At 39.5% G+C, this 288,358-nt stretch overlaps 1 protein-coding gene and 2 pseudogenes across 1 annotated transcript; 1 reads left to right on the top strand and 2 right to left on the bottom strand.

The window, feature by feature from the left end:
- Positions 1-139,058: 139,058 nt before the first annotated feature.
- Positions 139,059-139,729, bottom strand: LOC110565700 (non-histone chromosomal protein HMG-17-like; annotated as a pseudogene).
- Positions 139,730-140,709: 980 nt separating this feature from the next.
- On the top strand, positions 140,710-259,513 carry Tmc1 (transmembrane channel like 1). Its single transcript, XM_060391752.1, has 20 exons — positions 140,710-140,836; positions 147,685-147,687; positions 149,156-149,312; positions 154,793-154,921; positions 185,342-185,432; positions 186,820-186,901; positions 196,459-196,565; positions 199,351-199,449; positions 217,808-217,950; positions 222,618-222,762; positions 223,742-223,936; positions 226,138-226,317; positions 226,466-226,627; positions 230,271-230,399; positions 239,777-239,844; positions 245,446-245,685; positions 249,216-249,341; positions 252,895-252,973; positions 253,140-253,191; positions 257,840-259,513. The coding sequence occupies exons 1-20, from the start codon at positions 140,710-140,712 to the stop codon at positions 257,857-257,859; spliced, it is 2,334 nt and encodes a 777-aa protein (XP_060247735.1). The 3' UTR covers positions 257,860-259,513.
- A 7,235-nt stretch (positions 259,514-266,748) lies between these two features.
- Positions 266,749-268,943, bottom strand: LOC110565701 (N-acetyltransferase ESCO2-like; annotated as a pseudogene).
- Positions 268,944-288,358: the final 19,415 nt, after the last annotated feature.

Here is a 288,358-nt window from a genome sequence, read left to right as displayed (position 1 = left end):
TCCCTTTATCACCTGTAAGACCTTTATGCCACTTTGCAATTTTGTTTGTTTATGCACGTGGCGTCCCTCTTGTCTACTAGAGAGCAGCCAGCATTCTCACAAAGGAATGAATTAAACTTCAGCCGTTTTGAATATCTCAATTTTTCAGTGCTCAGTGAAGTGCCTGCCACATAGTGTGTAGATAAGAAATATCTGTGGAATAAACTAATGAAGCAAGGTTTTCAGATGAGTCTGAAAGAACACTAAATCTCTAGAGATCAGCAGTTCAAGCCGGCAATTTTATTCCCAACTCTGGTTTTATTACCATGAGTGCTTGCAAGGCTAGTTAGTTAAACTCCCATCAAAGGTGGTCATCAGCAATTATATTTCATGAAATAATTTCTGTTTTCTCTCCCTTAATATGTCTAGCCATCTTGCATTTTAGAGGAGACTGAGTGCACTTAGATAGTATGGTCACAGGCAAATATTGTATTTAATTTCTAAAATACAGTTATTTTCTTTTATATGAATGTTTTGCCTGAATCTGTATGTGTGTACCATGTGCATGACAGGGTGCCTTCAGAAGTAGAAGGTATCAGAGTGCCTGGACCTAGAGTTATAGATGAGTGTGAGCCACCATTTGGGCTATGTGAACCCAATCCTTGTCCTCTGAAAGAGTGTTCTTAACTGCTAAGCCAGTCTCCAGCTCTGTTTGTATTGGGTATTATAAATAAAGATGATTAAAAGCATGTACTAAGACATGCTCAGTTCATACTCACACTCTTTGTCATTTTATACAAAGAACTTGAACAGCTGCAGATTTTCTCATTCACAGGAGCTCCTGGAACCACAGTTGTACAGCTCATCTGACATCTCGATTTCAGACTCGTAGAATCCAGAACTCTAGGTAAAATAATCTCTGTTGCTTTAAGATACCTATTCTGGGGGCTGGAGAGATGGCTCAGTGGTTAAGAGCACTGTCTGCTCTTCCTAAAGACCTGGGTTCAATCCCCAGCACCCACATGGCAGTCCACAACTGTCTGTAACTCCAGTTCCAAGGGATTTGACAACTTCATGCTAATGCACATAAAATAAAAATAAATAAATAAAAATTAAAAACATACTGTAAAATAAATAATACCTGTTCTGTAGTAATCTATTATCAATGAAAGAAACCGAATACCCAGGTGTTAGAGTAAATAAAAAAAAATGAGTGTTGGGTTATATAATGCTATTTATTTTTAGCCTTATAATTATTGCAGCAGTATTATTTAACCTGCTCTCACAGAAGACACAGACACCTGTTAGGTTTTATAATTGACTTATTTACCTTGAGCAGGGCAGATCTCTCTACCTATGCTATCTCAATAACCTCACCATCCATTTCCCAGCCCCCAGCCTTAATCTCTGCCTTAATAATTCTCATCGGGTCTCTCACCCATATCCCAATATAGTTATATTTTTCATCTTGGTATTTTTTCCATCCACACCATCCTTCGAGTCCTTTCTCCCAGCCCACGTGGCTCCTTCTCCATGCTAACCCACCATGTCTCCTCTCTTCCTGTCTGTCTCCTGTGATCCTCTTGAACCCAAAGCCCGAGAACCTTAGCCATGCCTACCTTACTTTGCCTTGCCCAGGTAGAGGCCGTTTAACCAACCAGTCAGGTATAACGTCTTAGGCAGGTTTACACAACAAGGATGTGTGTACCTGGTACTAATCAGATCTTAAGGGCCAGCATCAGAACAACTCCCCAAATTCAGGTCTGATCTATCTAATAGCCCAATAACCTTGGGTTACCTTTCTAGAGTTCTGAACACATGGATAAACAGAAGCCCTTGTTTATCATTAGCTATACCTACCTCAGAAATGAAAAAAAAAAAAAAATTACACTTTCCCTCTGCCTCCCCGGTCTAGGGATTACATGAGCACAAGCAGCATGCCTGGCTTTGATGTGGGCACTAAGGTTTGAACTCAGATTCTCAAGATTGTGTCCTCGTACTTTTCCAACTGAGCTGATCTTCCCAGTCCCTCAAACCTCTGAACTTCTTGATGCTGCATGAATGAGGGTCGGGTGGGACACAGCACCTTGCCCGGGATTGGAGCTCCGGCAGGTCACTGCAGTTGTTCACACCCTGCCAGCTCACACACAGGGGACCTGTACGAGTGGTGTTTGCATTCATCGGATGGCGATTAGTTAACGTCTTAATTAAAGAACCGGAGACTACATCGCAAATTAAGGAGTGTTAGTTGTGTCAGATACCTTGCCATTTGTAAGGCAAACTCACCCCTGTGCAATTTGTCCCATTATGTGATAATAGCTCAATGTTAGTACAGTAGGATGGTTTCTTGTCTGATTTAGATGACTTGTGTAATTATCATTAAAAAAAAAAAGTCACACAGAAACACTCAGGGGTCTTTATTTTCTTTCTACCTATATTGAACATTTATTTCCTAATGCCAATATTAAATACATATGAACAATTCTCAGCACTCCATTGAATGTGCTGTCAATTATATGTATTTTAAACTGTAAGTTGAAAGTGCAAAGATACAAAGAATACTCACATATGAGTTGTCATGTTTTTGTTTCTGTTTGTTTTTGCTGTCATAGTTTTAACCATTCGGGATTATGAAAACTGAACATGAATATACATATCTCACGCCAGGTGATTTCAAGTGTATTTAAAAACATTTGTTTGCTTAGTAACGTATTTGTAGCTTCTTAGTTCTTCTCTATCGTGAAAAGTTTAGAAGGGCAACATAAGAATAAACCAAGCACGGAAGGAAGAGAAAGCTGAGTTTTGCTGTAGTGGTATGATTGTATTTCATATCTGAGCTTGCCTGTATTTCTGTTTGATGTCTTTTTCTCCCAGCTTGAACATTTTATCTCTCCTGTATTAAAAAGGAGAAGTGGCCAAGTCAGCTGATAGAAACTATTAGCACCACCATCATCTAGTATTTTGTCTCAAAAGTAATTGGATTTCTGCGGTCTTTGGCATACTAAGATTAGAAATCATGCTGGTTCTCTATGGAATTGTCTTGCTCTATCCTTTTCTAGTTTATCCCTTCAATACATTTGTACTGAACATGTCTAGGAACCGTAGTACTCCTATGGCCATCTGACAACCCATTTTTTAAGCCAAATAAATAGAGTGGGCAAAGACACGAGGCGTGCTGAGGTGGGTCCAGTCTCGCTCTAGTGGGCTCATTCTCGCAAGAGTGACAAATTCTTACGGAATGAGTAGAGTCTGGGTTTTGTTGTTTGTTTGTTTGTTTGTTTTGTTTTGTTTTGTTTTTGTTTTTACTTTTGTCTTTACTTGTTTGTTGCAAGAACAGGTTGTTATAAACTTGGTCTGGCTCCTGGGACATTTTCCTTTCATAAACCTACCTTTTTTCCTTCTTTATAACATAAATCAAAGGAGCACAAGACATTCACAAGATGCCATGTTCTTGATTTCCCAGCTGTCAAGACTGAACCACAGTAAACTTTAGTTTCTTTATACAATACTTTTGGTATTTGGTTACAGCTTCTGAAAGTGGGCTGAGGCAGGGGGCTGGCTGACTTGGTTGGATTTGATGTATATTTTGAAGGTAGACTTGACTGGATGCATTGGTGGGTAGCCAAAGAGTCTGCAAGGACAAATTAGGAAGATTCCTGGTTTTGGGGTGGGAAAAACTGAGTTATTGTTAGTGGTATTTAGTGAGATGGGTATGAAATGAAAGATGAATTTGTTTGGGACACAGTGGGTATATAAGGACTAGGTTTTGTTAGACATTGCGGTAACTGGGGAGGCTGTGAAAGCTTTGGAAAGTGGAGTCTTGGCAGAGGAAGGAAGTTGCAGGGGTGTACCTTGAGGTTTTATAGTTCAGGCCCACTTTCTTTTTTTCCCTTTGCTTCTGTATTGTTGATACAGTGTGACTTTGCCTGCTTCATCGTCCTATTGACACGCTTTTTCTGTCACTATGGATGTTATTATATCCTTCTGGAACTAGAAGCCAAAATAAATCCCTTACCTTGCTTTTGTATTTTATTGCAACAAAATAAGACAGAAATAAGGGGTGGTGGCTATATTTGGTAACAATTTCCTAAAAATTGAAACCTCCCCTCAAAAAAAAAAAAAAAAGAAAAAAAAGAGTCCTTCAGACAAGAGGTAAACGAAATTTTTACTTCATAAGACTGTTTTAGTCTTAGGAAGTAAGCACACTGATAAGTTTCAGGTAGCTCCTGAAAATTTCAAGATTCATATATCTTCTTCCCATGTTATACAAGCAGTGACAAGATTGGAAAGAAGAAATTCTTCCGTGTACTCAGCTGCCGGCTAGTCATCAAGGGAGCTCCAGTATACAACTTTAATTTCATCACCTGTGCTAGGGTAGAGTTTTAATGATACAGCTATTTTTTGAGTCATTTATGATCCTGTGGGTAACCCCAATATACTCACTAGATCACAAAGCTAGACTCGGATAGGGTTGTATCTTTGGTCTGTCATCAGTAACCTATCTATTGTGAAGAGACATTTGTTCATGTCTTCCTAGGAAAACACACGTGGCATCAAGAATCTTAGTCTCTTGCAAAAGTATTTTGTAGGATTTTCATGTATTCGTTCATTGAGAATATTTGAAGGGCAACTGTGTAGTGTCTGTGTATTATTGTGGAGATAGGAATGTAACAGTGAAGACATATTTGGAAGAAGGATAATAAAAAGCAAATTTATAAGCACCATTATTTAAATCCATATAATAATAAATATTACACATACCATGAAACTGGAGAGTAGGAGCCACAGTGACTTAGGTATAAATGAAAGTAGCTACAGGTATAGGATGGATCCTTCCTTAAAGAACTGACTAAAAGCTTGGCATGGTGGTGCACACCTTAAATCCCAGCACTTGGGAGGCAGAGGCAGGAAGATCTCTATGAGTTTGAGGCCATCTTGGTCTAAAAAGTGATTTCAGGACAGCAAGGGCTATCACACAGAGAATCCCTGTCTTAAAAACGGCAGCAGCAGCAACAACAACAAAGAACTGACTAAAGCTGAAACCCAAGTAATAATAAAACAAATAGAGAGGAATGTATTGGGATGAACAATGCACGCAGGTGCTAAACCCTTCAGGCATTTGAGACCCGCCCTGAGGCTGATGTTATTAAGCAGAATGGTGGGGAACTTTCAGCATACATGTCCTTAGAAGCCACAGCTAAGAATAAGTGTTTTAAAGGCAGTAGAAAACCACGGGGGATTTCAGCAGAGAAGTGGCATGTTCTTAATCTACACATTGAAAGAGATAGCTCATGGGTCTAATGTCCTGAGTTCAATCCACAGAACCCTAGGGGAAAAAAAGTCAGCTAAAGTGGCATGAATCTATAATCCCAGCACTTCTACCTCCAGAAGGGAGGCAGAGAAAAGAGGATCGTCTGGAAACTTGTAGGAGAGTTGCTGTGCCTGGGCTATGATCTTTGGCAGCAGGAGAGTCCATGCATCAGCCAGGTGGAAGGTAAGAACCAGCTCCAGAAAGTGCTACCCTGATGTCCATGGAGCTGCTGTGGTACATGAGCTCCCCTCCATGAAACTTAGCTATCCAATGTCTATGTGTTGTGTTCCTGAGTTATGTACATTTGCATACAGAAGCTCCCAGACTCAAGAAGAAGCTGTTCCATGTCCTGGAGCTGGAGGTACAAGCAGTTGTGAGCTGCCATGTGGGTGTCGGAAATTAAATCTTCATCTTTTGCAAGAGCAGTAAATTTTTTTAACAGCAGAGCCATCTCTCCAGCACCTCATAAAACCTGAACAGATAGGAGCTCTGTTTATCTTGGCCATTCTGATGGGTGTAAGGTGAAATCTCAGGGTCGTTTTGATTTGCATTTCCCTAATGGCTAATGATGTTGAGCATTTCTTTAAGTGTTTCTCTGCTATTCAATATTCCTCTACAGAGAACTCTCTGTTTAGCTCTGTTCCCCATTTTTAAATTGGATTACTTAGTTTGCTGCTTTTCAGCTTCTTTAGTTCTTTATATGTACTGGATATTAGCCCTCTGTCACATAAAGAGTTGGTGAAGATTCTTTCCCAATCTGATGAAAAACTCAAGTGACAACACATGTTGGAGAGGTCGTGGAGAAAGGAGAGCCCTCCTCCACTGCTGGTGGGAATGTAAACTTGTACAACCACTCTGGAAAGCAATTTGGTGCTTTCTCAGAGAACTAGGAATAGCGCTTCTTCAAGATCCAGCCATACCACTCCTAGGCATATATCCAAAGAGGCTCAAGTACACAATAAGGACATTAGCTCAACCGTGTTTTTAACAGCCTTATTTGTAATAGCCAGAAGCTGGAAACAGCCCAGATGCCCCTCAACTGAAGAATGGATGCACAAATTGTGGTACATCTACACAATGGAATATTACTCTGCAATGAAAAATAAGGAAATCATGAAATTTGCAGGTAAATGGTGGGACCTGGAAAGGATCATCCTGAGTGAGCTGTCCCAGATTCACATGGTATATACTCACTCATATTGACATATAACATAGGATAAACCTACTAAAATCTGTACATCTAAAGAAACTAATCAAGAGCCCTGACTAAAATGCTCAATCCCCATCCTGAAAGGCAAAGAGGATGGACATCAGAAGAAGAAGAAAACAGGAAACAACCTAGGAACCTGCCACAGAGGGCCTCTGAAAGGCTCTGCCCTGCAGACTATCAAAGCAGATGCTTAGCCTGATGGTCAACTGTTGGGCAGAGTGCATGGAATCTTATGTAAGAAGTGGGAAATAGTAAGATCTGGATTGGACAGGAACTCCACAAGGAGAGCAACAGAACAAGAAAATTTGAACATAGGGGTCTTCCCAGAGACTCATACTCCAACCAAGTACCAGGCATGGAGATAACCTAGAACCCCTGCACAGATGTAGTCCATGGCAATTTAATGTCTAAGTGGGTCACATAGTAATGGGAAGAGGGACTGCCTCTGACATAATCTGATTGGCCTGCTCTTTGATCACCTCCCCCTGAGGGGGGAGCAGCCTTACCAGGCCACAGAAGATGACAATGCAGCCATTCCTGATGAGATCTGATAGACTAAGATCAGAAGAAAGGAGAGGAGGACCTCCCTTATCAGTGGACTTGGGGAGGGGCATTCGTGAAGAAGGGAGAGGAAGGGTGGGAGGGGCTTATTGGGGAGATACAAAGTGAATGAAATGTAATAAAAATAAAAATAAAAATAAAGAGCTCTGTTTATAGGTTATAGAGTTTAACAGACCAAGGGGACCATTCCTTGGAGACTGCATTTTGAGTCCTGATGGAGGACTGAGGGTGAGTTTGAACAGAAACAAGGCTTCCGGGGCAAACCCCAAGGGGAAATTTACAGTAGATATCCTGTAAATACAGGGCCATCCTTCAGCCCTGGGCTTAAGTATATTTGATCAACAATGATCCAAAAATATTAGGTGAAAAATTCCAGGAATAACTCATTAGTTTGAAATAACTATTACCATAGTATGTTGCAACAGTTCTTCTACTTTATTATTACTGTTGTTGATTTCTTATTGATTATGGTATTATTAAGGTATATAAATAAATGTAGGAGGAACAAGATATATCTATATATTTTCAGTTTAAAGCTTCCATTGTGAGCCTTGGAAAATATTCAATATAAATAAGGGTTCCTATATTTGGACTAATAGATAGAAACAAAAAAGTGAAGGAAAATATCTCCTAAACTCCGTATTGTTGGCCAGTGTGAACAGAAAACTAGAGAGGAGTGGAGGAAAAGAGTATCAAAAACACATTCTTGTAGTGTAAGAACTTTGAGAAATGCCTGGAGTTCACCTGAGCAGAACTGCAGAGTGGGAGAGCCTGATTTCCTTTTACAAAAGTGAAATGTGTCATGACTGGGGTAGCTGGTCATGATTGACTGAGGACAACTCTACTAGTCACAGTGTTGGCTTGGGATTCAAGAGTTAGAGACAGATAGTTATGACACCGATCTACGTATCTAACTATTAAGTATGGCTCATACACAGAGAGAAGTAGAAAGATCAGTAGAGCATAAAGTAGGCAGATATGGCCACCCACTAGCTAGTCCAGCAGCGTTTTGGTTCTCTCTAAGAAAGGTTCTAAACATTTCCCAGGTATGAATCTATAATCAACACCCCAACTTGCTAAAGCATGCTATTCAAAACTGCTCTGTTTAGTACCAGATACAATATCGATATTGATGTCTGTAGACACTCTTGGTTGTCAAGCTATGGGTGTCTGGTAAAGTACTACTGGTATCCGGTTGGTGGAGGCCAGGGTTGGTGTCAAGCACTTTACAGTGTTCAGAACAACCGTATTAATAGAAAAACAGTCCCTTATATCAGTTATGTTGAGGGTGAGACGCCCTGCCAGGAAAGAAATAGGGCAAGTATTAAGACTGTTGCTTCTAGTGACTGTCTCCTTCCTATTTAAATCTGTTTTCTAAATGTTTACCATGGAGCACTCATTTTCCAACCATTAAATAAACAGACACACCTTTCAGAACTGAAGAGACACATGACCAATACGAAGCAAAAGCCTTCCTGGTTCAAAGTCGTGCTACTCCAGACAGCATGCCTTGGGCCTCTCCTGTTGAGTCACAGTCCTCAAGTTCAGCCTGATGGATATGGGCACCTCCGAAGACCTTAGCAAACAGTCAGGATTTCCACGGAGTCAGTTCCTCATGCATTTGCACTGCTGAGAGCTTGAAGAGGATGACAGGCTGCTTGTTTGTCCTTGAGATGAGCTGTCCTTGAGCAACCCCTGGCTGTGGCTGGTGCCTTTTGTTCTGTGGGCCTTTGTGGCAGGGCCAGCATGGAGGGTTTAGAAAACCATAGGAAGAGTGCCTGAGAGCCAATGATATTAGTCACCCCTTATCCTCAGAGGATACCATTCAAGACCCCCACAGAGTGCAAATGCTCTCTGCCGTGTGTTTTCCCTATACGTACATCCAGAGTTATCATGTAGTTTTTAGTTACACAGTTTATTTTAAGCAGTTCAAACACTGGGACGCAAAGCCACAAGTACAAGTTGTGACATACATATGCATAAGAAGAAGCTTCTTTAAAATGTAAGATAACCAGGAGTGAAACACAAGTGTTTTCACTGAGAATTCAGATTGATGACATAGGAAAATTACTGAATTGCTTGTGAGGTTTCTCTCTCTCTCAAATATGAATAACCCCAAAGCAATTAAACTAAAAGGCAGCAACTCTTACAGCCCAGCAAAAGGCCACTCACTCTCATTACTTTATCTGAATCCAACCACGCACAAGTCACCTCTGTCCCCATTCTCACACAGTTTTGGCACCTCAGGGGTTAGGTTCAGCCACTAAGCCTAACATTAAAAGTTCACTAAATAATCCAGGAGATGCTCTTTTTTGAGATTCCAGGGTCACAGGAAATGGTGACCTGAATTATCTGGATGAACTGTCACAACTGTGCACCGCTTTGTTCACGTCTGGCAAGGGCTGAAAGACACTCATCCAACCAGTGGTTTGTGGAGTCTGAGCTACACAGCAAAATCGAATTTCGGGCTGGGTGATTTCTCATCTGTTACCTCTTGCCATTTTCCATTGGATGTGGGCAGATAGCTTTCGCCTATCTTGTTTCTAATTCATCTTTTGAAAAATTGGTATGATGGTGGTTATCTGGCTGTGTACTTGTCAGGATGAGTTATTTTGAGGTACTTTACAAATAAATAAAAAGTTGTACAGTGAACTCCAGAGTCATCCAGATATGACACCACCTGTCTTGGGGGGGGCACTGTCAAAATCCTGAGGTAGGTGGGAGCCTTCAAATTCCAAGCTTTTGGGGCCTAGTCTTGAACATTCAAAAGCTAGTCTTGAACATTCATTTACAATTAAATTTTTTATTTTAAAATGTTACATAATATTTTTCAACAATTGGACTGTAAAAATTATGCAATTAAAAATGCATATTTTTTAAAATTTTTCTCAATAGAAGTCCCCACTTTACAATCACAGAGATTCTCATTTGAAAAGCTGACATAAAGTCACATTGTTTTTCATTTGACACCTTACTGAACTCAAAGGAAGGTACCCTGATGTTTGAAGAGAGTCTAACCGGGTTTCTCTTCCACGTGGACTTCCTTTAGATTGAAGCATGTCATTAGTTACTCTATTTATCTTATGTGACAAAATGCCTGAGAAGAAGCAGTTTAAGGAAGGAAGGGTTAATTCCGGCCTATAGTTTAAGGGGTGCACTCTATCTTGGCAGGAAAATCATGGCTGTAGGAGTAGCAGGTTGGTGGATCACAACGTATCTATAGCTGGAAGCAAAAAGAGATTAAAGCTATTCTCAGTTTCCTTTCTCCTTTTTATTTAGTCCAGGACCCAGTCCAGGGAATGGTGTCAGCTTCATTTAAGAGTTGTCTTCCTCCCTAAATTAGTATAATCTAGAAATCATCATAATGTGCTCAGAAACTTGTTTCCGTACAGTTTCTAAATTCTACCCAGTTGACAATCAAGGTATCAGCAGAGAGCTAAGCACAGCCTGGACTTTGGTCTTATTAAGCATCCCTTGTCTCAATGTTTTGTAAACATTGTACTCCATCACCTTTTGATTGGTTGAATAAAGAGCTGAATGGCCAATAGCTGAGGCAAGAGAGGGGGCAGGACTTCTGGAGAGACAGGAACCCTGGGAAGGAAGCTTAAGCACAAGATACACCTAAGAGACACAAAGGAAGTATTAAACTGAGGAGAGGTAAAAAACTGTGTGGCAGAACATAGATTAAACAAACAGGTTACAAGAGCTATTTGGGAACAACAGTACGTTAAGGCTTAAAGTTATGATAAATAAATATAAATTTCCGTGTCATTTAGAGCTGGTGCAAACAGTTTCATAAGAGAAAACAAACTTTATCCTGAACACGTGTTCTTTTGCCTTTCTCATCTGGTGTTGCCTGACTTTTAGTTTTCCACTTTGAATAGTAGATTCTGTCAAGTGTTTAAAAAAGCTGTTCTCCTTTTATGGGAGGAAATATTTTTTTTCCTCCCTTTTGTTGATAGTTGAGAAGTGAAGATTTAACTGATGGGAAAAATACACACACTACAAACCTCAGAATGTTCCCACTGCATTTAATATTTGATGTTCCTGACAGATTATCCTTACAAAACAGGATAATGGGATAGGTGGTCCCGGAAAAAAGCTTTCCCATCCAACACAAAACCACATGGTCATTAAAAGGAATTCTCACTTGCCTAAACATTTAGGGGAACATGTCTGAGGGGCATGACTTCTATAGTGAAAGGCCTCCTTTCCCTTAAACTCACTCCAGGATCACTGCAGAAGGTGGGACAGAAGTGCATGGAGGAGGGCTCAGGAAGCTGGCAGTAGCTTCAGATCCTACTACTTTGTGGGACTGGGCAAGATTTCCCTCTTTGTGCCTCAGCACCTTCATTTGCGGAAATGAGTTCATGAATCGGATACTTCTGGTTTTAACCAGCAGTAAACACGAAATGTTTAAAAATAATACCAGTCAGCCTCTTTTACATGTGTCTTTATGTTCAGTGTTAATTGGGTTAAAAAACAAAACAAAACAAAACAAAACAAAACAAAAGACAGCTAAAACCCACTCCCGAGAAAACTTAACAATCAAGAAATGTACTGAGTATCAAAAACCAGTGAAGATGTTGGAGTCAAGACTTTACTTTGAAAGATTTCTGTCATTTGACTAGAAGAACACAAAGTATGGGTACATCTCTACAATAAAACACTGTCTATACATTCTTACCCAGGCAGAAGGAGAGAAAAAGCAACGTTAAGAATGAAACCAAGTCTTTAGGACCTGATTTCTTAGCACTCAGACTAAATAGTCATTATCTTGAAAGGGTTCATGAAGAGGTTATAGCCCAGAATCAAGCCTGTTCTTATCCTGTGACAATTGAAGAAGCATCATTTGGAAGATCAGGGAAAAGGAATACAATACCAACTCTACTGAGCAAGGAGGTTGCTTATAAATTATAAGTCAGGAAAATGTTCATTTCTTTTCTTGTTTTTACAGACTGGACATCTTTGAGAACTAACTGACTAAGTCACTAACTAGTGTTAGTTCTTTGCAGGTACATGCATATATGCAATTATTTCAATAACGAATGAAATGCCATCAGTAGAATGAATCAGAAGGGACTTTGGCTTATAACTAGAAGTGCCCCTATCAATACTAAAGCCCTGGATAGTTGAATATCTAAAGGTCAGGGAAGAGTAAAGCATTGAGAACAATGGAAAGAGAAGGAGGAGACCAAATCCTGAGGTGGGGCTGGAGATGGCAAACGGATGACAAACGTTCAAAGAACAAAGCCTTTGTGGAAAGGGGAACCAAACCAACAATGATGGCATAAAAGACCAGGAGGAACTAGAGAGGGAGAAGCCCACAGGAGAACGCTGTGACAGCTGGCCTTGCCAATTTTTCAACTTGTGTCTCCTAAAATCATAGTTCATGCACAGCTTAGCCCTCCCCCACTTTTTGTTGTTGTTGTTGGAAATCTGAAGCAACAGGTGCAGTTTTAAAATCGCCTCCTGCCTCGTCTCTGTCTCATTGCTTTTTAGTCCAAGGCACCTTTCCCTCTCCTGCAGTTGTTCCCTAGGGCTCTTTCCCAATTGCCCTGTACTAGGTGCCTGGTTATTTTCATGTATTGATGAAAACTCCCTGTAGAACAGGTGGGGAGATCTTTCAAACATACAAACCTGACATTGTTCTACCCCCTTTTAAATCTCTGTTATTGTCCCTAGAGTGAGAATCAAGCTGTTTGGTTTTTGGCAAAAGTCCTACTGTGGTTTCTGTTCACATCTCTTGCCATAGCCTCACTATACTCACACAGGTGGTGTCCTACCAAGCCTTTGCTGCCCTTTCCTATTCTATTGTCCCCATGTCGACTCCTCTCTAATCTTTACCCTGCGGGAAAACATCTACTTGTCTTTTGGAGTTCAGAGATATTTTCCGTACTCCCCATTTGAAAGTGTTTGCTCATCTATAGACTCCCATTGCACATAGTGCTCTGTCCACAGCAGAGCATAGCACCCTGAACCGGCCTAGCATCTGCGTTCTTTCTTCCTCAAGTAGAGAAACACGGTAACATCTTTTCCCAGGACAGGTTAGATATTTGGTATTCAATACAAATGACTCCTTCATCCCCGTCTGAGGAAAGGGACATGCGCACTGTGTTCGTCAGCTTCCCATCACTGTGACACACTGCGGCAATCAGGTGGGGAGGAGGAAAGGCTAATTTTGTTTCAATCCTTCCTTGGTCACTTTTCAGTCCTTGTTTTGGGTCACAGTTGGTAGTGGTGCTGGTCACAGTTGGGGACATGCTGCAGAGGAAACTGATTACTGCTTGGTGGTTAGGAAGTAAAGGCAAAATGAAGGGACAGACTCATGATAGTCTCTTCAAGGCACAACACAGAGAATGAATGCAGCCTTGGGTTCTTACAGCAAGCATTATACCTCTGGAGTCACTTGATTCCAGTTAAAAGGCCAAGAAATAATATTCTTCAATTTAGGTCTTACCCTGTGCCCCCAGAAAATGTTTACAATCTTACAGTAGCACCTGGTCCCAGATTGTTTCACAGACTCTGTTCATGCTTAGACCAAATCTTTGTGTTTGAGACAGGTGAGTATTAAAAATGGTGTGGAAAACCCGTAAGTAGGTACTAGTGTAGGAAGGGAAGAGTGCAAATGGCTTCTATTGAGTGTGTGTGTATAAATTTCTGGTGGAAAAGACAGACGTCCAGGAACTTCCAGATAAAAATGAGTTGCATTTTGTGCTCAGCTACTTTTTCCTAATCTACTGCTTCCTATTTCAACTCTTCTTTTAGAAAAAAAATTAATAATTAACTAATTATATACATTTGCATGTATGTATGTGCAGCACATGTGTACCTGGTACTCATGGAGCTGAGAAGAGTCAAATCCCCTGGATTGGGGATAGGAATGGCTCTGAGTCACTAACCATATGGATGCTGGGAGCCAAACTGGGTTTCTCTAGAAGAGCAGCCAGTGTTCTTCAGAAGTATCCTATATCTTCTTAAACCTTTAAACTAAGATTATCCTGCCAAACAGTTCTAAATTACTTTCCAATGGAGAAAATGTCCCCCAACAAAAGTGGCGGTAGGAGCTTCACTCTTACATGATTTTGTCCTTTCAGCTTTATCTAAACTCTACTTTCTGACTGAAATGGAAACTGAACTGGAATCTTGTGTTTTCTGTGTATCGATCAAAACAAAACACAGAGGATTAAAAATATAAGTAAACAAATAAACAGGAAGATTCCTTTAGGCACTTCTGTCAGCATTTACTCTATTTAAAAAATATGTACTGAGACCTGTGTTAGTCACTTTTTAATCCCAAAGCAGGACAGGATATATGACTTCTTTGAGAAGCTCTCACAGGTATGTAATAATTGATGACGAACTTTAGTATTTTAGGTGTATGCTTATATATTTTAGGTCTCAAAAAATCTGTTCATGTGCTTACCTTTCATTTTTATGTAATACCAGTCCTCTCAGGGGAAATGGCTGCCAACTTTCTGATCCAGTATGGAGGACCGTGAATTTGTATAGTTGCTATCAGGACTTTCACTCTGCAGATAGCCACATCTGTAGACCCTAAAGCCCCTCAGATTAAATGGTGTGACATGTACACACAACCTGCATATGGTATCCTACTGCGTGGTTTTAATAATCTCTTGATTATTGTAATATAATGAAAATGCTGTAAAACTTCCCTACACTGTATTGTTTAGGTTTGACAATGACAGAAAATATAAACATGCTTAGTCAATGTATTTTTTTCCCCAAAATATTTTTATCCTTGTTCATTGAATTTAGGGATATGGCACCCATAAAGCTTACTCATTTTGCTTCCCCCTACCTCCTTAAAATACAGATATAGGCACACAAAATTAAATAAGCCTGTAAAGGAAAAGAAAAGATGGGGACACCATCAACCAGTTAGATAAAAACTACTTTAGTAGAGGGTGTAGAAGTACAAGATACAGCAAAACAGTCCAGGAGAAACAATTGACCACCTGCCAGAAAATAAATGCTTGAGATGCTGAGAAATACGTATGCCAACTAAAAAAATAAATAATAATTAAAACCAACAGCTTGTCTTTACTATAACAAGAAAGAACTGGGAAGTCCTTGAACCAATATAAAGAACACAGTGGAAGGAAGAAAAGTGGATTCATGTGTGTGTGTGTGAGCATGTGTGTTTGTGTATGTGACTCTGTGTGTGTTGGGGTAATGAAAAACCAGGAAAGTCCTCACAGAACAAATACTAGATTGAGCTTAACGGTCAAGTAAATGTACTATTCTTGAAGCAAGCAACAAAAGCAACAGAAAACACAGAACAAAGCACAGGAAACTACAGATAGCTGCAGAGAGTGTATAGCGCTGAACTTCCTGGAGGAAGGGAACTCAATCCCACGTCCTGGACAGGAGTATGTCAGAGGGCTCCACCACTTTGTCCACTTTGTCACAATGATAAGAAACACTCGCACATTCTTTGAATGTGATTATCCGGAGGAGGCGTTAACATGTGTGACCAAAGGTGCTTCAGGTTAACTGTTATAAGAATTGCTTGCTAGTTGAAGTCCAAGGGTAACGTCCTGAGGTGGAATGGAGAGACAAATTTATAATTAGGGGGTTGTGTTAAGAGGAAGGTGAGGGTAAAAGGTGACCCGATGACTTGGTTGGACTTGGCCAGCCTTGCGATGATATTCTTTTTGACAAAATGCAGGATGTGAGCAGATTGTAAACAGTGTTCCCTGCCCCTAGCTCGTTAGCTCTTTGAACTTTATAGAAGCAGCAGCCTGTGTTGCATAATTGTGAAACAGACTTGGTCAGTTATTATCCTCTAAGAACATGAAAGTAGCTTTCTCCCCTTGCCCTTGATGACACCAAGGGGTGGGACTCATGTTCTTGACTTTTTCAGTAAGAACTAAGGAAATTTCTTTACAACTTTTCTTTTACCCCCATCAGCTGTTTTAATATCTAGGTGTGTCGTTTTTATCACAAAAAAAGATCTGCAGTCTCAGCAAAAGGCCCAAGCATCATAAAGTTGCAGAAAAAAATCCTGTGTAAAAACAAAACAAAACAAAACAAAACAAAAACAGTTGCAGAAGGCAGAGCTCTGAAACCCTAAAATACTCTCAAGGATTTGACATACAACCTTTTATTGTACACTTTATTATGTAGTCACTCACTGAATTTATGTAACTTTTAAAATGTTTTGTATTTTAATTCATTTCTATTATTTTAAATTTGGAATTCTTCAAAAACACAGAAATATAAGAAAAAAATGAACACTCACCGTTTGGATTTAAGAGAAATGCATTCTTTTCCAACCCTCCTTTTTTCTGTAATAAACTCTTAGGTCCATCAAGTGACCTGCTCACTCTGTCACTTTTTCTTCTTTCTTCTTTTCAAACAAACATCCTTCTCTTTTTGCTTCTCTAAAGCTTGTTCTACTCAGCTCCCCCCAAACTGCTGGGAAGCTGAACATTATTCTCTTGTCTCTCAACGTATTGGTGACATCCCCAGTCCCGCTCTGCAATTCACTTTCTTTTAAAAGCAGTGCTACATTGTAGAGATTTGTCCTATTTGTCCACATAGGTTGAATCTACCCTGTAACACACAATCTTTCTCTCTGGTTTACTTGGTTATTAGTCACAGTGCCGCAGAGTCTTCAAAGGTCTCTCCTGTAAGTGGGCTGTGAGTGGCTTTCGTAGCCACAGGAAGCATGGGACTGAGGAAGGTGTCCAGCCTCGAGGACACCCATGACCACCTTCTGAGAAGACATCCCTGTACCTTGATGGTTCCTTTCAGGATCGGCAGCACTTAATCTTCTTTGAAGACTGTTGTTAAGCTGGTTGGTTATGGAATGTTATCTCATTGTTGTTTAAAGAGGCTGTTCCCTCTTGGCTAGTGAGGATGGACCTACCCTTCTCCCACATACATACGGGGTTTTCTCTCATGTAGTTCTGTTCATGTACTTCGACTCCTTAGAGTTGTCTAATCATAGCCCATCCAACTATTCTATGTCTCAGATGTTACAATTCAGGGACAATTCTCCATGTTTAGCCTCAAACAGCAACTGTTGAATATTTTGTCAGTTTTAATATACATTTAAGGGGAATGAAGGTTGATTTAAAATAAGGAAGGGTGATATAGGCAGATGGGCAGTATGTTTCATAAATAGAGACTTTAGGCTGGAGCAAACAGACTGAATTACCCCTAGAAAGCTATTCTGACAGATGCAGCAGCAGGAAACAAATCCCATTTCCATAGAGCAAGAACTATGGGTGAAAGCATTCTCGAACCACCCACTAATAGTTTCCCAGGTCCACAATGACACTAGCAGGCTGTGCCAGCATTTCTATCTACCACAGTGACCCAGCATGAAGACAAAAGGAACAGCATTGCTGAGAAAGCCCTGTGCTTGAACCTTGGAATAGAACGTACCTCACTTGAAGCCATTAAGGAAACAGGCAGTAGCTTCCTGTACAAGGTGGCTTAGCCAGAACCAGTTTATAGATGTCTGGATGAGTTGTAAACTACTCTCAGGGGAAACAAACAAACAAACAAACAAACCCCAAAACTAATAATAATAATAATAATCACATTGTCCTTTAATTGGGATTTCTGTTTCTGCAACATTTTAATGGTATTTATGTCAACTTATTTCTTTTTATACTTCTCATTTCCTGTCTCTTTTCCCTACCAGACTGATTGCCAGATTGTGGCCAAGGTCTGCATTTCATGTTAGTATTCCTTAGAAACAGTGCTTTAGGACTGGTTAAATTGACACTGGTGAGAGTGATCAGGAGGCCTTGTAGGCAGGGTCTCCTCAAGTGAAGGTAGGGAAGGAACACAGGGTGGGGAGGTGCTGAGCATTGTTCCTCTCCTAATGTGGCTACATTCCACACATGGTGTCATCCCAAGTGCTGCCTGCTCAGGAACTGACAAGTTGTGTCATAGACTCAAAGTGAGCCCCGTGGCCTAGCCTGCATCCATGGTGGAGGCTGGGCTCCTCTGATCTCCAGTAGACAACTGGGTTCAATCCCTCTTATAATCAACACAATAGGCGATAAATAGTAGTGCATCTGTACGCTCAGTTCATACATACTATTTTAATTTTTATTCCACAAAGAATAGATAAGGTTTAAAGACTAAATACTTTGTCCTTAAACTTTATAACTTCTCTGGAACAAGCAACTTGGGAACAATGACAACATTTTGAGCCTTCCAGAAGGTCATGAGTGTGGGGATTTTCATGGGCCTCTGAGAGAAGCACATGCACAGATGGCCTGTCTTTATTGGTCCCCTCTTGCTCAGAATGCCATATTAAATGAAATAAAGGGCCCTCATGGATGTGTCATGGCAGCCTTTGGGTGACCCTGGGCCCTTGCTCTGGTCTTTCTCTGCTTAGATCTGTTACAGCTCGTCTCATTACATCACAGCCCAGGGTTTACGACACTTGTATTTCTACTGGAAATGACAGTGATATCGCTTCTGATTAGTGCCTTGAGTCAGCAAAGAGGACGATGATCACTGAGCCTGGCCTCTTGCTCATCTTCCCATCAGCTCTAGCAGTGCTCGGAAATACAAGGAGACTTTGTTGAGGCAAGGTACTGATGAGAATGTTTTCAGTGGTGCTGTCTATGAAGTGAGACAGGTTTGCTTTCTGCAGAAAGATAGGGCCAGCTGGGGCAGAGTCTCTGTTAAGGTGCCAAAGCAGGGGCTGAGGTGTATAGTTCAGATGTAGAGTGCTTACCTACAGTGGGTAGAGCGTCACACCATCCCTCCTTCACCTCGTAGCATGTCAAAGGAAGCTGTGTGGAATTACCCCTAGAAACCAATTCTGATGGATGCAGCAGCAGGAAACAAATCCCATTTCCATGGAGCAAGAACTATGAGTGAAAGCATTCTTGAACTTTGAAAGGTCCCCTAAGAGATCTGATGGTCTCAAATGTGCACCAAATATGTCATCTCTCGTGCCCCCCCCCCAATATCTCCTATTTCCTTTTCTTTCTCCTGTGTTGCTTTTCTGTCTTCCCTTCTCTTTCTCTTTTCTTCTTTCTTTCCTGCTCTTTTCTGTCTTCTCGGACTTCCGCCTTCCTGCCCCATGTTCTTCTCTATTAAGGGCCGCTTTGATCGATAAGTAGAGACTCTTAATCATACAAGTCACTGTGCTAAGAGCCACATGTCAAGGAAAATCAGTTGTACTGCCCACCCAACACCAGAATGGCCTGATGGAGTCTGCATGGCCTCTTCTGGCCCCCACCTCTGCCCTTGCACTATCCTTTGCTCACCAGGCTTGGCCATACTATTATCTGATATGGACAATTGTTTGTTTGTTTTTTCCTCAATCTTACTGAAATTATCCTCCAAAAGCTTTACGTTGCTGTATTCATCTTAAGGGTGTAATCTAAGGATAAACAATTACTGTGCATTTGTTTGTTAAGTCACACCACGAGGTTCCTGCCTCTATCAGCTCCTTTTCCAACAAAATCTCTGTCCTTTGCCTCTCCTATGGAAACTTCTGAGGCTACCAGTCTTCCAGCCCTTTGGCTGCTCACAGTGTAGTCACGATGTGGTTAATTACTTTCTAAGTCTCCAACCACTCCCTATGGGAATCCATAGGGAAAGGTGGCCTGCCTACTGGGGAGTCACAGCTCTGTAGCCCACTGGGATGAAGTGAGAACTCAGGATGCTTGTGTTCACATGAGAGAGACTCATCAGTGAACACAGGTACGGTCAAAGTGTGAAATACTGCCACTTCTAGTTGATTAGAAAGAGCTCATTCTGTGAAGACCCAGGTTTCTGGGGCAGCGTGATTGAGATCAGCTAACGTGAGGGAGTGTGACTTCCGGGGCTAAGCTTCGAGCCAAATATTTCCAGCTTTATGGGAGAGACTAGGTTAACTCTTGCCAAACTGGTTCACCAGGAGCAATGACTAAGCAGTTTCATTTTATTTTTGTAGGCAGCATTTGTGTCTGAGCTCAGATGATGTCAGTTAAAAACACATTTACAACCTGGAGTTTCAAGGTAGAGGAGTATTGACTTGGAATGGAAAACAAGTGAACTGAGTTATGGCCGCTCAGGCATCCAGCATCGCAGTGTAGTGTTTCGTCTGGTGTTCTATTCTGTCTTTACCCCTGTCCACTCATTTTTTTCCTGTGGGATTTGGGGCATGCCGTTTTTTCTTTAGCATTAGTAACTTCTCTCCACTTTATTCCACATCCATTCTGTGTGTGCTTCTGCATGTGTGGGCATGTATGGATATGTGCATTTCCTGGTCTCTTCACAGCAAGGTATAAAATCCCAAACAGGCATACACATGACCTTGACATCCATCTGTCTACTGATCTCACCAGTGACTAAAAACAATTGACAAAGAGGCAGTGTCCTTAGCTCTTCTTTCCATATTGAACATAAAAGCCGAGTGAACTTTCTTTCAGTCAGGAAGCATGTTGGAGTCTGAACATCTCTGGGTTCGAAGAGCTGCTTTCAGTAGTAGATACAGGCAGCAGGTCAGGCCTGGAGTAGCCATGACCTAGCTTGCAACCAGGCTGAGTTTCCTTTGCTGAGTTTGGAGGGAAGCTCCAAGAGCATTTACGGAAATGGGGATTTCCAGTAGAGACACTTCAGAAAGTGCTAAACATGTTACGGTTCCCTGGGCCTAGTCAGGAAGTATAATCTATGTCACCGCTGAGCCTGTGTTATTCTGAGCCTTTCTCTTGTCTGGAATCCTGAGAAACACAGCTTCAGTGGTGCTGGAGGTCTACTGAAAGAGGTTGGGGGGTGGGCCTCTCAGGAGAGGATAGAAACCGCCCTCCTACATAGTTCCTGTCCAAACTGGCTGGTTCATGTTCTTTGGGCTTCTATCACTGTGATTGGGCTGGGAAAAAGCAGTTTGAATTGGGGACTTTTTGAGGATGTGTGGCTTCTGGAATTTCCCTAGTTCTTTTATACTTCTTTATTCCTATTCTCCTGGAAAAAAAAAAAGCCATCACTAACCAACCATTTGATTACAAGATGAACTGTTTCTACAAAGTGAGGGGCTATGAACACACACATACACACACAGACGTACACACACATACATACATACTCATATATGTGTATAGATATTATGTACAGATATATATTTATTTTAATATATTTACATATATAGGCAATATAAACACTATTCACTTTGGACTCCCCTGTCCTTTTGACAAGCTTTTATCTCAGGTCTCCAGTCTTTCTAGTTCTCTCCTTCACCCTTTTGGTCCCTACTTTGTAGGACTCTAACTGGAAAATCTCAGGCTCATACCGCCAAGTCAGTGGGGCTTCAGTCTCCACATCAGAATCACATGGCTCTGAGCATGTCCCACAAATGCCACTTAAACCTTTTACACAAGGATGGGGCCAGGAAACTCATTTATAAAACTGGGTCCCCAGATAATGGCTGTCCACACAGGGTTGAGAACCTCTGGTGTACCATGGGACTCATGGCTTTCCCCTGGGCCATGATTCCAAGGGGCCTACCTCTGCCCTCGGAACAGATGGGGACAGAAGTACATGCCGTGTTCTACTGTTCTAAGTACCATAAGCATATTAATTCATTTACCCTCCAGGACAGTTCTATCATCTTACCTCAAGGATGAGGCTAACAAGATTCAGGGAGCCCAGGTCACTCTCCAAAGGGGCACAAGTAAGAAACAGCACAACAGGAATGTTGCCTGAGAAGGCGTAGTCCATGTACCAGTAGACTCACTGTGCTTATCTTAGCAGAGAAGCAAATTCTTGGAACATCACAGTCGTACCAAGTCAATTTCTTTAGGAGAGGACTCCAGAAATATGTCAATTATCTAGCTTTGTAAGTGCTCAGAGTTATCCCAAATTGCACAGAGGTCAAGAAGCAAGAACACAGCAAGTCATGAATTTCCTACTATATTGTCTTGCATATTTTTTGTTCACTCAGGAGAATCGCCTTATTTCTTTCCCAGAACCCCTGCCATCCTCACTGTGTGACCTTATGCAGATCCTTCTCACCCAATAGTTTTATTAGTCAGATCTCTGTCATTTTCTCACAACACCTGACTGAGTGTGGGAATCCAGCCTGGCTCTGGTTTTGCCCTCTCCTCCTTGTGTCTTTTAACTCCTTCCTTCTTGCACTTACAACACTGCAGACAGCAACACCGAGCTCTTCTAATCCTGGGGAGTGGCTCTGGCTGTGTGCCCAATTCCTGCCCACAGTTCTGCTTTAAATTTGGATCCCCACCCCCTCCAAAATGTGAGCACATATTACTCTTGGGAAGTTCCCTAGCATTACATGCTGTCTCTTCAAGGTGAGAGGGTCTCCTGATAAAATGGTACCGCCTCAAAACTACAATCTCATTCAGGGTTGGAGCATGTCCAAGTCAAACCAGAGATACTCCCATGATGCTCTGCCTTCACTCAGGCTTTCAGGGTGGCATCATTTTCTGCTGACTATTCTTTGTCTGTTCCCATATATACAGAACATCCAGATTGTTCAGTCTTATTACCCCACAAAACATCTTGAGCCTTCTTCAAATATTATCTTATACTATTTACAATACATTGAGAAAACTGGGTTCCTTCCAATGTCTTCATCAATAATGCACAATGACCAGTAAAATATAACCATATTAGAACTCAGGATGCACAAAGCAATCTTGGATGGCTGCTATTTCTCTGTCAAATAGAATGAAGGGCCAGAGAAGGGTGACACACACAAAAAAATCTTAGTTTAGGGGTCTTTATTTCTCTTCTGTTTTTGTCCAGCTTCTCAAATTGCTTTTCCAATGCCACCACTCACAAGAATATTTCATGAATAAATATTATATTGTTCTCAGCCGTCCACAGTTCTCATGTTGTTCTGCTCAATGGCCGGCTCCTAGATTGTGTCCTAACTGGAACTGCAGTTGGCATATTGAGATGCATGAAATCTATTTCTATCTTTTACTCTTTTTTAAAGGGATCCTCACTGGTGGAGTACTGCTGGCTGTGGATACTCTTTGGTCAGCTTTGTAACTGATAGCATTCTAGCCCTGTCACACCATGACCTTGAAGACGCTAGGGTGCAGCTTCCAATCTGCTCAACGTTCAGATGTATTCTTGGTGTATTTTGCTTCACAATTTATTGCCTTCTCATCTCCTCAGTAGCAACAGAGAACTCTATAAATAAACTCAGTAATGAGGAATGACTCAAAAGTCTGGTTATTTTTATTAGTCAACTATTCTAGTGGAGCTCACTCCATAATTCTACGTTCTCATGCTTTATAGCACTGAAAATAAGTCACCCTCCCCCCTTTCGTGTTGTAGAGAATATTTTGAAATGTTCAGCAGAAAATAGAATAAGCAAATAGTGCAATCAATTTTCATGTTGAATAACTTTAGGAGGAATGGTGGCATTATATATTTAATAAGCACACAAGAATCTGTACATGTTGGCAAACTGCAAGAAACAAAACGCATTTAGAAAGTTTTCGTGTCCTGGCTGTACAGCTGATTTACTTTTTTTCTCCCTAAATGTTTAAAAGGAGATTTAAATCGCAGTTAATCTTGGTGTAGATGGGCGGTGTGGGCATTTACTGAGGAGTTAGTGACTGCATAAGAGCAGTCGAAGGCCATACCATCCTGGATGTGCCTGATCTTGTCTGACAGGGGTCTGGCCTGGTTAGTGTTTTTGTGGGAGATACCTGAGAAGAGCATGGGGGTGTGGTCTAGTTAATATGAAAGAGCAGACTCACTCTTCCTAGTGACACCAACTTGACTCCCCTGGGAGGGTGCAGAGGCTGATGAGCCCATTCTGTTCCCAATTCCTCTTCTTCCTCCTCTTATCCACCTCTGCCTTCTCTATCCTAACTTGTCATATAGACATGCTTCTGGAATGTCTACCTCAATGTGTGTGTGCACATGTATGTGTGTGCATGCACTGTGAGTGTGTGTGTGTGAAACTGGCAAAATTCTTGTTCTAAAAAAATATGTTTTTATTTTAGTCCTTTAGGGAAATTATTTTACTCTGTTTCTGGTTTAATGATGAAACTGAAGTTGTTCATTGCCTTTTTCAATATCCCATTCATTAAACCAATGAGAGACTTCAGAAATAGTCAATTAGGTGGATATACAATCTTCAAACTCACGTTTCTAAAAGAGAGAAAACATAAATGCTTCTATTTTCAGTAAAACCAAACCAATGGTAACAAGAAACTGCTTTTCCCACTTGCTTCTTGGATGTAATCTTAAGTGTTTCATGAACTGTATGTGTTAGGGACACTGCCATCCTTGTTATTTAAGGAGAGATTAAGGGACTGTGTCACTTAACTTTCTTCACTTCTTTTTTTCTTTCACATGACTGTTCAGTAGCATCTCAAGCATGAGCATACCATACACTCAAATTCTACCCTAGACAATTGTCTACCTAACTTTTCCCGTGAGAAATTATGTGTAACAGCATTTGTTTTGGAATTAAATGCCAAGAAAGTTTTGCTTCCTGTAAGCAATGGCATGTTTTCTCCTTCTGGACAGTAAGAATCTTGTAATTAAACATACTTTCCTTTGTGTTTTGGCTGCTGGGAGGTTCAGAGTCAAACTTGTAACTCAAATGTTATGAGTATGTAAAATCCTATACTGTATGTATCTGGATACTTCATTTCTCTTTGGTATTAACACTCCATCCAGACTTTATAAAATAGACAATTATTTAAAAGTTGTGAAGGTATTCACAGGTTGCTTGAAGTTATTACAGAAGATGGTGGGGTACAATGAACAAGTAAGTCAGGTGTCTGGATGCCTGGTGGGTGGTGTTTATGTCCTCAGCTTTTTTCATTAGGTTACACACCCAGTGGACATTTACCATGTGTCAAACAAAGGTGTTCCCAGCAGGTGGCTAGAAGTCAGAGTTCAGTCTCTTGAGAGGCTATGAAGCAGTATGAGGAGAGAGGAACAGTGGAGGAACAAGATGGAGTCACTGCTGAGAAGCTATGCATACCAGTGGGTGCAGTGGGACAGAGAAACACCCACTCACCATTTTGGGCCTTGAAAGAAACAAACAAACAAAAAATGAGGGAGGGTCATTCTAAACCAAAGAAGCCACAGAAGGAAAACCTGATGCCTCCACACTGATAAATGCTATAATCCTCAGAACATCACCAACAAGCAATTGAATGTCATCAGGCATGAGCCCGAAGAGAGGGCCATGTGTGACGTGGAACAGTGGCAGGGAAGGTCTGGATTCTTCTGAGGGAATTCCACAGAGACTGGGGCAGTGAAAAGCACAAGGGAGTCTAAAAGACAGTTTCTCAGGAGTGCAACTGGCCAACTTGAAGGAAAAGTGAGATACATCTGAGAAAGATATCCAGCAGGGGAAGTAAGGGAGGTAGTTTCACTGTTTGCATGGGACCAAATAGCTGGGAGGGATCACAGTTTCATGCAGGAAGCTATCAAACATTGTGATGGGTAGCATGCAGGGGTGGGTGTGCCATGGCAGAAGAGTAATTAAACGCCCAAGCCATGGCCCATGGTGACATTGTACTCCTGCTAACTGTGCCATGTCCTGAATTCTAGAACAGCAGGAAGAGGTGCTAACGCAGAATCCAATCTGAGGAGACTCCCACAGCAGCTTTGGGGGTTCCTGCTGTTGTGAGCCTTGGGGAGCACTTCACACAGGGCTCCTATCAATATACACTGATATAAGCATTGTGGATGGTCTCTTATGCAGGGTCCTAACACCCTATTCAATGGACTGTCCTGAATGACCTAACTTCTTCCCACCAACATCGTAAGGGGTTCACCACCTTCCTATGGTAGCCATGGGCTGGGGAATGGCCCTTAAAAATACGGGCCCTGGGGGACATTTAAGATCCAAATGATGGCATTCTTCTTCTTGCTGTATGTCCAGTGTAGGTGCAGCACATCCCTGCTCACCATTAGAGAAAATGGGAGGTTCTAATCTAGGGAGGTTAGAACTTGCACTTCCTCATGATCCTCTTCAGTGAGGCAGAGGAAGTGGGATTCGGTGGATCACATACTTTAAAGTTCCATCCCAGAATGAACATATACATTCTGATCACGTTTCATTTGCCACAGTGCATCAGGGAGGGAGGGGATGCTTTCGACCTGTGCTCAGACAAGGATTAGAATGGGAACTCACACAGTGACCTCACGACTGTTGAGCTGATGGCCATGCTAATTTTGGGGCTATCATAAAAATTTAAAGGGGGCTTTTCTCCCTCTTATTGTCATTGGGAGGGGTCTGTCTTATACTTAGGGGCTGAAGATGACAGCAATCGCTTTGGTCATGGTGTTGAGATTTGTATAGCACTGGCCAGAAACTCATCTCTCTACCATGTGGCCTGGGCTGAGGCAGCTCACCTCCAGTGACTCAGAGTCAGCAACCAGGACCACTCACTCATGTTTGGTCATGCATGCCGGTTGTGGGCTGGCGCCTCTGCTGTGGCTGTCAGCTTGACCACCTCCTGGCAGCCACTGGGTGTGGTACTTTGGCTTCCTCCCAGAATGGTAGCTGTTCCCAGGGAGAAAGTAAATGCTGTCAGTTAGCCTGCGTATGGGCAAGTACTGGATCTCTTTTACCTCAGGCTCCCTATGGAGATGTTATAGATGCTATTGGTGAGGGGAGAGAACAGAGGACTCATGTTTCAAAGGTGAGTAAGGGAAAAAAGTGAAAAAGCAAGAAAGAAAAAAAGAAAGGAAAGGACATGGCTCCTTCTAGGTATGGTAGAGGAGAAAATTTATTATAAATATGTGCTCACAGACCCTGAACTCTGGGGAAGAGTGGGGGTGACCAGGTGCAGCAGCCAAAAGGCCAGATGTACAAAACGGGTGGGTAACCAAAATGCCTGAATTAATAGGGAAGAGCCTCTGGGGGAAGAGCTGCCCAGCCCCTGGGTTGGAAAATTTAGGGCAGAGAGTGGGATATGCCAGTCTGAAACTGTGACCCATAGGGAGTAAGGGATGCTGGGAGAACCTGGAGGCCAGGTCCACCTTAATATGTTATTTAGGCACCTCAGCCGTTTGTCCCAGGCTTGAAACTTAACAAAGGGTAACAGGGTCTTTCCTTCAAAGTACTTCTCAGGCAGGGGAAAGCTTTCTTTAGTGAGAATTGGGCGAAGCAGCTTTCCAGACAAAGTGAACAGCGTGAGACAAGACACGGAGCCCTCAGAGTGGAATTCAGCTCAGTTCCAGCAGGTTCGATCACAAAACTTCTCGCTCTAGTAGTGCTCCTATAAATGTTGTAAAATATTTTGGTTCAATAGAAGAGGGTTATGATCTATAATGACGGTGCGGGCAGGGTGGCGCCATGGTGGGCCCAGGTCAAGGTGTACCGCCCTGAGGGATTATACCACACAACAGGTCTGGAGGTATAAAGAGGTTTATGTGGGAAAGGAGAAAGGAGTTCAGGCCTGGAGGAGGCTTAGAGGCTGATTGGACATGTAGACAGGCAGGCAGATGCGGGTAGAGCCTTGAGGGCAGAGAAAGCCAGACAGAAAAAGGACAGAGAAAGAACAGAGAGACCAAGAGAGCTGGATTGGTAGGACAGTCCTCTTATCTGCCAGCACCTGCCGGCACCCGGGTGACTCTGCTAGGCCCCTGGGGGTGCGCCAGCAGAATTGCCTGCAGGACCAGGTGTACGTTGTATACAATGTTTTGTGAATGTGAACGTCAATCTGATTTAATTATCTAAAATTAAAAAAAACCGAATAATTCTAATAGAAACAAATTAACTTATTAAAACAATTTAAAATGCCACTGCAAACTTTTTTCTCCGTGAAAGAGGTTTCATAATAATAACTTAGTTTACTACCATTTAAAATCAGTAAGATAAGCGAGTCTGGTGGTGTAGGCCTGAAATGTCAGCTACTCAGAACGCTGAGCCGGGAAAATCTTTTTAATTGGCTTGTCCATTTTCATGTGTGTGCCGCTGCATGCTGTGAGTTTCTGTGAGTTCCTGGGATCAAACTCGGGTCAGCAGGCTTACTGAACCGTCTCATTGGAGCAGAAAGATCATCAGTTCATGGCTTGCCTGGGCTACAGACTGAGTTCAAGGCCAGCCTTGGTAACTTAGTGAGACTCTGACTTGAAATAAAAAGTAAACACAGGCAGAGCTGAGGACATGACTCTGTGGTAGAGCATTGGTTCAATCTGTCGGGAAAGAAAGTAAGACAAACACACACACACACATACACACACACACACACACACACACGGGGGGGGTGGGAGAGAGAGAAAGAGGGAGGAGGCTGGGGAAAAACAATGGCATGATTCATTCAACTTTGACTTCATTTCACTTTGAACTTTGTGGTTCAGTTTGGACTTCAAAGCGGGCTGGATGGGACCTGAAAGACTTTATCAAGAATCAGAATCAGCCCAGGCTGGGCGCTAGAATAAGGGAGCTCTGCCTTTCCTGACTTGGAGAGGGGGACTGCTCACTGTCCCTGTGTGTTTCTGTCTTCTGAGCAGCAGTAAAGGCCCTTTACAGGAAAAGTAAAGGAGAATAAAGCCTCTGGCATGGGTGGAGATCCCCCACTCCCCAGCTGGATGGGGTCAAAGACAAGGCCTAAGGGACTGTTCCCGGGAGGCAAGTCCTCAAGCCAAGCTACAAAAGGAAGAAGAAGAATAATTTTTCATTTAATAAAATCCTGCATGTCTCCTTTCCCTTCCCGGAATTCCTGATCCCTCATGAAGCAGCCATGTTGTTTGCCTGGGTCTGTCCAACTTTCTCAGTCCTGACTCAGAAAGGTGCAGTTCTTCTTTTTTCTTTCTTTCCTGTCCTTTTCTTTTGGATCCTGACCAGAACCCAAATATGCTTTTTCTTATACTTTGGACACCCTTGCTCATTTTCTGTAGCCCCCTTCCAGTCACGTGGTGAGACTTGGCATCTGCTACTCAAATGGCATCTACTTTTTTTTTTTTTTTTGTCTTTTTGTTTGCTTGTTTTCCTTTTGCCTCCTCTGGGCAGCTCCTGGGATTGATAGTTCTCTTGCCCTGGGAGTTTTCTTATAAACGCTCTTAAAATTTCCTCAGGTTTCCATCAGAGTTTTTCTTAAACCCATTTTATTAATGAAACCAAGAAAGCTAAGGGGTGATGCTGAATCCCCCTGTATCGAATCTTAATCACATTCTGTGCATGAGCGAATCTGTATTTTGAGGGTGAGTGTCTTCGGTGGTTCTTGTAAGTTCCCCTTGTCCACTTGGCAGATGGGTAAACAGAAGTGGTGGGGCCTCATTACTGATGCTTCAATTAGGAAGAAGGCCTGCCTGCCTAAACTCAAGGGGTGCTGCTGGGCTGTGGGAACCCCCTATCTTTCTGGGGGTGGGCTAAGGGAAATCTCTTAGCTTCTGCGCAGGAGCTTCTCACGTGACCCCTGCACTGGCCCCCAGCCCATCTCTCCTCTTTGTCCCCAGGCAGGAAACACTCATCTGCCCCCAGATTATTCACGACAGCTGCCTTCCCCCTCACTCTTTGTTCTCCCTTTTTCATCCAAGGGAGAGAGGCTTGGGTCCAAATGATAGCATTTGAATTCAGCTCATGAAAAATTCTATCACAACTGTGTTTGACTGTTTGATCTCTGCCTTCTCCCACACATTTGCCCTTTGTATTCACAGCACCAGGAGCTTCATTTCCTCCAAGCAGATTGCCGTTTCAATAGGAGAGAAGCATCTGTAGCTTTCCAACTGAGTTTGGTTCTACTTAGGACAGAGTGAAGCTCCACCCAGGGCTGCTGTGGAATACCCAATTGACTCGGCTACGAAAGAGCCTTCTCTGTGCTTTGTGACCATGTGGCTGGAAAATGCCGAGTCTGGATTCAGACCCAACCATATCATCTATATTTCCTGTGTTATCTTGGTGAGACGTTTACACCTCTTCAGACTCTGTTTCCCTTTACAAAAACAGGCGCAATAATTAGTGCCCCTCTCCAGAAAAGACAAAGGCTCTGCAGTCACTCCACAGTTGTCTGCTGGGCTCCGCTTTCTGTGCAGTTTGCAGACCACCGAATCAGAGGCACAAAGGACGATCAATTTGCAAGGACCACAAGTCACAAGAAGGGATTTGAGCAGGTGCTGATAACATCTGAGCAGGTGAAAGGGTTAAATAAGCGGTTGTCCCAAACAAGACATTATTTGAAGTGAAATGGGTCCTTAACTGTGAGGGGGTAATAGTACAGTGGTACTTCCTAGGCAAACAGGAGCCAGGGTTGCTTCAACCCACCTTTACTGAGAGACGGAAGGTGGGGCAAAGAAGGTGGTTCTGATGTCTAGCCCATCAGGGATGACTACTAGGTGAAAAGGGGACCAGGGACCCAGAGAAGAAGCATGTGAGGAACCCTCTGAGGAAGACAGAAGCAGAGTGCCCTGTGACTAGATCGCTGGAGACGGCACGGTGGCTTTCGGTGTGCAGACTTGTTCAAACGTTTATTTTTCAGGCCTAAAGAAATGTGGGTGTTGTCAGGCTGGCTTGAAAAGGGGGATTTGCGGGAGGAGATTTGCATTTAAAAGAACCAGTCCCCCTGCTTAGTGTACTGGACTTCACTGAGAAGTATGCAGCAGCCTTGGACTTCCAAGGATGTGTTTTGAAGAACACCAGGAGCCCCTTAGCCCAGGACTCCCGATTGCTTGTTTGAGGGTGGGTTGGAACCAGCGCACCATCAAGGCTGAGGTGCGCCTCAGAGGAAGCCTCTTGTGGTGAAGAATACTCACAAAACCGTGACGTAGCTCACACACAAACTGGTAAAACAGGGGTCTTAGTCTGTGCTTTCTAAACTGGAACAGATTTTGGATTGCCTGGGGGCTTTTTAAAAAGGGGGATTCTGGACATCTAACTCTGTAGGCCCTGGGTGGGAAATACTAATCTGCAAGTCTATGTCTCCTAGGGGTGCTGCTGTGGTGGGGTGAGGACCATATTCAGAGATTTATGGATCTAGAGAATTTGGTGGTAGACCATCTAGAGCTGAGGGGGAAGGATGACTCAAGGCCTCTTACAGTTTTCTGAATTTTGTAAGGGAATACACAGATGGCTCCACGCATTGACATTTAGTAGACAGCTCACGGGTTAGACCAGACAGAGATCATGAATTCAGTTCTGTACATGTAGGGGAGATGATCACAGGCAAGCCAGGGACATACTAATGGGATCGCCCAATTCCCTTCTTTGACTCTCCCTGTCATTTCCAAAGCTCCCTTCCTCTTCTCAGTCCATCAGACTGTACCAACACTTCTGCTCTTGGTTTATCTTTCCTCCTGTCTTCTCTAACTTATATGTTCCTCTACTCCTTTGGGTTATACCACCCCTCAGGCCTGATCATGTGAAGCCTGAGCAAGCAGATGTCTCTCTCTGCTCCAAAAGCACAAGTCAGAGTTTAGGCTGACTGTTTGAGTGGCTGTTGGCTTCCCAACCCTTTTTTTTTTCTTTTTTCTTTTTCTGTATTGATGGTCTTGTAGCGACCAGCATACTTCTTTAGGTATCTAGCGCTTATCTCAAAGTATAACACTTCAATACATTTGCCAGCCTTCATTTTCCAGGGGATGCTTTAAAAATATATAAATGCTAGAGTTCCTTAGAGACGGTTGTCGGGTGCCTGGCGGGTCAGGTAGGATGATGGTATTTGTTAAAACAGTGGTGAAAGCCCAGGAAATGGGACAAAGAGTTGTTGACATTGCAGAGGTTCCCAAGTGTTTGCCAGCGCTAGCTAGGGCGCCATCTGGTGGAAAGAAGTGATTAAAAAAACTCGTGCAAGCTTCTTGTTATTGTTGTTCTTGTCATTGTTGTTAACTTAAAATAAAAATATAACTTTATTTTTTATAGAAAAGATAGATCCTTTTTGGGGAGAACTGGAAATTACATGTATTGAAAAGAAAGGTCAGTGTTTGAACGGAGAAACGTTCAAGTAGGTTTTATGGACAGGACAGATGTCGGCAGTAAGGAAGCTGCGATCTCCACCCATCCTGAGCCTCATAGAAAAACAGTAACAGGTGCGTGGCTGGGCCTCTAGGACACTGTTAGGAGCTGACTGGCTGGGGTGGCTATTGTTCACCTCAAGTTGTATGTTTTACTACCCCACCCCTCCAGGATAGGGAATTTTCAGCTTCTGTTCCTCTGTATCAGTCAGCCCTTCCTGCTACCCCTGCCTCTACCAAGGTGGTGACAGCCTTGCAGAGGCTTCAAGTGAAGGAGGGATGAGCATGAGTGTCCTCCATTTCGGTCTTAGATGTCTGTTGTTGGTGGGAGGAGCTGTGGGGGGAGGGGCGGCAAGCTCTCTTCTGTCACTTTGGGCTGTAGTCCTCGCTGATTTTGACATGACCATCACAGGCAGGAGCAATGTAACTTAGGAGAATATGCCCTCCCCTTCATGCTGAGGATGGAGAGGGAAGATCTGAAGAAATGGTCAAAGAGAAAGCTTTTTGACCTTTTAAACAAAAACAATGAATTTAGGAGGACATGATGATGCACAGCATGGTGGGCACAGCAGATGCCTGGTGAAAGAGATGGTGGACGAGGCTTGGCTTAGTGAGTTTCCTTCTGCAGATCTTCTGTTGTGTCGGTGTTTCCTGGAACTCAGGGGTGTTTTCTCAGAAGGATACAGTCAAAGCAACTTCCTCAATGACTTTCTGTTGGCTTGCTATTGTGGGAAGGGCAGGGCCTATAGCCCTTTCCCATTTTGCTGCTTGTCAAGTGTCTTCGACAAGAAATAATCAATATGGGCAGGCATGGCCTTTACTCTTCATTATCAAGTCAGGGGTAGAAAATATTCTCCTGGAAGGTTGGGCATTTCAGAATGCTTAAGATTCTTCCTTCAATGCGAGAAGGGGAGAACCAGATTCTAAGTTCTCTCCTTTCCCCTTCCCAGTGTCTGTGGCCCTCCCCATGTAGGACAGCTGGACTGGCCACTCAACTAGAGACAGCACACTGGGCAGAGAAAACAAAGGCTGTGCAAGGTTTCTAGGAATGTTCCAGGTTCAAAGGGCCCATTTCTTTCTTTTTGGTGAGATTGCCCCATACAAGGAAGTGTACAGCCCTGCCACTGGGGTTTAGAAGAAACCACGACTCCAAACAAAACAGTCTCAAGAAGGCTTGTGAAGCAGCATGGCTGGCTCACTGATCTTTTCCCATCATCCTGTCTCTTGGTCCCATCTCTCCTCCCCCTGCAAGGCCATCCCTAGGACCACAGATCCTAGGACTTTGTTTCTTCAAAGTAAGGCACGAAACTAAAATTACTGCTCCAGTCTTCCCCACCTCCCTGTCTTGGAGTAAGCTGGCCATAAGCAGATCCCCGCCCCACACTTGGAAGGGGAAAATGCTGTTCAGAGGGATCAAGAAGAATCTGTACAGACAGGCCTTCCTGCCTTTCCCCACTTGTTCTATCACCATCGTATTCTCTTCCCATCCAGTCATACTTCAATACGACACTCAAGCATGAAAACGGACAGTTTGTTCTGGGTCAATGCGCCATTAATCCTAAGGTTCCCGTGTCACCTGAGACTACGATCGAGTCAGTTTGTCATGCTCTTCTCTTGGTAACCGGCCTTTTAGCGTAGGGGTTGTTATTCACAGCTGCTCTTAACAGGCAGGAATGAGTTTTTTTTCTTTTTCCCCACCCACCCTGTGCTCAGAAAAGAGAAGTGGGAAATATTTCATGAACAGGGCTAAAGAGTTCCACAGGATGTGCCCTTTAACAGCGGCTGTTGGTAGAAGAAAATGGACAAAGCACAGAGCATAAATCTCCACCCAAGCGCGTCCACTAGGGATGGACACACTGTTCTTTCTGGAGTGCAAGGTGTGTTCAGCATAGCTGCCCTGAACGTTTTAAAGTAGCTAAGAGCTGTGTGTCAGTGAACTTCCTTTATGGAATGTAAGAGGTTTTAATTCTGCTTTGGAAAAAAACAAAAACAAAACTCCTTTTACTTTACCAAGGAAAGCACAACTTTTCTGAAAATATGTGTGAGCCGCTTAAGTGGAAAATGTCCAGTGGGTGTGCATCATGGATTCCCACCTTTCTTCACTTGTGGTAATGCAGAACGCACCTTGGCCACCAACAATGCCGGTAAACATTCATGGATTTGAATTAAACAAACAAACAAACAAACAAACAAAACCCAAAAAGGCTGCAGAAGGCTCTGATGCTAACAGTGGAGAGCTGGGAAACAGTTGTACATCCCCTGGGAGCCAAGCTTCCTGGAAGAGGGGGATATAGGACTCAGAGTAGCCCAGTTTTTCGCCCTGAAATTTCTAGAGAGGTGTGTCTTCCATGGACAAACATCTAAAGCTCCATCCAACGGAGATTTTTCCCTTTACAGAGAGGAAGGAACAGTGTGCTGTTCATACCGGGCAGGAAGAATGCCGTCGCCAGTCAGGTCCTCTGGACACGGAGAGTATGTTTCTCATGCTAGCATGCACTGGCTTTGGTCCACTAGTTGTGTGCAGTCATTCTGCTCAGCGACAGATGGAAGTTTCTGGAAAAGGATTGGCCACCTCCAGGCACCTGCTGCCCGCCCTCTCTTGGATCAAGGCTGAAAATGGTAGTAGTTGTTTGTAGCAGTTGGTGTAAGGTGGTCCTGGCTCCCCTCATGTTGGCCCCAGGAATCAGCAGTGTCTTCCAGGCTTCCGAAAATAAACAGAAGTTGGTGCTTTTATTCTCAGGGGACTATGAAAAGAGTAATGCTGCCTCCCCAAGTGCCTGGTCCGGATGTGAGGGGAGCATCCTGCTTTTGATGTTGTTGGAAGCTATGGTATGTGTTTCTGTTTGGTTCCCCAGTGGCAAATAATAACAATAGCATCATTAATAATAAAGTTTGGATGTCAGCGCGGACCCTCTGTTTTTTTCTGCTTTGAGATTACTTTCTTGGGGATTTAGTTTTTGTTCAGATTAGGCTGTTAGCTCCTGACACGACTTGAGGTGGCAGGGGCAGGGCGGGGGCAGGGCAGGGGCAGGGCGGGGGCAGGGCGGGAGCAGGGCGGGGGCAGGGTGGGGGCAGGGCACTACCCTAGCTTTCCATGTCCTGTCTGTACCTAACACCATACTCATCCTCTTTCCTTCATGTTGTAAAAAAAAAAAAAAAGTCTCTTTGAGCATTTATATGTCAACAATTTTCACTGTATGTTCGAGAACACAGGTGTGGGTTTATGTCTTAACAGACTAAGCATCTTCATTGGAAAGGCCAAAGGGGGCAAGGCTGGGGGACAGAAAAGGGGTTGGGGAAAAGGAAACAGCCCTCATTCTCCGGAACATTGATTTAGCATTTCCTTCTGGCTCCCTCCATTAGTTCAGCAGCCTTACAGTGTCAGCCACAAACCCTGTCCTAAGTCCTTGCTTTGAGGTCTCCTCTCATCTCCTGAAGGCCAACTGATATGCTCTGTTCAGTGTTATAAGTCCTAGCCGCATGTTCTGTGACTGAAAGAGGCCTGTGGACTTATTCGCCTTGAGACATGTGTTACCTTCTTGGTCTTCAAAGACAAAGTTGTTACAATATATTTAAAAATGCCTCATACAACAGATCTGGAATGAAGACATTTATTTGGGGGAAGGAAGGGGTGAGGAGTTAGGGCCAGAGTGGGCCATGAGGGTAGAGAGAGAGAGACACAGATAGACAGAAACAGTGGAAGAGTGTAAAAGAGAAAGATGGGGATGATGCCCTTCCCCACCTCTAACCCCCCAAGAGAAAGTCAGATAGGAGGGGAGAGCATAAAGTGATGTGTCCGTTCATTATATCTGTGCACAGCTAAAACGTGTCTGCCAGGTGCATGTCTGCCAGGCACATGTATTTGCCTGGCATCAGCATGTGATGACATCATAGGTTGCTAGAGGTAGGCTGCCTAGATGCAAACAAAAGTAAATAGTGGTCATTCTTATTAAAGAAACAAAATATCTCCACTATTAGAATAATAGTGTTGCAAGGCATCGTGGAAAACAGCTTCTTTTTCATCTGACAATGTTACCTGTTACTTCTGTTATTTCCAGCCTACCCTTTCCAAAGTGAAAGACCTAATTTTAGGCCAGGAGAATCCTGATCCATGACTTCTTGCCAGAAAGACCAAATGAATTTACAATCTTGTATCGCCCTTTTGTGTGTGTGTGTCAGCACTATAGTCATGTAACCCTAGGCTTCACACAGGCTGGCCCAGCTCCTCCTTTCACCATCTTTATCAGTAAGCCTTATTAAAGCCTGTTGAAAGGAAGATGGGCTTTGGGAGAATTCATCCCGTGGAAATTCCTTCCTGTGCTTTTTCTCATGTGGACATAGACTTTAGACTGACTCTGTCCAGGACACTTGTTGGTTCCAGACTGCCTAATCCCTCATAACCCTTTGATTACCTGATGGCAACAATCTCTTGTCTTGAAGTTGTTGACTATTGGAAGAGGTGAATGTTTGTGTCATAAGTGGAAGATGCTGCACTCCCCAAGACCTTATTAGCAAAGAGATCTGGCTAACATTTTTTTTTTTACGTAGATAATGAAAAGAGTGATGAGGATGAATTTTTTCTTGTAGATTTCTCAAGTGAGGACTGCACAGTGGGTGAGTAGACCTCAGTTACAAAATACCTGTGGGTTGAATCTTCTAAGGAAAGGGTGGTAGAAGGTGTGAAAGAAGGTGAAGATGAATTCAGCGCCCTGTCAGACGCTATGCAGAGGAAGGTCCCTTCTGGATTCTCAACTCAACCAGCAGCAAAGATATGACACCTGAACGCCTGCTCACCATGGAGACCAAGGGTCTGCTGTGCCGGGTGGAAGGCGAGCTGCAGCAGACAACCACAAAGGCCATGTCAGGTTTGCTGTGCTTTCTCTAGTTCTTCAGTGCCACTCCATCATTGAAGACTGGGTATAGGTAAGTACTGGAGGACTGAGGGGGAGAAAGAGCTTGTCTTTAGGGACAATACTAGGAACAGTTCCTGCTCCTTCAGTAGCTGGAGTCAGCTGTGTGGGATTACTCAACATAGCACTTACTACACAGTGGGAATCCGCAAAAGCTACAAGCCAGGACCCCTTAATTGTTAATTGCCTCCAGGGCTGGCTTTAACGGAACACCACACCAAGCAGTGGATTGTGGGAAATGGTAAGAGCCTGAGGATATATGTTATCTGAAGTGTTCCAATAACCAAAGGGGCTTGAGACAGGAGACCAAACATTATGAAATTCCGCTCCTTATAAAAGGGGGGGGGGGGCGCGGAGGGCACTGTGTAAGAAAAGCTGTCAGTTTTGGGAAAACAAAACCCCATTCTGGACTTCAAGCAATGACCTGATGCCCACTGTGTGGTTGGGTTGTGTCCCCTCAAAAGACAGATGGATGTTCTGACTATGTAAGAACATGACCTTATTTGGGAGTACAATCTTACAGAAGTGATAATGTGAAAATGAAGTCATTTGGCTAGTATCCAACATGACTAGGGTTCTTACAGGAGAAGAAACTTGGGTGTAGAGACAGAGAGACAAACATGAAGAATAAAAATAAGGTAGCATAAAGGCATGCAGCAAGAAAATATGATGTAATGGGATGCCAAAGCTTCCCAGCCACCACCAGAGATGAGAAAGAACAAGAAAAGATTTTTTCCCCTATAGATATAAGAGAGAGTTCTGACAATGTTTGCAAAGCGTGACATCTAGCACCATGAGATAAACACATTCCTATTATTTAAATTTTGTATGATACTTGTTATAGCATCGTATGAAACTAATACGGCTTTAGAAGTATAATTATGATAGTTTTATTTACCAGTCATTCATAACGTGCATGGTATGTGCCCGATGCCTAATTTATGTTTTCAGAATTGGTCCTCATAGAAAGCTTTTCAAGAAAAGATTTCAAGAAAAGATGGGCCTCGCACATTCCAGAGTTAGCATGGGTGACCTGCTTGAAGGTTTCTCCAGGTAGACCTTAAAGTGCTGGTTTCTTGTGGAAGACAGTTAGGCCATTTTATTGTACCCATCAGTTAGTTGCTCAATTCACTTCAAAACTGGAAATGTAACTTTTGGCCTGAGAAGCCTTACTTACTGAGTAACCAAACTAGATAAACTAACAGTGTGCTGTTGATTCAAGGTGTTTAACTATCATACACGGAGTACTTCGAGGAGGGAACTGGCTTAGAGTGGCAGCTAGCTGTTCCAGCCACCCCAGGATAAATACTTCTAGCTAAATCCTTCAGAAAGAATAAAACGTCAGGGATACAAAAGAGCCTCTCTGAGAAGGGAAAGCATTTTAAATTGCCACTCGGCAGGCTTGTTAAATGGTAGCTGGCTGGTTAGGGGAGGCTGATGGAGACTGGAACACTGTGAATAAGCCAACAATTATCATATTTGAAGACAGAGAGCTGGAGATTCACAGGTCAACAAAAACAGAGACACCTACTTTAAAGTTGGTAGCACGCTGTCTTTGGCCTTGTAACTCTTGTCTTGTCTCTAGGCTGCAAAGTCCAGAAGAAGAGCTCAAGATTAAATTTGAAAGATTCAGCCCAATGTCAATTATCCTAAATAAAATGATAGTGTCCCTCAGATGATTACAATAGTTGGAGGGTTCTAACACTCAGATATAGTGTGTCTCCGATCATGAGGATGCTACTAATATTCTCAAAGCTGCAGAGCTTTACTCTCTACAATCTAAGGTTTTGGTCCTTCTTTGGCTGTAATGAAGGTGATTTCTATGTTTCCTGGGCCAACCTCCTATTGCTCATGCATTGCTTTTATTTCCAATCTAAGTAAAGGCTCAAGTACTTCCTATATGCCAGGCTTTATGCCAACTTCCGGGAACATAAGAATGAAAATGCAGGTCTTTCTGTCAGTAAAGGTTACCAAAAGTCTGGTTGAGAGGCTGGTGTTTAAATAGCTATTGTAATCCGATGTATGAAGTGCTCCAAGAAATACGACAGAATCTTTCCGGAGGTTGGAGAACAAGAGGCCAGCTTCCTAGTGACAGGACCTGTGATGTAGGAAAGCTACAAAAAGCAGATGTAATTGCAGGTTTGAGGTTGGCATGTGCCAAATAACAACGGTTCTCCCGAACCAGGCTTCAGGGAGCCAATTACATCTTTTCCATTAGGAGGCGAAGCTGATTACATTTGTACTTTAGAAAAGCTCTCTGGCAGCCATGTGGAGGATGAAGTCACAAACAGCACTGTGGTTCACCTTGCTCTGAATGACAGTTTTGCAATTACACATGTTCCCATTGCTATATCAAGCAACAAAAAGCACATATAGATATTTCTAGTTCTGTCTGAGTTTAGCAACAACAAAAACAAAAACAAGTTCCAGGGCCCAATCCAGCAGGTCTCATTTAATTGGTTCAGGATTTGGGGTGGGGTGGGCGGAGTGTGTGTGTGTGTGTGTGTGTGTGTGTGTGTGTGTGTGTGTGTGTTTTTCTCAGGTCCTGCTCCAGGCTGCTGCTCTGACACCACACACTAAGCACCTCTTCTCCAACATCCCAAGAAGTGGCTTTTGTACGGCAGTTTTTACTTTCTGTTATGAGCGCCTTCTCCAAATTAGTTCACTGAATTGTCCTGTCAGTCAGAGGATACTGGTACTATTCAAACGAAGAAAACGAGTTTTGAGGAAATAAGGCAGAATTCTCAAAGTTACTCATCCAACAAGTTGTGGGCACATATTGACATTATGTGCAAATGTGTTGCCATGGTTTTCCTGTGGGCAAATTTCTATTCAAAAATCCAGATGTGGACTTTGGACCTGTGAGAACATTTTTGGTAGTGTGTTTAGTGACTAATTCACCTTGTTCTGAGATAAATGTTGGGCTTTGGCAGGCAGTCCTATTTTGGGATTGTTTACTACATCTCCAACAAATATTTCTGACTATGTAGAAATTGCCAAACCTGCTGACTCATCACAGAACTAAAGTGCATCCAACCTTTTATAGTTCATGACTTTTATTTTACAGAGGTGGTGGGAGAAAGGGCAGGTTACCACCCACGGTAGAGCATCTTATTTTTATTTTTATTTTTCCAGTGTCATTTACAGTACAGGCTATGAAGATGTTTTTGAGAACTCTGAGGAAGTTACTTTTTCAGTAGTCCAGATGGCTCTGATAAATAAGTAAGGCATCTCAAGAAGCCAGAGTATGATCCTGACTCAGGGGATATTGGCCAAGTAAATCTCTTTGTTTCAAGTGCTGTGGCCTCTGAGCATCGAAAATGGCCACATACTTTATTGGCTTATTAACTCATTACTGGAGTTACTGAAGCCCACTCGCAACTTCAGGGTTGATCACACTGCAAGGCTTTTTTATTGCTTATTTGTCTGGCTCTCTGCCTGTTCACATCCCTATAGTCATAACTGTGTATGTGTAACTAATGAAATGTAAAGTTCAACAAAGAACTCCTCTTTTTGTGGAAACACACACACACACACACACACGAAAGAGAGAGATTTTTCCTGAATATATTCATGAATATATTAGGCAAGAAAGATTTCTATGGTCAAACACTAAATGTAAAATATCCCCTCTAGGGACAAGATAGGGAATAGGGGTTGGAAATAACAAAAGTACATTATATACCTGTGTGGAAATTTCTTAATGGAGCTCATTAGTTTGAACAATTAGTATACACTAATGAAAATATTCTTTGAAAAGTGCTCTCTAACTACGGTCATGCCACATTTAGTTTTAAGGCTATAAGTGCCTCTTCACATAATAGAGCTATCATTACGTGATGCTAAAGTTTTCTGTAGTTAAATCCCATTTTTTGAAGAGAAAACATTGATAGGTAATGTACTTTTGCCTTCAATGATAACTATGACATTTGGAATATATATGACTTTTGCCAATAAGCTTTCATAATAATCATGAACAGAAATGCAAAAGGAAACTCCACATGAAGACAAACCATAGCTGTGAAGCCAGCTTACAATTGAGCAGAACTGAAAGAAAGTTTCACCCTCCACATCCCTGAAACAGGGTTCTGAAGATTAAAATTACAGGTTTAAATGTGTAATCCTGTTTTAAAAGAATTATTATTTATTATTCATCTTTCTTTTATGTTTTTGGATATCTTGCCTACATGTATGTCTGTGCCCTACTCGTGTGCATGGCCCAATGAAGCCAGAGGAAGGAGGGTAACGTTCCCTCGAACTGGAGTTACTGAAAATTGTAAGCCGCCATGTTGGTCCTGGGAACTAAATTTAGGTTCTCTGGAAGAACAATACATGCTCTTAATTGCTGGGCCATTTCTCTAGCCCCTAAATATGTAATTCTTTTTATGAGGCATTGTCTTTTTTAGCACAGTACATTCGTATTTCCACCATCCAAGAGAGTTGGTCACAAGCAGGAGTGCCCCATGCCCCATGTTGCAGCTTTTCGGTATTTATTGACCTCAGCGTGTCATAAACCTTAGGCAGAAGTCACACTTATTGCTATTTCTTTTTACAGGTCTGTGAAGAGGTGTTTCTTTGTTTCATTTACTGGCACATGGTTGCTGTTTACAACAGTGCTTGACACATGGTAGGCATCATATAACACTTGCCGAAGGAATGGACAATGATGAATCAATGAGCATACAAAAATATGCCGGGTTTCATCACAACCAGAATTTAAAGAACTAAGTGAAGCGTGATGTATAGCAGTGAGTTGGGGCTGATTTCATTCTTCTATACTTCCAACGCTTTCTATTTAGTGAAGAAATAGAACAAGGAGGCACACAGCTTTGTCAGTGGTATATAAAATAGGCAATATATTAAAGGGAAGTATTTGTAAAATTTTAGATTATTTTAAAGATCTCATTCATTTAATCTATTGTTTATATATTTTCTTCCTTTTAAAATGAAATGATGTGGATAGAAAAAAATACAAGTGAATTTCCCAAGTAAATCCTTTCTGGGCAATTAGGACAACAAAAAATATCTCTAACATATGTCAAGAGCAGTGTGGCTTGTGCATATGACAAAGAATCCAAGCAGCTGTGAATTGTTGCATAGAAAATGACCTCATTAGCAGCTTCAGACAGCAGTTTTGTGTACCTCGTGGTTGGTGTGGGTCAGGGAGCCAGGACTAGGTTAACTGCATGGCTCTGGATTAGGTTGCTTGTTCCGATATACTGCAGCTGCCATCAATAATACCACAGACCAGGCAGCTTAAAGAAAAGACATTTGCCCTCCCAGCGCACTGAAAGCCAGGATCCCATGGTAGTGCTTTTCTCTGTGGCCTCTGTCCTCCTGATCTACACAGACACGCCTTCTTGCTATGCTCATGCGCCTTGGTGTCTCTTTTGAGTGTTTATTTCCTCCTGTCATAAGGCTATGGACCTGCTTAACTGTAACCCCACCCTGAAGACCTCATTTTAACTTAATCAACTCCTTGAAGGCCTTCTCTTAAAATATGGTTACATAAATCAGGGCCTGTCCCACTTTATCCTTTTCGAGAGCCTTATTCTAAAGTAGGTGGTTAAAACTTCAACATATGTTTTTGGGGAATGGGGACAGCACTCAGAGGTTAAGAGTGTTCTGTAAGGTTGGGCTTTCTACAGCCTTTCCAAATTACCTCACAAGAGCGCTCCTGGCTACCTCTAGATAAGGCAACATGAGGTTGGTGACTATGGTGAAAAGAGGAAGACAGACAAAAACAAAAAACAAAACAAAACAAAAACCTCAAAAACCAAAAACCAAAACAAAACCCAAATAAAAAAAAAAACCTCTCAAGATAGAATTCAAAGATCTTGTGTAAGCTAGCTCTGAATTGCCATGCCTTTGTTATTACCATATCCCAGTGACCACACAGACCAATCTAGAAAATTTTGCGGCAGAAGACTGTACCAAAAAATGAGAACCAAGAGATAAAATCATTGGCGGTCAACTTTATGTTGGCCATGATAATTGGATTAAAATAGACTTTTAGACTGCAAAAATTTACATATTTATATAACTCAAAATACTTTGATTAAACAGTCAGACATGACTAAAATATTTTTAGCTCCTGGAATAATTAAGAGGGGGGTTGGGGGAGAGAAATGATGTTTTCTGGAATTGAATCAGATTTACTGAAGAAGAATTTTGAAATATTTTGTCAAACAAACGAATACATGCTGCAAGTTTTATTACCCAAGGGCCGATTCCTCTAAATAAAACGCGCCAGGAGTCAGTACCACAGTTGACTCTGGATTGGAATATGCATCTTAACATTTAGATACCCTGACAACTTCAGCAATTTATTCAGTCCCTACTCCCTGGCATTCTCATGCATCTGCTTCATATGGCTGCTGTGCAGTATGAACTAATACATAGAGAATGCTCAGAACAGGGCCCAGCACAAGCCAAAAACCTAGTGATGCTTTCTTCTTATTACCTCTGACCAGACTTCATTATAGGCACTTACAAATGGCTCTGATGACAGAAATACGTTGTCCTTATGGAGTTACAGCGGAGTAGGCCGTAAGAAGATGGCATGAGCTGGTAGAATTGCTAACTGATGCTCATTTGGATTTAAAAGGAACTACGTGTTAAGTTCTTTGTTGCAAAGGTGAAGGCACTTGTGCTAAAAACCTGTGTCTAAGACACAAGTGATGGTACATGCTCATAACATTCAAGTGGCTGAGGCAGGAGGATTGCTGCAAGTTTGAGGCCAGGCTGGTCTGTCTACACAGCAAGTTCCAGGTCAGCCAATATTGTCTAGTAAGCAGCCCTGTCTCAAGAAACAAAAGCAAAACCATCATCAATGCTTAAGTCTACAAATTGTATCATTGTATCATGATCATTAATTTCCCCCAAAGTAAAGTCAGTTCTTTTTTTTTTTTTTTTTTTTTCTCTCCACAAAAGAGTCTGTCAGACCGTGATGTATGAGAGAGGGAGGCAGAGCAGGAAGTATGGAGCTTGGCTTGGTGCCAGATAATAGAGTAACTTTGATATCAGGCTACATGGCTTGAATTTCTGTGGCTAACGGAATTTTCAGGCAGTAAAGTGGTGCCTCAGGACGATTAATCTACAACAATGGCGAGAAGCAAACCCAAAGGGAGGGCCCCGGCTTGGTTTGGTACAGGTTTTAAATAGTACCTCTTGTGGTTTCTTGTGAAGCACAGAGAAAAACAAACAAACAAACAAACAACAACAACAACAACAAAAAAAAAAAACAATGGCCTTTTCAAAGAAAAACAATAGAAAAGTTTAATTTCCGAACATCTTGGCTTTCACAATGGTGAGCCCAATCACGGTCTACCAATCACCTGCCATGGTCAGGGAAACGAGTCGCTGCTTGGACTGGTGTTTGATGCAGTTCACCATCAGACAGATTCTATCCTGCCACTGCAAGACTTTGAACGGTTTCAAGTTCGGGGTTCCAGGGAGAGAATAAAGTTACTCCTTTGGAGGAAAGACATTTATTAGGGGAGTTATTAATGTCACTGACAGACAAACAGCAGCATGGTGGGGGCTCTAAAGAGAGGTCAGGCACACACGACGGAGCAGAGGCTGCTGCTTCTACGTTTCCGAGGGAAAAAAAGAGGTGTATGACGTGGTTAAAGGGCAGAGTGAGTCCTTGCAGTCGGGATGTTCCTGAATCACCAGGGAGAGTGAGGAAGCAAGGATCTAGAAGAACAACTTGCTTTAATTCTCGAAACCAAACGATGGTAGCTTTGAGAAATGTCAAATTTCAACCCTCATGAAGGAGCTTTACAACATACATGTCTCTGGCTAATAGACTTCCTGTCTTGACTGGAGCGAGAGAACCACATTCCCACTGGAGAAGTTTTTATGAAGTAGTGATGCACACAGCTTTAGCTCCTGAATTACCATGCTTTAAATGAAAACCGAAACAGCTCAGATATAAGCCAGAAGTGTAACTTAGTGGCAAAGCATTCACTTAGCATGCTAGATGCTCTGGGTTTGATCTCCGGTACCATGAAGAAGGAAAGAGAAATGAAAAGCGAGTATTTCTCTCCCTTTACGAGAAGGACATCCTTATTTAAATGGATTTTTAGCAAAGCACCTATTCTTCCCAGCAGTGTTAACCTAACATTAAAACAAGACCACTATCAACAGAAAATCCCGGACATCATTGCCTCCCACTCTCACAGAACAACAACAACACGTTTCATTTATTAGAAAGTAATGGGTGAGGATAGAGACTAAGGATAGCCAGGGCCCAGTTTTTGTTAAGAAAGCAAAGCAAAAATCAAACACACACAAAAAAGGGAGGCCCGTACCAGTAGTAATTTCATACATTCTTTTAAAACTAGTGATTAACACTTGAACGTCTGACTACTTTTACTTTGCAGTTACTGCTCCCTTTGTACGTATTTCGTCAGTTTCCTGAAATACTTCTATGTCAGGAAAAAATTCTTGCTTAGCCAGTGACCCTGTATTTTTCAAGCCTTGTTCCTCAGGAAGCCTCTAATAGCGGCCACCACCCCCACCTTAGTCCACTCTGGTCTACGGCTTTGCTTTGTAATTAAATTCTAACTTTTTTTTTTTTTCTACATGTCTGCTGACACTCATACTAGTTAAAGCTAGAAACTAATTTTGTAAATCTAGCACATAGTAGAAACTCCAAATACTCTTACTGATAAGTCAGTGAGTGAATAAAATAAAATTTCCACTTTGCTTGTCACTTGGGCATTCCTAGTGCTACAGCTGTTGAAAATGTTAAGCGTGCATTTGAAAAGGTTGGTGTGGAGTTTGAGAGAAGACTATATTAGTTAATGTTCTTGAGAAAAACAGAACCAACCAGTATAACACATGCATTTATCATAAAGCAAGCTTAAGAAGCTGGTTATGTGGTTGCTGAATTTAAGAAGCTCCCCCATCTGCACAGCCAGGTTGAAGGCCAGGTTGGCTGATGGTGTGGTTCCTGTTTAAGAGGCAGTGTCCATGCTGTAGTTCAATTCTGAAGGCAAGGAAAATCCAAAGTCCCACCTTAAATACTACCAGGAAGAAGGCATTTTCCCTTACTCAAGCCTTTTTGTTCTGTTCAGGCTTTCAACAGATTGCACGAGGCCACCCACATTAGCTAGAACAGTCTGCTTCCTTTGTCTACTGACTCAAATGTTAAACTCTTCCAAACACCCTCGTCGACACACCCGAAATAATGCCTGAGCAAAAGTCTGGGCACCTCGTCGTGACCATCTGTGATGGTTTGTCAGATGTCAACCTAATGAGCTCTAGAATCCCCTGGGAGATGAGTCTCTGGACATGTCTGTGGCGAATGATCTTGATTAGGTTCCTTGAGGTCGCTACCCACTGTGGGTAGCACCATTTTCCTAGGCTGGGATTCTAGACCTTGTGAAAAGAAGGACTCAAACTGTGCGTAAGCATTCCTCATATCTGTGCCCTATCTGTGGTGGATGAAGTCTGACCAACTGCTGCGATTTTCTCTCCATGATGGACTGTCACCTCAGACTTCGAGCCCACATAAACCTTTCTTTCTTTTAGTTGCTTTTTTACAGTACTTATCAATCAATGTGAATGGTAACTAAGATACCATTCTATCCATCCCCTTTGTTCAGGGACTGGCCTCTGGATAGACATACAATCCAGTTTGGGCTGAACACATCCACTTGTAGCTTCTAGAAAATATTTTTCTCACTGAAAAATGAGAGGCAAGAAGAAAACCTGTCCTCCCTTGCCCTTTCTTCCCCTATCTTGTTTTGGGAGGATGAGGTCTTTAGAATAGCTGTGGCCACATCGTGAACTGAATGAGCCTGTGCAGACTTGTCCCAACTGGCAAAGAAAAGGAGTCAACAACAATAGCCAGAGAGACAGTGCTGCAAACACATCTGAAGTTATGAAGTCAGACAGTAGCTGGTTATTGTTGCCCAACTCATTATCCATGTAGCTATGACATTATATGCCACTCCCAATAGACTGTATCTCAGTGAAACGCATTCAGTTTCTTATTTAAAGAAGCCAAGAAGGTTAAAGGAAAAAAAAAAAAAAAGTCTAGATACCCTTAACATAAATAAGGCCCAGGGATCAATTTCCAGTATAAGGTTACCCCCTCACCCCCCCGCCTCAACCATAGCAAACAAAGTATGATAATATTTATAAGGCCAAGAGGGAAAGGCTAGTAGAGGAAGAGGCTGGATGTTTTCTTAGAATCCCTATATGAAGACTATGGATATAAAGACCAATGTTCTCTTCTACAGAGCACTGGCCATTGAAATGGGTAATGTTGACGATTCCTTCCAGTCTAAAGTGTCTATTTTAGCTTCACTTTGGGTTTATGGGACTAAGTATTTGGGAACATAACGAGACTGGATTGTGTAAAAAGGCTTTAGAACAGTTGTTCTCAACCTTCCTACTGCCATGACACTTTACAGTTCCTCATGTTGTGGTGACCCCCAACCAAAATATTATTTCTTTGCTACTTCATAACTGTAATTTTTCCACTGTTATAAATCATAATGTAAATAAATATCTTATATGCAGGATATCTAATATGTGACACCACAAAGGAGTTTTGACCCACAAGCTGAAAACCACTGCTTTAGAGGGAAGTTATAGCATGTTTCTATGTTACACAGAAACTAATTATTTATAATATTTATAAATCTATGAATTTCCTTCAAGGGTTGCTATTGCGAATCACAACATACAAGATACAGCTTTAATTATGTTTCTGGAGTCATCATTTATTATTATTCTCCTCTGGAGAATGTTTTTTGTTTTTTTTTTTTTCTTTTAGTGAGAAGAGTTATTAAAGGGTAAAATAAAGCAACGCCATTCAGGATACAAAGGAGAGCCGGTCAGTCAAGTCAAAGGTCAGCAAATCATTTGAGAACACACGGTATTGTGAGAGTGAGCAGTAAACTGAAATGGAAGGAATGGCAGGAACCTTGGCACAGGAAGGTGAAGGGTGGCGAGGTCTGAGGAATGACCATCACATTTTATGCATGTTCAGAGGTGTTCCGAGCACTTCCGCCAGGGCTGGAGGTCGTGGACGCTGAGCAGAAGTACAGCCCCTGCTGTATGCTATTATGATTTTGGGGGCATTCAGCAGTCAGACTATCTTAATAGCTCTTCCTCCTATCTCTACCTTTCTCTCTCTCTCTCTCTCTCTCTCTCTCTCTCTCTCTCTCTCTCTCTCTCTGTTGTGTGTGTGTGTGTGCCCACAATCCATCCTAGGCCCGTGGGAATGCTAGGCAGCTATCTTACCTCTAAGCTTCATCCTCAGCCTATATGACTACCGGTGCTTTGTGGCTTGAAGACATGGACACAAAGGCAGAAGCTAAGGAGGGATGGAGGCCTGTCTGACGACTTAGAATTGAATGCTTGCATTGTGGGAATGGATTCAAGATTGGCATTTACTAGAAAGAAAGAACTGAAGTATCTGATCATAAGATTTCTTTCAGGAAGATGAAGTTAGGAGATTAGAGGAGGACTTAGCAGGACTTTCAAACTGCGTTCCCTGGAGTCCCAGGTCAGCGGGTCAGGGGAAAGCTGACTCATGGAGACCTAACACCTTCTCCATTAAACACCATAGGAGCCGTTCCCTTATTGGTGTTGCACCTGCAGAGTTCAAGAGGGATATCCTTCTCTTTGACTTTGTGTTCTCTCTCTTCCCCAGAGCTCTGTGCTCTGGTGGCCTGACCTGTGTGGCCAGCTTCTCAGGGGTATTTTTGCCCTTTTGTTTCTGCTTGGGTTTGGCAAGTTACAGGCACCAACATGGATTGGAGCAGGATGCTGAGTGGCCAGGTATCCTTTCTCTATCTCCTTTTACACGGCAATCTTGCCTCTCTGTCCTTCAGACCTTCACAAACCAACAAGGCACAATGTTTTGGCTCTGCCATTTTGCTGTACCCTGCCTTGACTTTGAAACCACTCTCATAACTATTCAGCACACACTTTACTTCCTCAAATTACCCGAGTTGAATGTTTTGTCTGGCAGTTTTATGTAAAAATTCATTATAAAAAGTTATCATCACTGAGAAAAATATTTGAAACCAGTAAACTTGGTAGAGATTGGCAAAAATTTTGATAACAGCCAGATGGTAGACATTTTGGTTTTGTGGATTAGACAATTGCTATTACCCTTATCCAACTCTGCTTTATTAGTGAAAAAGCAGCCACACACTGTAAGTAAATGAGTGTGGCTATTCCCAATAAAACTTCATTTGCACAGTAGAGTTTTTCTTTCAAAGTCCAGGGGTTATAGTTTATTGACCCCTGAAGTAAGGCAAGAAGTATTTCCTGGCACCCGTGAGAATGGCTCAAAGCTTGGAATGGTTTTTCCCCTTGGCAGACATTGTCTGGAGACACACTTCATTGTCACCCTGGAAGAGGGACCGATTGCATCTAGTGGGTAGAGCTGAGGTAATTTCTAAATATCCTAGAATGCACAGAACAGTCTCCAACTACAACGAGTTATTTTTCCAGACTCTCAGTAGTGACAGAGGTTAGGGAGGTTGATCTGGAATCTAGTATGAAGGATATTAGCTCCTTCCTTCCTTCCTTCCTTCCTTCCTTCCTTCCTTCCTTCCTTCCTCTCTCTCTCTCTCTCTCTCTCTCTCTCTCTCTTTCTTTCTTTCTTTCTTTCTTGTTGTTTTCTACACAGGGTTTCTCTGTGTAGCCTTGGCTGTCCTGGTCTTTCTTTGTAGACCAGGCTGGCCCTGAACTCACAGAGATCTGCCTGCCTCTGCCCCTCTGAGTGCTAGGATTACAGTGTGTGTGCTACCAAGCCTGGCTAAGGATATCAGTTTCTTTATCTATTATTGTGGCTTGGAGAAAAGACCCACAAGATTAATTTCACAATTAAGTACTGTTAAGGGCTGTGATTTTCCTTTCTACTTTTAAATTATTTTAGGCTAACTCTCTCAAAAGTGAAATTATTTAAAAATGTCCTGTCTTCCCCAGTAATTTCTTCTTTAAGTCTTCAAGTCGTGAGTTTGATCAGTCCACCTTACTGTGTTCTTTTTGCCTCCTAGGCATGTTTTAGGTAGTTGATGATGAGTCTCTCTCTCTCTCTCCCTCTTTGTCTCTCTCATTTTTGTAAAGTTGTATATGGCTAGCTTGCTAAGGCCTCATCATCTTGGGTTTCCTCGGCTTTCAGTTAAGATGAATTAATATCTGGTGAGAGAACTGGATGTGGCTCTATGAGGTGACTGGTATATGTGTGAAAAGGGTGCTGAAGGAGGGGGCTGAGGAGCTGAGCTTGAAAAACGAAAGGGCTCGAAAGAATGTTATTGTGTAGAGGAATATCAAATGGCAGAGAAACACTTAAAGAAATGCTCAACCTCATTAGCCATCAGGGAAATGCAAATTAAAACAACCCTAAGATTTCACCTTACAACCAGCAGAATGGCTAAGATCAAAAACTCAAGAGACAACACATGCTGGAGAGGTTGTGGAGAAAGGGGAACCCTCGAACCCTCCCCCCCCCGCCACTGCTGGTGGGAATGTTAACTTGTACAACCACTCTGGAAAGCAATCTGGTGCTTTCTCAGACAACTAGGAATAGCGCTTCCTTAAGATCCAGCTATAGCTCTTCTAGGCATATACCCAAAAGAGTCTCAAGTACACAATAAGGACATTTGCTCAACCATGTTTGTAGCAGCCTTATTGGTAATAGCCAGAAGCTGGAAACAGCCTAGATACCCCTCAGTGGAGGAATGGATGCACAAATTGTGGTACATCTACACAATGGAATATTACTCAGCAATAAAAAAAAAGGAAATCATAAAATTTGCAGGTAAATGGTGGGATCTGGAAAAGATCATCTTGAGTGAGCTATCCTAGAAACAGAAAGATGCCCACAGTATATACTCACTCATATAGACATATAATATAGGATAAACCTACTACAATCTGTACACCTGAAAAAACTAATCAGGAGGGAGGACTCTTGCTAAATTGCTCAATTCCTATCCAGAAAGGCAAAGAGGATGGACATCAGAAGAAGGAGAAAAGAGAGAACAAGTCAGGAGCCTGACACAGAGGATCTCTGAAAGGCTCTGCCCTGCAGACTATCAATGCAGATGCTGAGACTTATGGGCAAACTTTGGGCAGAGTGCAGGGAATCTTATGAAAGAAGTGGGAAACAGTAAGATCTGGAGAGGACAGGAACTCCACAAGGAGAGCAAAAAATCTTAGCACAGGAGTCTTTCCTGAGACTGATACTCCAACCAAGGACTATGCATGGAGATAACCTAAGACCCCTGCACAGATGTAGCCCATAGCAGGTCAGTATCCAAGTGGAAAAGGGACTGTCTCTGACATGAACTGATTGGCCTGCTCTTTAATTACCTCCCCCTGAGGGGGAAGCAGCATTACCAGGCCACAGAAGAAGACAATGCAGGCACTCCTGATGAGACCTAATTGACTAGGATCAGAAGGAAGGAAAAGAAGACCTCCCCTATCAATAGACTTGGGTAGGGGCATGCATGCAGAGGGTGGAGAAAGGGAGGGATTGGGACGGGAGGATGGAGGGAACCACAGGGGGGGATACAAAGTGAATAAAGTGTAATTAATAAAAAATTAAGAAAAAGAATGTTATTGTGGAGGGACCCAAGCTAGTGTGGATAAAGTCAATTAATAAAAAAAACACCTCAGAAATTGGCAGAAAGAAAGAGTGAAGAAGAATGACAGCTAGAGCCATGCATCATACCACACAATGTTTAGGGTTCAGGAATATCTACGCTCTGACCACTCAGACACCAGGCTTGGATTAGATGGAAGGTTATTGAACGCTGAACAAAAACTGACCAGTCAGGGCCATAATCTGGACTTGGGAGCCATGCTGTGACACTGGTCTGTTTTTAAGGCAGGTTTTTGTTTTGTTTTGTTTTAAATAGGAAAAACAGTAACCAGGTGACAACTGAGTAACTAGGTGTAGGAAGTGGGGTGTGTGTGTGTGAAGGGCTGGGGCACATTACATCATTTTGACTAGCTAAACATAATCGATTTTGTTCCAAGTGCATTGTGTGGTATCTAGATAGTTAGACAAAGCACTTCAAGCTGATTGGCTGCAATTTGGGGGCTTTCCAGCTTTCTGGGAGTAAGGAACATAGCAGGATGTTACAATCTTGAACTACAGCAGAACACGCATTTATCATCTATTGTTTTATTTTAAGCAGCAAGTATTAAACTATTGAATTGTATCCTGGTCTCAGGCCCGTAGGCCTGAGAACTTGAACTTAATTTCACCTGATGATCAAAATGAAGACTTGGAGGCAAAATGGCTTCTGATATGCTAAAGACTACAGCAGGTGTTAACAGAGGAGCCACAGTTACGCCAAGTACTAAGGTAGGTCTCAACAGAGGAGCTATAGAGTTTAAACAGGTTACAACAATAGTATAATTCCAGTATATAGGAGGCTGAGGGAGAGGTATAGTAAATTCAAAACCAGGTGAACCCTCCTGCCTCGAAAACAAAATGATAGTTAACATTGCATGGTTTTCCTGGGGGTATGTGAATAATCATCTATTCAGTTCAGATACAATACCAACGACAGACCAAGTGATGAGCTCTCTCAAGTCTAGCTTGGTGAATCAATGAATTTAGCTGAGGTTGAAAAAGCATGAATGAAGGGTTGGATCAGGAACTTGGAATGGTTGATATAGAGATTTGGTTATTTTTTTTCCAAGTAGGGCTAAACGTTGAGCTATTGTGCTTGTTAATACACATTTATTATCAACACTTTAGGTTACAAGTCTTTGCAGTAACATACTCTTGCTACAAAGAGCAGCTTTGTTTTAATACTTTATGGGCAAAAACATAAATGTTTGGAAGGTAGTTTGATAGGCAAATCATATCCATGTAACAGTAGAAATGGTTTCCCCAGTAGAGCTTGCAATCTCTATGGTCACAGATTTTTGTCTTACAGTACCAAAAAAAAAAAAAAAAAAAAAAAGGCTTCTTCTGTGGAACAGGCCTCAAGTCTAATTGGAATGAAGTTGATCCTCATAACAGCTGTGCCACTATTACAGCAGTCATAACACTACTGTACATTTTGCCTGTCATATATATGTTCTGTCATATATGATCCATAGTGTTTCAAGACTATTTGTGACAGTTCTCCCCCATTAGCTTATATGGTAACTGTCATCTCTGAAAATTAGGCATCCGTAACAGAGTTTCCAGCTCAGTCTCAGCCGGATTTCTCTGTGTCTGATAGACAAAATGTAAGGTGCATTTGGCAATAAGTTCTTACTATTCTTTCTTTCTTTCTTTCTTTCTTTCTTTCTTTCTTTCTTTCTTTCTTTCTTTCTTTCTTTCTCTTTTAAATTTCAAGACAGGGTTTCTCTGTGTAGCCTTGGTTGTCCTGGACTTGCTTTGTAGACTAAACTGTGCTCAAACTCACAGAGATCGGTCTGTCTCTGCCTTCCTGAGGGCTGGGATTTCTGGTATGTGTAACCACGCCTGGCTTCTTACTATATTTTTATGGTACACAAACAACAGTAGTAGCATTTTGAGGGATTCAGGCAAAACCCTGGTCAAAAACTCCTGGGGAAGTATCTTACTTTTGGGATCAGGATTTTCTTTTAAAAAAATCCTTGATTTTTGAGTATGCGTTTCCTACCACACAGAGTACCATTGTTAAAACTCTAACCATTGTTTTAGCATTTATAGGTATAATCTGAGATAATCTATATCTATCTATCTATCTATCTATCTATCTATCTATCTATCTATCTATCTATCTTTCTTATTGGGTATCACCTATGATTTGCCTGGGCTTTGCACCTTATATGAGGTAATTTTCCATCATTTCTATTCAGGTGTGTCTACAAATCTTCCAGAATATTTTTCTAAATCTCAAAGGCAGCCAGAGGTCAACATTATATAATGGAATCTTTCACAAAGCATGGGCAGGATGTCTGAAAGCCTGTGGCTCACCAGTGAAGCAAATGCCAACTTGTCTTTGTACTCAGAACTAAACAAACATGTATTACCAAGGCCCAGTCCAACATGAAAGGTCACGTTACTTGCAGCAATTGTTTCCTCAGAACAAGTGTTGAGTATAGCCGTGTATGATTGGGAGACATTGTCTTACTGGTTATTTTTTTTTTTTTGGGGGGGGGGGAGAGGGATGGTTAGGGTTGTCATGGGGATACATGTGCTCTGAGGTGGATTTGAACTTGCTAAGCAGCAAAGTAAAACTTTGAAGCATTGATCGTCTTGCCTCTGCTTCCCAGAGGCTGGAGTTGCAGATGTACCCAACCACACAAGGATGGGAGACACTTCTGTATTTAGTTCCCTGGGCCTGCAGCCCCTCCTCACTAGCTGTCCCACCTCTATGCGGAGGTCCTCGGTGCAATGCTACCTCCTACTCCGGGGTCTCGGTGAGGCTGGCTTAGGCTATTCTTACCAGCAAGGCTGTTCTCTCACCTGTTCCTTTGATTCAGGTTTCTTGAGTCTGACAGGCTCTGGCCTCACTCTGTGGGTGTCCACTGGCCACATCTGCCTGCTGAAAGGACACTGGGCTGGGCAAAGCTTGACAGCCAGAGGACAAATGTATATAACATACTCTTGGAGAATAACCACTAGTGCTCTTGGGGTGTATTTATCACGCTCACCTCTCCTGCTGTGCCATTTACCTCTTCCTTCATTCCTTTGCCAAACTGCTGTTTGTGTTTCGGTCTTCTACACGCTCACAAACGGTGAATTTGGCTGTCTGACTTTTTTTCTTCTCTAGGAACTTTGGCTCCACAAACATTGTGTCATATTCGCTTTCAAATGACCTGAATAGTCTCTTTTGTCTGCTTTTACCTTTTCTCACTTTCTCCTGATTACCTAAGCACTTTGCAAGCCCAATTTACATAGCAGTATAAATCACTGTGATTTGCCAAGGCCTTGCCAGCATAAAGATTTTGTCTCACCATGGCACTCAGTGAAGCCACTCAAACTCCAAAGACCCTGCTGAATTAAATTCTTTCTCAACTGTCCTGTAAATACAACCTTAACTGGACATGATAAATTGCACATCCGGTTTCCTCAGTAATGTATGGCCTTCCTTTAACGTCTTCTAGCTCCTAATACTTATTGGAACTTTAGCTAGTGACAACCAATTGTTCCTAGTGGCTCCGATGAACCATTCCACAAGAAAGTGATTTACTCTGTATTGCCTCGGAGTGGGTAGCCATTGTCTCAAGGAGAGACAAGCTTTTACATTTTTCAGTTTCAGTTCACTTCCATAATGCTCAGACTGATCCAATCAACTTCATGTTCCCACATCCTCATAAGCAAGACTGTAGGATTTTTTGTTTAAATATCTTTCCTGATTCAAGCAGTTCAGAGGCAAACACTCCCTGACTATCATTGTTTCCTGTATCAGGAATTATTAAAGTCCCTGTCTTTATGTTGAATTAAAGATTCTTCTTTCCTCTGTGTTAAAGATAGGCCTGAAGATATCTTCTATCAATTCCATCTCTCTCTCCCTCTCCCCTCATTGTCTAATTCTTCAAACGAGATAGTTTCAAACCTAGAATGGATTGTTTTACACAGATATAATTTGTATCCTTTTTCCTTTACACAGTACACACTTAAAAGAGTAAGTCAGCATCTCCAGCTCATTCTCCCATTCTCACTTTTCCTGAAAACTCAGGAACAGTGAAAAGGATAGCATCTGCATGTCTTATTCTTGTTGGAATTCTTTTCTCATAGGGGTAAGTTGTATCTGGGAAAGTAGCTGAGCCTCACTTGTGTGTCTTACAAATCACAGAAAAGGCCACACGACTAATGCCACACCTGGCTTATGACCCCATCCCATATTGCTATTTTCATGAATTGTGAGGTATTCGGTAACCTGTCAGATCTTTTGTGTCAGATGTTATCCATCAAGGAAGCATGTTACTTTATACACACGTAGTAAGATTGCCACTTTGGGATTCCCCCTTTCCCTCATAAATTCTCTACCTTCAAAAGAAGCATAGCCTTGTGTCTTATAATCAATAGCAGGAGCAATGCAGTTAATAACACAAGAAGAAATGCAGTTCTATACAACATGGGGAATGATGGCCATATCAAGAATGCTTCCAGGTATGTTCTATCTTCAGCTATCTTGGTTGTACGTCTTATCATTCACAGCAGGCACAATGCAACTGTTCTTCCAAAACCTTGGGTTGTGTCAGGTCCCTGCTTACATGCCAAGTGTGGCATGACTTCTCCTGGGAAAACATGAACAGCTGCTGCTTCATGACAGGATCCAATGACAGGCCAATAAAGCAATATCATGGAGGGAGTCAACTTGGTGAACATGTTAGTTAATTTGAGCTGCTCACAAAAACATGGGCAGCTTATAGCTGCAACATCACTAAAGACATGTCTCAACAACTGGGAAGGAGTTTCCTGTCCCCAACACTGTTAACCACTTCCACATCTTCAGAGAAGGAAGGAGCCTTGTGCCCTCTATGTGCCACGTCAGGTGCTCTTTCTCCAAGAGCATGTGAGTGGGCATGATCTTGTGAGGCTCTTAGGATAACTACAGCTGCTCTTGTTTCTACACAGCAGTGGCTATGTCATGCCTGGGGGGATAGAGATCTACAAGAGATTGGAAATGAGTGAAATGAGTCCTCAGAAAGAATAGGCTAGGAAATGTGCCCCTGAGCTAGTCCCAAATATATTATTCTAGAGCTCTTATTTTGGAAGAGGAAAGGAGAAAAGACATGGTTACTCCAAGGTGGGTTATGAGTTTTAATAGACCTATATATTATTTTAAAACTACCACATCAGAGCAAAGTTAGAACATTGATATTCCTTAAACTTAACTGATATTTCCTTTAACAAATGTTCTTCTTTAATGACTAGGCCCTAGAGCTCCCATTTTCTTATCATTCCACACCTTGTTAATCAGCAGATGAATTGAAGTACAAGGACACAGGAGGTCTGCATCTAGATAACAACATAATTTTGATTAACAGAACAGCCAGCAGTGGCTGTCTAGAGATCTTTACTTTCGTGAATCACTTCTTTATTGCAATCAAAGCTACTAACCTTAAATATTCATAACTAAAACAAACAGCCATAAACAGCCTTTTGACATTTATACACAGTGTTAAATGTATCACGTTGCTGCTGTCAGATAGATGACAGCAAAGGAAAGTCCATAAAATGGCAAAAATCAAGTCACCACCTGACCAACAAAAGCATGTGGGAATCTTTGTATAAAACAGCATCGTAAAGTATTTGTATCTTACTTTGTATGTATTTAATCACAATTAAAGAATTAGAAAGAGATGAATATGTTTCCTCTGTAAACAACTCATATTTCTATTTCTTTGGGATGTGAAAGTGTTTATGGATCAGCTCTGAAGCCTTCTTTTCAATGTTAGAGATTTTCTCCAGCCTTACCATTTCAAATGTATTTGCTGAGATGATGCCAAACAGAGACAGGCCAATAAATAATGTTGAAAATTTATTTTAAAGCTATTTTTCTATGTTTCTAGCCTATGAATTGGAATTCTTGCCACTTTTCTTCATATTTGCTTATGTTTATCCTGGCATATGGACACACAGTGTCTTAGTTACTGTTCTGTTGCTGTGAAAAGGCACCATGACCAAGACAACTCTTACAAAAAAGAAAGCATTTAACTGGAAGATTGCTTAGAGTTTCAGAGGTTAGGCTTTTATTATCATGGCAGGAAGTATGGCGCTGGAGCAGGAGTTGACATCTGCCTATCAATAGGCCATGAGGCACCTGAATAGGCTCCACTCCAAGTGACATTTCCTCCAAGAAGATTATGCCTCCTGATAATTAAATCCTTTCAAATGGTGCCACTCCCCATTTTGTAATGCAAAAATGCATTCAGTCCAACTTCAGAATTCCCCACAGTCTATCGAAGTCTCAATATTGTTTAAATGTCCAAGGTTAAAAGTCTCTTGTGTGACTCAAGAAGAATCTTTGAACAGCAATTTCCTAATAAAAACAGCAGAACATATGCTTCCAATATACAATGGCACTAAATATATACTATTATTACAAAGGGGAGGAAAGGGAGCGCAGTGTGGAAATACTGGAACAAAGAAAGACCAAAAACCAGCTGGGCAAACTCCAAACACTACATCTCCAGGTCTGATGTCAAAGTTCTTTTCTGATCTACAACTTCTTCTATCTTTACTACAACACACTTCTCTTTCGTGGTCTGGCTCCATATCCAGTCTTCAGATTTCCTGTGTAGGTATCCCACGACTCCGACATCTCCAACATCTTGGGGTTCTCCAAATAAAATTCAGGTTTCACCTTCACAGCTTTACATAATGGGCCTCCATGTAATGACACCCCCGAAACATGCCTCGCTTCAGTAGCTTTCTGTAACTGTAGAGGGAGATTCCACAACCCCTTTCTTGTATCTTTGACTCTAAATCCAGAACCGCATGGCCCAAACTGCCAAGTTCTGCTGCCTGATGAGCCAGGAACATGGTCCCTGCATCAGCTGCCTGACTGATGGTTTCCTTCACTATTTACGCTTTTCTTTAATTCCTTTTCACAACTTGGAAGCTTAGCTGTGTAGGGTCTTGGCCTGAGGTTACCTCTCCCTTTATTCTATTTAGCATTAGGCTTCTTTTTAATCTGTTTATCTCTTTATCTCCTTGACCACTGGACTTAGTTCCATTACACTTCCAGGTTCTCCTTTAATCCTCAAACTGTACATTTTTGTAATTCTCTTTGTTCAGCTTGTTTCTTATCATTATAGATCTGTATTAGAGTGTTTATTAATAACTACATGACATAGTCAATACTAGGCCATTTTGAAATCTCCCCTGCCAACACCATTAATCCAAACCCTCAGTTTAGTCTCACATAGATTTTAGGACAAAGGCAAAAAGCAGTCACTTTTCTTTTTTGAAAAAATATTATAAAAATGGTTCCAGGCCACTTATTAATGCTTTTTTTCCTCTGAAAACTCTTGAACTAGGATGTTGTAAATTATATCACTGTCAGCACTGCTATCTTCCATGCTCCTACTAAAATGGCCCATTAAACCCCACTTAAAGCATTCAACTGTTTTTCTAGTCCAAAGTCTCAAAGACTTTCATATTTCTCCAAACAAAAACACGGTCAGAACTGTCACTGCAATACCTAACTCCCTGGTACCAGCTTCTGTCTTAATCATTGTTCAATTGCTGTGAAGAGACACCATGACCAAGACAATGCTTATAAAAATTTTGATTGGGAGCTTGCTTATAGTTTTTGAGGTTATTTCATTATCATCACGGTGGGGAGCATGGTGGCATGCATGGCACTGGGGCAGTAGCTGCGAGCTATAACCTGGTCTGTAGGGTGAAAAGAGAAGCACTGGGCTTGGCATGGACTTTTGAAACCTCAAAGAACACCCGAGAGAACACTTCCTCCAACCAGACCACACCTCCTAACCTTTATAATTCGTCCAAATAGTTACCACTCCCTGGTGACTAAGCATTTGAATATATGAACCTATAGGGCCATTTTATTCAAACCAATACACACAGCTATTAGGATAATGTAAAAGCAGAAAGCAGGATAGAGTTAGGAAGTACCTTATTCCTACACTAAAACAGAAATATTAACAAAACCTCATGTTTCCTATATTAAAATTATTTTCTAGCTCAGGTTCCTAGAAAGAGCAAGAAATATTTGCCAAGCTCACATTGATAGCAATAAGCATCACCCATGCCCATTTTCCACAGAAGGAATGAGTGCTCCGTAGAGAAGTGAGTTTTAAAGTGATAAGACCCAACACACACAACATGTGATGAGAACATTCATCACACTGGAAAGCTGAGGAATCTCTGAAGGACTATAATGCTCTTATCAGGGGCCACCATAGCAAGGTTCCCAATGTCTAGAGTCATAATAATTTGAGGACTAATTAGAATGAAATTTCTTAGTTCTTATAAAACTATTGACCTGGTTCAACTTTGTCTTTTTCTAGAGTCACCAAAAAAGTGAAATCATTAGTTCAATGCTGATTTTATTAAACAGAGAAGGAAGGCTAAGTACAGAAAACATGCAGATATGTTAAAGATTTGTATTAGTTTGAAATTAATGTGGACCTGTATACCAGACCCAGCAGTTTCCTCCCAACCCTGAAGGAAAATAGCTGCATATGACACAGGTGACTTTGTCACAAGAGACTAAAGATTGACCTCCTAGGACCTGAGGAATTTTCAGTGTAGAATATAGTGATTGCATACCATCTCCAGAGGCCTTTCATTCTAAATCAGCATCATAGCTATGAAATGACATTAGGAACCAGGGAAATCCATCATTTTAGAGAGATCGGTCTTGGTGGCAGATGCTTCAAAATGTCTTATTTAGTTGCCAGGGAGACTGACCTCAATCAAATGTAATGCCGCCAATGAAAAGTGATTTGGTAAAGGGCAGAGTGAATATGGGAGCTCATTTTCAGGTGGCTCCATGCATAAAGCGTGAGTATTCGCCAAGTTATTAAAATATACCGAATATACCTAGCCCAGCAGAGAACAGGAAAAGACACTTCAGTAAGGAAATTCCACTGGGCTTGGATCACAGAATTTCCTGTGCTAAAAAAGAGGTAGTTTAGAAAGTGCTTACCTTAAAAAGGTAAGAAATGAGGTAGAATAAGATCCATGCAGTTAAAGTGTAAATAGGTAGGAAGTGCTCCATTGTTTTTATTTTGGGGTAAGATGAAGGATTCTTTAGCTGAAGAACTTAAAAGTCACATGGAGATGGAGAGGAAAGGAGAAAAACACACAGGCAAACCACACTCCATGATTTAGCTCAGAACCCAGCTGAGAAAACTTCATTTTCTTTGGTTAATCTGGTTTTCATCTTAGTACTATTTCAATTTTAATTGACTTTTGAAGTTTACACAAACACCATAGCCATCTGCCTGCTGATAGTAGACTTAATGTAGCCTAGGCAATTCTCTTCACAGTTGTATTATTTTTTTTTAATTTAATCTTTGATTACATCACACTTTGTCCATTCATTTCTGTTGTTCTTGCTTTGAAGTGAAGTTTGGACTTCAGCTCACCTGAAACCCACTTGGTAGCCTACATGCCTTCTAACTCATGGGCATCCTCCTGCCTCACTGCTGGGATTTCAGATGTGAGCTGCCATGCCCAGTTTCACTCCCATGTCTCTCATGTCTCTCTATTACTTTTTATTATTTTCTGCTTCATTAATTCGTGATGCTTTCTTGTCCTAGGAAAGCATTTTTTGTATCCTAAAAGCTCTTGATACTTAAGAAGCTTCTACAAGGAGCTGGGGAGATGGTGCAGTGTCTAAAAGCACTGGCTGGTCTTCCAGAGGACACAGGTTCAGTTCCCAGCGTCCACATGGGAGCTGAGAGCTGTCTGTCACTCATTTTCCATGGGATCTAACACCCTCACACAGACAAACATGCAGACAAAACACCAACACACATAAAATAAAAATAAATCATTTTTTTTAAAGCTTCTACAAGCTAAGGAAAGTAGGTATAGTAGGTATAGTCATAATGGTACATACAGTTGCATGTAATGCTGCAAGCTCTTACTCCATGACTTCTCAAACTGGAGAAACAAATAGCTTAGGAGAATACACACATTTTAGGTGCTCAAATGGCAGTACAAATTAAGTGCAGTAAGAACAGAAGCAAGTACAAAATGATTCGATAGTTGATTCCCTTCCAGTGTGCTCATTGCATTGAGGTTTTCTTGCAGTAAAAAGAGTGAAATAAAACAAATAGTTCTTGTCAAGAAGTGGGGAGGAAATGTTACTGAGTCTGAAGCTAAGAGTCATCAGAGAATAACATTATTGTTAGGCAGCTTTTTCTAGGATACAAGAAGTGTTTTTTTTTACATCCATAATGAAAATAGCTTAACAACATGAAAAGTCAGACAATAGTTTCTTAACAGTTTCCTAGCAATGCTCTCAGAACACAAAGGTAGTGTTTATTGACTCTCTGTGTGTGCCTTACATATATTATTATGGGTCTGCATGACCACCTTACAATTTAGTACTTAGGCAGTAGAACCTTCACATAATGAAGAGACACAGTGGGTATTTCCTGGGTCCTCAACTCTTTAAGTGTAACTGTATCAGGTAGCTTCCCAAGCTTTATTTCTGCCAAGTCCTGAATGTTTCCTGCAGATAACCTCATGGTATGTTGTGTAATTTCCCTACAGTTGGAACTAACTTTATCTCCGCTTTCATGGCCATTCTAATAAGCAAATAGGGAAACTCAAAAAATGCTTCGCATGAAGCCTGCACTGTAAATGAGGTGAGAACAAGAGTTAGCTGAGCTGGGTGATGAGCTGAGATCACTCATGGCTGAGGAATTTTCTGGTGTTTCCATTCCTCAGAACTCCCCATTGTTCTTACGTTATGAACATTTGCAAACTGATGAGATGGGTATGAATTGGCACAGTGTCGTAGAGAATTAGTTTTGTTACATGTCCAAACATTTAAAACCTTTAAGTCTTTTGACTTGGCAGTTTCATCTGTTGAAATCTATTCTGTGGAAGATAGCTGTAATGGTACCCACAAGGAATTATATGGACATCGATCATAGTTTTGGTTACATCATTGAAAACATGCAAGGAGCCAGTTAAAAAGTTGAATTGTCTCTGAGCTGTAAATTCACATCTTTTCGTTCTGCTTAGAATCATGAGAGTTGGGCTCTGTCAGTATCCCTGTGTGCCAGCTGGCAAGATGTCTAGTGTTAATCCAGTAAAACCTGAGCTTTCAAGGAGAGAGCACAAATGTGTGGTGAAGAACCGGGCCATCTAAGAAATATTTGTCAGGTACCTGTCTCTTTATCCTTGGTTTGTGCATTTTAGCTATAGGGTGAAACCATACATCAGCTATCAAATTTTCATGTACAAAACGTCACTAGGACAATTCCCAGATCCCCAGAAGTCTTAGATCTACAGGGCCTTTTTTCAAAGCTGTAGACTTTACATGGGTATTGCTATTCCGTGATTCCAGTCATTTCTGAAACATGGAAAAACTGGTAGGACTAGGAACTCTCCTAACAATGCGGGGACTGCTACATTTTCTTTGCTGTGCGATGGCGTTTTCATCTCCTCCTCTTGAATACGGATAGCCTCTGTGACACCCTGGATAAAACAATGTAGAAGTGGTGCTTTATGGTCCTCAACACAGCTTAAAAAAAGACCATGTTTGTTTCTCTGAAGACATTGTTATGGAAGTTACATCCATAACATAAGTGCCCTTCAGCTAAACCTACAAGGGACATGTCTGCAGTGAAGCAGGCCTGGCTTTCTACTCATTGTGATACCAGTGCACATAATATGGCAGATGCTTTGCTTCCTTATTAAAAAGACATCAGAAAGGACCTACTATAACATTTGGGCTCTGGTTAGATAATTTGGCAGAAGATTTAAGGGCTAGGTTTGATCTAGATCAGTGCTGTTCAAAGATGAGAATATTTATATGATTTGGTGTTTTGTGGGTGTGGTGGTTTGAATAAGAATGATCCCCATAGGTTCACTACAGTTGAATGGTTAGTGACTAGCCAGTGACACTATTTGAGAAGATTAGAAGGATTAGGAAGTGCTGTCTTGTTGTTGAAAGCGTGTCACTGAGAGTGGGCTCTGAGGTTTCAAAAGCCCATGCCAGGCCCAGTGTCTTTCTCTGTCTACAGATCAGGATGAAGAACTCTCAGCTACTTCTCCAACGCCATGCCTGCCTGCATGTCACCATGCTCCCTTCCATTACAATGGACTAACCTCTGAAACTGTAACCAAAGCCCACGGAGTTGCCTTGGTCATGGTGTCTCTTCACAGATATTATAATACCTTATTTTTAAATCTGTGTTTATATCTGTGTTTAAATCTGTGCTTTCCGATGGCCTTGTCTGAGGTTTGTATTCTATACAATTGTTTATGTCTAGTAAAAGAATAATATAGCTTTAGCTGCAGAGTCTGGACATAAGGAATTGCTTTTGTCTTTTTCATACCTTTCTTTTTGTATGTTATAAATCTAGCTATTCTGATATATGGGGTGACCTCATAAATGTGGAGAAAAATGTTGTCAAGTTCAAGCCCTCAACAATTAAAGTAGTCTCAACCCATCTAACAGACCTTTGAATAAAGACGACTTTGATAGAATCACAACTCCAGCCAGTTTGACCACAACTTTGTGAAACAGAATTGCTTTGCTGAGCCTAGTGAACACAGTGATTATTGTTTCTTTAAGTGACCCTTCTCAAGTGGTTTGTTACACAGCGCTAACTTACATGGATGTGTGGAGAGCAGCATAAACATCTGGCCTGGGCACTTAGGTCAGAAACAAGGAAAAGGCACTTGAAGTGACTTGAGAGGAACAACAGTAACAACCAAACTTGAAATAGTGCCCTTAGTAAAGAGGCTGAGAGGATTAGAAAAGAAGGATTCATTTGCAGAGAGCCTGAATTGAATGATGCACAGAGGATGATGTTCAGGAAGCCTGCAATGAGAACATTGCAGAGAGAAAGAGATGCTATCCAGAGTTAAAGCTGTGGAAGAAGGTCACTAGGACAATCCAGAGAAGTCCTTTGGATTTAGCAGCAATGAATTTTCACTGTTGAGAAATATTGTAGAGGCAGTGTTGGGAGCAGAAGCCCAGCTGAAGAAGGGCAATTGGGAAAGAGAAAATGGGAAGGGGGTCCATCAGACTCCATGCTGTTTTACCATACATCATGGTGCTGTTCCCCAGACTATTTGGGCCTATATAATCTTTTTCTACCATTTAATAGCATCTGAACCAATCACATTGTGCCATGAACCCCACAATTCCACAACAGCATGCATAGGTCGTCTCCTGGGACAAATTTAATGTTGGACTTTCCAATCATAAATGTATTACTGTATCGTTGAGTGTTCTGGTCTGTCATTATAATCACTTTATATCTCTCATGTTTATTTCTCTGGCAATTAAAGTAGGCCATTATTTAAAATAATACCCAGTGTTCAGTGTTCACTGGTGCCTTGTAATTAATTATTTCAGAAAAATAGTCTCAGTTTAGAAGTTATAAACGCTGCAGAAATGGCTTACTTTTGCCAGAGAAGTGTGTGGTTGATCATTCTAGTTATACCCTGTTGACTCATTGGTCTGCTTGTCAGGGCTTCCAGTCCAGTGTGCCCTCCTAGGAAGCTATTCTGATCAAAATGGGGGTCAAGGCCTTCTTGGCAACAGTGAATGACTTCCTGGGGAATTATGGACAGAAATTCCTCTTATTTGAACCCATAAGTAGCTCTTAAAGCATTGTCTGCCTCCATTAATTCTCTTTACTTTTTCCCTTTAGGGTCTCACCCATTCCCTCATTACTCATTTGTGCTTTTTTTATTTTTTATTTTTTTGCAGTAGCTGCATAGAGAAAACCACTGAGGCAAGGGTGGGGATGGGTACGGCTAAAGCCTTTAAATGAAGTGTTCATATTTTAAGGGACTTTTATTTATGTTTAAAATGCCATTTCTAAATGAGACTACACAGGCAAAAATGTGATTGGGAGATCTAGAAGACAGTAAGCAGGACACATTTTAAACTGTGGCCACATGCCTAGGCTGTACAGAAGCTGTCTAGGATCTAGACTATTACCACCAGAGTACATTCCTTTGAAAATATCCTTTTGCATGTATGTAAAGCTTTAAAAAGAACATGTTTTGGGGCCAAAACTGTTTGGAAATTTTTTCCTATTTGAGGTTATCAGCAATGCCTAGTATGGAAAATTTCTCCACATTCCTTAGACTCTGAGGAACCTTGCTTTGAGCAACAACTCTGACCCTGTCGGGAAGGAAGCACAGTTGTGGAAAGTGACTAGATGTGTTAACAAAGTTCCTCACAGAAATCACTTACTGGGTGTGTTTCAGTGCTTAGTGTTACACTGAGACCTTCACAGACTACATTTAGTCATCTACGGAATTAGCCCCAAGACTGTAGAATCCTTGAGGAGATAATCTGAGCTGTCATCTGAAGGGAAAACTGTAGTATGTGGGGTCAAAAAGCCAGCCTGAGGTGGGGCTTGGGGGTAGGATCTTGGCAATGCGCGAAAAAGTTGCCCAAATCGTTATGCTTTCTACTTCTGTTACAATGCTGTGTGTTGCCAAGCATGTACCTAGAGCCTCAGGGGGTGTAACCTATGAACAGGGGAGGAAGAGAAGTGTGGAGCCTGGTTTACTGATGGTTCTGCATGTTACACAGGTACCATCCAGAGTGGATAGCTGCAGAATCAGAAAGCCTTCCCAGGACAACCCTAAAAGACACCGTAGAAAGGAAATCTTCACAGTGGGCAGAACTTTGGGCAGTATGCATGGTCATACATTTTGTCTGGAAGGAAAGATGGTCAGATGTGTGATTGTTCACTGATTCATGTGCTGTAGCTATAGGTTGTCTGGATGTCAGGGACTTGGAAAAGTGTTGAGAAAGACAGCTGGGGGAAAAGTATGTGACTAGTCTGTCCAAATGGACGAAGGATGAGAAGATACTTGTGTCCCATGTAAAGGCTCGTCAAAAGGTGACTTCAGCAGAGGGGAGTTCAGTAATCTGAGAGATAGGATGACCCATTTTGTGGACAGTCAGCCTCTTTCACCAGCCATCCCTGACATTGCTCAGTGGGCACAAGAACAAAAATGGCAGAGATGGGAGTTACGCATGGGCTTGACAACATGGACTTCCATTCACCAGAGATGACCTGGCGCTATTATAGCTGCTACTGAGTACCAGATCTGCCAAAAGCAGAAACCAATACTAAACCCCAGATATGGCACGTTCCCCAGGGTGACCAGCCAGGACCTGGTGGCAGGTAGACTACATTGGACTACTTCCTCTGTGGAAAAAAACAATGCTTTGTCTTTATTGGAGTAGATATGTATTCTAGGTATCAATTTGCTTTTCCTGTATGTAATGTTTTTGCTAACATCACTATGCATGAACTTACACAATGCCTGATTTACTGTTATAATATTCCACGCAGTATTGCTTCGCATTAGTCTTACCAAGTTCTTTACCATCCTGAAGCATCTGGCCTGAAAGATGGAATGGCCTGTTGAAGACACAGTTAGAATGACAATTAGGTAGCAGCAGCCTGAATGGCTAGAGAAGGAGGTCTCCTAAATACAGCGGATGCTTTGAATCGGTGTACAATATATGGTACAGTTTCTCCCATAGCCAGGATCGACAAGTCTAGAATCAAAGGATATAAAAGAAAATAATTTCACTCACTATCACCCCTAGTCATCCACTAGGGAAATTTTTGCTTTCTGTTTCCAAGACCTTAAATTTTACTATTTTACTGACCTAGAAGTTTTGGTTCCAGGGGCGTTGGAGGTATTCCTGCCAGGAGCTACAACAAACACTCTTATTTTTTAACTGGAAGCTCAGACTTCCCTCTAGCCACACTGAGCTTCTGATGCCCTTTAAGCTATGAGAGGAATAACAGTGTTAGGAAAGGTGACTGATTCCAGATTATGAAAGGGGAATTGGACTGCTTCTCCACAATGGAGATAAGAAAGATTATGTCTGGAGTATAGGAGATTCTTTAGGGCAGTGATTCTCAACCTGTGGATTGTGACACCTTTGGCAAACCTATAGCTCCCAAAATATTTGCACTATAATTCATAACACTAGCAAAATTATAGTTATGAAATAGCAATAAAATATTTTTGATTAGGTGGGGGTTGCCACACACTATAAACTGTATTAAAGGGTCAAAGCATTAAGACTGTTGAGAACCATGGCTCTAGGGTGTTTTTTGGTGCTTCCATATCTTTTGATTAAAGTCAATGAGAAATTACAACAGTCTAATCAAGGCAGGAAGACAAAGGACACAGACCCTTCAGGAATGAAGGTATGGGTCAGTCCTCCAGGCAAAGAGCCAGAACTATTGAGGTCCTTGCTGAGGATGGAAGAAATATGGAACAAGTAGTAGAGAAAGGTAGTTATAAATATCAATTAAAGTCATGTGGCCTATTGCAGAAATGAGGATTATAAATGACGTGAGTATTTCTGCTGTGTTTTGTTAGGAATATATCTGTACAGATATTAGGGTTTTCTTTTCTAGAGTTCTTTATCATGTAATGTTATATCAGGTAAGAGACTAACAGTGGTCATCATATTTAAGTTTGAGATACTGAAAGAATCTCACTTAAGGGACATCGGCACCCATTCTAAAATGTGTGTTTTCTCTTACGCAAGGAACAGTTATATCATGTTAGGCATGATTATGACCTGGCTATCTCTTTTGTTTGGAAATTAAGCATAACTTAAGGAGATATGATTGTGTGTTGAGTTGACCAAGGCTGGGCTGGTGATGGCTATTCTTGGTTGTCTACTTGACTACATCTGCAGTTAACTAAGATCCAAATGGCTAGGTGTATCTTTGAGGGATTCTTTTTCTTCATTAAACTATTTGAAGTGGGAAAATCTACTTTTGATCCAGATCTTTTGAGGTGGGAAGATAGACCTTTAATCTGGACCATACAATCTACTGGCAGACTATATAGAGGATATGGAAGAAGGAAGTTTTCTCTCTTTTTCTGCCTCCTTTCATTCTCACTGGTAAGTCTATTCCTTCACTGGCATTAGAGCCTACTTCTTTCGTATTCTAGTATATACTGAAGACCAGTATATATGTCAGCCTCATAGTCTGAACAACTACTGGGTTTTTGGACCTTTCATTGGTAGACAGCCATTGCTCAACCAGGTGAGTCGTGTGTGTATATGTATGTATGTATACACATATGTATATGTGTGTGTAGATATGATACGTATGTTTGTATTAATTCTACAAGTTCTGTTCCTCTAGAGCAGAGGTTCTCAATCAGTTGCAACTCCTTTGGAGGTTGAATGATCCTTTCACAGTGGCCATATATCAGATATTTACATTATGATTCATAACAGTAGCAAAAGTACACTTATGAACCTGTACTGTAGAGAACGTTGACAAATGCAGAAGACAGTCACATTTATTATTTTTTAAAGAAATGTCCATGTTCAAAGGAACAGTTTTTAAATTTTTACTTCCCTCCAATTCATGTAGTCAATGTTGCAAAACTCAGAAATAAGTTTGTGGTGTACTTGTGTTTGCAGAATCAATAGGCTGGTGGGAAATTCTATTACGAATATTGACAATGAGAGGCTGGGGTTGTTGCTCAATTGATAGAAAGCTTGTTTAGCATACATAACACTCTGGGTTTATTCCCCAGAATCACATAACTAGATGTGGTGCCCAGAATTCTGGAGGTAGAGGCAGAGATATTGTAATTTGAAGCTCGTCATTGCCCACACAATGAGTTAAAGGCAAGCAAGTACACAAGACTATGTCTCAAAAAAAGAATATTAATTATGAGCTGGGCATGGTAGCACAGACAGAAGTACTTGAGAATTCTACAGCAATAGGATAACATGTCCTGGAACTGCCTAGACTATAGACAGAGTGAGTTGAAGATATCCTGGGCAAAATTGTGTGTGTGTGTGTGTGTGTGTGTGTGTGTGTGGTGTGGTGTGTTTTGGGCCAGGTTGAGGACAGCGAAGACAGTATTCAGCATGTACAAAGTCAAGGGGTTGAGAGATTGTTACATGGAGAGTCACAGATTATTCAATTGAACTCTGTGTGGCAGAGTATAAGAATAAAGTCTTTGAGAATGGTGAGGTTGGAGCTTGGCTTTGGAATCTTTGCAGCCTTGTAAAGTTTTCTTGATAAGACAGGAACTTTCCTTCCCACTTGAGGTTATAGGTCTCTTAAAGACATACTTTAATAATCACAATATTTTCCTTAAGAAGAGATGCAATTAACTTGGAAATTTATGGTTGAAAAAAAAATCTTACTGGTAGCGAAGTTAGGAAACAATTACCATCCTAGCTTAAGAATAAAACTAATGAAGATATTCCATATTACTAAGAACAAGATGATGAGGACGGTATTTTGCTAAATGGTCCATAAACTGGTTTGACATTTTTGTGTGGCTGTATACAATACATAATAAGATGTTTTAAATGTTTATGCCCCTTAAGTCAATAGAATGAGTTTTAGAATTCTAAAATAAGAAAGCTATAATAAATGTTTATGGCAGGGATTTTTAATAGTGAATCATCAGAATTAGCCTTAATAGCTGTGGTATATTACTTTGATGCAATTTAATGCATCATTAACGAATTTGTTTACAAGTAACCTTTAAGATACATTTAATAGCTGAGCATGGTGGTGAATCTGTAATTCAAGTACTTGGAGTTGGAGAGAGGGAAGATCCCAGAGTTTGAGGCCAGCCTGGTCTACACAGAAAGTTCTAAGACAGCTGGGGCTACATAGTGAAAACTTGTTAAAGAGAGAGAGAGAGAGAGAGATCCATTTAATATAATACAGATTAAAAATAGGATGCATTTAATATAAAACAGATAAATTTGTGTGTGTGTGTGTGTGTGTGTGTGTGTGTGCGTGTGTGCGTGTGTGTAGATGTGAGTGTGTGACATGTTGTTCATGAACAAACAGCATGCACTATGGTGTTCAACTTTATTGTATGTTTTCTCATGCTTGCTATACTCTTACCAATCCGTTACGAGGGCACGATTTCTTTTTATAATTCCCACTATTAGCAAGATACCTCTTGAAATGCCTCTTTTGAACTGGGTGAAGTCTCCCCACCCTTTTACTCAACCACTTGCCTTTGGCTTTCTAAAAAGATAGAAAATTTGCTAATTTATGGTCAACACTGAATAAATTATTAGAGTAATTATAATCCACGAAGTACCACAGAATCTGTTATACGGGGTGTGTGACTTTCTTCAGCAGTTGTTTTCTCAGACAGGCTGTTTCCTTAAAGACAGGGTGTCAGGGGGGAAAGGGCTGCATTTTTGTGCCAGTCCTCCAGAGAGTTGTCTGCGTGAAGACACCGAATCTGAACCTGTGTCTCATTGTCCAGAGGTGAACAATTACAAAGAGGCATCAATGAAACACGTAAAACTAACAAAAGCAAGAAGACCCAAAACAGGACCCAGAAGCTGCTAAGAGAAAGCAAGGCAAGATGCAAAGCCTTTAGCTTCCAGCAGAAGACAGAAGTGGGCATAAGAAGGGCAGCGAAGAGCACAAGGACGTGGAGTGATATGGAAACAAAAATACACCTTTGTTGAGAAAGTATAGAAGATTCCACAGTGCCAGGAGTTTCCCAAGGCTCGGAATGAATGGGAAGTCAATGGACATATGGAGCAGAAATGAGTTAAAAGATCACTTAAAATGCTGTGTCTCTACTAGGGTCACCTCGATAGGCTCCCAGGAGCCTCCCTTGACCCAGCAATGCCTCCCTACTGTCTAATGTTTCCTCTCCTGGTCTTCTTCCCATCCCTCATCCCTGTTCCCCCCACATCTGATTCCTACCCGTTACCCTCCCCACCCCTTCTTCTACCTTCTTGCCTACCTCTGTCTCTTTCACCTTCTGAGAGATTCAAGCATCAACCATTGGGCCCTCCTTGGCTTCCTTGGGTCTGTGGATGTAATGTGGTTATCCAGTACTTTATAGCTAATATCCACCTATAAGTGAGTACATAGCATGTGTGTCTTTCTGGGTCTGGGCTACCTCATTCAGCATGATATTTCTAGTTCAATCTGTTTGCCTGCAAATTACATGATGTTTGTTTTTAATAGCTAAGTAGTATTCCATTGTGTAAATGTACCACATTTTCTTTATTCAGTTTTCTGTTGTGGGACATCTAGGTTGTTTCCAGTTTGTAGCTGTTACTAGTGAGGCTGCTATGAACATAGTTTGAGCAAGTTTCCTTGTGGTATGGTGAAGCATCTTTTGGGTGTATGCTTAGGAGTAGTATAGCTGGGTCTTGGGGTAGATCTATTCTTAATTTTCTGAGAAAACTCCAGACTGACTTTCACTGCTGTTGTACAAGTTTGCACTCCCACATGCAATGGAAGAGTGTTCCCCTTGCTCCACATCCAGCATGTGCTGTCACTTGTGTTTGTTTTGATTATTAATATTTATTACTGATTTATCTTCTAGTTAAACAGTGGTTATTCCTAAACCAGCCGTATACCAATATCACCACACAGAGACTAGGATTTATTTAATTAACCTAGAGCACAATGCTGGGCAATAGTTACTCCATCCTAAATCTCCAAGCCCACATAGTTTCCTCCTATTCAGATTTCCCACATTATACTTGCTTTCTGTCATATCTTAGGTCTGGTTCATCTCTCTCCTGGTTCCAAGTCCTCTCCTGAGTATCTCTCCACCTAGACTCCTCCCACTTGCTTCCTTTCTCCTCCCCTCCAGACTAGGATGTCCCACCCTGTTCTCTCCATTGCTCAGCATTGACTGGTTGTTTTATTGACAATACAGAGAACAAATGTTGGCATGTTAACACAAACTTAAGACAGGTGATGCTTAGGAAAAAACCATCACAATGCAATATCCAGATTGAAACCAGATAGTGGGGTAGAGAAATCAACATTTGAATGAACAAAGGTAAATTGTATACATTCCACAAGAACATTTTACCATTCTGACAGGTGTAAGATGGAATCTCGGAGTTGTTTTGATTTGCCTTTCCCTGATGAGAAGGACATTGAACATGTCTTTAAGTGCTTTTCTACCGTTCAAGATTCCTCTGTTGAAAATTCTGTTTTGCTCTGTACCCCATTTGGAAATCGGGTTTTTTGTTTTATTTGTGTTTAATTTTTTGAGTTCTTTATGTATTTTTTATATTAGCCCTCTGTCAGATGTAGGGTTGGTGAAGATCATTTCTTATTCTGTAGGCTGTAGTTTTGTCCTATTGATAGTGACCTTTGCCTTGCAGAAGCTTTTCAGTTTCGTGAGGTCCCATTTATTAATAGTGCCTAAGCTGTTGGTATTATGTTCATGACTCTAGCTGAGACTCTTAGTGGTGGAGGATATAAAGCCTGAAGTAGCTACCTACAGTAGAGGGAAGGAGACACCAACCACCAATAAACCTTCAACCCAAATGGGTCTTGCCTACAAGAAGTATAGGGATAATGAAGAAGCAAAGATTGAGGGAATGGCAAACCAATGATTGGCTCAACCTGAGACCCGCCTCACGGGAGAGAGCCAACCCTGACACTATTAATGATACTCTGCTATGCTTCCAGGAGCCATGCACAACTGTCTTCTGAGAGACTTCATCCAACGGGTCATGGAAATAGATTCAGAGACCCAAAGCCAAACAATAGGCAGAGCTCTGGGAGTTTTGTGGAAGAGTGGGAAGAAGCCTGACAGGTCAAGGACACCACAAGAAGACCTACAGAGTGCACTAATCTGGGCCCATGGGGGCTCACTGAGTCTAAACCACCAGCCAAAAAACATACATGGGCTGGACCTAGCCCCCCTGTGTTGCGACCTGCATAATCGTCTCGCCAGCAAGAACGCACATGGACAACAGGATCCTTCTGCAGCAGGCTTTATTATAGTCAAGCGATGAAAGGAGGAAGACCCCAAGCCCCAAGCCCCAAAGTGGTGCTGCTTAAATAAGCCCTGATCGCACCTAAGTGACGTGAAGTGACGTGTCATACCCTGATTGGCTGCTTACTCATTACCCCGTCTGATGGCCCGGACTCGGGCAGTGGCTTGGCGCGCTTTCGCAACTCGCACATGCGCTCTAGAGGTTCTTTACCAGTTCTGAGGGCGGATGTCAGTGCCATCTTGTAATTGCATCTGAACTTCAGCTCTCCACACCCCTGTACATATGTAGCAGATGTGAAGTTTGGTCATCATGTGGATCCCCTAACAACAGCAATAGGGGCTGTCTTTGACTCTGTTGTCTGCCTTTAGATCCTTTTCTCCTAATAGGGCTGCCTTATCTGGCCTCACTGAGAGAGGATGTGCTTAGTCCTACTGTGACTTGAGGTGTTAAAGTGAGTTGGTTCCAGTGGGAGCCTTTCCTTCTCTGAGGAAAAGGAGAGTGGGGAATGGGAGAGGATTTATGAGGGTGGGGCTGGCAGGAGAGGAGGGAGGGGGCTAGAATCAGGCTGTAAAGTAATTTAAAACAAAAACAAAACAAAACAAAAGTTGTATGTGGCTAAACCTAGTGGTGCACGTCTTTAACCCTAGTACTCTAGAGGCAAAACCAGGTGGACTTCTGTGAGTTCCTGGCCAGCCAAGGGTACACACTGAGAAATCCGTCTCAAACAAACAAAACAACATACTCTGTGTGCTCATGAGGAACTAGGAAATACAACTGCAGACAGTACGAAATGGAAATAAAAAAAAAAAAAACTACTTAAGACAGGCATGTTGTACAGATTGGAAAAGATCACAGACAACAAAGGAGCACAAAGAACAAAGACATTAAAGTGACAGCCTTAAAAATGTATTGGTTAGGGCTGGAGAGGTGGCTCAGTGGTTAAGAGCACTGTCTGCTCTTCGAGAGGTCCTGAGTTCAATTCCCGGCAATCACATGGTGGCTCACAACCATCTTATACTGGGATGTGATACCCTCTGCTGGCATGCAGGCGTACATATACATAATAAATAACCTTTAGGTGTACATATACATAATAAATAAACCTTTAGAAAAAAGAATGTATTAATTAGAGACTGGAGAGATGGCTCAGTGATTGACATCAATGACTGTTCTTTCAGAAGACTTAGATTTGATTCCCAGCACCACAAGGTAGCTCACAGCTGTCTGTAGCTTCAGTTGTAGAGGGATTTGACACTGTCTTCTGGCCTCTGGGCATGCAAGTGGTACACCGACCTATGTACAAACAAAACATCCATATGCATAAAAGAAAACATTAAATTCACTACTTATATATAATTTAGGTTTTAAATATGAGCACTTAGGCAGAAGAAAATAATTATCTGATGAAGAGAAAACATTTTAAATCAACTTTAACTTTTCTTATGTAACACTGAATTTCTGAAGAATTTAGAAACATAAGGACAATTTTGTAGGTGACTAGATTAGGATGTATGTGTTTAAAATTAAAAAAAAAACAACACACCCTGAATTGATAAGACAATGGAAACATAAAATTTCAAAATAGAAGCTCTCTATAGATCCATTTATATTTTTCTACAAGAAGTAATATAATTGTGATAAATAAAATGGCCTTTAATGTGCATTTTAGATACTGAGAGATGAGTCAAAAAAAGAATTTTAAAAATCAGAGGTTCATATTTAAGAGGACTAGTAGTTTTCCACAGTCTGTTCAATAGTAACTGATTCAGCATACTGAGATAGCACTTGATGTTTAACAGGAACGTTTGCCCACCTGTCTTCCCCCCCTTCTTGGTCTATATAAGGGAAAAATATGTGTGTGTGTGTGTGTGTGTATATATATATATATATATTCTTTTTTTAAGTGACACATAGTATTTGTATATATTTATGGAGTACGGCATGAACATTGGTATATGTATACAAATGTGTGATGACAATGTCAAGATAAAATCTAGTTTTTTTTTGCTGGCCAATTCATGCTTTTCCATATGAGGCAGGCTGTTTTGACGTGTGGGATTGCTGTTCAGCTGCAAAGGTCAAACACAAGTTGATGCCATGTTCCCAGGAGAATTTTCAATGACATGGCCCTGTTCTCAGCTAATATTTAGGGGATCTCATCCTTTGTTGTGGTCAGAGAGAGACAAAGTGGAGCCGTAGCAGGCAACAGACTCAGATGGACTCCGTTTATATTTAAATATTGGGTTAGCTGTTTTACCTCTGACTTCATTTTCTTCCTTCACACACTGAGCTTAGTGATAGTTTTTATTCAATTAATTTGAGATCCAGGAATTCATGAGTAACATATCTAACACCTTTTGTCTGGTACATGTAGTACAACCTTGTTACATGTTCTAAAAATGAAACAAAATATAATTAAGAAACAAAACCCCTAAATATTTCCCACATCAACTACAGGGCAGAAACGATTTTCTTCCATTATTACTATCAACTTTTCATGATCAGGAGTTCCCTAAACCTATCCAGTTCAGTTTGTCAGACAGCTAAAGTGTTATGTAATTCAGTTCAGTTCTGACAATACCCCAAACAGCCACAAATCCCATCTATTAAAGCTCAATTCCCTGAAACTTTTCCTTTTAGATGGAAAAGGAGGATCCACATTGTTACCCTCGTGGCTATAAATCAGTTCTCCTGACCTCTTCCTTCTCATATTCGATTATTGCTAGAATGACCTTCAGAAGTCAGTCTATTTATTATATTACTGGTTTATAATAAAAGGAATTTCCATACCAAGGACAGATAGAAGAGAGGGACGGGACGGTGTGTGAGAAGGGAAACGAGCTCCTGGCTTCTTGGCTTGAAGTCCCCTCACAGAACTTCCACAGTTTCACCAGCACAGAAACTTTCTCAACTTATTCCTTTGGGGCTTCCTGGAGGATTCATCATATGGGCATGGCAATTGTCCTTTGGCAATTGTCAGCTCCAACCTTTCTTCTCCTGATTCTCCAATGACATAGCTTGGTTTCCTGGCAACCAGCACCCCCCATCCTAAAGATCTCCTAAAGGTTGCCTTATAAACTTAAAGGGAGAGGATACAATCAGGCTGTAAAATGATTAAATAAATACATACATAAGTGGAAAAAAAATAAACTAAACTCAAGTGAAATTGAGAGGGCTTGTTATGAACAAGAAAGGTTCCTTTTTGTTAGGTCCAGAATGGGCACCCCAACATCAGTGCTACTGACAATGTGTGAAAGGACAGCCTGGGCTCAGCTCAGTCTGGACTCCAACCAGGTAAATGAAGGATTGCTGGAAAATAAAAGTAAATTCAGCATTCCTCAGAAATCTTATGAAGCAGGTTTCTGCTTGTCCCAAAAATCCATTGCTTCTTTTATCCACTCCCCTAGTAGCAATCAGGGACCCTTCCACCAAGGCTCCAGGGACCAATAGCTGGAAGATGGCACATTCAATTTCCAAATTGTCATAGAATGTGTCGACTTTTGCTACCACACAAGAAAATCATCTGAAAATCTATTATTTCTAAGTCTGTTTGTCACTCTCTCCTTATTTCTATACCTTCTTTAATATCTGTTCTCATCCCTCCTTCTGATCATGGGCTACAGTTTAACAGAGATTCAGATGTTATTTGGGTATGGATAATATTAGAAAACTGTGCCACATTGTTTTGCTGTACTGAAAATCTGGCTCTGTATATGGGATTTGGCCTCCCTACTTTAGACCCATGCATGTTTGTATTCAAATCCTCTCTTCAGGTAAAGCTGGCCACCTGACTCTGTGATGGTTGAGTGGAAAACAAAACGGGAAAAGACACTTTGTGCTTGAGAACAACTAAAAAGTAAACTGTTTCTAAAAGAGGTTACTAAGAATAAAAACGGATAATAATGGCTATGAATAATAATCACAGATCTTTACCTTGCTGAATATTCCCCACTGCCTTGTTTTCCGATTTGTTTACTAAAATGTTTCCCCATTTAAGGTCATGGATATCTTTAAGATGTAAACTTTCTTTATGTCAGAATAAAACTGTTTGGGTAGGCTTTTAAAAAAAAAACGAAAACTGTAAAATTCCAAGCAGAAATAGTCACCTTATTTATTTATTTATTTATTTATTTGTTTATTTATTTATTTATTTTAACAAAAAAGGTTGATAGTGGCCAGGCAAAGATGTCATGCCTTTAATAGCACTCAGGAGGCAAACCCAAAAAAGAAAAGCAAAAACTATGCATAGTTAGTTTTAATGTCCTGTCTTTCTTTTCTTCCCTCCTTTCTTTCTTTCTTTTCTTCTTTCGTTGTTTTGTTTTGTTTCAAGACAGGGTTTCTCTGGGTAGTCTTGCCTGACCTGAAACTTGCTCTGTAGACTAGGCTGGCCTTGAACTCAGAGATCTGCCCTGCTTCTACCTCCTCCCAACTGCCCGGGAGATTAACGGCTTGAGCCAGCAAACTGCCCGGCTAGGCTTAATTTTCTACAACAGTCCATATACGTAGCTGGGATTCTACTCTTACTTAGGAAAGGAGATGCTATTAGGGTAAGGAGACAAGAGGGCTTCCAGGTGGTTTGTTTTATCTTATTTTCCCTAGACTAGTTAGGTAACTCCACAACTGTAGGTATTTTGGGTAAGGATGGACTTTTTAATGGTGATTTTTGTCCTAAGAGTAAAAAAGTAACACACAGGGACAAAATTCTCAACAAAGTTTATGAAAAATAAAACTTACTAATAACATATGTTTGATGATTAAGGTTTATAAATTCAGGGTAACAGATATATTGTCTGTATTAAAGATGTATTGTCTAATCACTTATGTCTTAGCTAACTTTGTTAAACTTCAGCTATTTGAAAAACCTGAGTCATATAAGTAAACATTTTGTAAAAATACATCATGAAAGGGTCGGGGAAAAGAAGGTTCCCAGTCTCTGTGTGGACTGTTTTTATAACTTAAAGTTTATTTCTATACTAAAGGCTCTTCCATTGAAAAATTATACATTTTAAGTCTCTAACTTAAAAATGATAAAATTATAAAATCCTAATCTTTCAAAAGGTGCCAACTTACTGTAAACTGTTAAGATAATTAAGGCATGTAAGTTAATGACCAGTCACTTTATAAATGATCAAGTTCTTTAATGTCCTCAGAACCATGTTTACCGTCATGCTGTAAATATAATTCATGTACAGAGACAAGCTTGAAGGAAGAGGCCATTTATATCTCTTACTGTGTAGTCTTTTGTGTATGTTGTCAGATTAAGTCTGAAGCCTGAAAACAAGTCCAATGGAAACTTAAAGTTTGTTTGATAATATTCAAAATTAAAAAAAAAAATTAAGAGGCTAGACTATGGCCCTCAAATCCCTCAGAAAGATTTGCAGAATATGGCATTTAAAGGTGTTGAATGCAAAGGAGAATCAGGAAAAGATGGAAAGGGTTTTCCACCGCAGGCAGAAATACCAGCTTCTGGCAGTAGCCCCGAGGCCACCTCCAAAGAAGAAGGGACACCAACTGACATCACTTGGAGCTTGCTTCAAGTATGGGAACATGGGTCATAGGTGAAAACCTGCCCTACACTTCTCCTGCCACCAGGACCCTGCCCAGACTCTAGATGGGCAGAACACCTGAGGGTTGGTTGTCCCTCTTGGCCTTTTCGAATCCTCCAAGTTCTTCCTCCACAAAAAACTCCTGAATCTTCTGAGCCTGATAGCCAAAAATCGGCACTGCCAATAACATCAGGATGACTATGGAGAAGCCCAGGCTAAGTGGCCAGCTAAGTGTCTGTGGTTATTAGTCAATACTAAGGTTACTTAGTCCTCACCTCCTGCTCTAGGAAAACTTATCCTTCTCAGATCCCCGTGACAGGCATCGACGGTGAGTTCTACCTTGTTCCAGGCCATGTTGTCATCAGATAATTTATCAGTCAGTCCTACCACTTTCTGCTACAGCAGCAAGCCAACTTCAAATATCCCCTCCCCAGGGGCTCCCTGGACAGTTCTGGGTTTACCTTAACATTGGGTGCTTAGGATAGACATGCTGCTTGCTGATGATACAAACCTGAGAGTTTAAAAATGCAAGTTTAAATGACCCGAGTGTCTTAAAGCAAAAAGAAAAAAAAAAAAGATTCAAAACTGAGGCTCAATTACTTTCCAGCCTAAATTAGTGTAGTTTCAAAAGCTAACAGGCTTCCTACTGAAATAGGCAAACTCACAAATGAGTTTCAATACAATCTACAACTACGCACTGTTGTTACAGATTTTTTTTAATCCTTTTACTATTCTCTTGTGCACCAATGACGATTTTTAAACGATTTGCGTTTTCAATGACTACTCTCAGTAACCAAGCAACTATGTCTCATGGTAAATAATTGGTTATTTCTAAATAGAAAGGAGAAGTAAAGTTTATGTAAGTTATGGTAAAGAGTAAGATGGCTGATGTTTCCAGAATGGAAAGGAAAAATAGAAGTTATATAAGTTGTGAGAGTCTGAAAAAGTGGTTTAAGGAATGTGATTAATTAGACAAAAAGGTGATAATATGATATTAAATTTTTAATGCTTAAAATTTAACACATTAATGTTAAACCGGTATTTAAATCAATAAAGTTGCTACAAGAGATTAATCTACTTTAGGTAGCAGTTGTAAGAACTGTATACTAACATTGTAAAAATAATTAAAATGATCATAGTTAGAGGTTCAAAAAACATTTTCCTTTGTCTGTTTTCTAAATATGGACTTAAAAATTGCTTCTTCTTATGTTGGAAACAACACTGTCTGATCTATTTCTCTCCATCCCTCTTAAGGTGGTTGTATGAGAATGAAAAGACAAATAAAAGAGTGTTGACGTTTTTATCCCAGAACCATCTTTTAGCTCCCCAAGCTCTTCCCTTTTTCTTTATCCTGTCAGAAAATTTGTCCAACGATTAATGTTGGACATTAATCTAATGTTCACATTAGTCTAATGTTCACATTTTCAGGCTTTATTATGGCTAAGGCTCAAAAAATGTGAGTCTGCTCAAGAATTTTGAAGACACTTATTATCTGCTTCCTCAGCAATACAAGTTAAAACAGACCATGGTCCTGCTAATATATCTAAAATTTTTATGTCTTTTTGTCAACTTAAAAATAAAATCATGTAAGCTTCAGGGAGTTCCTGCTTGGACTTGGACTTAGCTGTCTCGGCTCAAATGAGCTCTGAGCCCCTTGTCTGATGAGTATTCCCATCAGTCCGTGGGAGTAAAGCTCAAGCTCTCCTGCCTACTGCCTATCTCTGAAGATAGGCTCTGCTCTCCCCATCTGGCTGAGTGTCAATCTATCTTCCTGACCTCCCAGGCAGCATGACAGGTTTAATAGGTTCAAATACATGCCCAAAACAAAGATCTCCCTACCTCTTGAATTTTACCTTTAGTCTATCCTCTCTATCTATCCCAGCTGGCAGACACCATCCCGGAATCAACATTGGCTCTGCAGCTACTCCCAAACCAGCTAACCTACCTAGCCTCACTGGTCCTGTAAAACTGACAAGCCCCTGACTTGCTAACCATCCATGATGGAGGCACTTGCATTGTTTGGACTCATTCAGTCAGGTGAAAGAGAGGATTGAATACTTACATAAGCTAGTTCAAAAATTTTGGCTTTTAGGGGCCAACCCCTACATGAGGCTCTCCTTTTGGTCTCCTTTGGGTCCCTGGCTCCTCCATCTTCTTGGACCCACTCATATCAATACTTCTTGTAATAATGATTTCTCCCTGTCTCTTCAGTTTCTCTTAGGAGAGAGTTGGTGAGATGACCCAATGGTCAGTAAACTAAATGTTTCTGACAGAACTTTCCCATGTCTTCTACCATCACCTGCCTGCCGGACTTCCATTGACTCATGTTCCAGCCTTCCAAAGAATCCCCCCACCCCCACGTCCCCATTCAGCCCAAAGTAGATCAGTGATTACCGTCACCCCTGATCATTAACAAAATGTTGAAAGATTAGGTCCAAAGCAGGCCCTCAAAATGGCAACGCCACTGGCAATGCCCTACAATGACAGTCTGGGCTGAGCTTAGGCTGGGTAAACAGAAGGATTGCTACCTAAACGCAGCATTCCACAGACATTCTGCAGGTTTTTGTTTGTCAAGAAAACCATTATTTCACTTAAATCACTCCCACAGCCCTGCAATGGGCATGTAGATTTTTATTAACTCATACAAACCCTCCTACAAGTGATGCTCTGCACTAGTTCCCAGTCTATCCTGTCCTACATGCCCCCTCCCACTGCTCTCACAAACAGGCTGTTGTGACTCACATGCCCTTCCACCATTCTCTGCTCCCCATGAAACACACAAGGCTTTCTCAGCCTTTCTGCCCTTCTCCTTGTCCCTGTGATACAACCTCAGCAGGTCGAATATCTAAAATTAATCTTCTTTCCACCCATGGAGTCACCTAGTTCCATGGTTTTACTATGCCCCTGCTCACACTTTTACCCCTCCTACTCTTAAGAAACTCCAAGAATCTTAAGGTTTTTTTTTTCTGTAATTGAAAAAAAACTACTTATTTCTTAACTATGTCATGATAGCATGTTATTGAGTTTCCTGTGACTTGTAAAGATACATCAGTCAAATTCCCTCTCCTTGTGAGTCTCATTTAGATAACTCAGAAAATAAGCTGGATAGTAGAAATGAGTTTGGAGAAAAGCCATAAATAGCTTAGGACTGCTGGGTGATGGCAAGCCTTAGGACTAGAATTCTGAAATAATGGAAACTAATGAGGTTGAGTGAGGTATTAAATGCCTCACCAAATACTTTCTTCAAGACATTTCTTTTAGTACAGTTGCAATCACCAGCGAGGGACCTATAAATCCCACTACATAGTACCACAAGAAAATTTCTCTGGTACCTTTGGTAAAAAAAATACAGAGAGTCAAGGTCCTGCATGGAACTGAAGTGGTCTTGCATTCTGGTGATTGCTATCTGCCTTCTGCCTCTAGCAGAGTTTAAAAAAAAAAAAAAAGCTGGAATTGAGAAACTTTGCCTTGTATAAGAGCAGCACAGTAACCAGAGTTTCAAGACAAAAGCCGAGGATCCAGTAGGGGTTGAGTAATTATGCATGTCGCTGCCATTACCTGAGGGCACAGTGTGGTTCTCATGAGATGACTACTTCTGCTCCAGGGTAGTGCTTCACCATAGTAGACGGGCTCTCTCCATCTGGGTGTAGTCTGTTTGGGGGTAGTTTGACTATCACCTCACAAAGATCTTTATCAACCCGTCCTCTTGTTCCCAGAGTTTGAAATGACTCAAGAAAGGTTAAGAGGGCAAGTAGAGCTAGAGAGCGACAAGATGAAGTTAGTCAGGCTAGTGACCCACGCCCTCCTTCAGAATTTCTGCTGTACTTTTCTCAACCAACAGTGAGAAGAAATATGACAGAGAAAGGCAAGACTGCAACGTTGCTGTTCAGAAGTCCTTAGGTCTGGATTATTGTGTTGCTGGCGGGGTAGGTCTTTTGACTTGATGCAAACTAAAGGTATCCTAAAGGAGAGAGAGAACCTCAGTTGGGTAACTGGCTCCAAATGATCTGGCTGTAGAACATTTCTTAAGTAGAGATTAATGGAGGAGGGCCAAGCCATTGTAGGTGGTCCTATTTTTGTGCTGGTCATCTTGCATCTAGTGAGAAAACAGGCTGAGCAAGCCACAGTGGACAAGCCAGTGAGCAGCGCCCCTGCAAGGCCTCTGTATGAGCCCTTGTCTCCAGGTCCCTGCCTTGCTTGAGTTCCAGTCCTGACTTCCTTCAGTGATGAACGATGATGTGTAAGTGTAAGCAAATAAACCCTTTCCTCCCCAACTTGCTTTCCATCATGGTGTTTTATCACAGCAATAGTAGCCCTAAGACAGTTCCCTTTTAGCCTGTCTGGCAAAGAGAAGCTGAGAGCTTCTAATAAATATGCCGGGCAGGTTGGTGATTGCCTGCTGGAATAGCAACATGGGACTTCTCTGTGGTAGCAGCTGAATGCAAGAACTGAGAACTACAAATGAGGCTACAGTGGCTTGCGAGAAAGTCTCTCCAGTCACTCTCACAACGAGGGCCAGCAACAACTGCATAGTGACCTGTCACATTAGGGACTATAAATCCACCTTTTTCTTAAGCAATCAGGGGCTAATTTATGGAAAATAATGCTGCCATAGCTCTTTATTCCTTCTCATGCCAACGCGTTAGTAGAATTTTATTTCACTTCAAGCACAATAATTTTTAGTTTTGATTAGAAAATTGATATTTATTTGCCGCTGAAAGCAGTTAAATTATCGAAGAGCTCAGAAAATAGGAGCAATTTATAAATTAGCCAGGTCTGGGTTTATTTTCAGCTTTATGTTTTTCTGTGCATTGGTAACATTTATTTACTGAAAGTACGCATTTATTTTTATAGAGAGGAAATATTTAGATGTGTTATGAGTTTTACTGCTGGAAGCTAACTGCCAGTTATTCTTAATGCAACTCATTCCATTTTGTGAGGGTTCTCTTTGGAAATTTTGTGATGTGAATTTTTATAATGTATGAGATGACATTTTAGAGAATACTTACCATTCAGAGGCTTGACTTCATAATTTTAAATATCATCTCCACCATTAATAAATATGATACATTGCATTGTGCCCCTAACTCAAAGAAGTTTTATAACAACTCCTTAACAATTAGGAAAAAAAAACTTTATAGCTATTTTATTAGGAAAAGATAGATTTGTATAAGCCTGCAGCTCTATTTAAAGACACACACACATACATGCATTCCCACACTGAATTGGACTTTTTTGTGGATTTTTATGCAACTCATGCATATGCAGACTATATTTCTTATATGCAATATTGATTATATGTAATCTCTGCAATAATTTAATATTTACCTCTGATTTTCATGTGTATAGACAGTTATGTGAATATACTTTATTTTTTATACTTGTTACTACAATGTGCATTCTTACTTAATGTGAAGAACAAATGAAAGAAAATTTAACCCCCAAATTATCCTTTATTAATCAAACAAGAGTGAGTTCATTTATTTTAGCATGATATGTCATATTCAAGTTGCTTTAGTTTTTAAAATTGCCACATTTTATTTTTCATTGTTGATACTTTTTTTTCCTTTAGGCACTGTCCATTCTCTAACTCCAATAATTAAAATAAATCTATATTTATATTAAAATAATGTGAATCAATTTATTATTAAATTTTTGCATCAGTATATAGTACTAATAAAATAATGCTACCAATCTAAAACTTTTCAAAAAGTTCTTAACAAAATTCCTAGCACATAAAAAGTACTTCATAATATATATCAATGTCTTTAGCATAATTTTTTTTGAGAAAGTGTTTTTCTGTGTAGCCTTGGCTGTACTGGACTTGATTTACAGACTAGGCTGGAATCAAACTCACAAAGATTGCCTACCTCTGCCTCCCGGAGTGCTGAGATTAAAGATGCGAGCCACCACTCTTACCTAGCATGGTCTATTTATCATAATGCTTTTCATATCAAGTCTAAGAACTATTTTTACAGAGCTAGAGCCTGAAGATAATTTCCTATGTTTTTTTCTAAAAATCTTTATAGTTTGTGTTAAATTTAGCCTAGTCATATAGTGAGTTGATTTTTAAAACTAGTATTTGTATTTATTCCTTAAGAATTTCATGGCTGGGTTATAATAAATCCCAGCTCTCAGGGAGGGAGAAGCAGGCAGATCTCTATGCGATTGATGCCAGCCTGGTCTACAAAGTGAGTTCCAGGACAGCTAAGGCTACACAGAGAAACTCTGCCTTGAAAAAACAAAACAAAACAACAAGAAAACAAATTCCATACAATCTATTTTGAACATATTCATCTCCCCCAACTTCTTCCAGATCCCCTCCTACTTCCCTATCTACTCAATTTTATATCAATCCCCTGCCCTAGTATATTTTAAAATATGTCATTGAGTCTAGCTTGTTTTGAGTGATATCTGGGCATGGGCCCTGCTCTGTAATATGGTCCATATGCTAGATGTCATTTTGCTGAAGAAAACTGACTTTCTCTCTCCCATAAACAATAAAATGTCAATGGTTCCTCATGCATGGGCTGGATTTCCTTGCCACTTCTCTACTCCATGCTGGGATTTTGTCTCACTTGAGCTTCTGTAGGTTTTGTGCATGCTTTCACAGTCTCCAAGCTCATACCATCTGACCCACTGTGTCTAGAAAACACACTTTTCTTGAAGTTGTATACCACCTCTAGCACTTAAAATTCTTTCAGTACTCGGGAATCCCTGAGACTTTAGGGGAAGAGGAAACAAACATCACATTTAGGACTGGATACTTCAAAGTCTCTTATTCACTACACATTGACTAGTTGTGGTCTTCTGTGTTAATATCAATCTACTACAAGGAGAAACTTCTCTGATGAGGGTTGAGCGATGAACTAATCTATGAGTATAGCAATAAGTCATTAGGATTCAGAGAAGAAATAAAGAAAGAAATTAAAGTCTTCCTAGAACTCAATGAAAATGAAAACACAACATTCCCAGACATGTGGGACACAATGAAAGCAGTGCTAAGAGGAAAGTTCATAGCACTAAGTGCCTTCAAGAAGAAATTCGAGACAGCTCATTCAAGCAACTTAATGGCTCACTTAAAAACCCTAGAAAAAGAAGAAGCAGACACACCAAAAAGGAGTAGACGGTTGGAAATAATCAAACTCAGGGCTGAAATCAATCAATTAGAAACAAATAAAACAATTCAAAGAATCAATGAAACCAAGAGCTGGTTCTTTGAGAAAATCAACAAGATCGACAAATCCTTAGCCAAGCTAACTAAAAGGCAGAGATACACCATCTAAATCAACAAAATCAGAGATGAAAAGGGGGGGGGCATAACTACAGACACTGAGGAAATCCAAACAATCATTAGGACTTACTTCAAAATTCTATATGCCACAAAATTTGAAAATCTAAATGAAATAGACAATTTTCTTGATTGATTTGACTTACCAAAGCTGAATCAGGACCAGGTAAATCAATTAAATAGTCCTATATCCCCCAAGGAAATAGAAGTGGTCATTGAAAGTCTCCCATCCAAAAAAGCCCAGGACCAGATGGTTTCAGCACAGAATTCTACCAGATCTTCAGAGAAGAGCTAACTCCAGTTCTCTTCAAACTATTCCACAAAATAGAAACAGAAGGAACATTATCGAACTCATTCTATGAAGCCACAGTCACCTTGGTACCTAAACCTCACAAAAACCCAATAAAGAAAGATAATTTCAGGCCAATCTCCCTTATGAACATTGATGCAAAAGTACTCAACAAAATACTTGCAAACTGACTACAAGAACACATCAAAGATATCATCCACTATGATCAAGTAGGCTTCATCCCAGGCATTCAGGGGTGGTTCAATATATGGAAATCCATCAATGTGATCCGCCACTGGTTTTGTTATTGTTTGTTTTCTTGTTTTGTCTGTTCCTTGTAAGTAATCCCTCACCCATTCTTTCTTAGTAACCAAATAAAATCTTACTGGATTGCCAAGTTAAACACTGGTGTAATTGTTACTTTGGTCTGTCATGGGATTCTTTTCCAGGGTAAGTAGATGTGTGTTGTGTGTTCCCAGGAAATTTCTGTTACACAACAGAAAGCACATAAAACAACTTACTGGGGCCAGAATGATACAAGCATCAAATACTGTTGAGAAACCCAAGAAACATTTATAGCCCACAGTAGGGCTTCCAGAAAAGTGAGTGCTTTGTTGCAAACCACAGACAGAGGAATGAAGTCTACTTTGTAGCTGAAGGTACCAAGACCAAGTTGTCAATACAAGGGAGATGTATTTGTCCCTAATGGAAAAAAGGCAGATAATAAGAAACAAAGACAGGAGATAAAGGATGAGGCAGAAAGGAGAAAGAAACCAGAGCAAGGGGCAAGGTGTATTTGTATCTTTTTCTCAACTTTTTTGGGATATTTTATGTTTTAGTTTGTTTATTTTTATCTTTTTTATTTTGAAATGCTGTTAGTATATATTACCTACACAAAGTAAGGAATATCATCATGGCACTCACTTGGATCATATTCACCTGCTCAGTTATCCTGAGTCCTTCATGTACTAAAATTTTCCCTATCACATTGTCTTCTCTTTCCTACCATGTCACTTATTAGACGTGCTTTTGTGTATCTTGAAGGACATCACATTTATAGTAGCAGGGTCATGGTGGAGCTGTTATCTTATTGATAACTATATATATATATATATATATATATATATATATATATATCCATATGAGTTTAATAAAAAGGAATTCTATATCACAGTTGCAAAGATGATGAGTTCTACAGAAGCAAAGTTCCTACAAAATTTTCAGGCCCAAGTCAAAAAGCTATTAAAACAGCCTAGATGCTCACTCTCTTATCAATACCCATGTCCCTCCTGCAGAGAAGCACAAAATTTAGTCTGTCCTTATTTTTGCTACTGGTTTTTGTTTAGTTTTTCATTTTGAAACTTGCTCTCACCATGGAACTCTGGCTGGCCTGGAACTCAGTATATATTCCAGGTTATCCTGGAACTCAGAGCTTCCTGCTTCTGCATGTTTTTATTATTTTTATAAGTTAAAATCTTATGTTTTGAATGTGAAAAGATCTCACCCCATTTCATGTGTTTCAGTGTTTGTTCTCTAGCAGGTGGTAGTGTTTGCCGGTTAAGCAAACTCTTGGGAGGTGGAACCTTAGCAGCAAGAACTGGATCAGTAAGAAAATGGGAGCTTGACTGTCACGTAACCACGTGCTTCAGATGCCTCTCCTGACCTACCCACCACAATGTCTACCCAGGCCTCTGAAGTCCGGAGTCAGTTTCAACGCTTCCTCGCTTAAGTTGCTTCTTGCCAGGTAGTTAGTCATAGCCATGGGAAAAGCAACTAGTGCCAGTTTGGGGAAAGAAGGTGAGAGAAACTGCTTTTGCTTGTGCCCAGCTGGATTGGTTTCTTCCTTCCTGTGACATCACAAAGAACCATTGTGAGTAATGATAGACACTGGACCTCATAAGGCACTGGCTGGGGCTGGGTTTTGTCCTCACATTTCCGAGAAGCTGCTGTTAAAGAGTAGTTGGACTCCAATACAGTTTCCGGTAAGCTCAAACTTTCCGAACTTTGGAACCTGACAGTGACTTTCACAGTTTGTATGTTTGAGTATTGATGTATGTTTGTTTCATTTTACTTATTCACTTAATTGCTTTTGCCTTTGAGTTTGATTTAATTTCATTTTTTGTTGTTTCACTTTCAAACAATTTTTATTTGCCTTTTATACTTGGTTTTTATTTTTCCTTTTTTAAAACTTGTGTTTATATTAATGATAAAAGTGAGGAATTTCAGTGTGACATTAGCATATATGCATATAATAAATGTTCATATCATATTTACCACTTTGCTGTATTTCACCAGCCCTTTACATAGGTCTAAAGGTCCTATTTACATTAAGGCTTCATTCACCCACCCATGCCTCTAATTAAACAAAACATTTCTCTATAGAACGATGTTACAGTTAATTCTATAAAACTGTGTTTGTTTTATAGAATTTATAGAATCTCTCAGTTTCTTTCTTAACCCTGCTGTCATACAAATAACTGAGACTCTTCTATATTTGCTTAATAATAAGCTTCATGGCACGATAATTGAGCAGTTATTACTCTTCTTAACCATCTAAGCAAATCTGGTTCTCTCCTAGTGGACATCCCACCAATACTTGCACTTTTTGGCTTTTCTGCTCCAGCTCCTCTCCTGATATCTCTTGGACCACTCCTGTGGCTCAGTCTCCCCCTTACTCCTCTAACTCCTCCTCTAGCTAGCAGGAAGTCCAGCCCTATTCTTTTTCTTGCTCAGCAATTGTGTAAGCTGTAACTTGTAAGCAATTTTATTGGCATATCGAAGGACAACTGGGAAGTAGTATTTACACAACACTGAGGCAGGAGATTCTCAGAACAAAGATTGCAAGGAGATATGGGAGAATTCAGAAATCAGCATTTGAATTACACAATAACCTTATGCCTACATCTCCCCCTTTTAGTCTAATAAAAGGCTCTTTCTCTTACAATAAAAAAACCTATATTTAATAATAGCAATTATAAAAATTATTAGGTAAGCTTTACAGCTGTATCTTTGGCATTCTTGGATAAAGGATTCTACTATCAAGTTCTATCATCTTACATAAGTTAAGTTTAACTGTGTGTGAGATTGTAACTGTCTACTCTTGGGGCTAGAGTGATGGCTTAGAGGTTAAGAGCACTGGCTGCTCTTCCAGAGGTCCTGAGTTCTATTCCCAGCAACTACATGGTAGCTCACAGCCATCTATAATGAGATCTGGTACCCTCTTATGACATAGAGGCAGAATGTAGTATACATAATAAATAAATAAATCTTTAAAAAACTTTTAAAAAGCTCTACTCTTCAACCCTATCAGAGACTTAAGAAGGAATAAACATTACAAAAATATGTAGGAAGTGCAGGCAAGTAGTTTCCAAAAGTGAGATATTTGGCTGTCAGGACAGTTCCCCCAAATTTCTCCATCTTCAGCCTTCTGGCTCAGAATATTTAACAGACTTTTCTGTGAAGTAGGAATTATAAAGGACTTGCCTATCTTGTTCTTATCAAAGGTTAGCAATCAACTTCCCATATTCATTTTGTTCTGTTTGGACAGTATTCTGTCTGTAATTGACACAGGGCATTTTATCACCCAGTGGCTAGTTTGCCACATATGAGGCCTTTGATATTCTTTGCGGTTAGAATGGGGGTGCTGCCAGGAGCAGACCTGTCTCATTGTCAAAGAAGCTTTAAGTTAATAAAACCTTTGAATGCTATATTCTTTAGGTCTCTGAGGTTTTTGAAGACCATCTATCTATCTGATCTGAATGGCTTGTTTCTAGTTATTTTTTATCCATCAATCTAGGAAATGTATTTTTTTTTATAAATAATTAAACTAGTATCTAATATGACCATAAGTTTGACTGTGTGACTGCTAATATGCATTTTTTAATTATTCTCAATAACTGGTAATAACATCTTTTAAAATGACTAGAACTTAATGTTACATTCTTAAGAATTATTTAGGTACAATGCCTTAGCATCTTGTAACCAAATATCATCTTACATCTGTAGAAATATACAAAGATCTATACTAATGTAAGATTCTTGTCTTATTAATGCCCTTTGGTCTCAAAGTAGATTCAATTATCTACCTTTTTACCTGTCATTCATATAACCAACGCCTTAAAAACAATAACACATATCATCTCTAGAATGACCAAAAACCATCCACCTCTTTTGGAAATGGGGTGTAGTTTTCTTCAATTTGTTTCTACTGGTTTGGGATGGGTTTTGGGGCGGGGCAAGAAAATTGAGATATTGTTCAATCTTAAGAAAACTAGCTGTAACTTTTGCTGTCCATCCTCTGAATGCTGAGAAAGTTCAGAGCTTAACTGAAGCCCTGACTAGAACAGTCTATGATGCTGGTTGATCTGAAAAGCCATACTGAAACGGTCCCATATGCAGATTTTTGAGGAAGCATTGCCATTGAGGCCGTCTGTGAGGTAGGATCACCTGGACTACTTGTCTTTTTTTGGTGTCTGGCCCTCTTACTGTGTAAAATATATAAACTTCCAAAGAGATTATATATTTTTGTATATGGGGCTATACACTGAGCACAGTTCAGTTAAAGATAGTTTTCTGTAAAATGAATTTTTATCTATGCTATTTAAAAGAATGTCATGATAAGTCCTGAGGAATTTGTAGCCAAAGATCTATTGGCTATGCATAACTAAAGTCCTGGCTTGAGACATTTTTATGTGTCTTGTCAGTCTAGAGCTGTTGCCATATGGAGGGATCAGCAAACCTGTCCTTTTCTGTCTTGATTTCTCTCCTTCTGTCTGAAGCCAAGATCTTCAGGAGATCTTCCACTGTCAAATCTGATTTCTATCAGTTTGGATAGAATACATAGATTTTTTTTTTGTTGTTTCTTGTTGAGACAACAATGTGTTTTCCTCCCCAATGTAACATATTTTCTGTCTTCCATTTTTTAATTAGGACCTTTATATGCTGATCTAATTTAGCAGTTCTTTCTAAAATCCAGTGTATCTTAGCAGGAGTGCTATTTGTCTCATTTAAACAATTTTAAATCAATAAATCCTCATTTAATCTATTTTGGGGAGATAGTGTATTCCCTGCCTGTTTTATGATAACCTTTTTAAAAATAGATCTTTTCATAATTGTTTGATCTACAGGATTATAGGTAATAACTGTAACAGGTTTCTTGTCATAATTCTAAAAACTTATATTCCAGTGGCTATACATGCTGAAGCATCATCAGCCTTAATTTGCAAAGGCACATCCAGGACAGTCACTATCTCTTAACAAACATGTAACCTTAGAATCATGCTTTCTAGAATTTAAGGCAAAAGTCCATGGGAATTCCAAATATGAACCGATGGCATGGTGCATATATTTCAGCTCTCTAATCTCTGTAAACTGGAACACACAAGCCATTGTCTGACCTTGTTCCAAGGCAACACCAAACAGGATCTGAATTTATACTTTAGCACATATACGTTCATCCAGTAATTGAACTTTGATAACACACACACAATATCCAGTCTGACCATGTTAGCCTATATCCAAATCCTTTCTTGCCTGCACCTGGGTGTGTTGCCATTCCGCAATTTCTTGAGGCCTTTGTGGAATTTTTTTTTTTTTTTCAGCTGGAACTACCTCTTAGGTGTTATTGTAAGTTTCAAGTTGGATTTCTCTGAAGGTTCCCTGTTTTGATTCAAAGATTCCTCCAACCTCTATTCTATGGCCTTTAATTTAGCATCTAATCTCTCAGTCTCTTCTTTCCCCAAGTCTTTTTTATTCCAATCTCACCCAAAGAGGATACACAAAACTGAAACTGGCACTGAAAAAATTATTTGTATGCTAAGAGAAACAATCTCAAATGGAATCCTGAAGCACTGTGTCAATGTGTCTTCCTCCATTTTCAACACAGAAAACAGTCTTCTTTAATCTCAAAACCTCTTCCTAAGGACTTCTCTTTCTTAGATCCAGCTTCCGTTCTACCTTACCAATTCAGGTGCTTGAGGCTTCTTAGTCCCTCTCTGTTTTCTGCTTCTAGAGAGAGGCTTTCTGTCTTCCTCAAGGGATCCTTAGTCCTCTCCCTCTCTAGGAAGTTATTGGGTCCACAATTTGTTTGCTCCTCTTACCATCAGGAGTCAGGCCAGCAAGAACACCTTCTCAAAGGGATTTTGCTTCCTGCCTTGGCTAAAAAAGTATGGCTTTAAGAAGCTTGCTTTTGCTTATGTTAAAGAGTTTTTTTTGTTGTTGTTGTTTGTTTGTTTTCTTAACAAGGGGTAAAAGAACTGCCTCTGTGAGGTTTTTGTTTTTGTTTTTCAGTTTTTGTTTTTCTGCAGCTGGCTGGAGGCCTTGCTGATCTGTGAATGTCTAGTCCGGAAGATGTGGGCTCCTGCCTTAGAAAGTGTGGTTGCTCTCTTAACCAACAAAACTAAGAAACTGCTGACTGTTTAAGTTTAGATTCTACAAAAGTTCTGGCTAAATTTGTGTAAGTTCTGCTCCAACTTGGCCTGCCAAAATGTTAGTTAATTTTATAAAACTGCATTTGTGTCTCTTAAGTTTGTCTCTTAAGCTGGCTATTACACAAATAATTGAGACTTTTATATTCACAGCACAATAACGGAGTATTATTTCATTCTTAACCATCTAAGCGAATCTGGTTCCTTTCTATTGTACATCCCTTCCGGTGTCTCTCTTGGACCTCTCCTGAGACTTATCTTCTCCTTACTCCTCTAACTCCTTTCTGGCTGGCAGGAAATCCAGCCCTACTCTCTTCCCTGCTCAGTGATTGGCTATAAGCTCTTTTATTGGCATATAAGGGATAATTGGGGAAAAGTATTTACACTTTATTGAGGCAGGAGATATGGGAGGGAGATACAGAAATCAGCATTTGAATTACACAATAACCTTTTGCCTACAAAGTGGCTTATTACATACAACATGCAATTACTTCATATAAAAAAACATTTTTATGTATATCCAAGAACATGACAAAATATATATTTTTTTCTACATAGCTGAGCATGAACATCTTCCTCTGAATCTGATTATATGCTTTTTGTTGTGGAGTTTGTCAATATGAAACTATAGAGGATTCTTTGCTGAACTCTTGTTAAACACAAAGCATCAAGCCAGACAGGAGTGGCTCATCCCTTTAATCCCAGCACTTGGAAGCAGGTTTCTGAGATCAAGGTCAGTCTTGTCTACAGAGTGAGTTCCAGGATAACCAAGGCTACGCAGAGAAACAATCTTGAAAAAAAAATAACAAAAAGAAATCCATGAATCATCATTGTTGGAATGTGTTGGAGAACTTTGTCTGAAGTATTAAGTATTCTTATTTAGAATTTTCCTGTGCCTGTGCACATTCTTAAAGAATATTGTCTTATTCTGGCCTTGTAGAGTAAGTTTAGACATGGCCTCCTCTTCCTACTTGATAGAATAGTTCCAAGAGCAATGTATCTTTTTTTTTTTCATCTGTTTTCTCTTCTTTAACAGCTGGTACAATTCATCAATTCTTCAGAAAATCTGTTGATTCTTAGATATTCTCTGTTGAAAGATAATTTATTATTACTTCAATATTCTTCCTCACATTGATCTCTTTAAGTGTTTTACAGCATCTTATTTTAAGTTTGGTGTTGGTTAAGTGAATTTATAACTTTATTCATAGGATAGGTTTTAAAAAGATCCACTTAGGAGTGATGGTGCTCACCTTTAATCCCAACACTCAGTAGGCAGAGGCAGGTGGATCTTCATGATGTACAGGCCAGCTTGGTATACATAGAAAATTCCGGGCCATTCAAGGCCACATACTGAGGTCTCTTGTAATCCTATCATTTGAGTTGTGTCTGTTGAAATATATCCTTTTGCATTTAACTTTAGTTTGCATCTTCTGTTGGTTAGTTTGCGTAAGAATTTATCAGTTTTATTCATACTTTCAAATCGGCAGTTTCTTTGGTCTTTGTTTTGGCCCTTTAGTCAAAACTTAATTCCACCTCTTTCCTTTTTATGCTTTGTCCCCCACTGCTTTTGTTGATTTGGGTTGTTCTGGATTGTCTATGACCTTGAAGTACCATCATTAGGTTGTTTGAGGTACCTGTGATTTTACTGTGTAAGAAACTATAGCCATAAACGTCCTTCCTAGAGATGCTTTAATTTTTTATTCTAACATTGTATGATGGGGAGGTGCATTCTCTAAAAGTGAAGGAGGCTCAAGGAAATAGAAGCTTCTTGTTTTTAAAAAATAAAACAGGGAGGTGAAAATGTGCAGTATTCAGGTCTTCTCTGGGCCTCTTGTAGCCATTCTGTGAGACACAGCATTCCCTCTACACTGTAGCTGGGCTTATGGGAAGTAACACTTGTTCTCAGTTACTCATCCCACTATGCTCTCTGCTCTGTTGTGTTTGTTCCAGTCTCCTGAGGAATGGCTACCATGAATGTCAATTTTAGTAGAAGTAGCTGCCTGTTCCTTCTGTAAAAGGAACGCCACCTGAAGTTCCACATTCTTTTGCTTTAAATTGTTCTTGATTGCTCCTTAACTGCATTTTACTTTTAGCTTCAGTGAGTGAAGTGAACACATATTCCCAGCAATTTTTTAAAATGTAAAGTCTACTAAAATTGGCTGCCCACTTATCCAGCTGACCTGTGTTGATAAGGCATGAATGGGATACTATGGGGTCCTAGACAAGGTAGATAATGGATCATGAAATGAAACCTCAAAAACTGTGAACCAAAATAACCTTTTCCTGCTGCCCAGTTGAATTGTGCAGTGGTGGAAGGCAAACTGATACTCTTCTCTTTTAGGAAGGTTTCCTCTGAATTTTATTTCCTCTAAATTAAAACATTTCTCCAGGAGGAAGGCAATGCTCATGAGCTCTGGTAAACAAAAGGTAACAGTTTGGAAGAACAAAAACTTGGAAGATTATTGAGGGTTCCGCAGCAAAAGAAAAAGAGGATAAACAAGTGCTGGGGGAAGAGATTGACTGGCAGAGCTGCAGAGAAAATGACTATGGCTCTCCTTCAAAACTGTGTAGAAAGCTGCAGAGTTTAAAACTTTCTGGGGTATCATTCATGTTGGGTTGGGTTTTCTGATGCTCCAACTGATCTTTTTAAATTACCCTTACTTCATGTAAGTGATTCATGACCCATCCTCCTGTTAGAAACCCAATAAAACCTCATTGATTCATCAGGTTAAACATTATTATAATCATCATTTGGGTCTGATGTAGGTTCCTTTTCATGGGTGAATAGATATGTGTTGTTTATCCCCAAGAAGAGTCTACCACAGAATACCTGGCACCAAAAGAAAGACTTGAAAGAAGTGAATGAGATGGGGAGGAGTGATTGTATGGTTCAGGCTCTGGGTATCATAGCACACTACTGAGGCTGAGCAGCCTGAAGGTGGAGCATCCAGGGAGGGAATTTTGTTATAGATGTTCTTGCTTTTATGTGGGTGGTAGTGTACCTTTTTGCTAAGGTAATAGCTTCACGGTTATTGGTGTGGGTAGTGAGACATACAACTAAGGCTGAGCCGTTGGCAATTGAAATGTAGGGGAGAGGAGGATAGAGATTCTTATTTTGTCAGTCTTTATCTATGTTACATGCCTGGCTAATGAGTGGTGTCTCCCTTCTGAGTGTGGAGATGCCCTTAAAATAATTCGATGTTTAGAGAAAGTATTTTAGTCTTTGGGAGTAGCAGGCAAGGTCAAGATTATCAGCAAGCAATGGTGAAGGTTGCCTGGATGCTACTATGTGTAGAAACACATGCATGTGAAACAGAGATGGTTGCCAAGCAGAAACTTGATTGTGTAAAAGAGCTTATTGTACAATAAGAAAGGGAGAATGGCTAGCATCCTCTCTCTGATTTGGCAAATAAATGAGATAAACAATAGGATGAGCTAGCCATTTGGGCTTTCCATTTTTTATAACTTGGATGGCAAAAGGAAAAGAGGCGCTACTGAAAAGCCCTTCCCTGTGACTCAAGAACTTAGAATTCATGAGAAGAATCACAGGGTTAGAACATGGTAGAAGGTATCCCTAGGATTTGACTTTTAATAGAAAAAAAAGTGTATGGGGAGGGAGGAGGTGTGATACATGTGATGCAGCATGGGGATGCTGTATCAATGACCCAGTACAAGAACTGGAGTATACTTGGCATTTGACCTGATGGAATTGGGGAACACGAAATGAATGAGGCTTTGGAGCTGGGAGCAGGTAGAATCAGTCTGATCAGCTTTGGGGACAGGACCCTTATCATTAACTCTTGGTGGCTTCCAGAAGCTGGGGGGTGTAATATTTCAAGCCTTGTCTCTTTCTTGCTCTTTTGCCTTTAGATGTCGCCGCTAGCTTCTGCTCTCTCAGCCTTCTATACAGTTTCTGCTCCCTATATTCTCTGGACCTCTTCTGCTACTCTCTAGTTGTTGACTAAACTAAGGGCTCAAAGCCCCGAGAGCTCTAGGAACTGATAAAATCGCTGTCTGTTTGCCTTATTGATGCTGTTGTCAGCCGCATTGGTTTGGAAGCCTGTTTTGTATGCTTGTAGTATTATAGTCCAGCTCTCTACCCATAATAGCAACCACAAATATTAAAAGAGCATTCAGGAGAAGCCTTCACGGGGACTTACTGAAACAGTGTTGGGTCATTTTATAGAGGATTCACCAACAGGATCCAGATCCACTACTCTCTGTGTTGAAATATGAACTGGAGAGTTTTATGTCAACTTGACACAGACTAGAATCATCTGAAAGGAAGAAACCCCCATTGAGAAAATGCCTCCATAAGATTAGGCCATAGGCAAGCCTGTAGGGCATTTTCTCAGTGATTGATGTGGGAGGATCCAGTTCATTTTGGGTGAATCCACCCACAGGCTTAGTGGTCCTGGGTGCTACAAGAAAGCAGGCTGAGATCTCATGAGGAGCAAGCCAGTAAGCAATAATCCTCCATGACCTCTGGATTAGCTCCTGCCTCCAGGTTACAGCCCAACCCCCTTTTCCCTAAGTTGCTTTTAATCATGGTGTTGTATCACAGCAATGCTAATCCTAATTAAGACAGCATATTTACACCAATCACAAGCCTCAGATATGTACCAGTCATAAATTTTAAATGTGTACCATTCATGAGTTTTTGCTGAATAACCAGGGGAAGGGCTTTCTCCACACCCCAACCTCCACTGCAATAACAGCTGGGAAATAAGCAGGTTCATCTAGAGTTAACTGGGGCATTTCATAGGTGATGTGATGTCTCCTGAAGACTGGGTCAAGCTGTCTGGAGCAGTTGTGTCTGGAGCAAAATGCCTTGAAGCCGAAGTCTTGTCTTTTTCTTGAAGGTAGAATGGAGTTTCCTAAAAGCATTTTCTGTGAAATAGTGAAAGCTTGATTGTGCCCCACTCCAGGGCACAAGGGAAAGGAGTGACAACTGTCTATCAAATGGCTGAGAAACTCAGACATGTTGGCCTCCGTTGTCTAAGAGGGAAAAACACGAAAGACTGCTTACACACACAAAAAAAAATTACCATTGTCAGCTCTTCGGTCTTGAACCCCTAGCCACGTACCATTCCATCTTCTTCACCGAGTGTGAGGTGGCCATGGAATTCTGTTTTTATCTTATTCACTTCTTTGGTGGTTCCAGAAATCGACTCCGGGAACATGCTAGGCAAGGGCTCTAACACTATACTTTAGCTCAGCAAATATGAGATTTTTGTATTGAGTAAAACGTTGAATTATTCCAGCCAGTTGCTTGAAAAGACTGTCATTTCTCTCCTACATTGGCTTTGACTATTTGTTGGGCACCACTTGACCATAGACACACGGGTGTATTTCTGGACCCCAGTGTCTCCAGGCTTTGTTTATTGCATATCTCCAAGGCAGTGAGTGCTCCTCTGTGGTGTTCCCTACAGCTGTCTGCTGAAGTCTTGAAGTCAAGGAGTGTGTCTCCATCGATTGTTTTCTTTTCCTAATATTTTCCTTCCCAAGAAATTATTTTTTGAAGTAGCTACTCAGTTTTTTTTTTTTTTTTTTCACTTTTACTGTTAGGAAACATTCTGCTTTGTTTAACAGTCATAAATTGTTAGATTGTAGATTCAAGGTCATGTCTCAATGTTTTTGTCATTCTCACTGCATTGTGAATATCGTGAACAAGAACACTGGAGCATGTGGGAGCCTTCTCCGTGTGTTCTCTTCATGGCACAGCGAATGGCCAGTGTTGCTGGATCTGTTTCCAGAGCTGTTGAGCTCATGTGTGGTCACCATGCAGAATATAGAAGAGATCCTGTTTGTTGTCATTCCTGAACTCTTGGCAGCAGCAAACATTGATTTCACCAGTTACAAAGGAAATCTCCTTTTGTAGTCATCATGATTTCTCCAACCTAAGATTGAGTTGGGCTTCTTTCTTGTGTATATTGGCTGCAAGTTTCTCTCTATATATATAAAGTCACCTGTGATTTTACTCTTTATGGGGCTTGAGGTCATATTAAATCCTTACCTAGAGAGCATCTATTCCAACAGCCTTATTCTGTTTTCTCCTGCTGCGGGGCTCACCCTTCTCATGTTGAGATACTTTATTATGCTAATACTTGTGGCCTGATGTGAGCTGTGAATGGAAGCTTCTGCTTTTTTTTTTTTTAACTTTGAAACATTTTGACTAAGAGATTTTTACCTTAATGTAATTATCTTAATTATCTTCACTATCCCTCCCCCATTATCATTATTGCATCTTTTATTGTTGTAATTTTGTAGGTGCAAAGCTTGAGAAGCAACTTATTTATACATTCCTTACTTTTTGTTAGACAAGTTTTTAGGATAATTTTATACTTATGCCTTTATGAATATGGGTCAGGTCAAAGTATATTATAGATTGAATAATCTACAGCAGAACCTTGTCTCTTAATAGAACTACCCAGGATGTCTCTACAGATAAGTACGCTGTTAGCTGCTTAACAATCCCAGTTAAGATCAGTGCCTAGCAAAGGAGGGATCTAGAAGCTATTTTATAAAACAGAAGTTGAGCTTAAGCTGCCATTTGGAGCTCGCATAGGCTAAAGTCTACACACAAGTCTACAAATTCCAGAAGGCATCATGTGTGAGCAGAAATCGATTTGCAAAGCCAAAGGCTACTCTGGTGTACATGTGCCAGCAGGATCCATTTCAAAACATCGTTTCTTCTTGCCAAGGTCAGCGTGCCAGGCCTGCTATCACCAAAGTAACTAGAGAATGCCAGCGTCCTTGAGCTCAAAACCTGGCTGCTTTTGCAAATTACATTGCAGCACGTTTTGTCCCTTTCTTTCTTTTCAATGGTGGAAAACCTTTTTTATCACTCTAAAATGTACTTGGCTTTCTTCTTACGACAATTTTTAATAGAGAACAAAAAAAAAAAAATTATACACCCTTGGCCTCATCCCCCTCCAAAAGAACACTTTTCTCTTAGGGGAGGTGGAGAAAAAGGGACAACAGGGGTCATGTTGTGCTCCACATTGAAGATAATTGCTAAGCTGAATGCTTTTCGGTTCACAGCTTTGACCTGGAGCTCAGGTGTGAGCGTGGCTTCGTTACTTACTCATTTAATTTACCCAGTATACCCAGTGGCTAGTATTTCTCACCTTTCTAAGAGGGAACTGACACGGCCCTCACTATATGTAATTAGAATAAAGCCCTAGAATGGAGGGCTCCCTTATAGGGAGACAAGGAAGGTCCAGGCAAAATGGAAAGACAGGTTTAAGCCGGATTCGGCATAGAGGATCACACCAATTTCATTTTGAGTGTGAGGTACAAACGGGACCCCTTTGACCTGAGCACTCCATCCTTAAATGGCAAACTAAACAGCCATGAAATTTTAATAGTGAGGAAATTAGTACCTTCTTACGTTTCAGACTGTGAAATGGCACCAGGGAGACTCGGCGGCAGGCAGTAGGCAGTGTATGGAGGTACGAGGTTAAACCTGCACGTTTCGTCCTCCTTTCAACTTGCAATCCCCCCAACCGAAACATTCTAGCAGGACACCTCCAGGATGCCACCCAAAAAAGGTATTTCAGAAATAAGTATCGGTTTGTGGAATTTTGTGCATTACTTAGAAGGAGAAGTTTTCTTCCAAATTTTGCTTCAGCATTTTTTTTTTTTAATCTCCTCTTGTGGGGCTTTTCTTCTGCTCTTCTGTGGTTGAATTCCCTTGTTTCTTGAGAACTTGGGATGATTTTTTTAACAGTTATTCAATGTCTTTTCCTGGACTGCTTATCTAGTTTCTCTACTGGCAAGCGACTATATTTAGTTAAGAAAGAGGGGAAGCAATGCACATGGAGATTCTGGTGTAGCAGCTCACACGTGGGCTTTCTACAGCCGAGACCTATGGTCAGGTCAGCATGGGGACTTCTTGTAAAATACCTATGCTACTTAGATGTGCACACTAAAGTCCTGAATTAAATACAGCTAAGGAGAGAAAACAGAACTAAGACAGAGAAAGCTGAGACATGAAATATGGGGTGTGTGTGTTATGAATGGAGATGAGAAGCTGCCACTGGCCATCAGGTACATTTGCAGTACCTGTGGATAGTGTATGATGTGTCTATCTCTATTATGGAGTGTTTGATTAGCTTTCATTTGGATCTGTTATTTGCAACATTTAAGCCCTCTTAAAGACAAGCTCATGTAATTTTCACAGGGCAAAAGTCTAGCATATTTGTTTTTCTGATCATTTGAAGAGTCTTGTTATTAGCTAATTCACTTAATCTTAGAAGGAAAGTGAAGCCTGAGACCACATGTAGAGATAATCTATGAAAGCCATCCAGCCTCAGGCTGGTATCTTGGGGATCTGAGCAGTGATATCCTATTTAATATGCTCAACCACTTTATTAACTTCCAACATCTGGGGAATCATAGGCATGTCCGTAGTGAAGTTTTCTCTTTCAGAAAAGAACAGAGAGAAAGAGTGAGAGACAGAAAGTTTAACTTTTTTTTATCCCAAGAATCTTTTGAAAATGTCACAAAATCAGGTATTAACTTTTAGCAGTATGGAGTTGATATTCCAGTAATAAGGGCAAGATTCAAATTTAGACAATATTTTCTAATCTGGGGTCCTCAGGCTTCTGGGGTTTCCTAGTTTGTTTATTTATGGTATTGGAAAGCTTTGTTTTTTTGTTTGTTTTGTGTCTTGTTTGTTTTGATCTCCAAGAATCCTTTAAAATTCTTGGGCTATCTGGGTCATCACATTAACAAGTAGTGTTAGAATTAATAGTTTTTTTACACTCCAGTGTGGAGCTGGTGTCAAACCAAGAGCCTCACATATGCCAGGCTTTGCCACTGAATTCCTTCTGCAGTGTTAGAGTAGATTGCTCTTGCTTACTGTTAGTCATATTATATTTCATTTACTATTTCTTTAATATATAGAACCCCACCACAGAAAGATCGCCATAGGCATTTGACTATCTTTCAGATGTTTTCTATGATAGATTGCTCTTGCTTACTGTTAGTCATATTATATTTCATTTACTATTTCTTTAATATATAGAACCCCACCACAGAAAGATCGCCATAGGCATTTGACTATCTTTCAGATGTTTTCTATGATAATTACGTTTGGTTTATATTTAACACAATAGGCACAATGTAAGCATTACTTTGAATCCTATGAATGTATAGTACATATAATTATTATTTGTCAATTAAAAGTAGAATGAATAAGTGAAGTAGATGCAAATTAAATTAATAAGCTAATGAAAGTAGTTCTGTAAGCTCCAGTTAGGCCAGTCAAAGAAAGGATGATAGCTTTGCCTCTTTTGATTGACTGACTGTTATGCGTGTCAAGACAATTGTGTCTTTGAGTACTTGTAACAGGACAGGCTCTAGATGCTATACAGTAGTCATTCACAATGCTGGCTAGATGTGAAGCAATTACTTTTTACATTTTTACCACTTCCAAAGAGCTACAAAGGAATATAGCATGCCAGATTAAGTATATGGCTCAGTATGTGGAAATGTAGCTGTGCCTTGGGCAGCCAATGGAGAGATGAAGAGAGGCAAATCTGTCTGTGTGGGTCCCTCTCATGTTTCCACCCCACAGAGAAATTAACACAGATAATCTTCATAGTGTTCACTGGGCGAATCACCCTAACATGCCACATCTCGTACTTTGTCATGTAGTATACTGTCCAAGTATGGGGGTGGCAGAGGTCCTAAAGCTCTGGAGGTCTGTGTTTTTATATGCTTGTTTGTCAATAGCAAGTGATTGGGTTAGACAGAGATTCAGTTGGAGTCTTAAGAAGAAGGGCCCATTTGAGGATGTTTGAAGATGAACTTGAGGTTTATAACACAGAAAAATAGAAATTCTGAAACATCTGATTCTTCAAAATCCTAATCTCTGTACGGTTTAATATGGAAAGGTGAGAGAAGGAAGGTGCCAGGGATAACTTTCAAGTCAACTGAGTAGAATTAAAATCCAAGAAAAGGTAGGTTTAGTGAGAACATGACCTGTTACTGCAAGGCATTTGGTAAGGACCAGTGAAAGGTGAGTGTTAGAGTGAGGTGGGTGTTGAAAAGACTGTTTTTAGTATTATCAGGGACTGTGAAGTTATTGTGATTATGTAGCTTACTTTAATCTTTTTAAAGTGTTATGGATTGAGCCTAAGGCCTTGGACATATTAGGCAGGCATATTAGAGTGCAACTGAGTCATACTCTAGTCCTCATATGACTGCTAAGAGAAGCACATAAAATGAATGACAAGCGAATATAACAAAAAAAAAAAAAAAAGAAAAAAGAACCTTGGACAGCCTTGAGTGGTAGATAGGCAGAGAGACAGTGGGTGCCTTAGTAGGGGAGCAAAAAAGATGAAAGAGAGTTGAGAGGAGATTAAGTAGAGACAAAAATCTCAGAAGCTGGGAGCTGAAGGAAGGCAGGTGATCAGTGAAAATCCTCAAGATGCACACAAAACCTGAACTGATTTTGTTTGTTTGTTTGTTTGCAAAAAGTGGTTATTTTGGACTGTCATTTAAAATATGACTACTTTTTTCTCTTAACATTTGAAACAGATTAGCAGAATGCTAATTAGAAAAGGTGTGTAGAAAATTCTCAATACCTCAATAAATCCTAAAAGATTGTTAGTAGTTAAAAATCCTAAAAGTAAAAGACCATTAGTAGTTAAATGATGTTCACAAATGAGACTATGAGACCATGCTCATGCAAACCATTTGCAAATTTCAAAATATGATAATAAAGGTTTCAGTCATTACTATGTTACTATAGTGTTGGTTGACATAAGAATGGCTTCTTATGCCATGCAAATATAGGCCTCTTTTCTGCTTGAACAAATTAGTTCTGAATTCCTGGTACTATCTAAAAGCAAATGCACCACATTTTCTACAAGAGATGCTGGTGTTATATCTGTGTGCATAAGTATAAACGTGAATTCATACATTCTTACCCAAAGTCATTCCATTAATTAATTCATGTGGCCATTTGTTAGTTGATTTGACAAATAACTCATTGGTTCTTGTTGTATGCTTTTGGAAGTTTGAATGTGAATGCCCTCCATAGGTTTATATGTTTGAGTGCTTGGTCCCCAGTTGTTGGAACTGTTTGGGAAGGATAAGGAGGTGTGCCCTTATTGAAGGAGGTGTGTCACCAGAGGTGGTCTTTGGAGTTTCCAAAGGTCACAGCGTTTCCAGTTAGCTCTCTCTGTGTGGGTCTGTGTCTCTGTGTCTGTCTTCCTTCCTCTCTTGTTTGTGGATCAGATATAAGCTCTCAGCTACCGCTCTAGTGCCAAGCCTGCCTGCTTACTGCCATGTTCCCTGTCATGATGGTCATAAATTCACTTTCTGGAATTGTAAGTCCCACAATAATAGAAAAATAAATAACTAAGACAACGCTCCAGGAAGAACGGGATGTGACAAAATCGTGAAGAATTCACAGATTGAAGTGCTAAGCGTAGTACTCAACCATTGTTAGAAGAAAGTCCATCTGAAACATGTTACAAACTAGAGAGAAATTAGTAACATGAAGTGTTTGCTTATAAGGTAGCCTGTGTTTTCAAGATTGCTTTGAGTTAAGAGCATTTCTTGGGCTGGATGGTCAAAGGAGAATATCCCATTAACTAATAAAATGTTGTTGCATCTTTGTATTTCTTTCCTCCTTTATGAAGAAACTTTATGTCCAACAAACTGCATGCCTTTAGAAATACAGATTGAGGGTCTTAGTAAATGTTTATGCATTATCATCACAATCATAAGGAAGATTTCTACTGTTCCAAGATACCTCATGTTTTCTCAGCCCAAACCTACAAACAACAGCCACAACTTTTCTATATGCTTTCTACTCCTACACCCAAGCAATTAGTAGCTGCTTTTTCTCAGTATTGATTAGTTTGCGTTTTCTACAATTTTACATAAAGGGCAACAGTAAACACTGATTCTGCATCTGAATCTCTTTAAAAAAGCATTTAAATCACTTTTATTGATTTGTAACTTATATCTAATAAGTGTATATTTTTAAAAAGTAACGTCAAATGAATTTAAATCAGTATGTATTCTGTGAAAGACCAGCCACAGTAAGTGTACTGGACCCAGGGCCAAGATTTTGTTTGTAGTATAATGCTTGAGGACCTCCTGAATTGTGAGATACATTAGTTGTTTGCTGCTTGCATTGTTAGGCACACTCTACCTTGTATTTCACAGTTGGTTTATCCATTCACTTGTTGGAGTATTAGAGTTGTTTTCAATCTGGTAAAGAATAAAGCTCTCTGAACTCCAGGTGAATCTGAACATTAAAAGAGCTGGGTTTTTGGCTGTGTTTCAGCAACTTCTTAGATCATTGTAAAATTACTGTCTGAGGTGGCTGTGTCATTTTTCTATACTTCTGCCTGTAATGTAGGAGGGCTCCTTTACCCACATCCTCACCAAAAGTTGGTACTGTGAATAGATCTAATTTTAGCTTTTTGAGAATGTGTGTGGTGGAGCTCATTGTGGGTTTAATTTGCACTTCACTAATGCCTAATTTGTTTAATATGCTTTTATTCATTTTCTTCTTTACCCTCATTTGTTCTTTGCCTTTTGTTTTCTTGTCTTCATTTAGATTAAGTACTTCTTTTATTACATATTACTTAATTCATTTATTCCATCACTGCAGTTGGTATGTCATCTATAGCTCTGTCATTTTTCCATTCTAGTAGCTTTACAAAAAATCTAATTGTCACACTCTGTCTTCAAATAATAGGAGACAATTTTTATATATTTTAAGAAACCTACTATACTGTATGTCCCTATTTTACATTTTGTTATTATTTTTGTATACACTTCCATATATTATAAATTGTATAACCTGTCATCTTTGCTGCAAACATCAATTACACATGTTTGTATATAAACATATATACATATATATGTATAAATACTTACTGCTTGCTTTATCTGGTGCTGGATCAAAAAAAAAAGCCTCAGCAAGGGCTCTACTCCTGAGTTGCAGTTCTAACCATAAATATTCAATTGTTTTAAAAAATATTTTGAAAATCAAGAAAGTTTTTCTCTTTACCCACGTTTAATATTTCTAGCATTTTTTCCTTCAATTTCAGATTCAAACATTTATCTGGTACTATTTCCTTCCTTTTAAAGGGTTTTTGTTATTTTATGTGTGAATGTGTGTATACGCGACATACACACACAACATAGCACTTATGTGGAGGGAAGAGGACAACTTTCTGTAGTCAGTTCTCTCCTTCCACCTTTATGTGGGTTTCCAAGATCAAATTCCATGTTTATGCTTTGGGGCAGCAAATACCTTTGTCAGCTGAGCCATCGCCCCAGCTCCTGATATTGTTTTCTTTCCTTTGGAATAAATCTCACTGATGTTTTGGATGGTAAAATCCATTGACAATCATTTTCTTAATCCTTGAATGCTTGAAGGTCTTTACATTGCCTAAATTTTGGAAGCTCAAGGGATGCAGAACTTTGGATATTAGATGCTCATAGCCTCTTGGTGTTTTAAAGCTCTTTTTGTTTGTTTGTTTGTTTGTTTCTGAAGAGAAGCAATGCTATTCCTTGCTTTCTGTATCATTGCTGTTGGATTGATTGCTGAGGTCTTTAAAGTTGCTATGTAATTGTCAAATTTAATATGATTAGTCAGGATTTCCTCATGTTTTCAGATTCCCTCTTCTGAGGCAAAATTACACAAATCCATCTTGGAATCGTTGGAACTCTCCTTGAGACTTTTTGGGTTTTGTTCCGGGAGCTCAGAGCTCAGGTAATTTCGTCTGGGACTCTGATGAAAGGAATGAATACTTTCCTCTCTCATGTAAACAACATAACCTGTTTCTAAACTTTGTGAGTCTTGGGAACTGTTTTGCCCAGTCCTCTTCAGTGCTCTTTCTCTGGACCAACATGTATATACATTGCAGTGTTCAGCCAAAGTTGGAAAGGGGTTAGAAATTCACCCTTTCTTTCCAGAGGTCACAATTTGGTGCTGCCTTTTGAGCAAACTATGAAAAGATAGATCACATATATTTCATCTGGCTTCTTGCTTAAGAAAGGTAGAGAATTCTAGTTACTTCACTTGTACTGAAAGTGAAGCTCCAATACTGCTTTTATGACTTTGTTTAGTTATGTGAAGATTCTTTTTAATTATTATAAATTTTAAATTATATAAAGAGGCAAATGAGAATCTCTCTAAAACATTTTTTATAGTGTAACATTTTTTACAACCTACATTTTACCAAGGGTGTTGGTTTCTAATATCTGAGGTTCTTCTGCCAGTATCTGTAAATTTTAGGTTTACCCATATGATATGGTACAATGGAAAAAAAGATGATATTATGGTCATGTCTGACAGCTTCATAGGCCTTGGAGGGACTCAAAAGAGGGTCTTGAAGTCTGTAACTCATTTTTAAGGGTTGAGCATCAATACTGTTGTCTGCTATTGTTTGAACATGTATATAAATTTAATTTTAATTCACCTAAGATGATGTCTAATATCTATTGACTATGAAATATCACAATAAGCAAACAGCCTCTCATTAAGTTTGAGAAACTCATAACCTATTTATGCGGATAAGGTAAATGCATAGGATAATTTGAAAACAAGATATCATAATGATGAGAAAGTGTTTTGGAACAGAATAGGAAGTACGGACTGGTTGCATAGGTTGTGTAGCCTAACGCCATCTCTCCTTTCCAAGCCTCTAGTCTTTCTGCTTCTCTGATGCAGAGTCTCAGAAGTGTAATGAATGTTCTTCAGTTTGTCTAGGTCATCTCTTGGCTGCAGAGCTGAAACAGCAGCTGGGAACTGGATCTGTACTGATTGTATTAGATGATCACAGCTCTCATTGCTTCTGTTTTGTTTGTGCATCCCAGACCTATGCTTGCTTGGGTAGTGAAACTGATATTAGAATCATAAGTAACAAAGCTGAGTCTGTACACGCTTTATACTTTATATTTTGAGCCACTATGTTAGTGAAGGGCAGGTTGGTTAAGAACAAAATATTCTAAGTAGCCTAGCCTAGGCTTCAAGAGGATAGCAGTAAGTAACCCATGAAACCAAAAAAGCAAGAATGAAGCTGAGCCCTGGGATTAGCTAGAGCCAGAGAACCCCAGAGAAAAGCTCTTTTGCTTATCTCCTTCATTGGTCCTGGCTACATATGATTTCTTCTCTTTTGCAGTAGCATGACAGAAAGGCCTGATGCTAAGTGTGTGCATAGCTTTCATTTTCTCAATCATACGACTAAGTATATGTGTATACGTTTATGAAAAGGTTCAAGTCACCATGTTGGACTATGGTAGAAGAGTCCAATACATGTAAGAAGCTGAACCAGCGAAATGATGACTGTTTATTAATGTTAAATATTTCACACCTTTCAGTCTCTCTTACTCATCTGTAAAATGGTGATGATGTCTAATTTACAGTACAAAAGCAAAAATTCCATGGATCCTAGGTTCTTCCCGAACTCTCTTTTTTCTGCCTTAGATAGTTGTCTGATAAATTTGTTCACTATAGAGTAACTACAGCTGGGAATATGTTCGGATAAAACTGAATTATTATAAATAGCTTACTGTCCTGTTATTTTTCAAGGCAAGAATTTGCATTTTCCTTCTGTGCCAAGAATACATAAATGAAATAAGCTGTGATGACTGGTTTCACTTGGAAACTGCTTGTTTGGGTAAGGGCTGTGTGGCTACAGGAGGCAGCCTACAGGGTTAACTTTGGGATAGTACTTATAGAGTGCTATAAAAGATTCCCAGAAGAAACAATAATGTGGAGGTTTCCTGTGGGCAAAGGAGACAGTTGCAAAGGACTGACAGCAAGAGCTGCTAGATGAGGGGAGCTTTGAGAGGATGTGAGCCTGGACTGGATATTTTAAACAAATTCAAATTTTTAAAGTGAAGTGGTTTGTCTCACTGAAAACGGTCAGAGGACTATGTGATACATCTAAGAGATTCATATTCCTAGTTGGAAAAGGGACTGATGATGGTTTCTTTACAGTTTAAAGTATCATTATGTGCCAAAATGAATCATAAGCACAGTTGTAGGATCCGCATTAGGCTTCGATAAAAACGACTGTTTCTTCCTCTTGAAGGAAATAGTTAGACCATCTGATCACAAAATTGCTTATGGGTAGCTCATCCTCTGGCCCGCCCACTGTATTCTGCCTTTGTTCTAATCTTAGCTAAGATTTCCATTTGGCCTTAATTACTGATCACCGAGTGTTGCCAGTCAATTGAATTCTAACCTTGAGAATGACTGCATGATGCCATGAGACATTTTCTTCTCTCAGTGCTTGTAGTCTTAGTTTATTTCTCACATCTTCCCTTTCTTCTTGAAGAGGTGGGTGGTCTCTACACTGGGTGTATTGATCAGGTCTCCCCATACCTTTGATGCCTCCATTCTTTTCTGCTTATGAAAGACTAAGCTGGAAATATATCCTTAATTTGTGGGAACATCATGGTGTTTCTAAGTAATAAACAACTCAGCATCCTTGCCAGTAGTCCTAGCAGTTTTGTTTTCAAACTGCACAGCCAGTATTGTGTACAAGTGACTTCTGACTAGCCAGAGGCATCACATATGGTGATTTTAATGAAACAGAATTCCTTACCTCATTTGTATTTTCCTCTCCTTACCTTGTATATTGTTGTAAATTAAAAAAAATGAGTGTTGGGCTATATAATGCAATATATAATAAAATAATGTTTATTATTATATAATGCTTATTATAACCCAGTTCTCAAACATCTAGTTTTTGAGAACTAAGGTCTCTCACAATAATCACCTGCTATCCCGATTCTCTTTTGTTTTTACTCAATTAGAGCAAAACAAAACAAAACAAAACAATTTTCTCTTCTACTTCTGCTCATTACCAAACACACAATTTTTAAGAGTTCCTAAGTGTCTGACTCTACGCATAGATTCTGAATATGGGGACAAGATATATTGATAATACTAACCTCCCACTGAATCTTTGGAGGAATAAATTTATTCTACTTCTAAATATTTTCATAACTGTATGAACAGACACTTTTCTTGGAAAAGTATGTCTCAGGCCATGGTGGAGATGTTCAGAAATCCTAGTCAGAATTATGGATCACGGATGATCTGTGCCTCTTGTGGCTTTCTTCTAATACTATTGTTATCCGGGTTCCAGTGTTGGGCTATATAATGTTTATTATTTGTCCTAAGATTATCATGGTGATATTACTATATTTTTATTTTTTATATTAATTATAGTTTATTCACTTTGCATGTGGTGGTATTATTTAACCCACTATCACAAATAATCAGACACAGGTACCTGTTAGATTTTATAATCGCCTTGTTTAGCTTGGGCCAGGCAGATATTTCACCTATGCCGGCTCAATGTCTTCACCATCCATCTCCCAGCCCCCATCCAATGTTCTCCACCTCAATCCTCCTCATCTGGTCTACCTTCCATCCATAACCCCATGGTGCTTGCTTGTATTCTTCATTTGGGTCTTTCCATGCCCTTATTGGAGCCTTTCCTCTTGGCCCACATGGCTTTTTCTCCACACCAACCCATTGTGGTGTTGTTCTTCCTCCTCTCTTCCTATCCATCTATCTCTCTTGATTCTGCTGAACCCAAAGCCCTGGAACTTTAGCCATGCCTACCCCATTCTGCCCTGCCTAGGTATAGGCTGTCTAATCAACCATTCAGATATAATGACTTGGTCAGGGTTACACAACAAGGATAGGTTTACACAACAAGGATAGGTTTACACAACAAGGATAGGTTTAACCAGATCTTGAGGGCTAGCATCAGAACAACCCCCAAACAGTATACAAAAGCACTGATGTGCAAAAGTGATGTCTAATTGAGGGGCAGACAAAGTGACAAATCAGAGAAAGATTGGCCAGAATGAGTCAGGGTAGGATACACCCAACTCTCACAAGAAGGAAGAGGAAAAAGAGGACTTAGGAGAGCAACACAGAGGGGTAGGGAGAGGAGAGGAGAGGAGAGAAAAAGAAAGTGATTTTACAGAGACAGGTTGAAGAGAGCACAAGCTAGATACAGGTGAAAATAGAATGAGCCTGAGAGTGAGAAGGACCCAGAAGATTAGAATATATTGCCAAAGTTAGTATAAGACCAAACACAGCAATTCAGTGAGAGGCTGGGAAGGAAGCCAGTTTGAATCAATGAGCTTGGAAAGAAGTTTGAGCCAGAAGAGCTGATTTGAACCAGCCAGCAATACAGAAAAAGCTAGAAAGGGTACTCTTATTCAGCAGTAAGTCTCAGAGATTGAAAATACTTTAGGCCTAGATTAGATTATATAAAGACTAGAAGCTTGTAGGACTAGACTTAGGTTAACGGATAGAGGCAGTAAGCCTCCAAGACGACAATTACTTCAGGAGTATAAAAAGTACTTTTACAACTGTTTTTATTTGATTTACTGAGCACTTCAGTTTTACTGCTATTTATTTATTTTCAAAGAATTTAATTTTCTTGACTAATTTCTCTTCTATGTTGCTGACTTTCTTTTGCTTCAATTTTTAATTTTTTTATTATGGAGCATGTATATTTGAGGTAGAGAAAGAGATGGGCGGATAGATAGGGTGGGTAGATAGGTAGATAGATAGTTAGAGAAGGAGGAGGGAGGAGAGTGGAGAGTGCATTTCTTGGCACATGGATCCTAGGGATCAAACTTAAGCTGCCAGAATTGAGCAGCAGGTGCTTTCACCATCACCTTGGCACCCTCATGCTGTTGACTTTCTTGTCTAGGTTGATGACTCATTCATGTTGCTAATTTTTTTCTGTGTTGCTGCCTTTCTCATCTGTGTTGCTGATATCTTTTTCTTATCTGTATTGCAGAATTAAGTTTCCTACTTTATTCATCAAGTTGTTCCTGTTTAACTTTTTCTACTAAGTAGTAATCAGTGAGTGTGTCTGGAAAAGGAAAAACCAATACATTAGGGGAATTCCTCACTCGCAGTCACATAGGTATGAGAGTAGTTATGTAAAGAACAGAAATGCTGCCAGGAAACATAACTATCTACCAGGTAAAATCTGAAAATTACTCATATGAATACAAAAATGATAGTTAACAAACAAAACTTCTAATGCCCATTAGTTATTCAATGATACCAATGCCATATATCTATGTATGGATGAAATGTTAGCACAGTTACTGAAAAGTCTGAAAATACTTCTATCTGGTGAAAAACGTATAATTGCCCCAAAAGTGACAGATGAAATAATCGGTAGGAAAGCAGCTGTGGAAGCTATAATATCTGTATGTTAAATGTTCAGGAGTCCAGAGGAGCAATTAAGTAGGGACATAGAAGGAAACAAAAATAAAAAATAAAATTTCTATAAAAGAAAATAACACTACATGATACGAAGCATATGATAGTTGGATAAAACATCAATTCAGATGATACCAGAAAGACATTCACAATAAATGCAAAAGGAAAATCAAAGTCCAGTTAAGTGTTAGAAATCACCAAATTTGATGAAAAGGTAAAATCTAACTGTGTGATTCCTGTAAGAAACCTACTTTCAAAGAGTAAAGGAGGTTAAAGATATGAGATGTAAGAAATAGTAAACCAATCAAAGGGGGAAAAAAACCTAGGATAATCAAATTAGTATTAAATTAATTATATTTTCAAGTAAAGAATATTACTAGGAATGAAAATGCCATATTAGAGTAAGGGTAAATTTAACAAAGGGAAATTTTAAAAAAATTACCAAATCCTACAGCTTATATATTTGTATAACTGCAAGTAAAAACAGACAAATCCTAGCACTTGGGAGGGAGGTGGATATTTGTGAGGTTGAGGTCTGTCTGGTCTAATGAATTCCAGACAAGCCAGGGATACGTAGCGAAGCCCTGGCTCAAAAATATAATTTTATATGTATTTGTGCAAATATACAAATATACTGTTGTACTTTTATGCACCCTTTCTATGTAATCAACAGAAAAATAAGCAAAAATATTAGTAAACACATATAAGACCTTTAGAATACTATTGGCAGCTTAATAACAACACAGCCTGAAGTGGTGGCACACACCTGTGATTCCAGCACTCGGGGAAGCAGAGGCTTCCCCGTGTTCCCTGTAAGTTCCAGGCCAGCCTGGTTTACAATGCTAGTCCAGAACATCCAAAAACAAACAAACAAACACACATAGAGAGAGAAACAACACATATTCTCTTCAAGCACACACAGAACTTATTTAACAAGATAAACGATATTGTAGGCCATAAAACAAACCATAAATTTTAAAAGATTCAAATAATGCAAAGTATTTTTTTCTTAAAGAATTAAATTTGAAATCAATACCAAAAATATCTTTCCAAGATCTCCAATGATTTTGAAACTAAATGTTGAACTTCTGAATGGTTAAGGAGTCAAACCAGGAATCACAACTTATTCCCTCCTGTCCTCTTCCCTCTGTTTTTGTTTTTATAAAGAAGTTTCTTGACTAATATTTTCAGAATGTAGTCCATCAGAGCAGAGGAGCTGCAGCAGGGGCATGAGGTCAGCATTGCATCTGTAGCTAAGAAGTAGGGAAGACAGGAGGTAGCAGAATGGCACATGGCTTTAATCCTGGCATTTGGGAGGCAGAAGAAGGGGGAGCTCTGTGAGTTCTAGGCCAGCCTGGCCTACAAGAGTGAGTTTGGTGAATGCTAATGCTTAGCTTTTTTCCTCCTTGCTATTCTGTCTGAACAAATTACTGTTAGGGCAGCACTCATCACAATCACTCAAGACATTTTGTATCTCTTAAAGAAATTGAATTTATGATTAAAAAGGTTCCACAGAAATTTCTAAAGGCCTATTTACTTCACTGGAATCTTCTGCCAAACAATTGAGGGAGAAGTAATTCTGATTATGTAGAAACGTTTCTAAGAAGTAGAGGAGGTAGGAATATTTCTGAGATTTCAGTGAGGTAGCATTATTTTAATATCAAAATCAAACAAATGCATCATTTAAGTTTAATTTTCATTTGCTTATTTGTGTCTGTGTGTGTGTGTGTGTGCATGTGTGTATATTGTGTGTGCATGTACGCACAGGTAAATGCATGCCTAAGACAACTTTCAGGAGTTGATTTTATACCCTGTAGAGGCAGGGTTTTGTCTTTAATAAAAAAAAATATTTCTTTCACTTTTTGAGATTATTGTATAATCACATCCTTTTTACTTTCCCTTTCCTCACTCTAATCCATCCCATATACAAAATTAAACATTATTGTATACCATAACAGTCAGAAATAGAACTTTAAAAAAATATTTACAAGGGCCTGGAGAGATGGCTCAGAGGTTTGAAAATATTTACAATATCACGAACAAGAATTACAAAGTAATTAGGCACAAAATTGAAAAGAAAAAGTACCATAAAACTTAAACATCAAGGACCAAAAGTATTGCTAAAAAATTAAAGAGAGTGAAAATTAACAAATTACCTAATTTGTGAATAGAAGAGCAACATTAAGATATTTGTGATTTGAGTCAACTAACACAATTTCTTTTACTATATTAGGATGCCTTTGAAAATACACACAGTAATTCATAAACCTAGCCTTAAAATTTGTTTGAAAATGCAAAGGACCTTCAGGAGGTAAATAAACTTTGAAAAAAAAAAGTAGAAGACGTATATTTGCAACAGTAATCAGAACCACATGAGACCAATGTAATGACAAAGACAGGTCTCCTCTAGGACAGGAGAGTTATGTTTCCTCAAAAAAGGGGTTAGATACTCACTAACCCACCCACCAGGCTGCCTCAATGCAGTTCATAAATGCCCAATCTCAGCTCTCGCACGTGCTGGAAGCATTTGAGGTAAATGGAGTTATTGGGCTTAAGCATGAAGTACTAGACATACTGTTCATGGCAAGATGCGGGCGTGTGTTTTCACAGGTGCTCTGTGACGGTGTCGCACCTTAAAGTTGGAGAAGAGATGTCACAGCTTCTCCTTGCTAAAAGTTTGCCAGGGTTTGGGAGACAGAGAAGAGGTTCTCAGGCTGCCGCAGGCCTCAGAGTCTCAGAATGAAGAGAATGCTGATGGCTTTTGTCCATGAAATCCATTAGATTTTACCTCAAATGTTGCCAGGCTGAGCTGATAAATAAAAAATAAGATAATCTCAAGTCTAGCCATGAGGACACTGATGATAACTGTGCTTGATGGGGAGTAAACAGCTTTACCAAGCACAATTTGTTGCTTCGAACTAACACTCTGAAAATAGATGCTTAAGAATAATGTAAAACTTGTGAAAAAGAAACTCAGAGTTCTAAATCCCACACTATATTTTAAAGAAAAAAAAAACAAAAACAAAAAACGTCTCCTACACTCACACATCATTGTCATCATCATCAGCAGCAGCAGCAGCAGCCTCAGCATCTTCATCACCTTTCTGTTCTCTTTTCTAACTCTTTGTTACAACATTAGGTTTCAATCTTAGGCCATTGTTCTTCCGTAAAGGATGTGATGGTTACAATTATAGTCTCAGCTTTCTGGCATTTAATCAAAATGAAATTGATTACCATATAACAACAATAACAACAAACAACTGGAAAGATGTCTCTTATAATCTTAATGCAGAATGTGTCAGGAAGAAGGTCCAGACTTTCAGGATTTGGCAGGTTGTCAAGTCCTTACTAAGTGCTCCCACCTCACCTCTCTCTCTCTCTCTCTCTCTCTCTCTCTCTCTCTCTCTCTCTCTCTCTCTCTTTTGCTGTTGACACATGTCATGATAATTTGTCCTCTGGGTACCAGAATACTGCCAGGAAGAGGAATTCTGAAGCTGTGTGAGGAAGAAGATGAAGTCTCTTTTTCCAGGCTCCATTGACTACTGGATCTTTCTGTAAACTGAACTGATTTTGCTGTTGTACTGAAAAACCTGATAGTTACTCACCCCTTGTTTATTGATCAAAGTCTGTACCACAATTCTTCCTCTTACTGCTAACAACAATGAAAATAATGAACAAGGAAGCTGACCACTGGTTAGATGTCATAAGTTTGAATTTGGCTGCCTCTGCTTTCAGCATTGGTTGTTAGCATTAGCAGGCATGGGAGTCAGAGGAGCTATAAGTGTCAAGAGAGAGAACTTAGTGTAATTTAGTTTTCCTAGTCAGTAGCCTCTAATATAATCCCAGACCAAATATGATGACAGTATTTCTATTTGTATGATCCAAAGTATGCACGTAATACAAAAAAGATGTGTTTTCTTTTAGAATTTTAGATGATAATTGACCCAAGCTTTCTGTGCCAGGTACTATATTGTGGTCAGTAACTGCATTTGTTAGTGCATTCGGTTTGCGCAGAAACCCTGAGGCTGTGCAGGAAGCCTAAGAAAAGCAGAAACAGCAGAGCTGCATTACAGAATCATGCATGGGCACATTCAGTGAAAAAGAGCAGCCAAGCTGCCCTGAACCTACGAGGCCAGCAGAGCCCCTTGCATTATCTCTCTATCATTAGCCTGTCAGAATTTATCTATGCTGAATTTAATGCCACACCATAACTGCAATTTCACGTAAGGACAGAAAAGAAACAGACCCACCTCCTAAAGAGGCCAAGCTCCTTTGAGAGTTTTCTGCCTTCCTCTTTCCTCTCTTAACTAACGAATTGTGAGGGTACAGTAAAACCACCAACCAGGCCTCTCTGTAGACTGAAAGAAAAGTTTATCGGGAGAACAAACTGCCAGTCAGCACCCAAGAACAGAGGACAGCGGCTGCGTGGGAAAGCAAGCAAATTTTATATTATAGAAGGATGAGTGTCTTTGAGCTGATGCAGCCTGTTAGGATTAATTGGGAACTTGATACCCTTGCCTGAGGTAGTTGACCATTGGGGCAGATAAGGAAGGTAATGGTTTTCTTGGTAAACAGAAACTTGCTTTGTGAGTACCCTTTGTTTAGGCGTCTGCTTAACCAATAATAACCCTCCTGACTACCTGGTCAGAGTCCTTCTGTTTAGGACATTGTCACCTTGCACTACCATTTTGGGGGCCCACCTTTGACCTAACACAAACAATCCTTCCTGTTAACACTTTTCCCCACACTATGCATTTCCCCCACGAGCTTACTGTAGATTTTTTGCTTTGTGTTTAAATTCTCTGGAAACACTGCATAGACCTCTTTCATCTAGTCTCTCTGTTTGTGCCTGGAGATCTTCTCAACCCTCACTGCTTATAACAAGTTTATGTAAAGGTTATTGTTCCTTCAGTTTCCTAAGGCATAGAGAATCTCCAGGCTTTTCCTATTAGAATCTGCTGCCAACATGAGACCTCCGAGTTGTGTGCCCTTTCTAAATTCCATAGTTGACTGAGGAGAGCAAGATGAAAGGAATCTTTACTTATCCATAGTACTAGGCAAATAATGGACTCTTTCCTGTGCCTAGTATCTTCAAGAAACAGAGACCAGACCAAAGCAAATAAGGAGTATTCATATTGATTATCATTCTGCCCAGTTTTGTAAATGTTTGAAAAAATCATAACAAACATAACAAAAAGTAAATAGATTGAAATACCCACCATATCCCCACCCCCTCTCCAAACCCCAATGTGCCATCTTCTAACTCTTACCCCTGCTGATAACCCTGATCTGCTATTTTCCCACTCTCATGGATTTCTGGTGGATGTTTCTCTGGTAGGATTTGTCTCGTAATCTTTTGCATTTTATAATTAGGTGTGTATTTCAATCTATGTGCTCAAGTATGTACAGGTGCACAAGTGTGTGTGGGTATGCAGGCTTGAACACACATGTATCTGTGTGTGGAGGTTAGAGGTCAGTCTCTGGTATGAACCCAGGAGCCATTTATTTTTGTTTTGTTTAATTTTTTTTAATGGTACAGAAGCTCTTGTTGTCCTGGAACCCACAGATTAGGCTGGGATATCTGACCGGCGAGCCTTGAGACCCCACCTGTCTATTCCTGCTCATGGCTGGAATCGCAAATGCCCACCCTCAAACCTGGATTTTGTATGTGGTTTTAGGGGATCAAACTCGGGTTTTAAGGTCTCGTCTTTTTCTGGTGTCCTTGTCGGATTTCACCGAAGTTGTCTCAGAGACAGAGATTCTCTGCACTGCCCAGGGTTCTTCGAAGACACTGAAATGATGTGATATATTTTTATGCTATAGAATAAATATAATTGTATTGCCTGTAAGTTACACACACACATAAATACACACTGACTCTTTGGAAGCTACAAATTTCCAAGATTGTCAGCCCAAAGACCTACAAACTAGAGCCTCCAGTGTCGTGACTTTCATTTAGAGTTTGAAGGCTGGAGGGAAGCAGTAATTTACAGAATTAGGTAGAGAATCCAAACTCTCTTGTTCAGGCTCTGCGTGATTCAGGTCTTCACTGGATTAGATGAGGGACACCGCACACCAGGAATAGAATCTTTTTTACTTAGTCTGCTGAGCCAAGTGTTGATTGTGTCCAGAAACAACTCTTGTGAGATACGTGATTTAATCACACTAACTCTTGTGCTTCAGAAAATTAGATAATTATAACTCCAAGTGTTATCTTCAAGTCAAATATTTAACAGTCATGGCCAAAATGATTCCAGAAATACATCTCACATTATCACTTCTTTCCTTATTCTTGTAATGTTGACCTTAGTGTCTGTTGTTTGTACATGTTGGGAAAACCATTTATTAGTATACTTATTTTTGACATTTGTCTCTGCTCATATCAACAGTTTGCATATTCCTGGTTATTTATTTATTTCTTCCTATGAAGTCCATTATACTTAATTCAGTGTTTTGTCTTCTCAAGGACCCTACTGTTAATCCTAGCATATTAGGAACTTAGACTGACTGACTGAAATACGCAGTTTGGAGAAGAACATAAATCTATATATATATCAATAACATTAAAGAATAAAGTTTTAGTGACTCATTACATTACCAAATGAAATGTGATTTTAATGGTGTTACAGAGAGCCGACTAGAGATGAGCACTCATACACAGTTCATAGCCAATTGAGTCTTTATTCTAGCCATTTGGGACCACACTCAGATATTTAGGACCTAAGTGTAGCCCTAAGCATTCAGAGTGAAGGGACCTTTAAAGGCAAAAACCACATCCTGGAATCTAGCTTTGGAGGGGGCTTTGAACAGCAAGCAGTTTAAAAGAAGCTAAGCTAAGTTAGCTGGGACATCTTGAGCTCTGGCTCTTGGAATAGAGTTGAGTAATATTCTGTGGGATTCTTCCTCAATAAGATCAAATGGCCTCGGCAGGACCTCTGCACTGTCTTGCCCTGTCACATTTCCCACTGATTCTATGAGCATGAGTCAAAGTACTGGCTTGTCCTGTTTATGGGGGAATAGTTAGTCCTAGGAACTAGTAGCTTAACTGAGTTCATTCTGTTTGAAGTAGTTAGCCAAGCAGCTGAGGATGCCGAGTCTAACCATTAGCCCAATCAGAATAAGAATCAATAGTCTGGCTAATGCTGACAGTAAGGTGTTCATCCTTACTCATACCAATCCACTGCTCTATGTCTCCTTTCTCCTCTTTCTCTGATGTTTCTCTGATTATGGCAAGGTGTTTCCTATTTAATACTGATTGAGTGGCATAGATAAAACAAGTCTTTTTCTAAGCCTATGCAAAGTACTCCCTGTTTCAAAATAAGGAGCCCCATCCTCCTTTAGTTTTGAAGGGACTACCTCTCTGAGGGAGTCAACTTGGCTCTCTAGCCAGGAAATAGGATTCTTCAAGTGTCAAGTTTATCTGGGAACTGAGTTCCCTAAAGTTTTGTTTCCCAACAATCAAGGCTGTAGGGCCCATGGCAGTTGCAGTGACTATTCCTGCCTCTAGAAGGATTGAGGCCAGAATTGGGGCCTGTTTAACCTTGTGAACTTTGGGTCAAGGCCAGTATGAACTCTCCCCTTTTCTCCATCAAGGGATAACTCAGGGGGATAATATGGTCCAATATGCACACAGTGGAGGTCGTTGGTTATTATAAGGAAACAGGTTGCTACCTCCACAACTTGAAAGCCTCCACTTCCACCCTAGCAACAGTAGCAGCCAACACTGTGGCATGTCCAGTTTCCACTGGAAGAGGCCCATCGCATTGTGGGTAGACAGCCACGTATGACCTGTGAACCTGGGGAAACTGTACACTGAATTGAGGGTAGCAGTGGCTAAGGTCTCAGGATGGCTCACTCCCCCTTCCATTTTAGATCTGTTTCTCCAACCAACAGAACTGATAGAAACACACAGACAGACATAGAGAGTTACACACAGGAAGACACAGTCATACACTGAGTAAAGACAAGCAGTGCTGGCCACCACACATTCATATACCTGAATGGATCAGGGGTGACATCCCACATGAATACCAGACACAGGATCTATAGTCATATTTGGTCTTTCCTTTTGTGTCCAAACCAAATGATGTCTCCTACAGACCCAACTTACCTCCAGAGATATTCAGACCAGATGACTTTTGATTGCCTTTTTGTTCTGTCGATGGCAGTGTTGGGCTGCCTCTGGATAATTTAGCAGTGATCAGTAAGAGAGGATTATCCTGGGGCCCTGGAACATCTCAGGTTTGAGCAACCTGCTTCGAGTCCTCTTCAGTCACTCTTATCTGCTCCTGGAGGTTCCAAGGCACGTAAGTTTCAGGATATCTAGTCTCTGAAATCTCACTGGGGCCTCCAAAATGTTACAGGGAGCCCACCAGAGATAACCGCTAAGACACTATGTATAGCCAATTGAAAGTCTTTATTCTAGCTGGACAGGTATAATGACTCAGATATCTGGGTCCTACATGTAGCCTTAAGAATTTAGAGCTAGAAGCCTATTAGGGCAAAAGCCACATCTTGGTTTCTTGACTGACAGCTGCAGGAGAAATTATGTGAAAACAAGCAGTTTAACAGATGCTGGAGCATCTTGACCTTGGGTTCCTAGAATAGAACTGGGTAATTTTCCATGGGATTCTCCATCAAGGAGATCAAATTCTTACTAAACTTGAAATGGTCTCAGCAAGAATACAAAAAGAAGGAACCTCTGCATTGTCCTGCCCTATCACAATGGTCTTTCAAAATTTCATATACATTTCTCTATGAATATCAAACTTCTGTTTTCAATTTTATTGTAATTCTTTTGCTACAATGTCTTAGAGAGATGACAATATTTATCTGCTTAGATATGAAGAACCATCAGTGTCCAGAAAATGTGTCGTGTATGTATTGACCATCTGATAGGAAAATGTAGAATTGTACTAATGGCTACATGTAATAGCATGCATTGTGTTAATTTCCTGAGACCAGATAATCTGCTTCAGTAGCCCTGAACTGAGGAGATGGTAACTTGCATGTAACACTGACAGTATTAAGGCAATATAATCAGTAGGCCTGTGTTTTAGATTCGGGATGACATTAAGGCAAACCTGGGGTCTATAATTTATTCCTCTTAGAGTGGAGGCTACCTACCCTCCTAGCATCTCTAGTTCTTTGATTCCTCATCTAGAAAATGGAAATAATGATTATTACTTCAAAGAAGTTTTATCTGAATTGAAAACCCTCCATTAATTGGCAAAGTTATGCACCTTTTGAAATTCTTGGTTCAAGAGTATCTATTGTTAAAAAGGATATGATTAAAAGTTGGCATGTTTCTGACCCTATGCACATCAAGGCAAAGGGTATTGATATTTTTCTTAATCACATTTCACTAGTAAATTTTACTTCTAATAAGTACTATTCCTATTAATATGCTAATTTTTTTAGTCTGGGAAAGATGGTATTTTAGAAAATTCATTAATTCGGCAGGTTTTTCTAGCCTGGTCATCTCCCAAATAATTGAGACAGAGACCTATTGATTTGTTCAACAAGCTTTAAGCTCAATAACTGGGTAGGAACGATTTATGCTGATTTTCTAAGCTATTCTGGCTACTTCCTAGCCACACTCCTTGGATTACTTGCCAAAATTGGTCCTGTATGGTGGCATCTGCTCCATTAGGCAATGTTCTTTTTTTTTTCTATCTTCATCTTTATTTTCCTTCGAGACCACAAGCCTAGGAACTGAAGCTCCTCCTACCTCTTCTTGGCCCGGTTACAGGCTGTCCAGCCTTTCTTTATTAACCAATCAGAGATAATTGGGGAGCAAAGGTTATTTGTGACAGTGCACTAATCTGGACTGCAACTAGATTTTGAGGCCCAGAATTTAACATCTAAATGCACAAGAGCACCAGATCAAACCACAACAAGATGGTGGGAGTGCTCCTGACTGCGTCTTGGAGAGGCTCAATCTCCATGCTAACACTGTGAGTTACTCTCTAAAGTATTATATTCCTTAGCTGCTCCAGGTATAAGTGACATATATGGCACATCTCATACTCAGGAATTCAGTAAAACTATGAGCCAATTACAAATCACATAGAAGGCTAGTCTTATTAAGTACTGCTGAACGTATGAGGAAAGTTAGGATGGATGGATGGACAGTCAGAGCTCTTTTAATGTGCAAGAACCTAGGATTCAGAATTATTTTTTATATTCAATGCTGACTATATTAGCTATTTTTCCTGAATGGAAACAAAAAGGAAAAGAAATAAGAAGGAAAGAAAAGGATATGACTTCTCCTAGGTATGGTAGAGGAGAAAGTTTCTTGTAGATAAAATAGGAGACCATTACCAGATGTATATAGGGAAGATCCTCGGGGGAAAGGGCAGCCCAGCCCTGGGCTGGACACCTCAGGGTAGAGGACAGGGTATGCCAGAAATACCCTGTAATGTATGGGGCTGAGATAGGGACTGAGGAATGCTGGGAATGTTCTCCCAGCATTGGCCAAAAATCTGGAATGTTGGCCAAGTCTAGGAAGAGCAGGCTGTTTCCTTACTGTCCAGGAAGAAATACTCTGCAGGACCATCTGTAGCTAGGGATGTGCAGGCAGCAGTTGGAGCAGTTTGCAGTCTTTGATAGGAAATCTGCTGGAACAGATATATATATTGGGGACAGAAGGTAAAGTTAAGGCACTTAGTGGGAATATTTTTTTTTCCTTTGAAACTTTTAGGTCCACCAGTTGTGGGGAGGGAAGACCAGAGAAAAGGAGAAAGATCCTACTCTCAAGACTAGGCATGTGGAGAAAGAAGCTGTTGATTGACAATACTTATGTGGAGTCCATTTGACCTGTAGGTAGATCCAAGTCAGTTCCCTGAAGCTTCCAAAAAATTAAGTTCACAAGAAGAGATAAGTTTTAGATATGTTAGCATTACCATGTGTGTAATCTGTACTAAAATCCAAACTATAGAAAAAGCAGTAGACTCATGCCTTTGAGTCATAGTAAAAGCTTGGGGTCTCCAAAATTATTTTGGGTAAAAAGCATGAACATTCTTTTCAGAGGGCTGGATATAGATTAGACAGAGATGTTTTTAGCACAATGTGAAAATTTTTTTAAGTCTATACTTAAAAGACAACCAAAGGAAATTTAAAATCTTGAGTTTGTAACCATGATAATATTAGCAGTACTTAACTAGAGTGAGATTAATAGTTTATCAGAACTCCATTAAATGTTTAGAACTCTGAACTTTTGAAATCATAGTATAACAGTAGCATGGACAAGGAAAGAAATCTAAAGTAGCTTTCACTTTTTATATACCTTAAATCACTTTCCTCCCTCCCCCAATTATTTGCCATGAGAAACAGGTGGGTGATCATTGGCAGCAGTCATTGTAAAGCAAGTTCCTTTAAACAAAGTTACTTCGAGACTTGTCTTGTGAGTTTATCTCTTTCTTGAGTCTGGTAACAAGGTAGGCTGTGTCTAGACCTAGTAGTAGCTCTAAGAAAGTGAGGTCGAGAACCTTTGTCAGCCGCAGTTCAACTGACAATCACTAGCCTAGTTGTTAACACCATAAGAGATCTTAGAAGTGTATATTTTACTGGAGTAAGCAGGAAATACAGACCAAGCAGTTTCTGAATCTATTAAAAATAACTGACACTTACTGGCTACTTGGGCAGTCAGTCTAGATTCCTCTGTGGTCGTTGGAGGCAGATGTCCCAGGGCAGTGTCAGTCTTTAGTAGCCAGGCCCAGAAGATCTGACAGACTTTCCTATAGAATAGGAACTTGGGGGACTGGCCTACCTTGTCTAGACAAAGTGGGACAATCAACTCTTCAGTATTCTACTTGTCCACAGCTTGGACAGCCCTGGTGGCAGGAGAGGTAAAGGGCGGTTTTTCAACTAGTGTCATTTAAAATTCAAGGTAGAGTTCTATGCCCCATCATCCTCTTTGGAGGAGATCTTATGGGTGCTGCCAGCAGCTAGAACTTCTCTCTAGTCCAAAAAGTCTTTTTTTTTTTAATTAAACATATTCAATGCCACATTCAGCAGGTCTCTGAAAAGTTTTGAGGACTGTAAAAGTATCTTTTGTAATTGTCATCTTGGAGGTTTTCTGCCTCCATTGGCTAACATAGGCCTAATCCCAGAAGCTTCTAGCCTCTATACAATGTTATCTAACTCTAGAATGTTTTCAGCCTCTATGCCTTACAGCTGGATAAGCTCACCCTTTCTAGTTCTTTCTGAACTCTGGCTAGCTGGTTGAACTCAACTGTCTGACTCAAAATTTTTCTCCAAGCCTTCTGATTTAAAGTTGATTCTCTCAGTTTCTGACAGATTTGCTTTACTTGGGCTGCAGACTAAATTTGTGTCTGTGATCTAATCTTCCGGTTCCTTCTCACGTGTGTCTACCATGTTCTTTCTTCATCCTCTCTGTACAAAACCCTCCCAATTAGAAGTGCCTCTGAATTCCACAAGCTGAACGGCCACAAACTCAACTCCACTGCATTGCCTCTCAACTCATTGATTCAACCAAACTGCCTGAACAGAATTCAGAGATCTGCATGCCTCTGGCTCTTGAGGGCTGAGATTGAAGGTGTGTACCACCTGCAACCTCTCTCTGTATAAATGTCTCAATAAAACTGCCTCCCCACCTCTTTCTCTGCACTACCCCCCTCATCAGTCACCCTCTTTCTTCCCTCTTGTGAGAGTTGAGCATATCCTAGTCTGTCAAAATTTTCTCTGAATTGCCACTTTGTCTGCTCTCAATTAGACATCACTTTCAAACACGGGTGCTTTCTTCTATAAACTGGCTTTACCTTCATTGTTTGGTATTAAAGGTGTGTGGTAAGGGTATGTCTGTATTCCAGCCACGGAGTAGCCATATTGCTGGATTAAAATCCCTGTACAGAGGACCATTATCTATTAAGTATATATAAAATAAACAAACTTTACTCATTTCTAGTTACTTATTTTAGGCTTAACTTTGAAAACATATACAGGAGGCTAAATAAAACCATTCCTGTAAGTAATTACATTAGCACTTAGCATGACTACTAGTTCTGAACACATTAAAGAATTTGATCATTTACAAAGTGACTGTTACATATTATTTATCTTTAAAAGTTTACAGCAAGTTAGTGTTAGGACCAATGAAATGATGATGCGCACAACGGATTTTACATGAAAGAGGTTTATTAGCTGGAGATGAAGAGAGAGAGAAGGAGAGATCGAGACATGATAGGGGAAGGGAGGGGGTGCCTCAAGAGAGAAAGGGAAGGGAGCAAGAGAGTAAGAGGGCAAGAAGGCAAGAGAGCGAAAAAGTGTGGGTTGGTCCTTCTAAGGAGCAACTTAACTACACCTTCCAGGTGTCCATGTGTCCTGACCTAGGATACATGATGACATCATAGGTTGCTAGGCAACCCAGAAGCAGGCTGCCTAAATACTAATAGTAGGGTTTTTTTTTGTTTTTTGTTTGTTTGTTTGTTTGTTTGTTTATAAGACTAAGGCTTTACATGTTATCCCCGTTAGATACAGCCTTAAAAAATAACAATATTTGAATTGAAGCTTTTTTAGTGTCAAAATGAAACTTTTAGTCATAGATACAGTCCACATCAACTTTACTGAATCTTTAATTTGTTGTAAACCATTATAGAGTATTGTAGTTTTTAGTAAGGCTTAGTTTATCCAAATATCTATAGCCTAATGTGAGCAAAGATGAAGAACCTAGACAAATATTACTGTGAACTTGAGCAGACCTTAAGATTTTATAAATTTTGATAATCAAATGCACTTTACTTATCAATCATGTTGTTAGCTAAAAATTTTAGAAGCCTGGTATTGAACAGCTAGCAAAGACATAAGTAGTTAGCTATAATTCTCTAATCTTAAATTTTTAACACCCTATAAGAGTATATTATAAATCAGAGTTGAATCACGTATATAGTATGTTGTAGAAAATACATCCTTAAATTTTTATTATTATAATTCCCCCGGGCTGGAGAGATGGCTCAGAGGTTAAGAACACTTGCTGTTCTTACAAAGGTCCTGAGTTCAATTCCCAGCAACCACATGGTGGATCATAATCATCTATAGTAAGATCTAGTGTGCAGGCAGAATGTTGTAAAAATAATAAATAAATCTTAAAAAAAATTAATTCCCACCAGTGGATGAATAAAATGTGGTAAATAAAAACTTCATCATTATAAAAAAATCCATACTAATCAAAAATATTTTAGAGACTTGTTGCTTCCTTACTTTAAAAACAGATCCAATGATAAACTTATGGGTTCAGTAGGACTGAAAAATTTTATAGCGGTTGTTTTATGCCATGTGGTCGTATTAAGATGGAGAAGTTACATGGAATGTCTTCTTTAACCACAGTAAAGATGGCTGCCAGTCATGTGCTTCTTACATCTTGAAGGTCATCAGCCAAGATGGAAGAGAGCCACTTGATTGCTATTTGAAACATGTTTTCCTAGTAGATTTTTAAAACAAGAGTTGAGTCTAAGTCACATACATAGTTACATAGTTGTTAGGATTGTGCAACAGAGTTACACAGCAGCTTCACAAATCACACGACTGGTTCCACCTGGGAGGTTTATAGAGGGAAGGGGTCAGGGGTCACAGAGATCATTTCTGGGTAAGGAAAGAGAGAAAGAGAGAGAGGAGGAGCTTCGAGTTCTCTTATAAGGTGACCCAGAGCATGTGCAGGTGGTTCTAGGTGGTCCATAGGTGGTTTCACAGATGCCTGATATCTGTTTGTCAGGTCCCTTGGGGCTGGCTGTGGAGATGCCTGCTTATGGAGCCCCACATTCCTCCCTTTTTGTTTTATTAAAAAGTGAGGAGCTAGGTAGGGGTGATTGTAGGGAGGCATAGGGAAGACCTTTGCCCTTTAAACTACTTCCTGCTGATTAGGGGCATTGTCATTCTCAGGGTACAGCTGATCCCTACCATTAGGATCAGTTGGAGGGTCATTGTCATCTGGCTCTATAGGCAGAGGTTGATAATCCTGTAAGAGTAACTGATTAATGGTTTGCTTAGAGAATTTTTGCATTTGTTGTTGGAGGAATATAGAGAGGAAGTTAATTAAGCAGGATGCAAAGACCAAAAGCAGAAAGACTAGCAGAAGAAGTGTGAGGAAGGGCAGAATCCATCTCGAAGGCCCAAGAGCCAGAGGCCTCGAGCCGTTCCCTTCGTTTTTGTAGATCTGTCTGGAGTAGTTGGATTTTGTCTTTTACTGTACTCAATTGGTTGACATAAAGACAGCATTTTTTCCTGGAGGGAAGATGCAAAGGCCATCTTTAGCTGTAAAGAGATACAGTCCACATTGGTTTGAAGTACTACTGCCTCCAGCGAGTCTATCTGTCCTTAGAGGATTAGTATTATCTGAGCCACTTGCCTAGAGGTCCTGGATAAATTGGCAAGAAAGCTGATAATACAAAGTTAGTCCTACTATCCTGGTCCCAACAGCTGCCATGATTCCTGCAATAGCCAAGAGGAGCAGGATTTGAATTTCTCTCTTATCCTGACAGGCAGCTATTGAGTCCATGACAGGGATTGGTAGGGGCTCCTTTTCATTTATCACACCCAGCTCAGGGAAGAGGAGCACAAGTGTGCAAACTCCTGACCAACCAACAGGCAGACAATGGTAGACCTCCACAAAGAATGGAGGTATTATTAGCAGTAGGGCATTGGGTTGAGATGAAGTATTAAGGATTATAGTTTTATTACACTACAGAGTGTGTCCTGGATGCCTTGAAACATCTTGCCATGCCAAAGAGGGTGATATGAAAAAGGTAGGGGTTGTGGTAACATCAGAGTTAGGGCAGTTAGTAAATGGTGAAGTAAAGTTACTTGACAGAGTCACTGGAGAGACTGTCAGTGGTAGTTTTGAGTTAGTCCCAGGTGGGACACACAGCTAGCAAGCTTTAAAATGGCCTGGTTGGGTCACATTAAGGAGATTGTAGGCCAAGGTCAGAGTCTGAAGTAGGAGACGAAATGACAAGTTTTTATTATTTATGAGAAAGGATGTCAGAGAGGCAATGACCTTAGATGCTGGAGCCTGACAGCAGAGTTGAACAGTTCCTGAGTGGGGATTGAGGATTGAAATAATTAAAGCAAGTCACATCACTACAAGAAAGAAGTTCATGGAACTGCCAAACTTGTTTTCTAAAACTACTTCCCTATAGCAGATATGGTCCAGTTTACACAAACAAGTTTTAAGGAACTTGTCGAAACTTCCTCTTTTCTTTGTCTCAAGGTGAAGGCCAGGATAGAACTGCTATTTTTTTTTCCGATAAATAACAAAGCAGTTTGACAAACAGGCAGCTCTCAACACTTAGAGGAGTGTTTAATTACCTTCTCTACTTCTCTCATCCCCAGGGATTGGGTACTATACCAGGTGGGATCCTGTAGCTGAATGACCACCATTCCATAGGGGAATGGTGCCTATCAACAGAGGGGTTTTGGACATCCCAGACTTGGAGGTCCACTTGAGAGGCTGGTAAAGGAAATGACGTGTCACAACTGGTAGGTAGGGTACCTAGGAGAAGGAGGAGAAAAGACACTGGCGAGCTTGGGGTTAGGTGAATGAGTGGAGTAAAGGAGATAGAGGCTCCCACTTTAGAGGGAGTAAGGGAACTGGACAGGTTGGCATAACTAAAATGGAATGAGTCAAGGAAACACCCCTGTAAATACAATTAAGTGGTGGAGTCTGGCAAGGCTGTCCTCCTACCCCGACAATAGAAGAAATACAAGGAGAAGCTGGTCCCCAGTACTCCATCAGGACTAAGTGGCTCCAGTGTCCACAGGGAAGGAGATGGGCTGTCCCACTATCATGATAATTACTTGTGGCTCCCTGCTAGTGATGGCAGTGGTTGGGTCAAGGGAACCCAGGCATCTTCAGTCATCCATAGCCAGGTCTAGGATATCAGCTGGAGGGCGATCTTGGAGTGATGCCCCCATTTTATGGAAGAAATGGTTGCAGTCAACACCCCAATGTCCCTCTTGGTGTCATTTTGGACATGGCCCTGGTGCCTTGCGGGGGTTAGGACAAAACTGGGCCCAGTGACCTTTTTGACCACACTTGAAACAGGGTCCATGTGGTCCTCATGCCTTAGGAAGTAAGGGAGCCTGGGTAGTGGCTGAGGCTGGTCAGATGGCCTTGCCTAGCAGTTGGTATTTTTGTTTGCAGGCTTTCTCTCCCATGGTACACCTTAAAGGCCAACACAAAGACTTCTGCCTGTGGAGTCAGAGGTCCTTTCTCCAAGCATTTAAGCTTAGCCCTGATATCAGGGTAACTCTGGGAGAAAAAAATAGGTCATCAGAAGTTGCCTGTCCTCTGTACTTTCAGGGTCTAGGTTAGTATGTTGTAAGAGGGCCTTTGTAAGGCGCTGTAAGAACTGAGATGGGTTTTCATTCTTGTCCTGAACAACACCTGGAGCTTTTCAAAATTAACTGGCGTAAGGGCAGCCTTGCAGAGACCAGCCAGGAGGCAGGTCTTGAACTGATCTCTGGCTAAAATGCTTTTCAAGGTATTATAATCCCATTGTGGATCCTGGTCAGGCACCGCCTCAGCCCCAACCACATGTGCTGCATTTGTTTGGTGAACCTCATCTGCATGCATTCAAGCCTGTTTCCAAACTCACCTGTGTTCCTCAGGTAATAGATTATTGGTAAGAATCATATATATATCATAGAAGGTAAGACTATAAAATTGAGTGAGATACTGACATTCTTTAATGAAAGTAGAAGGATTAGAGGTATGGGATCCTAGTCTCTTTTTTCTACTTTAGAAAGTTCAGTTAATAAGAAGGGAACATGCACCCTAACTACGCCATCTACACCAGCCACCTCCTGCAAGGGAAGAATTGAGGCTGGTTTATGCTGGGAAGAAGAAGGGGGCTTTGCTATAGAGCGAGAGCCGGTAGCAGGGAGCTAATAGCTGTTGGTGAGGTGAAAGTTTGTGCCAAAGTAAGACAACTATCATTGACCTTGACAATAGACACTACAATCATATGTTAATGGAAGAGCTACATATTCCCTTTTGCTATCCATAAGGGAATGACTCCCATTTTTAGCCATCAGGAACTTTCTTCAAGCCCGGAGGGAATGGGGGCTTTTGTCTAAATGCCTGACCTTGGGAAAAGGACATTAATGGGGGACAAGCCTGTCTTGACTTAAGTAGAAAGTCTTATAAAAAATGGTTTTCAATCTCAAATAACAAAAACCAGGGAATAGAATGATTCAGTCTGGTACTCACAGGATTTTCTTTTTCTGTGCCTCCCCTTTCTTTTGTTATTTAGAAGAAAAAAAAACTACAAGAGAATTGCATCCTTCTTGGTGTTTATGCTGTTGCCACAAAGAGAAGGGAAAGAGGATAAATTCCAATCTCTTTCTTCAGTTGCAATCCTTCCTGAAATACTCAGCTCCATCCAGACTCTCCCTACCCAGACCGAATTTTGTTCTCTGGAAGATACTGATTAACATTTGCTAATGTATGCTAATGAGCATTAATTGCCATCTCTGCTGAACAAAGGCAGTGTTACAAAGAAAAGATAAAGATGGGGTAGTGGGGTGTTCCTGCATCCTCCCCTGCTTCTTTATTGGCGGGGTGGGGAGGTGGGGGGTGGGAGGGACCTGCTGTCCTGCCTCTCAAAATTCCTCAGTATATTTTGCTTCATTCTGTTTATCCAGAATTCCTGACAGCCGTTCTTCCTCACCACTTGGATTTGGTGTGCTGTGGAGAATAGAAAGGATTCCTTTTTGTGCTAAATAATCCAAAAAACAGAAGCATATCTGCTGTGGATTTTACAGCACACATTTGTGCTTTCATCTGGTTGTTATTTTGGTGTCTTTTTTACTATAAAAGGCTGTAGCCACAAAAGCTCCCAAGAGAATGCATTTTCATTTTACTACACTTACTTACAAGGACTGCCCTGCGTGGAGGTAATTGCAGTGCTAGAGCACACACTCTATGTTTTATGACAGCATGGACAGAAACTCCCCCTCCTCCAAACAGTGTGGTGCAACACAAAGAGTAACACTCACCACTTACTTTTTGTTTTATTTATTTATTTAATTTATTTACAACCACAAAGAACTCTAAATGACTTTACAAATAGCTATTTATTTGTTGAGTAGATGTAGTTTAAAAGGGAAAAAGCCAGTGTCCAAACCACACAGAGTAAAAACTGGTTTTAGTGTTTCTGTAGACCGCTGGTATTCTGAAGTATCTAATTACAGTTTCTCATACTTACTTCAGCATGTAATTCGCCATCTGAAGAACTCCACCTCAGCGTTTTATGTGTCTCTTCCAGTGTAGGGGCGGGAAAATTTGGGAGCACACCAGCTATTCACTTCACTCAGCCTAGGTTTAATTATAATTTATTGTACAATAAAAGCAAAAGGAAGAAGGGCAAAATTTTGATGTGTCTTCCCTTCCTTTTTTTTGGGGGGGGCATGTGTGTACATGTAGAAAAAGGGAAATAACTCATTTAGTCAGTAATATATGTGTATCAATGCAGATATATAAATTCAGATTTACATATAAATGCAAATATATAAATAATGACATAAAAAAATAATACTTTTATTCTAAAGGATAGGAAGGAGATCTATACCCAGAGTGGGTCATCTTTCTTCTTTCTGTTCTTCTAAGCATTGACAATCCTGTCTTAAATCTCAGTAAAATGTGCTTTTCCACAGACTTCTTCCCATTTGATTTGGTGATAGCAATATTTTGAACTGTGTTTCTAATAAGGCAGACATCAGCAGCTAATTATATTTTTTTTCTCCTGGATGTCCTAGAGTCTCAAAAAAATAGGCTTGATACAGAAAAAAGAACATTGGAATGTAACTGCCACTATAACAGACAGTTCTATTTCTCCTTGCTCAAATGCCAGCTTACTGTTCTCTTTATAATTTTAAAACTATAAAAATTTAAAACAGCTATGTAGCATGTTTTAGACATTACAATATTAGAAAATATCACTAAATTTAAAAGCATTTTTAGTGTAAATTTTTATTAGCGAATTTTGAAGCATTTTGTTTGTTCACTTGCTGGTTTTCCACTCTCTCCTTCCAATTAAGGGGTTTTTGAATGTGTGTGTCTTGTGAGAGCTGAAAATCCTCCTAAGGAAGATAAGATGTTGGTACATGTAGGAGTATCAGACTACTGCTGTCAAATACCACGCTTTTCCAGCTTTGGTGAAACTGAAGTGTAATGATTTCATTTTCATTTTCCACCCCCTGAAAATTGTAAAATGTCTTATAGCTTTCAGGTTTATTAAGATAGTTTATTGATATGAGAATCAAGAAATCTTCTCTTCACTCAGTAGCTTCCAAAATTGCCATGCCCAATCTCATTATTGGGAGGAGTAAGACCACCACGATAAATGCCACAAACATCTTTCTTGCCTCAAAACATCAAAAATAAAAGATAGTGGGAAAAAAAAAAGATGCCCAGTCCATCATTTCTACTCAGTTTTGTTGACAGTGGTGGCTTTTCTCTGCTTCATATCTATACATACTGTTAGAATAAATGAGCAGAAACTGACAGTTGGGCCTTTCTCTGTAGAGAGATCACACAGGAATGTGGTTTGGTGACTTTGACTTGAATATACAAGGTTCACTGTCTAGAAATTTTTCTCTGGGCCTAAATTTATTCATTCATTTTGAAATTTGGATTTACCTTTTTATTATTATTATGTTTAATTTTTACAAGAAACAGAATGTAAACTGTTCTTAGGGAAGGCACACACATGTGTGCATGTAGGAACACACACACAGAGGTAAAACTGAAATGATGATGAGCAACATATATATGAAAGAGATTTATTAGATGGAGATGGAGAGACAGGGGAAAGAGAGATGGTGGGGGAGAGGAGTGCATGGACAGGGAGAGGGGAGAGCAAGAGAGCAAAAGTTAAGAGAGCAAGAGAGCAACAAAGTGGCAGTTTGGTCCTTTCATGGAAAAACTGAACCATGCCTGCCAGGTGTGACTATCTGTTGGGCAACACATGATGACATCACAGGTTGCTAGGCAACCCAGAAGCAGGCTGCCTAAATACTAACAATAACTGTGTTCTCTATATCACTCTCTACATGTTAATTTTGTCATTGTTGTGAGACACATGTGAGACCCCACTAGAATCTCACATAGGATCTGGGCTTACTCCATGACAGACCTCAATTCACTGTCAAAAGGACCAGGCCTAAGTTTCCATTTCCCTGAAGTGAGTTAACATTTACTGGAAAAACCACAGAAAATGGCCAATCAGAAGCCACCTGACCCTCTGCCGGACCATCTGACAGGACAGATAAGGTTGCTTGACTGCTGACCATTCCAAAAGTTGCCGCACTTTTTTTTTTTTTTTGCCTGTGTTTATAAATTTGAATAATCCAGTCATACTAAAGATTACCTAACCTATCCTGAAATTTTCCCTGAGTACCTATAAAAGAACCCTGTGAGCTCAATTCAGGGTTCTTCGCCATTTTACTTTGCAAGGATCCCAGCACAATGGATTTCTGCAGAATGAAATGTTCTTTGCTCTTTGCACACTATTTGAGTCTGGGGTGTTTTCTTTAGTGAGCTCTAGATGCTAACACACCGTTTATGGTTTAAGGGGCCCTTGGATGGCTGCAGATCTGGAATGTTCAGAGCATTAAATTTCCCAACTTGTCTATTCATGAGGATTCTACAAGCTATCTTCTACTTCCTTTCCTATTCTTTTCCCTTAAATGGGGGGATTTCAGGATTTTTTTAAGGGTCCTAATTAGCTTTATTATTTTACTTAGCAACACACCATCTAGTCCTCAATTTTCAGATTCTCTTTGAAGCAAAGTATTGGTAGAAGAAACAGATGAAAGTGGTCTCTTTGTTAACTTAGATAATTTACAAAAATACACAGGATTGAGTATGTGGTTTTAGATTAGAGATGCATTATTGTTATATTGGTTTATTTCTGTAAATGCCTTTGGCCTACTTAATCTGTGTCTCTTACATCCCTAAATCCAAGCAACAAGGATCCAAACTATTCAGAAGAAGCAGGGACTGGGAGGTGGCTCAGCAGTTAAGAGCACTTCCTGTGCTTGCAGAGGACCCCAAATAGCTTCTGTTCTTAGCACCTACATTGCATGGCTTGCAAATGCCTGTAACTCAAGCTCAGTGGAATCTGGAGTCCCTCTTTTGGTCTCAGTGGCACTCTGCCAAATGCCTTTCCGTCTGCATAGATGAATATTCTAAGTAGAAAAACTAGCTGTTTTCCATACTGCAAGGCCATTACTATTTGTGTGTGTGTGTGTGTGTGTGTCTGCATACATGCGCACATGTGTGGAAGTCAGAGGACAATTTTCAGGAGTAGCTTCCCACTTTTCACCTTGCTGAGACAACATATCTTTCTATGTTGCTGTCCTTTATCATCCAGACTAGCTGGCCCTTGAGATTCTCAGTGATTCATGTTTCCATCTCTCATCTTTCTTTAGGAGTGCTGAGATTGTTGAGGTGTGCCATCACACCTGTCTTTTTACAGGATCCAGATCCAGGAATCAAAGTTTGGCGCAGCTAGTGTTTCTACCCACTGAGCCATAGTCACAGCCTATTGACATTTATTGATACACAAATCCAGGCTTTGGTCCATACCACCTCCCTGGTTTTTTGGCCACTGTATTGATCGATTGGTCTCCATAATGGATAACTCATTGATCAACTTACAGTTCAAATTCTTTAATTAGCAAACTGAGACTTATTTCTTTCATGCATTTCTCTTGCCTTTCCTAGTATCTTATTTTCACCAGAAACACTGGGAAGCCCCATCAGAGATGACAGTTGCTCCTGGAGAAAGCAGGATCCTTTCTCGTGGTTTTTAGTTTTACAAATGAAGGAATTTAAGAATGGATACAAAATGAAGTGCAAGGACAATTTTTATAGTTTAAGAGAAAAAAAACCCAGGGCAGGCAAGCGGTAAATCTCAGCAGTTGCCTGGAAGAGGAAGATGAAGAGAAAAAAAAAAAAGCCCAAACAAGACAAAACAAAAAGAAAACCACACACATGGAGGACAAACAGCCACATGATAGTGGGTGGAAGTACTGGAAACAGATATGTAAGTTCTGGATAGCCTCCTAAAGTTGCTCTGCCTAGTTCGCCAGACCTCCAAAGATCACCAGGAACCAACTATGCTGCAAAACACATGAGGGTTTATTTAATACAAGCTCAAGCCTGGGTGGCGAAACGTCCCGTGGAAGCAGGAGAGGAATGTGCCTGGATAGTGTAGAGGAACAGGGTTTTAAAAGGGAAAAACCGCAAGCAGGGAGTTACATGCCTTGGTGGGCAAGGGAAATTGACTTTTGAAGTGATTGGTTTATTTTAGGTGCCAAGCCCATCATAAATGGTTCTGGCCTGGCCATCTGGGCTGGTTTCCCAGCAACTGTATCTCTAGTGGACAGGAAAAGAATGTGGTAAGGCTATTTCCTCCTTGCAGGTGGCTGGACATGTCTCCACCTTAGCTGGCCTTTGTTTGGGCTTGTGCTTTAAACTTTAAACCAATACCCCCTCAAAACTAATTTTTAATTCTTTGGTCTCTCAAAGTAAGAGAAAGGAGAAAAACAATAACAACAACAACAAAAAGAAACTTGGAAAGAGCTTTGGACTCAACAGACCCTCACAGTGGCCAGCAGGAATTGTATTAGGGTTTGGAATTCTGGTTAAAAAGGTATCTTAAATAACGTAAATAAGTTATCTTATTAAAAGCCTAATACCTTGTCTTGTATAGTAATAAGTAGGCCTTTAATGATATAAGGTATCCCTTCAACATGGCCCAAGATGAGTCTGCCATCATAGGAGTGGTCCAACCTTTTTGAAGATTCCCTTAATTAAGTCAATGACCTGCCTATCTTGAATTTTAGGTTTTCACTGGTGCCAGAGAGTTTATTATCTTGACCAGGAGGAGAAATAGGTGTCCTTTAATGGTACTTTGACATTCCGTTCTCTGAAAAGGTTACTCTATAATCATTAAGGAATCAGATCAGGACTCAGAGCATTGACACATTGAGTTCCTGGTCTTCAGTCAGGCCAGGCATTATGACATTTTCAGTTTATAGACAGACACAAATGGAGGTCCCTGTCCCTAAACTGCCCCAATTTATCCCTTCTCCTCAGCATTATTTTCCTTGCATTTCACTGTTTGTTTTAGTTTCTTAGTGTTCTTATCTGGTCTTAAGGCTTTAAAGATTTGCATGCCAATAAGTTTAAAGTTTGTATTTCCAGCCTAATCTTTCTTCTGAACTTCAGGCTCAAATATTCAGCCCCCTATTTAATGCCAGCCTGAATGTCTTACAGGCATCTCATGCATAAATCATTACAAAGGCATCCCCCCCGCCAGCATCAAATAACAAAGAGAATCAAAGGTATTTTCTTTATGACTTTATATATTACTACCCCAGAGCATTTGTTCTGTATATCTTTGTAGATATACAACCACTAATTTTTTTTTAAATTGAATTTTCAGTTTCCAAAATAATCTGGTGAAACATCACTTTACAAGCTGAATTTGGTCAGAGGACTGAACAATATTGAGTTCTTCTGCCCACTTAGTTACTGTCACCCTGAAATACAAAGAGTGACTTTTCAGAACTGTGGATTAAACGAGAAAGCCCCAGACAACATCCGCTTTTCTGAACAACGCCAGTGCTTCTGAAATATGGCATTTTGCTGTTGTTTCCATTTATGGTTTTTTAATTACTGACTTTATTTGCATGAAATGAGGATCTGGGTTGCCTAGGAGTTCATCTGTTCCTACTGCATTTTTTTTTTCTTAAACAGGCACAATTCAATGTAGTTTCCCTTGCTGCCTCCAACATTTTGACAGATCTTGCTGTCTTCTCTCCTTTCACTCTCTTCTCATTATTCCCTGGGAGAAGGGTTATGTTAAAAGCAGAAGATCAATAGTTTACAAGCCAGCCAATGAATGAAGAGTTGTAAGATTGGGAATAAGCTCTAGGGGATTGCTAAGAAAAAAGATGGCAGCAGTCTTTGACGCAAGGTTTGGCCTTAGTTTTCTTAGCTTGGTTCTGCAGCACTACTTTAAATTAACACAGTGCAGTATTAACAGTTACTCTAAGACCGTATGCAGTTCCATTAAAATGAAGTTTGACCTAACAATTTTCATAGAATCTTAAATCTCGATTTAGTTTCCATGCTGATTGTTGTCTTAGCTGAGGGTTTGGATTAAGAGGAAATCCTACACAATCAACATATCTTCCTAGGAAATCCATGGAATAAAGAAGCCTGGAGGTGTCATTTATTGCAAATAAAGAACATGACTTTTCTAAAACATAGTCTTCTCAGATTTGCCTGCCTTCATCATTACAAAGTCTTTGTAGTGGCATAAAAATTCTACACTGTGCTGACTAAGTTTCAGCTAGCAACAGAAGGTATGTGTCCACCATGAAGAAAAGGACATTTATTTCCACAGCCCAAGGCTCATGTTGATACATAACATTTTTGCATATCTTAAACTTTTTATGGCGATAATATTTAACAGCAAAAAGTCCTTTCACAATAATCTGCTTTGTGAATGGAATCTACATCTCTGGCGTGTATTGCCTTTTTGATAAGTCTGTCAGGACCTGAAAAAGAACCATTTGTTTTTGAGACAGAGTCTCACTAAGTAGCCTTAGCAGTCCTGGAGCTTGCTATGTAGACAAGGCTGGATTCAGACTCAAAGAGAATGGCCTGTCCCTGCCAATGCTGTGATTAAAGATCTTAACTTGGCAGAGAAAAAATTAGAAACACAACTAAAACCTGTTTCACTGGCTCATCCTTACATTGTTTACCATCATGGCATTTTAAGATTTATGTTTCTTTTATTTAGTGACCTTGATACTGATCAATTTTTTTCTGGTTACAAATACTAAATTTTTCTAATAAACTTTTGTTTTTATTTAAAGCTCTTTTAAGTAGTGTTTTCTATGAGGTTTTTATTAACCTGCTCAGGCCTTGTACTTTTATCTAAAATTTTTTGTTAAGTCGCTTTCTTAAACATTATTTATACAAATGTATTTTAAATGAAGATGTGTAATACATCTGTAATGAAAAATGTTACTTTCCACAAATAGATGCTAATGACAACAATAAATAAATGAAAATAAAAAAGATTTACATTTCTTCACCTTAAGTTGTAACAAGTTACTAGACTTTCTTTTTCTGTTGTTTTTAAACTTTACTTGTGTGTATGCTTTTCTCATCTATCCAACTTTATTAAAGATACTTTCAATAAACAATCATGGTATTTCAAGCAGGACATGGGCAGACATTAACAGTGTACAGGAACTTCCAAACTTTCTTCTTGTATAGACTACTCAAATCAGAAAACCACTATAAAACCCAATGAAATCTTCATTAAAAGTATCTTAGAGTGAGGGTTGACATTTCACATTAAGGATGTTGTTTAACAACTTTTCACAAGCTGACTCTGACTTTCAGGAAATGAAATGCAAATGGCAGAATTATCAATCTGAAGATCCACAATCTTTTATAAAAGGAACCACCAATGAGTCCTTTTATAAAAAGACACTCAATGATGTCACTGCAAAGTCCAGATTGCTCAATAGACTGGAAAACCAATTTGGGGGATCAGGTTCCAGCAGGTCTCTGGTTTTAAGGGAGTTAAGTCAATGTTGATGGTACAGGGGGAGGAGAATACAAAAATGAACTTAGAGTGTTCCCATACCACAAGGTATTTTGTGCCATGGGGACCACATAGGTCAGCACCGCGACGTCCTTTCTGGGAGCCAACAGACTCTTTCAAAATTATCAGAGAAAAATGTTTTCCATCATCAATCCACCTTGGGAGACATTTTATTAGTGACACGTGTTCTTTCCCCCAAACAATGAAGTGTTCTGTGTGCTAACACTAGAGCTTAAAAAAAAAAAAAGGTAAAACAAAAATTTTGCATTTTTATAAAACTTGGTTTAAAATAGTATTTCAAACTGTACAGTCACCAGACGCACACAGTTATCAAAAATGCGCACAGATCACTTGGCATCTCCAGCACGTTCAGCTTTCTGTGCCGGGTCTGTTAGGGCGCCTCCATTTTCCGCAGGATCATTTGCATCCTTACCGGCATCAGCTTTCCCTTCTTCCCCTTGGGCACCTCTGCAGGGGCCTTTTTAGGCTTGGGCTCTGGCTTTGGAGGAGCAGGTTTGGCAGATAGCTGTGCAATTCTTCTGCTTGGCCTTCACCTTGGCTTTATCTTGTTTAGCATCCCCGTCAGCCTTTCTTTTGGGCCTGGTGGCGGTGGTGGGGCGTTGGCGCTGGACATGCGTGGAGGGGAGGGGAGATACGGCGGTGCGCGGGTTTGGTCTGTCCGGGGGTCGCTCTTGCTGCTTCTTCACCTTAGCTTGTGTATTTATGGGTGGTATGCCTTTGTATGCAGTGTGTATCTATGTTTCCATGTGTGAGTGTGCACATGTGCACATGTAAAGTGCAGGCCTCGGACTGACATTGGATCTGAACTGCAATCTTTCCACGTCTGCAGTACGTGCTTAATCCACGGAGCCACATTTCTAGAGCTCTACCTTCCGGCAAAATAGCGATGCCTGCAGTTGTGAATTAAGTTTAACATTGTGGATAATATTAGGAAGATTCTGCCAAATCCCACACTTTCCCCATATTGGTGCACTACTATACCTTTTCCAAAGACCATTATACTCCCTTATAAAAAAGGAGCAGGGATTACATCAAAATGCCACATGAGTCTGGGTATGGAATAATAGAAATCTTGAGTGTTAAGGTCACAGGTTTCCACATTTTCACGGAGAGTCACATACTGGGACATTTAGGGTGCACTGATAAAAGGCATATAGACATAACTGAAATAGGGAAGATCCAACCTTGATCATATTTATACAGGATTTTTGTTTTGTTTTGATATTTGGCAAAATATGTTCGGGAATGAATTATTCCTCATTTTAAAGTAACGAATTGGTTACAGTTGTGTATAGAAACCCAAAGCTGTTACCTGCACAAGGGGCCTAGGTGTGCAGACACCTTGGTTTCTTTTGGGTTTTTGAGAATAGAGTCTTCTATCTACCCTGCCTGGCCTTGAACTCATTAACACCTGCCTCATTATTCTGAGTGCTGTGTTTCGGGGTGTGTTTTTAGCTTTGTAATCGTGTGTCAGTTTGTGTACAGGGCAGGTCTGAGGAAACACCAAGCAGCAAGCAGCAATAATTTGGGGAACTTGGGGAATTTTGGTTATCAAGTACTAACTTCCTGTAGCATGTTTTGTAATTGGTGGATTTACAGGGCTTTCAAAAGTCACACTTTTTGTAATATTTGGATTTTATATTTCTTCTACACCAGAAAAACAATAGTTTTCATAATAGAAATAGAAAAATGTTCTTTAAAATACTTTTTTTGTTTATGTATATGAAGGTTTTGTGTAGGTATGTTTGTATGTATGTGTACCTCTTGTGTATCTGGTGTCTTTGGAGGCCAGAAGAGAACACCATATCTCCTGGAACTGAAATTATAGATAGTTCTAAGCTGCCGGGTGGGTGCTGGTAATTGAATCTTGGGCCTACTATAAGAACAGAAAGTACTTTTAACTTCTGAGCCAACCTTCCAGCTCTGGGGAATTTTTTTTTTTTTTAAATTTACCTGCACGAATAGCTTATGGTAAAAATGAGTGAAGTATCGGTAGTTACCGACAGTTACACAGGCATTGAAGTAATCGCTGCTCATGTCTCCCTTTTTTCAACAGTGCAAATCCAAGTGGAGGAGAAAGAAGACGACACAGAGGAAAGCTCAAGTAAGCAAGGGTGGGCTCGTTAGGAAGAGTCCCCCGTGGATGGTAGGAAATGTGCTTGCTATCCTGTCGCTTGAACTACTACCTCAAATCACAGGAGTGTGTGTACATGCTTTTTCTTTCTTTCTTTTTCTGGCCTCATTGATCAGTGAGTAGAATCCCCACTCTATTCAGCTAGTGTGGACATGGCGTGTATATATGTGTGCACACATGCATGCCACACACAACTTGAAAGTAGTTCATTATAAAGCAAGTGGTAATTCTTGACATTTTCTTTCCTATTTCTGTTCTGTTTCCTTTGGGAAAGCCTCGGCTGATGACAAAGCTGATTGGCTTGCAGTGAACTACAGTATCATGTGTTTCAGGCTGGGCTTGGCAACACTCAGGAGGCAGCACTTTGGAGGCAGAGGCAGGTGAATTTCTGTGAGTTAAAGGCTAGTTTTGACTATGTAGTAAACTCCAGGCCACTGTGTTTCAACACACACACACACACACACACACACACACACACACACACACACACCTGTTTGTCATGCCCAAGTTGAATAAGATATTTAGGTTGACCAGATGATTCAACTGAAATAAAAGCATTCCTGTCCTGTGTAACCAGTTCTTATTGTGTGATTGACTATACAAGTTTCACTTTGGATATGTACAGCTCATGGTCATGAATTATAGTCCCTTTCCAGACACCTGGGTCACTCATGGTCAGGGATATAAGAAAGATCATTAGATGAGAAAATGTTTTGAATTTTTTAAACCACAAATGAAAGAGCAGCCTCTAAAGAAGAGTTCATTTAGAGGAGCACTGGACTGACATTTTAATATGCACAAACGGTAAGCAGAGTGTCCTGACTAAGAACCCCCACGCACCCCAAATGAAAACAGCCTGGAGCCTCACTACATCTTGGTATCATTGCTTGAATGAGAATCAAGTCTGTTTCAAAAGTGCCAATTAATAGACAGCCTTGAACATCCGCTGCTTACAGTTTGGATATCTAGAATCTAGATAAACTATTAAAGTCTGCCTTTTTTTTTTTGTTTTTTTTTTGTTTTTTTTTTTTTTTGTTTCTACATTGCAGCAAGCAATTGTAATAATCTATATGTCGCCCGTGGTAAACCATGCAAATTTAGTAGAATAGATTTTTCAGTTTTTATTAATATTTTAAGCAAATTTATTTCAGAACTTTTCCTATCCTCATCCTTGTACCAGTTTTATGGTACATATGAAATTAGAGACAAGGTTTTATGTATCTCAGCCTGACCTTGACCTTTCCATGTAGCTGAAGATGACCTTAAACTTCTGATATTCTTGCCTGTACTTAATGAAGTGTTAGTATTACAGGCATATGCTACTATTTCAAAACTCTTTTTCTTAGCACATAATAGTTCCACAAAGTGATAGATTTTATTATGACATTTTTATACATGAATATATGTACTTTGGCCATATTTACTCCCAAATTGTGATTTTTTTTAGATTTTATTAATTTTATGATTAGCATATAAAATAATGGGTTTCACTATGATGTTTTTATACACACATGTCATTTTTTTATGTGTCTCCAGTCTACCTGCCTCTTGCTGAGATCCTTTTTCTCATATAGTTCTTACTTCTGCTTTCATAGCATATGAATTCCATTACCCTCTCTTTTTCTCCATGTTCACTTCTTTAACTTCTCTTTGGCCTTTTTCATGCTCATGTTTCTGCTTCATCTCTCTCTCTTATTCTTGTCACACACACACACACACACACACACACACACACACACACACACACTTAAATCTAGAGTCCACATTTGTTTTTCCTCCCAAAAATCTGTTTTAGGCAAACAAACTTTTTACAAAGCATTTTCACAGGAAAGGAGTCAAGTCTTTCCCCAGTGTTATGTGGGAGTTTTTCTTCCTTGCTCCAGTTTTGGCGGATGAGGGATGCTACACACTTCTAGGGTAGGTACAAAGGTTATTCATTCTCTTAATTGTTGGTAGATCTCAAAACACAGGCCCCTTTCATACCTTACCCATTTCTGGACCTGAATTGCCCTGTGAAGAAAAGGACATGCCATCCTTCTGACTCAAGGAGCTCTCGTGACTGGGCATGGTCCAGGTCTAGCTCCTTCTTGCCTGTAAAACAGAATTCCTGACCCCAAACTGAATTGTAGCCTGAAGAATGGATTCAGACTAACCTTCTATCTCCACCCTTTCCTCCATGGAAAGATGACTTGTTTGGTCAGATTTTATTGATGTCTTCAACTTTTTTTTTACTTTCTTAGGAAATCTTTGTCCTCTTCTCCAAGCAAAACCAGCCTTAGACAGCCTGGCCCTGATTCTTTGACTGGGAGGATGAAATTGGGGTGGGAGGAGGTTCTCGTTCATCCATCAAACATTATGGCAAAGGGAAACACCAAAACTGACAAGGGTAAAGTAAGCTGGCTGACACTGGAGCTCTCGCCAATGAGGGGTGAAGAAGAGAAAAGGAAGGGGATGTAAAAGGTTAAAGATCTGGGCAGTGTAGTTGGGGATGCCCTTTGGGAGCTGTCAGTCACCTTCCCATCCCACCATAGACCCCGTAACTCTACACTGGCTTTCAAACATGGAAACCATCACTGACATGAAGCCATCACCAAGGTCTGCCCTTCTGTCCATTTCTTTTGGTCTCTGAGCAGGAGCTACCTTGTTCCCTAGGGTGAAGGCTATGCCCACATGGCTGGGCAGTGATGGAGCTGGAATATAGGTTATACAGACTTCTACAGTTAAGGCTTTTCTGGACTCCAGCTTTTGGTTCCTTGGCAAAGATGAGTAGGAGGAAACCTCACACCAGCTCTCTCAGAGACTTGAAGAACACACTCATTTGGGGTTCCCCAGCCCATATTCCATAAAAAGCAAAAAAAGGAAACAGACAAGCTTTTTCCTGGAGCCCTCAGTCTGCACTTGCTTGTGTACCTCAGCAGAAGAGCTCTGATGCTCAAAGTTTTTTCAAGTTGTCACACCAGGACATGAGGTCCAAGAGCTTGGAGACACTAGGACCTACTATCTGCCACCTTCGCAGAGTCCACTTAAAAGCTGTTTTAAAACTTAGTTCCACTTAGATTGAAACAATGATGCATGACAGAATTCTTACATACACTGGTGCTTGTGTATGTCTGTCTCAGAATGAGACTTACTCTGGTGGCTCTTCAGTGTTCCCTGAATTTGTGTTTGTTAGGTAGATTGATTGTTCTATGGTGTTAATTAGGCCAAATTAGTAAACTGTGTCATCAGTATCTACATTTACTTATTTTTATTGTTGCAAGAGCATATCATAAAAGATTTATCCTGTCAATGTTTTTTGTGACGTGTACAGCATGTCACTGTTGTTGCTGGGTACCTGTAAGGCTTGGTTCCAGGATGCCAGAGAATCCCCAAGACTGCAGATGCATAAGCAGCTTCTATAAAATGCTGTAGTAGTTTGTTACCTGTGTAGAGCAGTGTTAGGGGACAATGGTGAGACATTCAGTAATGACAGTTTCTCTAGTATTTTTGAGGCTTTGAGGTTGAGGCTATGGATACAAAATGCAAGGATATGAACAGACTAAGTATTATATTGTACCATAGATCCCTATACTTATTTGCAACTTTATGTCTGTTTATAAAAACAGGACATTTCTGGTTCTTCCTGGACCTTGGCAGCTACAATTCTATTGTTCACTCTGAGCCTGAATCGTTTAGGTTTCTCATATGAGTGTAATCATACAGTTTTTGTCTTTCTGTGTGTGGCTTATGTCACTGGATGTAGCATCTTCAGTGTTCGCACACATACAAAACAGCAGTATCTCCTGCATTTTAGAGCCCGAATGTCCCATTATCTGAACACTGTACATTTTTTTTTGTCTCTGATGACATGTGTTTATGTTGTTCCATATCTTGGCTGTTGAGAACACTGCTTCATTGACTATGGAGTAATAACACCTCTTCAAGATCTCAAGTCAGTTCTTTTGGGTAAATGCCTGTAGTTGGCATTGCTGAAACACTGTCTACTTTTATTTCCCATTTGTAAAGAATTTCATGCTTTTCATGGTGGGAGCACTATTTTACCCACCCACCAGCACTGCACCTGGGTTTCAATGTCTTCACATCTTTGCCATCACTTACTATACTTTTAATAACAGTTGCCTTAATAAGAGTGAACTAATATCTCACATCAGGTTTGGTTTCCATTTCCCTAACTCTTAAAGGTGTTAAGCACACACATCCATATGGCTATTGGTCATTTTGAATGTCTTCTTTAGAGAAATCTCTATTAAAGGCTTTTAATTATTTTAAAGCATAAACCATTACTTTTATTTTATTATTTAGTCATAGTAGTGTCTTATGTATTTTGGACACCAGTCCCTTCTCAGATACATACTTTGCAAATATGTCTTTTATTCCATAAATTATCTCTTAGTGAACTATTTCCATTGACATACAAAAGCTTTTCCTTTGATGAGGTCCTGTGGCTAAGCGCAGCAGTTCTTTTCTTGGTGAATGCAAAGCAGATAAACATGACCCAAAGGTAGAGGAATGGAGACAGGTTTACTGTCTGCAGCTGGGACAAGAGCATTGGAGTTATTCCAAAAGCAATGTCGTCCGTCTTTGAGCAAAGAAAGCCTGAGGCTCTCATGCACTAAGCCTAAACCTATTGGTGCAAGGCAGCTCTTTAGAGGTTGGTACATCTGGAGCACCTTCAGTTTATGATGTGAATTCTGGAGCATGCTCAGTTTAAGGTTATTTGTGAAGGAGGAAAAATAAGTCAACACATTCTTGGGCACGATTAGTTAAAGGTCATGGGCATATGGTCAAAAGGTTACTATGATGGACAAAAATATTTTCAGCCATGTTTAGCAGGCATTCTAAAGATGTCAGACAGAAATATTCTTGGAACGCTAAAGTGCTTTTCTCCAAAATGATTTTTAGCTGAAAGCATAGGAAAAGGAGATATTGAAGTAGTATTAATGTAGGACTTTGCCCTTAAGGGCACCTTTCTGTCTTGGCTCCGGACTGTCCCACTTACTATGATTTTTCTTTTATTAGTTGTACCTTTGATCTCATGTCCAAGAAAGCATTATTAAAATCAATACTATAAAGCCTTTCCAGCATGTATTTCTGGAATTCTAAAATTTTCTGTCTAACATCAAGTCTAATACATTTTGAATTGATATTTGTATGTATAAATTTGTATGTGTAAACTAGGGGTTTAAGTCTTTTTTATAGAGCATCTAATTTTTCTAGTGTCATTTGTTGATGACCTTATTGTGTATAATTTAGGATAATTTTGAGAATCACTTGACTGCCTATATTCATGTTTACTTTAGAGGCTCTCTGTTCTCTTCTACTGGGCTATATGGGATGTTTTCTTATATAAACACCATTTTAGTTTTAGTAATTAATGTATTTTGAAGTCAGGTAATGTGAGACAACTTTGTTATTCTTTTTAGATTTTTATTTATTCTTTTCTAATTTCATAGATATGTAAAGTGTTTTGACCGTATTCTCCCCATTTTCTTTGGTTCTCCTCTTTCAACTTTTAATGAAACCCATCTTCTTCCAATCAACCCTTTACCTCCTAGTCTGATGTCTTTTTTGTTTGTGATCTGCTGATGTAATTAGAGTTTCGTGGACATGCATAGGTTGGGTGTTATTTACTTGATCAAGGACAAGTTAGTAGCAGCTACAACTCTGAGATGTATGAGTTTCCTTCTTCCAACAAGCACCTATCTATAGGTCCTTAGTGAGGGAGAGGGCCTTATGAGCCCCCTCTCTCATACATGATGGGATGTTCAGGTCCTTGGTAGATAGCTACTGATGCTATAAGCTCATATGTGCAATGTCATGTCTAGGAATAAGTTCTTCACAGCACTTCTTTTTATGCTTTGAATTTTATATTTTCCTGTCCCTTTCATCTTCAGTGTTCCATGATCATTAAAAGGGCCTAATATTATATATATATGTGTATTATTTGTTTAAGGCTGAGCACTAAAAAGTCAATAGTTCTCAGAACTTTAACCACTTGAAGAGTCTCTGCATTGTCTACTACCTACTGTTAAAAAAAATAAAGTTTCTTTGACCAAAGGTTTAACAGTATTAGACCATGGGTACAAGTGTAAATATATTTAGAAAGCAGTTTGACAACATGTTTGTTTAGCAAAATAACAGTATCAGGTCTCTCATCCCTCGAGAGGAAGTCATGGGCTTTTGATAGGTGTACAGTGCAAGGCGTGAAATTTTTTCTGTGGAACATATCTCAGATCCAAGCAGGAATAGTTGGTTAGATCCATAAGAGCCTTGCCATTATTGCACCAAATCTTGCTCGGCAAATTAGTATTGTATCTTGCAAGATTCCTCATTGTGTTATTTCACATCAAGAATGCTCTTTATATTTTGGATGTTTTGAGATTTCATATAAGTAGTTTGAGTTTCTCTTCTTTGGAAAAAAAATGATATTGAGACTGTAATTGAGTTTGCTTTGAGTATTACACAACTTTGGGCATTTTAATAATACTATTTCAAGATATGGATGTAATGTCTTTCCACTTCTTGCATAATTTTTAACTTTCTTCATCATCATTTTTTTTCCTACTGTATAAGATGTCTTGAACTTCCTCAGTAAAATTTATTCAAAAGTGTTTTGTTCTTTTTCTGGCTCTTCTAAATTCAATTGCCTTATTAATTTCCCTTTTAGATCATTCACTCTTAGTGTAAAAAAGTACAACTGAATTTTATATATCAATTTTATAAGTACTGTGATTCTTTACTAAATTCATTTATTTGTTCTAACATGTTTGCAAAGTCTTGAGGTTTTCTACATGTAAGATTATGTCATCTGCAAACAGAAAGTTTACTTTTGCTTCTTGCTGGTTCTAAGTGAGGGATTTTCAATACTATGTTGAAAGAGTTGGCTTTTTTGGTTTATTCATAAATTTAGAGAGAAAACTTTGATTTCCCCCCCACTATTGACTGCACTAGTGTTTATATATGGCCTTTATTATGGTGAGGTGATTTTTCTTATTTTGTAAAATGCTTTTACATGTAACTTTACGTGTTCAGTTTTGGTAAGTGCTTTTCTGCAACTATTGATGTGTTCTTTGTCCTTAATTGTCAGTGTAGTAATGTTACCTTTTTTGATTTTTGAATATTGAGCCATTCTTATATCTCATTGATGAACCCTACCCTGTTATAGCATACAATCCTTTTACTATGTTGCTATATTTCATTGTGAAATTTTGCATCTACATTCATCAGAAAACAATTTTCTTTAGCCTCTTGGGTTCGACATAGTGTGGGTCTCATGTAGCAAGTTAAGAAATGTTCTTCCTCTTCAGTTTCGAAGTGTTTCATAAGTAGTTGCACTAACTCTTCTTTAAAGTCTATTAAATTTACCAGTCAAAGAAATACATGAATTATGTATGTTTTTAAAATTTTTAACATTTTTATTGCTGTTTTGTCTTTATGTCTGCCTGGGAGTATTAGCTCCTGAAGTTACAGACATTTGTGGGCTGCCATGTGGGTGCTGGGAATTGAACCTGGGACTTCCGGAAGAACAACCAGTGCTCTTAACGACTGAGCCATCTTTCCAGACCCCTGAGCTATATATATTTTTTAAAAGATAGAAAAATATAATTTCAGAATTGATAAAAAATAATAGTTGGGGTCAATAATGAAGATAAGCTTAGGTGTGGTATCTGTAGTTCCAAATACTTGGGAAACTGAAGTAAGAAAATTGATTAAATCCAGTAGTTTGTGCCAACCTTGCCAAATAAGGCAGACCCTAACATGAATAATTAAATAGTAAAACAACGGTGAATAATTTGAACTAGGAAGAATCTCAAGAATTTTATCAATTTCTCTAAAACTGTTTTGGCTTGTAGAAATTTCCCTGTGAGTCCAGATCTCTGTTTTAAGAAATCTAGTAACAAATACACAGAGCTTTATAATTCTGCCAGCACATGTTAGATTGTGATCTCCAAACTTGAACCTGATTTGAATGGTTTTCAAAATCATAATATGTTGCTAAGTTCCAGGTCATTGATTTATCTTAATAAATAAATACTGGAACGGTAAAGATGAATTGCAATGCATTGACCCCAGATTTGCATATTTGAAAAGATGATCCACAGAGCAAAATAAAGTTAGCGGTTTGTATGTGTAGAAAGAGTGTTGCTTTTTATGCTGTGGGGAACTGATTGTTGCAGTCACCAGTACACGACACACTTCCTTAAAAGCAAAAACAAGAATAAACTTGTTAGTGAGAGAAAACAAGTGCTTTCTGATGCTGCTTACTGATATATCAGCTGTTGTGTTCAGGTGAAGAAGATAAACTACCTAGAAGAGAGAGCTTGAGACCAAAAAGGAAACGGACCAGGGATGTCATCAATGAGGATGATCCTGAACCTGAGCCAGAGGATGAAGAAACAAGGAAGGCAAGAGAAAAAGAAAGGCGGAGGAGGCTGAGGAGAGGAGCGTAAGTTATTTCTCCTGTATAAGTGACATTATGTACACACACAAAAAAGGAGATTGCTCCACATGGGGATGCACTGGGCTTCAGATCCATCATTAAAACTTTTAGTAAGACAAGCTTAATCTGATTCTGTCCTTTAACTCCACTCAAATATATTTAAATACTAAAATACAGTTCTTTAAAAATGAATACACACTAAGAATAGACTATAAAAATTCCCTTGTAAAACTTAAATTGTTACCTGTTGTTACAATATTATGGTTGTTTTAAATATTTGAGAATTAGTACATCAGCTGTATACAGTGTAACCTGAGATACATAGAAAACTCAAGAAGAATGAGCTCAGGTATCTTTATTTTATGGAGAAGTATTTGGTAAACTGACTAAATCTAGTACAAGAGTTATGAATGCTTTTTATAGTTTTATGGGTTTTTTAAATAAAGAAAATGGGTACAAGACAGAGCTGAATGTAGTATTCAAAGCCTAAAATGTTAAGTGCTAGAAATTTTAAAGAAAGTGTGATGGCCTCTGTTGTAGAATGTTGGGAAACACATACATACACACACTCTTTCTCACACACACATGTACGTAGTTTGTTGTGGTACTTTTTTTGAAGACAAGGTCTTACTCTTTAAGCCTTGGGTGGTGTGGAACTCACTAGTAAACCAGGCTGGCTTCTGAAGTGCTAAGATTAAAGGTGTCAGCCACCACACTCAGATCATATTTATATTAAAAAAAATTTCAGCATCTTTTAGCTTCAAACTTTTACTTCTTAAGCTGTAGAGGCTGATGTGTTTGTATGCTATTTTTAAAAGATCCAAGAAGATTATTTCCTGGATTACTAGAAATTTGCAGATGGTGGGGGTGGGAGAGGTGGCAGGGAGAGGAGGGAAAGTGTGTCTTGCACACATTCAATCATGGAAAACCTAGACTCTTTGGAAAGGATTCAAGCAGCAAGCCAACCTGTTCTATCTATCCATTAAGGCTTCAGGGCTTTGTGGACTACCACCAGGCAGTTGAATCCAGTACTCCTCCTCTACCTTGTCCTGCTGAGACGATACCTTTCAGCATTTGATACCTCTGTTACATTAACCCCAGAAATAATCATTATTAAATGAAACCATATGAATATTTGTCAGGTAGGAAAGCAAAATTGCACTTCTTCCTAGAATAACAAGTAACCAGATTGATTTCTTAATGTTTTTAGCTTTAGTTTTGATTTTCCTGTCTACTGTTATGTGTTTTTCCTCCCTGAACTTTATCTCTCTTTTTCTTGAACACCAAGATATCATTTGCTTTAAATCTTAACTCTGATATTTTTACTTGCTTTTTCTTTTTTAGCAGGCATTTTTAAAAATCCAAATGCAATCTAATTTTAAGTCCCGTGTAATGTTATGATGGCTACAGTGTATTCTTATAAAGGAATATGTCCTGTTAGCAAAGCTTGTTTGTTTGTGTTTGTTTTTTTCTAGGAGGGATTTAATCAAGAAAACATCACCAGTGCACACATGTATGCCATAAATTTCATAGTAGAATTTGCCTTTCCTCTTAATTTGTGCCCAAGGCGGGGGGGGGGCACTTTCTGAGAAGATAAACTGGGCTGGAATTTTTCTGCTTTCCTGGCCCACCTTGGGCTTTCATATAAAACGCTCTGCCTCTGGGAAACATGCCCATGCTTATCAGTTAGAGCTTCTTCTATGAGAGGGCCTCATCTCAGTTGGTCTCGCTTCCATTTTGGTTTTGAGAAGACTAAAAGCACCTACTTGCATGTCACACCCCATTTCCCTAACTCTCTACATAGCCTACTTTAGACTCCAAGAAATTTTCAAATTAGTTGCCATCACGGTTAGTTCCAGCTAATATTTCAGGGTTTATTTTCTATTGTTTTCTTTGTAGATTAGAATCTGCTGTTAAGAAGAAAAATGTGTTTGGAAATATACTTTGAAGAAAATTATCAGACAATTGAGAACACATTGATCTAAGTGAATTAATTCAGAATCTTTCTTCTTTAAATATTCAAGCGAAGCCTCAGGGAGGTGTCCCTTGCCCTCACACATATTTTAAACCAAGTAAATATAAGGTTGTAATGCTGTCTGTGGTAATGGTTGAGATGTATTCCCTTGTTAGACAGTATAGAGTATTTCTAGTGATATCACAGGCTTTTTCTGACCCACTTTTAAACAAATAGGCAAAATGTTCATAGTAGTGAAAATTGAGTATATTATGCTTTCTTTTTTCCTCACAACTGTTGGTAAGCTTAAGATAGAAAGTCTTTTTTGCACAGAGCAGTTCTGAATTTCAGAAGATAGAACATATGTCATATGTACATTTATGTATATATATTTTTAAAGAGTTCTTTCTTGAGTGGTTCTTAGATAAGTTGTTTCAATATAATGCTGATGGGAGTGGTATGTTAGGTGCTTGGGTATTTGAAATAACTATCAGCCATGCTCTGAAGTACATCAGGATCCTCTTGGAGTTAACAACTATTAACAACAACATCTTTAAAAATGTACAGGCCATGGGTCATTTAGTGCAGGAGTGCATACCCTCCCATGATACACTCCTCTTGCAGGGGCATTGCTGTATTCTAGTATACTTTGATTCAATCACTGGGTTCAGGATGATAACTCAATATTATTCAGAAAAGTTTAATAAATAAACTTTTCTTCAATAAATATTTATGCAGACCCCCAAATTTATAGTGTAGTAAGGGAGCAGCTATTCACACACAAATTATTGGAAAATAAGGTAGGATATATGTGCTGGAAAAAAATAGGAGAAAATTGGAGGCTGAGAGGAGTAAAAGCTTCCATCACTGGACAATCAGAATCAGGGCTACACAGGAAGTAGTGTACACAGGAAGAGTGTCAGAAAAGTCTCTATTAAATGGTCTCTGATGTTTGGTGTGCAAATTTGTAATCTTTGAAACCATTTATACATTGATTGGCTCATTCTTTTATCCTTACTGAAACTCTTATAATGATTCATAGTGGGACTCAGTTAGGTAGTACACTATCTTACTTAATGTACATACAGATTATTCAGGAATGATAGTTATGTTAAAGGCTTGAAATATTAAGTAATTAAGTTACTAAACTTAAAGCACTTTTATTCTGAATTGTTTCCACTCTTTATAGTTGCACTCATCCAGTTCCATTTGCTAGCTTTCTTAATTTCAAAAGAGGTGTGTTCTGGTCTGTGTTTGTATCTATAGCTACATAGAAACAAGTTCAATTATTTTAAAACATATCTAATCTTTCTAAGACTAACCAACTCCACCTCTATATTGTTTCAAATTGGCAAATTGTAAAAGTAACAAAAACCTGTGATTATAAATTTAGTTAAAAACTTTCTCAAGTATTTTATGCCATTGTTCCATGGCATCACAGGATTTTGTATAATAAATACCAAATAATTAAAAAGAAACAACCCAGTGACAATGCAAATTACATCTTAGTTGGTATCACCACATAACTGTCTTGAACCAAGTTTGCTATTCTAAGCGAAATATTTGTCCTAGAATGCTTTCTGTTGCAACACTGACCAAAAAATCATTGTGGAGGAAAGGGAGTTAAGCTTTCACATCACAGTCTATCGCTGATGGAAGTCAAGGTAGGAAGTCATGCAGTAATAAAGGCAGGGACCATGCAGGAGAGCTGCTTACTGACTTGCTCCTCCCGGCTGGCGAAGCTACCTCTCTTCTATAGCTCAGGACCATCTACATCCTTCACAGTAGTCTGGGTCTTCCTTCATCATCTACAAATGAAGGAAATCCCTAACAGACATGCCTACCAGCCAGCCTGACAGAGTCAGTTTCTCAGCTAGGGATCTCCCTTCTCAAGTACCGAGCTGACAAGCAAAGTTAGCCATCGCAGAATTTAAATTGCCCCCAAAGCAGACTATCGATAGAAGGTATTATTTTACATAGGCAAACTGAATTTTTATTTAAGTAACAGAGGCATGATTAGAAACTATAAATTCACAACAAGTCTGCAAATGTGTGCTCCTACATTATGATTAATCATGTAAAAATAGCTTCCCCTCACATTCCTGTTGGGTCCAGTAATAAGCATAGTGAACTACATAATGTGTTTTTAAAATAATAATGAATAGTTTACAACATCTTTTTTGGTCTGGGTCTAGTGAGGAGAGAGGTTTCATCAGCAAGTTGAATACTGAGAATTTTGTACAAGAGTTGTTAGGGGTTATAAATAAAATACTTGTTAACTAGGCCTTTGGAAGAGGCAAGCAGGGAGGTGAAATGTGATGGCAACAGCTGTAGAAGGGAGCTAGCATTCCCTTGCTGGGACCCTGGGAAGGATTAAAATGAAAATGTGTAGTGTAGAGGAGAAAGCCAGGGAGCTGAAACTAGAATCTCCGTGGAGGGCTGATGCAAAGAAGTGCTGGTTCCACTTGGGGAGACATGAAGCAGAATTCCGCTAGTATTGGGAGAAATGTCACAATAGCCTCACTTCCAGCCATGGAGGGCCTTTCAGTTCCCAGAGTAGAAAGCAAAGTTTTGCTAGGAGTAAGTGTCAGCCTAAGAGGCAAAAGAAAGTAGACTGTAAGCCACAGGAGAAGATGGAGATACTTAGTGATTCTAGTCTGCATATAAAGTTGAGTATGCTCACAAAGCAAACTATGACTAACAGAGCCCCAGTCTCATACCATAACATTAAGTATGAAAGGGTGTATTTAAAATTGAGACACTAGCCTAATAATTAAAACAATCCATTGGCAATGATTTGATTTCTATAATATAGTATTACACTGCCTCACAAAAAAACCACAGGCTCGTGTTTAGATTTTGTTGTTTTAGCTTCTAGTTTTGCAACAGTAGGATCACAGAAAAGAGAACGCTGCATCTGCTTAGAGAGAAGCAAAATTCCTTTGAAGGAGTCTTCAAAGCATTTGCTTCCACCGAAAGTATTTCAAGTTGAATTTTATCAAATGAAGTTTTGGGTGTAATTAACAGATTAGGCTTCCTTTGAGAAACAGAGTTTCATTTTCCCCTGTTTCAATTTTTCCCCTTTTCTCTTGAGACAGGGCTAATTTAAAATTTCTAAGGACACTTCAAAGACATCTTCACCTTTAATTTATTATCCTTATTGAAAAATAAGGTTCTTAAATGAAACGTAGAATTGGGGAGTATAGCTGCCAAGGGGAACAGAGACGAAGAAAAGTGTGTATCTTGATAGATTTCTAACTATCCTTTCCAAAGCTTCCTCGTTCTGACAGCTGGAGGCTGAGGACATAAAAGAACTGTTCCATTTTGAGCATTAGAATGCAAATAGCATTGTTGAAAGTTATAATAATCCCCAAGCCGGACGTCAGTATTGAGATGTGAATTCTAGAGCTTAGGGGACTCCTCATTGACTTTGGGCAGCTGAGTTGGAAAAGGGGCTTAAGTGACTGACAGGGGCCCTTTTGGGTTTGGATGTGAAGCAAATTTTAACCTTTGGTTTTATTTTCTTTTAAAGGGAAGAAGAAGAAGAAATTGATGAAGCGGAATTAGAGCGATTAAAAGCATTATTAGATGAGAATAGACAAATGATTGCTAATGTCAAATGCAAACCTTGGAAAATGGAGAAGAAAATTGAAGTTCTCAAGTAGGTTGCTATTTTTCACATACAATTACATTTACTTATGTATTATAGATGCTGTTATAGTCACATATATGCACATGCTAGAGAGATTTTAGATTAATAATTACACATTGAAAACAATTTTTAGCAAAATCAGCTTGTGGGCGATTGTAACCTCTGTGGTCACCTTGAATCATCTGCTCCTTAAATTGTGTTTACATTTACAAGTGTGTGCAGTTGTTTGCTCTTGTTTCTCTGTAGAGTTTACAGACCCTAGTGAACTTTTCCGTCGTGGGCCTCATGAAAGCACAGGGAGGCTGCTACATTGACAGAACAGTAAGCAGGATTCCAGTGCAGGCTCATGCCACCATGTAGTCCTTGGTCACGTACATATCAGAGACCCAATTTCAATCTCATGTTGACTGCTGAGCTGTGTAAAAACACACCCAGCGCACAGCTTTTTAAGCTTATATGCAAAATCAAACAAAGTCTTTTCCTTGGATGGAGGTTGCCTTGTGAGTGTGTGTGTGTGTGTGTGTGTGTGTATAAAATAATGTTTCCCTGCTGTGACTTTGGGAATGACAGGCTGTGCTAAGGCTAAGGAACATGTCTGCGTTGATACCTGTGTCTGCATCTCTCAATTTTGCCTCAGATGTTATTTTTCCATGAGTCAGTTTTACGTATGGTGGTGAGTTTCCAAAACTATCTTCCAGCCCATTTCACTAATAACGCTATCAAATGGCCGGGACACCTAATTGTTGCTGGGCACAATTAAAGGAATTGAAGGAGCTTTCGGGATTGTTCTCTTCTAGGCCTGATTCTGCTGGAGTCAGTGTGTTATTTCAGGAGATTATTTTACTTTTTAGCTTCCCAAGAGCTGAGTTATTTCATTAATAAAATAAAAGAAAAGAAAAGAACCTACCTTTTGTTTTTGGACTCGGATGTCCTTTAACAAAGTTTGTGTCTGCCTTTACTTACGTATTAAGGTTGTCTACGCTCCAAACAATATTGTCTCCAGTGGCAAGCACCACTCATTCCATGTGTTCATGTCTGTGTAAGTGTGTGTGTGTGTGTATGTGTGTGTGTGTGTGTGTGTCTGTGTGTAGTATCTGTGTATGCCTGTGTATATGTCCCATGCATCTGTTTGTGTTTTAAAATACCTTTCATTTAATGAAATGCTAATGTTGTTGACATAGGTTTAGAAGTATTTTTATTGGGCAACCTAGAAGTCTCTTCTGGCTCCTAAAATATTTTGAGATATAAATAGCTCATGCAATTCCCAAACCTAGGAGACCCACACAACTTCATATAAAAGTTCAAGTATTAGAAAGTAATAATGTCATGAAGTTTCAAAGACTAAAACTGAGGAAGAATGCCAAGGAGCATCAGAAAAACAGATTTGCCCTTACACACACACACACACACACCTCTTTTACATACAGCTCCCATGTTGGGCAATAGAACAGATACACGTTTCAAACTTGAGTTTGAATTTCTTGTCTTCAGTTTATTGGCTGCACAAAAGTGAAGGAGATGTATAGTGTTTCTGCCCCAATGTTTCTCAAGAAATTCCATTGATAGGGTGATATGCTGTAGAAAGCATTTGGGATAGTGTCAGCATACAGCACCTGTGCATGAAACGCCACTGAGAATAGACGTCATGCCCTGCAGTGTGGTAAAGAGAGTTGGGACCCAACAGGAGAGAGCTGGGATCTGACAGAGCTAGGTAGAAGAAAACTTGGCTACATGGGGATAGAAGTGTGGAAGATGGTGACACATTGGTAGTATATGGGCTAATTACCATATTTTAGAGTTTTTACAAAAGGAAATAGAGGATATCTTGACAAAGAGACAAAAAATTAGCCATGCCGCTCTCAGATCTCCAGAAACCTGCCTTTATTAATATTGTCTTGTAGATTTCAGAGAATGGAGCCTTGGGCTGGACTCTAGGAATTAATGGCTCTTTGAAAACATAAAGAAATAGGAATCAGAAAGAAAAGAAAGGGAAATTCAACCACAACACTATGGCATGCATTGAAAATGAGAGCTTGAAGTGAATATAGAATATAGGTTTTGTTTGTTTGTTTGTTTGTTTGGCACTTGTGGCTTTATTTTTTTCTTTTTAAAATTAATATATTTTTTTATCACAGGAAAATGTACACCAACAAAATTAACCATGTTATCCATTTTTCTTAAATAATAGCAATTTTCTTTTATGTCTACTTTCCAAATGCAGGAGATTTTACATTAAAAAGTCATGTATCCTGCTTCTTATAGACAAGTAGAAAATGGGACATCACATTCCTACTTGAAAACAACAGCTGAGGTTAAGCAAGAACTGTCCTCTGTGAGTTATTCACTCTCAGACTGAGTAAGATTTTACACTACCACTTTTTTTTTCCTTTCTGCTTGGCTGGCCCTTGTAGGCATCAGATTTGCTGCTTCCTACAAGGCAAGCCATCTGGGGAATCAGCTGGGCAGCAAGACAGTGATTCAGAACAGCAAAGTCAAAGTCAGCCAGTAGCATAGAAGAGAAGAGGCTGCTCAGCTGCAGGTGAGGCCCACTCTCTGGTCTTGACTCTTCAAGACCGTAAGTCTTGACTCTGACTCCATGGCTTCATGACTCTATGTACGGTTGGTGCCTGGTGTTATCCCTCCCTAATTTTCCTGTGGGTAGAAGATGTTAATATTAGTGTCACATTTATCTTCCTCTGCAGGCTTTCAAGCTGGGTGAGCTTCTCCCACAGAGATTCCAACTATACCATTAGAGTTACTGCTTACTGCCTCATAGCCTATGTTTCTCTGCCCCAACTCTGCTAGGGCAAGGGAGTCAGGCGTCTTTCCCTCTGCTTTTGTCTCTTTCAAAGTATGCTGGCTAATGTCTGAGAGTCACCTGAGAGGAGGAAACCTCAATTGAGAAAATGCCTCCATAAGATCAGACTTCAGTCAAGCCTATAAGGGCATTTTTTCTATTATATATTTTTTGCATTTATTCATTCATTCATTTATTTATTTTACACACTGATTCCAACCTCCTTTTCCTCTCCTCCCAGTCCCACCATCGAACCCACCTTCCCCTCCCCTCTTCTTCTCAGTGAAGGGGGGAGGGCATGGGTACCAACCTACCCTGGTACAGCAGGGATAAGCACATCCTCTTCCACTGAGGCCAGACAAGCCAGCCCATCTGGGGGAAAGGGGCCCAAAGGCAGAGAACAGAGTCAGAGAAAGGCCCTACTCCCATTGTTAGGGGACCCACATGATAACCAACCTGTACATCTGCTATACATGTGTAGGGGCCTCAGTCTAGCCCATGCATGCTCTTTGATTGGTGATTCAGTCTCGGTAAGCCACCATGGGCTCAGGCCAACTCATTCTGTAAGTCTTCCTGTGGTGTCCTTGACCTCAATCCTTCTCCCCATTCTTCCACATAACTCTCTGGGCTCGACCCATTGCTAATGATTGATGTGGGAGTCCTGGGTTTTATAAAAAAAAGCAAGTCAATTAAGCTGGAATCAGCATTCCTTCAGTTCTGGTCTCCAGGTTCCTTCCCTATAGTCCTGACCTGAGTTCTTTCAATGATGAACACTGATGTGGAAGTATCAGCCAAATAATCTCTTTCTTCCACAAGTTGCTTTTGGTTATGGTTTTACATCAGCAATGGTAACTCTAATAAGACAACAGAAAAACCTGCTTTGAAAGAGTGTTTTTCAGGATTACATATTTTTTTCTAGAAGCAGCCTCAAGGCTGTTCCTGCTAAGCCTGTGGAACCAAGACCAGAGGCTCACTATTACTGAAACATGTTTTGTCACAGGTTTAGGTCTGGGTGGGATACCAAGACTTCCCTTTTTGCTCTGGGCTTCAGAAATGTATTAAATTTCTAAAACTGATTATAGATAGAGTCAGGGCTTCTGGACTTGTCAAGAGAAAACCCTAAGGAAACGTAGCTTATGGTTCTGAGGATATTGGGAGTAGTTCAGCAATCATTTTCAAATATTTAATACAACTTATTTTAAGATTGTAATATAATTACATCATCCCCTTTTGTTTTCTTCCCTCCAAGCCCTTCAGTATACCTCTCCTTTCAAATTCATGGCCCCATTTTTTGTTGTCACCATGGGTGTGTGTGTGTGTGTGTGTGTAGATGCAGCCTCTTCAGTTTATATAATACTACTTCTGTGTATGTTTTCAGGGCTGAACTTTTAAAAAGCACTTACCACTAGGAACATAAGCATCTTCAGGGCCCCCAGTCAAGTGTAAGGAATGGCGATAGAGATGTAACTCCGCGAGAGAGCATATGCCTTGCATGTGAGGCTTTTAGTTCAGCTGTCAGCACTGCAAAAATGGGTGAGGGTCCAAGATGGTTAAGCAGTTACTATGTACGTTGCAAACTTAGGGAATGCCTGAGTTTCCACAGGAACTGTCTAGCAGGGCTCGGGAGAGAGCACTTGGCATGTTCAAGGCAGTGGGTATGAGTCTCTATTGCTGAAAGGAACTCCTGCATTCCCTTTTCCCTACCCATGCATGATTGTGTTTCTCATTGTGTATTCTCCGAGTGAGTTCAGTTTAGAATGTATATAGTCTTTAGCCAAATACATATAAATCTTTGCATAGATGGCCCAAGATGGAAGTGTTTTATTTCTTATGCTAAAAAAAAATTACCGACACAAGAACAGGATCTAGAGACACTGTGTTCAGCTGTGGGAAGTAGAAAGTATCATCAAGTACCTTGCTCTGTGGATAGTTTATGAGATGGTTGAGAATATGTGTATAGGGTGAAGGGGAGATGGTGTAGTTTTATCTGAAAGTCAAGGCTTATTTATATTACTTATCTATCTATAAAATTTCTACCCACTGTGAATATTAAGCATATTCCATATTTTAGTTATTCATAAGTTTTTCCCAGAGATTGCATGACTAGATCATCCTGCCTGTAAAAGGTAGCCAAGCTCACCTGGGAGTAGCTACCAGGGGGGAAATAACACACCCGGGGAGAAAATAACCAGTGTACTTATTACTCACCAGAAACCAAAACCTTTGACAATAACAACAGCATTATGGCTAAAGCTAATTTGCAACCACCTTATTTTGTTGCTAGGATGTATCCTTAAAAAAAGCAAGGAACTGGCTGGGCGTGGTGACACTTTTAATCCCAGCCCTTGGAAGGCAGACGCAGGTTATCTCTCTCCATTCTGGCTGGCTGTATCTGTGATTTGCTAGTTAAGAATAAAAAGCCAAGTAAGTTACCTTAGCACTTCACTCAAGTGTAAACAGGAGCTGGAGTGCGTCACCCATGAAACTAATATTCTTCCTTGCCCAGTCTCACTCACCCTATCCAGTTTCACTAGCTTTTTATTTATTTGTTTTTGCTTCAGTTTTTTGGGTTAGGAAGTTAAGAGATTTTTTAGAAAAGTGAGATAAGACTGTGCTTCATTCTCTGTGCTGAGGTCTCCGTTCCACATCCTCCCTTGGGGCTTACGTTCAATGTGAACAGCTGTCATGAGACACTGAGCGCACATAGTTTCTTCACCAGGCACTGTAGAGAAATGAAAGATTGCACAAATGAGGACTTTTAAGCAGGCGTGCACCCGGAACACACACTTCATCATGCTGGTTTCTATTTTAACTAACACAGGTGTACACAGTCTTCCTTTCCTACTCTTCATAACATCTAGTGAATAAATGTCATTTTTCACCTGAAAAGCAAGAAAGCAGTACATCTAAACCTTGTACCTCAAAATGGCACATTGCTGTTCTATGATTTCACACATTGCTATCAAGTGGGAAACAGCATAGTTTCGGAAACCCTATTTGTCTTGCGTTTCCTTACTGTGGATAGAGAGAAATGTAACTCTATTTCATGAATTTACCAGGAAGAACTCAAACTAGTGCTTTACTCAGGCAAGGTGGTACAGATCTGCAATCCCCACTGGAGTAGAAGCTATCCTGGCTTACATGAACCCAAGTGAAGAAGCAAACAGTAAATAACACACACACACACACACACACACACACACACACACACACACACATACACACACAATACCTATAGCACCCTCACCATTTAATGTATGCTGCTTATTATTTTGCTATATTCATTTGTCCTCTCAGCTCTACTTCAGGTTGTGTGTTATGATTTTACATAAAAGAAAATGAAGTGGGGCTGGAGAGATGGCTCAGCCGTTAAGAGCACTGGCTGCTCTTCCAGAGGATCCGGGTTCAATTCCCAGCACCCACATGGCAGCTCACAGCTGTCTGTAATTCCTATTCCAGGCGATCTGATACCCTCATACATGTAGTCAAAATACCAACATACGTAAAAAAAATTAAAAAATAATAAAAATAAAATAAAAACACGGAGAAATCTTGTCTCAAAAAACACATAAAAAGGAATAAAAATTATATTAAAAAAAAAAGAAAGAAAATGAAGTTCTGTGAGGAGAAGCAGTTGGTTTGTGCAGGGGTGCATTTGAATAATTGCATTCAGATTCTCCTTTCTGAATAGGTTTTGATATACAAAATAAACCTAAACATGCTATTGATAGTGAACCTTTGTTTTTATTTTTGGTGCAGAGCAGGAAGTTCTGTTCATCACAAGTGCTCGCTCAGGGAGTCCTCTAGGAAGCCGTGATTCTGCTGTTGTTGGACCTTCATTATCAAGGCAGGAGAATCATTGCTACAACTGATCTATAAAGTTCAGGGCTGGTGACCGGGTGACCAGAGGACAGCAATGTGTTGACCAAAGCGCCTCCATGTCTGTTATTTTTTTTTCATAGTGAAAGTGCCCTCAGTATGTCCATTTTTTAAATTTAGTTTTGACTCATTTAACTTTGAATTGTTTTTAAGAAAGAGTCACACTAATAGGCCACCTTCAGACTTCTGGTCTTTCTGCCTTAGCTTCTAGTGCTTGAGACTACAGACGTATCTGACCACGCCAGCCTCTATATAACCAGATTTGAGCTGCTTGGAAAAAAAAGAGAAAAAAAAAAAAACCCTAGTATTTCATTGAAAATACATTTTTATCTCATATAATATATCCTGATTACAGTTTCCTCTTCCAGTTCTTCTCCATGTTCCCTCTTACCTGGATCCACTCTCTTTCTGTCTCAGATTATTAAAAAACAAAAAAGCAGCCAGGTGGCAGGGTGTGGCAGGATACATCTTTAATCCCAGCTGAGACAGGTGGATCCCCGAGTTACAGGCCAGACTGGTCCACAGAACAAGTTCCAGAACAGAGAGGGCTACAAAGTGAAATTGTATCTCAAAAACCAAACTGAACTAAACCAAACAACCCAACCAACCAACCATCCAACCAATCAACCAACTGAAAAGCAAAAAATGAAAACAGGCTTCCAAGGAATAATAATGAACTATAATTGGATCAAACAAAAACTAACACACCAGAATTAGAAAACAAAACCAAGCAAACAGAAGGAAAATAGCGCAAGGGAATGTACTTGTTCTCACATTCAGGATTCTCATAATGACACTAAACTGGGAGGCATAATGTATTCATATGAGTTTCCATCATGTTGATTTAGATTGCCTTTTATTCTTGGTGTCTTCCATCATTCCAGGCTCTTAAACTTTTTTCACCTCCTCTTCCACAGGGTTCCCTAAATCCCGAGGGGAGGGATATGATGGAAACATCCCATTTAGGGCTCTGGGTCTCTGTATTTGATTACATTTGCTGCAGGAGGAAGCTCCTTTGACAATGGCTGAGCAAAGAACTGATCTATGAATACAGGAGAATATCAGTAGGAGTAATTTTATTGCTGTTTAAAAAAATTATTTTTTTTGAAAAGTAGTTTTTTATTTTATCCTAGGTGCCTAGGCTATATAGTCTTAAGTTTGTGGTCACCCAGGTAGATTTGGGTGTAGGTTCTATGTTCCGCTGTGAGCGTTAAGTCACGTTAGATATTGGTTGGTTACACCCACAAGATTTGTGCCACCATTGCCCTAGCCTACCTTGCAGGCAGAACACCATTGTAGATCATAGGGTTTGCTATTGGCTTGGTGTTTATATTTGCTATTTTGGTAGTGTGTAGTCCTATACCAAAGACATTAGCACTTAGTGGCAAAGGCTCTATGTAAGCACCAGCTCAATTTCTTCATGTTCAATGAGTTGTGAAGGAGTTGTGCTCAGCAATGGGGACTTGCTATCAATTTCTGGAGAGCAACCCATAGTCTTGGCTACAGCCTGGGTAGTTTGGGGATTCCCATGTGACCCCTTTGGCCAACAACTCAATTAGGTGTGAGCTAATCCCATTCCTGAAGCTTCATTTGGTGATAAGACATGGCCAGTTGTGCTTTGTCATTCCTATTATTTGACATATATATATATATATATATGAAGCTTCCATTACATTAGGCTTTATACTGTCCCTCAAATGGCTTTTAATATTTTCTTTCCCTATATTCCCTCTCTTTTTCCTCACTTAATCCTCCCATTCCAGCCTCCCTATTCATCCATAATTATTTATCCTATTACCCTTTTCTAATGAGATCTTTCCTAGTACCTTACTCTATACCTAACCAATTCTATGATTGTAATTTGGTTTTCACTGAATTAACCGATAGTATCCACTTATAAGCAAATACATAACATATAAACCTTTCTAGGTTTCTTCATCCTGTCTTCTGTGAGGGATTTCTAGGTTGTTCCCAACTTCTGTACATTATGAAGAGAGCAGCAATGAATACAGTTGAGCAAGTATCTATGGAAGAATCCTTTGGGTATATGCATGAGTTCTTTAGTTCAACAGTTCTATAGTTGTATAGCTGGCTCTTGAAGATGACTGAATTCCACTTTTCTGAGGAGCCAACACAATTATTTCCATCGTGGCTCTAAAAGTATTTTACTCCACCAGGAATGGATCAATGATCCTCTTACCCCACATTTTTGCCAGTCTGAGCTGTCATTTGTTTTACTATTGTTCTTAGCCGTATTGGTGAGTATAAGATGAAATCTTTTTTTTTTGTTTGTTTGTTTTTTGTGTTTTTTTATTTATTTTTTATTTTTTTTATCAGTTACATTTTATTAACTCTGTATCCCAGCAGTGTCCCGATCCCTCATTCCCTCCCAGTCCCTCCCTCCCTCCCTCATCTCCACCGTGCCCCTTTCCAAGTCCACTGATAGGGGGGACCTCTTCCCCATTCATCTGATCTTGTTTTATCAGGTATCTTCAGGACTGGCTGCAAAGCCCTCCTCTGTGGCCTAACAGGACTGCTCCTCCCTTCGGGGATGGGGAGACCAAAGAGCCAGTCATTGAGTTCCTGTTAGAAATAGTCCCTGTTCCCCTCACTTTGGGAAACCAATTGGTTACTGAGCTACCACAGGCTACATCTGAGTGGAGGTTCTAGGTTATATCCATATATGGTCCTTGGTTGAATGTCAGTCTCAGAAAAGACCCTGTGCCCAGATATATTTGGTCCTTGTGGAGCTCCTATCCTTTCCCCATCAGACTAACTCCCCTTCTTTCTTATGATTCCCTGTACTCTGCCAAAGGTTTGGTCATGAGTCTTTGCTTTGAAAACACTGCTAGTTAGAGTCTTTCAGATGTGCTCAGTAGACTCCTGTCATATGTTCAATGCACATCCCATCTGTCTTTCTAAACGAGGATTGATCATCTTACCCCATGTCCGCTCAATTGATTATCTTTTTTAGGTGTATAGATTTCATTATGTTTATCATATCTTATAGGTCTATATAAGTGAGTATATCCCATGTTTGTCTTTCTCCTTCTGGGATATTTCACTCAGAATGATCTTTTCTAGATCCCACCATTTGCCTGCAAATTTCATGATTTCCTCCTTTTTGATTGCTGAGTAGTTTTCCATTGTATAAAAATACCACAATTTCTGTACCCATTCCACCGTTGATGGACATCTGGGTTGTTTCCAGGTTCTGGCTATTACAAATAGAGCTGCTATAAACATGGTTGAGCAAGTGTCCTTTTTGTGTACTTGAACAAACTTTGGGTATATACCTAGCAGTGGTATAGCTGGGTCTGGAGGAAGCACTATTCCTATTTGTCTTAGAAAACGCCAGATAGCTTTCCAGAGTGGTTGTACCAGTTTACATTCCCACCAGCAGTGGAGGAGGGTTCCCGTTTCTCCACAACCTCTCCAGCATGTGTTATCGCTTGAGTTTTTCATCTTGGCCATTCTGATGGGTGTAAGGTGATATCTCAGGGTCGTTTTGATTTGCATTTCCCTGATGGCTAATGAGGATGAGCATTTCTTTAAGTGTTTTTCTGCCATTCGATATTCCTCTGTCGAGAATTCTGTTTAGCTCTGTTCCCCATTTTTTAATTGGATTACTTGGATTGCTGCTTTTCAGCTTCTTTAGTTCTTTGTATATACTGGATATTAGTCCTCTGTCAGATAAAGGGTTAGTGAAGATTCTTTCCCAATCTGTAGGCAGTCGTTTTGTTTTGATGACGGTATCCTTTGCTTTACAGAAACTTTTCAGTTTCATGAGGTCCCATTTATTGATTGTTGCTCTTAGAGCCTGTGCTGTTGGTGTTCTGTTCAGGAAGTTGTCTCCTGTGCCAATGAGTTCTAGGCTGTTCCCCACTTTTTTTTCCAATTGATTTAGGGTATCTGGTTTTATGTTGAGGTCCTTGATCCACTTTGACTTTAGTTTTGTGCAGGGTGATAAATATGGATCTATTTGCATTTTTCTGCATGTAGACATCCAGTTGGTCCAGCACCATTTGTTGAAGATGCTGTCTTTTTTCCATTGAATGGAATTGGCTTCTTTGTCGAATATCGAGTATTCATAGGTGTGTGGATTTATTTCTGGGTCTTTTGTGTGGTTCCATTGATCCTCCTTTCTGTTTCTATGCCAGTACTATGCAGTTTTTATTACTGTTGCCCTGTAGTACAGCTTGAGATCAGGAATGGAGATACCTCCAGATGATCTGTTGTTGTACAGGATTGTTTTGGAGATTCTGGGTTTTTTGTTTCTCCATATGAAGCTGAGAATCTTTTTTTCAAGGTCTGTAAAGAATTGAGTTGGTATTTTGATGGGAATTGCATTGAATCTGTAGATGGCTTTTGGCAGGATGGCCATTTTCACTATGTTAATCCTACCAATCCATGAGCACGGGAGATCGTTCCATCTTCTGATATCTTCTTCAATTTCTTTCTTCAGAGACTTGAAGTTTTTCTCAAACAGGTCTTTCACTTGCTTGTTTAGAGTCACACCAAGGTACTTTATGTTATTAGTGGCTATTGTGAAGGGTGTTGTTTCCCTAATTTCTTTCTCAGCCTTTTTGTCTTTGGTATATAGGAGGGCTTCTGATTTTTTTGAGTTGATTTTGTATCCTGCCACTTTGCTGAAGGTGTTTATCAGCTGAAGGAGTTCTCTGGTTGAATTTTTGGGGTCGCTCATGTATACTATCATATCAATAAGATGAAATCTTAGCGTAGTTTTGATCTGCATTTTCCTGATGGCTGAGGATGTTGAAAAAGTGCTTCTCAGTCTTTTGAGTTTTCTGTTTTGAGAGTTCTCTTTACATTTGTACCCCATTTCTAATTGAGTTGTTTTCTTTGTGTGTGTGTGTGTGTGTGTGTGTGTGTGTGTGTGTGTCTAGTTTTAAGTTTAATTAAGGTTTTTGGAAGGGCTCCTTTGGTTAATGTGGTTTTGGCTAATGCATAAGTATGAATTTGTATATTTTTTTTCAATGCAGTTTATTCAGGAACCTTGAACAATCATCTGACCCTGGGGAAAGCCAGCCCACAGTTGTTTTCTTAATATGTGATTTTTTTTTTTGAGTTTCTTGGATATTTTGTATATTAGCCCTTTGTCAGGGGTATAGTTCGTAAAAATCTTTTCCATTCTGTAGGCTGCCTCTTTGTCCAAATGATTTGTGTCCTTTGCTGTGCAGAAGCTTCTCGTTTTCATGATCATAGTGCCTGTACTAACTGTATTCTGTTCAGGAATTGTCTACTGTGCTAATGTGTTCAAGGCTATTCACTGTTTTGTTTTCTATTAGGTTCAGCGCATCTATCTGATTCTATGTTTAGGTCTTTGATCCACTGGGAGTTGAGTATGGATCTATTTGCATTCTACATGCTACTGTCTAGTTTGATAAGCTCTATTTGTTGAAGATGCTATCTTCTTTCAAGTTTATATTTCTGGCTTCTTCATCAAAAATCAGCTGTCCGTGGGTGTGGAGATTTATATCTGGGTCTTCAATTTGATTCCATCAATCCAACATATCTGATTTATACCAATACTATGCTGTTTTTATTACTGAGTACAATTTCAGATTAGATATTGTGATATCGCCAGCAGCTCTTTTATTATTGAGGATTGTTTTAGCTATAATATTTTTCAGTGAGTATGTATGTTTCCGTATGAAACTGAAAATTATTCTTTTAAGATCTGTGAAGAATTGTGTTGGAATTTTGATGGGGATCCATTGAATCTGTAGATTGCTTTTGTATTTTTGGCAGGATGGCCATTTTACTGATCCATGAGCATGGAATATCTTTCCATCTTCAGATATCTTCACCTATGTCTTAATGTTTTAATCATTCAAGTTTTTTGTTGCTTTTTTTTGTTTTGTTTTTTAACTTGCTTGGCTTGGCTAGAGTAACCCCCAAGATATTTTGTATTTGAGGCTATTATAAAAGGTGCTGTTTCACTGATTTCTTTTTCGGTCTGTCATCTTTTTATATACAAATGTTACTATTTTTAAAAATTTATTTGTTTATTTATAAGTTTATTTTGTATCCAAACAAATGCTTTGCTGAAAGTGACTGGCTGTTCAAATTTCCTGGGTGGAATACTTAGGGTCACTCATGTATATTATCATATCATTTATAAATAGACTTTGAATTTTTTTTTTCGAATTACTTTCCCCTTGATCTCCACCAGATGCCTTATTGCTAATACACCAAGTACTATATTGAGTAAGTATGGAGAAAGTAGACAACCTTGTCTTGCTCCTGATTTCAGTAAAATTTGTTTGAGTGTCTCTCCATTCAAGTTGATATTGGCTAGTTGCTTGCTGTAGCCTCTTTTATAATGTTGAGGTTATCTCTTGTATCCCTAATATTTCCAGGACTTTTATCATGAAGACATGTTGGATCACTGGCCTTTTTCTGTGTCAAATGAGATGACTGTATTATTTTTGTCTTTCAGTTTATTTATATGGTGTAGTTTATATTTGTTAAACCATTTCTGCATCTCTGAGTTGAAGCCTACTTGATCATGCTGAATAATCTTTTTGATGTGCTCTTGCATTTGGTTTGCAAGTATTTATTGAGAGTATCTGTATGTTCATAAAGGAAGTTGGTCTGTAATTTTCTTTCTCTGTTGCACCTTTATATGGTTTGGGTATCAAGGTAACTGTGGCCTTATAAAATAAATTGGGCAATGTTCTTTCTGTTTCTTTTTATTTGTTTGTTCTTTCTGTTTCTATTTTGTGGAATAATTTGAGGGGTATTAGCATGAGCTCTTTGAAAATCTGGTAGAATTCTTTGCTAGAACCATCTGGGATTTTTTTTTTTGGTAGACGTTTAATTATTGCTTCCATTTCAATAGGGGTTATAGATCTGTCTAAATTGTTTATTTGATCTTGACTTAACTTTGGTAATTGGAATGTATTGAGAAAATTATCTATTTCTTTCATATTTTCCTATTTGGTGGAGTACAGGATTTTTAAGTATGTCTTTATGATTATTGGATTTCCCCAGTGTTTGTTATGTCCCCTTTTCATCTTGAATTTTGTTAATTTGGAGAGTCTCTCTCTGACTTTTAATTTGAATAAGGGTTTGTCAAGCTTGATTTTCTCTAAGACTCAATTCTTTGTTTCAATGATTCTTTACATATATTTTTGTCTTGTTTGTCAAACAAGCTTTTGTTTGGATGACCTGTCTATTGGTAGGATAATATAGTCTACCAGTATCAGTATGTGTGGGTTAATACATGATTTAAACTGTAGTAGTGGGGTTTTTGTTATTATTTATTTTTTTCATAAACATAGGGGCCCCTGTGTTTGGTGTATAGATTTTAAGAACTGCTATGTCCTCTTGATGGATTTTTACTTTGACGTGTATGTAGTGTCCTTCCCTATCTCTTCTGAGTACTTTTGTTTTGAAGCTTATTTTGTCACATATTAAAATGGCTACACCATCTTGTTTCTTAGGTCCTTTATCTTGGAATACATTTTTCACCCTTTTATGTCTATCCTTGGCTTTATTAGATTCAGCAAAAGAATGGTCCTATTTTTATCATCCATTCTGTTAGTCTGTATGTTTTAGTTGGGGAAGAGGCCATTGATGTTGAGAGATGTCAGTGAATGGTGTTTGTCGACTCCTTTTAGTAGTAAAAGAAATAACAGCAATAAAATATATCATTTTATTGCTGTTGTGTGTTTGTGTGGGTTTCATTTTTATATTTGTCCATCTGGGATTATTTATTCCTTGTGTTTTCTTTGGTGTGGCTAACTTCTTCAGGTTCACTTGATACCTTGATAAGGAATTTTATTTTCTATTCTAGAATTTTCTTTCAAATTGCCTATTGCGGATAATTTGTCTTTTTCCAGTTGGCTTTACTTTCTTTTCTAAAATATTCTTTAAAAAGCCAAAGAAGAAAACATTTTATGGAGATACATTAGTTCCAGACTAAGATCCGAAATCTCTTATTGTTTATAATTAGAGCTCACTTGTGTCAATTACCAGCCTCATTGCTGCAGAATCAGAATGTGTCTTTCCAATCAATAACTAGTATGGACCTCATATAGTATGGTTAAGCAAGAAAATGTATCAGGAACTTCCTGTCCTAGGATTTAGCCTATTGAGAGATAATTTACCTGAGAGTACTTAACTTTTTTTTTGTACTGTTGGAATTATTGTGAGTGCTTAAAAAATTACTGTAGTTAATTTTACTAATTCTTTTAAAATACTTTGAAATTATCTTTTAGAGGTTACAAAAAGGAATAAAAATAATAAAATCTGTTCTTTTTTTTCCCCTTGGGACTTAGATGTTTTATAAAGTTTTCTTTGCGAAGATGAGCTTTGAGATGCATGATCAGTAGGCTTTTGACCTACCAGGAACCTTTGTCTGCTTTGCAATTCATCTTCCTCATCTCCACTGCACTGTTTGACCACAGTGACTTACAGGCGTTCTTATCCTTGCTTTGGATGGACATGGTTCTCAGGTGTTCCTGAAACTGCTGCTCCTATTTGCTTGGGAAAGTAGTGCAGGTGACAATTGCTTTTGTCTCTGCTTTGAAACCTCAAGCATACAGGCTAATTACATCAGTCAAAAGCTCTGCCCCAATGGAAAATGGAAAGATATGAGTCATGGAAAACTGGCTCTAAAATATGCTCATGTACAAGGGTATTTCCCAAGATAGTTGGTAATAAACCTTACTCAATAACTGGCACATTTACTTATCCAAAGTTGAAAAAGTTTTTTTTTTTTTTTTACTTTATCCATGGTTAACAAAAGGACTATGAACTTCAAATAAGCAGGGTTTTTATGTTGCATTATTTAATGATAATAAATAATAAACGCTAGAGATAAGAAAGTCCTAAGGTTTTCCTTTCAGATAAATAAAAGGGTGGTTATTGTCATGAGATTTTAATGTTGTGGATGGAGCATAAGGATTGTGCCTACTTAGCATATGTTCTATCACTGAACTATAACCACAAACATCATAATTGCAATTCACAGCAATTATCTGTCTCCTATAACCTTGTCAGTATATGACACATTATAAAAAGTACTAATTCAGTGTTCTTAGCATTCAAAAGCTTACTACCTTTCCACAAGTTTTGATACAACACAACTAATTGGACTTCAGTTAGTTTAGCTGTAAGTAACAGCTAGTTTTCAGAACTTTTCTTAGGCTGAAAATATGTTAACTTGAAAGGTGATAAAGCAAGATGCATCAGTTATCATTTAAGGTTATCTAGAAATGACTTTGAATGTATTTGACCTAACGCATTAACAGTAGAAAGAAAGCAAATGTGCTCCTGATAAGCACAAAATGCAAATAAAAAAGTGAGCTTTTGCTGTTTTTGGAAAATATGGGGACTTACCGTAAGACATGTATTGTAGATATACTCTAGTTTATAATAAGAGAACAGCTAAGGCCTTTTGGGGGCTATCTTTATGGCAATGATGAAACCATGGCAAGTAGTATACTATTTTGGAGTGTTTAAAGAAATTTGTTGCTACTACATGAAACAATGATTATGCTTTAAGATAGTCATACTGAAAACACAAGTCTCGAAGACATTATTAGAATATCATAACAAACTGAGATGAGATTAAGAAATGGGCATAATTGTATATTTCCAGCATAACATATTTAAAATTTCCATCTTCTGTTACAAGAACTAAAAAAATTTAAATAAGATGAATCACTGCTTTAAAATAGTTATCTTGGTGGTAACTCACAATATATGTATAGGTTTACATATATTTATATATATATATTACATATAACACATTCAAATAGAGACTATCATATTCACATGAGGATTTATGATTTACATAGATTGATTTTTATATTTTAGCAAATACTGTTATTTAACTTATGCCAAGCAACTTGGTCAAAGGGGTCAGGAGAGTTTAGAGGGGATGCCATGGAAGGACATTGTGAAGTAGTAAGATTCCAAGTCAATTCATCCGAAAGACCAGCCCCCACAGGAGCATAAGATCATCTCTGGATGACCTTATCTAATCTTTGTTTCTAGTACATAGGTTGGCCTGCCATTCTGAGTTTTTCACAGGGTGAGCAATCAGATTTACCAGGCAATCCTGATTACTTTAAGAATGGGCTGGTCTACCATGATTTTGAAAATAACATTTTAAACTGCTTGCCTACTCATTGATCAAAATGCAGAACACACAGTTCTAAAAGATAATGGAGATTTCTGTTGGAACAATTTAGATCCAACAGTCCGGATATCATTGCACAATCTGAAAAGAGAAAATCCTAACTTAAAAATGTTTAAAAAGGTTATCATAGGCATACATGGGTACTGGGGTGAAGTATTTTGTCTATCTTTCAGAGCAGAATGCTTCTTATTCACAGGCAGCATCCTGAGAATTCTTTTGCTTCACAATATTCAGAATTCATGAAAAAAGTACTTAATTAAAAAACACATGCTTGAAGCAGAATAAGCACATTCCATTTTCCAAGCCACGTACATGCTCTTTTAAAGAGCTGAGTGTTAATATAAGAATATTAATCTAAGATTATAGATGTGTGTCACTCATGTTGGAAATACAATCTTTGTTAGATAAATTCTGCAAACCAATGCCTGGAATGCCTTTGCTTCCTACTCAAATTCCACCAGCCTCATGCCTTCTAGTTTATTTACTATCTATAGTGTCTCCTGCACCCCCACCATGTTTAAGCCTCCACTTTCCTTGCTCCTTCACTGTTAGTGTAAATATTTTATAGGCCTATATCCCATTCTTCGTAGCATAGTTTAAGATACAGAAAGTAGTCTCCAGGGTTTAAGAAGGTTTTTCAAATGCTTAACAGAGTATAGAAATGATAGATAAATAAGAGAATGAAATGATGATAGAAGAAAAATAAGGGGCTGGAGAGATGACCCTACAGTTAAGAGCACTTGCTGCTCTGCCAGAAGGTTTGAGTTCAGTTCCCAGCACGTCTGTTGAATTGCTCATAACTGCCTGTGACTCCTGGTTTGGAGGATCTGATGCCCTCTGCTGGTGTCTTTCTGCACTCACTGACTGCTTCACAGACACAACACATACAAAAACACACACACACACAAATACATGTACAAACACATGCACAGACGTACAGGTACACACAAACACACACATGCACACACATGCATAAACACAGACAGAAACACACACACACACACACACACACACACACACAAAATGCATGTCTTGACCAGGCTTTTGAGTCGACCTTCTTTGTAGTTTTGCAGGTGCTGTGATGGCTAACGTTATGTTTTAAGTTTAAGTTACTGTGCTGAAGAGAGCTGTAAGACAAAATACCTCTAACATGCAAGCCCCACTTGCTCAAGAGCAGAGAACTTCCTGGAATACTGGGGCTGTGGTTCATATAAACAAGCTTAGTTGCTCTGACTGTATAGGGTGTGCTTGCTCACAGATTGGCAAGGAGGTACACAAGCAGAAAATGAATTAGGACATATGCTTGCTTCTGTTCAGATGAAGGTAAGACATTCATGGCCTTTTGACTTTCGCCTTTATAAACCTTTGATTTATGTAATTCGCGCCCTACTCTGGGAATTCCCAGTGTGGACCAGACCAGTACCCACTGGTCAGTATTTAATGAAGCTTGTTTCACATTTGCTTCAAAAATCATGGTTGTGGTCTTATTCTTGCCCAGTGAGATGAACAGTGTCTGTACTAGTGTTGCATGCCAGTTGCTGGGAAAAATTGTCTTACCATGAAGGGGAAAGTAAACACTACCCTTTAGAAAAGTCTTGGCTGATGAAATCAGTTAAGGTAATGTCTTGAGCTTGCTGTTTTCATCTTGAAAATTTCAGATTTTAAGATTCATTTGAAGCATTAAGATTGACCAGGTCTGTGATAGCTGGCTGAGGCATCTCAGGGTGGTTCAGCGGTTGATCCAGTACTCCGTAGCCCTGCACTTCCTAACCTTTAGGTCGTAATACTGCTTTCATGATCTTCAAGGGACTCATTAAAACAAAAGGTCAGAAAAGCAGCAGCAAATAGACATAAAACTTTCTTTACAACTCAGCAAAAAATATATAATGAGGCGTTTGTAAAATCACTGTAGAATTTTCATACTAAATGTCAATCAATAATCTGGCTTGTATTGTGCTGTAGAGATAGAGAAAATCAAAACAAAACAAAACAACCCAGTACTTTTCCTTCCATTGTTAGTTTGTTGGCTTAGACTCTGTAGTAAGAAAAAAAACATACTAACATGAGAAAAAGTTGTGGGCACTGAGCTTTCACAAAAAGAAACCTGAGTGGTGAAAAACTCAAGAGTGATTCCACCATGTACTTAGAATCTTAACCACAGGACACAGGTCTAGAGAAATCTGGAAAACAGAAGTCAGGAACTTTATAGAGTGGCAAACTGTGGAACTCATGTACAATGAGGAGCCAATGAAAGATATAGTCAAGATATAGTCAATTCACAGATGACCTTTCTGAGCTGATGAAAGGTAGGGAGAGGCAGGAACACCTTTGGATATCTGTCCTTCGTTTAGCCAAAGAAGGACATGGAGAACTTATATTTGTTGCTTCTTCTTTGCTTCAGCTTACAATAGTTTTTTTTTTTTTTCTCTATTTCTGGCACATTTTAGAATATTTTTGCATAATATGGCACACACTTACACAACGTATTTTGGGGCATTGGATTCTGTTATCTTTCAATATCTCCTTCTGACAACTGTATAGTCTTAACAATTATTTGTTTTTGTTTTTTTTTCTAAAGAGTAATGCCAGTCAATATTTGAAACCCAGGATAGGCTCTTGGCTTCGGGAGAAGAATATATGTTGTTCTGTTCCTTGCTACAGTAATACAAATAATTCTTTGGACTATATATTATTAGGTACACAGTACAATTGGGAAGATTTCATTGCAAGCAGAAAGATTATCTGACACATTTAAAATATTAAGAAAAAAAATCTACCTCTCTTTTTATTGCTTTACTTATCTCTAGTTGCCCTGAGACACTTGGCTGACATTCATGGTACAGATAAAACTTGAATTTTCATTTCACTTTTAAGCCAGTCCTGAAAATCAGTTTTGTTTTAGAGATTCAATGTCTTGGTTTATTTTATATTGCTGAGATAAACCCCATAAAAAAAAAAAAGCAACTTAGGGAGGAAAGGGTTTATTTCATCTTACAACTCCCAGGTCATAATCCATCACTGAGGGAAGTTAGGGCACGAACTCAAGACAAGGCACCTGGAGGCAGGAACTGAAACAGAAACTGGGAAAGAATGCAGCTAAGTTTGCTCCTTGGCTTGCTCAGCTTGCTTTCTTACACAACCCAGGACCACCATCCCAGGGTTGGCACAGACCACAGTCAGCTAGGGCCTTCCACATCAAACATCAACCAAGAAAATGTTCCCACAGAGTTACCTACAAGCCAGTCTGATGGAGATGTCTTCTCATTAAAGGTTCTTTCTTCCTAGATGACCCCAATTTGTGTCAAACTGACAAAGAACTAACAAGCACACTTACAGAACAAAGACATCTATCTCAAATGCGAAGAATTTCTGTTGTAATGACTTTGACTCTGATAAAAATCTGGTCAGCTTGAGTATTGCCACAAGTTTTATTAGTGGTAGAGAAAAAAAAATACTTTAAAACTTTTTTATATGAAAGATGTTGCTAAAATTCCTTCCCTGGTGGAAGTTATAAGCAGTACCTTCCCTCTTCCTAAGGTCTAAATAACAAGCAGAGGCACCATTCCACAAAGGTTCACTCTGGCTTTTCTTACAGAGCATAGGTGAGAGTTTACTTAAAGGGGTGTAGATGCTCCTCCCCCATAAAAACCATACCTGAAATGCCTAACCCAGCATGGATGAAGGCTTCCCTGTTGTTACCTAGATGGAGCAGTCCACCCTTTCCATTTCCAACTCATATCCTTTATCTGCTTCCCCCAAACCCTAAGGCCACATTCTGTTAGGACTGAATTGCACACAACTGGTTGTGAGTGGTGGTTAGATACTCTGGTAAGGTTTCCACAAAACTTCCAGTGCCCTCCTCCCAGGTGGGAAGCTCAATAGGCTTAAGTACTCAATAGGCCTTCCTGTGCTCTCCTCCTAGGTGTGAAGCTCAATAGGCTTAAGTAGTCAATGAGCCTTTGCAAGGAAATCCAACACAACTTCTGAAGATGCCAGCCTGACTGGGAGGATAGTTCCGTACAATAACAAAACACTCAAATGTTGCTAATTAAAAAGGTTAGGGATCATGGCTCTACAAGAAATTGGTGTTTTCTTTTGGGTTATAAGTCTGATTTAAAGAAATAACTAAGAAGGGTGCTTGAGCACAGTTTTATTAGAGCTTCAGAAAAACACAATAGGTCAGGCAAGCTGTGAAGCTCAGCAATTGTTGGAAGGAGAGAGACAGAGGAGAGAGAGAGTCATGCCCTGAGTTAAGGTCAGAGAGAGAAGGTGTGTTTAGCAATAGAGATCAGCAAGGAGCTGTATGGTTGAAGGAGGGAGGAAAAGGGTGGGAAGCTTCAGAGAAGGTGTGAGAAAGCATATTAAGGCTTTTGATCAATATCCAAAAAGAGATAAAGAAAAATAAAAACACTGGTAGTTCCAGGCCATGGACTGGAATTCAATAGGCATTAAGCTCCAAACTCTTGAATCCTGGGACAGAGGATGTACCAGGAACCCGTGCTTATAAGTAGAAATAGAGTCAGTTTATTTAAAAAGAAACAACAACAACAACAACAACAACAACAACAACAACAAAACGCTCCTAAGAATAGGAGTAGGCCGGTGAGCTGAGGTAGAGACATCAAACATAGGCCTCAAATCTCTCCTGTTTGCATAACATGGCGGTTGAGGGTTGTTCTGATGCTATATTTTGATGCTAGATTACTGATCCTCAAGATCTGGTTACACCTATCCTTGTTGTATAAATCTGCCTAAAACATTTTACCTGATTGGCTGATTAAAGGCCTATACCTGAGCAGGGCAGAATGGGGTAGGCATAGCTAAGATTTCTGGGCTTTGGAGTTCAAGAGAATCATGGGAAAAAAAGACAGACAGGAAGAGAGGAGAAAAGAGGATGCCACCATGGGTTAGGTGGAGAAGGAACCACATGGGCAAGGAAAAAGGGCTCAGGATGACGTGGATGGAAAAAAACACCAAGATGAATATATAAACAAGCATATTAGGATTATGGATGGAAGGTAGGCCAGATGAGGATGATTAAGGTAGATCACATTCGATGGGGAGAGGCTGATAGATGAATAGTGAGGTTATTCAGACAGCATAGGTGAAATATCTGCCTGGTCCAAGGTAAATAAGGCAATTATAAAATATAACAGGTGTCTGTGTCTTTTTATTTGTGATACCAGGTTAGATAATACTGCCATAATAATTACAGGGCTAATAATAATAATTAACAACGTTTAGACCAACACTCGCTTTTTATTTGCTACAACACATGGGTTTTGTTGTTGTTGTATGCTCTGTGCCTTATTTCTGTGCCCACCTGCCTTGAGCAAGCATGCTCCTTATGACATCTAGGTGGGACTGTTTGCCCATGGTTCTGTGTCATTCTTTTGTATGTCAATCTTTAAAAAAAAATGGTTGTTGTTGAGAGAGGAGAGAGAGAATCAAGACAACAAAAATAGGCATGTTGTGGTGGTTTGAATGAAAATGTCTCCCCTAGGAGTCTATGGTGGCACTATTAGGAGGTGTGGCCTTGTTGGAGAAAGTGTGCTGCTGTGGGTGGGTTTTGTGGTTACAGATGCTCAAGCCAGGCCCTTTGTTATTCCCTTCTCCCTACTGCCTGCCAATCCAGGTGTAGATTTTTCAGCTTCCTCTGTAGTACCATATCTTTCTGCATGCTGCCATGCTTCTTGCCCTAACAGCAATGGACTAAACCTCTGAACCTGTAAGCGAGCCCAAATTTTTTTTTTAAATGAGAGTTGCCTTGGTCATGGTGTCTCTTTATATATCAATAGAAACTCTGACTAAGACATATGTGGGTATAGGTGCCCACTGAAGACAGAAGAGGTCATGGATTGCCCAGCCCTGGAGTTACAGGCTAACATGAGAACTGAAACCAGAATTCCAGCCCTGTGAACAGTAGATGCTTCTTAACCATATACTATGGCCTCTAACCCCTTGATGGTCTATCCCCCAGTTGCTACTCTTGCATCTCACAATGATAATCTGAATTATATTTATTTTAAATGTGAAATGGTATTTATTTAAGATTATACCAAAAATAAGACAGCTGTACAAGTTTAGAAGTTATATTAATGCATGTGTATTATTTTTTCATTTCTGTTTCATGCTTTCAGTTGGTCAGTTAAATGGTTGTTCTTATGAGGTGTGAAACAGTGAACCAGGAATATGAAAATAAATTTATTCATAAACATAATTACAAAGACTCAGAATAGGTAGAGAACTACTTACCTGAGAGGGCACATCCAAACAATTACACGTACACAGTAGCTTTTCCACTCAACTCTCTGAAAATTAACCTACCCATATGAAGACCTCTTAAAGGTGGTCTCAGTCAATGCTATTTGACTCAATACAAGCTTTTGCTTCTATCCTATACATTGGAATTGTTTGGGACACTGAAACAATATGTATTCCTGCATCTCATTCCTAGATGCAGGTATAATGTTACTCAGGTGATAATGTGACTTAGGTGATCTGAGGTTGCAAAGACATAGGCCTGGGAACTGTTACAGATCCTACAGTGATGCCAAGGTGCAGGCATCCAGAAACCATGGCTTGACTGCCATCCACTGCTCTCACCAGTATTAACTTACTCAGTTAGAAGCAGTGAAACTCACTTGGATGCAATATGTTGTAGTATGTTCTAGGAAACTATAGTAAAATACAGCCATGTTATTAAAATGCTGTTAATCACAGTTATTGTTTTATAGTGCATACACTAATTGTCATGAACTAAGCTAAACGTCTATCGCTTTTAATACATATTGAAAGCCTAAAAAGTACCCATTGTCATTTCCCTCTTGTAGAGGAAGCAATTGAGCTTCTCAGCTATCCTTGTTAATGTCATTAGAATCACTTTTAAAATAACACATGCACTGACTCATTACTTCACCAGCCCAATTATGGAGATATGTTATAAGCCTATGGTCTTTATGGTGCATGAAAATAACTTCTTCTGTAATTTGGTTTTAATTACTCAGCAATATTTCAGAAAAGTCTGAGTTTTATAGACAATTTGGTTACTTAGTTTTGAAATGTCAGTACTTATTATCCAAAGACCCTCCATTTCTCTGATTTGATCAGAGGGAAGTGTTCACTAACAAAAATTTTGATCATAGTTAGCTTTAAGCACCAATTTCGAAATAGCTCTCATTTATCTGTGTGAGAACTTGGTTGCCTCACTAAACCATTGGACTGAAAACAAAAGGAAAGAAAAGTCAACTTAACCCAAAGGAGACACATTTCAGGGGTGAGGATGTCAAGGGCAGAATGGCATGTCCTGACTCTTCTGTGTACTCAGGGTTGTATCATATGTTGTAGGTAAATTATCTGTTTTGTAAGTTAGGCCAAAGTGTGCCCTTTCAGCTAACTGTGAAAGCATTCTTGAAAGCCCATGAAACCTTATTATTCTAATTACCACCACTAGGGGTTGATAAATGAATGATGAGGCCAGGTATTATTGTCATTAAATAGACCATACTCAATTATTTATCCCCAGGTCTGGGGTTACAGTCCAGAGTGCAGTGCACAGTGTACCAGGGCTCTGAGACCCAGAGACCAGTTTAGAGTCTTGGTAGATGACATCTGTTGAAAACAATTTAAGGGGGTAGCACACATTGTTCTGTCAGACATTTGGGTGGCGTAAAACCAGCAGATATTTAAGGCTTATATTAGAAGGCTGACTTTATTTTAACCATATAACAAAGATTCTTGAAATTATCCAGATCACTACACATAAGTAGGAAAGTGGATTCACTATAGGAAAAAAAAAAAAAAAGATAAATAGGCTTTCTTGATTTGGGTTTTCTTATGATTACTTTCTTTTCATTCTGGTATCTACCCAGGCACCACCTTACTGTGAGAGACTCCTTGTTTCCATATTTGTACATTTTCCTTTTGTATTTTTATCTAATTACATAGTACAAGATGGTGGCTTTAATTAAGAAATCTGTTATCAAGCTGGGTACTGTGGCTTTAATCCCAGCACTCACGGAGGCAAAGGCAGGCAGATCTATATAAGTTAAAGGCCAGCCTGATCTACAAAGTGAGTCCAGGGCAGCCAAGGTTATACAGAGAAATCCTGTCTGGGAAAATAATAACAACTACTACAACAAATCTATTATTAGGGAGGACATGATTGGCAGGTACATGTTTTCTTCATCCTGAGGCTGTACTAGTTCATGAGAAAGGTCAGCCATAAACATGATGTTAAGGAAAGTTGTGCCACTCCATCCCTGATCTACACAACTATATTTACTCTTCTGGACCTATAGGTAACAATGATGCTTCTTTTTCTCTCACAGGCATCAGATTTGAGGGAAGGCAAAGAAACTCTTCCTTGTAAACAGTCATTCTCAGCTTACTCTCTGGCCTTTGGCCCTGTTTTGAAAGTATCCCCAAGATTTCTGATAAATTAAGTCTATTTTATTTAAATAACTATTCTGGCCATTGTGTATCATGATCTAGGGAGTATCTAACGTTGCTGTTCTGGGATTTTTGTGTGTGTATGTGTGTGTGTGTGTGTGTTAGAAAACAGAGACAGAGCAGGGTATTAGGAAAAAGAGAAACTCATGTTAGAGTACGTGATGCCCAGTATTCTGGACTTCCTCTGAAAACCAGACAGGATATACATATTATGAGTTGAATCGGACAGTGTCCGCATTAGTTACTCTTCTGTTGCTGTGGTAAAATATACTGACAAAAGCTAGTGAAAGAAGCAAGGATTTATTTTGGCTTGTAGTTCCAGAGCATATCATGTTGGGGAAGTCATGGCAACAGGCAGGAAAATTCTGGCAGCAGGAACAGGAAAGTAGCTGATCACATCTTCATCTATACACAGAAAACAGAACAGGATGTTCCATCAGACTGTAAAGCCTCAAAGCCTGCCCTCAGTGACATACTTCTTCCCATGAGGCTACACGTTCTAAAGGTTCCAAAACCTCACCAAAGAACACTACCTACCACCTGGAGAGCAAGGATTTAGATGCATGAGCTTTGGGGGACATTTGTTATTCAAATAAACACAGATGGTAACTGAAAGACAAACTTAATACTTGGAGGGAAAAAAAAACTATCAGTAACTAATGAAGGAAGCAATAAAAACATTTAAATATTCAAACAAAATGTATCTTTAATAACTAAGAAAATCTTTATTAATGTCACACAAATATGGCTCCCTATTATTGAATTTTGAATTAATTTTGCAATCATTATGATTTGGTTATAATATTTACTTCCTTCTTTTTTAAGTTTTACTGATTTTTAATGTTCATCAGTTCATAAAATTAACATAATTATCTGCTCACACAATTAAAAACCTTGGCCTAAATAAAGAGTAGAATAGCTGTTCTCTTATATTTCTGACTGATTAGATAAGACATCCTTTCTAAAGGTCCATTCATGTAGAAAGTATTCTAAATACAGCGAGGTAAACAGAATGTGATTCATAACAAATAATACTAAGTACCTACTAGGTATGTGTTGTTTATGGTTAAGAGAACTATCTCTGATAGTTGAACTTTTGGTTTTGAATGACTGACTTTAAGTATCTAGCAAATGAAATTAATGAACAAATAGTAGCAGAGAGAAGAGGCAGATAGGTAAGCAACATGAACAGAAAAGTCTAGAGTAGCTTGATTGAGAGAGCCAACAAAGATAGCATTATCAAGTCTAGAGTAGTCTGATTGAGAGAGACAACAAAGATAGCATTATCAAGTCAGGGGCTCACACACATCCAGCAGAAATCAAATGGGGAAGCAGAAGAAATCAGGTGGAGGTCCAGGCTGAACTTTCTTTCCTTGGGAGGAGCTCTTGGCTTCCTTCTCCCACAGAAGATATTTTTATAGTAGAGATAACCTGTTTTAGAAAGTTAACCTTTTAGTTGTTGCCGAGATGCAATGTTTCTAATGCCCTTCACTCTTGGTATTTTTGTTCTTTTTTTTTGTTTTTTTCCCATTATAGAGCTAGAGGCCAAGTAGCCTCAGGACAGGGATTTTTGGAGGAGATAAGGAAGGACCTCTTTGCTTCCAAAATTCCCTTTCAATAAGCTTGAACAGCACGTGATAATTTACCATTGATAGTACAGTATGCTTATGAAATGGTTGTTTTGTTATTTTGAATAACAAATTCTGATCTTACTACCAAGAATTTTTTATTTTTATTTGTGTTTATTATAATGAATTGTGCTATAATAATTCTTACATATATTTAGTTTGGTAGATTTAGACCTTTTTGATGCTATATGATTGAATTACAGTTAGTTCTGTTATGATACAAGAAAAACATTCTCCCAAAAGCTCACTTCAGTATATGAATTTGAATGATAAACACCATGAGTTTTATAGGAACCCCATAGATGGGACATAATAATTTGGAAACATTTCTGGTCTCTCTCTCTCTCTCTCTCTCACACACACACACACACACACACACACAATTTGAGAAAAATAACATTAGCATTCAATACAGGTTAACAGTTAAGAAATACACGACCACTACAGTACACAGTCAAGATGCTTTGAGAAGGACTTGGAGCTTGCTTATGGAAACATTTTAAAATGGTTGCTGCTTCTGAGTTGTGAAGTGTGAGGGGAGGTCTCCTTGACACTGAATGGGTATGACTTGTCTAGTGAGGCAAGTGAGGTAGTGAGATGTGCTGTGTGTATTCTGGGTATTTCTGATGCTTTCTTGTTATGGATGAATATGCTTTTCTATACTCTCCCAAAGTGTTTCTCATGAATAAAATTACAAACAAGCAAAGCCAAAATTCATGTTTTGCTCAAGTCGGTCCATGGTCTATCAATAACATTAGAACAAATTTTAATGTTTGGAAATAAATATTGTAGTAGAGTTGGTCTCAGCACTTCCGGCATCTGTGTCTCACCTTGTTCTTGCAAACCCCTTGGAAAGGAATGAAAAAATTGTTAAGATATTGTTGGTTGGGGAACTGACCTCTTCAGAACCCTGTAGTAGCAGGCACCCTGTGCCAGCCCCTGACCAGGTAAGTGGCAGTCCTGGGGATGTGCACGTACATCTGAAAAGCGGGGCTCGTGAGCATGGGCCCCGAAAGCATCATAAGCATGGGCAAGGCAGAGACTGCTCAAAACTAGAGGAACCTCACCTGTGTTTCAGAGCCTCAGCACACACCAAAGTGTACACTGGGGACTGTCCTCTTTCCAGACTCAACATCTGTACAACAGTGCTTAAATACTTAAATGCTTTCTTTGTTGCACAGGTCTGAGAAGTGAGTCGGGAGACCTCTCAGTTGATAATATTTTATGCTGTTTTATTAGACCTTTAAAAATGCCTTGACTGCTTTAGAAATTGTCTTCCGTCCACCTTCCCACCCCAGACGCCTTGTCAAAAATCAGAGTGGTCCACAAAGCTAGCCCAGTAACTCTGCTAGGACACTGACAGTTAAATTTCAGAGAAGAATAGTTATGAAGGGCACAACATAAGAACCAGGGAATTAATGTCCTTAACATTTGTGAATGTGGAAAATACAATCATTAGATAAAATTTTGCAGTCTGCTTTACATCATTTTATTGAACACCCTCCATAGTCAAGATCAACACCATGAGGGAGCACATGGCCTGCTGTTCACGAATGACTTTGGGTGTTCTCTGTTGCCTGAAGAGACTTCACCATGGTGACTGTGTTTATATGCCAGACTTTAGGTGGGCACTTGCCCTCAGGTGTGCAAGGAAGGACCATTCCCATCTCAGATAAGGTAGCTAGTGTTTGCTAGTTTTGATCACTGTGTTTTATGAGAGTCTGTGCTTAGCATGGATACTAAGGAACAACTTATACAAAAATCCTTCTCTAACCTGCATCTTAAAAGACTTACACTGAGTGGTTGTAAGTTCATCATCATATATGAAGGGTTTCATTTGCAAAACCATACTTTTAGGGCCAGCCAACTGACCATCCCATTGTACCTGCAGAATCACAACCTGCTTGAATCGCCCTTCTCTTTGTCTAGAGAGACACATGTCCACATGTCTCAATCCCTCAGAGAAGAGAAGCCAGAGCCACCTCAAGTTTTAAAGTTCTTTTGTGAAAGAGACAACAACAAAGTTACTAAGTTACCCAGGTAGGGCTGATAGAATTTAGACTGGGTGGCAAAAACAACAAGCATTTTTTCCTCTCTCAGTGTTCTGTTTGCCTCCATTTTCAGGACGCTAGCATCGTTTCAGCTGCAGATAGCCAACTAGTTGCCCTCTTCGCGACTTTTCCTGTCTTTGTGTGGTGGACAGAGGCTAGTTAATTCTGATTGTGAGACAGCAGAACCACTTAAGGGTTCTTTTTTTCACAGCCTAATTATTCATTTTCTGTGTGATATTTTAGTTGATGTCCTCCGATACTGTGGTGTTCCATAAAGTGGTGTTGCTTTGTGGCACTGTGAGTGTCTGGGTTTGTGCACGTGCATTTTAGGACATTTGGACAAACACAGAATTGACTAGTAATGCATTTCACAACATACATCCCTTCAGAATGTGTCCCTGTTAGGACATAGCCTTGCTATATTCAGTGATCTAGGAGTGTAGCTCCTGCAATGACCACTTCAAATGTCAGCACACCGGGAATTATGCTAATAGTGCAGGGTGGGAGGGCCAAATATTCAGTACTTAACAACAGCCAAAATGGATTTAACATGCTCACAGTTTAATGGAATTTATATAATTTGATAAATTAGTGTACTTTTTAATGGACACTGATGTGAGTCTTGGAACATTTATTACTATTTGGGAATCATGGTTTAAATTTAAAGTTTAAATTTAAGTTTAAATCTTTTACAAAATTAAAATCAGATTTAAATCTAAATTTAAATTCTTTACTGAATTTGAGACCCAAGCTCTTCCTTTTCTATCTCTTCTTCAAATCCATCTGTTTTGAAGTGTGGCTTTTGTGCTTTAGTCCATAACTGCTCTCATGAAATTCAATACCAGGTCAACTTGTCCTCAATCCTTTCTTGTTTTCTTTTTCTTCCTTTCTTTATTTTAAAAGAATTATTTTTTTTAAGAGAAAAAATCAAAATGAAAAATCTGGTTCTCAGAACCTGACATAAACTTCACATTTAATTTTATATATGTTGGGAATGAGAAAAAAGAAGATTCTCTTTTTTGACACTTGGCATAAATCCCTGGCTTTCTGATGACTCCAGGTAATTAATAAGTGAGAGTAAAATATATTAGTTTTCCTGGTCAGAATAAAACAAAACAAAACATGCGTTAAATGTCTCTGGGTTATACATTTTTTACAATGATACCTAAGATCATGTATACCTTTTTGACTGAAGGTAAAAGTGTCACTGTGTATGCATTAAAAGGTGGTATATGGGAGGGAGGGATGCGAACCAGAGTGCAGGAGGAGTAGGGAAATATATTCAGTGTACTCTACATATGTTTAAAAAAAATTGAAAGTCTCTTGGTTATATAATACAACTTAGGTTCAATTGTTCTGGGTTTGGATAGTCTAGAGAAAGATAGAAGACTTAACAAAATTAAATGTCTCCTTGTATGTCAACACATGTCTGCCTACCTCTTTTCTCAGAGAAGCAAAGAAATTTGTGAGTGAAAATGAAGGGGCTCTTGGGAAAGGAAAAGGAAAGAAGTGGTTTGCATTTAAGATGATGATGGCCAAGGTAAGCATTTCAATTCAGTCTGGTCAGTGTCACAGTGACCCGAGAGAAAGAGAAGAGAGAGAGAGAGGAGAGAGAGAGACAGAGAGAGAGAGAGAGAGAGAGAGAGAGAGAGAGAGAGAACTGTGTCTGTTCTGAGAGGGCAAAACCAACCTTAGCTGTTTGTGTGCATACAGCAAATGCTCAAATACTATATTCATGGTCTATCTGTTGTATTAAAATTTGGAGTGGAATTTAAGATTATCCTTTAAGATAGACTGAAAACTTTTAAATAGTTATAAACACTGATTTATACCATTTATAAAGTTTATGCCATTTATAAAATTTTACCACTTCCAGATGTAAAAGACTGTGTAGCCATTCCAGGGTTGAGGCTTTTTACAAATGTCTATAAATTTAAGGGCCATAACCTCCCTACTCCATATATTCCATATCCCTTTCTTCTTTCTGTCAGGAACATCAACTAGACACTGGTAAGAAGATAAGAAAAAATGGTAGATTAATATCCATTTTGGAGAAATATAGGAAAGAAGCTTACTTTTATATGCATTTATTATGGCCAAGCACCACACTGAATTCTCTATAAAGCTGCATTTCTCACAGTGAAGTTGGTTCATAGGTATTGTTAGCACCTCTTTATAAATTCTGTGAAAAACAAAACAAAACAAAACAAAACACTGTAGTGAGGTGTATTTTATGGAGAGAGTGAGGTTTTCAAGGAAATTGTGAAAATCTTCATTTTAAGTACATTCAAATAGTTACATTTATTTGCCTTTTATCTTTTAAATGCATTCAGACATACTCTGTGTAGCCTTGGCTGTCCTGGACTGGCTTTGTAGATCAGCTTGGCTTTGAACTCACAGAGATCTGCCTGCCTCTTCTGCCCTGAGCGCTGGGCTACATGCATGTGCCACTGTGCCTGACTGTTCATGCATTAATATTAAACATGGAATTTATGTTAATCACCTTATTAACACAGTTCTTATTTTATTGTTGTCTGGTAGAATAAATAGATCTTTTTAAGTGCTCAGTATACTCCCTTTAAAACAGAATCAATGTGTGTGTGTTTCTGTGTGTATGTGTTTGTTTTGGAACTGGTAGGTGATAATGTTGCTATTTTTGTGTTGTCAGTCTCTCAAGTAACTGGGATTATAAGCATGTCTGACATTCAACTTTTTCTTTTTAAATTAAGTTATGTGGGGATGGTGGAAAATAGAGAAAGAAGTAGATCCTTCTGTTTTTTTTTTGTTTGTTTGTTTTTACAAAACAGCAGTATTTGGTGTCACATAGCTCTTCAGAAGCCTTTGTCTTGGTATTTTGGGGAATGGGAGAATAAACACCTACAAAATACATGAGATCTTATCTTATTAGTGTTTGACTTTGTTTTCAGAAATGGGCAAAATTCCTCCGTGATTTTGAGAACTTCAAAGCTGCCTGTGTCCCATGGGAGAACAAAATCAAGGCAATTGAAAGTAAGTGTTCACCAGATCTAATCATACAAGAAAAGCTCTCTGAGAATAAAGTCTCATAAGCTTTTCACAGACCTTTCCCCATATGGGGACTCTTGAGGAAATTGAAAACCAACCAAACTGCCAACACAACCAATAAAGCAGAACTCCACTCCATCATTGCCCAGCTTTGTGTTAGCTGGCTATGGAGACTAAACACATGAGATAATGGGCTTACAAGGATGAAACGTGTATTTTGGCTCACTGTTTCAGTTCTCAGAGCATAGTTACCTGGCCTCGTTGCACTGGGCCTGTGGTGGTTCAATACATACTATTGGGATTGTGTAGCAGAAGTAGCCTGACCACTGCAAGGCAATGAGGAATCAATCTGAGAGACAAGGAGGGGCCTTGGTCTTGTATCCTTTCCACACTGTTCTCAGTGACTTAACTTCCTGACTGTGAGCCTCCTCCTCCTAAAGGTGCCATATCCTCTGTGCAACATGGCCCCTGTGGGGCGTTCCATACCCAAACAGTGTCATTGTACCTGTGCTTATCAGGTACAACACCAGAGACTTCACTTTCTTGTTTTATTCTGGGCAAAAGCACTTTTCTCTTAAGCAGGAAAGGTACTATTTTGTACAATGAGACTGCCCCATCCTGGGAAGACAATGAATATATACTCTTTGGAACTTTAGACAATAATCAAAATGACAGTGATTAAAAACAAGTCTTAATAGAACACATTCAAACTTATAAAGAAGAATAAATTTGGAATTTGCTATCTTGATGTTTGTAATAAACCTTCATTCTGTGCAACACTCAGCATGTACAGACAGGCAAAATATGTTTAATAATCTTCCACTTGCATAAAAAAAGTAATTCAATTTTAAATACTGTAAAAAAGAGTGCATCAGTAAAAATATTACAAGTAGAGGAAAATGAATATTTGGAAAAAAACCACACTGTTTTGGCAGGTGTGATTCTTAGGGTTATGGCAAAGATCTAAATTTTATCCATGCGGTCACAGATCTGAGGATAGCTTTCCGGTTGGCTAAATATGACATTGCGTAATTGATATAGAGGCTCCGCAGGAAGATAAAACAGCTGATAACCATTTCACTGACACGACTGGGCATGTTCAGAAGTGGCTGTATCTCTCTGCTTGGTCCCTCAGCAAATGGCAGTCTTTACAATATACTAGTCCATGATTTTCATGGCTCTCCACATGTTCCTCATAGCACACCTCTCTTGCCATAGTTTTCTTCAGTGTTTCTCCCTATTCAAAATTCCACTTTTAAAAGTGAATTGTTTAATATAATCTTATTCTACTTTGTGGTCATTTTTCTTAATAGAGATGAAAGCAGTTATTTTGTTTTGTTGACATGTAGAGTCCACTGGACCCTCAACAAATATACGTTGAATAAAATTATAGACGTATTTCCCAAAGGGTCTACCTCACTTTAGGTATTAATAAAAGAAATTGCATGTACATGAAAAAAATTGATATGGAATCTATAGTTCTCAGTGGCACAGCTGAAATATATAATCTAGTCTCCCAAAACACAACATGTGGAACATTAAGATACTGACCAAGGGCCAGCGAGATGGCTGAAGTAGGTAAGTACCACTAAGCCTGATGACCTGAGTTCACACCTCAGGACCTACAAGGAGGAGGGAACCAGCTCCACAACATGTCCTTTGAATCATACATGTGCATCATGACTCAAACACATACAATAAGATTGAGAGACCAAAGAAATTAAAAATTATTTTTTTGCATTATTGGTTTAAAGTTTAAAGCACAAGCCTGAACAAAGGCCAGATAGGCACAGACATGTCCAGCCACCTGTGGGGAAGAACCAGTCTTACTGCATTCTTTTCCTGCCCACTAGAGATACCGTTGCTAGGATACTGGCCCAGATTTCCCCTGTCCCCTAGGACAGCCAAAGAAGAGAAGCCAGGCCATTAATGGTTTGGGGGCCTTCTTGTAGCCAGTCAATTCAAAATGCAACATCCCCACTTATATTTCAACCAATTGACACATACCAGGCAGTAATTCCCCTGCTTTGGATGTACTGGGAGAGACTGGAATCTTATATCAACCACCTACTCTGAGCATGAGGCTCTCTGCTGTCAACTGTTGAGGTGGTGATGGTGTTAGCCCAAGCTATAGCTTGTAATAAAAAGATCCTCATGTGTTTTGCAAGTGACTTGACTCCTGGTGGTCTTTTGGGGTCTTGTGAATAGGATAAAACAACATAAAAGCTTAATATAGTTTAAAAATTAGAAAACTTATTTAAGACAGGCCTTGATCAATTTACGTGGAAAGTACTTTGGGTTAGCCCTTACCCTATCAAAGATTACCTGTATGTCTTTCAACAATATTTTTAGCTCTCTGGTTTTTACTGTACTTCTTCATCTGTTGTGCTATGTGTTATGAGAAACTTGTTATTTTTATAGCTATGTAGGAAACAAACAATAACAAATTATTTCTTTTTAAAGTATACTGGAACATGTAGGCTCCAGTCTAGTTCAGTAGCAATGCCACGTTAATTTGTGTCTTATAAACAAAGGTGGAATTATTTTATTGATTAGAATTGTATACAGGAATTACAGAAATGAAATATATAAATGCATATATATATGAATTATTTACACACACAATCACCGGCTATCAGAAGTGTCATGGAAATGATGCTAAGTACTCACACTTTCTTCAGTTATTGTTTCTTCTTCCTTAAGTAAATTTGAAGCATCAAAAGCTGGTCAGTTAATGGACTAGTTCCATTTCTGTGTATAATTTGTCATTTGAGCAGTTGTCTTATTTCTTCACCAGGATTGAGCCTTTCCCTCAGCTGTGAAGAACTGGCTTCCTAACTTAACTTTCACTTACCCTATGGTACCATGGGTCCAACCCTCTACCGACATTACTTCACCTGATTGCCAATGTGTCTCAGGAACATACATTTCCTTCCTATATAGCATAGCAGTAGTTGAGTGGAGTTGTAGAAGAGCTGAGGGAGGAAGGATGCCTCATTCCAGATCGTGTAGCTTTTAACTTTGAGCAAGATTTTAGAAGCTTCTTCCTTTCCACGCATGACTAGCACTTCGGCCAGGCTGGTGGATGATGAGTGCAGCAGAATTCATGGACAGTTGTTGTATCTGGGGAATTTGTTATCATTTCTCAGGGGTTTACTCTGAGGAAGTTCTTTCATCACATATATGTATTCTGTAATATTTCAGTGTACTAATTATAGTCATAAGCATACCTCATACCACATACTTTCAGATTACAGTCTGAGGTGGAACTCATGAAATGTGAAGGACTGAGCTGTTGAGTGGAATAACCATCTCATATTGATTACCCTGCCAAGGCTGGAAAGGATTTTGTTTGTTTGTTTGTTTTTGTTTTATGAGACAGGGTTTCTTTGTGTAGCCTTGGCTGTCCAGGACTCACTTTGTAGGCTAGGCTGGGCTCTAACTTGCAGAGATCCACCTGCCTCTGCCTCCCTGAGTGTTGGGATTAAAGGTGTGCATCACCACTGCCCAGCTGGAAAGGTATTTTTCTAAGATGGTCTTTGAAGCTGAACTGGATGGAAAATAGCAAGCAGTGTGACATGAAAGCTAGTCTCTAAAGATTAAGGCCTTTTTTTTTGTCTGCCATTTGTATACTTTGGATAGTCTTTTTCCTCCCGCTCCTCTATCACTACATCTAGGGCTTTATATAAATTCTTCAGGTTACATTCTTATACAGTCATTTCCAGCCCAACAATACATGATGTATAATTTGTAATTAGCTTTAATGTATAGTGACATATAAAATTAGTTATGCTTTTGAGTGAAAATTATTGCAAAATTTAAACAATATAGATTTTTACTATGTGCCTATTTAATTATATTCTCAAATTCTTTTTGGAATAAAGTTGATTAAATATGTTCCCTATTTATAAAATACATTTCATTACAACAGTAACGTGAATGGTTTTCTCTGACAGAAATGACAGTTTAATTATACAGGAGCTTCAGAGACGTTATTTTATTGCTTTGAATATTAAAACCACTTTAACATATACCTCACGTTATCTTCAAAATGATCTTGGCAATTATTCATAATTTCGAAAGTGCTCAGTGAAAGTCTACTGTGTGCTAGATATCTTTCTAAACCCCATTGCTACAGACAAAGATGGACCAAACTCTGCTCTCACTGACTTTGCATGTGTTAATGTTGTGTGTGGTTGGGCGGAGAAGACAATGGCTATATGCTTGAGAATAAAGATGGTATGGATTATGGTAAAAGACATATTCCACATAAGGCAGTAGCATACCACCATCCTCCTCCTTTTCCTCCTCCTCCTTTTTTGTTTTTTTTTTAAGACAAGTTTTTCTCTGTATAGCTCTGGCTCTCCTGGAACTCACCTTATAAACCAGGCTGGCCCCAAACCCAGAGATCTGCCTGCCTCTACCTCCCAGTGCTGGGATTAAAGGTATGCACCACCATGCCTGGCTTAAGAAATTGTTTTAAAATAATTATCTGTTACAAATTAATTTATAAATATAAAAGGTAGAAACAAATTTTCATACTAATGAGATGGGTGTGCTTATGTTTATATAAGTAAGTCTCAGCTTAATAGTTGGTATGGCAGAATGCAGAGCACTGTCAACATTATTCAGAGCTGATTGATATTTTGATCGTATAATCATTAATGCTGAAAATGCCACTCTGAATAAATATGTACTACATAATGGCAGAAGTATATTTAGGGCTATTTAAAAACTGTCACAAATTCCATCCTAATTCTGAGACAAAATTCATTCAATACATTTTTTTTTATATAATTCAAGTCAGCAAATGTAATACAAAATTTTAACTTCAAGCATTACAACAATTCAATCTAAATATATACTAATTTACATGCTGGGCAGTGATGGGAGGAAAACATGAAAAGTCATTTTTTTACATAACAATTTTATTTCTGTAAAACCAGAAGTTTCCTGTCTCACTATTTCTCAAATCCGGATAAAGCATCTCAGGCAATGCTCATTCACATTGCTGGCCTGATGGCATTCATGGTGCCAAGTGGGAACAAGTGCTCAGAACCAAGGCTGCTAGAAAGTCATACTGTGCAATAGAGGCTAGCATTGCCAGAGACGCCTCAGATCCATTCCCTTCTGTGTTTGATTTTGAGTGAAGTTTTGGTCACCATGTAGTCATAAACCCTTTATTTTTGACATAATTCATAGCCACATTTTAGTTGTGTCCTGGATTGATCACAACAAAAATTTGTTGTGGTAGCTTTGTTTTTCAGACTAGAAATAGCTTCAAATAGGCAACCCACAGCACAAAGTCTAAATCTCATATTACCCTGCTGGTCACGAACCGCAGGAAATATAAAGCAAGCATGTCATTTGATTTTCTACCGCCAGACTCATTTGAGAAAATATAGCTTCATATGCTAGTTGCATGGTGGTATTTACATTGTGATCATAAAGCAGGTCATTTACTTACCCTTTCTGATTCAGAATTATGTGTGTGTGTGTGTCTTATTAGCCATCTGTTCAAGAGAAAATTATGTATGATGACAGTCTACAAATTACATTCCTTAATAATAAATAACCAGAGGGAGAGGTGAAGCCTTAATCTTTAATTTAGAGGAAACACAGGAAAATTCATGACAAGAATATGCATGTACTTAATTCTCACTTTAATACACATGAAAGAGTTTTAACACATTTATAATGTACTATAAAGGCAGCGTTTATCAATTGTGTTAAAAAAATAGAATTAGCTATTTCTGGCTGCAGGCCAAATTGTGAATTTGAATAGCCTTAGAAATTACTTATAGATATTCTTTCAGATATGTGGGTGCATTTCACAGTTATTTCACATATTATATTTAAAAAATGATTTTACTACAGTTCTACTCAAGGAACCATCACATCATGATTAAGAGAGACATAGATTTGGAAACAAAAATTGTAGATGAGGACTGCCTGGCTTAGAAGACTGGCTTATTTCTTACCGCTGCTGTGTCCATCTCCAGGAACTTGTTGAGTACATGGGCTAGTACACGGATTCATTGCATTTCAGTTGTAATTAATCAACTGTGTATCACTCAATTTCTAAGTTTCAATTTGTGTGTGTGTGACTAATAGAACTTAACACCTTAAGCATCTAGCAGCAGCTAAAGTGGATGTTGGTGACGTTCTTAGTGTACCTGACTTTGTGAATGTTGAGGGATGCAAGCTCTAGTCATCATCATCACCATCATCATCATCCTGATGGAGATGACAATCTTTCATTTACACCCTTTCGGCTACATGGTATAAATATTTTATTTTATTTTTGTAGGAAATGTCAGCAATCTCCACTATTATATAGGAGCTAGAACAAATGGCTCTATAGAGAGATTGTTTTCCCCTTTTTGCATTGAGAAAGAAAAATGTACCCTGGCACGTGGATGCTACCAATTGCCCCACTGTGTCAGCTACAGTACCTCTGCCTTGCTATTTCACTTCACCCATTGTGGGTCTACTATGGATGGACCATGTTTCTGGATACCCCAGTCCCTCCGACCGTGTCCGAGTCTTTTCTGAACTCATCCTAGATCTGATGGAGTCAGTATTACTGAAGTTCACTTTCTTTATAATTAGGATTTTGTAGAGTTCACTTTCAAATAAAAGAGTTGTGGAACTGCTTTCAAAGAGCCCAAGTTTCAGTTTAGATGCTTTAGTCTTAAAAACATGTTTTATTCATTATGTAGATGTGTGTGTGTGTGTGTGTGTGTGTGTGTTGGGGGGAGAGGATGCTTTCTCAAATATGCATTTTGCTTTTGCTTTTAAGTGTTTTAAAATCTATTCCCAAGTCGCTTATTTGCCTGTGGTTGTATATGAGCACTGAGAGTGAGGGCCTTGGTGATAACAAGATGAGGAAAGCTGAATAAGAACAAGCAGCTGGGAGGGAGGGAGGAAGGACAGATGGGAAGAAGAAAAAGAAAGCGATGAAAAGAGAAGGGAGGAAGGAGGGAGGAAAGAAAAAGAGAAAAAGAGTGAGGGAGGAAGGAAAGATGGAAGGGGGGAAATGCTCAGTGTCTACACCAGGGGCTCTGCCATGTGTTTGCACAGAAACCCTCCTCCGAGCCATCTTAGAGGCAGTTGCTTGTACTTCTCCAGTAAGCGAAGATTGCTTCAATAAAACATGATTATTGAGCCTAACTGAGTGGCCGCAGGTAGTTGTTACCAGAGAACAGAGAAAAGAGCTGTGCCATGGTATGAAATCACTGGGAGCCAAGTAGATGATCAGATGTCCAGGGTAGGTCAGGTCTGCTTTAGGGTTGTGAGCACAAATACTTGACATCAAAATTGTTGATTCCTTCCTCAACATTCATTTACAAGTTGACCTCTAAGCAAAAACAACAAAAACCTGCTCCTGTATTGTGGGAATAAATGAACTGGTAACCAGAGAACACACCAAACTTCAGAATGAGAGGCAGTATGGGCGAGGTGTGAGGTCAGCCTCACCTTAGCAAGCAGAGGCTGGGATTTGCTTTGTTGGAGCCTACTCTTACCTGTAGGAAGGCTTCCCTAAAAGGAAAGTTTCAAAGGCAGAGGGCTAAAGAAGAACTTTGGTCCCTTTGGGACCAAAAGAACTATGGCTCAGATGGACCGTGCTGGGTTTCTGAGGCTCTACACTGATGTGCTTTGGATGATCAAAAGTGGTAATCCTTAAGACTAGGGGAATGAAAATCTAGATGCTGAGCCTGAAGCGATCACCAAAGAAACCTGGGCTTTTCTATATCCTACTACATCTCATTCTGAGTTTTAGAGTTCCTATGCTATTTTTTTTTTAATTTTGTGTGTATGAATGGTTTGTCTCTGTGCATGTTTGTGTACTACATGACTGCCTGATACCCAAGGAGGTCAGAAAAAGGTAGAATTAGATTCTCTGGAACTAGAATTACAGATGGTTTGTGAGCAACCATGTGGGTCTTGGGAATCAAACTTGACTTGTTTTGAAGAGTAGCCAGTGAGTGTTCTTAACCACTGAGCCAAGTCTCCAGCCTGGAACTCTTACTCTCTCTCTTTTTTTTTTCCTCACTAATTTCAGCTTTAAAATGTTTTCTGTTTATGCATTTATTTTCGTCTCAGTGAGAATCTGGGATATTTCTGCTTTTTGCCGGAGCAGGTGTGAGCTGACAGTCTCTTGCCTGTTGCTGTCTGTTGTGTCCCCTAAAGATCAAATAGGATTTTGAAAAGGCATGCACATGTCTGAACTGCAGCCCCACTACCTTATGCCTGGCTGGTACCTTTGATCACTTTGTACATAGTGCAAGCTATTGCTTCAGGATACCCTTACCTAACGTGCTTTGGACTCCCTTCAACTGCATCTTCCACCATTTCTCTCTTCCATTAGACTCCAGTCACACAGGCTTTCATTTTGTTTGGCTGTCCAAAGCTCTTTCCTGTCTCAAGATCTTTGTCCATGTTCTTAACTCTGCTCCAGAGGCTCTTCCCTTAGCTTGGCATGCTGCTGCCTCCAGTGCCTGCTCCAGCCACATCTTCTCTAACATCTTCCTCCAAAGCTGATCTAAAACAATCATTCCCTCTCCATTCTCTCCCCGTAGGACCTGTTTGGTTATCATTCTCACTCACACACTCCTCATATAGCCTTCATGTGTATTTGAATACAGGTAGTGCATTTGCTGTTCCTTTACCTCACTGAAACATCACTCCTCAAAGCAGCCACACCGTCTGTCATATCATGTTCTGTATTGAAAAAAAATCCTGCCAGGCAATACTGGAGATCTGCGGTACGGCTCTCAGCATCTGCACTATCCCTGTAAAACGCCAATAGTGACAAGGAACAGCAACATATGGTTTTAGAACCATCCATGAAGTTAAAGTTGTTTTTTTTGTTTTTTTTTCTGAAAAGGGTGTGTTTGGTATGTTTATCATTTGTCCAAGAAAAAGGACACTGCAGTCACGATGGTTGTCCCCAACAGCAGGCTGGCTGTAGAGCTATTTACTGCTTTCCATTTATCTGCTCAACCTAAGGACTAACGCGCATGCTATGTGTGGTGCTTATAGCTTCTACACTAAGGGGAACGCTCTCTCAGACAGACTCTGCAGGCATGGGTTCCATTTTACAGTGACATTCCACAAAGCTCCTTCCTTCTGCATCCCAGGAGGTGCTGTCATGCCACTGAAATGTCCTCTCCTGAGAGAGAGAAGAAGAGCGATCACCCGTGTGAAATAGTCCGATGTGTCAGTTTGCAGATGTACTTCCAGTTTTTTAAATTTTATGTGTGCGTGCGTTGGGGTGGGTGGGCATATGTGTGCAGGTTGGCCAGAAGAGGGTATCTGATTCCATGGAGCCGGCATTACAGGCAATTGTGAGTTGCCTGTTGCTGGTGCTGGGAGCTGAGCTCCTCATCCTCTGGTTGAGCATTAGGTATTCTTTATTGCTGAACCATCTGTCCAGTTCTGTGCATGTTTGCTTTTGAGGGCCACTGGGATAAGGATAAGTTTTTCGTTGTTGTTGTTTTGACTTTCCTTCAACCTTTAATTTTTTTTTTTTTAAATAGGTCAGTTTGGTTCATCAGTGGCATCATACTTCTTGTTCCTGAGGTGGATGTATGGCGTTAACATGGTTCTCTTTATCCTGACATTTAGCCTCATCATGTTACCAGAGGTAAGCTCTGGCCTCTAGCTTGTGAGGGATACTGAAACAAAGTCTTAAGTGATTGCCACCTCCCCATCCCCATTCACCAGTCTTTCTGTCTTAGAGTGACTAACTATGATCATATCTTAAGAGGTAGGATTCACAATCAGCTTAACCTTCAAAATATTACTCAGAACCAAAGGTCCTGATCCTTGTTCCAAGGACATATGACCCTCATGGAATTACATACAGCATGCTGTGCTTGTGTAAGTGTGAGCTTTATGTGGGAAGAGCCCTGGCTTTAATCAGAATCATATTGGTTTGCATTCCAATGCTTAGCACTATTGGTCAGTGGGAGACTTAGATACCCATTCAGTATTTATTTTGCTAAATTTTCTTTTAAGATTGTTCCTTACACAACTGAAAGTTCTAGCTTTTTTTCTATCTTTTTTTTCTTGCTAGCAATACTACTTTCTTTTTTTAATTAGTTTTTAATGTTAATCACAGATTATTTACCTTGTATCCCAGCTGTAGGCCCCTCCCTTTTCCCCCTCCCAATCCCACCCTCCCTCCCTCATCTTCTCCCTCTCTCTCTCTTTTCTTTTTCTTAATTGGAGGGACACATACTAGCATCATTTTCCTACAATAAACTTTCGTATCAACATAGTCATATCATACATAGTTTATGGGGTCAGCGGCCATGGAGTGTATTAGGATCAAAGTCAGAAAAGTAGAGGCTCAGAGTGAAGAAGAGACAAAACCCTGAGCTGGTATAGGGGACAGTGAATGGAGGCCAAACCACCAGTGTGCTTGCAGGCTTCAGACTTCTTTGGGTGCTTATTCTACAAAAGCTGGGTGAGAGTTTGTTTAACCTACAAAGGACCTGTTCTGGGACCAGTATTTTAAAACCAGTTTGTTTAATACAAGATCACCAATGGCCTAAACTGGGTGTTTGAATGACATTCTAGGCACCCAGTTTAAAATCAGTGAGTTCCCCTGCATTTGTAACAAGCTGCCTTGTCAGTAGAATAAGACTGCCTTCCAGCCATAAAGAGACTAAGGCTTCCCAAAGTGCAAAGAGCGAAGTATCTTCATTTCCACAGACTGAGCCTCACAAGTTCATGAGGCACATTGTAGAGGAGGTTTGACATATCCCCATTTGAAATATCCCAAACACACCCGTATAAGGCGTTAGGTAACTTAGTGACGATTGCTAAGTTAGTGCTAAGTTATTTTTGGTAACTTGGTCCGGGTTTAGGACCTCGGTTTCTTTTCTTACCCAGATTTTTCATTTTAGTCAGCTAGTTCTATAAATCCAATGACAATTCTGTTTGGCTCAGATGACAGTGGGAATAGATTCTCTCAAGTTAAGTTTCAGGCAGTGCAGCCAAATGTGCGTATCTCACCCATTTCAAATGAAGCCAGACTTTTTTTTTTTTTTCTTTTGCTTCTCTATCTAAGGAAACCTGAAACTCTGCCCTCCACTGCCTACTGTTACTCTCCTTAGCCTCAGAGGCAGGTAGAGGCTGGAATCTTTTACTCACGTGCTGTGCTAGCAGCCGCGCAAAGGAAATGAAAGGCTGTTGTTAATTCCTTTGAATTCCACAAGACTATGTAAAGCACTCTGCCCAGGCAGAGTGAGCTGGGAGTGTCCAGCCTATGGATACCTGTTCACTCGTGTGTGTTAGATACTAAAGGACATTCTGTTTCCTGAGCAATGCTTTCTAACTTCTGAATAGGAACAAAAGAGGATGAGCCCTCTGTGAGTTAGCAGAAACACCAGAGGCCAGAGCGTGTCATCTCCCAACCACGTGGTAACGTTTTAGAGTTGCCTTTTCCCAGCAGCCCCACCTTGCATTGTTCTGAGGCATGAGCCCTTTTGTCCCAGACTTAAGCGGTCTCCCCGCAAACCCAATACCTCAATTACCTTCTTTCTCTGAGCCCTCCAACTTTGGAGTGAAGCTGCGTGTGGAGAAGGCAATTCATTCTGTTCAGCCAAAGCAGCCAAAGGGCTGAGGTGTCAGATCATGCCCACTTGTACAGTAGGAATCAGGAAGGAGTAATTCCTAGCTTCTGGCTGGTTCCCTTCTGCACTCGGGCTTTAGACTGTGCTCACCACCTCCCTCAGGGGGAGACAAAGTTCATTTCACCCACGAAGGAGCTTTTGCTTGGCAAGCGGTGGGTGCTGGAGGATGCTCTATGCGTCCTCCCTATGAGCCTATTCTTGCCTAATTCCTAGTCCAGTGCTCCCGGGTGCTGTTCCCCACTACACTGCTTCTCTCCTTAGCCTGTAGCGGGGATTCAGGGCAGAAACCCTGAACTGAAGATGGCGCAGACGCTGCGCTCATCAGGATGTGAGCGGTTGCTTCCTGTAGAACGCATTCGGATGGATTACATGGCTGGTTCTCCTGAGGCTTCAGTCCTTTCCCATGAATGCTCCTTCCATTTCCTCTCCTATGGGGAGCTCTCATATGAAACTGTGCAGTGCCATTTTGATAAACACTATGTTGTTCCCGAAGATACCTCTCCTCTTTTAAGTATGGTGACTGTCATGGTGGGAGTGAGCGAAGGGCTTCTCAGCAAACCTCGCGGGGGGGACTGTAGTTGGCCTGCTTGCCCTTCACCCGGTGTACTCAGGGTCCTTACATTCTTTGTTCTTAATTCCGGACTTAGTGGATTCCCAGAAAACGAGACCCCCACATGGAGACCCACAGAGTCCGAATGAAAAACTGTCCCAAGTGTTTTTAAACGAAACCATTTGTGATCACATGTGGGGCTCAGATTTTGTTAACTGCTCTTTTTGCTTTGTCTCTAGTACCTCTGGGGTTTACCATATGGCAGCTTACCTAGGAAAACAGTCCCAAGAGCGGAAGAGGCATCTGCAGCCAACTTTGGCGTGTTGTACGACTTCAACGTAAGTTTCCCCACATAACCGTCTGTAGGGGAACAGCTTTTCCCTGTTGCTATTATTCTAAAGCACTATGCCCCCTTACAGGGCTGGTAGAATGTCTTAAGAATGATGTCCCTGCCTCTCGCTTATAAAAGACTGTATGTGTCAAAGTGTGTATAAATAAGGAATAAATAATAAATAAGGAGTAAATAGGAATATTGACTACGTACTAAAGATGAGCTCACATCCCAACGATTTAAATCAGATTTTCTTTTCCAAAGAGAAAAGAAAATATTTTTGCAAATGTGCTTTTTGAAAAATCTTACGGGATTCTTGGGAAACTCATTTTTCGACTTCTTGTTAACCCCTTCACAATTTTATACAAGATTCGTACACAAAAGTACTTAATAGTCACTACTAAACAAAGTTAAACATTTATATACTGAGAAATATCAAATTCTAAGTAATTATAAAAAAGTACTAACTTACTAAAGTAAATAGTAATCTGTTTAGCACTGAAATTAGTTTTACTTAACACCATAGTTTGCTTCAGGGGTGAATTTAGTAGACCTGGGAAGAGGGAGCCTGAACTCAAGAACTGGTTCTATCAGATTAGTCTATAATGAAGTCTATGGGGCATTTTTTTGATTTATGATTGACATGGGAGGGCTTAGCCCACTGTGGGCGGTGTCATTCCTGGGTAGGCAGCGTTCCTCCATTAATTTCCGCATGTTTTAGTTCTTGTCTCTAGGTTCTTGCCTTGAGTTCTACCCTGGCATCCCATGTTGATGAACTAAAACATGTCAGTTGAAATAAATCTTTTTCTCCCCAAGCTGATTTTGATTAGTGTTTTATCATAGCAACAAAAAGCAACTTAGAACATTTAATTACTATGGGACAGATATTCCTGCCCATTGAAATATCATTTTTGGGTATGATTTAAATCTGTGATGATGCAATTCTATGAATTCTTTAAAAAACACTAACTATATCAGAGATGTTTGGAAGCATGCAAGTAGGTAAAGATTCAAGGAAGAATTTAGAAAAAGGATTATTCAATCAATTTTTTTTGTTTGAAGAACCAAATTTTGCATATTGGAAATGATAAGCATTTAAAAACCTAGATTTTCTCTTTATAATCCATACCTGTATTCATAGATATTTGGTTTCTAAATTTTGAGTTTGTTGAGATGGGAAAATGGCTATTTCCTAGTCTCTTCAGCTCTTAATATAGCCCTCATCAAACTGGTAAGTAGCTCTCATGAACCCTGCTTTCTGTCACCATAGTTTGACTGTTTCTAAATTATTTTTCTCAAATATACAAATCAGAGGACATTTAGTCTTATGAATCTCATTGAACAGAAATCCTGACTGACAGGAAGATTTTGTTTTAAAGCCATGTGATGAAAACCACAGAAATAAATTTGAATGGTCAGTACCAGAACATACACATTTTATTATTATTATTTTTTATTATTAATTACACTTTATTCATTTTGTATCCCCCCATAAGACCCTCTCTCCTCCCCTCCCGATCCCACCCTTCCTCTCCTTTCTGCATGCATGCCCCTCCCCAAGTCCACTGATAGGGGAGGTCTTCCTCTCCTTCTTTCTGATCTTAGACTATCAGTTCTCATCAGAAGTAGCTGCATTGTCATCTTCTGTGGCCTGGTAAGGCTGCTCCCTCCTCATCGGGAGGTGATCAAAGGGCAGGCCAATCAGATTATGTCAGAGGCAGTCCCTCTTCCCATTACTATGTAACCCACTTGGACACTGAACTGCCATGGGCTACATCTGTGCAGGGGTTCTAGGTTATCTCCATGAATAGTCCTTGGTTGGAGTATGAGTCTCTGGGAAGTTCCCTGTGTTCAAATTTTCTTGTTCTGTTGCTCTCCTTGTGGAGTTCCTGTTCTCTCCAGCTCTTGCTATTTCCCACTTCTTACATAGTGGGAACACACACATTTTAAGACAGAGTTCTAGTCTCTAAGAGGACACAGCGAGCTACTAAGGAAGCATGAAACATAGGATCATTAGTAAGTGTGCCATTTTGAATCTTCAGCCACCCTAGTTGGACATTTCATTTAAATAAGCCTTTATTCACTGAATATAAACATGCATTGGCCTTACAAAACTAAATGCGACATGGACCTTGACCCATTGCCCTCATGTTAATAGGAGGAAGATAGATAGGCAACTAGTACGTGCTGTGCTGTGCAGCATATTAGCACCATGGAAACAAAAATAACAGCAGCATGAGGGTCCTGGGGAGTTCTGTTCAGGTGTAGTGTCTCAGTTACCATTCTATTGCTGTGCTAAAACACTGTGACTAAGGTCACTTACATAAGAAAGGATCTAATTGGGCTTGCAGCTCCAGAGGGTTACAGGCTATGATGGTTTAGTGAAGGCATGAAAATAGGCAGCTGGAGCAGCAGCTGAGACTGCACATCCTGACCCACGAGTAGGAAGCAGTATACTCTCTCTGCTTCCTACTTGTGGAAGCCCGCCTCCAGTGACACACCTCCCTTTCAAGGTCATAATTCCTGAACAGTTCAACCAGCTGGGACCAAGTAGTTGAACATAAGAGGCTATGGTGGTATTTTCTTTCAAACCACCACATATGATTAATTCTGCTGGAGAAAGGCTTAGTTGTAGAGCCTTGTTTTAAGTCCTTTGAAAGGCCCTTCTAACCTTGAGACTTTATACTTTACAGTTTTATTGTGGCATAATTTATAGACCATTAAATTCACCCAAAATAAGATTCTGATTTGATAATTTAAATTAAATGTATACAGCAGTAATAACAAGCCAGCTTTAAAATCCTCCCATCACCTGCTTTGGACCTCTTTTATGCCTGTCTGCAGTAAGCCCTCACCTCACAGTCTGACACTACTATTGCATCTATTTCTTTTTCTGTTTGCCTCTTGTTTTTTTGTTTTGTTTTGTTTTTTTGTGTGTTTGTTTTTGTTTTTTTTGTTTGTTTGTTTTTAAATAAATGCAATCTTATGATACTTTGAATTTATAGTCTGGTATCTTTCATTTATTATGTTTTAAATTTACTTATGCTACACATGAATCATAATTCACTGAGAAGAAAGAAAACTGTATTGTCTGGCTTTAATTTCCTTTGTTTATCCATTCACTGATGAGTGATGCATTTCCCCAATGTTTTGATTATTTTTTATGATGCTACTGTGAGTATTTGCTTGAATGATATTTGTGGACACGTGTTTGTTTCTGTTACATAGATAAGTCAGAGTAGAGTTACTGGGTAAACCTGTGCCTAACTTTTCAACAAGTTATTGGTGTCCAGAGTGATTTCATATTAAATATTTCCACAGTAGGACATGAGGATAATACTCCTCCACATCTTTAAGAGTTGACATTCTTGTACTTTTTGACTTTAGTATTCTCTATTGAAATTGTAGTAGCCCTTCTTTGTAACTTCAATTCACATTTTCTTATTACATACTGACAGCGTATTGCATATATTATGTGGTACAAAGTGATGTTGCAGTGTTATAATATAGAATAAAATGATTAGATCAAGCTAGTTAAGCTATCATGGAACTTGAGTACTTAATGATTTTGGTGATGAGAACTTTTGAAATTTACTATCTTAATATTTAAGAGTGCAGTACTAGGTTATTTGCCATGTTTTGCAATAGATGTAAATATAGATATAAAAATCTCGTATATATTCCTCCTGCCCAAGTAAGGCTTTGTGTCCTTTAATTATAATCACTCCCCTGTGCTCTGGAAGCTTCATTCCACTTCTTGTCTCTTTGTGTTTGGTTGATTAGACTGAACATAAATGAGAACATGCGGTATTTGTCTTGCTGTTTGGCTTAGAACACAAGTAGTACTTAGGAAACAACAGCGGCGCAAAGCTTATTGCATCAGACAAGGCTAGATTTGTGGTTACGGCAAGGTAATGAGGTCTTCTATATTATAGTAACCAAATAAATAAATCCAGCCAGACTCTAATAGGATTCACTGAAGGATCCTTGGGAAATAAAATTAGCAAACTGCTCACTGAATAGGATTAATATTGTTACTCTATGAGATGTTTTAGTTTTATGGGTCTTGAAGTTTGCGAAGCTTTGTCTGCTCTATTTCCTTTGAAGATTTTATTTTAACTTTGGCAGGGAAAGAATTTGACTGATATCAGCAGTATTCTGTTTTCCATTTGTGTCAGGAGAAAGAATTCACTCCATCCTCACATAAATGGGAACGAGTGCCATGGAGACAGTTGTATGGATAACTATGAAGACAGTGATGACTACAGATGAATAGAGAACATGCTAGATCTAAAGTCTAAGTAATAACTTAGAAACTTGAAGGTCATTTATTTATAACCAATCCTTATTCTGGGGAAGGTGAACTTTACCATTCCTGCTTTACAGATAGGGAAACCAAGGACTCCTAGGCTGTACAATTTCCCCTCAGTTCTTCAGGTAATAAATGTCAGGACTGGGATTCTTTTTTTTTTCTTTTTTTATTTATATATTTATTAATTACAGTTTATTCACTTTGTTTTCTACCTGTAGCTCCCTCTCTCCTCCCTTCCCAATCCCTCCCGCCCTCTTCTCCACCCATGTCCTTCCCCCTTCTCCACCCATGTCCTTCCCCCAGTCCACTGATGGGGGAGGTCCTCCTCCCCTTCCTTTTGATCCTAGTCTAGCAGGTCTCATCAGGAGTGGCTGCATTGTCTTCCTCTGTGGCCTGATAAGGCTGCTCCCCCTTCATGGGGAGATGATCAAAGAGCAGGACAATCAGTTCATGTCAGAGACAGTCCCTGTTCCCACTACTATGGAATCCACTTGGACACTGAACTCTGCCATGGGCTACATCTGTGCAAGGTTCTAGGTTATCTCCATGAATGGTCCTTGGTTGGAGTATCAGTCTCAGAAAAGACCCCTGTAGGTGTGGGATTCTTAACACAACTCTGAACCCTAGAAGCTAGTCTCTATGTGTACTGCCAGAGGCTGCTGAATTTTTATTAGAAATTTAGAACATAACATCATTTTACATGGAATTACTATAGATATCATCCTCCCCATGCCCAACATTCTAAAAACGAGGAAAAGTGATCTCAGGGTCTTTTGCTGAGCAAGCCCTAATCCAACTCTCTACCCATGTCCTACAGGCCAGCAGCAGTGTTTCTGTCCTAATTTTCAGTAGAATTCTCATGACTATTTCTAGAAAATTGATTCACATTGTTCAATTCTGTGTCCATGGCAGAGGGAAGGAATGGAAGCAGTTCAGTCTCATTTCCTACTTTGGTAGTAAACTTGTAGTTTCCAAATCAGCTCCTCAAATGGAAAGGCCTATTTCTTCCTTTTCTTGCCTGAGTTTTGACTTCACAAAGGTATTTTCTGTTTATCATAAGGTGAGTCCAGAATTCCATCATACCTCCTCAGAGGAAAACAGAAAGCTCTGCATTCCTGCCTCCAAAGAAGCACCAGGAAGAAAAGGTGTGTTCTGGTCCAGAGCAGAGATGACTGGTGGATGGATAGTCAGGCCGCAGGTTAGATTGTTTCTTCCATGTCAGTTTAGCTAGGCCATTCTTTGAAGGCAAAGGAAGAAAAGAAAGTCCTTAACACTATATTTATAGAACATTGCAAGTAGATGCAAGTATGACCTCTTGTGGTAGAAGAATCTACTAAGTAGAGAAGGTTAGAAGAAGTGGGCAAGAAATAGGGAAATTCTAAATAGCTTCTAGCCTGTTGAATATCCCTTGGGAATCTTGGTGCTTCTATTCCAGCTTGCCTCTGTCACTTGAAAGTGGTTTCCTCAACTCATCAAAGTCTCTAGTTGGTAGTAGAGCAGTATCATGTGACACGTGTGAGAGTTTCCAGTTTTATGATTCCTCAGAGTCACAAATTATCATTCACAGAACAAAATAGTTTTGATCCTTTTACTGAGTGCCAAATGTTTAAGTCTTACTGTTCAGGAGGGAAATCTATTTTATTAAAATTGTGAGAAATAGAGAAACCATCTAATATGTGCTATAAACCAAACAGGTAGAAATGTTACAGTTGGAATTAGTAGAATTAGAAAAAAGGAGTTTAAGTATGTGCTAATCATTTTATCATGACAAGGGAATATTAATTTTATTGGAGATAATTAATTTATAGAGAGAAAGGGTTTATTTTTTTGATTGTTCTGGAGAGTCTGTTTCAAGGTCAGGCAGCCCTGCAGCCCTGTACATCTGGTACAGGTGCCAGTTGACCATGGTAAGGAGTGGGTTTTGGAGAAAATTGCTCACCTCATGCCTCAAACCAAAAAGGGGTAGAAAAGACAATATCCTTGAGTTTTCTTTCTGACTGTTCATGACAAGAAGCTCCCCTTAGAGACTGTCTCCCACTAGGATTGGCCTGTGGACCTTTAACACACGGGCTTTGGAGAGGGTAGTTAAGATGCAGATAGTAGCAACTGGTAAGAAAGAAGATGTCCCTATGTCAGGATACTTCAAGGCACAAGGATGATGTAGGGAAAGAAGGAAAAAACATAATTTCAGTATCCCAGGAAGGAGAATGATGAGGAACAGGTGGAATTTGGAAGGTGCTTAAGCTGACAGCAGACACTGACATCACAGCATTGAAGAAACATGCTTAGAATAAAATGACTGCAGTCAGCTTTCCAGCCCGAGGGCACCTTGTGCAGTGTGGATGGGTAATCAGTGAGTTGACTTTGCCTTCTGTTTTCTACTGGTCAGAGAGGCGTGGGAGTTAGAAGAAACCTTTGAAGGGTCAGGAGAGAAGAGATAACACAATCATAAGCATTAAATCTTACATTTAAGACTACATTTCATCTTCATAACAAGCCTTCAAGATGGAGTTATTAATGTTTTTACAGTTGCCAAAGTCAACATAGATAATTAACAATTCATGGAAATTCTAACTAAACTCTGGTTGACTTCCATGTCAAGCTGCTTGTTCTACTTTAACATCTCATCTCAAGCCTGGTTCTTTCATATCCCCTCCTTTCAGTATGTCCTCGAAGGACCTTGGTCTGCAGTCCTAAACAGGGGTTTTCTTGTTAACAGCTCTTTTAAACAATCCTCCAGAGTAACACTGTTTACTCTGGAATGCAGCTCATGTCAGTGTCTTCTTTTATTGCATTGAACACACTCAGAGAGATTTTTGTGTCTTCTAAACAGAATAATATAGCTTCTATTTTAAAAGTGTTTCAGTAATCCAAATGCATCTTTATTTTCAGGGAAGTCATTTTTAAAAAGTGAATGACTTTAGTTTCTTGAAAAATAGGAAACAAAACTTTATTACATGAGAAGGCTCAACAGTGAAGAAAGGAGAAAGAAGCAGGAGCAAGACAAGTGGAGCATCCATAAATCGTGTCAGGTCTGATACCCACAAAGGAAACTGAAAAGGAAAGACTATTTAGGGGAGTCTGAAGCTAGAGGGGAAATCACTATTTGTCCACTCTCTCAGTTAGGGTTTCCATTGCTGTGAATAGGTACTACGACCAAGGCAGACTCTTACAAAGAAAAACGTTTCATTAGGGCTGGCTTACAGTGTCAGAGGTTTAGTCCCTTATGATCGTGGTAGGAAACATGGCAGAATGCAGGCAGATATGGTGCTGGATAAGGAGCTGAGAGTTCTATGTCTTGATTGGAAGGCAGTAGGATACTGTGTACCACATTTGACATAGCTTGACGGTATATGACCTCCAACCTGCCTCTCCACGGTGACATACTTTCTCCATCAAGGCTACACCTACTCCAACAAGATCATTCTTCCTATTAGTGCCACTCCCTATGGCCAAGCATGCAAACATATGAATCCATTGGAGCCATTCCCATTCAAACCACCACATCCAACATAACATGGTTCTATCATATATGGCTCATATGTTCAGTTAATAAATGGCATTATGCATTATATGTGGCCTCAGTATGAAGCATCATGATGTGCTCTGGTGGACCTAAAGTACAAAAGATGGAGGATGTCTCCAGAAGGAGACCTAAGCAGCATACCTACTCCCAAGGTATCTACCTGCTGGCTTGGAAGTGAGTTACCTCCTTCAGTTTGGATCTTAGCTTAGTATCTCCATCATTAGACTTCAGCAAGTTTAAAATACAGACAGTATGAATTCTTTGCCACAGCCATTGTCTGAGTTTAGACCAGAGCTAGGTCAACAGACACCCACCTCCTACATAATCCTCCCTTGGTGACATGACCCAAGACATGTCACCCAAACAGCTGACTGAGCTTCTTGGGAAGAAAAACAAACTTGTACAGTTTCCCTTTCTGCACAGAGATCTGGGTGAGATATCCTATGACTAGAAGGGGTGAGCATCCACTCATCTGTGAGTGACATTTTTGCAGCCTTCACAGAGCAGGAAAGACTATTGTCTGGACACATGGCCAAGGAGTAGCAGTATCTAAGGGCTGTTCACCCTTGGCTAACATGTTCTCAAGATCCGGTTACTCCCTGGATATACTTATCCTTGTTGTGTAAACCTGCCTAAGGCATACCTGATTGGTTGATTAAACGGACTGTACCTCGGCAGAGCAGAGTGGGGTAGGCATGGCTAAGGTTCCTGGGCTTTGGGGGACAGGAGAATCATGGGAGAGAGACAAACGGGAAGAGAGGTAGAAGGAGGACTCCATGATGGGTTAGCATGGAGAAGAAACGATGCGGGCAGTGAAAAAGGACTCCAAGGATGGCGTGGGTGGGAAAAAACACCAAATATAAGCAAGTATTTATAAGATTATGAATAAAGGTTGCCCAGATAAAGATGGTTAAGGTGGATGACACTGAATGGGGGTTGGGAGATGGATGGTGAGGTTATTCAGGCAGCATAGGTAGATATATCTGCCTGGCCCAAGATAAATAAGACAATTATAAAATCTAACAGGTGTCTATGTCTTATTATTTGTGATAGTCGGTCAAATAATATCACTGCAATAATTACAGGGCTAATAATAAACATTTATATAGGCCAACACTTTTAAAAAAAATCTACAACACCTGTACTTGTAGAGTCGAGAGATGTCCTATCCTATCATAGATTCTTTTGCTTTAGCAACAAATTATAGATTTCATCACTTCAGTCAAGCCACACACCTAAGTAGACAAAGATGAGGCTTCTTGCTGGAAATATTTGTGATGGCTTTGGAGGCTGGTGCTTGCTGTACTTATGCCATGAAAACAGCACTCTTTTTGCGGGGTGGGTGTTATTACAGAAATGAGTATCCTTTCCATTCATTCAGCAAACATTTGATACACATTTGCCAGGTGACAAGCATTAAGCAAAGTTGAGCAAAGTCCAACCCAAACCACTGTCCTACGGAATATAGAAATTTAGCAGAGTAGTCAAATAATCCCAAAACTGTAACAGCAACTATCTCAATTGTTCTGAAAGAAGCCTAGATAATTAGGGGAACTGACATGGCTACGGGGAAGATATGAGTGGAAAGAGAAATCTATTTCTGAGAAAATAATCCTTGAGTTGCACTTTGAGGAGTCAACATGATGTCCTGATTTGGGAAAAGCACGTCATTCTAGTACGTAGACCATCAAGAGCAAATATCCTATAGTGGGGACAGGCCACCTCTTATGGGCCTGAGTGAAAGTGGGGATCAGAATGAGGGAAAGCAGCAGCCCGAGATGCTGAAGAGATAAGAGAGTGTCAAACTACATGTGTTCCTGTCAAATCTAGAACATATTTTTTCCTTAGGGTAATTAAAAATGGTTTAAGCAGGTTATTGGTGAGTACGGACACCATCAGGCTTAGATTTCAAGAGGCCAAGGGACTGACCAGATTAAAGGTGGGCAAGGTGAATAGAAGCAATACAAAGAGGAGTCTATCAGTGTGTTTAGATGACTGTCTAGGATTGTGGGAAAAGCTGAGTTCACCTGGCAGGGTTAGCTGGTATTTAAACACCAATAATTTAGATTATAACCCCCCAAGCTACTTATATTTACAAGTTCAGAAGTCAATTAACTGATATATGTTTTGTTTTTTGAAATAGGATTTTTCTGTATAACAGAGCCTTGGCTATCCTGGAATTCAGTCTGTAGACCAGGCTGGCCTTGAACTCATAGAGATCTATCTGCCTCTGCCTCCAGCAGACTAGGATTAAAGGCAAGCACCACCATTGCCCAGCAGACAAGACTTCTTTTTTTTTTTTAAAGGATTTATTTATTTACTCATTCATTCATTCATTTATTATGTATGTAGTGTTTTGCCTGCATGTACACCTGCATTCCAGAAGAGGGCATCAGATCTCATCTTAGATGGTTATAAGCCACCATGTGGTTGCTGGGAATTGAACTCAAGACCTTTTGAAGAGCAGCCAGTGCTCTTAACCTCTGAGCCATCTCTCCAGACCAAATTTTTATTTTGTTTTTTAACTTTGTTTTTTCAAGACAGTGTTTCTCAGTGTAGCCTTGGCTGTCCTAGACTCGTTTTGTAGACCAGGCTGGTCTGGAACTCACAGTGATCTGCCTACCTCCTCCTTCCAGAGTGCTGGGATTACATATGTGCGCCAACAAACCCAGCCTCCAGCAAGACGACTTCTTTTCTTTAATTAAATTTTTATTTTTTAATATTAGTTACAGTTTACTAACTTTGTATCCCAGCTTTAGCCAGCTCCCTCATTCCCTCCTAATCCCACTCTCCCTCCCTCATCTTCTCCCTACCCCTCTCCAAGTCCACTGACAGGGGAGGTCCTCCTCCCCTTCCATCTGGTATCTTCAGGGCTGGCTGCATTGTCCTCCTCTATGGCCTAGCAAGGCCTCCCTCGTGGGGAGGTCAAAGAGCCAGCCATTGAGTTTATGTCAGAGAAAATCCCTGTTCCCCTTACTAGGATACCCACTTGGATACTGAGCTACCATGGACTACATCTGAGCAGGGGTTCTAGGTTACATTCATGCATGGTTCTTGGTTGGAGAATCAGTCTCACAAAAGACCCCTGTGCCCAGATATATTTGCTCCTTGTGGAGCTCCTGTCCTCTCCAGGTCATACTAACTCCCCCTTCTTTCATACGATTCTCTGCACTCTGCCCAAGGTTTGGTTATGAGTCTTACAATCTGCTTTGATACACTGTAGGTAGAGTCCTTCAGAGGCTCTCTGTGGTAGGCTCCTGTCCTACTTCCAACGTGTCCATCCCATTTGTCTTTCTAAGTGAGGACTGATCATCTTACTCTGAAGACTTCTTAATATGATCTTTTCAACCTCCAATTTTCAGAACAAAGGAAAAGCACCATGTCTGTGTTTGTGTGTGTTTCTGTCTTTGTATTCATGTGTATGTGTGCATGTGTGTGTGTCTAAAGAACAAACCCAGTACCTTGTACATTTTGTACATGTATGAGCAAACCCCTGTCTCTAAGTTACTTCCCCAGCTGGTGGAAAGAAACTATGCAATAGTGTATCTTTCCAACATTGAAACTGTCTCAATATTTTTTTAGATATGAGTTTTAGATGGTAGAGACAAATTAGCTTTTTTTGTAGTTAGTGTCTCCAGATACTTATGGATGTTTTAATTCATGAAATTTGAGCATAAAATTACACTTGTCATGTTACTGTGTTGAATGATATCTGTGATTTATTAAAAGGAATAAGCAGAGAGCAGGTGTCTAGAAAGGAATGATTTAGGTGGCAATCTCAAGATGCTTAATCTGACGGAGGGATGCTAATGATCACTGAAAGCAATTTATTTATTCGCTCAGCCATTGCCAAACAAATTGAATGGGAGAAACAGGTAGTACGGAGGCAGTGAACATACTCCCTGCCCACGGGGAGGCTATCATCTAATTGGTTGTGAAAACCAACAGTTGTTATGTAACGCTACATCTTCAAGTGATCAGATACATTTTTTGGGCATATTAAAGTACAGTGGTGTTTCTATGTGGATCCAATGGTCAGGTTTACTGGAATTTTACTATCTAGAGTTTTAAGAGATGTCTGTCAAACTGTAGTTATTTCTGAATACTTTGTTTAGAAAGAAGAGACAGATAGCTATAAAAATCCCACATCCATTGCTTATAGAGACTTAACTGGAGGGACAATTTGAGACTCATAGACAAATGGTTTTATTAATGTGGAACTGTGATTTAGGCCAGTTGACCTTGAGGTTTGCTTATTCCCTAGAGGAGGGAGTTACTTTTGGGCTGAGCTAGTCCGGTAAATTTTAGTTTACCAAGCAGAGAATCCATGCACCTCCACAAATTGGAGTGAAGAGAGGGATAAATAAGGAGCTGTGATCTGGTGGAGCCCCAGGTACCTGAAGACCCTGACAGAATGTTTCTCTTTAACAGCTGGCTCTTGAGAAGTCAGCAGAAGCCAGAGCCCAGGAGGACAATTTCATTGTACTCAGAGACTGAGTGTTTCTGATAGGTAGCAGGTGCACAACAGGGTCTTGAAGCAGGATACAAACACTTACAGAGATTTACCCAGGGAGGAGCCTTGTGATTATAGTTGTGTGTGTGCGCGCGCCTTTAGAAAGGTTTTTGTTTTGTATATGTTTGCCTGTTTCTCTGCACACGCACTCTGTGTGTACAGTTGCCCGTGGAAGCCAGAGAGTGCATCAAGTTCCCTTGAACTGGAGGGGCAGGTAGCTGTGAGGTGCCTGAAATGGGTACCGGAAACCAAATTAAGGTTTCTGCAGGAGCAGCAAGGGGTCTCAACCATCTCTTCAACCTGAAACTCAGCTTTTCGTGTGAGTGTTGGGAACTGCAAGTCAATTTCTCATGCTTTCATGGCAGATGCTTTATGAATGAACCATTTTCCTAATCCCATAAGATAATGACATTTAAAAACCAGCTGAGAAACCCTCAAAACGCAGCAGTGCAGAGAAGGAATCTCTGTAAAATGCAAAAAATGAGGCAGAAGCTATGCGATTGGCTAAATATAGACTACGGATGAAAAGGGGACAACGATGTAAATTACCAGGTCTCTAGCAAAGGCACACATGATGCCATTCTCTGAGAAGGAAGAAAGGAGCCTATTTTGAGAACTAGAATGTGCTTATTCTCACTTGTGGATCATCATGCGTAGAATGAGATATACCATGGACACTGGGCTGTGGGCTCTTAGTATTAGTTGTGGGCACAAAGTAGCTCTACATGGTGGTGCAAGCCTTTACCCAAGCACTTGAGGTGCAGGGGAAGAGGTGGAGATGGGAGAGGAGTTGGGGGCAGGGCCAGGGGCAGTTACAGGGGCAGGAGTAGGTTCAGGCAAATGCAAATACTTTTTACAAAATGCTTAAGAGTTATGATACTGTGCGGTTAGTAAAAGAAACTCCACTGTTTCACATGTTCTCTTATTGAAATTTTACTGCCCCTCTGCCTGTAAGATGCCAGACAACCTTCGCTTTACAGAAGCTTTTCAATTTCATGAGGTACCATTTATTGATTGTTGATCTTAGAGCCTGAGCTCCTGGTGTTCTGTTTAGGAAATTGTTTCCTGTGCCATTGCATTCAAAGCTCTCCCCCACTTTTTCTTCTAACAGATTTAGTGTGTCTGTGTCTGGTTTTATGTTGAGGTCTTTGATCCACTTGGACTTTACTTTTGTGCAGGGTGATAAGTATGGATCTATTTACATTTTTCTACGTGTAGACATCCGGTTAGACCTGCACCATTTGTTGAAGATGCTGTCTTTTTTTTTTTTTTCCATTGTATGGTTTTAGCTTCTTTGTAAAAAAAATTAGGTGTTCATGAGTGTGGGGGTTTATTTCTGGGTCTTCAGTTCTATTCCACTGATCCTCTAGTCTGTTTTTATGCCAGAATCATGCTGTTTTCATTACTGTTGCTCTATAGTTCATCTTGAGATCAGACACAGTCAATAGAACAAAATGACAGCCTATAGACTGGGAAAAGGCCTTCACCAACTCTACATTTGACAGAGGGCTAATATCCAGGATATATACAGACTCAATAAATTAAACACCAACAAACCAAAGAAAAAAATCGAATTAAAAATGGGGCACAGAGCTAAACAGAGAATTCTCAATAGAGGAACATCTAATATTGGAGAAACACTTAAAGAAATTCTCAACATCCTTAGTCATCAGGGACATGCAAGTCAAAACAACTCTGAGATTCCATCTCACACCCATCTGAATGGCTAAGATCAAAAACTCAAGTGACAACACATGCTGGTGAGGATGTGGAGAAAGGGGAACCTTCCTGCATTGCTGGTGGGAATGTAAACTTGTACAACCACTTTGGAAATCAATCTGGCACTTTCTCAGAAAACTGGAAATATTGCTATCTCAAGACCTAGGCTTACCACTCCTGGGTATATATCTGAAAGATGCTCAACCATATAACAAGCACATTTCCTCAAGTATGTTTATAGCAGCTTTATTTGGAATAAATCTGGAAACAACCTAGATATCCCTCAACTGAGGAATGGATACAGAAATTGTGGCATATTTACACAATGGAATACTACTCAGCAATTAAAAACAAGGAAATCATGAAATATGTAGGCAAATGGATGGAATTAGGAAAGTGCATCCTGATTGAGGTATCCCAGAAGAAGAAAGACACCCATGATATATACTCACTTATAAGTGGATATAGCCATATAATATAGAATAAATATCCTAAATCTATAGACTTAAAGAAACCAAACAACAAGGAGGACACCGGGGGAGATACTTAATTCTCATTCAGCAGGGAAAACTGGATAGACATAGGAAGTGGCAGATGAGAGGGAACAGGATGGGATTCTACCACAGAAGTCCTCTAAAAGACTCCAACCGACAGGGGATCAAAGCAGATGCAGAGGCTCACAGCCAAACTTTGGACAGAGTACGGGGAGTCTTATGGAATAAGGGGATATAAGAGGACTGGAAGGGGACAGGAACCCCACAAGAAGACCAACAAAGCAAAAAAAAAAAAAAAAAAAAAAAGCTGGGCTCAGGAGTGAATGCAGAGACTGATGCATCAACCAAAGATCATGCATAGAGAGGACCTAGACCTGAGCTCATCTCCATGTGGGTCCTCTAGTAAGAAGAGAAGAGACAGTCTCTTACATGAACTCAGCTGCTGCTCCTTGATCACTTCTCCCTGATGGGGTGACCTAGCTAGCTCAGAGAGGAAGAGGTTCCAGGCATTCCTGATGGGACCTGATAGTCAGACAGTAGGGGAGGAGCACCTTCCCTCTCCATGGACTAGGGGAGAGGGATGGGGGTGAAGATGGAGGGAGGATGGGACTGGGAGGGGGCTACAACTGGGATACAAAGTGAATAAATTATAAATAATAATAACAAAACAAAACAAAAAAGATGCAGACAACTACCCTAACCTTTTGACAGTTACATGTAAAATATTTAATTGTATTTGCCAAATACTGAATAGTGCTTGGTAAATAATACATAAACACATGGGTTAATTCCTAGTGAGAAGATAGTTAAAACCTTCTAGCCTTTTTTTGTGTTGGTGTGTGGATGACTATGGACCAGAGCAATTGTAACCTTCAAAACAAGACTGGTTTTAGTCAATAACATACAAGCATAGTGCCCAGAGCTGGGAAGGAGCTTTTTGAACTGATTTGAAACTTGGCTCTGACTGTAGTTTATCTGTCACAGATTTGGTGGAGGATGGGGGGAGAAGAGAATTCTCCCACAGGGAAATTAGAGTCCACTAACAGAGCAACTGAATACTTCCGCGGCTGGCCTAGGAGTCATTGCTATTTTGGTCACTTCCAGATGTCTGCTGCTGTAGTTTTAAGCCTTTAAGGGAAGGGGAGAAAAATGTGGCATGCCCACTGCATTTCAGGGGAGGACATTCCTCTTCTAAAGTGGATTTGATAAAGCTTTTGAAATTAAAACTAATTTAGTAATGCCTATTTATGCACTTGATTACATGTGTAGCAATAGACGAATAGAAGGCTTTATGAATAATCAGCACTGTCCTTCTCCATCCCCCTGCACCCTCCTTCACACACATAAGAGCATCAAAGAAGAGACTCCCCTGCTATAGTACAGCTTACTATTTATGAAGTGACAGCTTTGAACATATGTTGAATGGGACATGCTCTAGATGAGCCAGCTGCCTCTAGTAACTTGTGCTGACCTAGCCAGATGCTCTCGACACTCTCTATTCTCTTCTCATGCTGTTTTCAGAATGTCTTCATAACCTCAGTCTTGTGATTATGAATTATAAAAGACGTGAGTCTGTAATATTTATGGATACGGAGAGGAAGCTCTCTGAAACCTTTTCAGAATAAAAAAAAATGTCCAAGGACCATTTCCTGTTAGAGTGGTAACATGTCTTGTTTCTTTCTTTCCTGGGAAAGAAAGTTGCTTGACTTAGCAGACACTGTTCTTATTGGCCTGACACAAAGAAGCCAGCATGGAGGCTCAAGAAGGCAAGAGGATACCTCAACTAGATGAATGTGAAACAATGTAGTAAGCAAGAGGGAGCCAGAAACTCCCACCAGGTCAGAGTCTCCTGGGACAAAGGTGTATGCATCTTCAGTATTTTGCCCATTCGCCCTATTGGACATTACATTAGCCACTTTACTTCCTAATGGAAGTTTATATGCATTGTTTAGCTCCAAATATAATTTTGGTTGAATGGGTTAGGGCTTGCCAGGTATGTAACCAATATATATGAGGATATAAAAATAATAAAACTTATAGACGATTATGTATAATACAGTCATATATAACTTATATGAAGGTAATAATTTTAGGAAATTGAGCCACAATCATCAAGGCTGAGACATCCTATAATCTTTCATCTATAAAGTGGAGACCTCTAAAGCTTGTAGATAATTAGGTCCAGGTACTGTGAGCACCTAGAAACTCATGTTGTGAGTTGCTGTCTGAGAGCAGGAGGTGATGAGAAGATCTGGCCCAGCTCAGTCACTATGATGGGAAAGGAAGGGGTGCACATTTCTCCTCTGTCCATTACTCTGCTCAGGCTCTCATCCGATGGGGTGTTCCGATTTGGGGAACAGCAGTTTGCTTTACTGAGTTCACCTACACCAATGCTGATATCAGAAACACCACCAATGACACACCAGAAACTGTTTAATATGGGATTTCCTTGCCCACTCACCCACAGACTTAACCACCACAGATGGGTGTCATTTCTTAAGATAAAGAATGAAGGCACAGATCTCTGTGGTACAGGGGGCTTAGCAGATGGTCACCAACCTATAGCCTTCACATCCCTTCTCGCCTCAGTTAAATCTACAAACTCATTTGAGATGAGTGTGTGTGTGTGTGTGTGTATGTGTGTGTGTGTGTGTGTGTGAGAGAGAGAGAGAGAGAGAGAGAGAGAAGAGAGAAGGAAGTTTTTCTTCTGTTAGTTCTTATAGTATTTAAAAACAGAAGTTGAAAAACGTTTTTTCAGATCTCATTAACTTCATGTTTGAGCTAGGTATAGTCTTTGTTTAAATCAACCTTTTCTGTTCCTTCTTTTCTTTCTCCTTCTAGGACTTGTAAGCCAGGGCACATTCCCTTTCTCTCTCTGTGTGTTGCCTTATCCCTGCTTCCTCCTTCTACACTGGTAGGTTTTACAGTCCTACCACTGGGTTGATTTAAATGACATCAAAGACAGCTGACTGCCTTTACAAAGAGAACTGGCTTTTGTACGAGTTTCAAAATTAACTCACTTGATTTCAAGAAGAACCCCCTAAATTGTCCAATTATTTTACAAAATAAAACAATTATTTAAGTGATTCACAGAGAAAGTCAGACAGGTACTGGGGATATATAATACGATGTTACAGAAACAACGCTTAAAGACTGAGAGTGAAAGTGAGAGAGAGAAAAGTGCTATAGAGAACACTTCAGCATTCTGTGTGCAAGGAGGGTGTTATTAGTGGCTTTGGGAGATGGTGACTCTCACCCAGGCAGATAATTTTGGGAAAAGATGTAGTGCACAGATTAGCATGGTTGTTACGAGGGAATGCTATCATTCTGCCCAAAGGAAGGTCATAGGTTCCAATATCATCCTGCCTGTTTATTTTTAACAGAGTTAATTATGGCTGTAGTGACAGGAAATGGACACTCAAGTGCAAGATTTTAAGGAGGCACATTCTAGAACTCCCTTAACATGTGTGTTGTACAAGTTCTTTAAGTAGTACTGTGAAGTTTGTTTTGATGTTTAACTCAATGGACATTTTACAGCAATAGCTTCACAGTGGAGCAAGGCAATACTTGGTTAAAATTTTGTCTGTTTAGAAGTCACCAAATTTGAGCTAAATTAGGAAAATGTCAATCAATATGGCCAGTGAAACATTAACTTTATGGAACAAAACAATAGGGCCCATGACAGACTGTGACCTCAGTGGAAACCAGTGTCACTCGGTCATTCTGTTTAAAGTCCATCTTTTCCTTTGTGTTGCTCTTCACAACATCTGGTAAGTAAGTGTCTTTGTTGTTGGATTTTAGGGCCTCGCACAGTACTCTGTCCTCTTTTACGGCTATTACGACAATAAACGCACGATTGGATGGATGAATTTCCGGCTTCCTCTGTCCTACTTCCTGGTGGGAATTATGTGCATTGGATACAGCTTTCTGGTTGTCCTCAGAGCGTAAGTGTTTAATCTAATTTCTGGAATCAACCAGACTCATTTTGAGACGTGGGTATAATTTTGATTGCATTTCATGTCTAGAGATGAATCAGCACAGAGGTTAAACTCGTCCATCCTCAGAACAAAAGGGTTTGATGCAAACACAGGTCTTTGGGGCACGCTGTAGGGCCAGAAGGTGGCAGTATTCAGGGCTTGGGAATACAGTCAGTGGTAGAGCACTTGCATTTCACAGGCAAGGCTCTGGGTTCCAGCCCTAGCCCTGAAAAAAAAGGCCATTAACTAGGACCATGCTTTGCCCTATGACCATGCTTTGCATTAATAGACCTGTGGCAACTAAAATAATATTCTGGCAAGTGATTTCAAAATACTTAAAACAAGGATTGAGTAAGGCAAACAAAATACAATTTAAATGTTTTTAGTAGTGGTATAAAGAAGATAAATGTAATTTTGATAATATAATTTATTTAATGAGCATCAACATTTCAACATATAATATGCATAAAATTGTCACTTTGATATTCTGTATCTTCTGGGTGAAGGCTCTAGGTCTTTGAAGTCTGTTACACTGACCATGAATTATTTTTCTGGTGCTTGGTAAACTAATGCTCCTGGAGCACTTACTTACATTGGTAAAGAAGTTCCAGAAGATGTGGCTGACTTTTCAAACTTTCCCAAAGCTAACATTTAAGATGGTGGCTAGACACCAACATCGCTTTCCCCTCTCAAAGTTATCTGCATATGAATCAGACCAGACTGACTTTGGATCTTCTCCTGTCATGGAGCTTTGGTCACTTGTTATATGATTAAGTGACTTAAAATCCTGGCTTTATAAGGAGACCCATGGCTTCCACCTCCACCACCAGCTTTGGAAACAGTATTTGGTAGAAGAATAGATGATTATCTGAATGTTTGTATCATATCAATTCATCTGTCACATTTTTTTTATTGCCACCTCCTACTCAAATAATCTATACTATTGGGTAAATATGAGCAGATTTAGGACCTACATCATTAGAAAAGATGAATGGATCTATGAGATACATCATTAGAAGAGACAGGGCCCTGACTACTAAAATCATCTAGGGTATATGATAACATTGCCACCTTGAGTGTACTTCATCACCCTCATCCACGAAATAAGGAAAAAAAAAACCCTACTTTAATATCTAGTTGAAAAATTAGAAAATCAAATAAAAAAGAAAAGTAATTTGATCATTCAAGGTAGAATGTCTTTGTTAGCCAACAATTCTCCCAGTTTTAGGTCTGAAAGTCGTGGGGATTCCTGGCAAGTGGATGGTTGGTTGCTTTAATTTTAAGCCTTTTCCTCCATTGTTTTTCCTCTTCAAAGCTCTGGAGTCTTCATAATAAATTCAATATATAAGTTTCAGCATCAGTTTCTTTATAGTGTTTGAAGCTAATAATCTAAAACTAAAAGTGATTTGCTTCTCAAAACTAGATGCTCTTATTCAAAGCAATTCTCTAAGTTAAAATCTCTCCATTTAACTGGCATATTGACATCAAACTGCTGGAAAGAGCTGAGTTCATTCATTCATTGAAGGCATGCCTAATGAGGAGCTTAGTAATGGCATCTTAACCCAGAAGGCTTCCCCAGGACTTCCCCACCCAAGGTTCCCTGACAGTTCACATATTCACTTCTGTTTAGGAGCTTGGCAATAGTATTACTCACAGAATAGACTAAAACATTCTTCAGTACCTTACATTGTCATGTGTAAGCTGTGAATGATGTTGGAATTTTGTGTACATATACTAGTTTACATGTATCATAAACTTGGCTTGACCAGGCTAACTCATGTGAGAGCAGAGTTTGAACAGCAGTCTTTGACTCATTGGTTCTCAACCTATGTGGGTCATGACCCTCTTGGGGGTTGAGCAACCTTTTCACAAGGGTCACCCAAGACCATCAGAAAACAGATATTTAGGTCATGATTTGGAACAGTAGCAAAACTACAGTCACCACAACATGGGGAATTGTATATTGTTTATAGTGTATTATAAACTGGTATAACATAAACATATAAATATATTTTAATTGGGAAGTTGCCAATGTCCACCTTTCTGAATCTAACAAAAACCTCACTTTCTACTTAAACAATAATATTTGTCTGGAACATGCTGTACATCATAAAAACCTTCAGCTGTTCCCTAATTTTTTGTTTGGTTTTGTTTGTTTGTTTTTGAGACAGGGTATCATGTATCCCAGGCTGGCCTCAAATTTACCTCTTCTAGAGGGATAGGATTACAAGTGTGTACCACAGGGCAGGTTTGTGTGGTACTGAGGATCGAAGATCAACTGCCCTTAGGACCTATTTGAAACCAGGTTTTTGTAGATGAAAAGTTTTATGTTACACCTACCTTCTGCTTCTGTTCATCTACATCTTTCATTGGACCGATTTGTTCCTCCAGAGTATCTTGTGAAATGAGCTGAGGACATATTCTGATAGAATGGATGGAGATTTTTAGGTTTAGTGGCTTGATGGCCAATCCACGTTCATACAGTGAAAGCAGTGTGAACACCAGTCTGTAATCAAAGGTTCTCAGCCTGTGGGTCATGACTTCCTTGTGGGTCAAACACCCTTCCAGAAGGGTCAGATAAGTCCACCAGAACACAGATCTTTATATTACAATTCATAACAGCAGCAAAATGACAGCTATGGAGTAACAATCAAATGATTTTATGGTAGGTAGTCACCACAACATGAGGAATTATATTAAAGGGTCACAGCACCATTTTAACTACATTCTTATTTTCCTAATCTCTGAGGAGGATTCATCCATCTTACAACAAAGTTACCTACATCTCTAGCTTGTTCTTGGTGTCCTCTTATAATTTTAAAATATGTGTAAAAATTATTCCTTTGTCTATTTTAAGACCCTTTGGAGTTAAATTGCCTTGATATAGCTCTTGTGCTAAATATTATTTAAAAAATAAACTTAACAAATCTACGTATATTACAAGACACTTTCGTAATCCAGATCACATTAGAATCAGGGACCATTTCACACACTGTTTTCAAATGAACAAATATGTCTACATTATATTTAAATTGCCAATATCCCAACCACTTTCTTTTTACTTCTTTTGTGCTTATTTACCCACAATATCTGTGGCTCACCTCAAACCCTTCCTAGATGTCTTTCCATATTTCCTGGAGTGGAAGCTTAGCATGAAAATTGTGTCTCCATCTTTTGTTCCTCACCACCAGTTACATTTCCCTTTCACTAAAAGAATCTCTTATTTACTCAGAGAAGAAAAATCAGAGCTTCTCATAGACTACATGTTAATGTTATATTTCTCAGCAATATTTCCACTAGAGATGATAATGTTTGCTGTTTCTAACGATGAAGTTCGGACCCTAAAGGGTACCTTGGAAGGCTCTGTGAGGTCAGCCTATGGGAACATGACCTCCTGGCAGATTCCACATAGCACATGACTGTCTCCTCCCCTTCTCCAAACTACAGTTGGCCTTCTTTCAGAAGTGCTTGGAACAGAAGGGCAGTGATATAGGAAAGATCTAAAGTCACCATTTCCCATCTCATGTCACTGCTTTATGAGCTGTATCTAGAATTACAAGTTCCAAAATGCAAAATTCTCCTCTCACAAACACGGTCCAGGATGACTGTGGCAAATATTTACAAAGTGAAGATGATATTGTCAAAACTTTCATAATGTTAAGGACAGAACTGGAAAGCAATCCCATTGCAAGCCTGTATACAAAAAGCTATTCATGATATATGTGTTTATTGGCAAAGCTTTTTCTCAGTGACAAATTTACTTCTCTTCATTTAAAAACAATGTATGTTATCTTTATGAGCAATCTAGGGAGCTATCTAGTGCCTGGAAACTTAATGATGAATAAGATGGCGTCTTTGCTGTCGCTGTGCTTAGCAAGGGAAGTGGACTGTAAGCAAAGGCATGGCCAGTGGCTCTGGCTTCAGTTCCATGTTTTTGTTTTTTTTTATTTTTATTGCACTGTTTTTGTTTTTTTTCAATCCAGTCTTTCTCTCAGTTTCTTTTGAAGAATACAGTTCAGACAGCTTTGTATCACCGTTAAAATAACCCCACCTTCTCTCTGTACGGGATTTACTCTGTCAGTTTTCTGCCAGCATCTATAAGTATTAAAATCAACACTGCGTAGTAGTTTTTGATCACTAAAGAATGAGAAAGTTAAGTTAAAAAAATAGTAAAATTTAGTAAGGGGAACAGGGGCTGTCTCTGACATGAACTCAGTGGCTGGCTCTTTGATCACCTCCCCCTGACTGGGGAACAGCCTTACCAGACCACAGAGGAAGACAATACAGTCAGTCCTGATGAGACATGATAGGCTAGGGTTAGATGGAAGGGGAAGAGGACCTCCCTTATCAGTAGACTGGGGGAGGGGCAAGAGAGGAAAAGAGGAAGGAGAAGAGATTGGGAGGGAAGAGGCTACAGCTGGGATTCAAAGTAAATAAATTGTAATTAGTAAAAAAAAATAAATTAAAATTAAAAAAATCATAAAATTTAAAAATCAAAGTTACTATTGCCTATTTATATGAATAAAACTGTTTAAAAATGCTTTCCAGACATTGCATTTCCATTTGACCCTGAACTGCTGTTTTCTCATCCTCTCACTTGCCTTTCTAAACGCCTCTCCCACCCTCTCTTACAGGATGACCAAAAACATTGGTGACGATGGAGGTGGTGATGACAACACTTTCAACTTCAGCTGGAAGGTGTTCTGCAGCTGGGACTATCTGATTGGTAATCCCGAGACAGCTGACAACAAGTTTAATTCTATCACAATGAATTTTAAGGTAAAGGCATAAACTGCCAAAGCTTACTATGTGGTTCCTAAGAGTAATGTGGAGAGGCATTCCACATCAACTGTCAAAGATCTTGAAAATGTTGAGACGGATGCTCTCCTCATTATTGCTGCATACCATGATGAGTCTGATTATGATGGTAGTATCCTGTGAAAGTAACAGCTGTACTTTCTCTTTGGGACTTCTCTTCTCCAAGTTTAGCCACAAGATAATGCTATTTGGGTTAAAACAGGAGTTCACTGGTTATTAGAATGAGATAGTTCAAATAATGTGACAAGGCTCTCTAGCTATTTATAGACACATGTAAGCTCAGTATGCAAATTGATTCTAAAGCATTACAAAATAGCTTTGAGAATAACACTGGGAGAGCAGGAGGTGGTTGCACAGACCTGTAAATCCAATGTTTGCGAGATGAAGGCAGGAGGATTGGGAATTTAAGTACAGCCTCAGCTACAAAGTAAGTTTGAGGCCAGCATAAGTTATATGTAATTTTTTCATAAAAGCCTCCCCTTGGCAAAAGCAAAAGCAAAACAACAACAACAAAAAAAGTACTGGGAAAGTGTCATTTAGAATGGAGATTCTTCTAGTGTTATGATTTAAGAGTATGCTCTCTTTCTCATTTGCTATTTGTTAAAAATTGTGCTGGGATGTTTGAGACAAGGTCTTGTGTAGCCCAGGCCAGCCTTAAGCTTGCTATATAGAAGATGCTGGCCCCAAACTTATGATCCTCCTGCCCCTACCAATTTACTTACTGTCTTTTTCTGTCAATACTCACCTACTTTATGGACTTTTAGATTTAGTTTATTTACCATTTTGTTTCTTCTTCTTCTTCTTCTTCTTCTTCTTCTTCTTCTTCTTCTTCTTCTTCTTCTTCTTCTTCTTCTTCTTCTTCTTCTTCTTCTTTTCCTTCTCAGTTCAGGATCATTTTCACAGCTGTGTTTCTCTCCAATTTTGTTTTGTCTGGCTACAGGAAGCTATCATAGAGGAAAGAGCAGCCCAGGTGGAGGAGAATGTCCATCTCATCAGATTCCTGAGGTTTCTTGCTAACTTCTTCGTGTTCCTAACACTTGGTGCAAGCGGATACCTCATCTTTTGGGCTGTGAAGAGATCCCAGGAATTTGCGCAGCAAGATCCTGACACCCTTGGGTGGTGGGAAAAGAATGAAGTTCGTCTCTGCATGCTTTTAACAAGCTTAGAAACTGATATTTGCTGTTTTGTGGGTTGTGTTTCTGCAGCTGAATTTGAAACAAAGACGATCTCTGCCTAGTGCTCCATTCTGCTCCTCTGCACATTTCCTACTGTATTTCTTTCCTGTTTCCAAATCTGTGCTGTTGGGGTTTCAATATCAGGCACAATGGAAGGTTAGAATGGAAGAGAGAAGAGAATATTTCACAAGGGAAGGATGGATTTTAGGCGACTGTGTGACAGGAAAAGTTAGGAAAACCAGAGTGATAGCCTAGAAGTTTTATTTCAAGTACAAGACTTTCTATAACCCAATATTGCTTTTTCCAGAGATGTCACTTCTACAATTGAAAGGCCAGATCCCCAATTAGTTTGTCCTTAGTTTCTATATTTATCTCATAAGAAGCACTCACACTGCCTGCTTAATTTTGTATTTCTAGCTTTTCACAAGAATCACATCTCAGTCTCTTCCTTACCAAAGCCTTTGTTCTTCTGCTATATTCAAAAGAGGATGGCCAGCTCTTGGCCAGATTTGCCTGCAAAGAATCTGCCCAATTAGTGTGTAGGAGAGAGGTGATTAGAATACATATTTAGAATCAGGAAATCATTGGTCCTGAGTGATTGCTGGAGTCTGGTCACTTCCATAAAATGTTTCTTTGTACCATATGACATCAATTTGAACTGAGGCATGCTCAAAGCATGTGTAGATTTATGCCATGAGATGTTTAGGTTCCCCAGATAGAAACTTTTACAAAGCTCTGGAGATGGAAGAATTTTGAGACGAATCCTCAAAAATGTTTGATTTCTTAGAAACATCTTGGCTAGAAAGTGACAGAGTTGAAATATATTTTTTAAAGATCCTCTACATAAAAGCAGTGTAGAAACTTTAGAGTGGTAACAGCAGAGATGAGCCACACATTTCAAGATAACAGCATCACAGTGGTTCTGTGGAAACCTGTAAAATGGTAGTTATTAAGTAGAGGATTTTTTTTTTCCTTAAAGGACAAAAACAGCACAAAGCACTTACCAAGTTTGTTTCAAAATACTTTTCTAATGTTAACAGTAAGTATAAGCAGCCAGGAACACATCTGTAATCCCAGCACACAGGGAAGCAAAGGCAGGTGGATCTCTGTGAGTTCAAGGCCAGCCTGGTCTACAAAGCAAGTCCAGCACAGCCAAGGCTACACAGAGAAACCCTGTTTTGAAAAACCAAAAGAAAAAAAAAAGTAAGTATAAGCAAAATATTCATTTGTCTTTGGCCCACAGCACAATGTCCATATTTCAGTATAAATGTATCATATTAAATAATGGATGGTTGCTTCTCATTTACTTCTTCTGTCACTCAGGAGGCTGAGACAGAAGATTTGTGAGTTTGAAGCACCTAGGCTACATAAATTCTAGGCCAGCCTTTCTCAATATCCAGAAAAGAATTATTCTTTGTCAGAACTGGTTTAATATCTATCTTAGAGGAACACTGAGCTTTAGATACAAATGAAAGATAATAATGGAAACTCAAACATAACTCTGTACGTCTACTGAAACAAAAGTTAAACTGTCTTTCTGTATAGCTGCACATATTCTGCTAAAGTTTTAGATTTAGTTGAGAATATTTCATGCTGGTTTTATATTATATCATGTTGAGTTGTGTATCTTCTTAATCATCCTAATAGGGAATTATTGAGTTAAAACTTAAAAAAAAGCAGTAATATTCTAAATATATGCCGGTAGTTTTAATCATTAAAAATATGGAGTGGGCAAGGAGAAATAAGAAAATGTTTAGTGATGACAGTTTGAGCCAGGCATTTAAAACAAGTCACAAGACTTACTTCTAGTCTTTTCTTCCTCTTTACCGTATTGACAAACAGATCATTTTCAGAATGCCGTGTGTCAGCATGTGAGAATCAGTAGCCATGATGAACACTGTGTTCGCTTGGCAGAGTGATATAACTTGCCCCCTCACTATATCAAGGAAACATTATTATGGGCACATACACAAACCCATATATATATATATATATATGCACAGTTGGATATTGTCTTTGCTGTTTAATCGAGACCAAATACTGAAAACACATGGCATCATCTTTAGTTTTATAAAATATCGAAAGGGCCCAGCTGAAAATCTTCCCCACATGTTCAGAAAAGAACTAATAACTGAACACTGCTCCCCGTGTCTCCTTCCAGATGAACATGGTTATGTCCCTCCTGGGGATGTTCTGTCCCACACTGTTTGACTTATTTGCTGAACTGGAAGATTACCACCCTCTCATTGCTCTGAAGTGGCTCCTGGGGCGCATTTTCGCCCTTCTTCTGGGCAATTTGTATGTGTTCATTCTTGCCTTGATGGATGAGATTAACAACAAGGTGAGCCCCGTGTCTGGATTGTCCTTGTCAGAAGCATGTTAATTCATTGTCTGAAGATTACCAGAAATGCCTTTGGAAACTGCTGTGTTATTTTTCTCCCCTATTATTTATTTATTTATTTTTTTATCTATTTATTTATTTATTTAAGATTGAAGAGGAGAAGCATGTGAAGGCCAACATTACGCTGTGGGAAGCCAACATGATTAAGGCTTACAATGAATCCCTCTCTGGGAATACCACAGGACCACCCTTTTTTGTTCATCCTGCAGATGTACCTCGAGGACCCTGCTGGGAAACAATGGTGGGACAGGTAACATTATGAAGAGCAGTGTGTCATTAGTGGACCAATGGGCTGATAGTTCTCCCCAAACTAAGGCCGTTTGGCTTTTTGTTTGTTTCTTTGTTTACTAATAAAAATAGAGACAGTTTATTGAACATTTAACATTTTCTGGCTCTGAATTTCAAATGTATTAGCTCAGGGAGATGTCAGATCTATCCCCGAAGATAAACACTTTCTCTTTTTAGAGCATGTTTATAGCTGTGCATAAAAGGACAGCTTACAACCATGTGAAGAGATTCATGCCACCTACCATATTCTAACAAAGCACCCAGATTTAGATACAGACACAAATGGGGCTTCTGTGGAGCTCTCCTCAGTGCTATTTGTTTTTAGCTATTTGATGGTAATACCGTAGTGGTTTTATAATGTCATTTTTTATCTAATAATTTTCCCTTAAGTCTTAATGGAAAGTTATTTGTTTTTATAATGATTATGTAAGTTCTCCTAGTTCAAAGAAGACTGGTTATGTCTTACCAGATGAAAGAAATAAGGCTTCATTGCTTACTGTTCAACAGAGGGAAATCAAACAGAATAAAAACAACCAGAGATACTGCTTCAGAGTCTCCTATTTCTGTACAGATTCTATTTACGTTTTTATAAGCTTGTAATTTTATCTCATTGGAGAAAATACACTTAGTGTGCATTCAACCTGAGTTCATCAACTACAGAAAAATTTAAGTATACTTTAGTGTTCCTAGCACACAGAAGTTTAGCTGTTTCAGTCATGTAGTCTCTGTGAATTATTTGAACAGATTAAGTTATATTTTCTGTAGGATTAAAAAAAATCAATGTATTAGCACAAGTCTTAGTGAAGTAAGGCAGTGTAAGCAAATGCAGACTTAAAAGACATTATCACTCTCAGTCTGATGTCCACGAGACCATAATTAAGCTGACTGTGGTTTCAATTATTAGAAGGAAAGTTAAGTAATATCTATCATCTATCTATCTATCTATCTATCTATCCATCCATCTATCTATCTACACAACTCTAGAATTATATGATTTAAGATGGAGTAGAGATTGTATAGTCTGCTAAAATATCATGTTTTATTTTCCTTTTAAAGCATTTGAGGGTCAGATAAGCTTTCTTAGTGCATGCTCCTATATTTTCAGGCCTTCACATGCCATACATGCTCCTAGAAACATACATAAACAAAATACTAAAAGTTGTCTGCATTAAAAAGACTTGTGGGCTACAGTGTGATGGGCAGAACTTAGCCCTCCAAGCTGCTCAGGAGCTAATTCCTCATACCTGTGAGCCTATTGTCAAATAAAGACATTATAGATGTAGGAACTCGTCTGGATGAACGACCCTGAACAACGCTGAGTGAGTCTATTAAAATCATGAGGGAATCTCTCTACAAGAGGGGAACAGGACCAATGTCAGACACCTGAGATCTGACAATGGAAGCAGTGGTTGGAGTGATGGAGGAACGGGCGCTGAAGGAGTATGGACAACCGCTGGGAGTTAGAAAAGTTAGGGAAACAGATTCTCCCCATGTGACTTTGTGACTTCTGGAGCTGTGAGAAAATAGTTGTAATATTTCAACCCACATTTGTGGCAATTTGTTCTATCAAAACCAAGGAGGCACTGTGGGTAGATGTTGCTCTTTGCGAAGCAGGTTCTGATGAGCTGTTTAATCACCTAACCCGTCACCTAAATCTTCAGTCCAGCATTTGAGAACTGAAACACTTAGAATGCACAGTTTGCAGACTCACTGTTTGACATGCTCTATTCTGGAATGTGCTAGGAAGCCTATTCATCGACAGGCAAATACCTGATAAACAAGACCAGGAGAAGTTACTGTAAAGAGTAAGATATGGGATGGGCATGTCTGAGTCAAGAAGACAGATTACTTAGACATGATGTATCATCCTAAGGGAAATTTATATTTCTGATGTAGAAGGTTCTACGATATCCCTCCCATCATATACACTCACAATAACATTTAATTCTCCCTTTCTAAGGCCCCAGAACATGCTATGTGTCTCAGAACATGCAGTGTGCTGTTCTGAGTCACATCTACAGCGAGTTTCTCATTTCATCATTGTTCCTTACTGCCATTTTTTCCCTCCTTCCCTCAATATTCTGTTGAGACACTGCCCTTTTCCCTGCTGGCTCTGCTGGCTTTCCCATAAGTACTTGGTACCCTTTTGGAGAAAAAAAAAGACATAAAAGGAGGGAAAAATAGAATGCTGACTAGGTCAATGGAATCTGGGGGAATGAAGGTAACATGGTAGATACAACAGCTTTGAATGCTGATAAGCACTGGCCCTCATGATATCTGTAGTACTCATATCCTTGCATCTAGAAACATTTCTGTCATTCAGCCACTTAAAAATGAAGAAATAGCAAAGGTAGATGAGTTTAAATAATTACGAAGAATGAACTCTGAAAGCTCATGGTTCTATGGGAACATTCTAGATGTTTTCTCTGCTTCTCCATAAATAGTTTCCATTTTGTTCTCTTTCCATGATGCTGTGACACTCAAAACCCTCTTGGTTCTAAAAATTCCCAATAAATTGGCTTTCCTTTCAGCTCTGCAGTATTTCTCATATTTGAAAGACAGACAACAGAACTTTTCCTGTGGGCCAAGTAAGCATGTGAAGAAACTATTGTTGACATTGTGCATTAAAGAAGATTAAGAAGCCAAGTGCTGTACTATTCCCAAAACTGGTCCATATTTTAACCCCTTTATGTCTCTAGTATCCAACAATGCTGGGTATTATCCATTTAAGTAATTATGAAATTATTTTATTCATGGTTGTTCTAGAATACCTGGGACGAGTTTATTTTGTTAAAAATAAATTCATCCTGCATATCTTCTTTTGTAGATTTTTTGAAAAAACTAATTTTCAAAGTTCTTTTTTTTTTTTAAAATCACTGTTTTGTTTTGAATGTGAAATACCCTCCTTAGGCTCATGTATTTGAAAACTCGACTATGAGCTGATGGCACTGTTTTCAAAGGTGATAGAACCTTGCTGGATAAAATGGGTCACTGTGGGGAAGTCTAGGGAGACATTAGCTCGAACCCCACTGCTGTTCAATCTTTGTTTCCTGACTGTGTTGGAAATGTGATCAGCTACTTCACACTCATGCTGACTATGCTTTCCTGGTTAATGGACTGTTTCTCCTTCAACTGTAAGCCAAAGAAAGCTCTCCTCTATTACATAGCTTCTTGTCATGAAGTTGTCCAATAACAAGGAAAGCTACTAACACAAGTGCTTTTTAAAAACCTCATTGAAGTATATAATCCATGTACCATACACTTTACACTTTAAAAGCATGCAATTCGATGCCAGATACAAACCTAAAATTTCTATAAGGCCAGTATTTTTCTACCTGATCTTAAACTTTAGTGTCATTAAGTTTCTCAGTTAAAAGAAAAAGATACTGGTATTGTGACTTGAGGATGGGGACACTTCGTTTGAGAGCAACAAAACACAGAGAAGTTATTTTTCATTTACTAGATATGCCTACTTATTTTTTTTTCCTGTATAATTAACTGTAGTCTTCAAGCCAGTGACTTAGAAACATGACAGTTTTGATACCAATATTAGGGGTCATCTGAAGACATAAATGTGTGCATTAATAAAGACTGTATTCTACCAGGAGTTTGTGCGTCTCACCGTTTCCGATGTTCTGACCACTTATGTCACGATTCTCATTGGTGACTTCCTCCGAGCATGCTTCGTGAGGTTCTGCAATTACTGCTGGTGCTGGGATTTAGAATATGGATATGTAAGTACGGTTTTGCTGGCTTGTCAGATTTTCCCTCTGTGATTCATTGTTTACACACACTCCACAAGTAGAAAGGTGCCTCAGTGTTACATGAGTGAGGTCGCCTTGTGAGAAGTCAATAAGCAAAGACTAAACAGGGCAGTCACAGTTCAGAAGAATCCAGACATGAATATCATGGTTTCCAACACTGAAGTAAAATTATCTCAGGCTCTTTACAGTGATGGTCAAAGTGTCAGTTAAAATGTTGAAGGAAATCTTGGCTCAAAGGTCAGTTCCCTTCCCATGAATCTAGTTGGTGCCGATCCTAGATTGCTACAATCGGTATACTCTATATATCCCTGTGAATTTTGCAGTGGGACTGGGTAAGTATCATGCGCCATTTTCTATGAACATGAGGGGATGAAATTATTCAGTGAATACGGTGTTCGTTTTTTTCTTTTCTTTTTTTTTTTTTGAGGCTCACAGACTAATAAAAGCCTGACAGAGATAATAGCAGGGGGCTGTGGAGATTTCAAGTTCACGTGATAGGATTTTACTAAATGGAGCCCAGGGGCAGCCTGGTTTCCTGAAACAATAGCCCAGGGTTTTCTGAACCCTTCTGGTGTTGGCTTTTCCTCTGTGTCCAAGCTCAAGTCTCTCTCACACTTAAGGAGAGTGGCCGAGCATGTATGGTTTCATGGTTTTGTCGTCTAACATGTCAACAGGTCTTCCTTGTCTCTTTAAGCAAATAAAATTAGTTTTAGTTAATCCTTAGAAATAGGAATTGAGGGACTGGTGGTGACCTTATGCTTAAGCCCTCAATGGCTTTGTGGACACTCTGAATGTGCCCCAGATACCCCTATAGGGCTCTCAGTACCTAAAACATTTTGTTTCCTTTCTTTCTGCCTCAGCCTAGTTGCTAGGATCTGATTTTTACCTATGTGGACCTTTTTATTTTCAAACACAAGAGGATCTTTTCATTTACATATACTATTTCTCCTTCAAGGGGATAATGATACCCTACAATGGGGCATGGCTAATTCCTTTTTGTCATTAGGCACTGCTTTAGTCTGTCGCCTCCTCTCCGGCCATCAGTCTAACATAGTCCATCAAATGCTGTGGCAACTTACAGTTTTGGTTTTAATGCTCAAGATGTGCAACTACTCGACATTTCTTTTTCAACTGATTATTACTTGTCTCCTCTTACAGTGAGGTATTCAGGAAAATTAAACAAACAACGACAAAGGTCTGTTATCCGAATGAGGCTAGCCACATGGCAAGTGTTCCGAGCTGACTGTGGGGTTTAACTTGTACCTCCACATCCTGACACCATCAAGGCAGCGGTGGTAGCTGGAAGAACTTTGTCTCTGTCTCTTTATAGGCTGGGCCCACAGAGTCGTTCCGCTTGTGTATTCGAAGCCAGCAACATTTCTTTTCCCACCAGTGAAGGAGTGCTCAGCATAGATGATCTCACTTCCATGTCATGCGTTCTTGTATGTAGACTAGGTCCGCATTCGAGATTCTGGGCTACATCTTTTGGCCTTCTGACTTTGAGACAATGCCTTTATTAGGTCATCTCTGTCACCCTCACTTTAGGTGCTCTTTGGATGAGGCAGAAGCAGTTAGCTAATGTTCTCTGCTACATGGCCGTGAGGTAATGCAGTTCCTGGATGCCGCCGTGCAGCATCCAGCTGCTTGCTATGAGGTATTCCTCTGGCTTGGATTCATTTCTATTTTCCTTGCCTGATTCAGCTCTTGTGAGGCAGGCATAAAAATTACCATCTCTTGCTTAGATCATGGCTTGTCTTTTGTTCGCCTTTTATCCCTTGGTACTCTCTCCTGAAGTGGTGGAGAAGTTGACTGAGACTGTGAAGTCAATGTAACATGACCTGGATGCATAAAAGCTGTAATTAAGTGACTGTAATTTATTATTTATTGCATGCTGACAGAGCTCTTGGGTTAGCACAAAGTACAGGAAACAAGTTTCTGTTTTTAAGTCATAAAGGAAGAATTTTCTCTCCTATTACCTTTGGAAGGTTCTTTGAAGGAAAGCTCATAATCAAAGCAGGTTATAAAATGTTAATGTTGGATGACGTATCTTTGTTGTGGATAATATCATCCTGCCAATGACTGAGTAACTTCCTTGGGAGCCTGCTGGTGCTTGGATACTGTGAGCAAACCCTTCCAGCTGCTGAGGGGGATAAAGATGAGGAAGCTGGAGCCCACAGAGAGGATGCAACTTAGATGTGAAGTCTTGATTTTAATTTGCCTGCCCAATGTTTAGATATTTTTAATGAGCTAATAAATTTTAAAACCGGAGCTTCTACATAATAGCTAATAGAGCTTGGCCATGTTAGACCCATATTCCCAATTGGGGACAAAAAGGCTTAATGGAAGAAATTACCTACTTCTACTGTTAGCATATTCATTCTTCAATTTTACAAACACCACTACGCTTATTTTGCAAGCTCTTTGAATCAAGAAGGGCTTCATACAAGGTAAACAGCAAAAAACAGAGCAATTGTTCTGGGATTTTGGCATCAATACAAAGACCTTATGGAGGAGGAGATGTTTCAGTTGACCTTGAAGGTTGTATAGGATTTCAAGAGATGAAGGAAGCATTTCCTGGAAGGGACAAATAAGACAGGTCCTCGGATCTGTACAGTATTTTTTTTTTTTACTCTTGCTTTAGATTTGCTAATTGACAATTTTGGCTCAAAAAGTGCTTGTCATGAAAAGAAGGAAAACTTGAGATGAGGTGAGGAGAGATTTCCAAGTATCTTTAGAAATTGAGAGAAAATGTGCTCATTTCTGTCTCTATATATTTTTTCTTGGAATTCAAACATTATAGTGATATTATTGTAGAAAAAAACTAGAAAATACAATAATGTTAAAGACAAATAGATAAAAACCACAGTTGGATGTGGTGGGCATTTCTTTAACCCTAGCACACAGGAAGTAGAAGCAGGCATATCTCTGTGAGTTTGAGGTCATTTACATAGTGAGTTCCAGGACACCCAGAGATACATAGTGAGTCCCTGTCTCAAAAATAAAATAAAGAAATAAAAATAAAAGTATTTGAAGGAGAATGGGGAAGGACAAGTGGGGTGAAGGATGGAGAGGAGAAGATGGAGGAGAAACTGTCGTTAGGATGTCAAGAAAATAAATAATATGATAAAAATATTTAATAATCACAGACAATTGTAACACTAGTGAGGCCATTTAATTACCTGAATTAAACAGTCTTACTATAACTTATATGTCCATAAATATTATGCATTTATAATTCCACTTTAGATTACACACATATAGTTGTATATGTATGTAATCATGTGTATTCATACAGAGACAGATAATCTATATGCCTATTTTTTCCTGTACCTCACTGACTGTGTCACCACAACTTCCTGTTACTAACTTGCTATTTATTTGTGAACAGGGGGCCAAGCCCAAGGTCTCAGACATGCTAACTTGTGCTCCAGCACTAAGCCACCACTTTGGAGTTCTGTAAAACAAATTTACTTTTATTAACATAGATTAATTGTATAAGGCAATAAGATTTGACATATTTAAGCAAAACATAAAGTGAATATTGTATATTTATTGTAGTCAGCTCTTTACCTATTCTTTGCTTGTTTTCCATGTCAACACCAGTGATTGTCCAAACTTCAATTTCATGTCTGTTTTAGTCCCCATACATTCTGTACGTAATCAAAAAAATTCAATTCCTATCTCCATGAATCTAGCTTATTTTTATCATGATAATTTGTATTTCCATTAAAATTTCCACAAGTGACGTGATTTTGTTCTTTTAAAATGTGATATTTTTTAAATGGTTTTATGATATTCTACTGATGGATTTAGAATAATTTACAGTTTATTCATTGTCAGTTGAAGCATATCTATTTTTGTTAAATTAATTGTCATGAGATGACATTTAATTATATTGATATAAGTAAACGTCATTTGTTCCTTATGATGAATTTTCCCAAGCTGATTTGCTTGGTCAGAGAAAAGGTACCTTTTCACTATTTCATTCTCTTTTATTGTGTTTTTGTAGTTCAACAGTTCAATCAAGACTTAGCGTTTAATTTACACTGACAACAAGCTTTGTGCTTATCAACCAAGTGAGTCAAGAGCATCTCTTCTGAAGAGATGTAGGACTGAACACAAACACGTGTGGACAAATTCACAATCTTCTTTATACTTGTTTATTTTTTTAAGGGAATCTTTGTTATATTAATACAAATTGAAACCATGAGAGACTTCCTTGAGGACTGAAGAAGCAGCTCGAGATTACCCATAAATATGTATAATAGACAGACTATATGAGTGAAGGGCTAATCATTCAGCCCTCTGTAACATTCGATTTTTATTTAGTATTTACTTTATATCAAAAGTATTACAAATAACTTACATTTGTAAATTATTTTTTCATTCCATGTAAACAAACCAGCAATGCTGTGAAGTAGGTATTATTTCCGTGAATAATAAACTAAGGCTTAAAGAATGTTAAGTCAATGACATACAGCCATATCCTGTCATAGCGCTTCTCAAATTTATCAGAGTCCACTGATGGACTCGGGAATTTGGGAGTTCTATTCAGTACCTCTGGGCCAGGACCCAGAAATTAACTTTTCTTACCAGCTCCTTAATAACCCTGCTGTCTCCGGTCTGGAGCCCCCACACAAGCAAGGCTGCAATGGAGCCACAACCCATACTAGCCTGCAGCGCCGGGTGAAGCTGTCCAGCTGTGGAATTTGGAAATTGTCTGACACGGGTCAGGCAGATCATTGCAAAGACAGAATACATTGATTCTGAGGTCCTGAATTACGTTGCATAACATCTGTGTCGTGGCTTTCTGCTCCAGATAATTCCATTTTTAGGGACACACTGGAGTTCCCCAGGGTGCATGTCCAGTGAACCGTGTACCTTCCCTGGGTAGATACCTGATTCTAGCTCACTGCAAAGTCCCCAAAGTACAACATCATGGCTTCCATTCCCTTGGTTGTTATCCTCTGACCGAATACAAGTGAGTCTTCCTGTGGCTGGCAGGGTAGGTGTGGTGAGTGGCCGTGGGGGATCTTCTTACACTGCTCTCATTACATTATCTCAGGTTTCAAGGAAACAGAAGGCTTTTCCCCTTTCTCATGCAGCATTTACCTTTTAATGCATTTTCACCCCATTTCAGAGGCAATTCAACAAATAGATTGCAAGTTAATCTATATTTGATGAGGTATTGGTTTAATACTTTACAATATAATATAAGATTATGTTTTCAAAAAGGCCACCTCTAAAAGAATGAATGCTGAGTTATATATCTGTGTATATATGTATAACCTTCCTGCCTTCTAATAAATATGTTGTTTTTAGATTGGGGTATGGTGTGTTTACTATGTGACATATCAGATTCCGTTTCTGCATTGTTCACAGAGGAACATTAATAACTGGGCTTAGTTTTCAATAAGTAATAAGATTTTAGGTTGCAAAAGTATGCCAGAAATTTTCTAGTTCGGGAATTGGTGATCGTTTTTCTGAGAAGGGACGGGCAAAATTCTAAACTTTGCAAGTAATATACTCTCTGCTTCAGGCAATAGACTCTGTCTTAATCTAAACCTGTGAGAAACAATGCAGCAGGAGGAGGTGCAGCTTTATCCTTAAAGAAGAAAATCACTGACAAAAGCAGATAGCTATCCATATTCACTTTATGGACTATACCATGCTGACTATGAGTCCATTTCATTCCTAAATTTATCTGTGCGGAAAGTGGGTCCTAAAGAGATGAGTGATGGGCTCAGCTCGTGTAGTCAGGAGTCACTGGGGCAAGGCTTACTCCTCAAATGTAAATCAAGTTAAATGTCTGCATATAGAGCTATGGGCACAAGAGCACCCTGGCATCCTTCCTGTTCCCTGTCAGTTTGGTAGCCAAACTTTATTCCTTTCCCTGTCTCTGCTGTGTTGGGGAGGTCAGGAAGACCCAGTATGTCCTCTGTGTTTTCTTTTTAAAGGTGTATTTATTTTTATTTAATGTGTACATGTGAGTATATGTATATTTATATACACATGTATATATACACATATACATATATACATACATACATGCATACATACATACATACATATACCACATGTGAGCAGTACCAGCAGAAGCCAGAAGAAGGTGCTGTGTCTCTGTGAACCACAGTTACAGGTACTCATGAGCCTTCCCATGCAGGTGCTGGGAACTGAACTGAGGTCCTTTGCAGCAAGTGCTCTTGATCACTGAGCCATTGCTCCAACTCCTTCTCTGTGCTTTTCTAGTCAACTAGTAAGGTGTGAAACATCTCATTCAAAATGACTTTGTGGAGAAGAAAAGAATAAGAACCCAAAGGCTTGAATTTGTTACCTGTCCTATACTGGGCTGAATCCCGATACCAAACAAGACCACTGTTGTAGGGTCAGTTCTTGAAATGACAGTGAGAAGCTGTTCCAAGCCACGGATGGCACAGACCACCCAACTGAGAATTTTTCAGGTGTGTTCTGGGATCACACAGGCTCTCGGCAAAAAGTGAGCAAAGATCAGAAATAGTGTAGGACAAAGCCCCATGGAGAGGTCTGGAGCTCATATTGTCCAACCGGTGGCAATTTTTGCTTTCCTCCTCCCTCCCTCTCTCTTGTCTCTTGCTCTGTACTTCCTCTTTTCCTCTCTCTCCCTCTCTTCCTTCCTCTGTTCTTCTTTTCCTCCTTTCTTCTTTCCTTCCCTCCCTTTTTCTTTCTATCTCTCCCCCTCTCTCCTTCCTTCCTTCCCTCCCTCCCTCCTTTCTTCCTTCCTTTTCATTTTCATTTATCTTTACAGGATCTTATGTATCCAAAGCCAGTGTCTGACTTGCTGAGGATGATATTGAATATTCTGATCTTCCTGCCTCCACCTCCCAAATACTCAGCCTATTGGCATGCACCACCATATCCATTTTATGCTGGGACAAAGGTATAAAGCTAGGATTTTGTGTGTATCTGGTAAGTTAGATTTCTGGTCGCACCAGCTTTTGAGGTGAATACCTTTTGTTGTTGATTTTAGAGAATAAGCTTCAGGCTAACCCTTTTGTATCTTGTGGACATTATGCTTCCTAAATATATATGTATATATATATATATATGTATATATATATATATATATATATATATATACAGGCTAAATACTTTACATGTATCCTATAGTTTACCGTCTTGAATGAGTTTATATTGAAATTATCAAGGTTGGCCTGCCATTCCCTTGCTTCTTGCCTTCTCCTTCTAACATTTAATGTTAGAAGAGGAGCCTGCAGTTAGTGATGTCCAACATCACAGTCACATACAGAGATGGCCAAGCGGCACAGCTGGAACAGTTGTACACACGCGGCAGCAAGATTCAATTTCTGATTTTGCCTGACATGTTGAAAAAGGCACCCATGTTAAAGAGCATGAAAAATGAAAACCAAGGCTCAGGGGCCAGCTGAGGAAAAGGTGCTATCTCGAAGGGCCAGGTGGTTACAAGAGGAAGAAGATGTAGAGTGGGGTGTGAAACCATCTTCCAGAAGCAGACATACTTTTCTCTGTTGAAGGGAACTTTGTCCTTTTCTCTCATAGGTTGTAGGAGGGTTTTTTTTTTGGGGGGGGAGGGGTACATGTGTACATGTCCTAGGTTTTAATTTGGTATTTTGCTTTGTAGAAACTGTTAGGCTAAATAAAATTTGGTTGTTTTGTGAAAAAACAAACAACTTTTTCCTTATTGAACACATGGGGCTATTCTTCATTATGTCTCAGATTATCATTATATCTTGAAGTTTATCATTCATATTTTATCATGTTGTCTGTGTATGTCCTGGATCTATATCAAGGTAGATTGTCTATGTGTTTAAGTTGTGAAGGAAAAATAGTGTTTTAGGGGAAAGGTGATATGAGGTTTGAATTCATTAGACTTTTGAGAAGAGGCCCCCCAAAAGATAGCCTTGTTGGGCATTCAAATCAGAGAGCTAGTCTATCTTCTTACATGTACCTCCCCCACATTAAGTTAGTTCTTTGAAGACTTCAGATGTGTATACAATACATTTGGTATTGTAATGTATATGGTATTGTAATGTACTGCATTGTGTATACAATACATTTTGGTTATTCTCTTCTTCCTCCCTTTCATTTCCATCTTGCCCCTTAAGTGTTTAGGTATATATGTGTAATGTGTGTGTGTGTGTGTGTGTATATATATATATATATATATATATATATAATATTCATCTATATATCTCTTTATATACACATAAAGAGATACTCTTGGTTCAATGTGGTATGTTTATGTACGTGTTCATATGTTTGACTGTATGTTTATATGCATATGTGTATGCATGTTATATGTGTATGTATGTGTGTGTGCTAATATGTGTATATGTATGTGGACATATGGATAGTGTATATGTATGTGTATGTTGAGGATGCAGTTATTATCAGAGCTGAAGAGAGTAGGGTCTAGAGTGCTGCTAGGAACCTGCCACTGTCCATTTCTCTCTTGAATAGTCTTCTTGGCGCTCTCAATTCCTATGCTCAGTTTGTCAGTTTATTCTGACCTCTCTCACTCACATAAAGTAGGGACCAATTTTATTGACCATGCTAGCTAGCAGGAAGTCCATCACTTTAAAAGCTTTCCTACTAGGAAGGCTAATGTTACCAGGAAGCTTTTGGATGGGTTGCTCTGGGACAGTGCCTACTGAAATACTGTTGGTGGGCCCTCTATCAGGAGCAGCTTGGAGCAGCTGCTCTGAGCTGGACAGGATTATTTATGACATATTTACTGTACATTCAGTTTGGTATTTCCTACATTTTGTTATATTTCTCCTTCTATATTTGCTTTATTGTAAAGTGACTTAAATATATACAATTCTGTGTCACTCCCATTTGCTGATGACTTAAGTGGCCTTTTATTCAGTGTATATATAGTTCCATATAGGGTTTGTTTAACATTAAAGTACATTTTTTTTCACTGATGTTGGTCAAAGTTATCGGCAACATATATCATGGTACAAGTATATTGTATGTACCTAATATTGGCAACTTAAATGATTTTCTCATTAAAACTTAGCAGCTTTTCAGATAACATCATTGAGACAAATTCCTACAAGCAGACTTACCAGGATAAAGAAAGCATGGAATCGAATGCAAGTTGCTTGGTAGCAAGCACCTTTAGCCATTAAGCCATTTTGCCAGCCCTATGACTGGCTTTTAAAATGAGTCTTTGTATGTTGAGAAGGGTTACATTCTTTTTTCTTTATGTATTCTATCCATTATTCTGCTACTGTTGCTGAAGGGAAGCGGGCCTTGGCATGCTGATGTGGGGTTTCTTGCTGAGTTTTCAGTTTGAGATGCTAACATGGTGTGTGTGTTTTCTCTAGCCTTCATACACAGAATTTGACATCAGCGGCAACGTCCTGGCTCTGATCTTCAACCAAGGCATGATCTGGTATGTCAGCTGCTGGATGTTTAAACGCATATGAAAAAGTCTCCAAGGTCATTATTGTAAAATATCCCATTCTGTGGATTTTCCCCTATGTTCAGATAGGTGGTGTGGATAGCTTAATTTTTTTTTCCCATATTTTAAATCTTCAGCCTGTTCGGCAGAGCTCTCCTTCAGTAAAAGTTGGGAGTTTATGTTCTTTCTGCTGGACTGATTTGAAGATTCTCTTTTTACATCCTGTCACACCAGGATGTAACAGGAAAGCATCACTCATCAGCAGCCCATTGCATCACTTTCTATAAGGAATAAGCCATGTTGTTGTATATGGCTTTTGGAAAAACTGATAGCATTTTCTACTAAACACACTAAAAGCATATTTGATAACTTAAAAAATAAACTTACCAAACCCAACAGCTTATAGTTACAACACATATTTTAGGAAGTTCAAGTTAAAAATAAGATCTTCATTTTGTAATGTGTTGAAGAGGGCTGTGTGCTCAAGGGAATTTTTATTTTGATATGAAAAGATTGTCATTTCTTTTATTAAGTGGAGATATTTTCACTATAAATTCTGACAGGTTATAATAAGTTGATAGAGTGAGAACCAGTTTTGAGTTTTTTAAAAATGGAATCACAGCATGCAATTCATCTGGGGGTGATGTGTTAGGATCTGTCACTCTCTGATGAGCACCCCAGCTCATAGGCAGTTGGAGTAAAGCTGTATTTTCTTCCTAGGTACATGCGCTGAAGGTAGTATTTTGTGGGACCAGCTACAATACTGCATGACCACAGGTGCCAGTACACTTTTAGTTAGTACTTATTTTCTTCTTTCTCCAAAAATAAACATCATATATCATTCAAATGCTCGAATCACATTGTTAGACTTAGTGAATGCTGACAGAGCCCTGAGCCCTCTGAAAATACAAAAACCACTTTTACTTTAGTAATGTAAGGGTCACTTCCACGCCTCCGTCATTCTGCCAATGGAGCCTGCCAAATTTCTGCCTCCCTAGATGAACCAGTACAAATAATACAGAAGGCTCATTTTCTTGGTAGTCAGGCCAGGCATCGTTAAGAATGTAATTCTTGCCCCCTCCCTTAGTTCCTCAGACGTGGAACACACCCTTTATTATTCATGATCGGAGGATGGCAAAGGGGTCTACCAGTGACTGCTCACAGGCCCACATGAGGGAGGAAGCAGCTCCTACGGGTTCCCATAGGACCTTTTACCTCCAGGGGTAAAAAGTGGCAGAAAGTGGGCAGTCCAGCTACTAGAGTGATACAAAAACTGTTCCTCCTACCTGCAGTCTCCATACAATAGCATCATTGCCTCTGGACTGGATATACCATGGTACAGGCTTATGCTAAATATCAATTGTGTTCTTTCAGAGCTAACCAACAGATGGGCCTAGAAATCACTTTTATTGTCAGAAAGCCATTGTAATTGCTATCCTGATAGATTTTGCTTGTAATTTTGTGACTAGTCTGCTACTGTTCATGTTACAATACTGAGAAAAAATATTTTTTATTATAGTTTGTGAATGGGCAGGGGACTGCATGCTTGAAACCTCTACCTTGTCACTTTGTGCTCATTCTTCTACACTGGTCAGGCTCGCTTCTGGTGAATTTGATTAGGACTGTAGGCACAAGGGCATTTCATTTCAGGAAATTCTAGGCTTTAAATTATATACAGTATTTTGTCTGAGAGTCAATTGGGCTGTGTAGAAATGAAACAGAACCATCCAGATCCTCACAACCCAGGAAGTGACTTACGTTATGTAAATATACCCTAGAAAAACACACTCCAGGGTCCCAGGGGCAAACTAACTAGTATTCTACTATTTACTATCAGGTCAGTACTTTGCATAGGTATCCTTTGCCTGACTTCCAGTAGGTTGGGGCAGCGGGAGTGGGGGTGTGGTATGGTAGGAAGGTGTTCCCTCTGTGGGGAACATGTAAGAATAGTAAATCCTTTTTTCACAGTGTCCACACACAGTGATTCTGTTAGTTTATTAAGAGGAGCAACTAGTGCCCAAGTTAGCCATTTTCTATCAAAATAATCAAAAACATGATGGGGATTTTTATGTTCTGCTTCATTGGTTTGAGACTAGAGGCACTCAATTATTGCTTTGAGTCACTGAAGATTATATGTGACTTATGCAGATGTCGATAAAGTGAAAACATTTGTTGATTTAACTTAATGATCAATAAACCTTCATTTGCTTAGAACTAAATATCATACATTTCTGTGTTATTATGCTGAAATGAGAAAATCACATAATATTTTTACAATACCAGGCAGCTGACGGGGCAGTACACATTAAATGGCAATACAAGAGAGAAGGGTTTTATGTCCATTGGGTACCCAACATCCAGTCTTGTCACTTTTCTTCTCTCATTTTCTCAGTTCAGGTTTGAATAACTTACATGCATGGCCTGGAGCAATAAAAAGAGTCAAATAAAAAAAAAAAACCATCCCTTTGCTTTTTACCATCTTAGAAGAATTCCGTTTTATTAAGCTAAGATAGTATAATAATTTTTTTAAGTGACAGATGATTCCATTAAGTCTGGGTAAGAGACAGAGTGGGATTAACTGCTTATAAGTTACAAACCATGATTGGATGAGCATTAAGATTGAGGCGTTATTGTGCCAGGACTCGTCTCTTCTAGGTTATGACTCTCAGGTCATGTGTTCATCATATCTATATTTATTTTCAAATTATTGTATACCTGTTGTATTAGTTGGGGGTATCTACAGAACAGAGCTAATAGAATCAAATACACATGAATCTGTTTAGAGTGGCTTACAGGCTGTGGTTGGTCTCTGGATAGAAAGGCCAAATCTGGTGATAGTTCAGTCTATGAGACTGGATGTTTCAGCAGTCCCAATCTGGTGCTGGAGTCTTGGGGAGGTTCTGTACAGGTATGTATTCTCAGTTAGTGTTGGAATTCCAAAGAAGTAGATTCTAATACCAGTGAAGGGATGGCTCTGGGTAGACGAGCTTGCTGGTGAGGTTGAAGGCAAGTGGACAGAAAGTGCAAGCTTCCCTGTCCTTTTATGTGGGCTGACACCAGGGGGTGTGGCTCAGATTTAAGCTGGATCTTCTGATCTCACATGATACAGATTCAGGCCGTTTCGCTTACCTCCGATAATCAAACCAAGGAAAAGCTTTGACAGGTATGCCAAATTGCTTGGACTACTTCTGAGTGTAGAAAAGTGGACAACCAAGATTAGTCATCACAAGTCCACCTCTGTTCAACTTGACACGCAATCCTATCTCCTTATGTCATGTTTAACTTCCAAATAAAAACAATATCAACAAACCAATCGGTTTGTGACTAGAGACATTCAATTATTGTTTTGCGTCACTGAAGATTATAAATCAAGTCATATTATGCCTAAAATAACTATCCCACATAGAGTAAATGGTAATATCCCTTGAGGGACATTCTTTTAGTGCTATAGATTACTTCATATGGCCTGTGTGTACATGTATGCACACACACACACACACACACACATACACACCCACACACACACAGGAATGTAGTTATGTAGTTTTTGGAAAAGCTAGGTTTTGAATTGTATGCAAAATTTTGTGTTGGACTCAATTAGGTTGTGCATAAATGAAACAGAAGTCCTCATATCTTCAAAACTTAAAGAAAATAACTGGTGTACACTGAGGGAAGAGCTCTGATCACAGGCCATAAACATTTTACTATAGAAATGTTTACTGATGAAATAGACTCTACCTGGAACACTGTTCTCAGGGCAGCTGGAAGAGAACACAAAATCACTTAGGACGAGTAAAGTCACCTGGCACTGCGGTATCTTATATGCAATAATATTTTATTGGTCCAGACAAGTCACATATAGAACCCAGAATTTTAGACCTGATCAGCACCACTTGCCAGGTTTTGTAATCCTAATTAACTGGTACACTTTGTAACTTTTTTTTTTTTGAGCTCTAACTTTCCTCATGCTAGTTTCTAGCAAAGGTACACAGTGATGTTTCAAAAATATATCTTCCCATTAAAATATAACTTCTTACAAAGTTTGAAGTCAGTTCAGTATGAGCTCATTCAGATTTGTTGCCTGGCATCCTACAAACAAGATAATTGAAACTGTGGCAAGATTTCACTTTTCAAAGGAAAGGATTAACCTTAGGATGTCTTAAGTGCAATTAAAGCAGAAGACAATTTCTGTTTCCAATCTTAAAGATGACTCTTTAGTATCCTTAGTTCTCATTGACTTAGTTCTTTAGCTTTGTTTTTCTATTGTGATTAAAATACCCTCATTAAAAGAATGTACAGGACCAACAACTTATGATAGGCTACAATTCCAGGTGACAGCCCATCACATCAGGGACGCCAAGGTAGAAGAAACTTGAAAAAGCCAGTTATGTTCCATCTGTAACTCAAAGCAGAGAGCAACGGATGCATACGTGAGCACATGTCCTCAGCTTACTTTCTTCACACATATAGTTCAAGATCTCTTGATGATGGAATGGCACCACCCACAGTGGGCAGGTCTTTTCAAGCTTAGTTTATGTAATCAAGAGAATTACCCACAGACATGTTCAGGTCATCCTGATCTAAACAATCCTTCATCGAGACTCTCTTTCTAGATGACACTAGATAATTGTCAAGTTGACAGTTAAAACTAACCATATTTAGTTAAAACAGCTACTATGTTCATTCAGGAAGTACAAGCTATTAAAACTAAAATGCTGAAGGCTTTATTATAGTTGGGACAGTTTTAAAAAAAATAGGGTTCAGCTTTATTTAATAAATAAGCACAAAATTCTTTTTCTTTTTTAACTGATAGATTGAAACTCAGATTACTGAACAAATCAAATTTCCTATTAAACAAAACTGAAATTATTTTTTTCTAAATGACCATCTAAGACATAAAGAAAAAAATGATATAATTTAACACATTTCAGTTCAAAATAGCTCTTTACAGTATTTTTTAAAATTCAGATGTATGAAACGCTGTTTTCTAGATTAATGAGAACTAAATTTAACTGGCTATCAATGACTACAGTATGATGTTAGATATTAATAGCTTTTTCATCAGCTCTAAAACATCATACTTACTACAAAGATGAAATATCTTTAGAATACATTGCTTTTTTTTCTCTGTTCCTAAGCAAAACTTATCTATGGAAAAGTGTCTAACTCAAATACACAGTTTATTGAACAGAACAAGAGCTTTTAAAGGACTATTGAAAACCTCTATTTTGAAATATGTTAGTCAGTGACAGGAGTATTGGAAGAAATTGAGTTTAAGAGCAGAAAAGGAAGCAAGAGAATTGTAACATTTGTTTATTCTTGGTGTTTGCATTTACTAATGAAACAGATTTAGTTTATGACAATTTATGTGAAATAATTACATAAATACCTATGCAAATAGGGGAAATAGCAAAACATGCTTAGAAGACGGGAGTAGCCTCATCAGGACTATTTGTAGACACAGTCTTATGGCTGTATTTGGCAACATGGTTTCTTGACTTTGGGAAGATCAACATGAAATAAACGGGTGGTGTGCAGCTTGGCTATGGAGTAAAGCTGAGGAACTGAGCAGTGTTCTCATTTCTTCCTTAGGATGGGCTCCTTCTTTGCTCCTAGCCTCCCAGGCATCAACATTCTCCGACTCCATACATCCATGTATTTCCAGTGCTGGGCTGTGATGTGCTGCAATGTTCCCGAGGCCAGAGTCTTCAAAGCTTCCAGATCCAACAACTTCTACCTCGGCATGCTGCTGCTCATCCTCTTCCTGTCCACCATGCCCGTCCTGTACATGATTGTCTCCCTCCCACCATCTTTTGACTGTGGACCCTTCAGGTCTCTTGTATTTCAAATTTGACTTGGGCACAGTCTTCATTTAGGGGCTGAAATGGGAATGGTCACTTACTCTATAGGCTTTTTAAGGATGACATTTGTCACTGGTAGACAGTCTTTGGTAGTCATGTCATCATGTGACATGGAGCATCTCAGACAGCTTCCATCTATTGTCTCAGTTGAGAATCATAATCAGATAATACTTATGATGCTCTGGACTCTGTAAGAATAAAATACAGCTGCTGAGCCTAGCTGTTCCCACATTGGCGATAGCCAAGAACAAAGCTCAATTATATTAGTCTAGACACGAGTGTCTTCCTGATAGCAGAACATCTTCGCAGCCACACATCAGTTAGCTGTTCTTAGATTTCATGTGCACCTTGACAAAGTAGATTTCCCACCCACTAAATTAGAGGTGGGATCATTATTAAATAACGATGCATGTTGAAAGAGACCTGTGTACACTGTGAACCAAAAGGGCTCCACCAATTGGAAATCAGTATGATCCTTAGTTCCACACCTGTATTCCACCCACGTGTCACTCAAGCCAGTCATCATGACTCAGGAAAGCACTTTGACTAAAGTTACAGCCTGATTCTCTATAGTTCTCCATGACACACGTCGAAAAGCAGAGTCTCTGGGATCTTGAGGGCAAGTTTTAATTCCCTAAAAGTTACTCAGGAACCTAACATGAGTTGCCCAGTTGTCTTCACTTGTTACTGGCCAGCGTGCATTTGATGTGAAAGAGAACGTAAAGGCAGGAAGCCTGGTGAACGTCAGACCCTGTGCTCTTGTCAGATAAAATTTTCCCTTTGTGCTGTCACACTCCAGAGATTTAACTAAAGTCAGAAGGTTTGTTGCCCTAGGCTAAGTATAAAAAGGGGCACAGTTTTACAACAATATTTGCCTTTGTTATTGTTTTACTGGAAAAGAAAGGAATTGATGCTAAATCAGAGACTATTTCAGAACCAGCTGGTGTCTATCAGACTCAGGAAGCTGGTGTCGATAAGCCTTGCTCATCTCCCTCTTTTTTTCTATGTGTGTTTGCGTGCACATTTGCGTGTGCATGTGCAGATACACATATGCTCACATGTCTGTTGGCAAGTAGGCTGAAATAAATAATGCAGACAGTGACACCTGGAGACTAAAGAGGAAATTGCAGTCTTGCAGCTGCTTAATTAAAAAAACAAGCCCTTGGAAAGTCTTCCACCGACTGAAAATTAGCCCTGTGTTTTTGTATTTAAAATGCACATCAAAGATGCCTTTTACCTGTTATCACGAAGTTGCACTTCCTCCTCCAGAGTAAAACACAGGAAAGAATCTTTGTTCTCTTCCAGCAAAGTGAGGAAACCATAAATGCCAAGCTGGGCAGTTACTCAGCTGGATTCAGACTTGAATTAACAGAGAGAATAAGCATTCAATGACTGTACAATTTTAGCTTCTTAAGTTGTATTCCCTCTGGGTTCCTGGATTCTTCAGCAATATCAGCTTACACTGCTTTTTACTGTGCACCCAAGGATTGCAAGAATGGCATAATGTGTGACTTTTGCCATCAGTTTTTGATTGGCACAGTAAGGTACAATGACTGTATGCGTACTCTTCTTTTGAGATCAGGGAGTTCTGCATGTTTGTAGCAGAGCATCAGAAAGAGGAATGTTGATTCCAATGTTTTTTTTTTTTTTTTTTTGTTTTGTTTTTTTTTGTTTTTTTCTTCCAACATCTTCTTTTGGAACAAACCAATGCTTAACTTTTGTTTTTCTCTCCATGGGTCAGAAAGGCTAGAACGGGACCAGAAAACACTGCTCCTGCTCCTCTGGTTTCTCACCCTTAGGAACTGGGGTCTGAGGTGTTGCCTTCCTTCTGAGGGAAGGTTCCAAGACCACATCTGGTTCCTGGCAGGGCCAGAAACCAGCAACAGAGAATTAGAAGGAGCTTAATGTGAAACTAGAATTTTATCTCCATATTTGAATTTGAGGACACTAGTACTGTCTGGCTGCTCTCAAGTTACTGGTGCATTTTTCAGCTAAGATGGGCACAGCCCACTCACCTATACAGCAAAGCAATTTAATGAGCTTTCCCAGCACATTCTGAAAAGTTTTCTAGAACATTGTTAAGACAGTTATTAAGCAGATTTCTTTTAACTCTGCTGGGTAATATAAAAATTATTTCTTTGATAACAGTATGAAGAAAATATTTCTAATTGTTTAGTCATGTTTCCTCCACTCTCATATCCATCCTCCTTACATCTGCATGAATAATCTGAATTGTGTTACAACTCTTGTTTTTTCTGACCTTCTTATATCATTACATATTTTTCTTACTTTAAAGCATTCTATATATCATAAAAATTCTAAAAATATTTAATGAGTAAATACTGCTCCTACTTCCAAGGACCTAAAAGCGTAACACCTAGCATTTTGGCATTTGTTCATGTTTTTGGTTCCATGCAGAGGTCATCAATATGAGGTCACACAGTAGATCCAAGCTTACATGTAGCTTTAACAGTGAGCACAGTGACTGCCACGATAAGTCACATAAAGTTAGACTTTGTGTGTCGGCGCTCATCTGTCCTTTGTAAAGGAAGATACTATAGTCCGTAGTCTGATAATTACTTGGGGGTCACACTATGTCTGTTGAAAGGCAGTATTTGTCTAATTTGAAGCTAGAGAAAAAGTCCAAGTGATTTGGGAATTGTGGGACATTATCCATTTTGTTTAAATATCAAAAGCTTAAAAAACAAAAGTAAACATAAAATAATGCACCACTTTTTAAAGCGAAACCATGTCTTCTTTGCTGTGAATTGCAATGTTTTACAGTAGGGTCAATATGCATATTCAAGGTAACTTGAGTAACTTGGCAACATGAATAGTTCATCAATTCTCGACACTCTATAGTGAGTCAAAATATTCTGCACTCAGTTTTCTAGTTCATAGGAGCTGATTTTCCCACAGTCGAAACCCTGGGAGCTGTCCAGCCACAGAGACCTACACGGGAAAGGCCCCTCCATCAGGAGCATGGCTGCCTCTTTAGAGTTATGGTAAAGGAGTTCGGAGAAGAAGCCACGGTGTAGAATAAGATGGTGGATTATTTGTAGGTTTTATTCCATCAGTCTCTTTCTTGTGATTATTTCCAGGGCCAATTAAAATTGTGTGTACTCCATACTGAGTTCAGAGGGAGCTTCCTCCCAGAGCAGCTGGCTCAGGAGTGATTGATTTGCCACACATACAAATACCATTCAATCAAACTTTAGAAGTACAACACTAAAAAAAAAAAAAAAAAAAAAAAATGTCTTCCAAAGCTATGAGTAATTTTCCTAAGTGCTTTGTCTGTGCATCGGGATGAGACTGTTTATATCACACTTTTCTGTTAACAAGACGTGCTCGGAGTATTAGGTGGGCAGCTGAATATCAGATTCTTAACACAAAAAGAAGCTATGCAGGGTTGGAGAAATATTCTGTTATCTTACGGTAACCTTATTTTTACCTTTGTTTTATATTCAACCACAACCCCCCCACCTCTGCTGCCACCACCAGTGGTAAAAAGAGGATGTTTGAAGTGATTGGTGAGACCCTGGAACACGATTTCCCGAGCTGGATGGCGAAGATCCTGAGGCAGCTTTCTAACCCCGGTCTTGTCATTGCTGTCGTCCTGGTGATGGCGTATGTGTTTGTTCTCGGCCTCCATTTAAGTCCCTCTTCCTCCCCTAAGTGTTGTGCTGAAACCTAACCAAATTCATTGCTGACTACATGGCGGGTGGGCGCTAACTCCAAAAGCCATCTTCTGTTCCTGCTGGATGCAATTCACAGCCATCTGCATCTGTCTCTGCCTCCCTAGGATTATAAGATTTGTTTCCAAGTAACCAAAATAATTATCAGTAAACAGCTAAAGCTAGGGAAACATAAATGCTAAATCCAATCAGCATGTTGAGCTTCCCCTTACAGCATGGCCCCCACCTCTTTGTTCCATCAAGTAGATGGCTGTGAATACAGAAATGATGAGCTTGTGTGGTAATATTCCCCTTGGGGACCCTCTAAGCTATATTTTAGGGCTAAGGGTCTAAGAAACATTGCCCCATCCTTTTTTTTTTCCTTAGAGGACGTCGAATAACTGTGCATTCACAGGAACAGAATCAGAAGTGCAGAGAATCCCCCAGTTCCCCTATCCATCCCTGCAAGATCGGAGTGATTTACAAAAAGAAAATTTAGATGAAGGATTTTGTTCCTATTTTCCTTCCACTGGCTTTGGAGTTTGTGCCTCAGCAGTATCAAATATGCTTGCTCTGGAAAAACCAAGACAGACATTCTCCATGTCACCTGCTAGCCTCTCCTAGGGAGAAAGTCTGAAACCACCACTGCTCTGGGTCAAAGGCAACAAGCATGAAGCCACCTCCAGGGAAGCTGTAGCCACAATGTTAATGTGGAGGATTGGACTTGCTTCAGGGTGAAGGGAGCCAAAGTTAGGGCTGAAGCTCCAACGAGCTTGAAATAAATAAGCTGGAATCTAACCCAAATATTCTGGCCATTCCTCATAGCCACTGTTAGGGTCATGGTCACACAAGATTGTAAGAATAAGGCCCATCTTAATTTTTGTACATTAACAAACTGGCTTGTAGGACTAATGCTCATTCCTAAGGGAGACGCATACTAACATGGCAAAGTGGAACATAGGCAGACCCTTTTTAGTGAGGCCATTGTCCACACCTTTACACTCCCACACTTTCCAGATAGAAGACTTAATAACTCAGGACTATTTAAACAGTAACAAAGATTACTGTTGCATATCATAGAACCTTATTAAGAATTTGAAACTTGGTCTCTGGATTACATATGGTAGAAGCATCATTCACCAGGTGGCCCCTAAATTGATTTTCTTTTCTGCAATTTCTTTAGAATGTGGCTTCTGAGAGCATGTTAATAAGGATCCTGTCTGTGGCCTTTGGCTCCCAGCTCTCTTTAGTAGTGTAGATGCGATCTTATCTAACATAGACAGACACTCCACAAAGGGCAGCTTTTGCTGTTCTATTTGTAATTAATTGTGAGGCTTATTTTTAAACAAAGGGGCAGTACTATTGGAATGTTACTCTAAAGATGCATCATTGTACCTCAGGAATTTATGCTGCTGTTTTGGGCACCCAACAATCACTAATTTTTACCACACTAAACTTAAGAAGTAGCTGTATTAGTCATATTGTTATTAGCATATAGATTATTTGCTTCCAAGTTAAGTAAGTGATTGATCAGTGGAACAAGGACTCCACTTCCCCCTCCCCCCTTTCTCCTTTTCCTTCTGCTCATGTAGACCGATGACGTTTGGAATCAATGTGCCTATGAGAAAGACTGAAAGTCACTTGTTAGGAATGGTCCAAAGGTGTTAAAAAAAAAAACTGTTGATACTGCAACACAACACTGTGGGCTAGACAGGTGTTGAGCCTCGCCTAGCTGTCTTGGGACACTTAGATCCCAATGGCCCAAAACTGGCATATCTGGCAGGCACAGGGCACACTTGTAAAGATCCGGAAGTATAGAGTATAGCCCAAGAGATAAAATTGGCTATGATATATATTTAAACATCTAAAGATGTGAAAATCATTCTTGGTTCAAGAGCTAAAGAAAGCAGTCTGGGGTGCTGAATCTGGTGTGTGAGCCGTAGTTTCACAGTCTTCAAAACAGAGAGAAGGCAGCAGCACAGAAGGGATGTACTTGAGGGGGTTAAATTTCACTTTAAGATGCTGACTTAAAATCCAAATTGCACTTTATTACTGATATTTTCCCCCCATGCCCCATGGTCTTGTGTTCTCCTTTCAGAGCCTCCTTCAATTGGATTGGATTTTTATTACCATTAATTAGACAATGTTATAAGCATTTTGAATTTCCCAGTAGATTATATTAAGTCCGGTTGGATGGTTTTCAGCATTCACATAGCATTTAGGTTAGTTTTCTGCAGGAGCTGTCAGTCTATGCAAGGCCAGGAAGTGGATGTGGGGCACATTCATTTAAGATGCATAGGGAATCACAGAAGGGAAAATGGTCTGTGAAGAGGAGATTTACATTCACCGATATCCAGAAACATTTCCAAGAGAATTCATCATCTACACACACACACACAGACACACACACACACACACACACACACACTCATGCCAGCTGCTGCCCCAGATGTTTTCATGTATGTAATTTCAGGCAAACTCTAGCTAACCGCATAAGAAATAAACCCAACTAAACCGTGTCAATAATTACGCTGCTAGCACCAGATGGCTCATAAAGGGTATTGTGTGGCATGTGGGTGGGCAGAGAAAATGTGCTCAATCTCCAGATATTTGCGGTGAGGCCAGCATCAGCCATCTTTCCTTTTTACTACAGTTCTTTTCTTGGATCATCTTTCCCTTCGAGAAGATGAGGTTATTTATTTTGTTAGAATTGTTGGGCTGGAATTTGCTTTTTCTAGAAAATGTAAATAGCATTTAAAATCCCAAAATTATTCCTTGGTGAAACTGTTTCTTTCTGAGGGAGGGAAAAATGCAAAATAATTCTGTGGGGAAAATAATCATGTTGATGAAGTTATGCCCTTGAGGATAGTATTCTTAGTTGCAGAGGCTAAAGGCCAAACCAAAAAATAGAAGGTATAAACATTCAACACATTGCCTAAATTTTAGCAGACCTGCCTTTTTCATCATTGCCATTGTTCAGAAGGTAGCTGTAATCAGAATTTAAACTGATCATAAAACACTAATATGGGTCTTATGTAATGGTGGATGTCGTATTAGGGAATTGTTAAAAACCTTTGGACCACCTTTCTGGCTTCATCCTAGCCATTGCATAATTTTAACTACATTTTATTTCATTTTATTTCACTGTTGGGCATTGAACGCCTGGCTTTATTCATGTTAGACAACTGGCCTCTCACTATACCTGCAAGGTGTAACTAGGTTTCCCAACTTAGCCTTGAACTTGCAACGTAGCCTAGTCTTTGAGCATGAAATACTCCTGCCTCAGCCTCTCTCCTAAGTAACTGAGCATCCCCAGATCTGGGTTCTAGGTACACACCTCTACTTCTTTGGACCTCAGTTCTTACCTGCAGAATATCACCTTTTGAGTAGAAAGTACCTTGGGTCTATTTTCATGCTATCATTGGTTAATACAGTCTTAGAGAGGACCATGGGAGACTGAGAGATGCCATAAATTTTATTTTATCTTATTTTATTTCTAAATTTAGTTTGACCATCTATTACCTCAATGCTACTGCCAAGGGCCAGAAAGCAGCTAATCTGGATCTGAAAAAGAAGATGAAACTGGTACAGTATAACTGATTCAAGTATCTATCTATCTATCTATCTATCTATCTATCTATCTATCTTCTCTCTTTCTAATTTCTGTCTCTGTGTGTGTGTTTTATAACATGTTTACCGATGTCAAGTAGGAGAAATCTGAATGTACTCTTTTTTCCTTTTTACTGTGTAGCAAGCTTTGGAAAACAAAATGCGAAACAAGAAAATGGCAGCAGCTCGAGCAGGTAGGAGACATGTTTTTGTTCTGATGTTTTATGTTCCTAATATTATATACTCTTGCTTTCTCTACATAAGGCTTTTGATTTCCAGGGCATCATTGCCCTCAGCAGATCACCCCACGATTCCCACCGTCCAGTGTCTCAGATCTTACCAAGCAACTGTCTGAGGTGTTGGTTTCTCTTCCATGGGAGGACATAAAAAGAATGGAAAATTGTAGTATTGTAAACTTAGGAATACAGATAAAAAGGTGATCATAAAAGCTGACAGAAAATGGTCATATACCAATAGCAAATGTATCAGGGTTCATTTTGACTGGTTCTATCCATCATAAAACTGAGAGAATACTAAAGGAATCCTCTTCCAAACTACCAGCTTGGCTGTCAGAAGTGTTTTCTATCCCATTACCGTTCTACTTTTATAATTTTCTCAGCACTGAGGATTGAACACAGGGTCGAGCTAGCACTGCATGACAAAGCTGTATCTGTAGCCCTCTTCTTATTCGTTCATTTTGGCATGGGCTGTCACTGTGATTCCTTGGCTGGTGTTGTACTCAGTCTGTAGCCAAGGATTTCCTTGAACTTGCAATCTTCTGGCCTTGGCCAGAATCAAACAAATAGGTGTGCTAGCATCCTGGCTACACTGCTTTTAAAATCTCTTCAGTGCTTAAAATATAGGTGGCCTTTCAACAGCTGAGTGTATCTACAGATGCAACGAGTTGTATGCAGTAAATATTCAGAAACATAAATTGCAAATGTACTGGGAATGTAGTCTTTTTATTCACTGTCACTACTTAATAATAGTACAACTGGGATTTGTATATCCATAGTGGTGCAGCTGGACCTAACCCCCTGCAGAAACGGCAGCGAAACTATTCAAATAAAGAATACCTATATTGGCAAAAACTAATGTCGACTCTTGATCCACTACCACCAAGACAAAAAGGATACCAAACAACTTTAACAAAAACCTTTTCCAACTTTCCTAACTTTATTTATAACTTTATTCTTAATTTTGAAAATTTTTTCTAGTAGTAGAACTTAAACCTCATGTAAATAATTTTGAAAATATCCAATTCAAATCGATTTCATTTTAGAAACAGACACTTACTAAACCACATAAACAAGGCCCTCTATGGCTTCAGAACTTCTTTTGCTGTTTTGCCAAACTGGAGGTTAATACTATTAGGCCTTGTATGTGTTGAGAAAGCTCTGTAACTGAGCTGAAATTCTATGCATCCTTCCTTAAAGAAACTAGTGTTTTGTTTTTATCTTTTATGAAAATTTGAGATAAGGTCAAAGTGGTGGTCAAGGTGGTGTCTTTTTTTTTTTTTCCTTTTAAGATTTATTTTATTTATTACATTTATAGTGTTCTGCCTGCATGCCAGTAGAGGGCACCAGATCTCATTCTAGGTGGTTATGAGCCGCCTTGTGGTTTCTGGAAATTGAACTCCGGACATCTGGATGCCAGTACTCTTAACCTCTGAGCCATCTCTTCAGCCCCCAAGTTGGTGTCTTAAACTCACTATGTAGCCCAGGTGGGCTTGAAATTGCTACTCCTCTGCTTCAGCCTTCTAAGTAGCTGGGAATCCCATGCTTGAATCATCAGCCCCAGTTTTCACTTTAAATCCTGCCGACAGAATGCGCTCAGAACGGAGCTCAGTTCCATGTGACCTAATCAAGGACAGATTGCTTCCATGGCAACTGACTTGTACCATGGTACTCCCAAGTCCTTGCCCACGGACTGTAACTCCCAAGAGAACAGAGCCGTCAATTTGAATAGTTTCATGGAAACAATAACGGACATTCTTTTCTTGAAATTCGGTGGGATCTTCTCATTTTAGAGTGAGCACACTTTGGGTCTTTTTCTTTCTTCTTTCTTTCTTTATTTCTTTCTTTCTTTCTTTCTTTCTTTCTTTCTTTCTTTCTCTCTCTCTCTCTCTCTCTCTCTCTCTCTCTCTCTCTCTCTCTCTCTCTCTCTCTCTCTTTCTTTCTTTCTTTTTTTCTCTGAACAAGTCACTGGGTCTAGGCAAGAATATAGAGAGTGGCTGTAGCCAATGAGGGCTAGTCCCAGGAGGTAACGTCTTGTTCAAATTCCCCAGTGTGTACAGAATGCACTGAGGAGGGCCTGGCAGTTTAAGGAAAGGGCGGAAGGTGCTGGGTGGTCCCAACGAGCATGACTCACGACTTCTTTAAGCTTTACATTTTAAAAACAATTCTTTCCTTTGAGCATGCAGAAATGTACATCAACCACGAGGAGTTGAATGAACGATGACAGTGATGTACATTTGGCGGATTAGTCTTTTCCTAACCTCCCATATAAGGCACACTGCAGAAACCCACATTGTTAGGAATTCTTTAAAACGGCGCCTTATTCCTTATTCTAGAAAGCAGTGCCTTGTTCTCAGCTTCCCAAACCCAACTACTACAAGACAAACCTTTTTGGCTCTTTTGCTTGGTTCTTGAGATATTATCTCCAAACTGGAAATTCTTGTTGTTTCTGGACCTCTTCTTTTTATTATCAGTTAATCATTGATTACAATGGAAAGAAAGATTTGGCTCTTTTCGTATCTACTGTCTAAACACTCTGCCCATATGTACTTATTTGAATTGGGATGTGATTATTGAACAAACCAATTTTTTCAAGATTAATATTTTTCTATATTTTACCAATCCAATATCCACATTTCTGCTAATTCTCTACCATAATCCATCTCTATTGTTTGCATTCTCATCAGTAGGCCCTGCTGCTCTAGAAGCTCAGGCTCTTTAGCTGCATGGAATTTTCTGGAATTAATTGTTAGTGACTTTTTCCACTCATTTTTCTACTTGTGGGATCCCTAATATTTGCCATCTTGGACCAATTCTTTAAATTCTTATTTTATAAATAAAATTATACTCTGTGGTTTTGCTTTAACAATTACTGTTTCCCTTAGATTGAATTTTCAAATTTTCATTTGTTGCTTTCTCTTCAGCCATCATAATTTGACTTTTGCCAAGCCATCTTAGTGTCTAAATGGCACCCCATTCTTCCTGAAGGCAAGAGTGTCTTGTCTTTTCTTTGTGAAGATATTAATTCCTCTTTTTGAATTTCTTTTCTTTTCATAGTCTCTTTTCTCTGAGCTGCTTTGCCTTTCTTCCACATTTGTTACCATTACAAACTTTCCTCAGCTTGCCTGTGGCTCTTGGCATCCAAGATACAAAGCAAGGTTGTATATTCTGAGTATATGTATGGGGTGTGGGAAGACCTTCACCAACATCCATGTCAGTATCTTTAAGGTTTTCTTCCCAGGCGCATTAGAAAAGTCACCACCAAACTTCACTCTGGAGAACAGGTTTGCCTAACAAAATGGCGGGGATGAGGAAATGGGTCTCAGTTTATCCATCATTCATGTAAGCTTCTTGCCTTCCCTATGGTACTTCCTGTTTTCTAGACACTGAACATTTTTTTTAATACCTTTTCCAGGAAAAATAAAAAGTTCATAAATCTCCTGCCAGTACAGGAAGTTACCCACTGGTGCTAAGGAGAGAAATCGATCCAAGGCTCTGATTGCTTTTTGTTTTGTTTTGTTTGTTTTCTAAGATAAGATCTCATTATGTAGCTCAGACTGGGTTCAGACTTACTCTGTTTCTCCAGACTGTTCTTGAGTCTTGAAGTCATGATCCCCTGGCCTCAGCGTCTAATGTCCTGCGATTGCTGCCATGTAGCAACCACATTCCTTCTCAACCTTCTTCTGACTCTTAGACAGCTGCAACCTTACCCTTATTCTGGTTCTTCATTCTTTGGATTTTTTTGTTGTTCCCCTCCCCCCTCCCATGTAAATCCTGTTGCTTCTCATTTGTTTTTCCTCCACTGGTTTAGGATTTCTCTTTGGTCAAGCCGACAAGTTTCTTGTTTACCTGCTGCCTTTTCTGTCCCCCAAATACTGGTATTTCTGATCTCTCCTTCATGGCAGGTATTCATACTCCTTCCTAAAGGTTCTGTTTGTTCAATCCAGTGCATTTCACAGTTTAGGAAAATATTGTTTTCTTTGCCAAGAGGGCGTGAGTTTACTTTTCTCTATAATGATTCTACTTAATCCATATAATCACAATTGGAGAGTAGTTACCTACTGGGACTCAGTCTGCCTTAGGAGATTGATAAGCATTGCCTAGTTTTAGCAAGAGATTAGGGATCTCTTCTATGGAATTTAATGTTACCATTTAGTGTTTGAAATTATGTGTGGAAAGCCTTGAGTCCAATGACACAAATTCTAGCTAAGATTTACTATTTTCTTTATTGCCTAAAATAGTGGTATAATGTATAACATAATAATTATCTGGTTCCCATAATGTTTATAGTTACTGAGAAAATATTTACTGAGTATCTAATGATAAAAAACCTCTTTTATCTAAAAAGATAGGTTTCTATATTTATTGCATAAGAAGTAATTATGTACTAAATAAGCATGACTTTTATTTCTCTTTCCTCTAAAACTTGTGAAGACTTTGTAAAATGACAGAGATATTTTGACTATAAAATTACAAATAATATTGCAAAGTGGAACAAATTGGGAAGATAATAGATTTTGAATCTTTTTTAGAACCATTATGTGCACTGAAAGCTAACTTTTCATTTGTCTTTTCTTCATCTCTCTTGTTCTTGTTTTAAACATAGCTGCTGCTGGTGGCCAGTAACTGTATCAGATATCCTGGGGTTTCCGAGAAGAACTCTTCACTTCTATCTTTGAATGAAATGAGCACAGGAAGGACCATGACCAGCACTGGGGAACTGCTGCTCCATGTTCTACCACTGATGGGTCATCAAGGTCACCGTTAGGATCATCTATCAAGGGGTCTTCAGCCCTCCTTAAACAAGAAGATTCTCACTGGATTCTGTATTTCTCTAGGTTCTGATGCTTTCTCTCTTACTTTCCAGACATGTTCTCAAACAAAGGTAGTTTAAATGTGTGTTGTAGTAATACAAATTACTGGGTATAATTGGTAGTATATGGTTTCAAAGCTCAACATTCCCTCATATGGACTTTTTGTTTAACACACTGGTTTATTTTCTTAAATCAGGAGTAGAGATATTATAGCATCTTTTGCCTTTCTAACTTTGGAAGTATCTGCAGGAAGTATTCATTGAGATCATTCATTGCCTCTGTTTGTGTGTAATGTTTTTCTTATTAATTCAATCAGGTTGGTAGGTTGACTTCTTTCTTACTTGTATAAATGTCATATTTATATAATATGAACGTAAAAAGAATTGGCTCACTTTTAAAATATAATATTCTCCCTTCCTTACTTTTTTGTCTTTCTACCCATGAGCCCAACTCTTACATATATCAACACCTTTGTATTTGCAGGACTCAGTATGAAAAGAAAGAGGCTTTTTGGGAGAAATGTCACATGTAATTTGACATTTATTCCTTGCAGTACTGACTTACCGATAGCTTATCACCACAGGGAGGTATTGCCTCTCAGACAAACTAGACCTTTATAAGTTTAACAAAAGAAGGCAGCATAACTGACTGATGTCTAGTCAGAATCTCCCCATTTAGCTTCCAATGATCATTTTGCCTGAACTTAGATTGTTGCTGTCTGTGTTTGTTCTTTACTTTGTTGTTGTTGACATTAGGAAAACCTTTAGTTAAAGCCTTAATTTATAGCCGTGTGTTTAGCGTTATGTTTATCTAAAGTTTGAGTTCACTGAATGGTAGCACTCAGTGCCCTCCTTGTCTTGTGATGTGACCTCAGTAGAATCTTCTAACTCACAGCATCCCTTTCCAGAGCTAAGCCAACCTTCCTTCCCTGCAGTTATCTTGCTTAGTTTTGTTGCCCTTTGAATTCTCTTTAATCTTCTCTTGGCCATAGAATGGTCATACTGTTCTCTTGCCAATTCTTGACTCACTTCCTACAATTACCATGTTCATATTGGTGTATATTCCCAGCCATGTCACTCTCCTAATGGGATTTCTTAACATGTTATATCTGTATCCTCAGCATAGCATCTGTAGATTTTCTGTGATTTTTCATGGTTGTTATTGATTGTTTCTTACATGCATGGATAATCTTTCCTGTCTAGACGGTAGCTTTGTAGGAGCATGGATCATGTCTTCTCACTCTTTTATATCTCTCATACAGTGCTATGCACAGTTGGGGACTGCATAAATGTTTCTTAATTAAATTGAATCAATTTGACTTATAGCAGTTGCATTATGAAACAAAAACTTGTATTAGATGCATGGAAAATGTTCTGTGATATGAGAAATGGATTAACTGCTGCCAGGCTTTTGTTATCATTAGACTGTAATGCAGATGAATAAATAAAGACAGTGGTGATTTCTACCAGGGTTGTTCTTGCACTGTGTGGCAATACAGAGCATTGGTTTATTGTGTCACCAAATTCAGAAGCGAATGCCGCCCTTGCTCTAGATCTACTGCTCAAGGATGAAAGAGAAAACAGCATATTTCTAACAGTGTTGTTCTCCTAAAGTCAAGCATACTTTTAGAAAGTATTTTGATCTTACAAACACTCCTACTTCACTTGCCAAGTTTCAGTCTTTCTACGTATTAAAAACCAACTTCGAGTTTTTTAAAGCACTTACGTGCACGCTCCTGTTTAAGCTAAGCATTTTTAGAAACTGTAATCTTTCAGTCTCCAGGGAGCTACCGAAAGTATGTCTGAATGATTGGCTCCACAGACAAGGGTCTGGAGCAGTGAGTGCTGGAGCCAAAGCGGTTTTGAACAGCTTTTCACTACTATGATCTGACAGCAAGAGGTTATTTCTATATTCTGTCTCTGTCTAAGGCAAGGAAACACAAACTGTAAATTTTCTTCTTTCTGAGAGCAATAAAAAAAATCTGTGATAAATATACTCAAAATAACTTTAATTAACTGGAGAGGTTTACCATGCTTGAAGGACTAAACTGTACTTCGACACACTCTGAATAATTTCTTTTGCTTCCAGGGGCATATAATTTAAGCTATATCCAGGGATTTACATTAACAGAAATTTCAGTTGAACTGTTTTCTTATTCTAATAGATCCCCACAAGACCTAGGGCCAGAAATATACCAAAAGAGTAATTCAGCAGGATTCAAACATGAGAGGATTAAGAAAGGTTTTGGCGAGTGTTCTTAGCTCTCCATGAATGTCTGTAGGTAAGTCTTTGGAAGACTTTGACGGTTACCATAACTTTCGAAAAAGCTCAGATCCTACTTAGTTTCATTTTGCTTCTTCTCTTAACATATCCAAAGCCATAGAAAGGATTTCAGGGGCATCAACGGGCACAGGCACCCAGTGAGGCATGCGAGTAACCAGGGCATACCTAAATTTACTAGCATTCCAGCATTGGGCAAAAAAGCAAGTATCATTACCACAATTACTTGGCTCTATCTGGCTAATAATGAATAAAAATGGGGGATATAGACAAACAGGTGTGGGCTTATAGGAAATATTATGAGAAGCCTTAACCCCCTCATTGAAACATCCTGCGTCAGTTCTAGAACTAGCAGTGGTGGTGTCCGAGGTCTGAGTAGGTTCAGGAGACCATTTCCCCCGGGGGCGAGACGTGTTCCATGCCAATTGACTAACTCCATGTTTTCCTCCACTTTTGAAAGTCATTTAAGGTTCTTAAATTATTTTTTTCCCTTTTTTTTCAAATTTTTCATCAATTACACTTTATTCATTCTGCACCCCCCCATAAGCCCCTCCCTCCTCCCCTCCCAGTTTCACCCTCCCTCCTCCCTCTGCTTGCATGCCACTCCCCAAGTCCACTAATAGGGGAGGTTCTCCTCTCCTTTCTGATCTTAGTCTGTCAGTTCACATCAAAAGTGGCTGCATTGTCCTCTACTATGGTCTGGTAAGGCTGCTCCCCCCCAGAGGGAGGTGATCAAAGAGCAGGCCAATCAGATTATGACAGAGGCAGTCCCTCTTCACATTACTATGTAACCCAATTGGACTCTGAACTGCCCTGGGCTACATCTGTGCAGGGGTTCTGGGTTATCACCATGAATAGTCCTTGGTTGGAGTATGACTCTCTTCAGACAGTAAAGGGATCTTGGAACTACAGCCACCATTGTTACTACCATCTCATTGGCGGCTGTTGGAGCTACCACCGGGACATTAGCCATGAGTCATACTGGGCAGACTGCTCAGACCCTGAATAATCATTTAGCCAATGTAGCTCATTCCTTAGTTGTACATAAAGGAATTAATGCTCAACTAAAAGGAAGCTTGATGGTGTTCAATCAGAGGATTGACCTCGTGCAGGAGCAAATTGATACCCTATGGCAAATCGCTCAACTTGGCTGTCAATGAAAATATGCTGGACTTTGAGTCACTAGCATATAACATGAGAATTTTTCCTGTGCTGCAAATCTGTCTAAACAATTGTCGAGCTATATTTTAGGTAATTGGACTGGAGAATTCGATACTACGATGGAGCAGCTGAGAGTGGCCATTGTCATGGTAAATTCTACCAGAGTGGACGCAGGACTAGCCACAGGATTATCATCATGGATTGCTGCAGCCATGAATCATCTGAAGGAATGGGCAGTCATGGGAGCATTAGCAGGCCTTCTGGTGTTGGTCTCCTTGGTTTGCCTGTGGTATATATGCAAGATTAGAGTCTCACAACAGTGTGATGCAGCCATGAGCATTCAGGCCTTTACAGCCATTGAAGGAGGACATTCTCCCCAAGCATGGTTGGATACCATAAAAAGCTAAAATGTTACGCTCAGGATGCGAGGCTAAGCACTGCACTCAGGGTCAGCCGCTTTGGACCCAGAGAAGAGCATGTCTGATTGCATGCGGGTTGATACCCCAGGTCCCGCCTCTGAGAAAAAGGTATCAGACGGGTCTGATGCTCTTTGGGTGGATGACACCTAAATGAACATCTGTACAAAGTCCCAATTTATTTCTAATATCAGAGATCAGACCTCTACTCTTGCCTGATGCGTCTAAAACAAAAAGGGGGAACTGTAGAGAGCTGCGGAATGCTGTGCCTTAAAGATGGAGCTGGTTTCCACCTTCCACCTTCCCGATGGTGAGTGCTCTCTGTCACGAACAATTCCACATTTGGCTAAGGCTGAGGATCTGGCTTGCTTCCATGTATGTGGACCTATCTGCATTGCCCACGTGGCACGCCTGGGTTGGCTACCCAGAGGCTATTTAAGCTGTGGGCTGGCTTTCCCCAGGGTCAGATGATTGTTCAAGGTTCCTGAATAAACTGCATTGAAAAAAAAAAAAGAAAGGATTTCAGAATATGCTAACGACTATATATGTATAAAGTACTCTGTAACAGTATAGCTTACTCAGTTTTACTATTTCAGTGTTGTAGGTTTAGATTTTAGTACCACGTGCTATTTTTGAGTTTGCACCCTTTTAGAACAGTTCTGTGCAGAAGCACTCAGTGTGCCCGTGAAAGTCAATATATTCACATCTCAAGGCTGTTTAAGTCTTGTTACTTAAAATGTTTGCTATTTTATAGTGCTTATTTTGAGGTCAATGAGGTTTTCTCACAATGCTGTTTTATTTGCGGCTACAGAAAGTAGTCCTTTTAGGAACACTCTAAATTTTAACGAGTTTTATGTTTAGGTGAAGTGGTGGCATCAAAGTTATACAACCAACTCTCAAGCACTGCTTGAAATCAAGTGTTATCCATCTTTGCTAACCAGGCCACATTTTGTTTGTGTGAGGGCATGTGCACACCGCAGGTTAGGTATGGAGGTCAGAGGACAACTACCAGAAGTTGGTGCTCTCTTCCCATCATGCGGTCCCAGGGGTGGAACTCAGGTTGTTGGATTTAGCAGAGGGCACCTTCATCAGCTGAACCATCGCTCTGGCCCAATGTTTAAGTGATATATTAGTCTATTCCATATTTGCCGATATAGGAATGCTCATGTTAAATACCACAAAAGGCAAGGGTGCCACATATCGCATGAATTTAACTAGACTGTTTAATCTCTCTCTCTCTCTTAGTTAGGGTTTCATTGATGTGATGAAACACCATGACTGAAATCAACCTGGGGAGGAAATGGTTTCTTTCACTTCTCTTTATACAACTCAGTTCATCATTAAAGAAAGTCAAGGCAGAGAACCAGAAGCAGGAGCCGATGCAGAGGCCATGGAGGGGTGCTGCTTATTCACTTGTTACTTGAGGCTTCCTCAGTCTGCTTTCTTATGACATTCAGGACCACCAGCCCTAGTTGGCACCACCCACCATGAGCCGGGCCTGCCCCATTAATCACAGTCAACAGGGTAAAGTCCAGGAGTATAAAATCCCAAGAGCCATATTCCTTTCTTCTGGGGATCAGTGTTCCTTTTCCATATGAATCTTGCTTAAATTTGATAATAGAAGTCAATCATGGAAATGGATTCAATACAAGTTTTCAGAAATCATTTATGTGTTAAAGCTGATCAAACCACATAAGAGTAAGATACATTTTCTCTAGTTTCATTTTGTCAAGTATTGTGGAGAATAATTGAAAAGACCTAGCTAAAGAACAAGGTGCTCGGGTCACTGACCCTAGACTTAGAAAGTATATTGGCAGTGGAATTCAATCTGTATAAATGGCTACTGAATGGGATAGACCATCAGAAGGTAGAAATGAGCCTACTGCAAAAGGAGCCTTGGGACTCACAACTGATCTCAATGGAACACGGTACTGGCTGAATCTATGAGAGATGTTCATCTCTGCTGGCACAACAGCTCAGAGCCACCAGAAGTATCCCTCCATTGGACTGTGTCACAGTAGAGATACCTCCTGTTTCATCTCTGTAGACTCAGGCAATGAAATAAATGATAAAGTATAATTTGTTAGACCTTTGTAATCACCTCTTCTAATTCCTAGATAAATGACACAGAGGCCTATTACCTTTATTAATAAGTTGTAGGCTCTATAAATGGACAAATAAGATCTATTTTAACCCTATATGCTAGCCTGGCTACTACCCAGGCTAGCCAAATTGGTCATGTATGAGCTACATTTTTAAAGAAACCAAAACTCTCACTACAACTGAACATCAGTGTCTCAGAATCTAGGCTGGTCTCTGCCCCAGTTTAATTGTGTGACCTTAGGAAATTATGTGTTGTCTCTGGATCTGAATTTTCCATATGACAAGGAGGTTATATAACATGACTTCTGAAAGTTGTTCTCCCTCAGTCACCTGTGACCATTAGGTATTTGGAACATGGCTGGAAATTTAGATATGCTGTGAAAACCAATTTCACATTCTCTACTACATTTTAAAGACCACAGCACACCTAATTTTACAGACCAATTTAGTAAGATGTTAAGCTAGTTTCATTATGAAGAGACAGTATTTTCGATACATTTGGTTAATTCAAACACACAGTGAAATTAATTTCATCTTTTTTTATTTTGATAATGTGATTGCTAATAAATTTACTGCAGGCTATCCCTTGTATTTGTGGCTTGTGTTCCCATTCATTTCTATTGGGTTACATTCCAGAGTACTCTGAACTTATGCACAAAGTTGTGGTGAGGGGTCTAATCAACTATTCTGAAACCAATGATTTAGGTCTTTGGAAATCTGATACTCTGACAGTTTTGATTGCTTCCTCACCAGCAAGAATGAGTGGGGAGTTGGGAAAAGACTGAATTTTAAATGCCTCCCAAGGGCCACTGTGTTTAACAAAGGCTTGGTCCCCAAGGCAATACTCTGGGAGGCTTGGCCTACAGCAGAGTATTTAGGTCAATAGGTGTGAGCTCACAGAGTGCATTGTGGGAGTCTAATCTCCTCCCCTTTACCTCTTTTTAAGCTGCTGAACTCACATGGCAATGAGTTAAGTTAGAATCCAATGGGACCCTGAACTTGCAGATAAAACTGAGGGAGCTATTTTGAGAGGTGATTCTGAGGCAATGTTATGCAGATGTGATGGTTGGGTAATGAAGGTCCGTACAGCTTCCTGGGAACACTACACGGTGATGACTGGCTGTTTGAAAGCATAGGCAGTGGCCCTCTTGAAATGGTTCTTGACAGGTAACCAACGGCAGGCAGGTACTGAAATGAAGGACAGAAGGAGCAAAGCAAGAAGACAGGGCCTGCCACACAGGTAACCTGACAAGCCAATCAGAGACTGTGGACTCCAGATGTGAGATGAAAGTTTGCATGCTGCCAGTGTCTATGACTTGTAGCATTCGCCCTGGACTACCAAAGAGACTGGTCAGATCCAGAAAAGAGGCTTTAATTTTTTTCATTTCAACAAAACAACAGGAATGACTTTTAAAAATTGCTGTCTCTAGAGGGCCATGGACCAATGGCTTCCTGAACTGTCAGCGTTGAAGATACTATCTTGTGATGTCTTAGTTGTCTGTCGGACAGTATGGCATCCAGTGTGGAGTGTGAAGGAGGTGTGACAAATATGCATGGCTACTTTTGCATCACCCGCTCTGTTTCAATGTGGCTGACGGATATGCATGCCAGGCTCTTTTTCTGGAGTGCACAAATCGTCTTCTTGAGGCAGTGTCAAGGTTCATTGCTATTGTTTCTCAGGCCAATGCACTTGAAACAAAACAGAATACTTTTTGGCACATACAATTTTTTTCCTACACATTCTTGTCACAGGCTTCTTGTGTGTGGTCTGTGCTGCTGATGTGTGTGCTGATCCATGAAGCACTATAACATCAATGAGAAGCCTGGCCCTAGGATAAAGTGGGCTAACTCTCCTCCCAGTTTTTATAATTATATATCTTTTATCCACATCTCAGAGTTTAGAGTTGGATCAAAAACAAGGAAAAAAAATCTCAAAAAAAATCTATAAAATAATAAGTGACACTGTCTTAGTGTGATAAACACCATGACCAAAAAGCATGTTGAGAAAGAAAGGGCTTATTTGGCGTATGCTTTTATAACACTGTTCATCATTTAAGGAAGTGAGGACAGGGACTAACACAGGGTAGGATCCTAGAAGCAGGAACTGATGCAGAGGCCGTGGGGTTGGAGTGCAGGGGTGTGGCTTGCTGGCTTTCTTCACATGTCTTGCTCTGCAGCTTTTTTTTTTTAATGTTAATGAAATTTATAATAAAATATTTAAAGAGATTTTTGCACAGAAAAGCATTAAAATGTTTGTGTAATTACAGATAAATTTAATACTTCTATAGGCAAATTAGACTAAAGATGAATCAGTTTCACAGTCAATAAACAACCTAGAAACAAAAGCTTCTGTCTCATGCCAGACCTCTAAGAATTAAAACAACCTGAATTTCTTTCTTTCTTTCTTTTTTTTTTTTTTTTTTTGCTTTACAAGTGAGTATACAAATTATACTAGAAAATCTGAGTGCACTTAGGTGTATAGAGTATTCCATAAGGTCTTTATGTTCTTAGATCCACTATTTGGTTCATCACTTCAATTGCTTACCAGCATTCTTACCTACCAGCATTTTTATAAGCGTTTTCATACAATTAAAAAAAAAAGCAGTACCATATACAGTCTTAGTTAAATTTTGTAAATGTGATTAATTTCTAACTAATTAAATTACTAAAATTAAAATACTAAGTTATAGAATTACTTTACGTAAATGATGAGATAATTCCTGTTGTCTTAGCACAAATCAGAAATTCAAAATATTTCTTAAATATTTTCAAACTTAGCTGCTAGAGTATGCTTGTAAAGTGAGAACAATACAGAAGAATTGAGGAATCGTCTCACTGCCCATGTTTAGATTTGGTTCTGCTGGTGGAGGATAAGACAATCATAGTCTAAATATGTGTTCATGTGTTCCTTATAGAGTGGCCCAGGTTCTGCAGATGCCACTTTGCTGTGAAGTTTTTCAGAATTAAGAATTCAGAGTGTATCCAAAGATCTTTTTTTTTCTTTGAATCCTGAATAATTTTCAAAAAAAAATGTATCTCAAATACATTAGAAACAAAAGTGGTAATGTTCATGTGTACAAGTCTTTCTGATATTGGTTTTTATCTAGCTGAACTTCTCCACACATAACTAGTTTTATGCCTGCAATTGGCTTAAGCTATGAAAATTATATGCAAGGAAATTAGGGGTGTTGCAGTACTTGGTTGCAAATAATTTGCCATCTGGTGTTGGGTCACAAAATGCAATTACATTAGGGCCGAGAAAACAGCTGAACATGAAGTAATTCCTGACAGTGCCAACCAGCCGCCTTGTAATGCACTTTCTTCACTTTAGTCTGTACACCCAGATTCTACTCATCCCAAAGACTGCAGGTTCTGTTACATCTGAATACGGCCAAGCTCTAGAACATTCTTTAGTGGCTCTTGGTTCCAACAGGACATGAAAGGTCTGTTTGATGGGTTCCGCAATTATACACCCAACTATCCTCTTTTCGTCAACAAAAGGGAAAATTTTGGCTTTGTTTGCACACATGAAACAACCTGCTCGAAGCCCATTTCCAGATCCACAAGTTCTTGGACAGCTTCTCAATTTTTAATGGCGTACCTTGAATCCTGTGGCAGGACCAACACGATTTTCTCATCCCCAAACTCTGCTACTACCTGTTCTCTTTTCCAGCCCACAGTTTGATTCCCTCCAGAAATCTGTGGTGATGCTAGAGATGACACATTTCGTCTTGAGGGTTGGAAGCAGCATAGGTCATGCCTCAAGACTTACACATAGTTGTCCCCAAAATGTTTCTGACCTGCATTAATGAGGAGCTGGTCTTTTCCTCCTCTCTCTGTAGCTCTTGGATTAAAATTTCTCTGTACAGTTGTATGTTTCAGTAAGTTAATACATGCATTGGATCCCATGGAAGGCTGTTCTTCAGGTAGAGACCCTTTTGCATTTACTGAAGAAACACTGGAGACGGGATAGACAGACGCAGGAGAAATTCTGTTGCTCTCACCCAGTGAATTCCCCGAAGGAAAAATTATGATTATCAAGTTTACATTCCTTTGAAGAAACCTAAGGCATTCTTAGTTTCTCTTCATTTTTGCTTCTTGTATCCAGTAGCTCAACATTCGATTTCTCTTCCACTAGCAAGGCCCTTTGGCACATGCTTTGCCTCAGGAGCAGCAGCTTAAGTCACCTCTGGTTCATTTTTCTGCAAGAGTATTGGTAACAGTTTATCTTCCAGTGGTGAGTTTTTTTTTTTAAAGAGTTTCTTTTTCTAACAAAAAATACTGCTCCACCCTGGAGTGTAACTTGTTTTGTTTTCTGAATTATGACTGGAGGAATTTTTGGGAAACAGCTGTTCCCTTTATCCACAACTGGCTTATAGCTCACTTGATTTGGCTTAGCATTTTTGGGGTTCTTGACATAGACTTGATGTGCTTATAATGCTTGATAATTGGTTGATATTTAGCAGTTAAACTCTTCTGTAGTTTTTTGTTTTTCTTGGTATGAAGCTGTTTTCTATGATTTTTTTTTCTGTCACACTGGGAAAAGGTTCATTTCCATTTTTAGTTGCTAGACAAATAAGATCTATACTCTTACCAATTTCCTCTAGAGTGGATTGAGGTGGTGCTTATCTTTATTGTAGAATGATACAGTAGACACAGATTTAAATAGTGAGCTGTGGTTCAAATGATAATCTACTATTTTCAGTTGTTTGGAGTGGACTTGAAGTGAAATGGCATTGAAGTGAAATGGTGGGAGCAAGACTTTTCTTCCTTTTTATCACTACTTTGACAAGTAAGCTTTTTATTAGGTGATGGAAAGATTCTCAGTAATTCTTAAATTTAATTTGCTCCATGAAATATCTGTTAATAGGCTATCACCATTATCAGCATTCAGAGAATGGCATTTCCTCTTCCTCGGAGTAAAAGCTGCCATCATCTTAACTAAAATACCATTGTTCCCCAGGCTCCTGTGGATGGGCTTCCACTCAGGCCAGGGACCTGCAAAGAGAGCCCTCTGAACCTCAGGAAGCCTACAACTCTCCTCACAGGAGCTCGGTGCTCTGCTCTGCTTCCTTATATAATCCAGGATGACCAACCCAGGGATGGCATCACCCACCATGGGCTGGGCCCTCCCCCATTGATCAGTAATTGAGAAATGGCCCACACCTGGGTTTTGTGGAGGCTCTTTCCTCTTTGATGATTCTAACTTTTGTCAAGTCGAAACAAAACCAACCAGTACCGACACCAAGTGATCTTGGTTAAATCAAGTAAGAAGTAACGGAGGGAAACTTAACATCACATTCAGGGCCAAGCTGACCAACGAGATAGGTTTTCCAGCTACTACAACACAGCTCAACAGAGTAATTATCAGCTCTTTTTTCCATATTATTTGTGCATTTGTCTATTATTTCTTGTGTGTTTGTGTGTGTGTATGTGTGTGTGCATGTGTTTAATACACAGTCAGGTGCACATGTTGAGGCTGATGAGGAGGCAATTCTTGTTTTCTACCACGTGTGTGCTCAGGCTTGGCAGCAAGCATCTTTGCCTGCCGAGCCTTCTGCTCCACCAATGGCAAAGAGAGACACATTTCACTCACCCTTTCTAATCTCAGTGGAGAGAACATGGTTTCAACATCCATATATCCTCATCTGGTCTCTGGGTAAGGTGAGCAAACACTATCACAGGTTTAGAAGGGTTTCTAGGCAATGAATGCCAGACTCTGGATTGGCCTTTGCAACCCGGCATCAGATAGCAGATCTCTTTCTATAGGGAGGGTACAAACAATTAGCCAACACAGACAAACAAACAAACAAACAAACAAAAAAACTAAGCAATTCAAAACTGTTTAAAAATCCACAACTGATAATGGCTAAAGTAGGGTACAATTAGTTCAGTGAGACAGAGTGCTGAGGGGATGTGCATTACAGGCAATGGGGAAGCTCGTTTGAGTGGGGGCCATCAGACATAAGACATAGCTGCTGTGAAAGGAATGATCAGAGTTCCCTGCTTTGAGTGATGCTGGTTGCGTAAGACTATGGTCTTACGTACCTCCTTAAAAAATGGATTTAATTACCATGGACTAGTTTTGCTAGCTTTAGATAAATTAGACCCTGCTTTACAAAACGTTCAAACAAAAGCAAGGAAAGATAAGGTGAGGTGAAAGGAAACAATCCTTGCATTGGGTTGCTGGAAAGTAAATCGCTGTAGCCACTATGGAGATCACTATGGAGAATGTCATATGAATTTTCCCTGGGGAAATGTGAACAAATGCCTCTTCAGTCTGTATAGGGCAACTGACAGCAGACTAAATTCCTCCCAAGTCTAGCTTGGTTAACAAGTTTATTGGAGCTGCTTATAAGAGCACAAAATGAGGGTTTGCAATTGCATCAAAGGCAATTGCATCACTTAAAAGCCCACCAAGCACAGGTGAATGGCATAGCCATGAAGATGGCTAAAGTCATCAAGCCAGAACAGCTGTTTGACATAGTCCAGCAAAGCTGAGCTGAATGCTGTTTTAACTATTGTGCTTTCACGTTGGGTTTCTGATCTCTACGTGTTACATTTGTAAGGAACTTTTTACATTATGATTCTCTATGACTTTTTCCCAGAAAATTATTTCTGCTTTCAAAGGAGTAAGTATCCTTGTTTGGCCCTACTAAGGGGTCTTCCTTGCCGTGAAGATTGTGAAAAGCACAAAGAAGTTGGATAGCCTCAGAGTTCTCTTGGCACACTTGCCCTTAACCAAACTCAGAAACAATAGATCTGGTAACATCAGATTACAGGCTTTCTCCTATCTGTAGTCTACAGGACATTGCCTCCAGAAAATAAAAACTTATCATTGAACTTAGTTCGTCTAAAACAACATTTAATAATACAAATAGATGACATAAAATTAATATAAAAGAAATGTAAGAATTTTCCAATCATAAGGAGACTGGCTTACATTAAGTTACAGTGAGGTCTTTTAACTAAAACAAACAAACAAAAACGAGAAAACAAATGAATAGAACAAATTAGCCTGCAGCCTGGAAGAGCTTTCGAACTGTTGGGCTAGGCTAATTCACAAGGTGTGCCTCAACCACTATGCATTGTTTGAGACTTGGGAACTCACCTAGATTGACTATTTTCTTCTATCTGTTTAGTGTTTCACTTTCCTGAAGAGTAGAATGTCGTGTCAAAAATGCTTCTGTAGTCTAAAATGATTTGAGACTGATGATACCTGCTCTCTCTGTAAACATAAATCATAAGTTTGCCTCTCTTTAGAACCTGTATAAATAAGGAAACATTCTGGTTGCTAGTCAGTTAGAGATGCAGAGACCCTTCCAGGCACGATCCCTGACTGATTCATCCATTGCTTCCCTCCACCTGTTCCTTATCTTATCTGCTGGAACCTGTCTGAATGCTGGGACTTGCCCAAGCAGGTGATGGCTCCCTGAAGCTGCATCCCTGGGGCTTCCTGTATCACTTGCCAGCAGCTCACAGGGAACTCTCCTTTCTCTCAGCAGTTATTGCTACTTTTGCAGTTTGGCAACTTTAGGCAGGAACCTGGAGCATCTTGAAACATTTTCAGTCCCTTGATCTTATGACCCTCTCTTTCTCCCCTGGAAGGGAATACTTAGATTGAAAGGGACTACACAACAGAAAATCCTCAAAACCAAACAAAAACCAAACCTAAATAGATGTGATCCAGCTAAACCACTCCTAGATTTATACCTAAATCAGTACACAATAAAGATGCTGTTCATCCATGTTTATTGTGACACTATTCACAGATAATATGTATGTATGCACACACATACACACATCTATTGTACATAAGTGTTAATTAGTACATATGGAAATATTCATAGTCTACTGGGAAGATGCTCTACAATGCACATTCTGATATTCCTGATAATAGGTTTTCTGCCAGCAGTCTGTTTTTGTACATGTTCATCAAAGATTTTTTTCCTTCTTTGAAAAATAATTTTCCTGACTCACAAGCTTTATTTTAGCCTAGAACTGGGACTTCTGCATGGGTCTCAAATATGTTACCACAAGGTGGCGCTCAAACCTCTTGTAAAGTCTTACATGGCGCTAACGCTAGAGAATTTTAACACTTGACCGGCCATTTCAGGTTATTGTCTGCTGAGATTCTGTGTGGCTTGCTTTCTTTCAGAATTGTCCCCTACCCAGAAACAAATATTAGCAAACAAAAAGTACCCTAAAATCTAGCATCAGTCCTTTGTGTTTATTTATTTTTACTTTTCATTGCTTTTCATATATATATTTATATTTTATGATGTGCATTGTAGGCAGCAGTAAGGAAGCCAGCAGAACACCAGTTTTGAAGCTATTGAGATCTTACAGGCTTGCAATTCAAATTCTAATTTTAAATAGAAAACAATCTCAAGGCAAGCAAGAACCAAGAGGCTTTCCTGTATGTGGGAACCTCCTTAGTTTCTGCCTGTATTTTCTCTGACTCATTTGGAACTTCCAGGAATCTAACTTTCTGAACACACCTGCCAGCATGCCAATGCCTTGTACTGATATCGGTTTAATGTCTGTTGTTGCTTGGCTGCTTTACCTGTTGTTTCTGCTTTCTGCAAGGACCTTTGTTGGCTGCACCTGAACTATGGAGTATTTTATCTGGCGTGTCTTCAAAATCAACTCTTGCTGTAAACAGCATTGAATGAAATCCATGACTTTCCCACAAGTCTTTCTAAACTGTCTCCATGGCTTTAAAAGCTTACCTTCCCATGATCACACCATTACCAGTTTATTCTCAATTATCTTTAAAATAGTTTAAAGATGCCTACCTAATAAAATGGACCCTGGCTTCAATGTAAGGATACATGCTTCTAATCCTGATTAGTATTTTTGTGAGTAACATAAATGCAAAATTTGAACATGGCCATCACAATTTTATGTGCAGTAAAAATAAGTAAGCAAATGAGGCAAATGAAAGAATGAGGCCAGGACTCAGTGTAGCCCATGGTGCCTTTCACAGGCCCAAGCTTCAGAGTGGTGAATTTTTTGTGGCCACATTATTATTATTATTATTATTATTATTATTATTATTATTATTATTATTTATTGCAACAATTTCTGCTAAACTCCCAACTCCAGTGGTATCTCCAAAAACATACTATTAAACTTGATGTTTCATTCTTAATGGATTGATGTGAGTGAAATAAGGCTTTCTCAATGCTTATCCAACCAAATCTCAAATAGTTTGCTGATGGAACCACTTTGGTTCAGAGCAATGCCATCAAATGAATCCCAGAGTTTGTTACCACATTCAGTTACCTGAAAGAAAACAGTGGGGTGAAAAAATTCCAGCTTCAATATTTAAAATCATGCCTTAAAATGATTTGCTAAGCTAATAATAATCATTATCATTTAATGCAGAAGAATATAGAGATATTAATGTAGGTGATGGTGCTAGCTCAACATTAATTTATTCACTTTATATCCCAACTGTAGCCCCCTCCCTCATCTCCTCCCGGTTCTACCCTCCCTCCCTCTTCCCACCTATCTGTCTCCCCTACACCACAGAAAGGGGGAGCCCTACTCCCCTACTATCTGACCCTAGCCTATCAAGCCTCATCAGGACTGCCTGGATCATCCTTCTCTGTGTCCTGACAAGGGGGAAGTCTGTGTCAGAGATAACCCCTGCTCATTCTGAAAGACATATAGAATGGATACCAGAAGCAGATGAAGAGAGAGAACAGGATGGGAGCCTGCCATAGATGTCCTCTGAAAGACTCTACTTAGCAGGGGATCAAAGCAGTTGTTGAGACTTCCAGCCAAACTTTGGGCAGAGTGCAGAGAGTCTTATGGAAGAGTGTGTGGAGGGGACAGAAGGACCTGGAGGAGCTATAAGGAGACCAACAAAGCCAACAAATCTGAGCCTGGGAGGAGGGGTGCAGAGACTGATGCACCAACCAAGGACCATGCATGGAGAGGACCTAGACCTTCTGCTCAGATGTAGCCCATAGGCAGCTCAGTCCCCATGTGGGTCCCCAAGTAAGATACTGTTTCTAAGCAAACAAATCATATGCTAGGTTTCCTGGCTTCTCTCTCTCTCTCACACACACACACACACAAATCTCCAGCCTCCACCTTTGGGTTGCTTCTTTCCTTCTTTTCCAGCACCTCCAGTATTTAGAGAATGCCACCCTTTCTGCATTCCTTACAACATTCATTGACTATTGTGTCAGAGCTCGAGTACAAAAAGCTGTAAGGACCTCAGAGGAACTTGTAAGCGGTGTTTTAAAGACAAAAGGTGATCATTCAAAATGGTCCTAGATAATCATGTGTTCTATTTTCCTTCTTCTTCTCCTGACTCATAATTATCTTTGGAGAAATATAAAACACAAAGCTGATCTGGCATGGCTCTGCTAAGAAGTCTCAGGTGAGCTAGAGTGCTGGTTTTTGAATATTTAATTATCTTTACCATTGCTTAAAGGAGACACAGAGAAGTCAGCAGGTTCACCTAGTAATCCCAAAGAATAATATGTCATCCTCTTTGTGTGTGGCCTTTTACAGGGACTCATAGGTGTGGATGGAATCCTCAGTTCTATGAAGCATGCTTTAACTTATTCTTTATTTCTAAAACACATGTTATTTTTTCTCAAGCTTTTATTTTATATTCACACATGAAAAATCATAATTGCTCTAAATATTTTTATAATATTACAAGGCTAAAATCAAACATGTATTTAAGTTAATCCATTCCAAATATTTAGATGGTTAGAAATTTACTTTACTCTTCTAAATATTTAATTAAAACCCAAACATCAGAGTTGAAAGTATCTTTATTGCTTTAAACATTTTATAAAAATTCTCCACTGTCCTTTGTGAGGGTGACCTCCAATAGCCTTTTTCTATATGCTGACCAAGATAAAATTTCCAATCACCTTATCAGAGACAGCCCCAATATGAAGGCACATAAGTAAACACTACCACTAGAATAAGTGGTAGTTTTTGGACGGATGCCAATAGTAGTTGAAAGAAAGTACGCCCAATTTTAGTTCATCTACAGGATCCATCAGTCGAGAAACAAGGAATGAAGTATTGAAAATTCTATGGAGCAGAATGTATCTGCACAGAACACTGAACACTCAAACAAGTTTGGACGTTAACGAAGTCCTTAGGATTTTGCAGTTCGCAGGGATTGACTTGCAGAGCTCAGTTCACAGCTGGAACAACAGTGGGGTGTTCATGCTAAATGTACTTGCCAGAGTAAGTCTTTGAATTATGGAGACCAACTTCTTCAGACAAAGGGTTAGCAGTGTTCACAGATAACTTTCGCAGTTTGCATGTTTACAAAGTTTATGACTCCTGCATCTGAGGAGCTTGTCTTCCTGTGGAAACATGCATGACTGCACTGCTGCATCTTCAGAGGCAGTTATTTCCTAGCAGAAGCATCTCCACTTGGTTGAGAAACCGGCTTTGAAATCTGGGTACAGGAAGAACCACAATGCAATTGCCCAAGACAAACTATTTCCTATGTTTACAAATCGCTTGTTTCTAAAATGCTTCAAGTCTGTGTGTTGAATTGCTCTTCTGGGAGCTACTGGAGCCCCACTTCAGGGAGAAATGAATTCCCGACAGTCAGGATGCTGTGCAAAAACCCTTTTCACAAGTAAGATTTTATGGGCATTTTGGATTGACACCCACTTTGGGTTTAGTCTGTGAAGGAAGGAAAACTTGAGGGAAATTTTCTCTTTAGAAAATGTTCAGAAACAAGAAAAATACACAAAAGCTGACTTTGTGGACCGTCCTCGATGGGCTGTCCAGCACGTGCCAGTGGCTGTTTGTACTGTCACAGCATCTGAGAACGGCACATGAAATAGTAGTCATTGAAGAAAAACATTCTGAACGGTGTCAAATTCAGATCTCCATGGAGCATCTGTTGTGGCTCAGCTTGAAAGGATAGAAGTATATTTACTTATAAAGCTGGACCATGTTACTTGTGTCTTTAATATCTGACTTATAGTGTTTGGTGTCACTTTAATGAGTCTTACATTATTTGAGGAAGACTCCAAAATTCCATACATGGTCTTTGTGATTCTCTTTTATAATAATGCCTCACTGCCTTGAGGCATTATTGTGTGTATGTGTATGGTATGTGTATGCTTGTGTGCATATATATGTGCATGTAAGTAAGTGTGTGCTTGTATTCTTGCATGTGTGTGAGCGCATGTTTGTGTGTGTGCATGCCTGTATGTATATGTGTGCTTGTATGTATATGCATGTATTTATGAGTGTGTGTATGTGTGTGTGTATTAATGTGCCTGGTGCATATGTGTAGGACAGAGAATTATTCTTTACCTCCTTTCTTGTTTGAAAAAGGGTTTCTTATTTGACACTGTGTATCAGGTTAGCTGCCTTAGGAGTTGGGGATTCCTCTGTCTCCACCTCTCATCCTGACACAGAAGCACAGGAATTATGAATGTGTAATTCTGTCTGGTTTTATATTGCTCCAGGTGCTCCAAACTGAGATTTGCATACTTTCAAGGCAGGTTTTCACTCAATCTTCCCAGCCTAACTAGCCTGTCCCTAATAATTTAATAAGATAAAATTCACACAGTGACAACACATGCTGGAGAGGTTGTGGAGAAGGGAACCCTCCTCCACTGCTGGTGGAAATGTAAACTTGTACAACCACTCTGGAAATCAATCTGGTGCTTCCTCAGACAACAAGGAATAGCGCTTCCTCAAGATCCAGCTATACCACTCCTAGGCACATATCCAAAAGAGGCTCAAGTACACAATAAGGACATTAGCTCAACCGTGTTTGTAGCAGCTTTATTTGTAATATCCAGAACCTGGAAACAACCTAGATGTCCCACAACGGAGGAATTGATACAGAAAGTATGGTACATCTACACAATGGAATATTACTCAGTAATAAAAAACAAGGATATCATGAAATTTGCAGGTAAATGGTGGGACCTGGAAAAGTTTATCCTGAGTGAGCTATCCCAGAAGCAGAAAGGCACACATGTTATAGACTCACTCATTAGTGGATATTAGACATATAATATAGGACAAACCTACCAAAATCTGTACACCTAAAGAAACTAATCAAGAGGGAGGACTCTTGCTAAAATGCTCAATTCATATCCAGAAAGGCAAAGAGGATGGACATCAGAAGGAGAAAAGAGGGAACAAGTCAGGAGCCTGACACAGAGGACCTCTGAAAGGCTCTGCCGTGCAGACTATCAAAGCAGATCTTGAGACTTATGGGCAACCTTTGGGCAGAGTGCAGGGAGTATTATGAAAGAAGTGGGAAACAGATCTGGAGAGGACAAAACTCCACAAGGAGAGCAACAAATCCAAAAGATCTGAGCACAGGGGTCTTTCTGGAGACTGATACTCCAATCAAGGACCATTGCATATAGATAACCTAGGACCTCTGTACAGATTTAGCCCATGGCAGTTCAGTGTCCAAGTAGGTTCTATAGTAATAGGAACAGGGACTGTCTCTGACATGAACTGATTGGCCTGCTCTTTAATCACCTCCCCCTGAGGGGGGAGCAGAAGAAGACAATGCAGTCACTCCTGATGAGACCTAATTGACTAGGATCAGAAGGAAGGAAAAGAAGACCTCCCCTATCCATGGACTTAGGGAGGGGCATGAATAGAGAAGGGGAAGAAAGAGAGGGATTGGGAAAGGAAGAGAGAGGGGGTTACGGGGGGATACAAAGTGAATAAAGCATGATTAATAAAGAATTTTTAAAAAGTGGAAAAAAATTCATATAGTCTACAATGGTAAAAATTCAAGATCATAACATTAAACATTTTGATGTAATTGGTTCACTAGCCTTTCCTACATTCACAATTTATTGCAGCCACCACCCTTTAACTATATGGAAAGCATTTCCTATATCTCAGAGAGAATCTTATCTCTGAGTGGTTCCTCTTGGTTCCTCTCCCGAAGGCCAATCTGCTTTATGTCTCACCTGCTCCTCCTTTTCTGACCCACTGCTTTAAATATGAGGGTTCTGACAAGCAGCTTTTGCTGCTTGTGACCTCATCTAATCTCTTTGCCTCCATGTCCAACATCATCTAAGTTGATTCTAGAGTTCAGAGTACTGTCTCAGAGTCACTAATCTGCCAGTGTCTGCCTGCTGCCTTATCGACCTGCTACTCTATCACCTGGCATGGCTGTGCTGCATCACGTCTTCTGAACTTGAATTTCTCATGCACATGAAAACCATGAACTAAGAACTTTTTCATTAATTAACTTTAGTAACGCTCCACATTAGTATGATCAGAGAAAATGCTTGTGAGAGCAGAATTTGGGTCAGAAGCAAATGTCATACTAGACTTTGAGCTCTGAAAGTCAATGTATTATTGGACACAAACTTACCCCTGCTATCTGCATTTAGTATTAGTGCCAATATCTTAACACTTCCTATGAAGGCACATCTGATGGGCAAAGCATAAACATATTCAAACACACCAAAAAAACATTTGGATACAGCAAATTTTAAGTTCATTTAAGCTAACTTTGGAAACATAAATAAGAGGACAAAACTTCATGGAGAAATAAAGTGAAGTAGGTGATTGGTACTGTTTAACTTTAAATTGACCAAAAGTTCTGTGAATGGGAAATGTGTAAAGGAAAAGGCTCAAATCTGGAGAGACCTTACCCCAAACATCCATCTGAGTGTAAACCCAAGAAAAAAAACCTACAGTGTAAGAGAGAGACATTGTTCAGAATTCTATTGTTATTCAGAAGGACATCTTGCCAAACTGTAAAACTAAACAGGTATTGTTGTTGAATATTAATGTTTAACCTTGATTTATCTTTTAGTTAAGCAGTGGTTGTTCCTAAACCAGCTGTATAACCAAATTACAACACAGAGACTAGGATTTATTTAGTTAATCTAGAGAACAATGCTGGGCAATAGTTACTCTATCCTAAGCCTCCAAGCCCATATATTTCCTACCATTCAGATTTCACCCATTATACTTGCTTTTAGTTATATCTTAAGTATGGTTCATCTCTCCTCATGGTTCAAAAACCTCTCCTGTCCATCCCTGCTCTCCTCCTCCCACTCTCTTCCTTCTCCTCCCCTCTGAACCCATCCTATCCTTGCCATTGCTCAGCATCATGGCTGGTTGTTTTATTGGCAATACAGAGAACAAATAGTAGCATGTTTACACAAACCTGAGACAGGTGATACTTAGAATAAGCATCACAATGCAATGTCCAGATTGAAACCAGATAGTGGGGTAGAGAAATCAACATTTGAATGAACAAGGGTAAATTGTAAACATACCACAAGAACATTATACCAGCATTTTGACCTTTAAGTGCAATAAATATCTCCTTTTCTTTCAATGTAATAATAATTATAAAAGTTATGAAAACTATTAGATAAGATTTACATGTGTAATGTCTACTTCACGTGCATTTGGCAACTTAGGAGAAAGTATTTTATTATCTATCCTATCCTGACAAGTTTAGAGTTCTATACCTAAATTAACTTTTATCCTTATTAGTATTACTTATATGAAAACATTTTCGTAAATTCTAAACAACTTAAGCTTAATTGTGGAACTGTAACTATTTGATCTTCAACCCCACCAGAGACTTGAGAAGGAATAAAATTAGTTACTGGGGTAAATAGGAAGTGCATGTTAGTAGCTTCAAAAAATAAAAAAAAAAATTGACAGAGACAATTTGCTGGCTGACTAGTCACCCCATAACTCTCTATAACATTGGAGCATCATCTTCAGCTTTCAGGCTCAGAATATTTGACAGACATCTATGTGAAGCAAGAACTTTTTAAGACTTGCTTACCCTGTCTTGGCAGAGTTCAGCAGTCAACTTGTCCTGCATTTAAACTTGCCCATTTGGGGCAGAATTCTGTCTGTCATGAAATAAGGGTATTTATTTTCTTTTTGCTTGGCTGGCATGTATGCCATATTTGAAGCCATGTCCATATGGAGGTTCTTCGATGTTAATCATCTTTTTTGAGGTAGGCAGGGTGTTGCCAGGAGATGACCTGTTCATTGTCAAGAATCTTTACAATAATAAAGACAATTTTAAAGCCATATTATATAGGTCTCTGAAGTTTTTGAAGACATCTATTTTTTTGTAATCGACATGTCTATAAAATCATATCCATCTGTTAAACCTGTTAAACCTCTAGTGATAAATTAGACTAGTGTCTGACATGCCTATGAGTTGATTAACAATTAATTATTACCTAATATCTTAAACAGTTTGTAATAGCAGTTTAAAAGTATTGGAAGTAAAGTTGAATTTGTATCAATATACTAACATTTACCAATGTATTAAAAATAGACTTATTTTTGCATAGAAAAAACAGGGCCAGACGAAAGGGGAGGAGGTCCTCCCCAATCCGTGGACTTGGAAAGGGGCAGGGAGAATCTGAAGGAGGGAGGGTGGGATTGGGAGGGACTAAGGGAGCAGGATATAGCTGAGATACAGAGTTAATAAAATGTAACTAATAATGATAAACAATAAAAAAAACCCTAAAAATAAATAAATGAATAGAAATCCTATACCAGAGTTAAAAATAACCTTATATGAGAATAACAAATAAAGCCTTAAGTTGAGTGGATTCAATAATTTATCTTTTGTCTTATTTCCATAAGATATCTTTGTATTCCCCTTTCTTTATTTTTAACCCCTTTTCTAAGAAAGAAAAATAGAGAAAAGAAAAAGGGAAAGGGAGAAATCCCTGAGTCTAACCTTGTTTTCTCTCTGAATAAGACCATTAATAATTTATAATTAGCTCCCAATGACAATAAACATTGATAGCCATAGACAACAACCAAAAACTTATCCAACCCCCCTTAAGGAAAACTGGACATTGTTCTCACTGATTTCTTCTAGCTGACTTTTTGGACACACAGAAATACTGTTAGGGCACCCAAAAGAAATTAGGAAAATTTGTTAATTAAGCAAGAATTAACATTTGTGGTCCAGTCTTTGAATGTTGAGAAATTTCAGGCTTACTAGAAGTCCTGTTTGGAACAGTCTAAAATGCTGCACCATTTGAGCTTAGTAGCTTTATTTAAAGCTCTCCTGGGAGGAGGCTTTGATGAGAAACAACAATTGAAGCAGTTGAGGCAAGAACAAACAGAATGCTGGAACATGCAAGATGCAGGAGCAGACATGTCAATGTCTCAGCATGCTGGAAGGATGAATTCAGTTAGGTGTGATCTAGCGTCTCTGGTGTCCAATCCTTTTGTTCTGAAAACATATAATTTCTCACTAGCATTATACAGTCTTAAAATTATAAAAGTATGAGATGTGCAGAGCGAAACTAAACTGTAAGCCAATTTTATCTATGCCAATTAAAAGAATGGCATAATAAATTTTGATGATATTGTAGCCAACGATTTATTGGCCATGTATTGTGGAAGTTCTGGCTGGAGACATATTTTATGTCTGTCAGTTTCAGAATTGTTCCCATGTACATGGATCAACTATATAAGTTACCATTATTATTGAACATACAATCTTATCATGTTGAAATCAAAAGAAGGTTGTATAGATCAAAATATCTTTTTTGGGCTCTTGGGCGCCCATTAGGCCAAGTTGCTGCCTATCTCCCGAGAGAAACCTCCCATTAGAGAGGCAAGCTGGTTGCCTTGAGCAATAGAAAAGGCATGTTTTAATTAAACTTTATATAAACTCCTTTTGTAGGCATCTTGTACCAGTTTAGAGGTTTAGCTCTAGATTTTTATGTATGTTGTAGCTATTTTTGTCTTATCCCCTTTTCTATACAGAATGGTCAGTTACAGCTTTATAGCCAAACTTTATATAAACTTCCTTTTACCTTTAGCATTTAAGCATACCCTAGGCATCTTGTACCTAGATTTTTACATTGGTTGTGGCTATTCTTTGGCTTGCCCCTTTTTTGATATGGGGTGGATGGTTCAGCCTTTTAAACATATAAATTGTAATATTTGAGTTTCTATGACTTAAATACGCTTGCATGTACACGTGTAAGGCCCCTGTTTCTTTTTTGCCTCAGGTATGACTGACATTTGCCCTCCCCCTGTGAAAATGTCTCATATTTGAAAAGATAAGCCGGCTTACAGATCAGTGTGACATTTTTATCTAGTCAGTATTTAAAAGTATTTTTATGTGGGAGACATGCAGCTTGCATGTTTGTCTCCCAGCTGAATTTTGATTCCTTATATTGATCAAAAGATCACATTTCTTAAGCCAAAATGCTCTTTTGTATCAGTTCTGTTAAAGTACCAGTTTTTGGGATTGACTGGCCTTTTTAGAGCATTGTGATATCGTCTCTCCTTACATAAACTTAATATTGATGTGAATCCAACCTTTAGATCAGTAAGGACATAACCTCTATTATTAAGAAAAAAGAACTTACATAGTAACCTTAAGGAAAATTTTGTCATTTTGAATCTTACACTATCTCTGCAAATGGCTAAAAAGCAGGAGTTGCCATCCTGGCTTTTATTATGTAAATTAGGCTGATCTGGAACTCAGTGATCTGCCTGGTACTTTTTAATTTGTGTTGGGATTAAAGGCATGTGCCTTCACTAGCTTTTTCAAATACTTTTTCTCAAATGCATATCATTGTAATTCAAAGCCTTTAAATGAAAATCAAACAAAGAGACAATAAAATTTTAAGTTTTGAGTCAGTTGTGCCAATTTAGGCTGTAACAAGCAAAGCCCAGTTGGTTATTTTTTGAAATTTAGTTGTTACAGTGAATTTGCAGACCCTTACCAGAAAGAGTTGACAAGTATCTTGCAGCCACAGAGCTTTGAATTTTAGATGTTATTAATCTAATTTTTATTATGAAGTGTACCCTTTCTATTTTCTGTAACTTAGTATTCCGTTTCTTGGCTTTTTCCCCATTTTCACCTTGAAATTTCTTGGAGAAGGCATGGAGAAGAGCCATCACCATTAAACATATTGCAACCAGATCCATGATTATGACAACCAAAAACAAAGCGAAAAGGGATTAAAACACCCTCTATATGACATTTTTTAATTTTAAATGAAGTTTTAGGCCAAGCTCTGTCTAGAGGTCTGTCTTCCTCCAGTTTTTTCTTTCCAGACATGGCTGCTGTTGTTGCTCTGAGCGGAGCTGAGCCAGCCACAGTATAAGGAAGCCATGCTTGTGTTCCCCTCCTGTTAGACTGTAGGGGCAGCCAATTTTGTTAAGTCTCAGCTCTGCCCACAATAGGCATCTTTTGCTCCTGGGCCTCTTTAAGAGTCTCTCTTAAAGAGACAATAATTGACCTGGGAATTTTTAGGTTTTAAGTTTGAGTTGTGTCATGGAGAGCTTATTGCCCCCCGGCCCCATCCACCAAATTATGTTAAAGTGTGATTTAAAGGGTGTGGATAGTTATATTAGTTGGGTGTAATTTGTTGTTGAATATTAATGTTTAATATTGATTTATTTTTTAGTTAAGCAGTGGTTATTCCTAAACCAGCTGTATAACCAAATCATCACACAGAGACTAGGATTTATTTAGTTAATCTAGAGAACAATGCTGGGCAATAGTTACTCTATCCTAAACCTCCAAGCCCATATATTTCCTACCATTCAGATTTCACCCATTATACTTGCTTTTAGTTATATCTTAGGTATGGTTCATCTCTCCTCATGGTTCTCTTGTGCATCCCTGCTCTCCTCCTCCCATTCTCTTCCTTCTCTTCCCCTCTGAACCAGGATGTCCCACCATATTCTCTCCATTGCTCCGCATCATGGCTGGTTGTTTTATTGACAATACAGAGAACAAATGGTGACATGTTTACAAAAACCTGAGACAGGTGATGCTTAGAATAAGCATCACAATGCAATGTCCAGATTGAAACCAGATAGTGGGATAGAGAAATCAGCATTTGAATGAACAAGGATAAATTGTATACATTCTAAAAAAACATTATTCCAATATAATCTGTTATCTATGGGACCAGTCAAGGTCTTTCCTAATGTCTGGAATTTTTTTTCTAATAAAAAAATGGCATTTCATTCATCCCAGCACCATGCTTGATTACATGAATATTCAATCTCTAAGTACAATTAAAAACACAAGCTTAAAGTGATGTGTTGCTATAAAAAACACAATTGGCCCAATAAGTAGAGCTGAAAAAATTCCAGAAGCTAAAAGAACAGAAGAATCTGAAATCTTGGAGAAAATCAAGCCATTCCTGCCCTTCAGGGTTTTCAGCCTTGATGGACTGCAGTTTGAACATCCAGAAAAGAGGAGGAATAAGTTTTGGAGAGGAAGTAGGACTGAGATCCACAGCTTTCAGTGACTTGTACTTACTCAAGAATATAAGAGAAAACATGTTCTCTGACCCCTGGATAGAGTGTGGTCATAGCCTCCGCCAAGAGTGGGTGATGAAGATTCTTCCTTTCTTGACTTTGATAAACAAAGATGAATTGCCCTTGTTGGTGTTCCTGGTGTTCTAGTACTAAGAGTTACCACTGTGGTAACTCCCAAATGCCAAGAAAGGCATACCAGGAAGTTAAGGATGAAGTGTCCCTTCTTCCTGTACAGCCAGCCAGATATGGAGTCAATTTCATATTATACATTTAGTTCTGATAAAGTGTAAGCTGAGAACACATAGAAAGTCTCAGTTCCATTCTTCTCGCACACATGTGATTGAAAGAGCGTAGTCTTGTGTATTTCCTAAAAACATCTCTGGATGTGTTATTTATGCAAACAAGCCTTTTAGACATTCAGACTTTCGCAGTTGTTGTTGTTGTGTCTTTTGAAGTATATCTTCTTTCAAATGTGCCGGCAAGAGCTTTGCCAAGTCCACTGTTTACACAGATACTTAAGAGTTTTCATTAATGTCAGTCTAGAGGAGAACTTCAGGCTTTCTTCTTTACCATTTATGCATAAATATACTCACATAACTGATAGCTCTCTTGAGTCCTTTAGTTAAACAATGGCTTGACATAATTTTTCTTACTTAAATCAATATAAAAAACAGTAAGTGGATCATTACAAATTATTAGAAGTGTAAAGAGGCCCATAGAAAAAGAAAGCCATTGAAACAAAGCATACAATGGATGATCTAAGCAGCAGATTAAGGGCATCTGAATAGAGAACAGGTGAGCTACAGACCCAATAAGTTAATTAATGAGGCAGCACAAGGGCTGGAAGACAGAGAATTTTAAAATATGGTAAAAGCAGTTAGATTGAAAGCAGTTAGAGTAAGAAGTTTCCTCTGAAGACTAGTGAAAACAAAACTAAAAAACCTGCATAGTGAATGCAGGCCATGAACCCCAGATTTTAAGCGTTAGATAAATGCCAGAGGGACAGACACACTTAGACATATTATGCTAAAAATAATAATGACAGGGGAAAAGCATATAAAAAGTAGGACAGTGGTCCATGGCTGTGAAAAAATTATCTGGCAATAGAGAAGTATCATTTATCCTAAAATTTCAGCAAAAAGGTGAAAAGTTGCCTTAATTTCTGGTTCTGATAATGGCAGACAAATAATTTGGACTGGAGCTACAAATAAAGAACAACCAGGAAGACCAGCCTCCCTGCATGCTGCCATGCTGACCCCACCACTGCGGACTGCGAAACTGTAAGCCAAAATAAACTCTTTTATAAAAACAAATATTTTAAGTCTATGAAATGTGCTAAGTAAAGATACAGCATTATAGCAAATTCTATGGATGCATGGAAAGTTTTGAAGAAAAATATGAGATTTAGGGATATAGATTGCAGGGTGTTTCTGATTAATTACAGAGGGTCAACTTGAGTATCTGTGGCACAGACCTTACAACCTCTTGGTACTTAGCTTCCAGCAAGTAGAGGCTGTAGAACAGCCCTGATGGGCGCCTTCTGCTTTGACCACAGAACACCAGTGTCCACAGCTGTATGAACTAACTGGAGACATTGGGAGCTTTGTAGTGTCAAATATGCATGGCCTTCTGGAGATCACAGCATCATAGCTCTGTGTTTACTTCTACAAATAAAATGTTAAATTAGTGTCTAACACATATAGTTTTTCAAAGGGAGTAGGAGGAAAGCATCTACAGAACTGTGTAAATTGATAGATAATGTAAATAAACATTAAGAAGTATCAGATACAAGCATCAAATGTCCATGTTTAAAAAGTCAAAGTGAACTCAGCAATTAAAAACAAGAAAGTCTTGACATTTTCAGGCAAATGGTGGGAACTAGAAAAGATCATCCTGAGTGAGGTATCCTAGAAGCAGAACGACACATAGGGCATATACTCACTTATAAGTGGATATTAGACATATAATATAGGATAAACATACTAACATCTGTACACCTAAAGAAGCTAAGCAAGAAGGAGGACCCTGGGTAAGATGATCAATCCTTATTCAGAACTATAAATGGGATGGACATCAGAAGAGGGAGAAAACAGGGAACGGGACAGGAGCCTACCACACAGGGCCTCTGAAAGACTCTACCCAGCAAGGTATCAAAGGAGATGATGAGGCATATAGCCAAACTTTGGTCAGAGTGCAGGGAATCTTATGAAAGCAGGGAGACATAGAAAGACCTGGAGGGGACAGGAGCTCTACAAAGAGAGCAACAGAAGCAAAAAATCTGGGGCCAGGGGTCTTTTCTGAGATTGATACTCCAACCAAGGACCATGCATGGAGATAATCTAGAACCCCTGCACATGTAGCCCATGGCAGCTCATTCTCCAAGTGGGTACCCTAGTGAGGAGAACAGGGATTATATATGACATGAACTCATGGGCTGGCTCTTTAATCACCTCTCCCTGACGGGGGGAGAAGCCTTACCAGTCCACAGCAGAAGACAATGTGGCCAGTCCTGATGAGACCTGATAGGCTAGGGTCAGATGGAAAGGGAGGAGAACTTCCCTATCAGTGGACTTGCTGAGGGGGATAGAGGAGATGCGGGAGGGAGGTCGGGATTAGGAGGGAAAACAGGAAGGAGGCTGCAGCTGGGATACAAAGTAAATAGATTGTAATCAATATAAAAAGCTAAAATTAAAATAAAAAAGTCAAAGTGAGGTATGTGGTGGTGCATGCCTTTAATTCCAGCACTGGGGAGGCAGACGCAGGCAGATCATTTGAGGCCAGCCTGGTCTACAGATTGAGTTCCAGGACAGAGCTACACAGAACCAACCTGTCTCAGGAAACAAAAGCAATCAAACAAACAAGCAAAATCCAAAAGGTGAAAGTTAAGTTTTGAGGCGATACTTGGGAATTAAAACAACAATAAAAACAAAAAACCCAACCAACAAACAAAACAAAAAACCAATTTAACAAGGACCTATTTTTTTTTTTAACACAATGATCTGTGTCAAGAAGTCAGTGGATCAATCTTTGTGACAAATAGCACACGGCTGAGGGCAGGATAGATGAGTGGATTAGGGAAGAGGCTTCCCAGAGTGAACCATGAAAGAACAGCTAACAGCAGGTAAGGATGGATGAAGGGGGCATCGAGTGATGTGATCGCACTAGGCACTCTGGGGCCCCGGAAGGACCAGAGACAGAGAGCAGAATCGAGATCAGAGGAATAGATTCAGGCTCAAGAAGCTTTATAACCTTGAAGCAATAGAAACCCAATTATAAAGGCATCTTGGTAAAGTGAAAGCAGCAAGACTGCTGAAGCCAATGGGAAGAAAACACCTAGAGTAACAATAGAAAAGCTCAAAGGACCAGTCCTTACATCAGCAGTTGACTGCACAGCAACAGCAAAGGAAAATCTAGTACAGGGATGAATCTTTAAAGTGGTAACAAAGCTGCCGTCCTGGTATCTCTCACTCAGGACGGTATGTGCACCGTGTACATAACATTGGCTTAAATTTTTTGCATAATTTTATAATATGATCAAAGGTATATTGTAAGAATAAAGGCGAAAGAAATACACATTATAAAAAAAAATCAGATATAAATAAAACTATTCTGGTACACATTTGTAGATGCAGGAAGAATGCCAACAAAAACGAGGTGAGCAGATTTAGAAGGGGGAATTTTCTCCTAGCTGTAATAACAGTACCTCTTCAACATCTCATAATTTTAGGCAATGTAGAAAGAGTTTTCTAAAGGTAAAATAAAGAACAGAGTTCTGCTTCTAGCTGACCTGAAATAAAACAGACTGTATTTGTCTTTCATCCTCTGTTAGGTTTATGTGTCTATAACAGAATACTAAAGTAGTAACATAATAGGAGAAAGGGTTTATTTTGCTCACAGTTCTTCAGGTTTCACAGTCATAGTCAGTTGGCCTCAGTGTTTTTGAATGTGACAGTGCAGTACATCATGACAGGAGTGTGTGACAGAAAAGCTTCTTGCTCTGAGACAGAAGTGAATGTGAGGAAAGGAGAAAGTCCAGGGTTTGATGTACCATTCAGGTGTCTGTTG

The sequence above is a fragment of the Meriones unguiculatus genome, chromosome 1 (genome assembly GCF_030254825.1).
Source record: "Meriones unguiculatus strain TT.TT164.6M chromosome 1, Bangor_MerUng_6.1, whole genome shotgun sequence".
Classification (NCBI taxonomy): Eukaryota; Metazoa; Chordata; class Mammalia; order Rodentia; family Muridae; genus Meriones; species Meriones unguiculatus.
This window is presented reverse-complemented; position numbering and strand designations above follow the sequence as displayed.

Excerpts from the sequence above, each read along its gene's own strand:
- Tmc1 (XM_060391752.1), top strand. The coding sequence starts at position 140,710 with ATGAGTGAAGTATCGGTAGTTACCGACAGTTACACAGGCATTGAAGTA. Across the intron at positions 154,922-185,341 it reads AAGAAAATTGAAGTTCTCAA|AGAAGCAAAGAAATTTGTGA; the intron begins GTAGGTTGCTAT and ends CTCTTTTCTCAG. Across the intron at positions 239,845-245,445 it reads TTCAACCAAGGCATGATCTG|GATGGGCTCCTTCTTTGCTC; the intron begins GTATGTCAGCTG and ends TTTCTTCCTTAG.